This window comes from Barbus barbus (assembly GCF_936440315.1).
Source record: "Barbus barbus genome assembly, chromosome: 6".
In the NCBI taxonomy this organism is placed as follows: Eukaryota; Metazoa; Chordata; class Actinopteri; order Cypriniformes; family Cyprinidae; genus Barbus; species Barbus barbus.
The window spans coordinates 25,633,018-25,921,375 of record NC_136734.1 but is presented as its reverse complement, the minus strand read 5'-3'; the positions used below and the strand labels follow the sequence as shown (position 1 = coordinate 25,921,375).

Genomic DNA, 288,358 nt, shown 5'->3' with positions numbered 1-288,358 from the left:
TCACACATGCAAAGTTGGTTGATTGCATAACTGCAATAAATGTTCATTTAATGAACAATTAAAGTTATTATAAAATGCTAAACTGTAAAAACATAGATCTTAATGTAAAATCTCACATATATCTTGCTTGTTTGACGAAAGCAAAGCTAAGGACGATGTCAGATTGGCCACTTCAGTCACTGTGAAGAACACAAATTTTGGGTTAAAACGATTAAAACTTAAAAAAAATCAAAACACTAATCACATAACTTACTGTATGCAAGGCTTTTGCTAGACATGTTTATTATGGAACATGTATTTCTTATTTACATTTAGCAAATAGATTTTAATGACTCATTTTCACATGATGAAAATCACAAACAATGGAGTCTCTAGAAAGAAAATCATGCTCTGGCTGCTGTATTTAATGTAGATGATAAAGCGCACAATCAAAGCATCTGTGAAACTTACGTCTTACAGAGACTGTGATTAGCAGAGCCAAGAAGAGTATGACAGTGCCACACATCAGAGGAAAGCAACATTTTTTACTCCACAAGCGACCTGCAGAAGATAATATGGAGAGGTTCTGATTAGGGCTGTCAGTTTAATGCATTAACTTAATTAATTAGTTATGAAAAAAATAACGCGATTAAAATATTGTAACGCAGTTAACGTACTGGCCCCGCCCCCAGACCTGTACATCATCTTACATCTTACAGTTGACTGTTGGCAAATATGACGCAGGACAACAACTCCATAAATGCAGTTATGCCCTAAACATTCAAGATATTGGGGCAAAAAATGTATGAGTTTTTGTCTTATAAATGATAAGCTAGTCTATATCACACCAGCAGCAAGAGCAATATCACATATTTTTGTCACTAAGAGCACGAGTGCGAATGTGATTAATTTAGGGTTGGGAAATGATTATTCGGGATTAATCGCATCCAAAATAAAAGTTTTTGTAAACATAATATATGTGTGTGTACTGTGTATATTTATTATGTATGTATAAAGAGACACATACAGTATATATTTATAAAATATTTACATGTATACACCAGTTACATATATTCATATTCATATAATTTATTTTATATAGGCTATAAATATTTAATATATAAACATAACATATTTTTCTTAAATATATACATGCGTGTGTGTATTCACATATATATATAATACACACAGTACACACACATATATTTTTATTTGGGATGCGATTAATCGCGATTAATCGTTGCCCAGCACATTTTATACCACAGTTCAGTAAATAAGAAGTTAATATTGTGCAGAATTTAAACACAATATTGTGCATCTCCAAGTAAGACAGCAGTGTTTAGTTTCTAAATGAATCCGCATTTTGAACGAATTGTGTGAACCAATGATTCAGTAGCCCATTAATAAAGAGAGCCATTTACTGAATTCCTAAATGAATCAGCCGTTTGAATGAAACGACTAATAAAGGCATGTACCGCCATTTAGAGTGGCCCATCATTTCATTAAAAAAGAAAAAACATTGAAGGGTTAGTTCACCAAAAATAAATAAATAAATTCTGTCATCATTTACTCGCCCCCATGTTGTTTCACCTGAATGACTTACTTTCTTTAGCACAACATAAAAGAAGGTATTTTGAAGACTGTTGGTAACTAAGGTTTTATTCACTATAGCACTTTCATTGCATGAATAAAATATACTGAGATGTTTCTCGAATTATCTTCCTTTATGTTAGCCTATTGTAGCCTAAACATTTAACACAATAATAGGTTTAAATGCTCTTTTGGGGGTTTTCACAGCCAAATTTCGTTTGTGATTAATTAGATTAATTCATTGCAGCACCCAGCACCAGGTGTGTGTGTGTGTGTGTGTGTGTGTGTGTGCATTTGTTCACTACTCACTGCTGTGTGTGTGCACTTGGATGGGTTAAACGCAGAGCACCAATTTCGAGTATGGGTCACCATACTTGACAATACGTCACGACTGTCACAGGTCGAGTGGGCCAAGCTAGACTGCACCCACCCCTGAACCAGGACCACCTCGAGGAGCGTGTCAGAGGGAAGAGTCAGAGACAGAAAATAAATTTAACAAGTTTTATTTTAAAGTAAAAGCAAATTGGAAATCCTAATCTAAAATCTTCTTCCTTGTTGCCCTCAAAGATCGAGGGTGAACGGTGCTGCGACTGGAGACTCCCCCGCCCTCTTCCTCAGTGCAGACCCTGCAGCAGATGGCCGGCGAACAAGTGGATGGTCAAGTAGGTCTTTCACAGGTGGGGATGCAGTTGGCAAGTGAGCGGTCCGATAAGTCTGCCCTGGTAAGGAGGTAATTCCAACCTTCCTTCCTTCTTTCACAAGTGCGAAATTTGGGGCAGATGGATATCAGTCAGGTGCGTATACGGCAGGTACACGGTCTTATGGTGGGGTGGCTAGGGGAGTCTTTCTTGGGTAAGTAGATAATTCCAACCTTCCTTCCTTCTTTCACAGATACGGAATTTGGGGCAGGTGGATATCAGTCAGGTACGTATACGGCAGGTACACAATCTTATGGTGGGATGACTAGGGGAGTCTTCCTCGGGTAAGGTGTGATCGGGCTCTTCTACTTTCTTTGCAGCACCAGAGCAGGGCCTTCAGCAGGTACACGGCAAGCCGGTGAGTAACTAGGAAGGGGGCACACTGAATGGCGGCTCCAACACGGCACACTGTTCCCACGCTTGCTCGCAGCGGGAGCGGGCACTTCTCCAGTGCAAGGGGGTTACAAGTGGTAACGGACTCCACGTCAACTGCTGAACGGGGATTCTTCTGACACCGACAGGGTGGATATTCCAGACAGAGTGTGCCAGCCTCACGTTCGTGACAGAGGGACAGCCCCTTCTCCCAACACAGGTGACTATAAGGATGCAGCAGACTCGAAGTCGACAGGCTGCACGGGGCTCCTACTGAGACAGACAGAATGGATGCTACAGACAAGTATACAGTTCACATGCGCTGACAGGAACGAACACTTCTCACAATGCAGGTGAGTTGCAGGAATACAGCAGACTCGAAGTCGACGGGCCGAACAGGGCTTCTTCTGACACAGACAGAGTGGATATTTCAGACAGAGCGTGCCAGCCTTACGTTCGTGACAAGGGGACAGTCACTTCTCCCAGCACAGGTGGGCCACAAAGATACAGCAGACTCGAAGTCGACAAGCTGCACAAGGCTTCTACTGAGCCAGACAGAATGGATGCTTCAGACAAAGTATACAGTTCCACATGCGTTGAAAGGAGCGAACACTTCCCACAGTATAGTTAAGTTGCAGAAATACAACAGACTCAAAGTCGACAGGCCGAACAGGGCTTCTTCTAACACAGGCAAAATGAATATTTCAGACAGAGCGTGCCAACCTCACATTCGGGGCAGAGGGACAGTCGCTTCTCCCAGCACAGGTGGACTACAAAGATGCAGCAGACTCGAAGCTGACAGGCTGCACGAGGCTTTTACTGAGACAGACAGTGAACATTGCAACAGGGCATCTCCTCTCCTATTAGGGCAACAGAGGGGTTAATTCAAATCCCAGATGATAATTCTTCAACATCCAAACAGTTAAAAACAGATCAATGTCACAGAACTCTCACTATTGACGGTAGACCAGCATAACACAGGGAGAGTGCACGGCAAAAGGGAATGTATCTTCCACACACACGGCAATTCCACTTCAAGCATATAATGTGGGGGAAACGTCAATCATCGGCACTGCAAACTCACTTCACAAGTGCAATTTAAAGCCAGCACTCACCCTTGGGTCTCTGTGCGAGGGGCCGTGATCATCAATACTGCTGAGGATGGTTTAGGATGTCTTTCTTCACATACACAGGCAGAGTTCACCTCACCATTTTTAATGGAGGGAGAGATAAGAGATCGGTAATGAATCAATACAATCCACTCAGTGATATTTATAAACGTGATCCAAACACTCCCAGCCACATCCTATTCAGTGTCAAACACATGTAATTACGAGACTCCGTTCTCAGTTACTTAGCTCTTCTCCAATGCAAACGGGGTATTTCACTCTCCCTCTGTTGTCCTCAGGTCTCTCATCAAGCCAACACTCTCCTCTTCCTTCACCCGTACTCAAATAACTGCAACCACCCAATAAAACAACTTCTCACGGGGGAGAAAAGACCAACACCAACCGCCTCTCTCTCCTGCCTTTTATCCTCTCAAATACTGACGGGGCTTCTTCCAAACTCTGAGTAAATTCCCCACACCTGTCGCCAATCTGTTGGGGTTGTCATGACAACAGACACACACTCAGGCCGGGGGACGGAGTTTCACTCACAAGTGTCCCACCGGAAACACTGCTTCAGCGGGAATAAGTTCCATATGCTTTTTGTCACATCGTGACATACCCCCCCGCCAAACCGTTCTAGTCCCAAGAACGGTCTCCAGACACCCAGTCTCCATACCTGGCTGGAGGCTGACCTCGATTCTCTCGCTGGGACCGTCGAGGTGGGGAAATGGGTGCTTCAGGTCGTGGCCCTAGGCCTAGGCCTCTCGGAATCACTGCCCATCCTACCAGCGGGGGCATCCCGGACGTCTCGACCGGTGGGTTCTCTACAACACATTTTGGATAGTTTGGGCAAGGGCGGATCAAATTGCGGTGTAACACCCGTTCGGGGCCCGCCTTTCCTTCTGGCCGCAATACATATACAGGTTGGTCTGGGTGTGGCTGTCGCTGGACGACAAACGGCTGAGCCTCCCATCGGTCACTCAATTTCCCCTTCCCTTGTCGGCGATTGTCCCGCACCAGCACCCTCTCCCCTGGCAATAGCGGTGCCTCTCGAGCCGTCCGGTCATACAACCTCTTGTTCTTTAGCGCTGCTTGATTAATCTGGCCAGAGACTCGTTCGTACGCCGACTGGAGGCGTTGGTGGTGTCCCGTCACCCAATCTGTCAAGCTACTTCCCTCTTCCCCTGCAGTGGTCCCCAGAAGCATATCCATCGGAAGTCTCACATGTCTGCCGAACATCAGGTAAGTGGGAGCGTAACCAGTGGTACTGTGCACACTGTTGTTATAGGCCTGTACCATCGCCGGAAGCCTGTCGACCCAATGGCCTTGCTGTTTCTCCTCTAAGGTTCCCAATAAACTCAACAAAGTCTGATTAAACCTCTCACACCCCCCATTCCCTTGGGGGTGATAGGGAGTCGTGTGGGTCTTCTTGCATCCGTATATTTGGCACAGCTCATGGATCACCCTGGACTCAAAGTTGGTTCCTTGGTCTGAGTGGAAGATTTCAGGACATCCGAATGGTTGGATCACATACCTCCAGAGGGCGTTGGCGGTAGTGATGGCGGTTTGGTCCACAGTTGGGATGGCCCAAGCGTACTTGGTAAACAGATCGGTCACCACGAGGATGTTCTGGATCCGATCCACTGGCCGTCCCAAAGTCAGATAATCCATGGCCACCATATGCAACGGTGCCTTGGCCTGAATCGGGACCAGCGGTGCCCGTGCCTCCTTCCTGGTCTTAAACAACGTGCAGCGTGGGCACCTCTGAAGGTAAGTCCTCGTGGTACCCTCCATCCCGGGCCAGTAGAAGTGTCGCCTCACCAGTGCCAATGTCCTCTCTTGCCCCTGGTGTCCCATCCTAGTGTGATATGCCTCCAATAAAGCCTGACAACACCCTTCAGGGACCACAATTTGACAGACCTCATCGCCCCACCTTGGGTCCTGGAGGGCCCTACAGAGCACACCTTCCTTCAAATAGAGTCTCTCCCTCTGTCCCAGCAGGCCCCGCACAATCCGAGTCTGAGCCCGGCGTCCCGCACCCTCGGGCCAGGCCTTCTGTTCTAGCCATGTTCGAACCAATGTTACATCTCCATCTTCGCCCTGCCACAGCCTCCATCGCTGTGGGTCCCACCCCCAACAAGGGGGGGGTTCCTCCAGCGTTTGCCCCGGTGCCTCTACAACTCCCACCATCAATCCCTCGTCGGACCCCGCTTCTGGTGCCGGTACCTGACCTGCCGATCCTTCGCCGGGTAGCCTAGATAGTACATCGGCATTAGTGTGTTCTCTTCCTGGCCGGTACTGGAGCTGATAGTCGAAATTGGCCAGTTGTGCCGCCCAGCGTTGCTCCACCGCCCCCAGTTTAGCAGTCTGCAAATGTACCAACGGGTTATTGTCCGTCACGACCCGTACCTTGGCTCCCCACAAATAATCCTTGAACTTTTCACACAACGCCCACTTTACTGCCAGCAACTCAAGCTTAAAAGAACTGTAGTTGGAGTCGTTCTTCTCCGTTGGATGTAGACTTCGGCTTGCATAGGCAATTACCTTTTCCTCTCCCTGCTGCTTCTGTGCCAAGACGGCCCCCAAGCCGAGATGGCTAGCGTCGGTGTACAGGATGAAGGGTTGTGTGAAGTCGGCATAGGCTAGGATCGGGGCCTGTAGTAGTTCCTGCTTGAGCTTCTGGAAGGCGGCTTCACAGGCCGGATCCCATTGGATCGAAGGGGACCCTCAGCCCCGGACTCGTCCCGTACCTCCCAGCAACCGGTTGATCGGTTTAGCGATTTTAGAAAAATCCTTAATAAATCGCCTATAGTAACCCACGAAGCCCAGGAACGAACGAACTTGGCGCACCGTCTTGGGCGCAGCCCACTCCTGCACTGCCACCACCTTCTCCGGATCAACTGAGATCCCCACCGCGCTCACCACATGCCCCAGGAATTTAACTTCTTTGCGGAAGAGCTGGCACTTGTCGGGCTGGAGCTTCAACCCATATCGCTCTAAGGAGCGAAAGACTTGCTCTAGGTGCTCAAGATGGGACTTGAAATCTGGAGAATAGACGATGACGTCGTCTAAGTAGACGAGGGTGGTATCCATCAGTTGGTTGCCTAAACAGCGCTGCATCAGCCGTTGGAACGTGGCTGGGGCGTTGCAGAGGCCGAACGGCATCCGGTCCCATTCATATAGGCCGAAGGGGGTAGTGAATGCCGTCTTCTCCCGGTCATGCTCATCCATCTGCACCTGCCAGTAACCGCTGGCCAAGTCAAGGGTGGAATACCAGGTGGCTTGTGTGAGGCTCGTGAGAGAGTCTTCAACTCGAGGCAACGGGAAAGCATCTCTTTTGGTTACTTGATTCAGCCTTCGGTAATCCACACAAAATCTCCAGGAACCCGTTTTCTTTCGAACCAGTACTATTGGGGCGGCCCAAGGGCTACTGCTCTCTCGAATAATTCCCTTGTCGAGCATCCCTCGCAAAAGGGTGCGGACCTCTGAGTACAAGGTCGGAGGCACGGGTCGATAGCGCTCTCGGCTGGGTGCAGCGTCCCCAGTTGGAATTTGATGTCGTACCACATCCGTGCGGCCGTAGTCCTCATCGTGAGTGGAAAACAAATGCTGCCATCCCATCAAGAACTCTTGGAGTTGCCCCAATTGCTCTCCCCCTAGTCCTTCACCCCGTAAAGACTCCCCCATCAGGTGGGCAGGCAATCCTCTTCCTGTCTCTCCCGCCCTCGGACCTGCTCGTGCCAGGGCCACCTCGACCACTGTCGGGCTCACTCGATTGAAGTTAACTTCACCCTGTTCACGAACCTGCTGGGGCCTCACTGAGGTCACTCGGGCCAAACGCTGGTGACGATACAAATGAACAGGGAAGAGGTTCGTGTTCCTGACCCGCACTGAGACCCGGCCCCCCTGAGCAGTCGCCAATCCTCGAGCGACTTCCACCTTGGGACCATCTTCATGGGGTTCCACCATGACCCATTCTTCCGGACTATAAAGTCGAGGGGGTAACCTGGCCCAGACCACAGCCTCGCTCTGAGCTGGGATGGACAAGGCGTAACGGCAGGCCACTCTTCCCGTGCTCTCCCGGTCCCCCTGTCGTTCAGCCAGACATACCCGGCGGCAATCAGCCCTGATGCGGTCCCACTCCTGGCCGGCCGATGTTGTAGCTGCTCGAGCCGGTCTACTTCGGAACAGCTCCTCCCAACAGTCCGAAATGACGTTCATCCCAATCAGGGCACGATGGGACCCCAGGCATGTGTCTCGTACGACCACCACTCCTTTCTGAGGCACTACAACTCCATGAATCTTTAGATCGGTCACAAGGTATCCCACATACGGAATGTTGAGACCATTCGCCCCACGTAGCGTCAACCAGGGGGCTTCCGCAGGCGGTCGACCTTCGGTGCCAAACAACTCATGGGCCAAGCTTTCGGTGAATAGGGTCACTTGGGAGCCTGTATCCAAGAGGCACTGTACTTCCTGGTCATTGACCTGAACCACCACCACCGGGCAACAGCCCACCAGGCGGCTCCTAGAAGATGTAGGCAGGGAGGGGTCTGATAAGGGGGTCCCGACCACTTGACCCACAGTGGCCGGAAACTCTAAAAACCCCCTTGCGATGCACGTCGTGCGGGACACTGACGAAAGTAATGCCCCGACTCTCCACAGCCGTTACAGATGGGCCGCCCATGCTCATCCCACTGAAATCGAGAGCCCGAAGGTCGAGAGGGACGGCGGTCGGGGGGACGATTCCCATCGGAGTAAGCCCGCTCCCGCGGTAAAGAGGACAACTGGAGGCGTTCTCGACGAAGCTCCTCCATAAAAGATTTAGACAGGTCAGACATTTGTTCCCGCACATCTCTCTTCAGCTCTTCCCGAAGGGCCTGCTTCCAGTCGGGTGCCGTAGTAGTCGAAGGGGTGCCAACAACATTCGTGGCTAGACAGCTAGGAGGATCTACATTCTCCGTATGATCATGCTCAAGGGCCAGTGCTTCTCGTCGAAGCTCTTCAAAGGTCAGGTTCGGAGTTCGTCGAACTTGCACCCGCAGACTCTGACGCACAGGGCCCTCCCGCAGCCCCAATAAAAACTGCTCTCGTAGTAGAACCTCTCCGCCTCCCAGGCCATGATCCCGTCTCCCCGTAAGTCTAGAAAACTGCTCTCGTAGTTGTAGGGTAAATGCCCGAACAGATTGGCGAGGGCCTTGCCGAGAATTGAAGAACTGCATCCTCAGAACAGCTACCGGGGTGGTGTCTCCATATTGTCCCATGAGAAAGTCAAAAATGGCCTGGACAGTCGCTCGAGTTGCTTCCGGTGCTGCCTGAACTTCTCTTCTCGCTTCCCCTTCCAAGGAATTTAAAACAAACTGAACCTTCTGCAGGGCACTCAGACCTTGGAGCCCTGCCAAGTACTCCACCTGAACCTTCCACATCGACAAGCTCATTTCGGATCCCGGGCCTCCATACTTCGGAGCCCACGGGGCCCCCATAAAGATCGGCATGACGGGTTGCCGTGCCCCGGGCTCTTCCTCTTCTGCCATCTCAACCTCCGGTCGCTCAACTCGAGGTGGACCCTGCCGACTACGCCAGAAATCTGTCACAGGTCGAGTGGGCCAAGCTAGACTGCACCCACCCCTGAACCAGGACCACCTCGAGGAGCGTGTCAGAGGGAAGAGTCAGAGACAGAAAATAAATTTAACAAGTTTTATTTTAAAGTAAAAGCAAATTGGAAATCCTAATCTAAAATCTTCTTCCTTGTTGCCCTCAAAGATCGAGGGTGAACGGTGCTGCGACTGGAGACTCCCCCGCCCTCTTCCTCAGTGCAGACCCTGCAGCAGATGGCCGGCGAACAAGTGGATGGTCAAGTAGGTCTTTCACAGGTGGGGATGCAGTTGGCAAGTGAGCGGTCCGATAAGTCTGCCCTGGTAAGGAGGTAATTCCAACCTTCCTTCCTTCTTTCACAAGTGCGAAATTTGGGGCAGATGGATATCAGTCAGGTGCGTATACGGCAGGTACACGGTCTTATGGTGGGGTGGCTAGGGGAGTCTTTCTTGGGTAAGTAGATAATTCCAACCTTCCTTCCTTCTTTCACAGATACGGAATTTGGGGCAGGTGGATATCAGTCAGGTACGTATACGGCAGGTACACAATCTTATGGTGGGATGACTAGGGGAGTCTTCCTCGGGTAAGGTGTGATCGGGCTCTTCTACTTTCTTTGCAGCACCAGAGCAGGGCCTTCAGCAGGTACACGGCAAGCCGGTGAGTAACTAGGAAGGGGGCACACTGAATGGCGGCTCCAACACGGCACACTGTTCCCACGCTTGCTCGCAGCGGGAGCGGGCACTTCTCCAGTGCAAGGGGGTTACAAGTGGTAACGGACTCCACGTCAACTGCTGAACGGGGATTCTTCTGACACCGACAGGGTGGATATTCCAGACAGAGTGTGCCAGCCTCACGTTCGTGACAGAGGGACAGCCCCTTCTCCCAACACAGGTGACTATAAGGATGCAGCAGACTCGAAGTCGACAGGCTGCACGGGGCTCCTACTGAGACAGACAGAATGGATGCTACAGACAAGTATACAGTTCACATGCGCTGACAGGAACGAACACTTCTCACAATGCAGGTGAGTTGCAGGAATACAGCAGACTCGAAGTCGACGGGCCGAACAGGGCTTCTTCTGACACAGACAGAGTGGATATTTCAGACAGAGCGTGCCAGCCTTACGTTCGTGACAAGGGGACAGTCACTTCTCCCAGCACAGGTGGGCCACAAAGATACAGCAGACTCGAAGTCGACAAGCTGCACAAGGCTTCTACTGAGCCAGACAGAATGGATGCTTCAGACAAAGTATACAGTTCCACATGCGTTGAAAGGAGCGAACACTTCCCACAGTATAGTTAAGTTGCAGAAATACAACAGACTCAAAGTCGACAGGCCGAACAGGGCTTCTTCTAACACAGGCAAAATGAATATTTCAGACAGAGCGTGCCAACCTCACATTCGGGGCAGAGGGACAGTCGCTTCTCCCAGCACAGGTGGACTACAAAGATGCAGCAGACTCGAAGCTGACAGGCTGCACGAGGCTTTTACTGAGACAGACAGTGAACATTGCAACAGGGCATCTCCTCTCCTATTAGGGCAACAGAGGGGTTAATTCAAATCCCAGATGATAATTCTTCAACATCCAAACAGATCAATGTCACAGAACTCTCACTATTGACGGTAGACCAGCATAACACAGGGAGAGTGCACGGCAAAAGGGAATGTATCTTCCACACACACAGCAATTCCACTTCAAGCATATAATGTGGGGGAAACGTCAATCATCGGCACTGCAAACTCACTTCACAAGTGCAATTTAAAGCCAGCACTCACCCTTGGGTCTCTGTGCGAGGGGCCGTGATCATCAATACTGCTGAGGATGGTTTAGGATGTCTTTCTTCACATACACAGGCAGAGTTCACCTCACCATTTTTAATGGAGGGAGAGATAAGAGATCGGTAATGAATCAATACAATCCACTCAGTGATATTTATAAACGTGATCCAAACACTCCCAGCCACATCCAATTCAGTGTCAAACACATGTAATTACGAGACTCCGTTCTCAGTTACTTAGCTCTTCTCCAATGCAAACGGGGTATTTCACTCTCCCTCTGTTGTCCTCAGGTCTCTCATCAAGCCAACACTCTCCTCTTCCTTCACCCGTACTCAAATAACTGCAACCACCCAATAAAACAACTTCTCACGGGGGAGAAAAGACCAACACCAACCGCCTCTCTCTCCTGCCTTTTATCCTCTCAAATACTGACGGGGCTTCTTCCAAACTCTGAGTAAATTCCCCACACCTGTCGCCAATCTGTTGGGGTTGTCATGACAACAGACACACACTCAGGCCGGGGGACGGAGTTTCACTCACAAGTGTCCCACCGGAAACACTGCTTCAGCGGGAATAAGTTCCATATGCTTTTTGTCACATCGTGACACGACTTTACTTTACTTTTAAGTTTTCATTAAATGTAATGCAGGTTCGGTATGAGCCATACATACCTTTCCATGTATGTGATGGTCTTGTGTTCATATCCTCGTTTAGTACACAGTGAAGATTGCTCTGTGAGCCGCCGCTGGAGTCCTGAATGTACTTAAACTCTGCCATTGTCAGCCTGTGAATGTGAGAGGAACTGAGGAGAGTTTATATAGTGAGAGAGTGATGCGGACAGACACGCAGAGGAAAGAATATCTCTTTCTTCATCCCAAACCGAAATAGGAAGTCTGTACATTATGAAAGAAGGACTGTGACTAACGGCAAAATATAATGGATGTATCTGAAAGCAGAAAAATGCTGCTTCCACAGAATGTGGAGGTAGGAAGGCAACAAAGCACATCTGAACCCAATGATCATGTCGTACCCTGTGTACAGAGATACCTTCATCTGATTGATTTTTGAAGGCAGTATAGGCCTATCCTTGCCTACGATATATCGCTATCCCGTGCACGTGATTCTGTTACAATTTGAAAGGTTTTTTTTCAACTTTTGACTTGATTTCTAGTGAGACATTAATATTTGTGGTAATTAAATGTTTGCTTGGTTATCGTCAAAGCTGTCCCTGTTTTGCTGTAGATCATTAAACCATTATGCTGACTCAGAAGCCTGAAATCAGTTTTGTGAGGTACCTTTGAATGCCAATTGCTGTGAAGTCATTGGCTTATAGGGCAGTGAGGCAAAAAGTCAGCTTTCAGGCACAACTAATGTGTATACTGGATGCATTGCCTTATTATTAAATGTACACGAGTAAAGTGCTAGACAAAGCACATTATCTTTGTCTAAGGACATTATAATTTCTGTAAAAAAAAAAAAAAAATGGAAATGGAAAAAAGAGAGGGAAAAATGTATTTTTTTCCCCCAGTTTCCAAATAAAACCTTGCATGCAGCAAAATGCATTACTTCCCTATTAAAGAGAATATTCTGTATTCTTCCTTATTCTGTCACTTGTGCAGCATTGGACGGATCACTACCTCATCCGGCATTGACTGCAAACTATCTCTTCGGATAGTCTGAGACAAAGACTGTTCTCTTGTCACTTTAACAGACTGATAAGCTCTTCTTGCACTACACATATATCTGCACAGTTTTGTTTTATTTAACTGGTTTGCACTCTATCTGCCATGTGCCTTATGCCACTTTATTTATCTCTTTCTTTATTTTTCTACAAATGTCCTCATTTGTAAATCTGTATAGTTGTATGTACATATGTTTAAACTGTATTTATCCGTATTTGAACGTCTACTGTCAGTGTCTTAAATGTTAACTGTATGCACCAAGGGTCTGAGAGTAACGCAATTTCAATTCTCTCTATGTACATGTGGAAGAATTGACAATAAAGCAGACTTGACTTGAGAATCAAAACAGCTTATACAGCAATTCTTCATTTTTCTTTAAACAGAAACTACAGGTAAAAACATTTTTTTCTGAAACATGTAAACAACATTGCACAGTCCTGTGCAGTTGAACCTGAGCTCGTAGATGAACCTTTTAAGTTAATAATATAACATTTGCTTTATGTTGGAATGTTTATGTTATATTTACGTGGAAGCTTTTACATAACCTTACAACTGCAAACAAGTTATGCAACATATTGATTTTACATGACCATACAACTGCTAGGCAGGTGTGCAAAGTATTCATCTGGAGACAAGTTGATTACAGCAGAGCATTTCCAAGAAAACTAAACTGAAACCAAATCATCTTGCACATAGAAATAAAATGTCTGCCTCTACATAAACCTAAACTGTAGGTGCAGTCTTTTCCCCCTCAAATTTACATAAGTTAATATTTATATCAAATTTATGTTTATAATTTAATATATGTATAAAGACTACACCTAAATTACATACCACATACATACATAAACTCGTTCTAGACCCCGTACAATAAAAACAAGAACAAAGTATATTGGATTCTAGGGCTGGGTAAAAAATATCGATTCTCCGATTTTAATCGATCTTCAGTTTAACGCAACGATATCGATTCGGGAAATCCCCGAATCGATTCTTAATGCGCGTGCTTCACGTAAGAGGATATGAATTTTCACCTCTCGTCCTGAAGGTGTCACCATCTATAGATATACTTACCTGGCAGGGGAGACACCATGATCAAGAAGGCGGTTCACCCAGGGCGAGGCTTGGCCACGGTGTGTGTGTTCACTGCTGTGTGTGTGTGTGTGTGTGTGTGTGTGTGTGTGTTCACTGCTGTGTGTGCACACGTTGGATGGGTTAAATGCAGAGCACGAATTCCGAGTATGGGTCACCATACTTGGCTGAATGTCACTTCACTTATCTTTCGAATTGCTCCACTAAAAAAAACAACTGTGTGCATCCTATTATTAATGTAGATGTGTATTTCAGTAATAAACTTAAGTAGGAGAGTTTCAGTTACCAGCATTTATATCAAAATATGGATCCCATGTCTGCAAAACTAACATTTTAAATGAAATGTTGATAGCTAATCGATATCGAATCGAATCGAATCGAAACCATAAAAATAAGAATCGAATCGAATCGCAGAATTGGTCACAATACCCAGCCCTATTGGATTCCCATATTGAATTCCCACTGGATTACCATATTTTGTTCTTTTTATTTCAATTTAAAAATGGTAGTCTATTTCAGAAAGACAAGCATCCTTCAAGGTGTAACCAACCAGTCAACTTATAATTTAATAGGCTATGAGTTTTTATGGTTGTTTGCTTATTGTAAAATGTTCTGAACAGCAGTGACCTCAAAAGGGAAGCAGAACTATTATTCAGCATTTCTTAAAACCAAAGAATAAATCTGTATTTTTTCATGAATTTACTGGTTTGGTTCAGGAAAGAGGAACCAAATGAAACAATACACGTTTTAATGTTATAAAAGTAAAATAAACAGCAGATGTTCATATTAACAACTTCTTTAACTTGAGAAAACGCTGCTAATACACATATACACTTGTTAATAAAATGAAAAATGCATGTTTTAAAGCTAGTGAATAAAAGGAAACGATCCACCCGCATGCCTCTGCTCATGACTGGATCAGCTGTGATCTGCGTCTCGGGCCGATGACGTCACTTCCAGGGAGGCATGCCCAGGCCTGTTGTACACGCCCCGTCCCTTGACTCCACATATATATATGTGTGTGTGTATATATATATATATACACACACACACATATATATATATATATATATATATACACACACACATATATATATATATATATATATATATATATATAAAATCAACAAATAAATTAAAATAAAATAAAATAATGAAAGGCCTTGCTAAATCACAACAACTTAAATGTGCCAAATAAATACACAGTTTTACAGCTTTTTTTGTTTGTACTCTTCTTAAATGGTGCTTATATAAATATCTAATTCCTTAAGTACCACAGAAAAAGGTTTCTGGTTGCTGAATTTACAACGACGAATATGAAACTTAAGTAATCAAGAGATTAAATGTAAGCCTCATTTTCCAACTTGTCATAGTTCAAAAAGCCAAATATTACATGTTCATATAGTAAAAGAAAGTTGCACAACATTTAATATCTACAAACCTCCCACCATAACCTCTTTTGTACCATTTCTGGGTGTAATGAACAGAATGAACGTTTTACATCTATATCTTCAACAAATCTGGTTAAAAGCTGCTTAGCAGGGTAACACGTGTGCAGTATCTTTTCTTTAATTTTATTTGTAATGAGATATTTATTAGGTAATACCCAAACTTTCCTCCCAATTCATATTTCCGAAAACTTAGACCAATGGAAAACAACGTTTACTAACAATTTAAAAAATAATAATAAACGTATAGCCTTATCATTATTGTTATTGCTGAAAAACAAATTCTGCCACAGAAAGTGTCAGCAGGGTGAAGTAAAGAAGCATGTTTAGAGTATGAAATACCTCTAAGACAATACTAGAAGAAATAGCTCCAATTACAGAGGCATATTCTTTTGGGGTTACAGGGAAATTAAAATATGAAAGAAAATCATCATAAGTCATTAAATACCCCTGAGAATTCAACAACTGTTCTACCAAAAGAAACCAGCTTATCATAAATACTCTTGTGTTTCAGAATATTACAATTATTCCAGATACTGGTCTGGTGTGGAGAAAAATTGTGCTTGTAAATTACCTTCCACCCCAAAAGTGCTTGTCTGTGAAAAGCTGACCATTTAAGAGGCAGTTAGTTTTTCAATTTTGTAATCACACATTAACAAAAATTAGAGACCACCAAGTTGGTCAAAAACAGGACTAGATAGGCCTACTATATTCCACACAGAAGAATAAATAAATAAATAAAAAATAAATAAATACTTCAACCATCTAATTTTGAAAGTGTTATTAAAGATAATACTAATCAAGACCATTTTTATATGAATTAACTATCACAGATTTTCTATATAATGCACACGTTTTTTTTTTTACACTGAAAATTTAACATTGTTTGGTTAGAATATCTTATTTATTTTACTATCTGAATGAACTGAGGAAGCAACATAGGTAAGCCTAGAAATAGCTACCTTCTGCTTTAGCCAGCAGAGCACGACCTTTAAGAGATAAATTCCTCTGTAACCAAATATTAAGTCTGCTCTTTACTTTTTTGATCACGTGATTAAAATTTAGTGAGATTCTGTCCTGTTGATTTTTGGAAATAGCCATACCTAACTAGTTTGGAACGTCCTTTATGGATTTGTCATGGCAACTCTTCAAGGCAAAGAATTCGCATTTTTTGTAAATTCAGGCAAAGTGTGAAAGTATAGACTGTTATTAATGTATCAAATCAATGTACAAACCGTTGCGGTGTAACTCGTTATTGCATCTGATCCCTTTCACAAAAAAACAGACACGCTGAAAGCGACAGGACTTTTATTCTGACTTTTATTAATTATATTCTAAGTCACTGCGAACAGCAGGAGAGGTAAGTCGAGCCGACGCAGTCTGCTGCCTAGAGACGAATGCGTTATAATAGTGTATTTGTGTGTGTGTGAGGGAGTGTGTTGCACGTTTCTCGTTGTGTTTTGAGAAGTTTAAAACAGTGCTAGGTTTAATGACCACAGTGTTAACACAGATGTCAAAGCTTTCAGCTTGCAGTAATTTAAATGACAAGTCTAAATGACTAAAACCATGTGATAACATGCAGTTTCGAGAATAGTATTTCTTTATCAAATTAATATGTTACAGGTGCAATAATGTTCGGTGTTTTGTAATGTTTTATAACGCCAGTGAAAGTGAAAGCCACAATGTTTATAACTGTTATATCGAGTCTCACATACAGAGGGCAGTAAAGAGCAGCACGAGACAACAGTCTCAGTGACTAAGATAAAATCATGATCATGGATACACTAATGATAGAAGCAGATCAAAATATTGGTGTCATCGAGTTCTGACTTATCACATTAATCAACTAATCAATTAATAATCAAGAGTGAATTCAAATTTGTTTCAGGACAAGATTAAACAACAATCAAGTAACCAGTACAAAAACAACAGTTTATTTAAAAAGAAGAAAAATGGTCCACTACCAAAATGAAATTATTGAAGGTAAGACTCTGGATTATTGAATTGATAAAGTAAGTATTATGAGGAAACCATTATTCATTACAAGACTTTATAGGACACTTATGGCTTAAATTGCAGCTTAAGGTTCTTTTCTGTCTTATAGGCTAATTACTTATTCACATAACCTTGTCTTGAGTCCATGTTCCGAAAATGCATTAAAATTACAACACGCAATGTTCTTCATCTTATAGGAAAATACTACTTCATAATTGAGATGGGCAAATCACAAATTTTGCGGAAGGAAATTTTAGGTCACCTCCAAAAACATCGGCCTGGATGGACGGAGACACGCAGCGTGGAGGATTGTAATGTGATTCTGGTTTTCTGCCCCATTGTTTCACGAGCAGGAACTGACACAGAGACCGCTTTGAATGAACTTAATACATGTCCAGGTAACTTCAAGATTCAACACCAGAAAGTTAGATTTGATGGACTTAGATATTGATGTATATATGAGTTGAAATACTATTGACACATTTTCAATCTTATTGTTCTTTATTTGAAACAGCAACCAAACCTGCTATTTTCATGGTGTTCCATCACACATTTGACTCCGAAAAGATTGTACCAGACACTAGCATATTTATAAACAGGAGAAATACACTCACAGTGGACTGTCTGTTCCATGAAGACAAGGGATTGTTGAAATGCAAAATGAATGACGAGGCACTGACCAAAGTTGTTCGCCGTTTCAAGCCTCAGGTTTACCTCTTTAAGTTTATCTTAAATTAATTTGAGATGTGTGAGAAAAGTAATCACTTAATAATAATAATGAACTTTTATACAAAGTAGGAAAAGTGGGGGCACAACAGTCACTCTGCATTAAACTTCAGAGTTTGGAGAACAAGTTTTTGGTTCAGACCTGCTTAATGTATATACACTGTGTACAGTACCCTCCAAAAATCTGGAAGTGGAGTTTTAGTTTTTGTTTAACCTTGCATTTATAAGGGAAAAGCTATAAAAATATATATATTTTTAAGATACATATTTAATTGTTTTAGTTAATTATTTGATTAAAAATGAATTATGAACATAAATATAGATGTTTTTTGGTCTGCAATATTGTTAATTGATAATTCATCTATTTTTCATATTCTGTTATTATTGTATGTTCTAAATTATTGAAGCAATTTATATAGTATTAATATATGCTTTTCTCCCTTTTAGGAACAAAAGAAATTTCATGGATTTTTCATCCCAATTATTTTCATTGGTTTTCTTTTCTATGCAATTTACAAATATTACAGGTGAGAATCTCTCTATGAGTATGAGTAGATGATGACTGAATTTTCATTTGGGATGCACTGCTTTTCTTACAGTTTAGACTTGTTTGGTTCATAATGTCTGATTTTAGACATTGGATTTTAGATTACTTGGGTAAACGGGCGGTCTTTTCATTTTGCAACAATTAATCTAATTCAAATTCTGCATTTTTCCCCGCAGTTGAGATGGCATGGACCACAAACAAGTGCAGAGTATGATCTGATAAAATAAATCATTAACTGTGGATTTCTGAAAGGACAGAGGATAAATTGTTGCTCATGTTGCAATCATACTGAATGTAATTAACAATTTTAAGAAGCTCTAAAATGTGTTATGTTTTAATTAGATGTATGCAGATTGATAATTGTTGTGTAGCCTGCATGAACATTCATATTAAGACATTAGATCGAAAAGTTCAGTGTTATGATTGAACTACAGTTGTATTACTTCTATTGCACTTGTAAAGGGCATCAAACTATGGCATAACTATATAATAGCCAAGGGTTTTGTTACTGATCCCTGATATCACACTTTGACATAGATATAATAATTATGAAATAAAGTGAATCTTGATTGCAAATTTGTCTCAGAATCTATGCAGAATGCTACAAAATTCAAATATGATACTTAAGACGTTTTCAGGATGCAAATTCCTAATAGTCAAAGAATAATAGGGATTCTATAATAAGTTTAAATATTTGACATGATCAAAACCTGCAGACTAAAAAGGAATTGACTTAAGAAACTGCATCAGCAGTTTCTTGTGGTGTTTTGAGAAGCATAAACAGTGCTATGTTTAATAACTGAAAAACAATTTTAACAACATTTAACTCCTTTTTTTGCGTATTTTTAGTAAGAACGAAAGTGAAAGCAATAAAGGTGTTAAAAACAGAGGGCAGTAAAGAGCAACTGAAGGCAACAATGATTTTTCTGATCCTTTACCCTGTGAGACTGTGAAAGTGTGTTTATTAATTAATGGCCAGTTTGTTGAGGAATTATTTTATTATTTATTTAATTTATAGCCTATATAGCGGTTGGACAACGAAACTGAAACTGGTTTAGACCACAATAATTTATTAGTAGCCTACGGTATACGGCCTCCTTTTGCGGCCAATACAGTATCAATTCGTCTTGGGAATGACAGACACAAGTCCTGCACAGTGGCCAGAGGGATTTTGAGCTATCTCTCTTGCAGAACAGTGGCCAGGTCACTATGCTGGTGAAGGAAAACGTTTCCTGACTCGCTCCTCCAAAATACCCCAAAGTGGCTCAAGTTGATGCAATGCTGAAACATTTTTTAAACCTGAGAAGATTTTTCTAAATCCAGTGGTCAAATGCTGTGTAACCACATGACTAGTAATAAAGTCCCTTTCAAGGAAAGTCCGTTCACTCGGCCGCCGTATTTGCAACGCCTCCGGGCAGCTCAGACAAGACCAAGTCCCATCTAAATGAATGGGGTAATCCTGAAATCTCAAAAACGACTCACTGAACTCGCGATTAAATTACGTTTCAAATCAGCAATACAATCTGAAATGAACTGCCCCATGAATTTAGTTTCTTATGCTCAAATAGCGTTTAAAAAGCTTATTTTTCAGGCTAGACCAGCCAGTGCGCATGCGTAGCTCCAACGCGCTTATCTGCGCAAGCGGGTTTCTATGGGTCCAGCCCCAGGTTTCTATGGGAACCGGTGTCATGAGAAATCAGTCCCCCCCTCGAACCCCCCCCCCCCCCCCCCACTCAGGACCCCGAGTGATCCCATTGCCTAAATAAATACATAAAGAAATTAATGTAAAAACGTATGGCTTACTATATAGTGCATAATGAAACAAATTAAACGTAATTTCTTACACTTGATTAACTGCTAATTAATAAATAAAGTAATAATATCCTATTAAGTGAAAATGAAAATCATTAATTAGTTTTATTTATAAAATAAAACATTTGACATTTAACACGTAATTTATAACATAATTAAAAATAATAATTGTGAACGTAGGATAAGTGCAAATTCCTGTATAAAATAAGCTATGCAGCTAATCATGTAGTTGAGTGGACTATATCAGAAGGAGTGAACGAAATGAAGAGAACGGATTCGGACGGTGACGTTTACACTGCGTGAGACAGTGAGTCATTCTGTATTTAGGGGTACATTTCAGGTCAGAAAGAAGTTAGAAAATTAGTATTCTTTTTTGATAAATAAACTAGGTGGTTGAATAATATATCCCCTTAATGTGCTAAATTAATTATTTGACAAGCTTAAGCTCTAATGACTTTTTAAATATGTTAATGAAAATTATCGTTTGATTCATTATTTTGTCAACTGTGTTACGGACAAATTCTGTGTCAAATGAAACATGAATGAAGTACCACATTTTTTGATAACGCATTTGTTTGAAGGTTTTTGAGTCTATTCACCAGAGTTTAACTGTCTAACTGATTTGAAAATATGAATTTGGGGCATCATAATGGGCGTTCTGTGACATGCTATCATGAAGGATGAAGCATAAGTCCACAGTATGCTGAATTTAGCATTATTCGCCATCCTTACCAAAGACATCCATCTCCAGAGATATCCCCATCTTTTTGTCTGATGATTTAGATCACATTTAAAAGATTTATAACATGAAAACCACACATAACACAGTTGACAGGTATGAACTTAGTATCCATAAAGCAATTTAAACACACACACATTATAATAACATACATTATAAAGTTAATGACTATATTACATTATTATAAAGTTAAATTAAGTTTTATAATGCATCATGACACTTCAAATTGTAAGGACTTGTTCAATAACATCATAACACTTTATCAGTCATGCCATTCTTCCCGGACATGTCCTGGCCAGGATTTCTATATTGCTATGATTCAAAGTACCTCGAGAGCGTTTCGAAAACATAAGGAACCAAAGTCATACACCACACGCAAACAAAGCCAAAACCTAGATATTTTAGGCAATGTAGAAATCCTGGCCAGTACATGTCCGGGAAAAATGGCACGTATGTTTACCATACAGAAACAGATATATGCCAAATCTATAATATTATATAGGTTTAAGTCAATTATAAGGAATGTGAATATAATGTGTATATAATATTATGGATAGGCCTACTGAGTTCATAGAAAGTGTGGGCGTGATTAGATCAGTTAAGTTTATCCATTGTAATGCAAATCATGGTATTTAGGCAACTCCTATGTAATTTACGTGTAATGACAATAGTTTGTGAATATTTTATTTTTATCAACAGCACTCAATGGGAGCCTAACTTGACCCACAAAAGTTGTTTGCACTTGCGCTCTTTCATCGCTTGATCTTTCGTTTAGGCGCATTGATCCATTAAATCACTTATTAGACAAAACCATGATCCGCACTCACACGAAATAGTCTTTTCTTTTTGTTTTATTCTACATTTTATCACCAATAGGACAAGGACACATATGTTTCGGCTCAAAGGCCTTCATCAGTGTGTATAAACTGCCTAAATTGACCCTGAATTGCCAACAATGTCAACCGTGTTAATCCTTGTCAACTGTGTTACAGCTGATGGGTAACACAGCTGATGGGTAACACAGTTGAAAGATAACACAGTTGACATTTCAGCCATTTTAGGGCCTTGTGCAAACTGCTGACCTTGGACTAGTTAGTACATGACCTTGATTAACTTATGTTTTTATATTCTTTCACTACATATTTATAAATATAACATGTGACGCAAGTTCCCCAGAACATGTTCATAACACAGTTGACGGTCAATTAATCAATTAATCTACTCTATGTGCAGACAATAATATAGATAAAATATTGAAGAGGAGAAGTTAGAAGTATTAGATGCATGAGCAAAATATTTTTTCTCATAATTTAATGATTATTTTGCACAAATAATTATAAGAAACATATACAGAAAAATGTATTTTAGAGCTAATCTGAAGAGCAAAACCTCACATTTACCAAATCGGACAGCACAAAAACGTCAATTTCCAGTATAGAATAAGCCATTTTTGCAAGATAAAAGATGGATATCTGTTGGATTTTTGTATTAAATTAATTAGAAATGTCCCCTGATATAAAAGTGATCATTGCTTGAAGTGAAAAGTTAATGAAAAATTTGTAAAATTGATAAGAGTCAATTTACACGTCACCGTGTAAACGTTGCAAAAACATCTTTGTCACATATGTACTTTTTTATATTTTAGAAAATAATATTAATGGCAATTAATAACACTTAAAATGACTTTATACTGTAATCAGCTTTGTGGTTTCATTGATGGTATAGGTCTATTATTAATTTGCTTATGTTCATAATCATTAAATACTATTAAAATACTGTCAACAACAATAAACTCACTCAATATTTCTTATAGAGCTGGTAAGGATCATGGTAATGCCGATGCCCTCAGTCGTCTTCCTGTTGCACAACCTTTTGAGGAAGAACCAGAGGAAGAGCATGTCTTAATGTTGGAGAGTGTAGCAGGTTTTCTGACGAATGCAGAACAAATTAAGCACTGGACTTCTAAAGATCCTGTGTTGGTTGTCAAGAGTACGTGAGTATGCACTTAAAGGCTGGCCTGATTACCGTGATTGTCAGGATTCTGCCCTGACAGTCTTGTCTGTCTTGTCCCTGTTCAATGTTTCTTTGTTTGTTTTGTGTCTGAGCACATGGCTCTGTCTCTGTTTGTGTTTGCCACATGCTCCTCTGGTCCAACCTCCCTGTTTCCCATGGTCACGCCCCCTTGTTTAGTCCTTGTCTAGTCCTCGTTTACGTGATTGTGTCCACCTGATCCTCATGTGCTCTGCTCCTTTATATTGTACTCCTTTCCCTCATGTCTCTGCTGGTTCGTTGCGTGAGTTCCTTGTGTGAAAGAGAATTTATTGTCAGTCTACTAGTCGTATTGAGTAGTGTTGTTTTTTTGCTCTCCTTATCTGTCTAGCTTTGCATTGGTTCTCTTGAGGTTTATCAAGATTCCTTTGCTTTTGTTATTTTGCTCTAGTCTAGTTCCTGTTTTTAATTTTGTTCTAGTTTTTCTTTAGCCTCTAGTTTGGCTTCTTTTCTATTTTGATTTTCGTCTTAGCCAGTTTATATTCCAGTTAGATTCCTGGAATTTGCCTTTTGGTTCTTTCTTTTAATTTATTTGCTCTCAGCAGTTTGATTTTGGTTTTTCCTTTTTAGTCATAGCATGTAGTCATAGATGTTTTATTTTGTTGCTTGTTATTTTGTCTTGTGGTCTTGTCTTGTTTAGTGTTTGTTCCTGTTCTGTGTCCTGATTCCCCCCGGGCTGCCGTTCTCAAGACCTGGCTATCTGACTGGCCTGGTTTCACTACAGCTCAAAGTATCAAGCCCTGGCTGCTGTTCTCAAGAACTGGTTAGCTGATTGGACTGGGTTCACTACAGCTCTAAGTGTCAATCACTGGTTACCCAAGCTGCTGCCTGATCTCCATTGATATCATTGACTGGTGTTGCTCTATCTCCTTTGCTCTCTAGCCTAGCTTGGTCCAGGTCTGACTTTGGTCATCCTCCTGTTTTCCAGCGGACTGCCCTTTTCTATTGTTTGGACTCACTTCAGCCCTGTTTATTTCAATCTTGTCAATAAATGTCACTCCCTTGATAATTCTGCATCTGGGTCTCTCTCTAGTATCTGCTGTGCCAAGAACCCTGACAGAACGAACCAGCCATCACCAGACCCAGCAGAATGAGTCTTAAAATTGTTCCACCTGCCACTGCAGAAGGGAGACTGGCGCTCCAACGGGCAGTGTCATTGCTTCGTCAGGAGGGCATGGATCCACGGGGCTTTGCTCAGTTCTTTTGGACCATGGCTAGGGGCCTAGAATATGATGATGCAGTCCTGAAGGAGGTCTTCAACCTCGCTCTGGATGACCCTCTGCCACGATGGGAGATGGAGCAATTGCATGTTTTGAGTTTTTGGGACTTCTCCCTTTATGTGCATCACCGTAAAGACTGGCAGATCCTTAACCCTCCTGAGGATGTCTGCAGTGACCACCCTGCCCTCCTTCCTCCTTTGAGTCAAGTCCACGATCATCATCTGACTCCTACTGAGAAACGAAGGAACAGAAGAAAGCGGGCGGCTCGAGTTGCTGCATCTACCAGAGAGTCTTCAGAGTCTGCTCCTGCCAGTCCAGAGCCGGTCGAGTCTGCTCCTGCCAGTCCAGAGCCGGTCGAGTCTGCTCCTGCCAGTCCAGAGCCGGTCGAGTCTGCTCCTGCCAGTCCAGAGCCTGTCGAGTTTACACCAGTCATCCCTGAGTCCGTTGAGTCCACCCAAGTTATCCTAGAGTCTAAGTCTGTTCAAATCCTCCCAGTTCGGGTCAAGGTATCTTCAGTCGTCCCTGAGTTGTTTGAGAGGGTTGCAGGCATGCCAAAAGTGGCCAATCATGCTCCTTTGAGCCCTCCAAGACCTAAAAGGAGGGCACACATTGTGCAGTCAAATGCTCTTCCAGAGGTCCCAAGCACATTGGTCCAGGACGACCAGAGTCAGGAGAGTCTGATTCAAGAGGTCCCTAATCCTGTGGTCCAGGAGGATTCGACTCAATTGGTCCTGTTTTCTGTGGTTCCAGAGGTATACAGCCCGGAACCAACCCCTAAGCCGCCTACTTCACCAGCTAAGTCTGTGTTAAAGGAACCTGAGACTGCACCGTCTGAATTTATGGGACCTATTTCGTCCAAGGTGGGCACTGCTGCTTCAACTGAGACTGTTCTTGACCTGGCCATGGAGGCCATTCCAGAGCATCTCACCCTGCCTGTTATGGCCATGGAGGCTACCTCAGAACAGCGAGCCAATCCTGTTGTGTCCACAGAAACCAATCTTGTTTGTCATCTGATGCTTTCAGAAACCCTTCCTGCAATGGCCATGGAGGCCATCCCTGAGCAGCTCGCTGTCATTACCACACAGGCCAATCCTGAGCAGCCAGTACTCTCAGCCACAGTTCCGGTCCAGGCCTCACAACCTCCAGGGTGTACTCCAGCCCAGGAGTATCCAGAGTTCTTCGGAGTAGCCCAGGAAAGCTATCCCCAGTCAGTCCCTGACCCTGTCAGTGCAGCCCAGGGAAGTACACCTGAGTCAAGTCCAGTGTCTGTCCCTGAAGTTCTGGGGAGTGCGTCCAAGTCAGTACCTGAGACCGTTTTTGTGCCTTCTGAGCCTCTTCCCCAAGGGTTCACCCTCCCTATCAGAGCAGTCATGGCCCCTGAGTTTGTCCCAAGGTCTTTCACCAGTCAAGAGTTGGCCCCGGAGACCGAGACCACTAAGGCCATTTTCAAGACTCCACCAGCGAAACAAGTCCATGTCTCCAGAAGGACCACCAACAAGGTCCCCATCCCACCCTCCCTGTCACCAAGGCCTTACGAGTTTGTTAAGCCGGCAACTCCATGGAGGGCCACAAACTCTTTCCCTGGAGTATTTTCCTCCCCAGTCCCACCTCCTATGTTTTCTGGTTGTCCGGGAACTCAAGGTTTCCTTCCCAGCCGGCCCTCCCAGTTTGTGCCCCCTTTGCCGGGTGTGGACGCCTGGAGGCGTCCGTTGGGGGGAGGGTACTGTCAGGATTCTGCCCTGACAGTCTTGTCTGTCTTGTCCCTGTTCAATGTTTCTTTGTTTGTTTTGTGTCTGAGCACATGGCTCTGTCTCTGTTTGTGTTTGCCACATGCTCCTCTGGTCCAACCTCCCTGTTTCCCATGGTCACGCCCCCTTGTTTAGTCCTTGTCTAGTCCTCGTTTACGTGATTGTGTCCACCTGATCCTCATGTGCTCTGCTCCTTTATATTGTACTCCTTTCCCTCATGTCTCTGCTGGTTCGTTGCGTGAGTTCCTTGTGTGAAAGAGAATTTATTGTCAGTCTACTAGTCGTATTGAGTAGTGTTGTTTTTTTGCTCTCCTTATCTGTCTAGCTTTGCATTGGTTCTCTTGAGGTTTATCAAGATTCCTTTGCTTTTGTTATTTTGCTCTAGTCTAGTTCCTGTTTTTAATTTTGTTCTAGTTTTTCTTTAGCCTCTAGTTTGGCTTCTTTTCTATTTTGATTTTCGTCTTAGCCAGTTTATATTCCAGTTAGATTCCTGGAATTTGCCTTTTGGTTCTTTCTTTTAATTTATTTGCTCTCAGCAGTTTGATTTTGGTTTTTCCTTTTTAGTCATAGCATGTAGTCATAGATGTTTTATTTTGTTGCTTGTTATTTTGTCTTGTGGTCTTGTCTTGTTTAGTGTTTGTTCCTGTTCTGTGTCCTGATTCCCCCCGGGCTGCCGTTCTCAAGACCTGGCTATCTGACTGGCCTGGTTTCACTACAGCTCAAAGTATCAAGCCCTGGCTGCTGTTCTCAAGAACTGGTTAGCTGATTGGACTGGGTTCACTACAGCTCTAAGTGTCAATCACTGGTTACCCAAGCTGCTGCCTGATCTCCATTGATATCATTGACTGGTGTTGCTCTATCTCCTTTGCTCTCTAGCCTAGCTTGGTCCAGGTCTGACTTTGGTCATCCTCCTGTTTTCCAGCGGACTGCCCTTTTCTATTGTTTGGACTCACTTCAGCCCTGTTTATTTCAATCTTGTCAATAAATGTCACTCCCTTGATAATTCTGCATCTGGGTCTCTCTCTAGTATCTGCTGTGCCAAGAACCCTGACACGTGATACCCAGGAATTTGTACCTTATGAACAGAGACAGCAAGAACTCAGTGTGCAGGATGGATGTGTGCTGTGGGGAACCCGTGTAGTTGTTCCCGAACTGGGACGTGCAGGTTTGTTGGAACAGTTACATCAGTCCCACCCAGGCATGTCCAAGATGAAAGGATTGGCAAGAAGCTTCCTATGAATCTGGATGCTGATATTGAAACTCGAGTAAGAGATTGTACTATCTGTCAGGAACAGCGAAAATCCCCTGTGAGAGCTCCGCTTCACTTCACCCCTGGGAGTGGCCTAGACGACCGTGGAGGAGAATTCACATGGATTATGCAGGTCCTTTCTTAGGTAAATTGTTTTTAATTATCATTGATGCTCATTCTAAGTGGATTGATGCCTATCCTGTAAGTTCAGCAACAACAGCAGCTACTTTGGAGTGTTTGCAGAAAAGTTTTAGTGTACATGCACTGTAAAAAATGATCGTGATTTAACAGTAAAAAACTGTGAAAATGCTACGGTAAAAACCTGTTACATGGTTAACGGAAACTTCCTGTAAAATTTACAGGGAAAAACCGTAAACTGATGTTCCCAGAATTCCCTGCGTTCCATTTCAAATTCTGTTTGAATTTGACGTTTTTTCTTTGAAATAACTATGTTTCTTCTTAGTTTTTTCTTATCAGTTATGTTTATTAGGGTTGTATGTTACATCTAATGTTGTTAAATTAATGTTTATAGCATATTTCATTTTAAGGAGTCTCACCATGATGGTGTTTAGTGCTTGTATGAATGACACTGCATCTGCACCTTCTGTAAATGCTATTGTTTAAAAGTTGTTTGTGATGGGATTTCATCATCACCTGCATTTGGTGGTTATCAGTGTATTTCAAAAGAACAAAACAGATTTCAGTACTTTAATAGGTTGGTATATTAAGATTATATCAGTTAAAGAAATTACAGTATTTAGCTGTAAATTTAAGTTAAAACCGTAAAACCTAAAATGTTGCTACTGTATTTTATACGGTAGAATTCTGGCAACCACAGCTGCCAGTATTTTACCGTGAATTTGACAGATTTTTTTTTACAGTGTGGGATTCCTGAAATGATTGTGTCTGATAACACCCAATGTTTTGTAAGCAAAGCAAGTAAAGATTTTATGACTAAGAACGGAATAACCCATGTTACTTCTGCACCGTATCACCCTTCATCTAATGGTTTGGCAGAGTGAGCAGTTCAAACTTTCAAAGACCTAATGAAAAAAAGTTCGGGAAACACGTTGGAGACCAAAGTACATAGAGCTCTGTTTAATTATTGTATCGCACCTCAGTCTACAATTGGACTGTCTCCTGCTGAATTGCTGATGGGAAGAAAATTGCGTTGCACTTTAGACAAGATACATCCTGATTTCACTGGTAAAGTGGAAATGAAACAACAAAATCAGAAAGAGTATCATGATCAACATGTAAAATCTCGTTATTTCCAGATTGGAGACCCTGTGTATACCCAAAATTTTGGGTATGGACCAAAATGGGTACATGGAGTAATTCAGGACATTACAGTACCTGTATCCTATACAATAGCTTTGGGGAATGCTCAAATAGTGCAACGTCATGTAGATCAATTGTTTAGTCACCAACAAAAAGAGAGGATTACAGATTACAACAGAGCATGGATGTTCAAGTATGTGACACTGATGTTGTGTCTCAGGATACTGATGTTCAAATGCCCAAATCACCCAGTACTCCCATAATACCAACTTTGGGTGTTACTCCTGAGAAAAACGAGCTTGGAAATTTGCAAACTGAATGTTCCGGTATGGAGCCTGAGCTATCTAGTACTCCTACTATTCCTGAAGTGATATCAATTGCAGAAGTAAAACACCCTGAAATTGTACCTACTGGGGGTCTACGACGTTCAGTAAGAGAAAGGAAATTACCCGCACACTTAAAGGACTTTGTAATGTAAAAAAAAAAAAAAAAAAAAACTACTAGCACACTTAAAGGACTTTGATGAGAAAAAAAAAACACACACACACAGTTACAAGATTTTGAAATTGTACTTTATTTGAAAATTGTATTGTATGTGAGCAATGGTTTTCCCCTCAAGTTTGTTAATTGGAGAAAAGAATGTTTTGGATTTAAGCGGGGAGGAGTGTTGTATGTGTATATTGAGATTTGTCCAGCAGGGGGCGGTAACGCATTGTGTATGGGTTGGGGCAATATAAAAAGGCTGTGAAGAAGCGCATTGGGTGTGCTCTATCGGCCGTTGCTCAATATGCGTACTTGTCTGTACTTGTGTTCTTGTGGACTTGTGAAACGTCATCAGTCGCTGCCGAAGTACTGGTCCAATTCAAAGTTCACATCTAGCCAAGTCCAGTTCAAATCCCCGGATGTGTTCTTGATCCGCCCCTTTTACCGAGGATGCATCGAGAGGTGACTTGTGCGGACTTGATACGGGCCATAACCCAGAATTCAGTTCGTCCTCCCGTCCTCGAGAGTTCGTTCTTCTGAGTCGAACTTGGCAAGTCCAAACTCGAAAGGACGGAAGTCCAGACTCTGCGAACTTGGTATTGAGAAACATTGGCCGCTCAACCGCACGTCAACGGCGCCGCCATGTTGGTCCGGGCAACTCTCCATAAATCTCATATGGGGACACAAGAAAATATACCTGACCCGGCGGCAGTTTGGGGATCTGCAGACCGTCGCACATTAATAAAAACAGATGTCGGGGTAGCATCTGTCTTTAATTTCACTACTCATTTACAAAGAGTAAGTTTATCATCACTTGATTATAAGGATTGCATAGTTTATCATAAAACTGTGGACTGATTATATATATATATATATATATTTCTTTTTTAGCCAACTGCAAACAGGACAACGCAAGCCTCGAGGAAATCTGAAGAAAGCCTGTACTCTGCATTTCCAAGAGACTAAACCTCCACAGCCTAATGTTGTATTTGTACTAGTTAAAGCCCAGAACAGCCCTGAATGAATGGCCAGAATGACCCTGTCCCTGATCATATTCAAACCACACTCTCTCCCCGGAACAGACTTCCAGGAGCATTTATAACCTTTGTAAGGGTAATTTTTATAACAATATAATTAGCTTATTAAATGTTTCTGTCGTTTTTGTCAAATATTTAAAAATAACCAGTTTCTTCAGTCAATCACAGTACTATAGTCTGCATTTCAAATTATTTACACAGGCTGTTTAATGCTGATAATTTACTGTATGTGCATTTACACAAAAACTGCATAATGCAAATAGCCTAGTAATGAGAAACACAGGAACTCCTTAATGAGGGAAGCTGAAATATCATGACAAAATCATTGTTTATTATTCCTCTTGATGTTGTAATAATGATTAATAATTTTGATTAATAGAAAGGGTTTTTTTGTGTGTGTGTGGGGGGGGGGGGGGGGGTCATATTCTGGTCTGTGTTAAACATAACTATACTTTGACATTTTGTTGTACAATGTAAAATGCACACACTCACACCCTAAGCATTCCTGTGTAGTAACATATATTAAAACATTTTTTTTTACCACTGTAACTGTAAGTTTTACTGGATCCATAAAGGGTTATCAGTTACATTTGTTATTGTTTGTTGTGGAGTTTATATCTGTATAGAGTGCTATAGACTACCAGTGTGTCACTTTTTGATTTGTATTCGCAGTATTAATAAAAAAATAAAAGCTCAAATGTTAGGGTTGAAGACAGAGAAAGCAATGAAACAACTTAATTTAATTTAATGTAAATTAAAATTACATTGCATGTACATATCACAGTTATACTACATTAATATTAGAATTATTAATTCAACACAAGTGTGATCGTTCACAATTTCTTAAGAAAATTAATAATTTTCCGAGCCTAAGTAAATAACTGGAGGATATAGTTATTTTTAACTCCATGTAGATCAAACCACTGAAATCGGTTGATAAATGTTAACGTTATTGTGATTTTATCCCGAAAAAGCCGCAGCTCCCCCGTTTACCTCCATTTGTTTTTAAGGCAGTCTTGCCCGGATAAATATGGCGGACGGTTGATGTATCGCAGCAACGGCTCAAAGCGGCCAATGAGGCGTCTAGGTATTTTATATGTCTATGTGCTCTATGGCCATGCTGGTGTGTAGGCTATGCCTGAACACTGCTATGGGTCCTCAATAAAGTGACCATCGAGAACCTTTGGCTCATCTGAGTTTTCTTTTGATAGTATCTCAAGATACTACAACTATGGTGAATGACGTCAAGTATACTGCTACCATTTAGCGGCCCATAGAAACAGTCGCTAATGAGGCATCTATTATCTATAGCTGTGTCCGAAACCTCTCCCTATCCACTATATAGTGCAATATATCGAAAGAGGGATGCCATTTAATTTACAAAAATTATTATAATTTGGTTGATATTTTAAAATGTTCATTGGAAGCATATTCATTCTGATGTCAAATGAACGGTCCTCTGAGGGGGCTCTTATCTAAGCAATAACGCTGCTCGGGAGAGTTTCAAGATACTACAATAAATACATAAAATTATATTGTAATGCTAACAGCTCAATTAAACTGAAGCATGGGTTTTGATATTAAAAGGGGTATACGTCAAGGTTGTCCTATTTCTCCTTATTTATTTATATTGGCAGCGCAGCTATTAGCAGACCATGTTAAGCAAAGTAATCTTACAGGTATCTCTATTGCAGGGAGGGAAGTGATCATCAGTCAATTGGCAGATGACACTATCTCTTCTTAAAAAATAGTGATCAAGTTGCAGTAGCTTTAGGAGTACTAGATGCTTTCTCCAAAGCATCTGGTTTATACCTGAATATTTCTAAATGTGAACCATTGTCTATTATGGATTGTACCGTTTCCTCAATTTGTAATATTCTGGTTAAAGAAAAAGTAGTTTATTTAGGAATTGTTATAACCAAGAACGAGTCTACACACTGTAATGATCATTTTATCCCAATAGTAGAAAAAACCTGTAAAAAACTTAACCAGTGGCTTCAAAGGAATATTTCTTTAAAAGGAAGGGTATTACTTACTAAAGCTGAAGGTTTATCTAGATTGACATATGCAGCTTTGGCTTTATATTTGGAAAATAAAATGTGTAAAATGATAGATAATCTCTTATTTAACTTTGTTCGGAGAAATCATACCCATTATATACCGTTGTGATGAACACGTATGAAAGTGGAGGACTACATTTTCTAGATTTCAATTCTCTAAATTACATTTTTAAACTTAATTGGATGAAACGCTTCTTAAAATGTCCCTTGTCGATTTGGAATTATATCCCTAATAATGTTTTTTCACAGCTGGGTGGCCTAAATTTTCTTTCTCTATTGATGTGAATTTGACTGATTTGTTTCCTTTTTCTAATTTCTCTTACTTTCTTTGCACTACATCTCCCACAATTCCTAGTAAACTACATTTAGGGTGAACTCCATATATGGTGCACTACATTACCCTGTAGCATTTGGACCAATCAGACACACAATTTTGCATTTGATTTAACAAATCAATTAGTTATTAGATTAACAAATAGTCACAAACCCCTTACCCAATACACATACTGGGTGCCCGTATGTCTGTGAATGACTCCAGGCCCCCGCTTCCATGGCAACGGATCTGATAACACTAGTTTTATTGCTCAAAGGAATGCGGGCAGAGCAACACTCACTTCATATCCCCTTAAGAAAGAGAAATAAAAATGGACTCTTCTCTAATTAATTAATAGACAAACCTTTCTTTGAATGAACACACATATCTTTAGGCCATTGTGTATATTATTATTACTGTTCTTGTATATGTTATTGTGTATTGTATCCTATTTTATGCATGCTTATGATAGAACACTAGTTAATATTAACTCACTTATACTATGTTTGGTCTCTATCAATTCGTCTTCGGATGATCTAATTGAGAGTGTATATTATATGTGTCATGGTTTAGTTTCTGCCTAGTTTCCTTTTTGTCCTTATTTGGCATTTCCCGTCCTAGTTTAGTTAATTATCATTCAGTTCACCTGTCTTGTATTAATTATCTTGTTTGCTCCTTTGTTCCCTGTTCTTTATAAGCCTTGAGTTCCTTAGTCTGGTTTGTTGTGTCTTAAAGTTATGTTTCCATAATATGGATGTAGTTTTCTTGTATTCTGAATCCCTTGACTGATTAAAAGTCTTTTTCCGTTCACCCACTGTCTCCAGTATCTCTTGGAGGAGCGTTCATAACTATGTCGATACCCACTGTAAAAAAAAAAAGATCTGTAGTTTTTACAAAATAATTTTGGCAGCTGTGGTTGCCAGAATAATTAAGTAAAAAATCCAGAAAACTGTAAACACATTTACAGAACAAAACTGTCAAATTTGCAGTATAAAACTGTAATTTACAAACAAGGAAATTTGAATGTAAACCACTAAATTCAACACACACTGCTATTAAACTCTTTTGTACCTTAAACATACTGACAACCACCATAATAATGCAGGTGGTAAAAGAGAAAGCCACATGAAGACTCAAAACTCATCACAAGTAGCTTCGCCACAAGCAGAATACTAATACTAATATATAGACGGTGCACAGAGTCATTCATGCAAACACAAAACACCATCATGGTAACACACGATACTTAAATAATGCAATAAACTTTAATTAAACAACAGAAGATGTAACATAAAGCCCAAATGCACGTGAACTGATAACAAAAACTATTAAAAACATGATTATTTAAACAAAATACTTTCAAATGTGAAGTGTCATGCAGGGAATTCTGGGAATATCATTTGACAGTTTTTCACTGTAAATTATACATCGATTTGTTATTTCTTCTAAAAACTGTACAATTAACAGCATTTTTGTCAGCGTCTTTCCTCCTGTAGTTTGTCTCCGTGCCTCTAGAGGTCCCCTGTGTTCTCCTTTGCCTTAGTTCTTCTTCGTGTGGCCTTGTTAGCGTTATCCAGCTCACCTGTGTCTTGTTTTCCCCCAGTGTATTTAAGTTGTGTAGCTTTCCCTTGGTTCCCCACTCGGTTTTTGAGTCTTCGCCCTGTGTTTCCTGCCTGGTCTCGCTAAGCCTCTCTTGTTACCCCAAGTAAGGTATCCTGAGTTCCTGACTTTGATTGTATTTGTTATCTGACTTTGTTTTCTCCCCTCGTGGAGTTTTTAGTTTCTCTTTTGGTTTTCCATCGTTTTTGATGTTGTAATTCCTCAATCCGAGAAGAACTTTTGAGTTATTCTTGCAAAGATTTTTTTTTATTAAATCTAATATATTAATACTTAGGAAAGTATTTTCTGTGGCCAAGAAAATATCCTAGAGTTGATATGAACTTACACTGAATGTTTGCTGGATGAACATTAGATGTTGGCAATTTATTTCTGCTACAGTTATTCCTGTCAGCCGATATAAATAATTGTAATTAATCAATTAATTATATACAATTCCCTTTTGAGCTAAATTTGCTACAACCCATATTCCCCTAGTTAAGGCCTATACCTCACTTCCTTCCTTTGGCTCTTTTTGCATTGGTGAGGTGTGGGTGTTTGAATGGGCACCCAACCATGTCCTTTCCTTAGGATGCGTTAAGTAAGTTTGTCAATTGTATAGTTTGAACTTGTTTATTTGAATTGTTTAGATGTTTAAACCTTATTTGGATTGAGTACAATATTGATGTTTATTAATGAGTTGTCTGTATGAGTTTTTTTTTTATTTTTATTTTTTTTTTTTTATAAATTGTTTGTAGTAACCTAAAACCATACTGTTTATCCTATACGTCCATCGTGGTAGTCTTGCTCCATATGAATTTGTGAACTGCATGTCATGTCAACTGTTAAGATTTGTGATTCTTCACTTCATTGTAATAAAAGAGAGCAAAAGACTGGTGTTTCTTCCAGTGTTTTAATCAGACATGCCACAAAGTTTCTACAATTTTAACGAACTTTGGATATTTTAACATCTCATATTCAACACTATGTAATTATAATATTGAAAAATTACCTCTTAAACTCTCGGCATTCCACAAGCAAATGCTTCTTGCTTGGTCTATTTTTTTTTTTTTTTTTTTTTTTTTTTTAAATGGAACAATCGTAATATACTCTATAAAAGCAAGTCTTTATTTTTTCAGAAATGGTATAACGATAAAATAATTTTAGTATGTGATCTTTTTAATGAAGGTGGCTGCCTTCTGTCATATTATGAGTTTTTACAGAAGTTTAACCCTTTCCTGTTTCCTGTTTCATGCTGTAACTTCAGGACTCATTACACTGTTTAAAAGTCTTGATAGAACTCTATATCCCACCTCTTTGTGACCCATTCCAAACAACAGTGGGTAAAGCTTGTCTCGTACCACACTCAAGTAACACAACTTCCTTCTGAAAAAGAGCACGAATCAGTTTGTTATTGCTTATTGGAGTAATTTTACTAATTGCAAACTGGAACAAAAATTTGGCTTTTGCCACATAAATGCCTTACTGTGAACAATGTCAGAGAAGTATCTTTCAAATTAATAAGATTCTACCCAGTGAATATAGTTACTTAAAAAAATTCAAACCACAATGTGCAACTTTTGTAATGTACAAGATGAAACAACTGTACATTTATTTTGGTACTGTAATTATACTAAAGTGTTTTGGAACAGTTTTTGCAAGTTTGTAATTGATTTTGTGTACTCTCAATTTTCTTTGTTTTGGAAAGATGTTTTGTTGTGGATACAGATAAAAAATATTGAGAGAGATTTATCTGATAAATCTATTACTTTGCCGAATACCATATCCACAAATGTAAATTCTCCAATAATAAGCCGCATTTTAAGGTGTTTAAGAGAGTTACAACAATATTTTGAAACGCTTTCAATATCAGAAAATACTAAGGCAAGGAAAACACTAACTTGTGTCTTTTTCAGAATTCCCCTGTAAAATTATTACTTTATATTGTATTTAATTAATTTAATTCATTTGCTTACTTTATTGTATATTATCTGTTTTTATTTGTTATTTTCTTATTTTTTTGGTTTCACTTTATTCAAGTTATAATTGGATTTTCTTTCCCTTTCCTGTTCCCTACGTTCTTTGTCATTTTTCTTATGTTGTATTGTATTTACATTTGGTATCTCATTATTTAATATAAAAAAAGGAGTGGACTGTCTTTGTATTTCTATAGTCTTTGTTTGTAATGACTGACCTCTTTGTGAATGGCCACAAAACTGGAAGACTTTCTGAGTGTATAAGCAGTAGGCTATTTTAGAAAGGAAAATGTGAAAGATGAAAAAGAATTAGGGAGATTCAATAAATTATGAATGATATATTGCTAATGTGTAAATGTAATCCATAAAAAAGAAACTGCAGTCTGATTACAATGAAGGATTCGAGAAGGTGTAGCCAAACTGTTGTTTCGTGTTTGTGGGAGAGAGAGAGAGAAAAAGATGTAAGTTTGCAACTTTTGTCTGTGCCTTCAAATTTACTAATACAAATGTGTGGCTATTCTCTACAACAAATTCCACTGTCACACAAAGGACCAAAATACCTTTCACACTGTGTATATGCTATTTTTATTGTATTAGACTATTATATATTGCATTTTTCTGTTTATCCTGTCTGTGAAAAGGTGAAAGAAACAGGAACGTGATGGCACGCCTGAAAGTCTAAACGAAAGTGAAAGATTGTTATTGTGTTAGAAGACAGAGAGGAGAGCAGTTCGGGTGAGTAGAAGATCCTCTCATTTTATTCGGAGCAACCTAAACCATACATTTATCATGAACTATGTCGCATTAGACTGATTCGACGTCCGATAAACTGTTGTGTAGGCTATTTGTTGATTAATAAGCCATCGTGCATAAAGATTCATATTTTTATAAGGCTGTGAGTGCCTAGTTATAGGTCTAAACACGTCGACATCAGAGAACACATTTTCTAAACATTATCTGAATGCCGTATAGCATACAATGTAATTCTGCACTACATAAGCGCTTGTATTTTGTGTCTTTGCTGATATTTGGACCGTTAAAAATGCAATATTTCATTAAAGTGTAGCGACATCTAGTGGACATTTTCCCAATGACCAGAAAGCTTAGTCATCTTCAATAACGTCACATAATTGAATCACGTGAATAATTTTTGAGTAGCTTATATTTTAATGTTTTAATCTTGTCCGAGAACCAGACCGTGAAAATATAAAATATTGCAATATATAACAAACACTAACTATTACATGTCATGATGTATGTCAATTTCAGAACTAAAGTTAAAATGGCTCATGCAACAGACACTGATGTGAACTCCATTGAAGGACCAACAGACCAACGTCCTCTGATTACTGGTAATAACTGTCGAGCTTCAGTGCTTTTTCATGTCTTTTTTCTAAAGACTCTGTTTCTAATGAGATTGAGGGAAAATTGATAAAAATGGTGGACTTTTGAGATGACTATGACTTATATGAATTAGGTTATATTACATTTACCATATTTTTTTTCTTCTTGAAGGAAATAAATATTTCATCCTTTCACCTGGGAATACATTCAAGCTGAAAGAGGACGTCTTAAAAGAAGCCTTACAACAAATACCAGGTCGAACGGTGCAGGCCGTGGAGGTGTGTGACAGCATTTTGGTTTTCTGCTTTATTGCTTCAAGGCTAGGAACTGACATTGATGCTGCACTTAATGAACTTAATGCTCTCTCAGGTAATGTGCTGTTATGTAATATCATTTAATTATCTCAAGTTATTGTACCCATTTTAGCAGTGATTAAATGTAACAACTATTTGATTACTCTATTTTAACAGAGTACAAACCAGCTGTTTTCATAGTGCTTCATCACACATTTGACCCAGAGAAGATTGTGCAAGACAGCAGCAGAATTGTGAGCAGGGTGAATACACTCACTGTGGACTGTCTGTTCCAAGAGGATGAAGGACTTTTGAAATGTAGGAAGAATAGAGAAGCTCTGACCAGAATTAATCAATGGCTGCAGCCACAGGTATCCAGTTCTTCAGCAAAAAAGATACTTATTAAACAGTTAATGTAATGTATGTTTCTTTCAGGTTCACAATTTTTATCTAAATAAATAGAGAATATAGTAGCTTAGGTAGTTGCTGTAAGCAGTGCCTGTAATAGTTAACAGATTTATGAAAAACCACTGTGAACAAACTAAACTAACCTGGGTCATACTGCATATTTAATTCATTAATGTGCACTAATTAAGAGTGTCTGTATTCAGTCAAGCGAAACATCCCAGATTTTATAGAATAGAAGATTCTGGTGAAGTAATTCTGAGCATTTATGTGCCATGGAATAAATATCTTACGTATCCCTCTTTTCTGACAAAACAGGACAAAGTAGAGATATCTACTTCCAGTGAGTATGATTTTTGTATTCTTGTATTTTATATATAATGTATGCAATTATTATGTGTAGTTTGTCATTTATAAAAAAAATGTTAATAGCCTTGCTTTGATATCATAATTACTCCTAATCATTCATATTTTTTTCTAGACGAAAGGAATCTTTTCCTGCTGGGCATGTCTGTGCCTGAGAAGACTGCAGTAGAAGACGTGATATTTGGCAGGCAGGGGAGTTGTTATGATGCCCCCCTGAAGAAGATCACAATGGATACTGGAGTGGTGGACGGGGAGCAGGTGACTGTGATCAACACTGCTGGCTGGTTCAGCTATGAGCTCTCCCCAGAGGAAATGAAACAAAAAATACAATTCTGTATCCGTCTGTCTTCTTATGAACCTTACACTTTCCTCCTAGTCATACCAGGAATGCAATTTATTGCAGAGAAGAATATTGTAGAGAGGACAGTGAAGGAATTTAAGAGTATTTTTGAGGAGATCTGGGAGAAGGTCATAATCCTTTTCACTGTTAAGGATGAACAACAAAAGCAGGACATCCTAGACCATAACCGCCAGACAAAACTTAGATATCAGTTTCATGTTCTCAATATTAGTGAGATTGGGGATAGATCTCAGGTTTCAGAATTGCTGAAGAGGGTAAAGAAGGTAAAGAATGTAAAGAAGCCAGTGGCAGGAACTGGATCATGCACACTGTCCTAAGCTCCGATTGAGATAGCTATTGCAAAATCTAAACGGGCGCACAGAGGAGAATAAGCTTTAGCTTTAAAGAAAATTATGATGTCAGTGTTTATGATATATTAATATCATGCCTTATAGTCACATTTAGCAGATTAAAGCTGTGTGTTATAGTTTACGTTTTACAAGGAATTAAGCATTTGCCATTTGTGAGGCTTTTTGCAATTTATAACAATTTGGTGCAGTGACAAGGCTTATCATTATTTGGTGACGTGTGTTACAGCTAAGCAGTTTAACTGAGGAGTTTACTGCAAGTTATGGCATAATACTTATACATTACACATACATACTACCTTAATAACTTTAGTCTTGTAGCATGAGGGCAACTGTGGCAAGGATTGAAACACTTCATGTTTGGATAACATAGAAAAGTATTTTCTCCTCTATTATGTCACTACAATGATATATATAAACTATGAATGAACTATGCATGCAGTGGAATGAAATTAATAAGTATGAAATTTTAAATGTTATAACTTTAAGATTTTCACTGTACTGTAAAGTGCTTAGTGTTGCTTATTGTGTGAAATTGGCAGTTATCTTGGAACAACCTAAAATGTCTTGTTTCTTTTGTGATCTGAATTTAAAATTTGTGTGTGTGTAATTGGCCTTTCAAACCATATATTTCCAACATATATTTCCTGTTAAGCAGCTGAATGCAGCACAAAGTTTCAAAGTATTCAGAATATTAAAGGCTTGGTTCCCACAAAATTCTATCATCATTTACTCACATATTCACGTTGATCCTGTTGATCATGTTGACTCAAAAGGAGAAGTTAAGCACTGCAAATCTGCGTATAATTAAAGTAAAAGGGGATCCTGTCAAGCTTCAAAACATAAAAATCTTGTAAGTAGTCCATATGACTGGTGAGGAACAGACACAATTTGAATAGTTCTTCACCAAAAATGTTCTCCCCCATTGAAGCTCTTAAATATCCTTCCCACATTATTCATGGTGTTTATGGCCCTGAGTTTGAAACGACACAATGAAAAAATGAAGAGGTATATTTCAATTTGGGTAAATGAGCTCTGTATGAAGTTTCCTGACCTGAGAACAGTTTTTTTGTTGTTGTTGTTGTTGCTGTTCTCTTTAAACTATCTTTGTAAAAAATATCATATTATGAGCATTATGTGAATAAAATGTGAAGCAAACCAGAATTAATCAGTGGATTATATGAATTATTAGGGACCATTCCTGCGGAAAAAATAATGTCTCAAAAAAGGTTACTGAAAAGGTCTGTTCTGAAATTATAAACAGAAAGTTTTTTTCTATGCATTTAAAAACAACAATTGCCTTGTGACAGAGCTTCTCTTTACATATAAATGCTTCAATTTCTTGGTACAGATGAAGGAAGCTCTAATGAAACAAAAAGAAAAAAAAAATCACCTCAGTGGCCAGACCTTGGCAGTATAATAATAGAGTTGCTGAAATCCCATTGTTCATAATATAATCCGTCCAGACAGATTATAGATCAGAAACAAAATGAAAATGGCTACAGCTTTTATTGTTCATGTTTATCTCCTTGTGGTGGAGGTGAAAGGTGAGCTCACTCTCATATTAATAATGTTTTATGTTTGTTGTGTGATATTTTCAAATATGAAATTAACACTGGGTTGTTTCAGCCTATACATACCTATTAAGGGCAGATGCATTTGTGCTAAATTTGTGATAAAGGAGTGAATAAAATATCTCGAAAGGCAATCGAGAAGGTTGAAATCATCCCTCCGAGCAGAGTCCTGCACGGGTCCTGTTTGATAAACCCGCACCCGCAGTATTTAACCGAATACCCGACCCGTTATCCGACAGCAACACCAATTTAATTCCGAACCCGACCCGACCCGTTTGACATAAAAACCGCGACCCGAACCGCACCCGCATTAAATCTACATAAGACAGACAAAACACCTTTATTTTATTTTTAATGTAACAAGCAGTTAACAAGTTTGACGCATTAATTCTGAGTTAATGCGTTAATGTGTTTAAAAATTAATAATAACATTTAACACACGCAGCCCAACAAGTTAACAGAGCAAACATATATAAAACTATTGCGTACATGTGAACAATCTATTGTAAGCAGGTCAAAGGGCTTAGATTAATAAACCAAATATGAGCTTTTCCTTCATAACCTACAAAAACAATTAACTTTATAGGCTGCATAAAAATATGTAGGAATGGCAGCAGTGTCCAGAGAGAGAGAGAGAGAGAGCGAGAGAGACTGAGAGAGAGAGCGTTCACACCATTCAACGTGTAAAAACAATATAAAACTATTGCGTACATGTGACCAATCTATTTTAAACAGGTCTAAAAGGAACTTCAGACAGAGCGCGCGAACACAAACACGGGACAATTTGAAAGGAGCTGCCTATCAGCGTGTACTGGATTAAGTCGAAATAGTCTCGGTTATAATTGTACCCGCAACCCAACCGTGCCCGTCACCAGTCCGACCCGCTCCCGCACCGCACCCGACACGTTAATATTATTCCACCCATTATGTCAATTTTTGCGGTTCACCCGTCGGTTACCCGCGGGTACCCGCCCGCGTGCAGGACTCTGCCTCCGAGTCCGAATTGTGTAAGCACTATATATTTTTTATACATAAATGCTTTGTCTTAGATATTAAATAGCAGCTTATTTTCTTATGTTTTTTTTTTTTTTTTTGTGTGAAGTGTCTCTCTGATGAGAAGATCAGGCAGAAATGCCTGAATCCTGGGTCAAAATTTACCAAATATATACTGAAAGCCATTCAAAAAAATGAATGCAGGATGCAGATATATATATATATGTGTGTGTGTGTTTCCTTAATATTTTATTGAGTTTAAAACTATATAGCCTACCTCAGGCCTGTGCAGGAAAAATGTGCTATTAATTCTGTCAACTCTTAGCAGAAACAAACAAAAGCCCGCACTAGGAATCAAGCATAGAGCCGATGTCCTGGATCTGCCTGTGAAATCAGTAACAGAATCTTTAAAAAATCTGCTTTTAAACATAGTGCCTGAAGACAAAATTTTAAATCTACTTTTATTTAACTGACCTCTAAATGCTCTGATGTATTCAGTGTAATCAATGCACTAGATGGCTGTTCATGATTTGTCTTCTTGGTTTGAAATGTTCAAAACCTCTTTTAGTTTAAACATTTTTCCTCAAGTTCTTACTTTTCCCTATTCTCCCAATTATGAGTATGCTGTGAAAAAGGAATTATTGAGTTCGCATCAAGTGCATGTCATACTTTCCCATCTGAGGATCAAATATGAAATACTTGAGTTTCACTTGACTGTATGCATTCAAAAATGAATTAAATGTATTAAAGCATTAAATTATTAAAATACTTTAATGGGAGGCACTTCTGTCTGGAACACTATATAATAACTGTAATTATATAATTTAAAAAAATTATCTCTCTCTCTCTCTCTCTCTCTCTCTCTCTCTCTAAAGCAGAGCATTTCTCAGAAGTGTTTAGCTCTAGAGGAAGTCTCACATGGCTGCATGTGGTCAAAATGCTGCAGCAAACATAGCTGCTAAATTTCCAGTCCTACTGATTACCGCTCAGAATATATCAATGTGGGTGCAGTTATAACTCTGATGCAGTGCCTGTTTATTGATCTTGTGTAAGTCAATTGTATGATGAATAAAGGTGATCTCAGTGTGCTTTGCATTTGTGACATTGAGTATTTCCCTTTTTATGAACAATATTCAGAGCAGACAACAGATTCAGGGTAGTTTGCTATAGTTTGTTATTTTTCGGAAGAACCTAAGGTTACATTATAAAAAAATGAGGAGAGAAAGTTAATCCTAAAAGTCTGGATTTTAATTAGTGCTTTGCAATGACTTGCAAGAGTAAATGTTGCAGTGCAAAAGGCAGAGACAGAAACCCCCTTAATTTTCCATTATCAACTGTTGAAGTACAGACTACATTCATGAGTGAAAAAAGTTAAAATAAGGGAAACCCATAACCACATGTAGACACGGACATACATTTCAAGCTGTAATGTAAATAGGCAAGTGCAGGATGGAGACTTTGCTGAGTAATACTGAAACTTCCTTATCATGTCACCGCTTTATTAAAGATTTTTAACATGTGAAATCAAAAGTAAAATCTTCTTCAGTTAAATAAGTACCTGGATTTCTGTTCTAAATATTTTTAAAACTACAGCATTAGGTGATCCTATATTTGCTAATAGGCTATTCGCTGATGGTGTAGTGCTGTATACACTGTTGCCAAGTTCTTTCAATGGAAAGTATAAAGCCTGCTTGAATGGTTGCTAAATGTCATCAGATGATTGAAGTCACACAAAAATACCCTGAAAAAGATAGAAGCAAGAAAATATTTAGTTTTTCTCTGAAAGCACAGGCTCAACTGAATCTACTGTTCCTCTCATCAGAAAGAGATGTGTCTGAATGTTTTGCTGGGTAATGATAAGGATAATGATAATATTGCTGAATGCACCGCAAATGCAACAAATAATGCATTTTTGTCACATAGAAGCATTGTGTAACGGGGCGAACGAGACGTGAGACGTGTGGATCCATGTGCAAGCTTTTATTAATAAACAGCCAAATAACAGGCAAAATTATTAATTATTAACAACAGGGCACGGGCAAGACACAAGAATATTCCTAGAACAAGCGTGGGTCTTTGATCGGCGAACAATATCCAACAGGGTGAGGCAGAGACATAATCCAGGTAAACGAGCAGTGGTCCAAGAGAGGTGCAAACAGAGTCCGAACGGCAAGGCAAAGGGTTAATCCAGGAAACACGGGCAAGAATAGAAACACTAGAAAACACACAAGGCAAGACTAAGACAACAAAGCAGGTTCCGTATCGCAGCTAAAACTAGGAGAGTTATAAACGCAGAACAATACTTGACAGAGAGGAAGAGGAAGTCCATGGTTTAAGTAGGGTGTGTGATAGTTCTCAGGTGTGAGCGTTATTAGTGTAATCAGCTGTATATTACCCCCTTTCCACTGGCAGGAACCAGGTGCTAGTTTAGAGCCAGTGCTATAGCCGGTTCTTAGTTTGGGTGTCGAAAAACAAAGAACCGGTTTGAAACTAGACTCTGGCTCCGAACCAGCACTGGAACTGCCTTGGTGGAAAAGGGTTATATGTGTCGTCAGTGCAATGGATGATGGGAATTGTAGTTCGTGGGTGAAGTGCAACAGTAGTGTGGTGCAAGAGTCAATGTGATGGAGAAGTGACCTGTTGGTGAGTAAAAAGAAGTCCACAGACCAGATTTGTGACACATTGATTGTGAGCTAGAATGCAGAAAATCTTCAGCTATTAAATTCTGTCGTCATTTTCTTACCTTCATGTTGTTCTAAGCCTGTATGACATGCTTACGTTCTTTAGATATTTTGGAGAACACCAAAACATTTTGGTTACCATTGAAATCTACTGTATGGACAAACATCTTTTGAATTTCTCAAATGATTGTCTTTTATGTTCCACAGAAGAGACAAATTCATACAGGTTTGGAATGATGATGATTTAATGACAATTTTCTTTTTTGGGTGAACTGTCCCTTTAAGAACTTTAACATTTGTGAATAGTTAACACCTAACTTATGTAAGACAATGATATTTATCTTTAATCAGGCTTTTATTGAATTAACATTTAACTTCAATTAAAATTAATCATAACTATACATTAAAAGAGAAAGAAGCTATTAAAGCTATTCTGTTCAATTATCCTGACCTTTGTCCTAATGACATTTACAAAAATACCCTGAAAAAGATAGAAGCAAGAAAATATTCTTGCCTAGAATCCACAATTTAACAGACTTTAACCTATTAGTTAGGCTAAAGGCCTCATTACCATGGTTATATGTTTATTTATTTATTTTTAAATGAGTACATTTCTTCCATTGCTTTTTGCAGTTTTGCATGCACTGTAATTTAAAACCAGCACCTATTATGGGGGAGGTCTCCCTCGCTTCTGTGATCTGCCCACTGCTCGTCTGGCCCACGATCATGGCCAGTATGCCTGGCCGTATAGCTAAAGTCACTCGGTTGGCAACACTGTATATCAGACCACTTATCAGGCTAACTGAAAAGGGTGCTACTTCTTGTTGTTGGCTGACTGTTTTAGACTATTTTTAGCAAACAGTTTATGGTAGTATACAGAAAAAATTACACAATAACAAGATGAAAAAATTTTAAGATAAAGTGCCCTTTTAAAAAGAAAAAGAAGATGAAGAAATAATGTTTTGTACATGCTTAATTGTATTGAAACATCCATGTCAAATATTATTTAAACACCCACCCACACACACACACACACACACACAGTTTTAGTTCTTCAATAGCTTTGGTATGACTGCCAACATTATGCCATAAGGATGATGTCATTTTTGATAATGGGAATCAAAGGGAGTTCCCTAAATAGTATATGCTATAAAAGCTATAAGCTTTTAGATTCAGATTCACTTAGTCTGTTGTCACATTTGTCAAACATGAGCCGGTCCATCTTTCTTCTGTCCTTGGTCTTTCTGATCTGCCTGACTTTCACTGAGGGTAAGATATTACCTTAAGATTAAGATTATACACCTTATCTTGTTTTTGTTTGGTTTTTAAAATATTTTTTCTTCATAAGAGTGAGCAGACAAACAAGACCAGCAGGTCACACAACTTATCTTGCTTTTCAGCTTGCTTTTAACCACATTAGGCTTACACTTCATTTACATTTATTTAGCAAACACATTTATCCAAAGCGAATTACAAATTAGACCACAAGCGTTTTAACATTAGGAGGCAATAGCAAAAGTGCAAGCAATTCAAAGTTTCAATTATTTTCCATTGTCCAGATGCACTTAATTAATCAGTCCAATACGATAACCAGTATGGAGGACCAAACCTGCATAAACCATAACTATATCACACACATTCAGAAAGGGGGCCGCGCACCGGATGAGAAGCTCAGCGCATTATCAGGACATCCATTCATAATGAGGCGTCTCAAAGCGCGGCTCACATCCAGTGGCGGCTCCAGGATTTTTTTGTTGGGGGTGCCAAGGGGGGGCTTAACAGTTCAGAGGGGGGTGCTAAAAAAACTAATTAAATTGAAAGTAATGAACGCCTAACTTCAGCTATCAGTTTTTTATATATATATACAGCAGCTTCGAAAAAGGCATAGGCTATTTAACTTTTTTCCTGTGGTATTAAACTTCTCATATGCCATTGTCATTAGTCATATAACTTCTAATGCCATCTGCCAAATATGACACTTACAAAGTAATATAATATATGAATGAATATAGAAAAGAAAGAAAGTTGGTTTATTTTATTTATTTGTTATCTTTATTTTATTTTTTTTACACATATCTACAAATTTTTTTCTTAACCATCAAGTGTCAGTCACTCAATGCCAACTGTTAGGAAAACATGGTCAATTCTAGCCATTTACAATAGATAGTGCCGACAATTCATAAAACTATTTCCACATGGCACACATTATGAGTGATAACCTCCCCATGCTGATTTGCATCATATCATGTGTAGATGATAGCCAGAGATATCGTCAAAAGCATCAAAAATTGGCAATATTAAGAGGATTTAGCATTTCCAATTAACGTAGGCCTGTTACATTCTTCTTATTATTAGGCCTATTATTATTAGATTCCTTTATTATTAAATTACATGCAATTATTGCCCCGCAATAATGCGCTGTGAGGATAATTTGGATAATCTCCTCATTGAAAATGTTTTTTAAAAGTTTTTTAAAAACAAACAACCAAAAAAGCAAGTCTATTATTTTATACAATGAATTATAGGCCTACAATAATTATTATTATTAACACTGCAGTCATCAATGAAATTTCAAAGCAGCATTATCAGGCACTGATTTTCAAAAACAACCTGTTTAACGCTGTTTAATGTTTCTTCTCATGTTTTTCACTATACGAGCCTATAGAGAAATATTAGAGGAATAATTTAAGACAGTTATATACCGTTATCAGCATATGTTAGAGTAGATTCATCTCTCGTTACTTTCACTTTCTCTATAGTGAATTGACTGACGTTCAACGTCTTGCTTTCTTGAGTTGCTTGACCCCTCCCTCATATTATCAATTGTTATTAGACACTTTTTTTTTTTTAGTTTTTTAGTTTATTTTTCAAGGTTAATGAGAGTGACACCGAGAGGTAAAAAACAGGAAAATGATTTGGAAATCCTTGGAGGGCTGTGCCGGGGCTAACCAAATTTCTGATGTGTCTAGCCCCGCCCTAGCGCCGCCACTGCTCACATCGTTTCCCATTCAATTACAGTATATTTGTGTGCCAAATGTTTGTTAATGTACATTATGACTTCGGTATATGCTGAAAGATTGTGTATTGTGCATCTTTGTCTTTTTGTGGCTTGAAGTCTGCTTCTGCTTCATAGTAGCCTAATTTTTCTTTCCGTTTGCTCTATTTTTTCAAAACACATGTTGACACATCGGCGCCACTTTGCTCATTCTTGAAGTTAACTTTTGTCTGTTTGGTGCTTAATAACTGTTTGCCTTGAAATGAACGCGGAGTGTCCGGTGTGCGATACCTGTCCTAGCCTCTACTCAACGCGTTACTCACTTTATAATTAAAAAAGCATCAAACACACTCTCACACACACACACACACACACACAGACACACACAGATGCATACAGACAGTCGACATTTCTGCCCAATTTTAGCTTTTTTTTTCTTCACAAAGACTCCTTAATTATGTTTAAACTAGTAAACTACTAAGTACATGTTTTGAGAGCAAGTTTGCATGTCTATCATCTGAAGTTATGCCACTACATGCCTCTTGAGGCATTAAGAAAGAAAGAAGACCACTGAGAAATTTGGTTTATGGCCATTAGATCATAATGTAAACATTGTATTTGTTTACATTATTAATACCACAGGGCAGACTTAGCTTCATATGGGAAGTCTGGGGAAGCTGGGAAGTTGTGGCCTAATGGTTAGAGAGTCGGACTTATATTCCAAAGGTTGTGGGTTCGAGTCTCGGGCCGGCAGGGATTGTAGGTGGGGGGTGTGAATCTCCAGCGCTCTCTCCACCCTCAGAGCAAGGCACCGAACCCCCAACTGCTCCCCGGGCGCCGCAGGTGTGTGTTTGCTGTGTGTGTGCATGTTGGATGGGTTAAATGCAGAGCACGAATTCCGAGTATGGGTCACCATACTTGGCAGTATTTCACTTCACATATTTTTTAAAATAATTCTGTGTAATGAACAAATTATTTGTGAGTAGTTTAAAAAAACAAAATAATTTTTCGTCATAAGAGTGAGCAGACAAATATGACCGGCAGATCCAGCAGGTCACTCCCCTAAAGAATAAGTGCAGCATCTATAGTTTATTCACTATTTTTCAGCTTTTTCTTCTTTATCTCTGCTTGTAGGTCAGCGGATGTTCATAAGCAAGCGATGCCTGTGCTCCAGAACATATAACAGTCTGCGGCCTGGAAACATCAAGGAGTGGAAAGTGCACAAACCAAGTGCATTCTGTAACACCACTGAGATTATGTAATGCAATATTTGATTCGGAATGTTTTTGTGATTTTTGTGTGTGATCAACAGATATTTCGATAAGTGTAAACTAATTGCTTTATATTTTGCACACAGTGTGATTTTGAAGAAACCTCATATAAAACTCTGCCTGAATCCTAATTCTAAACTGGGACACCAACTGCAAGAAAATTATGACAGCTGAACGCCAAATACACACCAGATCATCCATCAGACGACTGTAAAATAGTTGTTTAAGAAATGTCCAGGGTTCCTTTTGTGATTGCGGCTTTGCAGAGAAGGGGAAATGGTGTCTCTCTATAAAAGTTATATAATTAAAAAGATTAGAGTAAGACGTTAGCCAATGCCAGCAGAATAATTTAATGATAACCAAGACCCTATACTTTTACTATAATCACACACACTCAAACAGATGCACACCTCAAGATTGATCACACTTTCCGAAAAAAAGCCTGGGCTATGACACACACAAAAGACTCTGTAATTAGGTTTAAATGAAAAGTTTTATTAAATTAAGCATTATAAAAAAGGAGAGACATGAAAGGAAGGAATTAGACTGCTGGCATTCTGCTATTTCATACAGTACCTTTTTTTTGTGTGTGTGTTCTGAAGATTTTAGGCAGCCACCTACTTGTATGTTTTTCTTACACCAAATTAAAAATTCAGTAGGATTGGAAATATGAGTCCAAAATTGTATGATGTTCTTTGGAATTGGAGTGAATGTTCATATTGTTTATTATTATTATTATTTTTTTTTTTTCATGAAATATCCATTCATGTCGAATTAAGGAGGTTTTAAATCTTTTAGGGTATCTGGTCAAGCTACTGCCTTGAAAAAAAATCTAATGTTTGTCCAAAAAATATGTTGGTGTAATATTTAGTCTGTTTAATATGGAGTGTTATTTATATTAAACAACAAAAATTACATTCTTAATATATTTAATAAAACACATGTGCACATACAAACACATAATTTGAGATGATCCAAAGAGCAACTTGAGCTTCAATAGAAGAATATTTGATCATCTTTACAGTCACATAATAAATACATAAATAAATTATCTTAATTGCATTTATTGAATAAAGTTGCTTAGCAAACTAAAAAATGTGAATAATTTGAAATATTTTAAATACATTTTACACCATTTTTGTTGTAACTATTCAGGTGATATTTTTCTTGTTGGATTATGCCTCCTATTGGACATAACTGATTTGTAAAGGCAAAGCTTTTCAATAGCTGCACCAGCTGCATCATAAAGTATTTGAATAACTCATATTGTCTTCAAAGAAGATTCAATGATAGATCCAAGGTTTTAAAAAGTCTGTGATGGCCTATATTTGGAAAAAAGAGCAAGTGACCATAAATTATATATATTAGCCTTTGCATGTTTTTGTAGTTGTGATTCAGTACAGAAGACTGACAGAGGATCTTTCTTGAATTTTTAATTTCAGGTAGGCTGTAAAAAACACACTAGGCCATAGGTCTCAAACTCAATTCCTGGAGGAACCCTAATCAAACACACCTGATCCAGCTAATCAAGGTCTTCAGGATCACTAGAAACTTCCAAGCAGGTGTGAGTTGGAGCTGGATGGAGCTAAACTCAGCAGAGCTGTGGCCCTCCAGGAATTGAGTTTGAGACCACTGCACTAGGCTATAGAATTTGTGCAACATGGCCAGTTCCACAATGAGGCTGTTTTTAGGGGTGTGCGATATAGGCCTATCATCTTTGGTAATATCGTAATTGTTGTTTTAACGATATGACGTCATCGCTTTGGGAACACCCTCGGTGTGACGAATGTCTGAAGCCCTTATACCATCACGCCAATTTATTGGTCAAATATCACTTGGCAACGCCCATACGCATACGTACCGTATGCTATATCAGCGTTCCGCACGTTATTTCATCAGATTTCAATTCCTTCAGGAAGCGAATCATCTGTTGCCCGTTGGGAAGCATACTTCTTTGTGTTCTCGGCTATTTCCTCAGAAACAAGAGCAGTTTACTCCTCTTAGCGGACACGATGAGTCATAGGAAGTGCATCGAGTCGTGTGAAAGGTTCATCACAGCAGGAGACACACATAACAGGTGCGTGCTTTGCTTAGGCCATGATCACGCCCAAGCGGCGCTTAGCGGCCTATCCAATTGTCATCACTGTGATAGCCTACAGCTTAAAGTATTACGCTCGAGGCTCGCAGCCTTTTCGAAAGGCCCTGCATCTATCCCCTGCCATTCCGTTTCTGCGGTTGCCGAGGTGAGACGACTACAGCCAGACACAGAGCGTCTAAAACCTCTAGCAGACTTTTGGGCCGCGTGGAAACGCTTGCCCGACGTCTCGCAATGGGTTCTACGCACCATTCGACATGGTTACACCATACAATTTCGGAAAGGGCCACCCCCTTTCAGCGGGATTCTTCCCACGACTGTACGTCCTTGGCAGGCCACGGTGTTACGTCAGGAAATCATGTTACTCCTGGAGAAAGGGGCTATAGAAGAATTACACCCCACTCAGATAGACTCGGGTTTTTACAGCTGGTATTTTGCTGTTCCCAAAAAAGATGGTGGTTTGCGGCCGATTCTGGACTTGCGTCGTTTGAATCTTGCGCTCAGAGTGAGCAAGTTCAAGATGCTAACAGTAAAGTCCATTTTGTCTCAGATCCAACCCCGAGATTGGTTTGTGACCATCAATCTAAAGGATGCCTACTTTCACATCCAGATCGTCAAGAGACACAGGAAGTTCCTCAGGTTTGCTTTCGAGGGCAAAGCTTACCAGTACTGTGTTCTTCCGTTTGGACTGGCTCTGGCCCCCCAAACATTTCCAAAATGTATGGACGCAGCCCTGGCCCCGTTACGGCTCTGGGGCATCCGAATTTTGAACTACTTAGACGATTGGCTTATATTAGCTCAATCCCAGGATCAGGCACTGAAACATCAAGACTTAGTGCTCGACCATCTACGGAGTCTGGGGCTACGAACGAACCCACGAAAGAGTGTTCTGCTGCCTCGCCAGCAAACAACGTTTTTGGGGGTAGACATGGATTCTCGCACGATGCGGGCACGTCTGTCTCCCGCACATGTGCAGTCATTACAGACCTGTCTCAGTCATTTCAAGACAGGACGTCTAGTCAATGTAGGCTTATGTCTCAGGTTGTTGGGTCTGATGGCGGCAGCGTCCCCTGTAGTTCAGCTGGGCCTGCTCCATATGCGACCGTTTCAGTGGTGGACCAAGAGCCAGAACATTTCACCTCATTTTCATCCGTTACGCAGAATTACGGTGACACACAGAGGTTTTCGTGCTCTAAAACAGTGGAAAAGACCCCAGTTCCTTCAGAAAGGAGTCCAGATGGGAGCGTGTCTTCATCGGAAGACTATCACGACAGACGCGTCACTGACAGGCTGGGGGGCGGTCCATCAAGGGTTCCCAGTTCGGGGACTCTGGTCAGAGGAGGAGCGGAGTTGGCGCATAAATCATTTGGAACTGCTAGCAGTCTTCCTGGCTCTCAGGCGGTTCTTACCGCAGTTGACGGGCTTTCATGTGTTGGTCAGGGCGGACAACATGACCGTAGTTTCATACCTGAATCGTCAAGGGGGATTACATTCTTGCCCCCTGTACAGGCTGGCGAGGTGTGTTCTTCTTTGGGCTCGGACCAAATTCCTGTCAGTCAGAGCAGTCCATATTCCAGGTCACCTGAACTCAGGAGCAGACCTGCTCTCGAGGCAGAGACTGAAAGACGGGGAATGGAGACTTCACCCTCCAGTGGTGAATCTCATATGGCAGAAGTTCGGACGAGCGGAAGTGGATCTATTTGCTTCGAGCATGACTACGCACTGCCCGCTCTGGTTTTCCCTGTCTCCCCCATCGCCTCTGGGTCTGGATGCTTTGGCCCACGAATGGTCCAGAACCAGTCTGTACGCTTTTCCCCCTAACCGGCTGCTCCCAGTAGTTCTACTCAGGATACGATTAGACAGAGTGGAGCGCCTGTTGTTGGTGGCTCCGTGGTGGCCTACCCAATCGTGGTTTTCGGATCTGGTCAGTCTGTCGGTCGGCCCTCCTTGGGAGGTTCCCCTCAGACACGATCTGTTGACTCAAGCTCGGGGCACGATTTGGCACCCTCGGCCGGATTTATGGAAGCTATGGGTGTGGCCCCTGAGCGGAATGCGTTAGTGTGTTCTGGTCTCTCAGCTGAGACCACTGACACTATTATTAATTCTAGAGCTCCCTCCACGAGACGCTTATATGCTTTCAAGTGGAGACTCTTTACTTCGTGGTGTAGACAACGTGCCCTGGATCCAGTTCATTGCCCCATTGGTTCAGTGCTGGAGTTTCTTCAGAGTCGTTTTTCTGAGGGAGTGACCCCCGCTACTCTCAAAGTGTATGTAGCGGCCATATCTGCGGGACATGCACTTGTAGGAGATGTTTCAGTTGGTTGTCATCTTTTGGTATCACGTTTTATGCAGGGTGCGAGACGGCTTAGGCCTTTCCGCCCAATGCGAGTACCTTCTTGGGATCTTTCAGTAGTTTTGGAAGGCCTGTCGGGCCATCCCTTTGAGCCGTTGGAGTATGTGTCAGTAAAGTTGTTGACTCTCAAGACAGTTCTTTTGCTGGCTTTATCCTCCCTCAAAAGAGTAGGGGACTTAGAAGCTCTATCTATCAGCCCTTCGTGTATGGACTTCGCCCCAGGGCTGGTGAAGGTCTTATTGCGACCCAGGCCGGACTATATTCCTAAGATTGCTTCGAATCCATTTCGTTTCCAACAAGTGGTTTTGGAGGCTTTCTCCCATGCTGACGCGGGATCAGGTAACATGGATCTTTGTCCGGTGAGGGCATTAAGAATCTATGTAGACCGCACAGCTCATTGGCGTGGATCTGACCAGCTGTTCGTGTGTTTTGGTGGTAAGAGCAAAGGCTCCGCTGTCACCAAACAACGAATGTCACATTGGATAGTTGAGGCTATCTCATTAGCCTACGAGGCGTATGGCTTGACTTCGCCTCTGGGATTACGTGCTCACTCCACATGAGCAGTGGTTTCTTCTCAGGTCTTTCTGAGAGGATCGTCAATGGTGGATGTTTGTGCTGCGGCAGGATGGTCCTCTCCTAGCACTTTCATCAAGTTCTACAGTTTAGATGTGAGGATGGCTCCTGGCTCCCGGGTCTTATCCGCTTGAGCAGACACTTCCTTGGTCTCCAGCTATCTAAGGTACGTCAGGCATTATGGTATAGCGTTCCCAAAGCGATGACGTCATCGCAGCATTGAGTAAACCTAGGAAGGGGAACATCTCGGTTACGTATGTAACCATGGTTCCCCGAGTAGGGAACGAGATGCTGCGATGAGGGCTGTTCCGTACCTTGATAGCGCTTCCTTCGTCATTTGGAAATCTGATGAAATAGCGCGCGGAACGCTGATATAGCATACGGTACGTATGCGTATGGGCGTTGCCAAGCGCTATTTGGCCAATAAATTGGCGTGATGGTATAAGGGCTTCAGACATTCGTCACACCGAGGGTGTTCCCAAAGCGATGACGTCATCGCAGCATCTCGTTCCCTACTCGGGGAACCATGGTTACATATGTAACCGAGATGACATACATATATCTATGACAGAAAATGCGAACGTCGCAAGACCGGAAGTAAGTATGCACACACTCGCGTCGCCGAAGCTAACCGGCGCCATCTTCTGCACCTAGCCCGAGTGCACGCATACATTAGCTAGCCCACGTGATAAAGTCTGGTAGGCTAGTATTGCGCGTGCGCATTTATTAGAGCGCGTTCTTTCACTGCATGATCTGTTAAAATACATTCAGAATGTTGACATAATATAAGATATGGGGTCAGAAAATGTGTATATTTATATCATTTCATGTAGTTTTTCAGCATATGACCTACAAATGTGATATTGATTTTATGCAACAGTTCAATAAACAAGAAGTTAATTAACAGACTTATTACCTGCTTTTGCTCTATTTCGACAAAAAAAAAAAAAAAAAAAAAAAATCCAAACACGACCACAAGCACTGTTTTGCATCTCTGAAGGTGCTTTGTTCTTGAATGAATCGACCGTTTAAATGATTCAGTTCAATCGCAATGACTCACTTATTGCTGCCACCTAGCGGTTTTAATTTCACATGAAAAGTATATTTTCATTTTTAAAAATAATTTCAAATATCAGTATTCAGCGTTTTATGCTAATATTATGTTTATATACTTAAAACATTTCATGTCCCTCTGAGCTGCATTAAACAGTGTGTAAATCCATTTGAATGGCACTTCAGATGCAGCTTCTGTTTTCATCTGCATTGCATTTGCTTGGTAACAGCCCAAATATCTTATTATTCTAATCGACTGATTAAATGTAAGGTTTTGCCTCAAAAGATGGCAAAAAATCTTTAGACATGGTTTTAATTTTATTTTAAAAAAATTGATTTATAAAGGTAAAAGGTAAAAGGTAAAAATCAAATCAATTTAAACTTGTTGGAAAATATTCATTTCTATCACTGCTGTGAACTGACCACCACACAGAATATAAAGAATATCAAAAACTTTAGCTGTCCACTGTAGTCCGATATTAGCACGCAGCAAATATCGTCTAATTATCGTTATCGACCAAATCCCAGAAAGTATCGAAATATCTTTTTTTTTTTTTGTCAATATCACATACTTCTACTGTTAAGGTAACAATATGACTAATAACAAAGCCAAAAGGTGTTGAACACCACGCAAAATGTTTTACTGTGGAAATGATTAGTTGGATTTCTTATAAAAAATAGGCTAATATAGAAAACAATACATATTAGAATATGGTAATTAGATAAATCATTTCGTAGTTAAGGACACCTAGATATTGTCAAAATAAAACCTAATGCAACTTCTGTCATACTTTTCTCCTGTGACCAGTCATTACATGAAAATCTAGGATGAGGGGTGTATTCAATGGAGAAATGCTGTTTGTTACATGTACCACTAGATGGCATTATTTCGTAAGCTTTATTATTGCAAAAAATAATACATACATAACCAGGGAAAATATGAATGTATCTCTAACAACAACATTTACATCAACAAGACACACATGGGTTTATGTACACAGACATAGCAAAGCACAATAACACAGCATGTATCTTTAAACGTGTCCTCATAAAACACCTACATATTTGTGCTTTTTTTGTTGTTTATAAGTCTAAGGATGAAATTAGAGAGTTAAGTTCAGCTAGGAAAAATGGAAGACACAAAGAGGACTTACACCATTTTTGCTTATGGATAAAGTTAACAACATATTCGAGAGAAACATGTTTTGGGTTTTAGCAATAACAGATACTATCTTTGAGGACGAAATTGTGAGCCAGATTTATAGCACCAAAAATATAAAAACTTGACATTATCCCAAAATCTATTAGTAATGCTACAATCAAACAATAAACGGGCAGCTGTTTCTTCCGTAAGGCCTCAAAATGAACAGTTCTCATCAAAGTCAGAAAATGTATAAATGGAGGAATTAACAGGATAGATTTTATGAAGGATTTTATAATGGACTTCCTTAACCTTGTTGTTATATACAAAACTTACTTGGTAAAAGCAAGGCTTTTTTTCCAAACTATATCAGTTATAAATAAATTCCAGTAGAATTTACCTCTGGGAGTAATCTTTCTTTTTATTTGAAAAGGTTTGTGGATATGTCTGTTGTTACACTTCCTATCTAAAATGTTAACACCACCCAAGAGCAAAGCAGCATATATAACATTACTTTTAGAATGCAATTAAGATTATTATTAAACCATTTAGGGGAAAGAAGGAACCTATTTCTGACAGTTATATCAGCATTGTTCCAGAGAAAAACTTTGTGTGGAGAAAAACTATGGACAAAACAAAATTTCCAAGAGAGAAGACATTGTTGAGGAAAATTAGTCTATAGTTAAGGCAGTGGGTAGCTTGTTAGGTGAAAAATTACATTTCAATAGGAAACATATTTGTTAAAGCTATTATTTGGAATGAAATACCATAATGGATTTGCAAGGCATCTCTTCAGCCAGTTTATTTTAAAGGTGTTTATGTTGTCTGCAAGAAAAAAAATTAAATCAAGGCCACTGACAGTTCTAGAATTGGAAATAACTTCTTTTTCTTTATTTGAGGGGCCTATTTTTCCAAATGAAATCTAAACAAATTGTGTTAACTTCCTTTATAGCTTTGTCATTAATAAATGGGGAAAGGGCAGGGTATACAAAGTTAAAAGGACTCTGAAATGGCAGGGCAGTATTTTTTAAGGTGTCAAAGGCACTGAAGAACCAGTGACATGGCATGTTTATCTTAAAATGAGGAGAGACAGTTCACAATTTGTAAAAAGCTTCTTCTTTTTTTTTGAAGTTGAACAAAGTAACAAGCGTGCAAATCACTATCACGACTAAAAACAAATGGGGGAGTAAGAAAATAGGATATGGGATGCGTAATCTCATAAAAGACTTTCTGTTTATTAGGTTCCCTGATGAGTAATCTGTGAAGCATGAGTCATATGTGTACTGGAGAAATGAGTGGAGCCTCGTGTGGTCACCTTTGCGCCCCCACATGTTAAATATCAGCACGAGCCCTTGAAGCCTGCAGCATCTATTTCGTGATCGGAAAGTAGAAGAAAAGCCTCAATAGGCCTACTACCCACGCATATAATCTATTAGTGAACTTATTAAACCACTAGCTTGGTGCTGTGGATATTGCGGATAATGTTTTGAGAAAGTGACTGAATGTCAAACTGCTGTTTACTATTCTAATTAGCTGGAAAACCCCGTTTGTGATTATTTGTAATGGCAGTCGAATAATTCCAGTTCAAAGCCGTGTTTCCATTTCCCTGTCGTACTCTATAGCCTATTAGGAAAAAAAAGGATAATAATAACATAATACATACGTAATACAAACGTAATAGTTAAAGTCTAGTTTAAGTTTGTGGAGAAAAAAAGAGCACATCAAAATCTCTTAAGTCTTTGAGGATATGTAGACAAAAATTGTACAACAACCCTGAACTGCAATGTCTTTTAAAACAGTGCATCTTAATCTTTTTTATTCCTAGGCCCAACATTATCCAGTAAGATATTCAACATAATTTTTTGAAGTTTAGAACTTTTATGAAAACACTGAAACTATTTCTATTAGCCTTCTATGATGTCAACTTGCAGCCCCTTGAAAGTGTGCTGAGGCACCACTGGCCCCAGTCCCACAATTTAGAATCCCTGTTTTAGTACCATGTTTAACCCAATAGCCAAGGAAAAGATGGTTCTCGTTCTTTATCTTGTAAACCTTATATAATGGTGAATGGGTATCTGCCTAATATGATTAAACAACTGAAGAGGAACAGAAAAGTCAATTTAACTGTAAACAATATTTAGAATGAGTGAAGAAGTAACCCAAATGAGCAAACTGTCACAAGAATAAAGGTTTAACTCTAGAGAGAGACAGAGAGAAAAAAACGTTCAATTCTGCAATGTTGTGCAATCAGCAGGATGTTTCCAGGATGTTGATGCTTACAAAAACTAAATATACAAAGGTCACATTAAAACTGTCTTGGCTATCTTTCAGATGTTTTTAATGTATAGATTTAAAAAAAAAAATGTTTTTTCCCTTATGAAAACTAAAAATCCATCATAAAATATGAATATTTATAATATATTTTTTTTTAAATTATATTTTAATTGTATTTGTCCCAGAGTTTTTCATGTTACTATATACTTTTACAGTTTTCTACGTAGACAAAAGTGACAATTACAAGCATGTTATGAGACATTTAATACATATAATGACAAATCAAGGTAAATCTATTGCTATTGTGTATACATCAAATGGTAGCTATAAAATGAACTTTGGCAAGTCAAGGGAGTTGACTTAAAGGAAAAAGTTAAAAAATGAGTTAAAATGTCATTTCCACCACATGGTTTTCAGAAAAATGTCAAGAATGACAGAATTCACCTGTTATTCATGTACAATAACATACACAATAACAGTGCCCATACATTTTTAAGCCACCATTTTGCCATATCTTTAAATAAAAATGTATTATTGTTCATAAAATATGTATTATAATACATAATTGACAAGATTTATAAGAATAAGTTGCACCTGAAAAAACAAATGTTCCTTTTGAATGAAACAAAACCAGATGAAAGCTTGAGTTTCTGTCACTTGTATAAATTATTCTCATTCTAAAATACATGAGAGGATGTTTCTTTTCCTAGTTCATGTAGGCTTATACACATGTAGTCAAAAAGGTTACTGTAAAGGTCAGAGGTGAGTCAAAAGATCTCTTGGGATCTAGAGACAAAGGTTTTGATAATTTACAAAGTTTAGATTATTTAAAACAAAATCAGGGTCATGGCCAAATGACAACTATGATGAGTATTTTTTTTTTTTTTTTTTTACACTGAATGGAAACATCTTTTCATATTTATATACTTATTTCTTTGGTTTACACATTAAAATCGTAAAATGTCCTGGGCAGTATTTGTCTGCACTGTAGATTTAAATTAATAACAGTGCATTTGGACTGTATATCTGTAATGATGTACATGTTTCAGGAGGTAGGGGTTTGCATGGGGTTTCAGAGGGGGGCGGGGGGATTTGAGTTCAGGGCTCTCACAGCCTGGGGGAAAAAGCTGTTAAGCAGTCTGGTGGAGCGGGCTCTGATGCTCCGGTACCGTCTTCCTGATGGTATGAGCTGGAAGAGACTGTGGGAGGGATGGGTGGAGTCCTTCACGATGCTGTTGGTTTTGCTGGAGCATCGTTTAAGTAAAATGTCCAGGATGGAGGGGAGAGGGGCACCGATGATCTTTGCAGCTGTGTTTACTGTCCGCTGGAGGGTCTTGCGGTCAGCAGCACTGCAGTTCTCGTACCAGACAGTGATGCAGCTGGTCAGCACACTCTCAATGGTGCCTCTGTAGAATGTGGTGAGGATGGGTGGAGGGAGACTTGCTCTTTTCAGCCGGCGGAGAAAGTGTAGCCTTTTTGGAGAGTGACATGGTGTTGGTGGTCCAGGTGAGATCCTCTGTGATGTGCACCCCCAGGAATTTAGTGCTGCTGACTCTCTCCACAGTCAAGCTGTCGATGGTCAGTGGAGAGTGGTCAACGGAGTTTCTCCTGAAGTCCATCACAACCTCCTTTGTCGTCCACCACATGATTTTCAGAAAAATGTCAAGAATTACAGAATTCACCTGTTATTCATGTACAATAACATACACAATAACAGTGCCCATACATTTTTAAGCCATCATACACTGAACATGAATGATGCTGAGTTCATGATGCCACTTCATTTATGGTAAAAAGTAAAATGTATCCGAATCCATTACGGTAAAGAAATTCCCGAGTTAGCACTTGTTCAGGGCTGTCTGAAAATAGACTAAATATTCAGCTTGACAAAGGCAGCATTTTCTGTTCCTTATTTTGTCCTTTCTGTCTGTCCAACAAGGCACTTGTGTTTACCATCAAACTATTTTGGAATTATTCATTCAGTAAAGTAAAATCCCCATCTTAAAACAGGAATCTGAGTCCAAGCTTTAATTATACTTGAATGTAAATACTATTTATATTACTTGCATCAGATCAAAATGTTTTACTACAGATCTTTACTGGAAGGATTCCATGAGGTGTGTTCCTTTTTTTTCTTTTTCCTTTTTTTTGTATTGCCTTTTTAGTTTATATATATATATATATATATATATATAAATATTATACTTACTAACATTATAATAACAATTAATTATGCCTAATTACATGCAAGTAACCCCAAGCCAATCCTAATCCTAACCCTTACCATATTATAAGTACATGAATTTAATTAATATTACTCAGTATTTAAATGTATAATTACACTGTTAATAGTGTAACCAAGTCTTGTATATAACGTATATATTCTTTCTTACATATAAGAATGTTTTCTGTGACAGGAAGGCTTAGGGTTGCAGGTTTGGATGATAGTATATTTAGTAATTTTTTGTCTTATATAAAACTTTATGTCTTTATGGAGTCCGATTTAAGGTCTTTTGGTCCTCACAAAGTAGAAAAACAAGTTTCCTCTCTCTCTCTCTCTCTCTCTCTCTCACACACACACACACACACACAAATCAGGCATAACATTGCCACTTACTGGGGAAGTGAATAACACTGATTATCTCTTCATCACATCAGTGGGAACATGAGCATCAGAACTGGACCATGGAGCAATGGAAGAAGGTGGCCTGGTCTGATGAATCACGTTTTCTTACATAATGTGGATAGCCGGGTTCATGTGTGTCACTTACCTGGGGAACACATGGCACCAGGATGCACTATGGGGAGAAGAAAAGCAGTTGGCGGTAGTGTGATGCTTTGGGCAATGTTCTGCTGGGAAACCTGGGTCCTGCCATCCATGTGGATGTTACTTTGACACGTACCACCTACCTAAGCATTGTTGCAGACCATGTACACCTTCTCATGGAAACAGTATTCCCTGGTGGCTGTGACCTCTTTCAGCAGGATAATGCCCTGACACAAAGCAAAAATGGTTCAGGAATGGCTTGATGAACACAACAAGTCTGAGGTGTTGAATGGCCTCCAAATTCCCCAGATCTCAATCCAATAGAGCATCTGTGGGATGTGCTGAACAAACAAGTCCGATCCATGGAGGCGCTACCTCGCAACTTACAGGACTTAAAGGATCTGCTGCTAACTTATTGGTGCCAGATACCACAGCACACCTTCAGGGGTCTAGTAGAGTCCATGCCTTGACGGGTCAGGGCTGTTTTGGCAGCAAATTGATGTGACGTGGCCAAGTATGGTAACCCACACTTGGAATTAGTGATCTGCATTTATCCAATCCAAACTGCACACACACACTGTGAACACACACCCAGAGCAGTGTTCAAAAGGATGACCAACACAATATTAGGAAGGTGGTCATAATGTTATGCCTGATCAGTGTAAATAGACATATACATATACATATACAGTTCCTTGCGAAAGTATTCATACCCCATTGTTATTTCATGTTTTGTTTTGTTGCTGCCTTGTGTTAAACTGCTTTAAATTAATTTTTTTCTACATCAACCTACACTCCATACACCATAATGACAAAGCAAAAACAGAACTGTCACAACTATGTCAATTTATATATAAAAAAAATTGAAATAAGTACATTGCATAAGTATTCATACCCTTAACTCAGTACTAGCTGAAGCACCTTAACAGCCTCCAGTCTTTTTGGGTATGACGCGACAAGATTTGAACATCAGCATTTGGCAATTATCTGCCATTCTTCTCCTCACCTCTTCACCTCTCAAGCTCTGTCAGGTTGGATGGGGGCAAACACACATTTTCAGGTTTCTCCAGAAATAATTGATTGGGTTCAATCCCAGGCTGTGGCTGGGCCACTCAAGGACATTCACAGAGTTGTCTATAAGTCACTCTTGCTGTCTGCTTAGGGTCATTGTCCTGTTGATATGAACCCATTGTCCTGAACCCAATATGAGGTTCTGAATCCTCTGGACTAGATTTTCTTTAAGGCTATCTTAATATATTGGTGCATTGAGCTTGTCTTCTACTCTGATGAGTTCCTCAGTCCCTGCCACTGAAAAACAGCATACTTTACTTTTGGGATGGTACTCTGCAGGTGATGAGCAGTGCCTGGTTTCCTTTAAACGTTATGTTTGGATCTTGTTTCTCACAGTCTGAGGGTCCTTTAGGTGCTTTTTTTTTTGCAAATTCCAAGTGGGTTTTCATGTGTTTTCACTGAGGAGAAGATTGAGTCTGGCCACACCGACATAAAGCCCAGATCGGTGGAGTGTTGCAGTGATGTTTGTCCTTTTGTAGGTTTCTCCCATCTGCATATATGATTATGGAGCTCAACTAGAGTGACCATCAGCTTCTTGGTCACCCGTCTAAACAAGGCCCTTCTCCATCAGTTTCTCAGTTTGGCCAGGAGGCCAGCGCTAGGAAGAGTTCTAGCTGTTTCAGACATCTTCCATTATGGATAATGAAGGCTACATGATTCTGTGAAGCTTCAATGAAGCAGAATTTTTTCTGAACTCTTCCTCAGATGCGTGGCTTGATGCAAACCTGTTACTGAGCTCTACAGGCAGTTCTTTTGACCTCAGGGTTTGGTTTTTGCTCTGATATGCTTTTCAGCTGTTAGACCTTTTAAGACGTATGCCTTTCTAAATCATACCCATTCAATTGAATTTGCCACAGGTTAACTTCACTTGAAGTGTAGTACTACAAGCAATATGAATGCTCCTGAGCTAAATTTCAGCTGTCCTAGATAAGAGTTTGAATACTTATGCAATTGAATTATTTAAGTTTGTTTTTATTTTTAATAAATTTTTTAAAGATATTAAAAACCAGTTTTTTTTGCTTTGCCATTATGGTGTATGGAGTGTAGAATGATGTGGGGAAAAAGGAATTTAAAGCAATTTAACATAAGGCAGCAACATAAATCATGAAAAAATTAAGAGGTAATACTTATGCAAGGCATATACGCGTATACATACATTCTGATTATGCTGCTTGAACTTTGACATATTGCATCACAGTATTATTATGCATCAGCTTTAAATGAAAGCTTTGTTTTGTCTGTAACAGTCAAATCAGACCTCACAACACAAATGTCAGATGACAGTATTATTTTTAGTAGGGATGCACCGATACTGAGCTCCTGTATTCGTACTCGTACTCGTTAAAATGCCCCAATACCAAACGCCGATACCACAAAGCATGTGCCATATTCAGACAAAGAAATACAGACAACAGAACAACAGACCGCAGAATGGAGTTATTAGAGATTAAGGATGTCTACGAAGAATATGTATGCAATGAAATTAATGTTAAACATTCCGTATTGACGCCTGTATAGCTGATGTGCGCGAGCTGATGGGCTAAGCAAAGCACGCTGATTGGATTGAGCACGCGGCGGCGCAGATGCGCGAGCTAGTCGAGTGAATATCCCTTTCTCACAGACATTACTGGATAGTTTGAAGTTCGGTCGGATATGTTAAAAACAAGTAAGTAAAACAATACACGAGTTACTTAATGGTAGGGAGGGAGGGAGAGAGAGAGCGTGCGCGCACTTCTGTTGTGTGATCTTTATTGATGTTCGCTCACTTGGCACACGCATCATTTGGCTTAAAACTAAATCTTAAATATAAGACAATTTATAGGGGTATTCACTATAAACCATCATTTATTTTCAACCTTAAGCACACACGACATTCTGGCGAAAGTGAAAGCCTGCTATGTTCTGTACTTGTCCCTCTCATTCTGCACCAGTACAAATATGTGCGCACGTTGCGCGTTTTGCTTGCTTCATGATTGATTATGCATTATATAAGTGGCTTTGGAATATAAATTGCAGCACGTTTCAGATGAAAAAAGCTACTTTTATTTCTGAAAATATCACAGTTAGGAGATTTAGAACGAGTGGTTCCCTGCATTATTACAGCAAAACGCGTAATTACAGTACTGAGCCGCTGCAAGCTCTAATGCTATTAAATTAAAGATAATGTACCATAGAGCAAAAAAAAAAATTAACAGTGAAAGTAACAAAAACTTGTAAAATACATTTTAATGGGCATAATTAAGTGTGAAAATAACCGAAGATATTATACTGTACAGTCAAATCAAAATAAAGTAAACTGTGGCATATAACCAAAAATTCTTCATACAGTGGACTACCAGTAAAATTGATACAAATTTGGGACAAAAAATTATTCAGACCGAGTCTGGGAAAAAACTGAAGTTTGTTACAGAAGAGGTACGGAGACAGAGATAGGGTTTAACAGGTTGTTTATTTGAACCAGCAGTGAGGTGGAAGCAGACGAATTGAGGTGAGAAACCTCGATCTACGCACCTGCGGCTAATGGGAGTACCGGTTACTGACTGGATCTGGTAGCTCCTTTGTGTGGTTGTGGTTGGGAGCTCAAGCTGACGGCAGAGGGTGCCCGAGATTAAATTCCCAGCGGAGCTGGAGTCAAGGAGAGCGAGGGCTGGAATTGAGAATTTGGGGCCAGTAAGAAGTACTTCAGTGGTCAGTGGTTTTAGATTAGGCACGTCGGAATGGATGGAACTCACCATTAGGCGTGGGGGCCTTACGGGACATGAGGTGCGTTGGTGTCCTCTCCCACCACAGTATAGACACAGGCCGAGGGAATATCGTCTGGATCTTTCTTGGTTTGACAAACGGGAGTGATCGAGCTGCATCAGTTCTTGTGCTGGTTCAGGAGGGTATAGGTCGGTCGGACGGTGGAGGGCAGAGCTGCGATGGGTATCAGCGGATAATTCAGATAGACAGGAGTGCATACGGGTGGAACAGCTAATGGAGTGCTGAATGAGACTTTCCAGACCCAGTGAGTCGTCAAATGCTGCCAATTGCAGACGAAAGCATGGTTCCAAACCCTGGAGGTAGGCAGTTAGGAGGGCCCGCTCATTCCAACCGCTGGCTGCGGCAAGGGTGCGGAACTGCAAGGCGTAATCCTTAATGGGCAGCGAATTTTGACGTAAATGATATAACTGATCACAAATGGAAGTGTCTAAGGCAGGTTTCCCAAAAACCTCTCGGAAATGGTGCATGAAATCTTGGGATGACTGAGTTACTGAACCACCCTGTGCTCAAATGGTTTCAGCCCACTGCAAGGCTTTCCCCTGGAGAAGGGAAATGATGTACGCTATCTTGGCGCTCTCGCTGGGGAACTGTGGTGCTTGCATCTCGAATGTGTCGGTGAGGTCCGGTCTTCTGTTACAGGGTCCAGTCTTAAGTTAAAAATGTAAAAATGTAAATGTAAAGAAGAGCCGGATCAAGGATGTCGTCCCGAGGTACCCATGACCTCTCCTCTGGACCATACCCCTCCCAGTCGATGAGGTATTCTAGTCTACCGCCTCGGCGTCGGGAGTCCAAAACATCCTTCACCTGGTAGATGGTACCGTCTTCTAGGATCAACGGGAGAGGGGGATCTTCCGTGGGGCCAGGCTCTGTGGGGGAAGACACAGGAGAGTGGTATGGTTTAAGTAAAGAGACGTGAAAAGTCGGGTGAATTCGGTATTGTGAGGGAAGTTGGAGCTGGTAAGTGACTGGGTTGATCTGTCTTACAATGGGGAAGGGGCCAACAAATCTGGGACTCAATTTCCTGCAGGGTAGAAGCATCCGGATGTCCCTGGTTGACAGCCAGACCTTCTGACCGGGTTGGTATTGGGGAGCTTCGGATCTACGAAGGTCGGCTGTTATCTTACGTCTATGCACTGCTCGCTGTAAGTGGTGGTGAACGGCGTCCCAGACCCTCTCGCTCTCCCAGAACCAGTGATCAACCGATGGTAAGTCCGACGGTTCGCCCGACCAGGGGAACATGGGTGGCTGGTAACCGAGTATGCACTGGAACGGAGTCATTCCGGTGGCTGGTTGGCGCAGTGAATTCTGGGCATACTCGGCCCAGCCAATAAACTGATTCCAGGAGTCTTGGTGCCTATGGCAGAAAGTTCGGTGAAAACGAGGGCTACCTCTTGAATCTTCCTTTCAGTCTGCCCATTCGTCTGGGGATGGTAGCCAGAAGATAAACTGATGGCCACATCTAGGAGTTTGAAGAAGGCCTTCCACACTCTCGAAATGAACTGGGGTCCTTTGTCAGATACGATGTCTTCAGGAATTCCAAAGTACCGGAAGACGTGATTGAACATCAATTCCGCCGCCTCCATAGCAGTGGGCAAACCTCTGAGAGGAAGAAGGCGGCAAGCTTTGGAGAAGCAGTCGACTATCACAAAGATGCAGGCATTTCCGTCTCCTAGATATGACCAGGGGCGGTTTGGAACGGGCAGAGGAAGAAGCTTGCCTGCAGGTAATCGCCGAGGGTTCTTGGTCATGGCGCAGTCTGCGCATCCACGGACAAACCTCCGAACATCCTCTGCCATATTAGGCCACCAGAAGCGATCTCTCAGCAGTGAGAGGGTATTGTTGGCCCCTGGGTGGCCAGTGCCCAGAGAGGTATGCATGGAGAGGATGAGTTGTACGCGTTGGGACCTGGGGATATATTGTAGACCTGGAGGACAGCCCGGCGGGGTGTTTGTGGAGGCATTGGAGGAGGTGGCCGGATCGGGTTCCCACTGGATGGGACTGACAAACAGCTTCTCAGGGATAACCGGTTCTGGTTCTTCGGTGCATTCATCCTGGGAGTCAAAGAGATGGGAGAGGGCATCAGCCTTGATATTCCTGGAACCTGGACGATAGGAGATGGTGAAATCGAAACGTGTGAAGAAAAGCACCCATCGGGCCTGACGGGGGTTTAATCTTCTGGCTTCCCGGAGATACTGCTGGTTTTTATGGTCGGTAAGGACAACGAAAGGATGTTGTGCACCCTCCAACCAATGCCTCCACTCCTCAAGGGCTAGCTTGATGGCCAGAAGCTCCCTGTTGCTGATGTCGTAATTCCTCTCCGCCGGGCTGAGCTTGCGAGAGAAGAAGGCGCATGTATGGAGCTTGGCTGGGGTCCCCTGCCGTTGGGAGAGAACGGCTCCAACTCCTGACGTGGAGGCGTCGACTTTGACTATGAACGGTTTCCTGGGGTCGGGGTGAACTAGGACAGGAGCTTGGGTAAATGCTTCCTTCAGTTGCTGAAAGGCTTGGGTGGCTGCAGGTGACCAATGTAGGAGCTTGGGTTTGTCTCGGAGCAGATTAGTCAATGGACTTGTGATTGCACTGTAGTTCTGGATGAAGCGGCGGTAGAAATTGGCGAACCCCAGGAAACGTTGGAGTCCCTTGATGGAGTCAGGAGTGGGCCATTCTCTGATCGCCTTGACCTTCCCCTCGTCCATCTGGATACCACCGCTGCTGATGCTATAACCCAGGAACTGCACTGAGGGGAGATGGAAGGAGCATTTCTCAGCCTTGAGATACAGTTGATTCTCCCTCAGGCGTTGCAGGACCTCCGCAACGTGGCGGCGATGCTCTGCCATACTCCGGGAGTAAATGAGGATATCGTCGATATACACTAACACAAACTTGTACAGAAACTCATGCATAAAATCCTGGAATACGGAGGGGGCATTGACAAGTCCATAGGGCATGACTAGATGCTCGTAGTGGCCTGTAGGGGTCACAAATGCGTTCTTCCATTCGTCCCCCTCACGTATCCGGATGAGGTTGTAGGTGCTGCGGAGGTCCAATTTGGTAAATACGGTGGCTCCGCGTAGATGTTCTAACGCCGACGGGACAAGGGGGAGAGGATAAAGGAATTTCACCATTATATTGTTTAGTGCCCGATAGGCGATGCAGGGCCTCAATCCGCCATCTTTCTTGGCCACAAAGAAGAAACTGGACGAGGCAGGGGACGTTGAGGGACGAATGTAGCCTTGCTTGAGAGGCTCCTCAATATACTCCTCCATGGTCTTCTGCTTGGGTATGGAGAGTGGATCAATCTTGCCTCGGGGCACTGGCTCACCTGAAATAAGGTCGATTGCGCAGTCCCATGGCCGATGAGGAGGCAGCTGGGAGGCCTTCTGGGGACAGAAAACATCTTGGAACAGACTGTAACAGGAAGGGATGTCAATGGACAGGAGCTGGTTCGGGAGGGTATAGGTCGGTCGGACGGTGGAGGGCAGAGCTGCGATGGGTCTCAGCGGATAATTCAGATAGACAGGAGTGCATACGGGTGGAACAGCTAATGGAGTGCTGAATGAGACTTTCCAGACCCAGTGAGTCGTCAAATGCTGCCAATTGCAGACGAAAGCATGGTTCCAAACCCTGGCGGTAGGCGGTTAGGAGGGCCCGCTCATTTCAACCGCTGGCTGCGGCAAGGGTGCGGAACTGCAAGGCGTAATCCTTAATGGGCAGCGAATTGTTACGTAAATTATATAACTGATCACAAATGGAAGTGTCTAAGGCAGGTTTCCCAAAAACCTCTCGGAAATGGTGCATGAAATCTTGGGATGACTGAGTTACTGAACCACCCTGTACCCAAATGGTTTCAGCCCACTGCAAGGCTTTCCCCTGGAGAAGAGAAATGATGTACGCTATCTTGGCGCTCTCGCTGGGGAACTGTGGTGCTTGCATCTCGAATGTGAGATCGCATTGCAGCAAAAACCCGTTGCACTCCTCCGCCGAGCCTGAGTAGGGCGCTGGTCGGGCCATGGGACTGGAAATCGATGGTGAAGAAGTGTTGCCAGAAGGAGCGGTGGAGACTGATGATTGTGCCGGGGAGAGAGCTCGTTTCATGATCTCGACGAGTTCCTGGAAGGGATCGGTGGTACTCATACTGCTGTCGTCGGTGATTACAGAAGAGGTACGGAGACAGAGATAGGGTTTAACAGGTTGTTTATTTGAACCAGCAGTGAGGTGGAAGCAGACAAATTGAGGTGAGTACTTCACTTGGGATATTGAAAGGATAAGCTGGAGGGTAATCTTCGATCTTGCTTTTACAGGAATCCCAGAGCAATGGGCAGAGTGGCGGAGACACACACCGCAATCACGGAGCTGAATCAGAGAAGTCACTGGAGCAGGTAGACGAGGAATCCTAGGAGTATACACACAACAGGTAAGTACGTCAACAGGTTAGTATCACAGACTGGTAGCAGAACTAGGCTTGGGGTAGCACTAGCAGTCCTCTTCGCATTAACGAGACCGGACGTCGAGTGTTTGGCGGTGTGTGTCTTTATAGGAGGCAGTGATGAGGGACATGATGAAGTGCAGGTGTTCGTGATCAAAACTCAGGTGAGGGTGTGCGCAGTGATTGGTTGGTGGCAGAGCCTGGCTGGTCTGTGACAAAATTCAGGTTTGCATGAACCTGGTTTACAGCATGCCCAGGAGACTACAGGCTGTCAGTAAGGCTAAGGGTGGCCCGACAGAGTATTGATAGTTGTGTAAATATTGTCTTACTAACAGCTGTCTGAATAATTTTTGGTTGATTTTAATCCATTATGTACCTTTCTATCAAAGTTATCTGACATTATCAAGCTGAATTTGTTCAGACACAGTATTACTCTGAGTACTTGTCATATTTTATTACCATTTTCTAAACTATAGCGAATAAACCGTGATAATGTGAGACATTTTAAAGGTGTTTGAATAAATTTTGGTTTGACTGTATTTATTTGATAAATGAGGTTAACCAATTAACATTATACATACTCTTTTGGTTTCTGTACCCAATATTTTAAAAATGTATAAATACAATGAAAATATCAGTATCGGTACTCGGTATTGGCAAGTACCAAAAATAAAAGTATCGATATCGGGCGAGTACTGGAAAAAGTGGTATCGGTGCATCCCTAATTTTTAGCATATCTGGGAGATAATCATGGCCACAAAATGTACTTCAAACCACTTTGGTGCTGTGAAGATGAGGGAACATCACATTTTAGTCTACTTCAAGGCATAAAACATGAAACTGAAAGTTACATTTCTCATCATTTCAAGAGAATGAAAACCAGGTTCCTAAGTGAAACAGTAAAGACCCTTGTTTACAGATAAAAGAGTAATTGTGATGTGCAAAGAAAAGAAACATGCAACCTCAAAGTAACTCATTTTGAAAATATTTGTATGCCTCAGTACATGTATTTCCCTCTTTTGTAGCTCATTGATTGAATAACGTATGGGTATCTTGCCTAATGATTTCTACACTATTCTTAGGTTGATTTTATCTTATTACATGCAGTAGGCTATATGTGAGATTTTATAACTAATCCAATAAAAATACAAGAAAGAAAGAAAGAAAATAATACTAAAATTAAAAGCTCCTTGACATTTGTTAATTATCACCATCGAGTTAACAGTTGAGATTCAGAAGTAAATTACTTTAAAATATTAAATTTTATGTGAATTCATGTGATTTATTTTCCAACCTCCTTTAAGAGTAAAGCTATATAATTATTTTCCCCTGACAGTAAAATTCCAACTCATCAGCATATTTTTTTTCACCCACTTGCTGGTTATAGGTTATCACTTCCTCTTCTGAGCATCAATATAAACTGGGCAGAAGACTCCTCTCGTCCTAGACTTGCTTCAACACAACTGATCTCAGCCTCAACATGTCACTGCTCTCTTACGTACTGCTAGCAGCTACTGCAGTGTGCTGCTTCACAACCCTCTGCGGTAAGAGTATTTTAATTAATTTTATTTTACTTTATTTCATAAATTTGTGCAGTCTGTGTGGTAAATATTATGTGGTGTTTTTATAAACAGATGTCTGTATAAACCAGGTGCTTTCATAGTTTATAAGGTGGATCTGTTAAAGGGTAAAATGTGCTATAATTTACCGCAGGTTAATTATGTGCTCAACTGTTGTCGTACTTATTTTTAACAAATTAGCCATTAATTCTGCATTCTTTATTTCTGATAAAATGGTTAGATTATTCTTTAGAGAAATATAATTCTAAATCTATGCCTATATGGCTTCTTTTAGCATTGCCAATGGAAGGATTTGGTTCCAACAAGTGTCGGTGTGTGAGGACCACCTCAACCATAATCCCATCTCGGTTGTTCCAGAGGATTGAGATTCTGCCTCCGGGAGCACACTGTCGCAAAACTGAGATCTTGTGAGTCATGATGTTTTGTCTCTACACGTTGGTGGCACACGCACTTCAATCACAGACATGAGGGAAATGTGTAAAGGGGTGCATGTTTCCTCTGTTCTGACAAACCTCAGTGCTCTCAAAAATGTTACATTATTCTTTCATTAGCCCACGCAGCCCTCAGACAAATGTCACTTATTGCCTACATACATAATAGGCAGATTTGTGTAAGACAGGCAAATATTGTCGCATGTGTTTATTAAATCTTTTTAAATTCTTAGGATTACCAAAAAGGACAACCAAACAGTTTGCATAGACCCTGAAGCACGCTGGATCAACAATGTCATCTCAAAAGTAATGAGGAGGTAGGGTTTAAGTCTTAACTCCCAAAATCAAGACTGTCTAATCTAGATTTGACCTTTTTTTCTTTCTTTGCATTGTCTAAAGGTCTTTTTTTGTTTGTTTCTTTTTCCTACAGCAGAAGAACTGTAAAGTAAAATGGTGCTGTGCACACTGTGGCATAAATCAACGCGAACAAGAACAACTTTCCATTTCCTACTTTTCATTCAAACAGCCAACTCAAGTTTGCTGAATGTTATTAGGCCATATTTACGAGTCACAAATTCAAAACAGTCTGTCTACACAATCTGTAATTATTATTTTGAAATAAAAATCTTACAACCTTCTTTCTTTAAAATGACATCTTTATTGCCTCTAAGGTGGGAGACTAGGACAAGACTGAGAATTTCTTGTTTTACAAATGGGCCACATGTAGCACCATTTACATTTGCAGACAGAAAGTTTTTTCCCCCACATCATCACCATATTTGTTGATAGACTAAATAAGAGTTACAAAATGTGTATTCCTCAGCTGACGAGAAACTGCATGAAAAAAAGTTGAGAAAATAGTGATAAAGCCTTATCATCAAATGCTCGTTTTTGGATATTCTAATCATTGTGTCTCAAGGTTCTTGGCAAAACAATGCTTTACATCATCTTACAATCATGCAAGTCCTTCATTAATTTGAATTTGTCATCAAGACCGACTTCAAACCCTGTTGCCATAATACACATTCAAAGAAAGTCTACTGCTATTTTCCACATGCTTATTACTAGTTTAAAATACTGCTTGTTCATCAATCTAAATTAAAATTACTGTCCAATTAGACCATTTTCCAAGAGGAAATATGTCAGCTTGCTCAGTGGACATTTCTGTGAGGAGAACGTATACAAGTATCCATCAGAAAACAAAACTACTGCTACCACTAACCAGGGAAACAATGGTAATTTTCTCAACCTCATAATAAAGATTTAAGATCCTGCCATTTCTGCTGACTATGAAATGTTTCAATAACAACAACATTATAACTGGATCACGGCCACTAGTAGTCATCGTGTCTCTCTGGTGAAGAGAAGAGATGGACAGATGAATGGATGAGTGGATGGAAGGGTGCTGGGATGGATGCTGGTGCTGGCTCACTCTGTGAGTGTCTTGCTTTCACAGGCAGTACTGCTGTAGAAAAGATGGTTCAGACTAGGCACAGTTTGATAAAAGAGGAATGCTCTACTCATCAATCAGTTTGCAAGTGACAAAAACAGGGAAAGCACTCATGCTCATAATGCATTCCACTTTTAGAGATGATGCAATGTTAAATATTGCACAGGATTTCCTGATTAAATAAAAACCTAATCAAAAATGTCATTGAATTTAACAGGGATGGGAGTTAATCAGTGTGGTTATTGTTTATTTTCTAAAGTCTGATGGCCGTGATCAGATTTACAGTCTTGACAAGTTGACACTAGCTATCTAAAGTCAGAGCAAATGCAGATTTGAGTTGACAGATTTCACAGTGTATGATGGGCACATTTTTACATGCCAATTTTACAACATATTGTTTTAATTTGGTCATGCTTCTTTAGTCTCGCATAGCCAGACCTTCAGACTGATGGCAGAAGGTCTGGGAAGTGGCCAAGGACCGCCAAAGAGGCCATATGACTGACAGGTAAAACAACCAATCAGGTTTCTTTCTGTGTCGCGCCATGTTTTAGGAGCGTGGAAATGTCCCCACAATTATAGACCAGTGTGTAAAACTCTTGGACCTATTTTATAGAGGCTTTCCACAAACTTTATATATTTCACATACTTTTGAAAATCTAGCATTTAGTTGATCCTGATTAGCGGCCATTGTCTAAGTTGTAAATATGACGGCTTTGTTCTTCCATGAGGGGGTTTGGCACAATGGCAAATTTGTTTACAGGCGGAACGTAAAAGATTGCTATACACGCGTCTCCCGGAAATTCAGTAAATTTAACCAATCAGATGACGACTTTGAAACTCCTGAAGTGTTTCTAATTTTGTATGCCATATGTATCAGACATTCAGCCAACAGCCCGTGGGCGTGACGCCTGAAGCTGAGACTATGCATCTTCTAACATTAGCTATGTTTTCTTTCAAAGTTACGAATTAAACTTTTGCGCAAATTTGGAATACCACATAAAACATAAACCACCGAATAAAGCACCGTTTCTAACCAGACAGTTGAAGAGAACAAAACAGCCACTTCCTGATTAAGTTGCGCTAAATATCACGAAGAAAAATTACATTTGCTGCAGTAGGAGAAGGCACTGTATATGATCATTTTTGTATGCAATAAATTGTATACAATTTAGAGCATGTTCCTTATTTTGCAATTTCTGTCTGTCCAACAAGGCACTTGTGTTTACCATCAAACTATTTTGGCAAACAAGTTTCAGCAAAATGTTCATACACTAATTATTCATTCAGTAAAGTAAAATCCCCATCTTAAAACAGGAATCTGAGTCCAAGCTTTAATTATACTTGAATGTAAATACTATTTATATTACTTGCATCAGATCAAAATATTTTACAACAGATCTTTACTGGAAGGATTCCATGAGGTGTGTTCCTTTTTTTTCTTTTTCCTTTTTTTTGTATTGCCTTTTTAGTTATATATATATATATATATATATATATATATATATATATATATATATATATATATATATATATATATATATATATATATATATATATATATATATATATATATATATTATACTTACTAACATTATAATAACAATTAATTATGCCTAATTACATGCAAGTAACCCTAAGCCAATCCTAACCCTCACCATATTATAAGTACATGAATTTAATTAATAGTACTCAGTATTTAAATGTATAATTACACTGTTAATAGTGTAACCAAGTCTTGTATGTAACTTATATATTCTTTCTTAAATATAAGAATGTTTTCTGTGACAGGAAGGCTTAGGGTTGCAGGTTTGGATGATAGTATATTTAGTAATTTTTTGTCTTATATAAAACTTTATGTCTTTGTCATATTTAAGTCCGATTTAAGGTCTTTTGGTCCTCACAAAGTAGAAAAACAAGTTTACTCTCTCTCTCTCTGTCTCTCACACACACACACACACAAATCAGGCATAACATTACCACTTACTGGGGAAGTGAATAACACTGATTATCTCTTCATCACATCAGTGGGAACATGAGCATCAGAACTGGACCATGGAGCAATGGAAGAAGGTGGCCTGGTCTGATGAATTACGTTTTCTTACATAATGTGGATGGCCGGGTTCATGTGTGTCACTTACCTGGGGAACACATGGCACCAGGATGCACTATGGGGAGAAGAAAAGCAGTTGGCGGTAGTGTGATGCTTTGGGCAATGTTCTGCTGGGAAACCTGGGTCCTGCCATCAATGTGGATGTTACTTTGACACATACCACCTACCTAAGCATTGTTGCAGACCATGTACACCTTCTCATGGAAACAGTATTCCCTGGTGGCTGTGGCCTCTTTCAGCAGTATAATGCCCTGCCACAAAGCAAAAATGGTTCAGGAATGGCTTGATGAACACAACAAGTCTGAGGTGTTGAATGACCTCCAAATTCCCCAGATCTCAATCCAATAGAGCATCTGTGGGATGTGCTGAACAAACAAGTCCAATCCATGGAGGCGCTACCTCGCAACTTACAGGACTTAAAGGATCTGCTGCTAACTTCTTGGTGCCAGATACCACAGCACACCTTCAGGGGTCTATAGAGTCCATGCCTTGACGGGTCAGGGCTGTTTTGGCAGCAAATTGATGTGACATGTGGCCAAGTATGGTAACCCATATTCGGAATTAGTGCTCTGCATTTATCCCATCCAAACTGCACAAACACACACACACACACACACACACTGTGAACACACACCCGGAGCAGTGTTCAAAAGGATGACCAACACAATATTAGGAAGGTGGTCATAATGTTATGCCTGATCAGTGTAAATAGACATATACATATACAGTTCCTTGTGAAAGTATTCATACCCCATTGTTATTTTCATGTTTTGTTTTGTTGCTACCTTGTGTTAAACTGCTTTAAATTACTTTTTTTCCACACCAACCTACACTCCATACACCATAATGACAAAGCAAAAACAGAACTGTCACAACTATGTCAATTTATATATATATATATATAAAACAAACTGAAATAAGTACATTGCATAAGTAGTCATACCCTTAACTCAGTACTAGCTGAAGCACCTTAACAGCCTCCAGTCTTTTTGGGTATGACACGACAAGATTTGAACATCAACATTTGGCAATTATCTGCCATTCTTCTCCTCACCTCTTCACCTCTCAAGCTCTGTCAGGTTGGATGGGGGCAAACACACATTTTCAGGTTTCTCCAGAAATAATTGATTGGGTTCAATCCCAGGCTGTGGCTGGGCCACTCAAGGACATTCACAGAGTTGTCTATAAGTCACTCTTGCTGTGTGCTTAGGGTCATTGTCCTGTGGATATGAACCCATTGTCCTGAACCCAATATGAGGTTCTGAATGCTCTGGACTAGATTTTCTTTAAGGCTATCTCAATATATTGGTGCATTGAGCTTGTCTTCTACTCTGATGAGTCCCTCAGTCCCTGCCACTGAAAAACAGCCCCACAGCATAAGGCTGCTACCACTATACTTTATTTTTGGGATGGTACTCTGCAGTTGATGAGCAGTGCCTGGTTTCCTTTAAACGTTATGTTCCCTGTCGATACTTAACTCGTACTGCGTCGCTAGACGCTATGGGGAAAAACTCCTTTTTCTCCGAGGACTGAAGACTTTTTCAATCACGCAGTGTGACTGCACGGCCATTGGTTCGTGCAGTAATAAAAAACGAACCAATGGCTCGTCAGCGGCGCTGCACGAGCCTATGGCGGCAAAGCCCGCCAGAGCCCGCCAGAGCCCGCCAGAAGGGGCGGGGTCATCTGGCTATATAAGCGGGCACTTCGCCATAGGAAAACAGATCAATTCTGCTTCAGCAACGACGATCATCCCTTCGCTGACACTCGAGACTGGAAGACACTTGCCGTGGAAACGCATCGCTGCGGATAGAAGCTGCCTCTTCCTCTGCACCCTCTGCTCTTCGAGTAGGTGCTCCAGCGACCTGTGCAGATGCCAGCCTCGTCCCCTGCGGCCATCCGGTGAATCTAAAATCAAATTTCTCTGAAAGAGCAAAATTTCAAGCGACGTTGTTGCAAATGTCGCACTGCGAGTGTGGCTCACGCAGGGAATTCTGCACGATGCAGAAGGGCAGTGAGCGCTTCTCCTCTGTGGGCAACGCCCACACAGACTGCGCATTCACTGAGACAGAATGCTCACTCGAGTATGAGTCTCGCTCTTCTCCACTCGCTGGCGTTCTAGCAAGGCAGCTCCGCTCTTCCGTTTCTCCTCTCTCAGCAAGCTCGGAGAATGAAACTATAGAGCCACGGGGCTAAGTAACCGGTTTTGAGTGATCCCACGCCGGCTCAAGAGCCCGCGTGTTCACTCTTACCGTGACGCTCTGATCCGCCGGTGTTTTTACACGTGAGAATCACCACCCCTCGTTACATGAGCGGCTATATCCTCTTGGGCGGACCGGAGTAGAAAGCTATCTTTGACAGCTTTGCGTGTGCATGTGAGACGCTAAAGCTGCTCCCTCACAAAAAGACTGCTTTCGTCGAAAGCCGCCCCTGATTCGCTCGCTATAAGGCGCGACCGCCTTTCCCGCTTTCATGTTCCTCTCCTCCCAGACACCTCGGAGGAAGGAACACTTAACTCGCAGAGCGGAGCGATCAGGCTTGAGTGATTGCACGCCGGTTTATCTTGTGTGCTCACTTTAATCTGCTAGAATGTGTTAAACACGCGAGGATCTGCGCTCCTCATCGCACTGAGTGGCACAATCCTTTTATACAGATCTTACAATACTGCGCTGGTTGGCCCTGCCTTCCCCGCTCTTACTCTCTGGAAACTGAGAGATCTGAGCGGGCATGCTCGAGTGATTTTTTTTTTTTTTTGGCATTAACTGCTCTCCTGGTGGAAGCATTGAGTCTAGCCCTGCGAAACTCTGTCACGCTTCCGAACACCCCGTTTAGCTTGGCATGTCGACGGCAATGTGTTTGTGTACATACTGTTGTGAACTGGGCCCATTCATATAGCGCCCACACAGCTGATCACTGCTATAGTGAGGAAAAATAAAACCCAAACATTTTCAAAAGAGTAATTTTCTCTTAACAGGTGTGTCGAGTCCCCACACGGCGACTCACCACCCAAATGAATTCCAACACCCTTGCCACACGGGCCGAGGCCTGACGGGCCATCCCCGGAGTGTCTCATTGGGTTCTGGGGATTATAGAATGAGGTTATTCACTTAGATTCGCTCAGAGACCCCTGCGGTTCAGCGGTGTGGTCTCCACCTCAGCGCTAGGCAGCAGCTCGCGGCTTCCTTCAAGATTGGAGCCTCCTACCCACTCAAATCGTTTCAAAGGATGCTGGGCCTCATGGCCTCTGCATCGCCAGTTCTTCGGTTGGGCCTTCTCAAGATGAGACCCCTTCAGTACTGGCTGAAACCTCTAATTCCGCCTCATGCTTGGTGTCATGGACGCATTCTTGTCAGGGTGAACCGGGCCTGCGTGTCAGCCCTGGCTCCCTGGAAGAACCTGCGATGGTTCGAACAAGGTGTGGCAATGGGTTTGATTTACAGAAGGAAGGTTGTTACAACAGACGCCTCCAACACAGGTTGGGGGGCTCTGTGCAATGGCAAACCGACCTTCGGCTCCTGGACGAACGCAGAAGGACAGATGCACATCAACTGCCTCGAAAGGACGGCAGTATGTCAAGCTCTTCAGTTCTTCCTGCCAGTCCTGAAGGGACACCACGTACTAGTCCGCTCGGACAACATGACGGTGGTGTCATACATAAATCGCCAGGGCGGGCTCACCTCGAAACACCTTTTCGAGATGGCAGAGCGCCTCTTAGTATGGGCACATCTCAACCTGCGTTCACTGAGAGCAGCTCATGTGCCCGGCGTTCTAAACCAAGGAGCAGACATGCTCTCTCGGAGCAACGTCCCCTCAGAGGAGTGGATGCTCCAACCACAGACGGTTCAGGAAGTCTGGTAGATATTTGGCAGGGCAGAGGTCGACCTCTTCACCTCCAAAGACAACTCTCACTGCCAGATTTATTTTTCGAAGAGCAAGGACGCGTTGGCCCACGAATGGCCCAACCTCCTTCTATACGCTTTTCCCCCGATTGCTCTGATTCCTCAAGTAATCAGGCGAATCAGGGAATGCAAGCACAAAGTGCTTCTAGTGGCCCCACTCTGGAAGAACCAGCTTTGGATCCCGGATTTATCTCAGCTGCTAATAGTGGCTCCGTGGCCTATTCCCCTGAGGCGAGATCTCCTCTCTCATGCGAACAGAATGATATGGCACCCCCAGCCCGAGCTGTGGGACCTGCATCTATGGGCACTCGATGGGACTCAATAGATCTCCCCGAGAATGTCCTGAATACAATTGAACAGGCTAGAGCCCCATCCACGAGACTCATCTACGCCTCTAAATGGTCGGTTTTCTCTGCCTGGTGTCAAGCCCGCTGTGAGGACCCGACAACATGTGACATATCAGTGATATTGTCATATCTATAAGAGCTGTTGGATAAGGGCCGCGCCCCTTCCATGCTCAGTCTACGTGGCAGCTATAGCAGCCTCTCACGCTCCTATAGCCGGATAGTCGGTGGGCCGGAACAACCTGGTTGTCCGTTCCTGAGGGGATCTGGGAGGCTCCATCCGCCCCGACCCCTCACAGTCCCTGCATGGGACCTGCCCACGGTCCTGAGAGCCCTTAAGGGCCCTCCTTTTGAGCCACTACAATCTGCAACTTAAAAACACTGTCGCTCAAGACCACTCTGCTACTAGCGCTAGCATCGGTGAAGCGAGTAGGTGACTTGCAGGCTCTCTCCGTAAACCCTGCCTGTCTTGAGTTTGGGCCTAACGACTCTAAGGTCGTCCTAAAACCAAAACACAGCTATGTCCCTAAGGCGCTCTACACTCCGTTTAGAGCCCAGGTTATTACGCTCTCTGCGCTCCCCTCTTCTGAGGAGGACCAAGAGTTCAACCTTCTCTGCCCGGTCAGGGCATTGAGAATGTACATCGAGCGTTCCGCGCCCTTTAGGCAGACGGAACAACTCTTTGTCTGCTCTGGAGGCCGCACCAAGGGGTCTCCGGTCACAAAGCACAGAATATCTCGATGGTTAGTTGACGCTATCGCACTAGCATACTCCTCCCTGGGCCTCCAGAGCCCCATTGGAGTGAGAGCCCATTCCACTAGAGGCGTGGCCTCTTCTTGGGTGTGGTCTAGTGGTGTGTCTATGGCAGACATTTGTGGGGCGGCCGGCTGGGCCTCGCCGTCCACATTTGCCAGGTTCTATAACTTGGATGTCCCAGCCTTACAGGCTCTGGTTCTCTCTGCTTAAATGGCACACGCCTGTCTTTAGCGGTCCCCTCAGGCATTGCCTGATTCGCCAAGAACGCTCTTGGCCCCATTCCAATACACGCAGTACCCGTTCCCGTATCTAAGGGAACCGAGGTTACGTTAGTAACCGAGTACGTTTGGAATTGAGGTTCATCAGAGAATCTTGTTTCTCACAGTCTGAGGGTCCTTTAGGTGCGCCTTTTTTTTTTTTTTTTTTGCAAATTCCAAGTGGGTTTTCATGTGTTTTCACTGAGGATAAGATTGAGTCTGGCCACACCGACATAAAGCCCAGATCGGTGGAGTGTTGCAGTAATGTTTGTCCTTTTGTAGGTTTCTCCCATCTGCATATATGATTATGGAGCTCAACTAGAGTGACCATCAGCTTCTTGGTCACCAGTCTAAACAAGGCCCTTCTCCATCAGTTTCTCAGTTTGGCCAGGAGGCCAGCGCTAGGAAGAGTTCTAGCTGTTTCAGACATCTTCCATTATGGATAATGAAGGCTACATGATTCTGTGAAGCTTCAATGAAGCAGAATTTTTTCTGAACTCTTCCTCAGATGCGTGGCTTGATGCAAACCGGTTACTGAGCTCTACATGCAGTTCTTTTGACCTCAGGGTTTGGTTTTTACTCTGATATGCTTTTCAGCTGTTAGACCTTTTAAGACGTATGCCTTTCTAAATCATACCCATTCAATTGAATTTGCCACAGGTTAACTTCACTTGAAGTGTAGTAACATCTACAAGCAATATGAATGCTTCTGAGCTAAATTGCAGCTGTCCTAGATAAGAGTTTGAATACTTATGCAATTTAATTATTTAATGTTTATTAAATGTTATGTTTTTATTTTTAATACATTTTTTAAAGATGTTAAAAACCTGTTTTTTTGCTTTGCCATTATGGTGTATGGAGTGTAGAATGATGTGGGGAAAAGGAATTTAAAGCAATTTAACATAAGGCAGCAACATAAATCGTGAAAAAATTAAGGGGTATGAATGCTTACGCAAGGCACTGTATATATACGTATACATTCTGATTATGCTGCTTGAACTTTGACATATTGCATCACAGTATTATTATACATCAGCTTTAAAAGAAAGCTTTGTTTTGTCTGTAACAGTCAAATCAGACCTCACAACACAAATGTCAGATGACAGTATTATTTTTAGCTTATCTGGGAGATAATCATGGCCACAAAATGTACTTCAAACCACTTTGGTGCTGTGAAGATGAGGGAACATCACATTTTAGTCTACTTCAAGGCATAAAACATGAAACTGAAAGTTACATTTCTCATCATTTCAAGAGAATGAAAACCAGGTTCCTAAGTGAAACAGTGAAGACCCTTGTTTACAGATAAAAGAGTAATTGTGATGTGCAAAGAAAAGAAACATGCAACCTCAAAGTAACTCATTTTGAAAATATTTGTATGCCTCAGTACATGTATTTCCCTCTTTTGTAGCTCATTGATTGAATAACGTATGGGTATCTTGCCTAATGATTTCTACACTATTCTTAGGTTGATTTTATCTTATTACATGCAGTAGGCTATATGTGAGATTTTATAACTAATCCAATAAAAATACAAGAAAGAAAGAAAGAAAATAATACTAAAATTAAAAGCTCCTTGACATTTGTTAATTATCACCATCGAGTTAACAGTTGAGATTCAGAAGTAAATTACTTTAAAATATTAAATTTTATGTGAATTCATGTGATTTATTTTCCAACCTCCTTTAAGAGTAAAGCTATATAATTATTTTCCCCTGACAGTAAAATTCCAACTCATCAGCATATTTTTTTTCACCCACTTGCTGGTTATAGGTTATCACTTCCTCTTCTGAGCATCAATATAAACTGGGCAGAAGACTCCTCTCGTCCTAGACTTGCTTCAACACAACTGATCTCAGCCTCAACATGTCACTGCTCTCTTACGTACTGCTGGCAGCTACTGCAGTGTGCTGCTTCACAACCCTCTGCGGTAAGAGTATTTTAATTTATTTTATTTTACTTTATTTCATAAATTTGTGCAGTCTGTGTGGTAAATATTATGTGGTGTTTTTATAAACAGATGTCTGTATAAACCAGGTGCTTTCATAGTTTATAAGGTGGATCTGTTAAAGGGTAAAATGTGCTATAATTTACCGCAGGTTAATTAAGTGCTCAACTGTTGTCGTACTTATTTTTAACAAATTAGCCATTAATTCTGCATTCTTTATTTCTGATAAAATGGTTACATTATTCTTTTGAGAAATATAATTCTAAATCTATGCCTATATGGCTTCTTTTAGCATTGCCAATGGAAGGATTTGGTTCCAACAAGTGTCGGTGTGTGAGCACCACCTCAACCATAATCCCATCTCGGTTGTTCCAGAGGATTGAGATTCTGCCTCCGGGAGCACACTGTCGCAAAACTGAGATCTTGTGAGTCATGATGTTTTGTCTCTACACGTTGGTGGCACACGCACTTCAATCACAGACATGAGGGAAATGTGTAAAGGGGTGCATGTTTCCTCTGTTCTGACAAAAATGTTACATTATTCTCTCATTAGCCCACGCAGCCCTCAGACAAATGTCACTTATTGCCTACATACATAATAGGCAGATTTGTGTAAGACAGGCAAATATTGTCGCATGTGTTTATTAAATCTTTTTAAATTCTTAGGATTACCAAAAAGGACAACCAAACAGTTTGCATAGACCCTGAAGCACGCTGGATCAACAATGTCATCTCAAAAGTAATGAGGAGGTAGGGTTTAAGTCTTAACTCCCAAAATCAAGACTGTCTAATCTAGATTTGACCTTTTTTTCTTTCTTTGCATTGTCTAAAGGTCTTTTTCTTTTGTTTCTTTTTCCTACAGCAGAAGAACTGTAAAGTAAAATGGTGCTGTGCACACTGTGGCATAAATCAACGCGAACAAGAACAACTTTCCATTTCCTACTTTTCATTCAAACAGCCAACTCAAGTTTGCTGAATGTTATTAGGCCATATTTACGAGTCACAAATGAAAAACAGTCTGTCTACACAATCTGTAATTATTATTTTTAAATAAAAATCTTACAACCTTCTTTCTTTAAAATGACATCTTTATTGCCTCTAAGGTGGGAGACTAGGACAAGACTGAGAATTTCTTGTTTTACAAATGGGCCACATGTAGCACCATTTACATTTGCAGACAGAAAGTTTTTTCCCCCACATCATCACCATATTTGTTTATAGACTAAATAAGAGTTACAAAATGTGTATTCCTCAGCTGACGAGAAACTGCATGAAAAAAGTTGAGAAAATAGTGATAAAGCCTTATCATCAAATGCTCGTTTTTGGATATTCTAATCATTGTGTCTCAAGGTTCTTGGCAAAACAATGCTTTACATCATCTTACAATCATGCAAGTCCTTCATTAATTTGAATTTGTCATCAAGACCGACTTCAAACCCTGTTGCCATAATACACATTCAAAGAAAGTCTACTGCTATTTTCCACATGCTTATTACTAGTTTAAAATACTGCTTGTTCATCAATCTAAATTAAAATTACTGTCCAATTAGACCATTTTCCTAGAGGAAATATGTCAGCTTGCTCAGTGGGCCTTTCTGTGAGGAGAACGTATACAAGTATCCATCAGAAAACAAAACTACTGCTACCACTAACCAGGGAAACAATGGTAATTTTCTCAACCTCATAATAAAGATTAAAGATCCTGCCATTTCTGCTGACCATGAAATGTTTCAATAACAACAACATTATAACTGGATCACAGCCACTTTAGTAGTCATCGTGTCTCTCTGGTGAAGAGAAGAGATGGACAGATGAATGGATGAGTGGATGGAAGGGTGCTGGGATGGATGCTGGTGCTGGCTCACTCTGTGAGTGTCTTGCTTTCACAGGCAGTACTGCTGTAGAAAAGATGGTTCAGACTAGGCACAGTTTGATAAAAGAGGAATGCTCTACTCATCAATCTGTTTGCAAGTGACAAAAACAGGGAAAGCACTCATGCTCATAATGCATTCCACTTTTAGAAATGATGCAATGTTAAATATTGCACAGGATTTCCCGATTAAATAAAAACCTAATCAAAAATGTCATTGAATTTAACAGGGATGGTAATTAATCAGTGTGGTTGTTTATTTTCTAAAGTCTGATGGCAGTGATCAGTAACATGCAGCACACTTAGTCAAACACTTAACAGTCCATTTCAGCACCTCTGACCTTTCATTCTGAAACGTTTTACTCATACCAGCTCAACACAGAACAAGGCACAGTCTGCCAAAGCATGTTAGGAAAGCTATAGCTTTGTCCAAATAGACATTGTATGTGAGCCTGGATGTGTTGAACAGACAAGTACTACCAACAACCTATTCTCCTCACAGGTTAAACATCAAAAAGGCTGCAGGATTTTAACTCAAGAAGCTTTAAGCATTTTGATGACTGCTAGCTTGAACCACAGACTTTTGGTTTATAAAGTCAGAATTCATGCAGGGAAATGTTTCCACAGTAGTCATGTGAAAGACAACAACACTAATGCCACTGACATCAAATAAATGCGTTTGAAAATGTATACGTTTTTGCCCAAATTCAGATTAAGGCTGCAATGCAGTACACAACTTTTGCACAGATTTACAGTCTTGACAAGTTGACACTAGCTATCTAAAGTCAGAGCAAATGCAGATTTGACTTGACAGATTTCACAGAAAAACCACGGTGTTTGATGGGCACATTTTTACATGCCAATTTTACAACATATTGTTTTAATTTGGTCATGCTTCTTTAGTCTCGCATAGCCAGACCTTCAGACTGATGGCAGAAGGTCTGGGAAGTGGCCAAGGACCGCCAAAGAGGCCATATGACTGACAGGTAAAGCAACCAATCAGGTTTCTTTCTGTGTCGCGCCATGTTTAGGAGCGTGGAAATGTCCCCACAATTATAGACCAGTGTGTAAAACTCTTGGACCTATTTTATAGAGGCTTTCCACAAACTTTATATATTTCACATACTTTTGAAAATCTAGCATTTAGTTGATCCTGATTAGCGGCCATTGTCTAAGTTGTAAACATGACGGCTTTGTTCTTCCATGAGGGGGTTTGGCACCATGGCATATTTGTTTGCAGGCGGAACGTAAAAGATTGCTACACACGCATCTCCCGGAAATTCAGTAAATTTAACCAATCAGATGACGACTTTGAAACTCCTGAAGTGTTTCTAATTTTGTATGCCATATGTATCAGACATTCAGCGTGGGCGTGACGCCTGAAGCTGAGACTATGCATCTTCTAACATTAGCTATGTTTTCTTTCAAAGTTACGAATTAAACTTTTGCGCAAATTTGGAATACCACATAAAACATAAACCACCGAATAAAGCACCGTTTCCAACCAGGGAGTTGAAGAGAACAAAACAGCCACTTCCTGATTAAGTTGCGCTAAATATCATGAAGAAAAATTACATTTGCTGCAGTAGGAGAAGGCACTGTATATGATCAGTTTTGTATGCAATAAATTGTATACAATTTAGAGCATGTAGACAAAATGCGGTCATGTTATCTTATTTTTGGAGGCTGCTGTTTGGGAGCGCTGGGAGTTAATTATAACAAAGCACTTTGACAAGACTTTGCTCAAGCATTTTAAAATGACAAAACTAGCATTTCAGATACTGTGCAATGAGATCGGTCCATTGGTTGGTCCAGTTGCCGTCCTATTGCAAAGTCACATGTCTTTTTTGATGCGCATTTATTTGGTAAAATTGTTTTGTAGTTTATACGCATGTTTTCTTACTGTATAAGAAATTTACGTGACATACTTGAGCGTGTAAGTTTTTATGCGCATTTTTATAATTCATGCGCATCTTGGCATTTCAATTTTTTTTATGCGATATCCCAAAATGCGCACAAAAATAGGTGGATGGAAACATAGCTAATGACACGTTTCTGCGTGAGTTTGTTGTGTTCAGAACAACATGTTTGTTCGTTTAAAATCTGTTCCAAATTTAAAAGTTGTGAAGTGTATTACAGCTTTTAGAGAAATTTAGTAAATGATTATGTCTTAACTTGCCAACCTTGAAAACCCTAAAAATGTAGATATAACAGTGAGAAAGGTCTCTAATTATGGAAATGCTCTTAGTTGTGCCTAACAAATAAAATGACTTTTCTAGTAATTTCTCTTCTCCAACAAATCACAAAATGACATTTCTAAACATAAATTAACGTTCATCCTGTAGCTATGCAGCTAACAAGCCATTACCATTGAAACAAATGTGAAACAACACGACTAAGCTGAATTAGCCTGAGTTAAAGGCATAGTTCACCCAAAAATGAAAACTGTTCCACAGAAGAAATAAAGGCATAGAGGTTTGGGTCATTTTTGGGTGAACTATGCCTTAAACTCCTAGGTAGTCTTCTGTAGCAATTATAAATTGTCCCAATAATGTCAACCACCTGCCAATCAGAGATTCTTTGGAGACGCTCGCTGACATGATGACATCACTGAGGCAGGGAGGACTGCACTTGTATTGTGTAACTATACATCAGTACGGTGATGTGATTTAGATGCAGATGCAAGCAGCAAGAGAAAACAGCACAGCTGGGTTATAATCAGTAGGGCTGGGATCCTCTTTAATAGTGTACATTTTGGACTTAAAGAGAAGTTTGCATAATACTTTACATTGCACTATTAGGCATATTCAATTAAAAATACATTGCTGAAAATTCCAACCTCACTGCAGTTTTTCAATTTATAACCTTAATGCAAATCCAACCAAAAAGGGGAACTTGAACTTGTAATGCATAGGATGCAATAACTATTAGATTATTTGATGTTGCACAGTGAAGAGAAATTGTGTTTTTTTTTGTACTGGGAAACTTCCGAATTTGAATGCCATCATAAATATTTAAAGATGCTGAAGGGGAATTTAAAAGAAGATGCTGATTGAATCAACGTTTTTGTAATACTCGTACTGACATTGTTATGTTACATAATCGGTCTTCCCTTAAGTTAAACATTTCAACCATCCAAATACTGACACATGGCTTATACAATCTCACATTTAAATTCAGACAAACAGGTCGATTTCCCTGAAAGCAGCGTTTGTTTGGTACCAAACAGAGAATCCCAACCCTAATTTGGTATTAAGCTTTTGTTTTCAAGTTGGAAAGCATAAAAATAAGATCGTATAATCCTGTGCAAAGGTTAAAAATGGAACAAAGTAGGTGAGTACTTCACTCCTTAATGTGTGTGACTATATTTGTAGGGGCTCATCATAGGGGTTCGTCCATGGTTTGGGGATTTAGAGGAGTAGGGAAAGGGGCGCTGCACTACCTGTGGACAGGCAGATGCAGCCCGTTGAGGGGGGGTAAGGGCGGGTGGTACTCCAGCTGAGCCAGGAGGGAAAAGTGATCGGAAGGGATGTGTGGGTGAGGGCAGCCCGTTATATTGTTGTCCTTCAGCCACTGAGTCTCCAGTGGCCCCAGAACGCCCATAACACGCATGTGTGTCTTAGAGAAGAAAATGTAGTCAATCACACCCTACAAAAAAGGAGAGAGCATGTTTTAAAAAGGGGTAAATAAAAATCGGTGACAATAATCTAAATTCGGGAGCCAGCATCTGCCTTATAGTGCACTGGTTTCAGTGCAATTCAATAACGAAGCAAGTCACAGTTCACTAAAATTGTGAAACCTAAATATCTCCTGACCTTGAAGTCATAAGTGTAGTTGGTGTAGGGCATGAGATTCCCCTCATAGGCACTCTTCAGCTGGAAACTGTGTGTGATACTGCCATCGGGCTTGCCATTGCAACTGAAGTTGGTTAGACAATCGCTGTAACGCAGTTCCTTAAAGTCTTTGTGATTTTCTGCAACTCCACCATTACTCAGATACTCCACCACACCTGTGAAGAAAGGCCAGGAAACCTAGTAATGCTGAGACAAGAGCTTCATGCCGAATCCAAGGCAAAAGTTTGTCAATATTTCTCTTTTACACATTTACTCACCTTGATGTCATTCCAAACCTGTATGACTTTTTTTCTTCTGTGGAACATAAAAGAAGATATTTTGAGAAATATCTCAGTGGGGTTTTGTCCACACAATGGAAGTCAAAAGTTACCTGCATTCTTTAAAATATCTTCTTTTGAGTTTCGCAGAAAGTCATACAGATTTGAAACAACATGAGAGTTAGTAAATTATGACAGAATTTTTTGGATTAACCATTACTTTAATATTGCAGCAGATGGACATAGTAACATCCTATATAAGGAACGGAAAGGCCAACCGGGTGCCATTCACTCCATGGGAGTGGCTTGCTTTCACGCTTGGATCTCTTGAACTCATCTTAGTTGGAACTTACACAATAAAGATTGCCCAAGTGAGTTCCCCATTCCCTGTAACTATTTATCCTTAATAAGCAGTTCCAAACATTGCTCACCAGAGTCTGGGAGCGAGTTGAGGTCAGCGCACAGGACAATAGGGATGGAGCTGGTATCTGACGTGGGTGATGCAGAGTTGATGGATCCCGATGCCCTCTCAGCGATGCTCTTTAGCTCAGACAGGAACATCATTGTCTGGATGAGCTTCACATCTGAGTACTCTGGATCCCAGTGCATGTGGGCGTTAGCTACTAGCAGGAGCTGCTTCTCTGAAGGCTGCTTTAAACCTGCATTATAACACCAGTAAAATGAATGGTAGCTGTAACATCTAAATAAGATCTTTTATAAATCAAGGTCATTGCTCCAAATTCAGAGGAAGTCGAAAGCTGAATATGAACAGTAAACTCTCTTTGCAAAGTTTAATCAATATTGCAATCTTTTGAAATGCAACAATATTGTAGATTGTTTCAAGGGGGAAAAAAATGAAGAATTTGCTGAGAATGAAGAAATAACACAGAACTCATCAAAAAGTGTGTATGCTTATAAATTGTATTCAGCTGTATTGAGGCATCATGAAATAAATAAAAAGTATGTTATCACTTATCCAACCTAGCACTGAATTCAACCACAGAATTTAATTTTATATATCAGAGCACCACATCACTTATGACAAACTTGGCTTACAAAATGTTGTCCGACATAAATATTTTACTTAATTTATTTACAGCTGCATCTTCTAAAACATTCAGAGAATGCTACTGATGTTATGTTCAAAATGGTCAATAACTACCAATTTCCTAACTTGCCACACACAGCAAAAGGTAATAAATACTATTTAATAAATGTAAATACTATAAATATATACTGACCCATAAATAAATACGAATATACTCAATGTTGAATAATTTTTGGGGCCAAAAGTAATCCTTCTGACATATAATCCATTGTGTTGTTTGTGAAGTTTAATTCATTTCCAGAGACAGTAATTATTACTGTCCACGTGTAAACATTTTTAACGTAGTGATTTACTGCCATCTACAGGACAAAGCTAAAAAGATGGTGTGTCCGTGAAGAACAGGAAACCTAAATTGAGCTAATGTTAACATTCATCACTTAAGGTCCTTACCACTAGCAAACAAGTCTTTCTTCACCTCCAACAGGACAGCTACTCCGATGTTATCTTTGGTCATGACTCTGTTTAGCATGACCTCCGAGCCCTCTGAGTTTGCCATGGCAACCTGATTGAACTCCACTGTGTGTTTCTGCACCAGAGCAAATCTAGAAAGTAAAAAAGTGCACTAGATGAGCTTAATACCATTTCACTTTAAATGGGTCATAAACTGCCTTTTTTATTATTTTACTCTTGTCTCTTTGGTCCACTTATAATGTTATCAAGATTTTTAAATCAAAAAACAATTTAGAGATAATAGGCTTTTTTCTGTCCTGTTTTGATGAACAAAGGACCAAGTTCTTATTGACGTGGTATGAAACGTCATTAAAAATAAAATTCATAGAATAAAGTTTATCATTTGGTTTTTGCATAGACCTGCGTTTACCACTCTTGTCATTTACCAACTGTGTGTGAATCGGTGGACGGGGCTAAACAGTAAGTGATGTCGAAGCAGGTGTTGATCTTCTTCTGCGGAGGCGGTGTTTAGCCACACTATTACGTAACAGAGTGGTACATTCTACAGCCTGTCATTTTGGCAGACTGGCTTTGATAAGCTGTTTTTAGACTAACGAGAAAGTTTTGAGTTCTGAAACTTACCTAATGTTTTATAGCACAATGACCTCATATATCAAAAGATCAAGGGAATTTTGATTTCTCAGTTCATGACTCCTTTAAACCTTGTAAGAAGATAGAAAGAAATTCTCACTTCTCTGTCTTGAAGAACACAGCACAGCCATCCACATGTTTCCGCTCCTGTTCTGACATGAGTTTGGCACGAGATTTTGGACAGAAAAAGCCATCATATCCACGCTCTTTCAGTGTTTCCAAAAAGAAAGTGTAGTACTGCTCTGTTTCCACTTCCTGCACATGCAGAGCAAAGTATAAAACACTGCTGATATTAAAACCCCCCACACAAGTCATGTGAAATGTATTGTTTACACATAATAATAATTTAGCTCTATTGATTATGTAAAGATATGACTATATATTCATTCATCGTATTAGAAGTTATAGGCATGAGAGGTAACATTTTTATTGTAATAATAATAAAAATTTGCAATATTATGTTTACTGTATTTTGATCAAATAAAAGCAGCCTTGCTGAGAATAAGAGACTATTTTAAAAAAACACTATCAATCCCAAACTTTTAAATGATAGTGCACATATTTCCAATAGTAACTGAGATTTTCTTTTTAATTTTGAAATGGGAGCTCCATACTTGCAGGCTGATGATGTCAGCATCACAGTTAGTGATCTCCTCCATGATGCCCTTCTTCCTGTACTCCCAGTTAAGGGCCCATGAGGGACAGTAGCCATACAACTGTCTTGTTGCGTACTTGTCGCACAGTACGTTGTAGCACATTACTGTGAACACAGCTTGAGGACAAAAACATTTTATATTAGCTTTGATCCTTTGCAAAATCATGATTTTTAAAAGCCAGTGATGCTAGCAGTAGGTACCTGTGGGCATCATTTGATCTCGCTCCCTCAAAGTGATCCAAGGTCTTTGGGGGAGTTGTTCTGGGTGGACTAATATTGGGAGGGAAAAAATAAATGAATAACTTATCAGTATAGTATTAATAAGCAGCTATGTACCTGTGTCCATTATTACCGGCAAGATTGTCAAGCATGTAATTCAATAATTTCCTTGTTCCATCGGGCTCCTGATACAGGTTGAGTATATCTTGGGACAATGGATTACCTGGGAAAGAAATATTGTTCTCAGGCCTAAAAAAAAAATATTGCATGCTTGTTCTGCATGTACTGCATTATATAAAACAACATTTGTTTGATAAAAAAAAAAAAAAAAGCTTTACCTTTGAGACCAAGGGTTTGCAACTGGAACAGCCGACCAAGTTCATAAGGCAAAACTCGTAAACAATTGTTGTTCAAAAGCAATTCCCTAAAAAATACACAAAGAAAGAAACAAAAGGTTTCTGTTTAGTGTAACTGGATAAAATAGCTCAAAGCAAACAAAAAGCCCAAAACTATTGATAAGTCCAGTTGAGTCACATCCTAATTAATTTTATGTATATATTTTGTCTATTTTAGATTTTTGGTCTATTAATGTTTTGTTGTAAAAGGGAAAAAAATGGCACTTGTCCTTAAGAATCTGTAATAATGTTGAAAGGCCAATAGAACTAATTTTACTTAACTTCATTCTGATGGGAATCGGACTGGTTTGTTACGTACCTGAGAGTCACCATGTTGCCGAGTTCTGCTGGTAGGCTGCGCAGTTTGTTGGAGGACAGGTTTAGGTAGACAAGATGGGGTAGCTTTGCGATTTCAGGAGGAATCCGGCTCAGGTTGTTGTTGTTGATGTGGAGAGCAGTCAGATGGGTCAGCGTCCATAGTGAGCTGCTTAGACTTCTGACCCGCCCTGTATCAATAAATCACAAAACAATTCTACAAAATTCCCAGAGAAGACACATGCTGATATGTACATTACTTTTGGTTAAAAGCATCTACCACTTTTTAAGTAGTTTAGTATAAGTAGGCTTTCATGTTCACTGATTTATTCATTAATTTGTCTCATATCAATGTACTGTACCCTCAGTAGCATATTCATAAAAATAAGTTGATTTTATGAATTGAGGTATAATGCCAAAGAATGGAGGAATAATAACTAACCAGAAATCTCCAACTCGGTCCAGTGTGACTTCTTCCCACTGGCCGCTTCCTCGGCTGACATGATGGTATATAATCTGCGTGGGTCTGGAGGATCATATTTTTCCTTTGGCATGCCTGTTCATCTGAAAATACATAAAGAAAATGAACAATTAGTGACCATTTCTCTTTGTTACAATATGTCAATGCTTTCTCAAAATGTTTGTAAGAAATCATCATAAACTGAGAGAAAGTTGAAAGCCTGATCTATATGAGCCAGCTGGCATTGTAATTGTAGTGGTCAGTTTAGGAATGCCCTGAGAGTGACTCCCTCTAAGATCTCAGATCAAGCCAGCTCACCCATAGACAAACTGACATTATGTAACACGATCTACAGTAAATCAGACAACAAATCAACAGCCGCACTTCAACTTGTGCAAAGTAAAAACTTTTTTCTGACATCAGTAAGGATTGCTCAAGTTTAATTTAAAATAAAGCTAAAGAAAATTAATGCATAGGTACCAAGCGAAGCTGTAAAATATCAAGATATCTATACCGGGTTTGGGATTAGTAAGTCTATTATGCTCACCAAGGATACATTTATTCAATTAAATAATAATAATAATAAAAAAAAACCGGGTATGGTTGTAACAATTTTTGTTTCAGTATCCGTAACTCACTGGATTTTTGAGCTAGAGTGCTCATATTTTTATACAAAACAGCCACATTTATTCACTAAAAAAGGCACCGATTCAAACCTCTGCAAGAATATCACAGCCCTTACAAGTTGATGTCAAATACATGGAGTACCTCTGTTACGTGGAAGTCGTGGCCTAATGGTTAGAGAGTCGGACTCGTAATCAAAAGGTTGCAGGTTCGAGTCTCGGACCAGCAGGGATTGTAGGTGGGGGGAGTGAATGTCCAGCGCCCTCTCCACCCTCAATACCACGACTGAGGTGTCCTTGAGCAAGGCACCGAACCCCCAACTGCTCCCCGGGCGCCGCAGCATAAATGGCTGCCCGCTGCTCCGGGTGTGTGTTCACGGTGTGTGTGCGTTCACTGCTGTGTGTGTGCACATTGGATGGATTAAATGCAGAGCACGAATTCAGAGTATGGGTCACCAATCTTGGCAGTATGTCACTTCACTTTCTTCTTCTTTCTTCTTACAATCTACCCCACTGCCGGGGAAGGTTGTAAGACATACTGGGGTAAGTTTGTAACAGTTAGCCAAAAGAAGCAAAAACAGCAGCCACCTCATAAAGTTTGCTACAAAAACAGGTTTATTGAAACAATCTAAAAGAACAATACAAAACAATGTCGCACTTTCTACAAATGACCACATCTACAATCCACTTTCTGTTCGATGCAGGAGTGTGTGCATGTGTGTGTAAATTAGAACAAACCTCCTTAACGGTATTTATACTTACTGAACACTTAACTCCAGTGTACTGAGGTAAAGAACATGTAGATCTAACAAAAAACTGCATAGGGCACATTTTACCCACACTTCCTTTGGCTTTGAGCTGCCAAACAATTTCCATATAGACAACATGAAAGTTCTCAGTTCTATGTAAGAAAATGCCAAATTGTGTTGCATACATCTATTTACAGCCTTGACAACCATTCATATAAGATTCATATAAGGGGGGGCTCCTAGCATTTCCCTGATAGGTACGGTTACAACTCTCCCCATGTTACAACCATGTTACCCGGTCTCCCTCTAAGTATTATTACAATTTTTAAATTATTGTATGTTTTCTATTTAACTATATTTTAAAATGCAATTCATCCATGTGAAAAGAAAGCTACATTTTCAGCAGCCATTAGTACCTTAAATTTTGGAAATCAGTATAATATGCTAATTTGGTGCTCAAGAAACAATTCTTACTATTATCAGTGTTAAAAACATTTGTGCTTCTTATTATTTTTTTTTAAAACTGTGATGCATTTTCTTCAACATTCTTTGATAAATAGAAAGTTTAAAAGAATAGCGTTTATTTAAATATAGGTTTTATAATAATTATAAATTATAAAATCACTTTTGATCATTTAATGCATCCTTGCTAAATAAAAGTATTAATTTCTTCCAAAAAATAAAAAATAAATACATAAAATAACGATAGTGTATGTTCAAGAAAATAGGCCAACATATGAGATCCTGAGTGCTTACTGAGAGACAGACAGACAGCTGATGTTTACACTGATACATTGAACTGTCTGAGTTGTTGATATCTTTGATGCTGAGCCAAAACATTTTGGGCACTGACAGAGTTTAACTTAGTTGAACTTTGTAGATGTCACAGTAGTTTTGTGTGTGTTTTAAATCAATCCCTTTTAGCTGTAAAAGATAAAAGCAAAACGGCACTTTCACATAACACCCTATTAATAGGTAAAACCACCAGTGAGAGCTTTTAAACAGACCACTGCCCTTATTTGCCTTGTATAGAAAGAACATGCGGTGCGCTGTAATCATTCAGTCGCAGCTGTTACATACACAAGAGCACACTGCCAAAGAGCTGTTCGGGTACAACATATCCTGCTTCTCAGTTACAGCTTGTAAATGTTTTCTTACATGCAGAACTTCAGGCACTTTAATAATTAAACTGGTCTTTCGACTAGATGTCATATTTATATTAGTGTATCTATCATACCATCCTTCAGCACAGCAACTGTATGTCTCAATTTTAATCAACATTGTACATTTGTGACCCTGGACCACAAAACCAGTCATAAGTAGCAAGAGTGCAGTTGTAGCAATGGCCAACAATACATTATATGGGTCAAAATTATCGATTTTTCTTTTATGCCAGATTTTCAAATAGTTGTACCTCAGCCAAATATAGTCCTATCCTAACAAGCCATACATCAATGGAAAGCTTATTAGCTTTCAGAAGATGTATAAATCTTAATTTAAAAAATGACCCTTATGACTGGTTTTGTGGTCCAGGGTTACATTTCTGCTGTCAATAGTTTTTATCTGTTTATTTATGGATAGGTATTGCATTCTTCATGTTGTATATATAATTCTATATATTGTTTATTAAGTATACATTATGTGTATGTGAATTCTCTAGCCTTTGTCTGTCACTAAACCGCTGTGTATATGGTCATGTGACAAAAACACTTATTTGACTGAACACCACGGCGTATAATATGCAAATGAACGCTGAACCACGATAATGACAGCCGTGGTGTTACGCAACCCGCTCTTTGAAGTTACTAAGTAACTTCTATGAATAAAACAAACACACACGTTCCGAGCTGAACCCAACTTGGACTTGTTGTTAAAAACGCCTTCAAAAACATCGCGGTGTTTTGCGTTACGGTTAAAAGCTTGTCAACGACATAAAACAGTTGTCAACCACTCCAATAACGAGGTTTGTGTTATGTAAGGCTATTATTATTAGCTAGTCTTGCTTAGTCAGTGAATGCACAAAGTTGCGATTTACATAGATTAAGTTTGGTTGGTGAGCAGACAAGCACAACATGAAAAGCAGGAGCAGATCTGGCCGTGCCACCAGGTCAGACGTTCCTCGTCATCACCAAATACGGTCATCTATTAATCAGGAGAAACTATGTGTTGTGTAATGGGTTGAAACATTGTTCTCTCGTGTTTATTAAGTTACAGCGCACACCGTCTCCTTAGCCTTTCTTCTGGAGGTAGAGCTGGAGACGGCGGGCGTATTTGACCCCCAGAGATATAAAGAACGCAAAAGGACCACGCCGGAATGCAGTACGTAGGTTCTTACCTGCATTCGGGAGGTGGGAGAGGAGCTGCTGGTGTGATATGATCAGAGACATACAGGTAAACTGCGTCCGATCCTCATCCTGAGAGTCGGGCAGAAGGAAGGACAACACTCCGAGCTTCCGTTCCAGCCTTACAACCAACGATAAGAAGTCCGACTCGTTTACGCGAATCGGTTCTTTTGAACAGGCAGTTATGAAGAAGCGATTAAAACAGATTTGGCTATTATTTTACGCCGTTACGTAATTGCGTCACATGGCCCCTGACGTCACACAACATGTTAGAAAGTCTTATTAAAAACATTCCATAAAGTCACAACGTGGGCAGTTAGCACGTATTGCTGCTTATTTATGTTCTATTAATAAGGGTGTTTGTAATTTCATGTATTTCAGTTAGCTGCAGCGATTCAGTTTACAAAAAAAAAAACATAAAAACCTTTGCCTTCAAACGTATAGGTAATATACATATTCTTATAGGGAATTATTTATATAAACCTGCAAAGTTTAACTTAGAACGTATTACTGCATTTTTACCTTTAGCTTGCAACTTTTGTATATTTCAGGCAGGAGTTTTGGATTATTTGATACTAATGGGGCGAATAACAAGAATTAATCGTTGCTGGTTCTCTTCCCTTTAGCAGATCTAAAATCTGCTAAAACAATGGTGGAAAAGGAGGCAAATTATATAGCGAGCATATTAATTGTTTACTGTAGTATATAAAACATTGTGTGTGTGTGTGTGTGTACAAATTCAGTTTTAAGTATGCACAATATTTCAGTGCAAAAGCTAGATGCGCACGACACAATCATAGGGATATTATGAGTGGGAACGCGTAACGCTGGTTGATGATTTAGAGGGACATTTAAGTGTAACACAGGAGTCTGTCAACATGGCTGCCCCCTCGAGGAGTGTTTTAAGAGGTCAGTTTTGAAACGTTGCATATTATTTCACTTATATTCTGTACATTCCGATATATTTTCAGAGATTATTAACATGAAAATTGTCATGTGCAGAATACTTGAGTGTTAAATATCGCGTTGTGCAAATACACAGGCTAACAGTTTTGATCACGATCTGTTTTAGTTATGTTTGACGTTACATGAATTTATGCAATATGTCTGAAGGATAAAGTATACTTAAACAATTTAGATTTTTTTTAAAAACTAATAATTGGTTAATTGATGCAATCATTAAGATATGTCATTTGACTGAGTGCTTTTAATTCTGCTTTACTCCTGTGTGCTGTTTCACGCAGTTTTGCCCAGATGTCAGAGTCTGTTGTTCACCTGCAGAGCTCCTTCTGTCTCCTGCAGCTCTCTGACTGCACACAGACAGCAGCCTGCCAGATCCTACGCTGCTGCCGCCGCCAAGTGAGTTCTCTCTACTGTATTTAGCTTTTACCATGGTAAAAAGGTTGTCTAATAAAACTTGTAGATTTTGTGTTCGACATGCTAACAAATTTAGCAATCATGCCATAAAAAAAAAACGAATATGTAAAGAAGAATCATGATTTTCATCAAAATACTTTTTGTAGGCAGAAAGAGAAGAAAGATGAGACTGTTCAAGAGAAGGCGGTGAAAGAGAAAAAGAAGGTTGATGACAAAAACAGACATAAACCCTATGGACTCACAGCCTGGGCTCCAGTAGATGATGTGTACATGGTGAGGCACTATCCCAAACCTGTTTACGAGACGTCCGTGGCCGTTGAAATGCTGAAGAACTTTCAGAAGCTGGATTTCAGTCCTGAAAACCAGCCTGTGTATATTAACCTACGTCTAGACATGAAGCTGGAGAAAAAGGTACATTTTGGGTGGTTATTTTGTAAGCCTAATTTTAGTAACTTTTGCTTGAAATACTAAATTTGCTTTTGCTTCTAAATTCACAAAAACATACACTACTGTTAAAAGGTTTGGGGTCGTTAAGAAGTCTTTTATTTTCACCTTACTGTCTGTGAAATATTATTTCAATTTAAATATTATGAATGTTTTTAAGTTTTATCTTTTGATATATTTCAATTCTATCTTTTATTATTAATAATGTAATTTGTTTCTGTGATGCAAAGCTGAATTTTCAGCAGCCATTGCTCCAGACTTCAGTGTCATGTTTCTTCAGAAATCATTCTAATATTCTGATTTACTGCTCCAGAAACATTTCTTATTGTTATCAGTGTTGAAAACTGTGCTACTTATGTGGAAACTGTTATACATCTTTAAAAAAGTAGTAATGTTAAAGTCTTGACTGTCACTTTTGGAAAAGAAAAAATCTTACTGTCCCCAAACATTTGAGCATTCAAATGTATTGATTTAAACTAGAGTTTGTATTCTAAATCTGCTAATTGTTTTGCTAGTTTTCTGCAAATATGTCCCAGGAATCCACAAAAGCTTTCCTGTGCTTTCATTACTGTTGTCAAATTGGAGCTGTTTGTGTTTCAAAAAACTTAAATACATCATGTTCACAAGTTCTACACCATATCTTGAAGATTCTTGAACATTTAAAAAAAAAAAAAGCTCAAATATTTATCAGTACATCTGAGCAGTTGCTGAAAAAATGCTTAATGAATTGTGGTGTTGAAAAACATTTAATATGCAATTAATGCAAAAGTCTGTCTATTTTTGTGACGGAGCACTTTGACTTGATTATATTGTTAAATAAACTACAAAGAGGGTTATTTTGAGTTAACTGGATGAAAAATACTCTTGTCGGTTGTGTAAATGTTCTCCCTAGTGTTGTTGCAGTGCTAAAAAAAAGAACTTTTAAACTTTAATGACTTTCCATTGTTTTTGTTTCAGAAAAAAGTGGATCCATTTGTTAGCACAATGCATTTACCACATTCCTTCAAGTCGGACATCAACAAAATAGTGGTTTTCACTGAGGTGGGAGAATCACTCTGTGGTCCATTATGTTAAAAATTATGATATAATTTACAGCTCCCTTTAAGAAAGCTGTAAGTTTAGATGCATTAACTGTAAAATTACGGCTTTACAGAATCCAGATCAAGCCAGGATAGCGATGGAGAATGGAGCAGCAGTTGCAGGTGGAGCAGAACTGGTTGAGAAGGTAAAGCTCATGAGAACCTTGCTGGTAGACATGTAATTCCTATATATGCTGTTTAAAGGTTTGCCTGTGTAAAAAATGAATGTTTATTATTATTGCACTCAAAAAGTACCCACTTACACTGAATTCAATCTGTGTTTTGGCTTGGTATTGCAAATGCCTATTTACTTTGTGTGCCTTTTAATCATCGTTGATTACAGATTTTAGCTGATGAGATCACAGCAGATTTTTACTTGGCTGAGCCAGACATTGTACAAAAGCTGCTCCCTTTGAAGAACAAGCTGAGGAAGAAGTTTCCCAAGAGCAAAAGAGGTCAGTGAGTTTCACATGTATCAATGTTTTATCAGTGTACAACTAAACCGAGGTTAAATTGCTCTTTGTGTTTCTTGCATCAGGATCAGTTGGAATGAATATTCCCAAAATGCTTGCACTATTCAAGAGTGGTCATGAATACATGGTTGAGGACATCTATGTTAACACACAAGTTGCAACAGTAAGTCACATTGAACTGCTTTGTGACAGACAATTCTGTTTGTAATAAAGTAAGAGAGGACAGGGTGGTGTCTGCTTATTTTCACATCTAAGCTCCCCCCAACCCACTTTGTTAATATAATTAGTTTTTTTAAACAGCTGGACATGCCGAAGGAGCATATTCTGGAAAACATTCATGCCATTGTAAAAGATGTGGCAAGCCATAAACCAGCAGAATTTGGTAAGTAATTTATGTATTAAGTAATTTTATATATTATCCTAACCACCTCACAAATTCTGATTATAGTCACATTCTTTCATTCTCTGTTCTCTGTGCAAATGCTTAGACTGAATTCCTTTGGCTGCAAGGTGAAAGTATTCTATTCTTTGAAATGAAAAAAATGTATTGTCTTTGATTTTTTTCTTCCAGGTCCTTTTATTGAGCGAGGAATTGTATGCAGTAGGTCAAGTGAGGGTTTGCACATTACAATCGAAGAATTATTACCACAGGAAGAGAAAAAGGCATGACATTTTTGCTTTGTGTATATATTTGCATTGTACAAAACATATAGACTGTAATAAAATGGTAAATGTTATATTGTCTAAGTGTGTGTTTTTTTTTTTTTTTTCTGAAGCCAATTTTTTACAGTAGTGGGTTTTAGGTTTGGATGCAACACGGTTAATGGACAATTGTAGTCAATAAGTCCCCTGTTGCAAAGGATTTCGACCCATGTTGAGCATCATAGGGATCAATTTGTGATGGTATGGAATGTCAAAAACTATTTGCAGACTTCTGTATCTACACTATGTACATGTACAATTATGCAGATGCTTTTGTCCAAACCAACTTTGAAGAACAAAAGCAGTTCATCAATGAACCAGCAATATTCTTAATACTGCACTGGGAAGATGTGCTTCCTGTAGTCTGGGGTAAAAGGTCACTTTTTCTTCACATGTTTTTAGACTGTTTAATCATTTGTACAATTTGGGCCTAGAAAGTATTTTTTCCAGAATTTTTTTCTTGCCCTGTCATCCCCTATCTATAACAGCAGGTGGCAGTAAAAACCGGCTTACTCGCTTTTTCTATTTAATCAAGCGCAGATTTAATGGCAATGCGGTACTTTCTGCCTTCATTTTTGTCGTTTTCAAATTCCTTTTCAGAAGATGAACAAAGGCAGGTTTTGTTAGCTATGTATGTAAACATTTATCCATAAGTATGTAATTACAAGAAGCATTGGTCTGTTATGAGGAGCAATCGTGATTTTATAGAGATTTTAACATACATTTCAATACATGTAATGATTAAAAAGTTCTGAATGTATTTAAGTTACAAATGTTGAAGATTTTTCTGTTTTTGTCCTTGAATGAGCACCAAGCAAGGATCAGATTGCGCTGCTGCACGTGACCTAGGAATCTTTGGTAAAGCTCACTACTATTTTAAGCAGTATGTAAATATTTTTAAAATGTCAATTCTAATGCACGCATAACGTTGTAGAAATATAATTTACGTGATTTCACCAAGTTTGGAATCTATTTTAAACACAACCTAAAAAAATTGCAAACACGTAAGTTTGGTCCATAGCATAGTAGACTACCACAGAAACAAATACCCGTCAAAACTTTGATGGCCGCAGGTTTTGTTTCCACAGTGGTAGAGGGGGAGGAGGGGGCTTCTCAACTCGTGAATGCAGCTGGTCGTGTCTCCAATAAACTCACTTTAAAGAGCGGCTCGTAAGCTCAGTGGTTGTTAGTGTGTGTGTTCCTCTGTAATTACTCGCGTTCAGGTTGTCTTTATAATGGCTCCGTACTTTTAAGAGGAAGGATTTTCGTGTGGGAACCGCTCTCTGAGGAAGTTTCGCTGGAGAGCGCACTGGACTGTCTCTGCTCGGACTGGATGCATCCCAGTAACGACACCGACCGTCTGCAAGACTTCAAGCTCAGGCGCTGGTGATTGATTCGAGTCCACGAGAGAGCAACGATGATACGCACTAATTCACATTCAAGTTAAAGCCATTGTATTTTTGAGCATTTTGGATTAACGCAGTTTCTAAAGTGAATATGGGTTTTTGGATCCTCCTAGCCGTTTTAATTGGATACAGCACCAGCTTTCCAGGGGCAAAAGGTTGGTGCTTCTGTTATCGTTATTTTTCTGAATTCATTGGTAAATAATGTTGCCTAATATCGATTAACTCGCAGATCAGCGCGCATGCTTTTTTTGAACTGTTAGTTGCAAAAAAATAGATTTGCAATTCTAGATTAAATCTGTTTGTCCCATAGGTACGCGTGGAAATATGCGATAAGAAAACAATGCGCAATACAGAGTCCTATAATATTAAATAAACGTATGACTATGTCTCAAGTGATGCTGTTTATGAAAAGGCGCCCGCATCCTGTTATCTTGATCTTCCCACATCAACTTGATACATTTGCATACATTCACTGGAACTCATTCGCCAATGATTATCATTTAGAAGTTCTTTGACAGTCAACATTGTTCATTGATTCTCAGGATAAACGTGTATTTCCTTAGGGAAGCATGCTTTCTTTGGGAAGTAAAACTTTGATATTTTTTTCGACATTATAACACCGTTAACTACTACTTCTCAAGAGTTTCTCTACCATGTTTTCACGATTACCTGCTTGTAATCTAATGCAGTTTTTATATTCTTAAGTGCATTTGTTTTCGGCTTAGTTGCTTGATTTTTAAATGATCTAAATACATACTGTTTAGCTGCATAAAAACTGTTTAAATATTTTTAAGGGTGATTATTCCCATCTTTATTTGTGTTGACATTGTAAATGAATGTCAAACCTATAAAACTGAGCAAGATTATAACATGCTGACATCCTTATCTTTACAGCCTTTGAGGGTAAACCGTTAAATTTCATTAATGAACCGTGTGGCAATCTTTTGTGTTCTTTCACATTGGGTGACAACAAGGGCATTTATGAACGTCCTAGACATTGTTGGACACATGATTGCCATGATTGTGACATTTGTCCACAACTAATCATGAACTTGTCAATTGGCCTGCAAGTGAACGCTGATGTATCGATCCTTTTCCACTCTTGTTCACCTCATTTTCTTCATCCACAGGAGCATGTGTCCATCAAGGCTTATTGTTTGCGGTACGTATCCATTCTTCTTATTTCGCTTTTTAATCTGATTAATGTACTTGTGTACATCTGATTAATGCAATACATTGTGTTGTTAATTATTTAGAGGCAATGCCATTATCACAGCACTGGCATTGAAAGGATTCGCCTGATAAAGTATCAGTCAGAATAGGTCTCACAGTCACTACAGATGTATTTGAGGAGAAGTGCCTCATAAATAATGAACTTGTGTTGACTTTGTGAATGGTAATGAGGAGGAGATGGTCTAGATTATGTATCTTGAGAAATGGAAAGAAACCTTATATTCAGGTGTCTCTTCTACAGCTCAGTGCAAATTACACGGCACAGGTTCCCATGTGTTTTGTGGTTTTGAATGATGAGATTGCCCTTTTGTTGTTTCTTTTGCAGAACTAATGGTTTGGATGTTAACGAGTGTGTAATATTTGCAGGAATATTGAGATTGTCAGTTCACAGAAGCAATTTCTTGTGTCGGAAACGGAAATGCTTAACACAACTTTCATACGTGGAACTATGGTGCACAACAGGTTTTCTTCTTGGTTTAATGGAGAGTAATGACACATCTCTGTCTCTGCTATTGTGTAATGACAGTAATTAAAAGAAGAGTAAACACAGCAACGGGATTCCTTCCTTCACTCCCCGAGAACTGGGAATGGAAGTGAATGGTATGTGTGCATTATTCCCCATAACGTGACTCCTCATGGGATTCAAGAGGCTTTGTGGGGAAAGGGGGAAGAAATTTGGGATGACGGTCATGGACAGGTGGAGACATGCTGGAGGGAGTCAGGAAGAGGCTGTTTGGAGTTCAAAAGAAAAGTCAGCCAAAACACCTGGACAAGGAGCCAAAGAGTCATGATATGAAAAAGAGAAGATTTAAGTAGCAATTATGACTCCAAACTCTTTTCAGAAGTTGTTAGCAAAATCACAGCACTAGTTAAGATAACAAGAGAATGGTTAAGCCCAGTCAAAACTGGGTATCCAGTTCAAGTCTTTTTCAGTTTATTTGGTTACTTGGTGAATTAGAAATATAAGAGATTTAATTCTGTAGTACTTGTACAGCTTTCTTCCGATAGCTAATTGTGTGTTTTCTTGTTAACTTTTGAACCCTTTGTTTGGTGATAGTGTAGGTACACTATCGTTCAAAAGTATGGGGTATGGAAGAAATACCTTTATTGAGAAAGGTTGCATTAAATTGATCAAAGTTACTGTAAAGACATTTATAATGTTACAAAACATTTCTGTTACAAATCAGTTCTATTCCTTTGAACTTTCTATTCATCAAAGAATCCTGGAAAAAATCTGCACGGTTTCCACAAGAAGTGTTAGTTCTCCCCAAAAGGAAAATTCTGTCATTAATTACTCACCCTCATATCATTCCAAACCCGTGAGACCTTCGTTCATCGTTCACAAATTTCATTTTGATGAAATCAGAGTGCTCTCTGACTCTCCCATAGACAGCAACGCAACTGTAATGTTCTCAGGTCTAGAAACGTATAAGGACATCGGTGGCTCAACTTCAATTTCACAAAGAATTTTACTTGTTGTGCGCGAAGAAAACAAAATTAACAATTTATTCAACTAATTCTTCTCCCCCGAGTTACTTCTTCCTCCGGTTACTTTTGGAGATTACCCAAGAACATAATCAGCATAATCAGCGTTTTTTACGCTTAGGGGAAAGTGTGCGTATGCATTGTGATATTCTCCAAAATGGCGGAACACAGTAACTCAGGGGAGAAGAATTAAGTCGTTGGAATAAAGTCTTTTTTTTTTTTTCTTTGCGCACAAATAGTATTCTCGTAGCTTAGCAAAACTGAAGTTGAGCCACTGATGTCACATGGACTGTTTTACCGATGTCCTTATTCCGTTTCTGGAAATGGGAACATTATAGTTGCGTTGCTGTCTATGGGAGAGACAGAGAGCTCTCTGATTTCATCAAAAATATCTGAAGATAAACAAAGCTCTTACTGGTTTTGGAACGACATTAGGGTAAGTAATTAATGACAGAATTTTCATTTTGGGGTGAACTAACACTTTAAGTAGTATTCTTGAGAACCAAGTCAGTGTATTAGAATGATTTCTGGACAATCATGTGACACTAAACACTGGAGTAATGACTAATGAAAATTCTGCTTTACTACCACAGAAATAAATTACATCTTAAAATAGAGTTATTCATGTTGTAATCATGTTTCACAAAATTTTTGATCAAATAAATGCAGCCTTGATGAACATAAGATATTTTTTTAAATAACAAAATTTACTGGCCCCAAACTTATAGTATTCATTTTTCTAAATTTTCATGCTTGCAGAAACTAACTATATGTTGTTGTGTGTAACAGTGACATGAAGTTGAACATGCATATGTAATTATTATTTATGACTCTTACTTCAGCCTTCAGTGTTTTGAAAACCGTGTTAAATGCAACTGAACTAAAACACTAGATGACATATGCGGGGACATCTCAGGAGTGTTAATTTCATTTTAGCAGGCACTGGAAGAAAACGGCAGTTTTGTGCGTTTCTGCTGTGAAGTGTCCTTGCAATGAATACAATATAAAGATTAATGAGACCCAGTGCAATAGCGCTCACCCTTTCCATTCAGCAGCACACTCTGAAATAAGGTACAACACCACATCTATGCATATCACTCATGCCCTGGGGCACAAATTCCTTGGATTGCAAGTAGTCCGCCTCTAAGCAATCGAAATGTAGGGCAACTCAAGAATAGAACTGACTAAACAGAGAAATGGCACAGACTTTGCTTGTTTGACTGGCTTTAAAAGAAAATATTTAGCTTATTGCAATGTATCTACAATTTATCTGGAGAGGAATTAGTAGGAGTAAAAGCAATTTTCACACTGAACAATTTGGTAATTGACTACTTACATTTTATAAGTTTTGAAGTAACTAAGGATACATGGTTCAAAAAGATTCAACATCTGTAGTTACATTGGTTGGGGATTTTATTTTGTAATTTTAACCTCCCTATAAATTCAGTCATGGAAGATATGCAATTTTACTACAATTAAGATGTATTAGTAGTGTGAGCGGTGCCAGTAATTGAAGGGGAAAGGGAAGTGGTGTGTGGCCAAGTATGGTGACCCATACTCGGAATTTGTTCTCTGCATTTAACCCATCCAAGTGTACATACAGTAGTGAACATACACCCATACAGCGCCCGGGGAGCAGTTAGGGGTTCGGTGCCTTGCTCAAGGGACTCACCTCAGTCGTGGTATTGAGGGAGGAGTGAGTGTTGATTATTCACTCCCCCCTGCCAGACCTGAGACTCGAATCCACGACCTTCGGGTTATAAATCCAACTCTCTATCCATTAGGCCACGACCGCCCTAATTGATGTTCATTCTGGTGCTTTCATGCCACCCATGATGTCTTTCAGGCATGATCTTTAGAGGATAAAGCCGAGGGGTTCACGACCTCAAGATACATGGAGGTTCTCATCATTTTAAGACTGGTCATTTAATACTTGGCCTGTCTGATAATTTCTCAATGCAGCTGGATCTGAAGTTGAACCCTAATCCTGCAGATTTAAATGCATTAAAACACTTTTTAGAACTGACATTCCCTGTTGCTAGTAATCATAACCCTTTTTATTTACTGTTAGAATTTATTTCTACAGTTATCATTTGTGGTAAGCAAGAGCCTGTTTGTTCATGCTCTGTTAATGAATGGGGTATTCCACATGCTTCCTAGTGTGGATTACCTCACATGGCTTTAGGCCCCTTTCTGGCCCCTTGACCACATACGATTTTGTCCCACTGATTGAGCTAAAAAGCAATATGTCAAACCAGTTGGGTAAAGAGCATGCATGGATGTTTAAAAAGTGGCTTAGCAGTCTTTAAATACCTTGATCCGGGATTTCTTGGATACTCAAACAGAACACAGATTTTGAATGGTTCTTCAAGCGTGCACATAGATGCTTTAGTAAAAGCGAACACCCTGGTTGACTAATAGACAAGCACTCCAAGCAGGCTGAACTGTCTAAAAGCTCCTCAAACATCTAGTTCTGGCTTGAAGGTGCCATTTCTGAGTTGTTTGTCTGGAGGTCATTGCCTTTTGTTCCTCAGTTCAATCTGAGTGATTATCTTACAGCTCTTAGTTGAAGCGTGTTTGCATCTCATCTAACGCTGTGAACAAATTGCTAGTTTTAAATTTTGCACATTCTTAAGGTCTTTGCACACGAAGTCCGAAATTCTCGTCCAAAATTTTCCACATGTTAAAAAATAAATAAAACCTCACGTCGTGTCAATCACATTTACACACTGCCTCCAAAACTTTCGTCCTCATAAAAAAATAAATAATCGGATCCGGTTCGATTTTCCGCTTTCACATCCGTAGCAAGCATTTTGATAGGAAAGGATGACGAATCTGAAAAATGCATAGGAAAATTCCGGACTCAGTGTGAGATAACCTTAAACGTAACCTCACAGGAACAACTAACTTTTGTCTAATGTTTATGTTATTAATGTAGTGATCAACTGTTTCTCTGAGCAACTTTTCTCTCTCTCTCTCTGTCTACTGAAAAGTTAAAAAAAGAGGCATATTTTTAGTTAAAGGGAAAGCGCATCCATTCTGACTTTATTTACTCACCCTCATGCTGTCCAAAGCTGAACACAAAAGATATTTTTAAAAACGTTGGGAACCCAGCAGTTTTGATGCTTGTTGACTTCCATTGTATGGCAAAACACTGAGAAATTATTCAAGATATCTTCTTTTATGTTCCACAGAAGAAAGAAAGTCATACAAGTTTGGAATGACTTAAGGTTGAGCAAATTATGACAGAACATCCATTTTTGGGTGAACCGTATTTGCCAGGTACGAGAGATGATGGCTGAGCGCCATTCAGAATTGAACTGAGAATGCATTTTCCTGAATTTCAATTGAGATAGCAAACAGGATATAATATTACAATTCAGATATGGGTGTAAAGAGGAAGCATTGAAGTGAATTGTTGAATTGAAATGAATATAGCTCATTTTTCAGTAGAAAAGCAGAGTTTATTAAGACAAACTTTGAATGTTGGCTGCACAGGGGGTTGGTTGAAAGTTTTGAAAAAAAAAAACACTTTGGGTATGGATGGGTGTATAAACAGAGGTTTTGCTGGGTCAAATAAGGAAATGTTTTGCTTTTCATCAGATTAAAATTTTACTCTATCTGGGGGTTGAATATTATATGAGATGTCGTGAGAAATTAACTCCAGAAGATAACACCGGAGTTCGGCTACCTGACGCTCTGCCTTAAGTGCAGCTGCTGGCAGAAATCAAATCACTGGCAGTCAGAATAATTCATGTTCAGACACGATTCATTCTGACATTTAGGATTCAACACTACAATTTCATCCCCTGCTGATCCACCACAAGCTGGAGCTTTCGGGAATGGAGGACTACTGTTGTGCAGGATGAACTGACAGGCCTCGTTTCAAAGGTCAACAAAAGCTGAATTGCTGGGAAAGTCTTTAATTTTAAGAGGAGAATCTTTGCGGAAAGTGTAACGTCAGATATTCAGCGTCTCCTTGTGTTTATCTGCACATCTGTGACTTCGCCCCTGCTATCGTTTCTGTTGTGTTTTTGAACATGGCTCCCTCTGTGAATTCCATGGAGACAAGCGGAGGTGAAGCAACAGAGGTGCGGAAAGATGGTAGCCTGAGGAAAGACAGCCAGACGGGGCCTGTCTCTGGCTCCAGTCTTCTCCCCCCTCAAGTGCCTAATTTTGGTTCTTGCTCATGTTCTCCTGTTCAGTGGCAAAACAAAGGCTTCACGGTGTGGCCTGCCGCACAAGACGACAGGACTGAGTTTGCACTTGTTTTGCTGGTAAAAAGAGATCTTCACACATCAAATCTACAGGTCTTGGCGAAAGTCCCAACTGATAACAAGGGATCTCACATCAAGCCTCAGCCAAGGAAACTGTTTTCCAACTCCACGTTCTTTAGCGGCGTTTGATAATGAACTTAACTAGAGGCAAGCCCCTGGCAGGTTCATGCAGCAAAATTAATAGCTTTTATAATCAGCATCAATTCAGTCCAGGCTGGCATTTATGAGAGTAATTTAGGCTTGATTTGTGATAAAATTAAGGTGCGTGATCCTTATCTTGATTGCGTCTTGGAATTTCATTACAAAGCTCCTTTTCAGAGTGTTGAATGGAAACTCTTGAGTTTTGCCAGTTTAAAAGGGAAACGCTGGTGTCTGTTGTGGAAATATTAATCCACCTCATGAATGGCCCCTTATCCCCGGTGCCATTTTAAATGGTGGAGAATTAGAAAGCAAACACCTGGCAGACTTTTGCAATGCTTTATAGTCAAACTTGAGCTCCTTTAATAGCAGGACTGTTCTGTAAATTAAGGACATCCCAAATCACTGCTAACATATGCACTGCAATCAAAAGATAAAACCTCTCAGAGCCAATCATTTATATAGTTTAGTGTCATTCAGATAGACTTTTTAGCAGGTTGTGGTAAAAACATTGAGCGGATGCATAAGTGCGTACATGTATTATGTGTTGTGTTGTGTAAATACTGTGTAATAACGTATTTCTTTACTAGTCTGATAAGGTTGTTTAGTAGCATTTCAGAAGTATAGTTGATACTTGAAACTGAGAAATGTGGCAAATTCTTCGGAGCTGTTAGATTGGTTGCACTAACATGTGACACTGTCTTGAGCATCTCATGCATTTCAAAAGGTTCATTGTCAATGTTTATTTGTTTGTCTTTAAGCTGTGTGTGGGCTATATGTTCCTTTTTGTAAGAAACTATTCATAATGCAAATTTCTGAAATTGGATGCAAGAAACTAAGCTTGTCTTGTGTTTCTCAATGAATAATGTACACTGCCATTCAAAAGTTATGTTCACTTATGTTTACCCAGGCATTTATTTGAATAGCAAAAACAGAAACAGAAGTATTTTGAAATATTACAATTTAAATATTTTTTTTTTTTTTGTGGAATCTGTGAAACTTTTTTTCAGGATTCTTTGATAAATAAAATGTTCAAAAGAGCAGCATTTAGGCCTATTTAAAAATAGAGGTCTTTTGTAACATTATCAATGTTTTTCTTTCTATTTTTATCAATTTAATACATCTTTGCTGAATAAAAGGATACAACCTTTGAACAGTAGTCTATAGAACAAGTGTGTATCACACATTATTATTTTTTACAATTAAATTTTCCACATTTTATTTGTTAAACCACCTCCCCCAATGAAAAGCCCCCCCAGCATGTTTCTTTATGAGTTGGATGAGAATTAAAAAGACGTGGGGGGTTCAGATCAACACAATGGAGTAGGCGGGTTAAGTGAGGGCTCTAAAGGTTAGTGACCTTTACGTAATGGACCTTCTCGTAAGCAACTCTAGTGTGGGGGTCAAACTTTGTCAGGAAGCGTGTAAATGGTGTCTGTCTGTATTGTAGCAGAGAACAAGTTTGAACTCATTAGTGAAGTAATCAGTCTCATTCTCTTTGTTGCGGTTTTGTAAACTGCCTTTGGCTTACTTACCAGTTAATTGAATGGAATAAAGATTCCTCCAGTTTTCTTTTGTCATTAAACTTTTCAAAGATTAGGAAATTATATGCTCAGCTACAAAAAAATGAAAGGACATCTAAGATTGTCCTCAGCTGAACTAGTTGTGCCTATAGCTTGGGTTGAAGTTAGAGGGTCTTATTAGCAGCCAGCTGAAGCCCCTGCTTCTCAGCGGTGTCTAGATGCTACAAACAAACCTGTGGTTGTATTAATAGAATGCAATTACATCTACTTGGGGTCGTGCTGTACCATGCCTTCCCGCTGGACACAGGCATTCTTTATCTTGCCTGTTGGAAATAGCAGATGGCCTCTACCTTCTTTCTTATGCGGAACAGAGTCAGCAAACTAAGTGTGCTTACATTTGTGGCAGGCCTTCAAGGTAAACAAGCCCCTCCGATTGTTCACCTCCCTCCACACACAGAGTTCCAGAGACATCATTAATCTCATCAGTTCAAAGCTGCCATCACCTGCAAGCTCAGTTCAACAGCCAAACACACTGGGGCTGTGTTTTCCTCTCATTTGTCCCCACATTTTTCACACTTCCAGTAGAATAGATGAAATTAGACAGGTTGGAATTGTTTACACCTGGTATTAATGTCTCAGGTGATCTGATCGCAAGTGGGCAGCCAAGACAGATTGCGCTAATGCCAGGCATAAACTGTTCGGTAAATGTTAAATGAAAACAGTGTTTTCATTGTCTGTTGAATGTGACATTATTTCTATTTGTTTCTAATTATTGTAAAACACTATTACAATTCTCTGTGTAAAGAATGTAATCTGTGGCACAAGCATATATTTCTTTATTCTCATATTTGTGAGTAATATATTCCATTCAACTTGTTTTTTTGTTAAGTTGGCCAAAGGGATGTTATTATTTTTTCAAAATTGATTGTGGGGTAGTAAAGAAAAAAAAAATTCTACTACATATGATGTTTAGTATGAATTGAAGCATGTAAAGATATCTAATAACAGCCAATAAATTGCTTATTAAATATTAATAATTATTGGTTCCGGTATTGGCCAAACTTTTCATATCAGTGCATACCTACACTGTAAAAAAACTAAAATTTTGTCAGATTCTATTTTAAAAGTTTGACTGAACTATCAAATGTAGAAAACGTTAAGATTACATGAACAAAATTCATTTTAGGCCATTTAGTATGAGCAACTTAAAATATGAAACAACATGAACTTACTGTCAAGTTTGCTTGTGAGGATGCTGAGCATTCTCCATTTGATCACTGTTGATTAAAATGTGTATTTTTGGACAAAGCGCAATTTATGAAGATGTGATAATAGACATTCATTGGGAATTAATAGATGTTTTAGTTCTATTTCGTGTTTATGATTATATTTTAAAGGTTCAGTATTAGAGTGATGAGCGTTTTCTTCTTTTTTTCATACATTTCAATGATTAAATACAATTAGATATGATGTAGAGAAGTAACCCTATAACCTTCAGTTTGCTTAAAAATGCAATACCCATTTTAAAAGGCAATATCTACACTAATCCAGATACATTTAAAAAATGCATTTTTCCCCTCTGTGTTTTGGCCTTGTCCACACTGAGACAGTGTTTTTGTTCTACAAAAACTGAGCTTTTTGAAGATGTGAAGTGGATAAATTTGACAACGCTGTTTTTGCATTGTAATGTAAACAGTGAAAACCAAGTCATTCAAGAACGATGACGCATGTTTAGTCATGTCATGCTTATTGTACCGTTTGAGATACCTCTTTGTATTGTTATTGTGTCGGTTATGTGCTATTCACTTTCACACTGTTGTTAAAGAAATGTTTCTTTGTACACTCTTCTTATCATAGTCTTGCAAAAATGACAAAATAACTTGAAATTGCTGTCCTGCGGCAAAACATGAGGGCATTTGTGTTTTAGATCGAACATGTTATGGTGATTGAGTGCGACTTGGATGCGTCAGTGAATAGTGAAAACGATGTTAATGGAAGAATAGCTTGAGAACTTTGTGATGTTTGGTATAATCTCAGTGAGCTTTTATGTGGTTTTATGAATATAGTGTAAGGTGAATTTTGAATTTTCCAAAGTTTCAGGTTGGATGCTTAAAAGCAATAGTGTGGACAGAGAGCTTTTTGATTTTTAAATGTGTCCAGATTCCAGATTAGTGTAGACGTAGCCTAAGAAAGTTCTACATCACATGATCATACTCGGCTGAACTGAAACAGCAAGTTTATTGAACGTGGATTATTTTTAAGTTGATACAACAGTTTTTCCCAAAAGTTATGTACTCAAAAAAGTTCTCAAACTGGTGCCTCAAGTTTTCTCAACTGTTGATTTTTTTTTTCTACAGTGTAGTATTAACGCGTCTCAAACATTTGAGACAAATTTGTGACTTTTGTCACTGGTGTAAACAATAGTCCCACAAGAATCATTCTCTATCCTTTCATATTCTGTTTCTCTCTGGTTTTGTGCTCTCCTAATGTCTCTGTGTTGAAAGGAATGCTCTTGTTCATTGTATCTTCTGTCTTTACTCGCCGGTCAAGGATTGGCTAATGGCTAGTCTCTGTGCTACGGGATGATTTGCAGGTAGACAGTGCTGGGAGACTGCTAGTGCTCAATTTCTTCACGTTCCCTGTGGTTATCCCATGGCTGTCTTTGTCTCACCACCTGTCTTTTCCTCTTCTCCTCTCCTGTCATCCGTTTTAACATCAAACAAACGCTACACTTAGCCTCTCTCTGTTCAGGTGTCATGACAGTTATTGTTAGCAGTGCAAAACACCTGGATAGAGTCTGCTGTGCCTCTTAATGGGGAAAACTGTAATTTGCAGCGGAAAGATTATGAAAAAAGAGAGGTACGGAAGGGGAGGGCAATCCTTCAAGGTATTATCAGAGGCAAGTGCTGATCTGTCATTAGCTTTGACTGTTTTGTCATTTCACAGGCGTATGGGTGAAAATTACCATTTACGCGATCGACGCGGTAAAGAGATCTGAGAATGTTTATGGGAAAATGTAATTCATCTATAGAAGATTTGCTTTTCAGTTCTTTCGCTTGCTTTAGGGCTTCAAATCGTTATAGATGGAGACTCAGATTTTCACTTTGATATATTTGGTTTCTCTGTGCTGAAGAGGTGTTTGAAGTAAAATGTTGCTGAAATTATCCATGCAGTGAAAGCATGCAAGCTTTCTCGCATTCTCTCTCTGCGATGAGTGCTGAAGAACAAGTCTTCAGTGTGAGGGGCCTCTGACAGAGCTGTGAATAAATACTCTGAACTCTTTTCTTGTGGGGAAGAGTTTGACAACACATTTACTTTGATAAGCTGGATCCAGGTGTGATGCAGGTGTGTCATTCCTTTCAAATATTTTCATAGCGCAGCTCAGTGAGTCACGTCATGCATATATAAGTTAGGGTTCAGGAAAAGGGTTAAAGGAAATTAATACTTATATTCAACAAGGAAACATTAAATTGATCAACAGTGACAATAAAAGCAAGACAAGGCAAGGTTTATTTATATACCACATTTCTTACACAATGTGTAATTCAAAATGCTTTACATAAAAGGATTTAAAATAAAATCACAATAATAAAAACAAGGAATGTAAAAATCTTAAAATGGTTTAAAATTTGTTTTAAAATGAGTTAAAACGGTTAAGAATAAATAAAAATGATTATACAGTGAAATAAAGACTTTTATGATGTTATAGAAGATTTCAATTTCTAAATAAATCATTCATCAGGGAATCCTAAAAAATATTACAGTCAAAAGTATCACAATTTTCTGCAAAAATATTTAGCAGCCCAACTGTTTGTAACATAGATGATAATAAGAAATGTTTCTTGAGCACCAGATCAGAATATTAGAATGATTTCTGAAGGATCATGTGACACTGAAGACTGGAGTAATGGCTTCAGCTTTGCCTTTATTATAAATTATAAAATGACATTTAAAATATATTTATTCAAATTATATTTATAAAAATATTAAAATTGAAAGAAAGTTGTAATAATAAGAATAGCAATAGATAATAGTTATAATAATAAAATTTATATTAATTCTTCACTTTTTTTTTTTTACTGAATTTATGCAGGGTGAGCAAATAAGACTTCTTTCAAAAACATTTACTTTTTAATGATCTAACTTGCTTCCTTTTACTATGAATGTTTTAATGTCATTCATTCACAACTTAGGTAATTATGATGTTTTATATGGCTGTGGCGCTGTAGATTTAGCAGCTATGGTGCAGGAAATACTGATACGCTTAATTTCAGTTTGAATTTGTTAACTGTTAACTGTTGAATGTCTTATTTAGTGTCCCTTTTTTTGGTGCCTATATAAGAAATACTCATCCTTCATGGTCAAGCAGTAGTTCAGAACCTAAATTTGGTTTAAGAACCTGACAGACGTTCCACTCTTTGCCCTCAAGTCATACCATAACAAAGCCTCTCAAGACACTCAAGATAAGCCACCTCTTTCTGTCCCCCCCAGAGGTAAGATTGAACTTTTTGGTTCCCAGTGTTTCTTTACTACTGTTCAATGGAAAGGGAGTGATAATGAGTGAGCAGAGCTTTCATCCACCATTTGTGTATGAGGATTACATAGGCCCTTTTTATACCTGGTATTAAGATGTGGTTTTGTTGATCCGATGACACTTGGACAATGCTACATACAGGTTTGGCGCTTGTTCATTTTTGACCACTTCCAGAGGTAGAATTGCTTTCGTAATGTATACATTCATATGGTCCAATGCATATGAACAGCCACTAAAAGACTACCTCCTCTTCTTAAACAGTGCTGGAAACAATGCTGCTAGCCAGGCAGGGTTTAAACTTTCTAAACCATCTAAAATCGTATGTTTGGTTTGGTTACCCATAGACCCTCCCCTCAAAGAAATCAAGAAAGTGGTTGAAAGTAGACAAAAGAGATGATTATTCAATGAAAAATGAATAATGAGACAGTACTTTTTTATTTTTGGGTAAAGAAAGACTTTTAAGGTACAACTGCTGTACGTTAAGAGCTTGCACAGAGAATAGAAGATTGACCTTTGAGAGGGAGGTGTTGATGTTATTCCACACAGTCAGGATTAGATCAGGAGGTTAACAGGTTGAGGCACGAGGTAAGCAGTCGATTTATTGAACAGACTCCCTCTGGAATACAAGTGTTTTACTGCATTGATTGGCTCTTGTTTAGAGAGAGAGAGTAATGCTTTACCAGACAGATATCATATCCACTGCAATGCTAAATATGTAGACTCAACCTAAATTCACTGAGAGGAAAGAGTGCGTACTGCAAGTACTGCCTAATACTGAATCATGCAGCTTTCACCTGCTTTATGAGTTGATGTAATTTGACATAATTCTAGTAATTTAGATTGATAAATTATAGAATCCTGTAGTCACACTGAAAAGTAGTCCTGTACACTATTTAAATGAAATAGTACAGTAGTTAAGGATCTAGGGTATCTTAAATCATCTCCTAACATCACTATTCTGTCTTTTAACAATGCATAAAGAAAGACTGACACTGGAAAAAGCTTACTTTAATTGGCTACAAAGACAACTTAGAAAGTTTGCGCATTTAGTACATTGATATTTCCTGAGATATTGTATATTGTGTCAGTTTTTATGTGTTATTTCTTTCTGAATAACCATTTTGACATCAGAAATACCACTATGGTATGATGGGAGTCATAGTCAATCAGTGGCTTAGTCAAGGTTTAACAATCAGACAGGCGTTCCACTCCCTGCCCTAGAGTCATGCAATGACAAAGCCATATTAATGAGCACCAGAGGCATTCAAGCTGAGCCATATACAAAAGCCTCCTCTTTTTTGATCCCCCTGAAGAAAGACAAGACTTAATGCTTGGTAACCAGTGTTGTTTTCCAACTGAACAATGGGAAAGGTAGACACATCCGAACTTCCACCATCTCTCTACTTCAGCCTGTGTGATTATGTAAAAGGATCACTGAAAACACCAGTGTCCCAGGTGGAGAAAGTGTAAAGTGTAGCATATCACTATCAATTACTTTACCAGTCCTTTCTTTCTGTTAAGATGTTTTGTGATGAACATTGTAAGGCACTTTAGATGTGAGCAATACAAGACTGTTGCCTCCAGGCAGAGGAGGTAAAAGAGGCTCTAAGACCGAAATACAAGTTTCTTTTCACATCTTTTCGGGCGTCATGTCCAGGTCAGCTCACTGTTTTGTACCAGTTTTGATATTCTGATGAGGTGTGTTGTAACTTGAACAAGCATTTCACTGAAAATTTATATTGTTCGCCTAAAAAAAGGAAAATGTGAACTCCCACAGATCAGAGAACAAAACAGTGAATCACAGCATGAAAAAGTGCAAATATTCAGTTCTATCCCATATAGCTATATGTACATGAATGTGTATGTATTTTAGTGTGTGCATGTGTGTGTGTATATATATATATATATATATATATATATATATATATATATATACAACAAGAGTGCATCCTCCAAATTAGCCAAATGTGGTGGGCCAGGGCACTTTTTGTTGCCTGGATTTAAATAATTTAAAATAGGGAAGTGGGTGCCAGAAATGAGGGGTCCCAGGGGGCAGAAAGGGGGAAGGCTTTTGTAACTGTAAACTTACTATGTGCCCCATAAAGGGATGGCAAGGCTGAGTTATGTGCAAAATCCTGCTACTGTGAGTTGACTGGCCACTGTGAATGCGTCCTTTGTTAGAAACCCCTCACTGTGTTCTAAAGGAACTGACCTTGTTCCAAAACCTGCGCCTCCATCCTCACGATCCACCCTGCTTGTCTTCTAAGTATTTGTGCTTTCTTCCCTTTTGCCAAGGTTCAAAGAGTTAGGGCATTCTCAGATGTGTTAGCAAGGCATGTATGCCAGAGACCCATTAATTGTGTCCTCAAAGTCTGCCCATAAAACCCAAGTCAACGTCTTGATCTCCAAGACTTACTGTGAGGAAAATCTTAAAGGTTTTTGTCTACCATCAGCTCTGTCCCTATTTTTGACTTGGCTGTGATTTCATTTGTTGCACTGGGAAGGCACCATGCGTTCTCTGAATGGCTCCCTGATGAATAGTGTTTCCAAACGCTATTTCACTCAATTGCATGATGCTTGTCCTATATAGATTCAAGTAGTTTTTCTTTCTATGAAGATTGATTTTTAGCAATTGCACATACTGCTTCTGCTCATTCTTTACACCAGTATACATAAATACTGTTAGTTTTCATGCAAAGGAGATGGATATTCACAATCAAGAGCTTTGTTTTCAGTTCTGCTTTCTTCCTGTTATTTCCTTATTTCCTTCCTTCAGTGTGACACAGGATTTTATACACCCGTATACATTTTATGTCTAACAACACCAACTGTGTAGACCAGGAGTGTCATGCATCTTTTGATTATTATTTTTTTTTTAATCACATATATTTTTGAAGGGACTCTGATCATAGTCCAGGTTGTCCTGGGTTCAAATGGGATTCAACCTAAAAAAACAACAACAAAAAAACTTATTTTTTTTTACTTCGTGATCAGCATGCAATTTCATTGCAATGAAAAGCACTTTTGCCTGTTTGTTCCTTATATATATATATAACAGTTTTTTAAAGTTGCTTTTAAAATCTACTTGGCTCAAGGGGCACAAGTTTTTGGGCCCCTTCCATTTCTCAAGTAGGATACAGTTATAGTCCACTGTATTTGGTCACAGTCCTAAAATTCCCCAAATCATATACAGAACCGTAGCAGGGTTTTTTCTAACTATACTTCTGTGCTTTGATGTGTTGCCAGTGGATTGCTGTGCTCTTTTGTGTGCCTGGGCCGGGTAAGATGCCTGGAGTTCTCTGGAGGGCAGCCACTTATCCTGCTATGTGTGTCCAGGGACTTGCCCAATGGGCGACACATGCTAGGTAGCAGCAGTACTAGTGCTGACAATTGGTGCCACGCTTCACTGCCTTTCTCTGGTATTTTTTCACTTGAACTTGACAAAAAGGTCACAGGATGTCTCTGGAAATTCACAATAACAGAACAACTTGAGATTGTCTCATAACAGGGCGCCTTCAAAGTGTGGGACTTGTCAGTGTCGATACAGATTGTAATTTCCATCCTCATATTTTGATTTAAATTTGGAATATCGCGAAATGCTGGATGGAAACACCAAGATGTAAATTAAATTTTCAAAATGCACATAAAAAACATGCCCTGCTTGCTTGAGGTGGATACATTTTTTTATTTGTTAAGAAAACATTTGAAAAAAGAGACAAAGTTGCTTCCCCAATGGTTAAACCTCTGTTTACTTTTCTGTTATGGGCCAGTTTCCCTGGAAATGGTGATGAAAACACGATTTTATTTGCAAATTGTTTGATGATTTTGTGATTTTTACAACCCAATCACATTATACAAACTTGCCTGTGGCCAAGTTTATGTTGCTTCTTGCATGTTTCACGACACTTTAAAAGTGAAGTATCTAGTGAGTGGCATTAAAAGTATCATGTTTGAAAGTAATGGACCACCTACACTAAACCCTACCCTAAACCTAATAGGTAATTTTAACAAAAGCAGACACATTTTCAAAAGCAACCAAGCTGTATTAGCTTGCTTCTACAAGTGTTTTATCTCCTGTGTTACCTTATGGGATTCCTCATGGTAAGTGAAGGTACCAGGTGAGCAACCCAGCAAGTTTACTACATCAGAAAAGCCATTCATACGGAGCTGAATATGTGATGCAAACTTCAAAACGTATTAGTTTCCAAATCATTCACTAGTATTTTCAGATCAAAACATAGTACTGTTCAAGGAACCCCACAAAAAGAAGTCTTTATTAATCGATAAGCTGCCCCTGTAAATATAATTTGTGAGAAAAGGAACCAAAATTTAAATTTTGCTGTTACTAGTGTTCATTTCAGCTAAGCAGTGAATTTTGCAAACATTTGGGTATAGGCATGTTTTTCCTATGGATTTTTAACTACTTGAATGGAAACAGCTTGTGAGAGACTGCAGAAGCATTATGAATAGACCTTGATTTCTGCTAATTGCTTCTGCTTCTAATCTACTGTACATACCATAGCATGAGATGGTCACTTCCATTAACCTTTCCCTCTTTTTTGAAAGATGAGGTCCGTTGCTGCTTTATCTTTGTTCTTAATCACTGCTATAGTGCAACTGCAACTAGCTATTTGTAGAACATCAGGTCAGGGAGATATGTACTAGCATGTGTTACATTCAATGTTGTCTCTCTCACAGGAAGCTAATAGACCTGCTTTGTGTGAATGTTTGCTTGTCAGACTGAGTAAGCACAGAAGCGAAGTCATTGCCTGGAGCCTGTCCATTTTTCTGTTCTCTTCCTGTGGTTCTCTACCACTGGGCTTTTCTATTTCTATTTGTTTGGACCTCCTAGTTGTAAAAAGCATGCTTCCAGCTCTGGGGACTCAGTCGGAAAGAAGTGCATGCACTGTAAAAAGTGATAAGTTGACTTAACTTAAAAAAATGTATTAAGTAAATAATAATGTTTTTTTTTTTATTAAGTGAACTTGACACTTCAATGGGTTTCCTAAGGTCAGATGGTCTTGAACTTGCAGCATGAATTACTGCAAACACAAAGTAATTAAGGTGCGCTTTGATGAATCATTCTCAAGGAGGTCAGCTCAGAAGGGCTGTGTTTTGAAATGAAACTTCCTGGGAACAAGGGCCTTTGAAAATGGCCTCGACTCCTTGATAGAGCTGTTAGGAACAAGAGCGCCCATCTTGTGTTTTAATCTCAAACAATACTTCAAAGCCTCCCCTTGAGGACAGACTAGATTGAAAAATTTGGCATATTAAACCAAAGCCTCATTGTCTGCTTCTGTCCTTGACCGATGTTTGCTTACCCAGATTCAAACCTTGACTTGACCTGGCTGAACTGTAGATTATTTCCATAAAAAGAGATAATAAGTGTTTGTTGTTATGTTGATTGCAATTTAGGGTCTTAAATGTGTAGATTTTCACCCTCAGCACTTCAATGAATGAATAAATCAGTTCCTAATTTATTCATGCATAATTAAAATTATTAGAATACCTAATTTATTGCTAATCTTTAGAAATATATTTTTTTTCATATTAATGAGGTTTTCACATTGTTGTTATGATTGTCTCAGTCTCAGAGTGTTTGATGCATATTGCATAGAAAATAATCAAAATATGCAAGCTAACATGTAGTACAGTCTATATCTGTCGTTCCAAATACATAATGTTAACATTATACCAAGGAGCACTTTTGATGATGAAATAATCACTGGATTTGTCAAAGATTGGAAGGCTTTTTAAGACTTGTTTTTTAAATTCTTATTCTTATTATTACTTTTACATCAGATAACTCCCCCTGTAAAGAAACAAAACACTGCACAACTCTATCAGATGGCTTTTCCTGTCAAAATGGGACAAAAATATGTTTTTTAATTATTCAAATAAATAAATGTATATCATAAAATAAGTTTATAATAATTACATTTAACGTATACAGTATAAACAAATAAATAAAAAGAACATACATTCTTCAGAATAAATTCTTTTGTATTCCACAGAATTAAGAATTAAGTCATACAGGTTTGAAAGAACATGCGTGTGAGGGGGATCTTTTCTTTTAAGTTTACAGTGAGATAAAATGTCGTGTCCCAGAGGGTTAGTGAAGACAGAGGTTGGCGTCATTTGTATGGTCTTAAATATGAGAACTAATTCAAAGAAGACAACCCAAGTTTGTGTGGGCTGTTGTTCCTTCAAGCGATGCACATTTACTTATAGATAAGCTGTAATGTCTTTTGTATGGATTTTCACCTTCACCCACTGAGCTACACTGTGTGAGGGCATCTGGTGACATTTGCAAGAGAAAATTAGTATAATATTGCTTAAATAGTTTGTTTGAAATTGATGCTAGGAGTATGATAGTGAGTGTTGCTCAGACTAGATGTTAGCGCACTGTAGCCTTTGGCTCAGCTCCACCAACACATTCCCATTATTTACATCTTTAGCATTGCTAATGCTTCTAGCTCCTATTCCCTCAAGTACCTGACTATCTCTGAGGTCTTTGCTCAGGGCAAAAAAGACAAGAACTTGTCTTTCATTGTTACACCAGGACGACTTATCCTCCAGCTCTGTTTTTACTCCTCGTTTTCTCCCACAGTCAGCTGTTTTCCTCTCTAAAAAAAAAGTGCTGTTAGCATTTTTAAGATAAGTTTCTTTTTTTTAGTCTGTTGGTTTATTGACTAAAAATCAACATACCCTAGAAGGGTTTTATATTTGATAAGACCTAATGTTCGCTGATATTTTCGTACTTGCTCTTTTTATAGCTCTTCCATGTACGCGATCTCTTATTTAGAAATGCTGTTTGAAGCAAGCATGCAGTATTACTGTTGCACAGGGCGCTGAATACAGCACAAGGCATCTGAGGCATATAAGTGTTGGATGTTTTCTTTATGGAGTCACAAATAGCTGGCCGGCAGTATCATATTTGCATTTCAAATATAGGCCAATCCATGGCGACCTCACTACAGTCATTAGTCTGCTGGCTCCCAGCAATAAATGAGAGGAATGCTATACATGCACCGCTGATAGTCAGAGGGCATGAGTGTGTTAATGGAATGCAGTATATACAGTATGAACATATAACAATAAAACATAGTCTAGCTATATGAACTCTATTACTAATGTGTGTAGTTTAGGAATGGCGATGTTGGGAATGCTCCATATTCAATCATTATTTTCACCCAATATACAGTTTCGACAAAGTTAAAATAGAAACATATTTCCTGCCGTGGCGCCAGGGTCAGCTGCTTTTCTGATACATTCAAAGCCAGTACGCTAAAATAATCTCCGGATAGTAACAAGAGTATCTTAGGGTTTGCTAAATTCAGATGGGGCTAAATTAAATATAACAACACCTGCTTTATCAATCCAGAGGGTGTAGGTAAAGCATCATTCCTGCAAAAATGCATGAGCTCAGCATGTGCTTTAATGTACTAAAAGAACTCAATGTTACACCAGACCGAATGGAAAATGGTAATGCATTAATATTATGACAGCCTTTTTTTTTGTTGTTGTCTTAGATTAGGTGGTAGGTGGTATTGATTTTAGCCTGACCTTTTAAAGACTGGGAGGGAAGAGAACTGATTGAAATAGCTGTGTTCAGCTCAGACCATCGAGGCTCAAATCCATCTTTGAAAACATTGTCTTAAATCGCAAAACCTACCCCTCAGACTTGTAAACTTTGAGACCAGCTGGCCAGTAAGCTATAAACCATCCCAGAGTTACCCGAGTCAGTCCATTTTTTCATTTCCAGACCGACAAATTGATTGAAACTAAACCCTTCAGTGTCCATTAGGCTCTGTTCCTGCAGGATAATGCACTGTAATGGGAAGGAAATGACTGTGCCATTCAGTGCCAGTCAAGTCTTTTCTTGGGCCATGATTATCCTGTATGGCCATTTCTCTCATAGCGAAAATTTAGAGTGTGGGAAAACTTGCTTTGCTTACCTTATATTTTCTATTGTGAGGTTTAATTAAAGAATATATTATTCATAATAATAATTATACTAATAATAATACTACACTACACTGTCAAAAAGGAGTATACTGAGAAAGCAATATTGTTGTTGATTTGTATTTTTGATGCTTGAGCTTTATATTTAGGAATGTACTGATTCTTATTGTTCATTATATAGTATGCTCTATTCTATTTTTTATATAAAGGAGTTTTAATATCGGTACATTTAGAGTATATGTGGATGCAATAGTACAGAAAACGCAATGAGAAATGGATCTTTAGGGGTTAATAGCAACCCACTTATATTCACGTAATGCTTCATTCCTTAATCCATCTGCCTATGATGTTGGAACAGATTTACGAGGGCTCACTCAGGCCTTTGGAAATCTTTAATTGTAGTTGCATACCTGAATTCTCCAGGACCTAACATTATGTTTTCCCGAATATCAATATCAACACGATTGCAACGTGATACTGATTTTATACAATAGTATTTAAATAAACAAGAAATTAAAATTAAGTGACTTAGATAAAATATTGACTCTTTTTGCTCAATTTCGCTGACGAAAAATAGCTCCGATCAAAGCCACAGCAGAACTGTTTTGTGTCTCCTCCGAGCAACACACAGCGGTGTTTCGTTACTGAATGAATCCACGTTTTTGAACGAATCGAGTGAGTCAATGATTCAGTGGCCCATTCATAAGGACAGTCACTTGCCTCGTTTCTGAATGAATCAGCCGTTTGAATGAATCGGTTGAATGAATGAATAAATGACTCGCTCGTTAAAAGTTTAGTCATATTTAAAAGTACCATTGTATTTTTTCAACATTTATTTGTATGTTTAAAAAAAAAAAAACAGTCTTAGTCCAATTTTGCAGTGTAAATGCATTTATGGCTCCTCAGCTTCACCAAACTGTCTGTGAAAATGCATCTAATGCCACTTCAGATGCAGCTTCTGTTTCCTGAGCTGTGGAAAGATGGAGTTTGTTAATACTAATTTTTATTTGAATAGTAACAACTCTATAGTTCCTTATTATGCTAACTGAATTAATTGAAACAAAGTAAGAATTTGATGTGAAAGATGACACATTTAATAATGTTAGGGGGAAAAAATGACCATTTATAAACATAGTGTAAAATTACATCTGTTCTGTTACGTACAGCAACTCATTTTACGTTAGCCATTTCTTCCTCTTTCCAGTCACAGAGCACTTTATTTTGAGAGAAAATCTGTAACTTAGTCCAGATTGGGGGAATTGTAATGTTTAATAATTTCGTTATTGGAATTCGTATATTTCGTGTAAATTGGAATTTGCATAGATTTTTGTTTGTATATGCTGTCAATTATAGTTCTTAGAAAATCGGAATCGGCAGGTCACACTTCCAAAAAATCGGAAATCGGAATCGGCCAAGAAAATTGCAATCTCTACGTATCAGTCTCCCCCCCCCTCCCCCTCTTTAAAATCGCAATTATGAGTTTATATCACGCAATTCTGATTCCATAAGGACCTGAGGGCACAGCTGTTGTGTCATATGCACATATACTCCTATCACTACAAATGCATTTGCCCCATTCAAGCTGCCATGTTTGTACAGTCATGTTGGTCTGTGTTCAGCATCCACAAACACAGCAGTAAGTTAAATGAAAAGGTGCAATCATTTTAAACCTTCAGGGAGAAGTGTAGTGAGAGAGGGAAAAAAACCTGATTACTATGGAATACTGTAGCATAAAAATCACCAGCTCTCTGTGACTACCTACTCCGTTATTTATGAAATTTGTTATACGCTTGCTTTTCAGGGCAAATAGCAGTAATTCCAAGTGTACATGGAGCTTCCGAGGCCCAGGTTCTGCGGACTTTTGTATAAATGTTTTATATGTACAAAGCGGCCTTTGAAAAGTATGTATGCTATTTTGTTTGCACATATTTTGAAGTATAAATAACAAGTTTTTCTTGGAAATGTGCCTGTCTTTACAAACATTTGACCATGCAATTGCACACTTTTACTGTTGTGGGAATTTTAGCTCAGTGTGGACAGGAATGCAATTATCACATGCTTTTTAAATGTGCAAGTCATGATCAAAAAGCAATCTGAAGCAATTGCAATTAGAAATGTGGTCAGCATGATTCACTGGACTCAACAAAATCACTGAAGAATGAACAAAATATTTATTTTCGTCAGTTGATATTACTTTAATTTCATCTGCATGCAGTTTATATGCAATGTGCAAACAGCTCTGACCAACATGATTCTGATGCTTGCTGGGCTATGATCCCTACAATTTATCAGATGGTAGTGTTGGTAACTTGACTTCAAACTCAAGCTGTGCGTATCATCTTTTATTCATTGAACTCTCAGATTCCAGCGCCTCACATCGAGAGCAAGAGAGAAGAAATTGCTTTCCACATATGGTGATAAAACAGGCCAGTGGCATAATGAAACTCAATGACAATGTTAACACTTGGTACAGTACTGTCCTACAAAGGTTTGTACCATTGTAATGCCAGATTCAGTACTGCACAGCAGTTACTTTATTTTATTTTATTATAATTTTTTTTTTTATTTTAGTGGTTTTGTTTTTTGTCTGGCTTTGTTTTCTTCATAAATGTGTTGCAGAATCCATTTTCAAGATTCAAGTTATCTGCATTTTGCTACACAGATTCTGCTGTAGTATAACTTTTGTGCATGAGGCTTGCTGAGAGCACTGCTGATTAACAATCTATTCTTGTCAGTGTTCTCTTGAACAAGCTGTATTTCAGCAGTGAAAAAGTGAATTGTACCATTGACCTGGAGTACCCTTTTTAATACCAAACATATGCTTATAATCCTCTTAGTACAGGCCCTTTTTGTAAAATGTCTAGCTCCCCTACCAGTCCTTCCATGGAATCTGGAGGGAGCAGAGATAGGCTTGTTGCAGTAGTCCTCCAAGTTTGACATCCATCTGTCTCCAGCTCTCTAGCCCTCAGTGGGGTTTGGCTCAGACCGCAAGACCCCTTGAGTGTTGCTCAAAGAGTTTTGGGGATTGACTGCAGATTTTTGCTCACAGTCGGGCTGCTTATGGCCTGCTTGCTCTGATAGGCTCCTGCTGGCCTCTAAAGCTGTCAAAGCTCGTGGCAATTTGTAATCCATACATCCTCATTTCCACCCCATGGCCCAGTCCTGGCCCGGCACGCCCTTAGGTACAAACTTCCAGTAATAATGCATGCAGGAAGTTGGTTGAAATATTAACAGTATTATTTTTAACTCTTGTTTGGCAATTGTGAAAGTCTCAGTTGTTATTTATGTGTTGTGTATTAGTGTCATTTATAGACAAACATCAAATACAAACAACACTTGAGAATTTAATACTTGCTTGAAGCTTTAAAGCAGTGACAACAACCTGTTCTATAAAATATTGATTGCTGAGTGCAAATATGAGGATTTTTTGATTCACAAAAATGCCAGTATGCCAGAGTAAAGTTTGGTGAGCTATAAAATCAATATCTACACAAAGTGTTCCTCAACAGAGCACTGTTTACAGACCATAGTCTATGGGTGCATTTTAGTAAATATTCTGGGCGAGCAGACGTCCCAACAGAGTGTTTGTCAAGTGTTTTGTTTTCATTTTACAACTTAATTTTAATACATAAACACCCCTTGCATAAAGAGCTGGATACTGTCAAAACTGTCAAAACTTTTTAAATATAATTTTAAGAGCTTTGTCAGGGATACTATTTAAAAAAAAACTATACTTTTTCTTTAATTAAATCTGCCATTGATATTTCTGTTGCAGTTGTACATCCCCTCTGAATAACCTTCATTTGGCATCCATTTAGGATGTTTTTAAACAGCATCGATTAGAATTCAGAATGTATTTTTTATGTTGCCAGTTTTAGTATTTTCAGACATAACCATTGAAACGTTGGGGGTCAGTATGATTTTTTTTTATTTAATTAATTTTATCAAAAGGCATTTATAATACAAAATATTTCTATTTCAAATGAATTCTGTTCTTATTCATTAAATAATCCTTAAAATGTACTGTGTTTTCCCCCAAAATTATTAGCAGCGCAATTGACTTTTCACCATTGATGATAATAAATATCATCAATGATGACAATAAATATCATCAATATCACCACACTGAGCACAGATGCCCCACAAGGCTGTGTGCTCATCCCGCTGCTCTTCACGCTGCTGACCCACGACTGCACTGCCAAGTCCAGCTCCAACCACATCATCAAGTTTGCTGATGATGACACAACTGTGGTAGGCCTCAGCAACAACGATGAAACGCTCTACAGAGAGGAAGTGGCACAGCTTGCGAAATGGTGTGGTGCTAACAACCTGTCCCTCAATGTGAGTAAGACAAAAGCGGTTGTGATGGACTTCAGGAGAAACTCTGTTGACCACCCCCCCACTGACCATCGACGGCTCAACCATGGAGAGAGTCGGCAGCACTAAATTCCTGGGGGTGCACATCTCAGAGGATCTCACCTGGACCACCAACGTAACGTCACTCAACAAGAAGGGACAACAGGGCCTCCACTTTCTCCGCTGGCTGGAAAGGGCAAGTCTCCCGCCACCCATCCTCACCACTTTCTACAGGGGCACCATTGAGAGTGTGCTGACCACCTGCATCACTGTCTGGTATGGGAACTGCAGTGCTGCTGACCGCAAGACCCTACAACGGACAGTAAAACACTGCCGCAAAGATCATCGGTGCCCCTCTCCCCTCCATCCTGGACATTTTCCTTGCACGATGCTCCAAAGACCCCTCCCACAACCTCTTCCAGCTCCTACCATCAGGTAGAAGGTACCGGAGTATCAAAGCTCGCTCTGTCAGATTGCTCAACAGCTTTTTTCCCAGGCTTAACTCCAATCTCCCTGTCCCCCTCTGACCCCCCCACTCACCCAACTCATTAATACAATTGACAACTTTTCCTAAGTGCAATTCTGAGTGTGCTGCACACAGGTGAGTGGGCTTTACAAACCACCTGCAGTAACGTACTCATCCCACTATATGCACACAAGACACTTTCTATGAACACTCCTTGCTACAAAGACTCAATAAAAAAAATGTTTACTTGAGCATTGCACTATAAATCTTTTTGCACTATGCGCTGCTTCCCACAAAATCTCTCTTTAATCTGCACAACAATTTAATGTACAAAATATATATACAATTTGTATTTTTATTCCTATCTTTTTGCACAATTTCATGTACAGTATATATGTAAAGTTCTTGTACAGTCTCAGTTTGTGTATGTCTAGGCAACTAGGTATAGTAGTTATAGTATTTATAGTATATGTATAGTCAGATGCTCTGTTTTCTTGGGGGGTTTTTTCTCTCTTATACTTGCATTGTTGTATGTTTATCTTATGTTTAACTAGTATGTAGCACCGTGGTCCTGCGAGACACGACATTTCGTTCCACTATATGTCCACACATGTAGCAGAATGACAATAAAGCTCAACTTGAACTTGATAAGAAATGTTTTTAAAACACCAAATTAGCATATTAAAATTATTCTAAAGGAAAACTGAAGACTGAATTAATAATGACCCCTAACTTTTGAATGGTAGATGCAATTTTATATTTTAAGCAAAATAACTGACTAAGAGAGTGAACGGACTCTCCTGATGGAATAAATCTGTTTGATCAACCATCCAGCACATAAATGTTAACCATTAACAGACGTAATACTGCCTACATTCTTTAGTGTCGGAAACAGCCTACTTAAAGCCATTCTTTTTTAATGGCAAATCTCCCACATTGTTTGACAGAACCTGCCCTAAGAACAGGTTTTGCCACAAAGCCATTTTTTGTAAATAATTTACCATCACTCTTTGTTGTGTCCAGAGGAATTTCACTACCTTCCAGAGAACATGTTTGTTTACACAGGTAGAATGGACAAGTGAACAGATTTACCTGGTTAGAGTGCAGACAGTGGTGGTGTTGTCATCATTCAAGGTTTTTAGCATTAATAATTCAAGGGTTGTTTTGTAGGGCAAAAGTAACCATTAAAGGAATGTGAACTTTGATTTTAGAAAAATGTTATAGTTTGTACACTGGATGGCTGAAGTACCGCATACCTTTTGTTGCTTGTATTAAAGGTGTACAAATAATGGGACAATCATGAAGAAATAATCTCTTAACATAAATGAAGCATTGCTGACAGTCGTATTGAGCTTTATTACCAGCATTGCTAGTGTTAATGTTTTAATGTTTTCAACATAAGTTAAACTCTTTTTGTTAGAAATAACAAGTTGGCAGAAAGGGTAAATTATTGAAAAATCCATTTGACCACATCCAGAGGAGTTTATCTAAAGAAGCGTTTGATCATATTTATTTTCCTCCTTAATTTCATCTTCACTTTCATTACGTCCTTTTCTTTTTTATCTTCTAGCATTCAGTGTCTCCACTTATACACTTGTACACACCAACTATATCAGTTTCTCCAGTATTCTGCTTTCCTCACATCTAACTGAAAGCTGCTGTCTGCCGTAACATATTATTATTGAAATTAAATCAACTAAATGTCCGTCATACATCTGGCTGATCTGTTCATTTCAATACACTGAGTTGAGTAAAATTCCAAATGGCTTTTGAAACGTTTTCTTAGTTGCAAGATTCTTCCACTTCTATTTTTTTTCCTCTAGAAAGAATGACAGTAATAATACAATCTTTTTATTTAAGAAATACCCTCAGGCCATCCAAGATGTAGATGAGCTTATTTCTTCCTCATAACAATTTTGGAGAAATTTAGCATCAACAAAAACATCAAAATACTCCACAAGTAATCCACATGACTCCAGTCCATCAATTAATATTTTATGATGTGTAAAAAACAAATCCATCATTGGGGCGTTTAACTTTAAACAGTTGCTTCTGGCCATAATCCATAATAATGTTTTTTCTAGTGGAAAAGTTGATCTCTTGTTGTCCTTTTTCATCAATATCAACCAAATTATTTCTTTAGAACTGTTTTGGACTGTTTAAGATTTAAACAAGTACTTGATCTTTGCATATTTCTCTCCTGATTCAGACGAAACAACTTCATCACTGGAGAAAGCAATATTATGGATGATTTATATTTTAGCTGGAAGCAATGGTTTGATCTGCGTTAATGATGGATTTGTTTTTTATGAACACACAAGTTATCAGTGATAATTATTGTGTTTCCAAATCATTTTCAAAATGAAATGTCCAAATGCAGTTCTAGATGTGAGCACAACATAAAAGTGAAGTAAAGCTATAATTTATTGGTTTCTTTTTACATTGGAGCTAATCTATGTAGGCAACATGTCTTGACAGCCTTCATTTTATTGTCTTAATTTCAGTGTTTACAAGTGGGACTAGACGATTTTGAACTTCACATTGAAAATTGTCTTCATACTTAATATTTCCATTTTTCCATATTAGACACATCTCTGCTCTTTCAGAAGGCAGTAATTATCACATTTGCCTTGGGAGAACAACATATGTTGTATTTCGTGAAGGCTATTATAAATAACAAAGGGAATAAAATCCACCCTGGGGCATTTAAAATAGTTTTAATTCGAAAAGGAAGCATAATTAGAACATGCTATATAGCTGTATTTTTTTTTTTTTTTTTTTTTACATTTTTATGATGTTTCTTCCTGCTTTAATTTCTCTAAACAAGATGTGACCATTTAAGCATATCTATGCAGTGACAAATAGATTTAGATGTCCTTTTTGGCAACCTTTTAGTCTCACCGCTTGCCTTGCAAGAAATTTGCATATAATTGTGCTTGGCTGGCATAAGAAGGAAGTTGTGTAGAAGGCAATTGAAGTGCAGAAACTTGAATACATTTGAATGTATTGAAGCCCAGATTTATTTAAAGGAACAGCAAACGTAGTGCTGTGTCTTCAACACACGTCTTTTCCTGAAACATGATACAAGATATCCTTCATGCATTTTAACATGTTGTTAGTAAAGAGAGGGTCACCCAGGTTTTTTATTTTATTTATTTTTTTTACATAATTTTTTTTTGCCCACTTTGCCAAGGAATGTCAGAAATTATGTTGGATCATGATGTTTAATGTTTATTTATTGTCACATAAGGAATGCCACTTTTTATTTTTAGCAATAGATTTTTATATTTGCTAAAATATATATTTTTTGCAATGCAGCCTTGTTGAGCATAAGAAGCCTCATTCAAAAACATCTAAAAAATCTTACTGACCCAACCAAATTTTGAACGGTAGTGTGCATCTATAATCTAACTCCATAAATCTGTGAACACTTTTGCTTGAAAACAAAGGCAATCAATGCAAAATATTGCAGCACATTTTTACTCCTGCTTTCAAGTCACAAGTCTTTTTGTTTTCAACAAAACCTCATCTACAGTATGCTATCCAGTTAGATTATCTTGGTGACAGATCAGCAAAATGTGCAGCCACATTGTAGAATGCATCACAAAAAATCAACATTTAGGTTTGCAAGGCATAAAACATGAATTATAAGAAAGGGTCTTGGAACAATTATAACATTTTACAATTTTTTTACAAAAGATAATATCCTCTATATAGCTGTTTTAGGATGAACTTACTCAAGACTCATCTTAAGATCTTTCATAATGAAGGTTAAGTTGCTCTGCTTGTATCTGTGGCCATCAGCCACTGCTTTAGTGGACTCAATTGGCTGGGGATAGGATTTAGCACATTTTCTAATTGAATTAGTGTGCGCAATGGCTCGGTTCTGGCTGATTTCTCACTGCCTAAATCGAGGCCAGCTCAATTTGGACTCAATTACCTTCTGCTTGCTTGGCTACTAGTCTTTAACTTCTAGAACAGAAATAGGAACATTTACATGTGACCCAGAGGGTTTTCAGCTTTTAATGTGAAGTTTCCACCCAGATAGGTTTTTAACTTCATCTAAACAGCCACTGTTGTTTTTGCTTATCGAGTAGAAAGTCACATGATACTTTGAATGACACAGGAACAGAAGATAAATTGTTTCCCTTGCTATAGACAGTCTTGAATCATCCAGTGCACACAACAGACCGTTTGTCTGTGGCTAATGGCGTGTATCTGAACTGCACCTGAGTGGCCCACCAAGTATGTCACATTACTTCCTCAGCTGATTTATCAAATATGTTCTGTCACACAAACTCTCGTGTGCCCTGGAGATTATGCAGGTACACCTTACCCACAGTATGCTCCTGTTAACTTAAACATGTCAACTGGACCAAATCCAGACCTATCTTTAGCTTCACCAACTAGTGTCCTTATTTGTCGATTCTTCTCATATGTTGTTTGAAGCGGGTCCAGGGGCTCATTCATAATTACTTTGTGTTTCAAACAGCTCAATATATCAACCAAATAGCTTTTTGACACACATATCTGCTCTCTTTGCTTTTTGGGGAGGATGTGCCTGCAAAACCACCTAGGGGGGAAAAAACTCAACTTTATTGCTTAGTAATATATAGTTTTAAATTCAGTGTAAAACTTTGTGGAACATGTTCATCGTAACTGTGTGGAACTACACCTGTGGCTACAGTGTGAATCTTTATACATTCATTAACAATAACCTCGAGACTGGCCATTGCAAATATAGCTCAGAAAGATCAGCTTTAACTCGTTCTAATTTTCTGTGTTTTCATTAAGTTTTTCATTTAATCTTAGACTGATGTCAGTCATAGACTCATTTAATTGTCATTTAATTTTTTTTTAATGATTGTTGTGCTTAGAGCACAAACTTCAGGGGCCTATTTTGTTCAGCTAATAAAAATGTCATTATCTCAAATGTGTTGCTTGCTCAAAAATGCTCCAAAAATCTGCTGGAGAAATACAATATGCTTTCTGTTATTACTAAAACTAGCAAATACAAATGTAATACTTCAGGGACCTGCTTACTCACTATGTAATAGGAACGTAATCTCAAGCTAACTCAGGCTTATTAAAATTTGTTTTGTTTTGATAAGATTATCATTTATGAAATGTCAGGAAATACCTGGAGTTTTGTGAGTAATGTCCCATAGAGGGTTTTATCTATGATTAAGCTAAGAAAGCACAGCTCACTTTCCCTTTTAATTCTGTAGCTGTTCTCGTATATAGCTGAACGAAAACAGGTGTTGTCAACACAATTTCCATTACATTGACTTGATATTAAGGCTCTTGCTCCCAAAAATGCTAATTCTGTCTTTAATTTGAAACTTAATTATTTTACTCTTCATTTATTTTCCTTCCATGGAAAAGAGCGTCCAGAATATTCTTCAAAGACCAACCTTTCATGTTCCACAGAAGAATATGTGCTTTGAACAATACATATTTTAATTTGTGTTTTCACACATTTATTTTTAACAACGTTTTCTAGACTTCTTTCCTATTAGGTGCAATTTAGCTGAATGTGCTGCATGCCACAGATCACATGAGATGTGTTTTTAGAACACAAACAGATATTTTATCACCACTCTGGGTGTCTGGAAATCACGAACAGTTTGCTGAGATATTGACTCTGCTCAGATCTCTCTGAGCTGGCCATTCAAAGCCATTCAAAGCCACATTCCCCATTAAGACATCTGTGCCGAGTGTCACTTCAGAGGCTAGGTGCTGTGCTGAAATGTGCAACCCTATCAACACTTGGTCAAAGTGTCACTTTGACAAGATGGCTCCTCAGGAAGGCTGTCATTGTGTGTGATTTATAATACAGCTGTACAGAATGTAGGATCAGTAAGAGCAAATTAAATTTTTGTGTGCATATATCTGATTTGCCACTGGAAGTTTAAATAAACTTCTGACATAGCTTATTGCTTGATGCATTTAAACAATTTATGTGCATATCTAGTTGAAGGGCATGCAAAGCAATATTACTTCATTATATTCTTAACATCCAATTTAATTTAAATGATGGGTAACACTTTAGAATAGGGGACACATATTCACTATTAACTATGACTTTTCCCTCAACAAATTCCTAATTTACTGCTTATTAATAGTTAGTAAGATTAGGTGACGTTGAATAAGGTCATGTAGAATAAGGCATCAATATGTGCTTAATTACTACTAATAAATGGCTAGTATTCTAGTAATATGCATGCTAATAAGCAACTAGTTAAGAGACCCTAAAATAAAGTGTTACCGAATTGGGGTATTCTAATTTAATGATGTTACCCTAGTGATCTTGATTGTATGTGTCATATCACACCGTTTTACGAATATTTTGTAACATTTCAGTTTAGAGAGCAATTCTCACTATTAACTAGTTGCTTATTAGTATGCAATGCATATTGCTAGCATTTATGAGTACTTAAACACATATTAATGCAGTATTTGGTAACACTTTATTTTAGGGTCTCTTAACCAGTTGATTATTAGCATGCATATTACTAGAATATTAGCCATTTATTAGTACTAATTAAGCACATATTAATGCCTTATTCTACATCCCTAATCCTGCTCAATTCCTAAATTTAACAACTACCTTACTAACTATTAATTTAAATCAATAGTTAAATTAACAGTAAATTAAGAATTTATTGAGGGAAAAGTTGTGGTTAATAGTGAATAAGTGTTCCTTATTCTAAAGTGTTACCACGTATTCTGCATGACCATATTTTAGATCTCCAACGACTTCACTAACTATTAATAAGCAGAACATTTTTACTTTATTAAGGCAAAAGTCATAGTTAATAGAATCAGAATCAGAATTCTGATTAGTGAATTTCTCAATAGTGAGAATTGGTCTCCAAACTAAAGTGTGAATGAATATTTTTGCCTGTTCAGGGGGAAAATGTTAAGTGTTCTGATGATAATCATCCAAACAAAGTTACAGTTAATTCAGCAATAACATTGAGCATATATGCAAAACAATAACACATAATATTATTTCTGAAGTATTTGATTTTTTTTTAGAATACCGTTATGAATTAATAATTATTTTCCTATAACTCAAAATGAATGGTCCATAATAGTGTGTTTGTTAACAATCGTGTACTCTAACTAGATGACATCTGACCAAACCACTTTATATGCACGCAAACCTTTCGTAACTGTTACCAATGGTGTCTACATTTTATTTACAATTTATGTTTATTTTGTTGCATTTGTGACCATTGTAGTCACAGCCTGGCTTGGCTTGCATTGATACAGCTAGCGTCATCAAATGACTGTAAGACTACTTAAATCAAAACTTCAGTGGCAGCACATTGTTTCATGCACCCTCACCTTTCTTATGACCAGTCCAAATGGTCTGTTTAGGTCTGCTTGGATTAGCTCAGTGAAAAGGCTACATTGACATAAAGTAAGCTCCTCCTCTGTTTTACCTATCTGTTCATCCGATACCCTTTTAAAGCAGTAGGTCCCTCAGGCAAGACTGTTAATACATCTTAAAATACCAAAGCAACCTCTTTGACTCTTATCTGTTAATGCTCTAACATTTATTGTAGGGAATGGGGATGTCTCGGGTTAAATGCCAGATAGCTTTTCTATTTCTAATGGCCTTGTTTGAATGGTTTCAGTTAGGAATTTCAAACACATACAACAACAATTCTGAAGCTGTTTTGAAAAGTGATGATTGTGAATGTTTACTAGTTTGGATTCATTATTTGAGCGGCCTGCACACTGATCCCTCTGACTTTTTTTTATGTTGTCATCTCCAGATGTTACACTGTCAAGGTTTTGCTTTTTAGTGCCTTGTCATTCCCAACGCATGCTCCATAAACTGAGAGATGATGGCATTTGGTTTGCATGGAGTTAAGTCTTTGTACCTTTCTTCCTGTTATAGAACAATACATCATGGAAACCAGACACCTGTCAAGACTGCATCTGCTACAATGATATTGTCATCTGCAAACCCACTCGCTGCCAAAATCCCAAGTGTGACTTTCAGAGGGTAAGAATGAAGTATTTGCTCATGGGCCATTAAAATGGGGCAATAACAGGGCTTAGGTGCTTGATGAATGCATTGTTAGCTTATAGGAATGAAAGCGGCCAATTAAACATTCATGCTTTTGGTCCAATTAAAAGCAGCCAGTGGTAAGAACTGTGCTATAAATGGTTTGAACAATGAGGGTTCTGCGAAGAACCATTTAAAAGATGATTCTGTGATGTTGTTCTCAAAGAATTTCTAAGTGAGTTCATTAAAGATTAAATAACAGTTTATTCTGGTCCTCGACTTGAACCACCAGTGTTCCGAGAGTCTGTACAGCATATTCCGCTTTCAGCTTGTAACATTAGTACACCAGTACATCTTTATAGTCAGTCACTGAATCATTCACAAAGGATTTCTTCAAAAACATATTGTTCATTCAATAAAGCCACTGCTGGAGTTATCTTATTGCCATTAAACCTGGCAAGAAAACTAAAACTATAAAAAAAGTTTTTCATTTAAATAAAGCTGAATTTTTTTTAAAATTATTAATATTAGATAAAAAATTCAAACTTGAAAAACCTGAACAGAAATGAAAAGTGTTGCCTAGGAGAGAAATAAAAATAGGATGTAGTTGAAGTACTAAAACGATCAATATTTATAAAAATGGCAAAGCAAATAACAAAATAACTTGCTGTAAAACTCAAACCAAATTTAAAATAAAAACTGAACATTTAAAAAGCTCATTCAAAATATGAATAAATTAGTTTGTAGTACATAAATAATACTAAAATAACACTGGTTGCAAATGCCAATATTTTTGATCCTGTATTCTGTCTCTTTGCTGTTGAGTTCTGATCAAATGTTCTGTAAATGCATCTCTTTAAATGTTTCTCGGGATGTTTTCCTAGGGTGAACGCTTAAGAATCCCACCCAACAAGTGCTGTCCGGAATGTTTTGCACAGTTGCCCGGGATCTGTCAGCATGAAGGAATGGTTTATGGGGTAAGTGACACAGCTTATGACACAACTCCAATGAAAGATGCTAAAAGCCTCATCCTGTTCCTTGGCAAATCTTCCCACTTCTGGTCAAACATCCGACTCTGTGATTGCTTCGTTTTGTGCACAAAAGCGTTTTTGTTACCATTCCGCTCTTCCCTGACAGAGCAAGCTTCTTTTTTGTCCCAGTCATCCCTACTTGGTGCTCTGTTTAAGATTCTAGCAGTGTAGCTTTCAAGTCAAGTAGCATATACTTAAGAGAGTAGGTTGTGTTGGCATTGGGGCTCAGAACAATAAATGATATTTGTGGTACTCTGTTTGCACAGTTTTAAAGATAACAGTTTTCTAGTTTATTTTTAGGTCTTTTGTGTTTTGCAATCAACATCTCTCTTCATCCATGTCCTGATTTACCTCTCTCTCGCTCCCACTCATGCAGCATGACAGTCAGTGGAGTAATTCCAAGTGTTCGGTGTGCACATGCTCTCATGGGAAGGTGACCTGTGGGCCACGTGCTTGTCCTCCTCTTAGTTGTGGGAAAGACCAGAGTCCTTTCATCCCTGATGGAGACTGCTGCCCTATATGTGCTCATAATGGAGGTACAGTAAGCTGCAACTTTTTATTCATGCACAACTTGTTTGTGAAAGCGATTGCTTTTTTCTGCCACTGTTTCTTGTTTTCGTCAGGCATTGTATTTACTTTATGGAAAAAATTGTGATAACGTGTTTAGAACTTTATGGTCCTGTAGCAAACAAGACATCACATATCTTATTTATCGGTTCCTAAATAACTAGAGAGAAAAAAGTGTGCAACATAATGATATATATTTTTAAGCTATTATGGAACATAAAAGAGTAATGTTTTCTTTTGTTTCCTTTAATTATTTCATATTTTAGTTAATTTTATTATTTTTTAGTTTTCTAGGATATATACACTGGAAAGATTTGTTTATATCTATATTTATATATTTGCTGATTTATTTATATCTGCTCATTTGTAATTACAGTATAGTGAATCTGTTTGTTTATAATATATTAAAACAATATTAATGGCCACAGTGAAACAAATATAAGCTACCCGTGTCAAAACTTTATTTTGCCTTGATTTGTGTGTTAAAGTCTATTTTCAAAATGCACACTACTGAATGTATTGTGAACAATTCATCCATCCTTATGTTTCTTTCGTTCTTTTTTTTAAATCAAAATATAATGGCGACAGACTTCTCTCTGGTGATGTATTCTGGACTTCTCCAGTCATTTCATCCGCTTAAACCTCGCACCTTTCTTAAAGAGTTGACCGCAAGTTTACAGTCAGATCTGCTCCCATCCAATTAAAAACCCAAGGACAGAACCAAATATACAGAAGTAATTATCTGTTGCTTTACATGTCAAATTTAAAGATGTGTGTAATTTGTGGTGGCCTCAAATGGAATTGCCAGTTGTTTGAGCAGATATAACAATCATTGTCTCAACCGGTGGCGTAAATTTGGGGCATGAATTTGCTCAAACAAACTGGGTAGAAAGATTCTGACCATTTTTGAAAACAGCTATTGTTTTTGCAGTTCTTTTTGGTGTGACTAGTGGCAAAGATATTACAACACTTCACCTTTTTTGTTTTGATGTTAGTAGCAATCATCTGTTTGCCTCTCTTTTTTTAATGGTTTGCTGATTGCTTTTAAAAGGTATGCTTTTCTTAGCTATATGGGTCCCAAGAGGGTTTATTCTGCTTCCTACTGTCAGAGAGCAATGACGTGCTTTTTTCTTTTAGAGATACTTGTACAATTTTGCATTGAAATGCTCTGACTCACTCCATAGCCTCTTGCTCTTGGGAAGGCCGTCAGTACAGAGATGGGGTGCAATGGACATCCAGCCCCTGCACAAAGTGTCGATGCAAAAACGGTCACACTGAATGCCTGGTTGCAGAGTGTCAGCCTGTTACATGCAAAGCGGTCAGTAACAACCCAGAACTGTGCCTTGTTTTTTGATCTGTTGGTAAAATTGAAGGCAAAACACAATTCAGCCTGTCTAGTAAACTACCACATCGCTAAACCTAAACTGTTATTATAAATTGAAAGAGTTGTTCTAGCAATTAGAAACAGTATGTTGATGTACCCATGTAATATACAGAACGAGAACCTGGTGGTCCTTCCAGGGCAGTGCTGTCCTCAATGTGAGCTGAATCCCTGCACGGAGGCTGGGAACGAGTACAAGGTAAGTCGGAAAAGAGATTAGAGAAAGGTGAAATATACACAGAGATTCGAGGAGAGAGATAGATTGAGAGTGACAGATGGGATAATGCATGTCTGTATAACAGAAGACCTTTTGAGGGAGGGGATGGTAAGTGTGGGTTAAAGTGTGCTCATCATTCATATTGTGTCAGATGGGTTGAGCATAGAGCCGTGTCTGAGTTTGGTGTGTGTGATATGCTTGTCACTCCTGCTTCTGTCATTCCTCAACACTTCTTTCTTTGCCTCATATCATCTCTTGTTCCTCCCTCCATTGTTCACACACACACACACACATATTACATATCATTCCCTCAACTGACTCTTCATTTGTTTGCTCACTCTCTTTCAATTTGCAGTTTTGGTCTGCTTTATTAACATAAGGAAAACTGTACATTTGTATTGTCAAAGCATTTATAGCATAGCTGCATACAATGATAAAGTCTGCAATATAAAATATAAAGTGTGAATAAACGTCAAATATCAAATAATGCAATTAAATGAAAACGTAGCAAAAGAAATGGCACCGAGTAAACTAAGAAAATAGTAATTAGCACATTTGTATTAATACATAACTTGTACACGTATATGCTATTATATATAATATATGCAGTTCCTCGTTAATACACAGTTGTCAAAGCACCAGATTCAATATTCAGATGATGGTTGAATCATGTGGCTTTTTTAATGGTTAATTCTTAAATTATTCCATTTGATCACCTCAGTCTGGAATATGTGGTTACTTTGTAGTACTGACACCTCTCTTTAGACACACAAACGTCACGAGCGTCCCCGAAATCTCTCATCAGCATGTCATTTAGGGCTGTTTCTCTGTTCACCGTGCTCTTAGCGATCACGTCCCACTCAGTGGAATTCAGCTCTTTTGATCACAGTGGATTGTGTGAAAGCAAAGCAGGGATTTAGAGAGGATAACATTCACCATTCTTTTCATCTCCTTCTAGTACTTGTCTTGTTCACTACAGCATTGGCTGAAATTGTCATTTACTTTCATTTCATTATGTGCTGTAATTTGTTCTGCTGCTAAAGCTTTGAACAGCATTGAGATGCAATCTGAATTTTGAAATTGAATTGAAACATTGGTGGTGTAGCTCTGTATTTTTTGGGATTTTTACATACATTTAAAAATATATGACAGATTTTCCTTTATCTCAGAACTCTTTTATTGTGTGTGTGTGTGTTCTTAGCACGGCGAGCAGTGGCAGCGGGGCAGCTGTAGCACCTGTGTGTGCGATCATGGTCATTCTCGCTGTCAGACAGAGAAGTGCCCTCCTCTCCACTGTGATAAGGTCAGCAGTAATCCATTACACCCCAACACTTCATGTCAAAGACAGTTTCTTGACCAGCAAACTTGCTGAGAAGATCACGAAAGAGATGTTTTTGGCTGTTGTCATTTACAATTTAATACAATCTCACTTTGATTCTTGCAGTTTATGCTTCTTGGGCCTAAAAGTGACAGTTAGGATTTTTTGTCATCCAGGATTGTTTGCACCATATATTTTGTATTTTTTCAGTTGCTCCGGGGTGTTTTTCATCTCAGTTTTTTTGCTTTCATGCAAAATTCATGAACTTATGTAACTGTGCTTTAGAACAATACTCAGAAGGAACAGACATTTCTTTAATCTTACCTTAATAAGTGTGACTTCTTAAAGAGTGTGAAATTACCTCATTAAATGAAAATGAGAGTTTTATGGCTTATAGTATTTATTTTATTAACTGGAGTCCATCTATATGCTAAAAGTTGTCGAAATTCACTTTTAGCATTTATACATTTCTTTAGTTGTTTTTTTTCTAGGCTATGGTAAATTTTCCTAAAAAACAAAACAAAACAGGGACAAGCCCTTCAGTAGGTCCTGTTCAAACTCCTAATTCCTAAATTTCTTCCAAACTTCCAAATACATCAACACACAATTTTGTGAGGTTTATAAGGAAGTATTTTGGGTTATATACAAAGTAAGCTCTATTAAATGGAACTTCTTATTTACAACAGATTTTTCTTTTCGTTTTTACAAACTGAGACACAAGCAAAAATGATTGGTTTCACTTTATTTTAAGTTGTCCTTGTTACAGTGTAATTATACACTTAATTACTGAGTAATATTAATTAACTACATGTACTTACTATATGGTTAGGCTTAGGATTAGGGTTTGGCTTAGGGTTACTTGCATGTAATTATGCATAATTTATTGTTATTATAATAATAATGTGTAACAAGGACACCATAAAATAGTGTTAGCAAATGATTTGATGTGCATTATAACAAGTGTGACATTTTATAATGTCTGCTAATGTGTGTTCTCCTCAGGGTCAGACGAAGGTCAAGCGAGCCGGGCAGTGCTGTGAAGATTGTGTCTCGTCAAAAGGCAGCTGCCTCTATGAGGGCATTGTCCGTTACCATGGTGATATGTGGAACGGCACGGGTTGTGAGTTCTGCATGTGTGAACGGGGTCAGGTGCTGTGCCAACGAGTCGAGTGCGCTAGATCGGAGTGCCCACGGGTATGTGTCCAAATTTTATAGGGAACACATTTCTATGCAGAGCCATCAGCAGGGACACATACTTACTCTGCTCATTAAAAGACACAATTAACAAGCTCAGCTGGAGGGGATGCCCTATATGTAAAATGTTGATTATTATTAGGGCAAAATATACCAGATGAGTTTGAGACCTAGGGCACATTATCTCTGTGGTCGTTTGTCCTTGTTATGATTTATAACGTTATTCAATCAATATATTCTCTACTTCTCCATTAATCATAAGGAGCTTTGAAAGGTTGAGCAATGTGGAGATTTATCACTTATTAAATATACTTTTGGCCCAAATCCAGAATTGCCACTGTAAAGGTTATTTTTTAGAGAGGAAACTCTGACTTAAAAGTCCAGTGAATTTCACTACTGTCAAGGTAAAGTTTGTAACGAAAGTTTAAAAGAGTAGCACACATGTTTGAACAGAAACCTCTCAGGTTTGAATGTGACATACATTCTGGTGCAAACAAAAGTAGTATGTATGCTGTAAAAAGTGGTAACATACAATTATTTAGAGCTATTTCACTAGTTTTCTACTAGTCCCATTTTTGGGATAGTTCTGTCATCATTCACTCACCCTCATGTCAGTCCAAAACCATAAAACCTTTGTTTGCCTTTGAACTCAAATAAATATATTTTTTATTATGAATAGAAGCCTAAATGAAATATTCTTATCATATATAGTGACCATGTCTCTTCTAAAAATACTCTTTTATGATGTCTTTTTGCATATTTTGATGTGTGAAAGATTTGGTTGAACGGACAACCAATGGACAAAAAAGATAAGAGAATAATAAAAATATCTTCACTTAAGATGAGTGACATGAGTGTAGGTAAATGATCACTGAATTTACATTTTTGTGTGAACTATCCCTTTATATTTAGTTTTGTTGGCATTAACTAATGTATTCAGGTTGTATTCAGATGCATCTATATCTTTTTGAAAACACTGATCAAACCCTCTTTCCCATCTGTAGTTCTGTATTTCACTGACATCTGATTCGCCTGTAAGACCACCGTGGCTTTGGTGATCTACTTGTGTTACACAGAAACAACTAAAGATTTTTTCATGAATGTAAATGACTATTGATAGCTGCCCCCTATAAAGAACCTCAGAGCTGGAATTGGAAATGTGATGTAATTAGAGATTTGCGGCTCCGTGTCAGACAGATCATTATTCCCCTGGGGGTGGTTTCATGCTGAAATTAAATGAACTAATATTTCACACCTTGTACCAGGGAGAAAAACTGGTCCATTTGCCTGGGAAATGCTGTCCTGAGTGTAAGACAACAACCAGTTCCTGTACATATTCACAGCCAGACCAGAAGGTACAAAGCTTCTTTAAATATGGGTTTTAGTAAAACATACAGTGCTTTTATCATGTTTTATATCCATGTTTACATGTGAAATAAATACATATGCTAGCATACAAATATTTGGGGTCAGTAAGATATTTTGAAAGAATTGTCTTATTCTCACCAAGAGTGCATTTATGTGATCAAAAATACTGTAAAAACAGTAATATTGTGAAATATTGTTACAATTTGAAATAACTGTTTTCTATTTCAATATATTTTAAAATCTAATTTACTTATGTGATGTAAAAGCTGAATTTTTAACATCATTACTCCAGTCTTTATTGTAACATGATCGCTCAGGAATCATTCTAATATGCCTATTTTGGTGCTATTTTGGTAACATTTATTAATGTTGAAAACAGATGTGCTGTTTATTATTTTATGGTAACTATGATACATTTTTGCTGGACTCTTTAATAAAGAGAAAGTTCAAAAGAAACTTTTTTTTTGTAACATAATAAATGCATTACTGTCCTGTTTTATCAATTGAGTGTCATTGCTAAATTATTTATTTCTCTCTCTCTCTAAAAAAAAACTGACCCCAAATTATCGCTAATATACAAACAGCTTTTGATAGCAACGAAGAGAAAAAGACAAGCAAATCAATACCACCAACAATCAGACTGTATTTTTCCATTTAGGGGCAGAAAGCCAACATCAAGAGTTTTAGACGTCTCACTGTAAGTAAACATGAGAATGTGCTTTATGGTTTTGTCAAATTAATAAATACTATTACAAAAGATTTTTGTCTAAGCAAAAATGTTTGTGTCTCAGAATCTAGAGAGTGTCAGAGAGGGTCTGTGTCGTGAGTGCCAGTGTCAAGAGGGTCGTGTGACCTGTTACCAGCATTCCTGTCCCACCTGTCCACTGGGCACCCTAACTAACCCTCACCCTGAACAGTGCTGTCCCGATTGCAATCCAGGTGAGACCTGCATATATGTTGGTGTTCATTTCCCAAACAGCAATGGTGTATGAAGCTACAGTAGTTAATTAACATGCTCTCTTGTGAATATGCTCCAATATAATCAGTGAAATTGGGGTTATACTTTGATTTATTTACTTCAAACGAACATTATTCTATTCCCAGGTTAAAAGCATTTCTTTATGTGATTAAAAAACAATTCTGAATTGTTCTGAAAATCTTTCTTTATCAGCCCTCCAAGGAACAATTTCTCAACCATAAAGACAAAACATAGTTGATCTGGGTGGGAGAGAGATGAGAGCTATAGTATTAGATTGTATTCTGGTTAGGTAACGTGGTTATTTAGCTCTGCGGCACCCATGAGACTCGGATCTGATCTATATACAAAATTTCCCTGGTGCCTTCAAAAGATGCTACAGGAAGGAACGTACATCTTCCTGTCTCTCTTTCTCTTAGGAAAGACCATAGAGAGAAAAAAAAAACAGAATACGTTTGTGTTTACATTTTGCTTTTATATACATATATGCTGTATGTTTATCTGAAGAGACAGGGCAATTTTTTTGTAAGTTTGTATGTGCGTGGGTTGACCGTTTGGCATTTCTGTGTTTATGCTTATAAGATTATGCTAATGTATCCTCTAAACACAGCAGCCAGATAGTATTTTTTCTCTTAAACTTTGTACAGGAAATTGTACAAAGTTTACAAAAAACAAACAACATGCTTTTTCCTTCTATATTTATCAGAAGCACTGTTAAGCACATATGGAAAGTAGAAGCTTGCGTGGTGATAGTGCTTGTTAGCTGGTTAATGTCCAGATTTGATCGAAATGGCAAAGGCAGTGTATATGCATTCACAGCCTCATAACCATTTGTTAACTTGACTGCCTGTTGTGAGGAACAGATGGAGCCCAGCATCAGTGTTTTATCAGATCGATTGTCTGAGACATAATGACATGCAGTGTTTCTGTGAGAAATGCTACGATTCGGAAGGATTTACTAGCTGGTGACCGAATTACAATACATTTGCACTCAAAACAAGTAGATTTTTCAAATCGATGGAAAGTCTCAAAGGTCATTCCGGTAAAAAATGCTTACTTCAACTGGAAAATGGAGAGTAGGATAGTTTTTCACCAGGAGTTATTGATTCACACACCAAGGTATTTAATTAAAAGTGATTTATGAGGGAATGTCAGAAAATAATAAAGACTTAGAGCTTTCATTTTCTGCCTCTGGATATGGGTCAGGCCTTGTGATTGCTGTCCGGTCCAAAAATTGAGAATGACCATCAGATAATTACCAACGCACCTTTAATGTTCTGCATTGCCCTATTTCCATGTCTCTTGCTCTGGCCTCATGGACGGAGCCAGAAACCTGCAACCCGAAGTCCTTAGCAAGGCATTTACCAGCTCATTAGAGACTGTGTAATTAATTATTGTGCCAAGTAATGGTGCAAAAGAGAATTATAGTTTAGAGGCTCAGGTTTCTTTTGGACCATGTGGAGAAGTTATGAATGGCTTATTAGTACACTGAAGACTGGGTGGGAGAGTTGGTGTTTCAATTGCATTACTATAGAGGAAATTACCATGACGTCATACAACTGGCAACTGCAATTTAAGCATTATATGATGTAATACTATTTGTTAATATTAAAAGAAAATAAATGGTTTAGAGTGAAGAAAAGCAGGTACCCTACCGTTCAAATAATTTCCGTCCGAGTCTTTAAGACATTTATAATGTTACAAAAGATTTAAAATTCAAATACATGCTGTTCCTTTTCATCAAATACTCCTAAAAATTGATCACTTTCCAAAAATATTAGGAAGCACAAGAAATGCTTTTAATGTTAATATCAGAAAATAAATGTTTCTTGATCAGCAAATCAGCAATATTGTAATGATTTCTGAAGGATCCTGTGACCTGCTGAAAATTCAGCATGGAAATCACATGAATAAAGTACATTTTAAAATTATATATAAAAAATATATGTATTAAAGGTATTTTTAAATTTGCACAATATCACTATTTCTACTGTGTTTTTGATCAAATGAATGCAGCCTTGGCAAATATAAAAGTCCTTTTTCAAAAAATGTAGAAATCTTACAGACCCAAAACGTTTTGGTTTAGTGAAGAACTATATGTAGATTCATATCCTATTTTAAATGTAAGTATTTTAATTTGTTGGAAGTGTGACAGGTTTTGAGTACTCATCATTTCTTAAATAATGCTTTTACAATGTAAATATTAATGATGTTATATTGGCTATGATTAAGAACAGCTTTTCTTAATTTAAAAAATTACCTAAAGTATTCACAATAAATGGTACTTTACTGGGTGTTCTTTAATAGGTTAATTAAGCCATTTGTGGTGAGATTTGGGTTTGTGTAATGCCTTAGGAAAATGCAAATGTACTGTCACAGCTGCAGGCCAACTGGTTCTTTCTTATGAGAGCAGAGATGATAATGATGATCGAAGTCTGTGAACCATCATAATTTAAGTGAGTGTTTGTAAACAGTAGTTGAACTGTTGTCTGAGGAGTTTGACTGTGTTTTTTGTGTGTGTCTGTAGCAGTGCAGTGCCACAGGGACTGTTTAACATGCTCTGGCACACCAGATCACTGTGACAGCTGTGAGGACCCTTCCTCCCTGTTGATGAATGGACGTTGTCTGCAGTCATGTCCTGAAGGATTTTTCGCTCAGGGCAAAGTTTGTGCAGGTATAAACATACTTTTTTTGTTTTATTTTTACAGCCCACGCTGGTTTTGTTGCACAAATTGCTGTTCACCTCTTCATCTCACTTCCTTTTTTACTGTATCCTCCTCCTCCTTCTATTTTCCCACCAACATTTACACACGTCTGGCCTAAACACATTTTTACCCTATGCTATATTAAATCCTCAAAATGCCCTGTGCTTTGGGTGACTTCCATAAATAGCTAATCCTTTAGCTTTGTTGGTTTGTGTGTGTGTTTTGTGTGTGCTATATGTGGATGTGAATGTACATGTACATGAGTCATGTTTGTCACAGTCATTTCAACAAGTCAAAACACAGACCGGATCCTGCATTGGAATTTCCCCCCACTTTGGAGGGATATAGCATCATTTGACAAAATTCTTACAGTCACTCTTTAAGAGCTGCTGTGCTAATTCTCTCACACAGAATCTCTATTAATATATCAGTGCTTTGTACCCAGCTTTTGCATAGTGTTTTGCTATTGCAGCCACGAAGTGTATCGCCCAACCCGCTTCACCTTTCTCTTTCTCTTTCTGCCAGCCTGCCAGCCGTCATGTGCCACCTGTGAGAATGACTTTGAATGCACAGCATGTGGTGGGTCCTTCCTCCTCAGTGGCAGGCAATGTGTGACCACCTGTGAGAGAGGTCTGTTCCAGGACCACACACGCTGTCTTAGTAAGTCAACTGCAGTTTACCTTTCATTAACTTTTATTGTCTTGACGACTGTTTACTTCTGCTGTACTTTTATGATGCTTTCTTACCAACTTTAAAAGAAAGTGCAAATATTGCATCTCAGCAGGTAGCTCATAAGGGAAGTTGGCAGTAATACTGTAACAACACAGTATTCATGTGTCTGTGGAGCTATCATAGAAATGCTGCCCAAAAATAATCAATATATACATATATTTTAATTTAAATAGATATTAAATATAATGATGTATTTATGCACCTATATTAAATATATGCAATACTATTGTTTATCAATTTTTTTTAATATTTTTATATAATATGTAAATATATATATTAGCTACCTTTTGAAAGTTTGGAATTACTATGATTTGATACATTTTTGCATTCAGTTGATCGAAATCAAAGTAAAGACATTAGAATGTTATTCTAGTTCAAATAAGTGCTGTTGAACAATGATTCAAGTTCACATTATTCAACATTTATCAACTTCAATCATCTAAGAATTCTAAAAAGTCATGAATGCTGGAGTAATAACTGCTGAAATTTCAGCTTTGCCATCAAAGGAATAAACTACATTTTAAACCGATTGAAATAGAAAATATCTTATATTGTAATAATATTTTATAATATTACTGTTCTTTTGATTAATTAAATAGACAATCGTCTTAGTAAAACATACAATTTTCATTGACACCAAACGATTCATTGATGCAACATTTTTATTTATTTATTTATTGTATTTATTTATAGACAAGGTGCAAATATCACCTGCCATTTGTAATAAGATTTACTCCTCATTCTAAGAGAATTTCATTGTTATATGTGACCCTGGACCACAAAACCAGGCATAAGGTTCAAATTTTTGAAACTGAGATTTATAAATAATCTGAAAGCAGAATAAATAATCTTTCCATTATTGTGTGGTTTGTTATGATAGGACAATATTTGTCCAAGATACAACTATTTGAAAATCTGGAATCTGAGGGTGCAAAAAAAATCTTTTGTCCAAATGAAGTTCTTAGCAATGCATATTACTAATCAAAAATTAAGTTTTGATATATTTACAGTAGGAAATTTACAAAATATCTTCATGGAACATGATCTTTACTTAATATCTTAATGATTTTTGGCATAAAAGAAAAATCAATAATTTTGACCCACACAATGCTACAAGTTGGCTTTTGCTACAAATATACCTGTGGGACTTATGACTGGTTTTGTGGTCCAGGGTCACATATATTAATTTATTGTTCATTGCTATATAATGAAGCTATATTTACTTCCTCAATAAGCAAAAGAGCCCATTTTATATATTTAGGTGTGGAATTCCTATTGTACAACATTTTGCGTCGTGTTAGCTCTAAAAGGTCCATTTCTTCTTTGTTATTAAAGCCAGATGGAGCATTATTGCACCTGCAGTGCATTCACTCCTTGCATAAGAATCAACCTGAAGACGTGGGTACCTGGTCTTGTCAGACTACCTGACTATTGCAATCCAATCTGGAGGGAATCATGCATTAGTGACCTGCTAACTGGTCTGTGACTGGGACCACTGGACTGTACAGCTATTACCCCAGTCCCCACTCTCATTCAATTTCACACTTTAATAAGCCTCTCCCACAGATTGGACCACATTGTTGTACAAGCGACAAGATGGAGAAGAAATATAGGTTGAGCCCATTATAGTGGATTTAGGGAGAATGAGTCTTACTGAGCAATTGAATGTGGAAGATTTTTATTGTGGCCAAGCTATAATGATTCATTCTCTTGTTTCAGTCTCTGAGTGCAAATGCAAATGTTAAAGAAGTTAATAAGCTAAGCTAAAAAAATTAGGAAATCTTAGAGGAAGCCCTTCAACTTCTGTTCTCTTCTCTGTCTCTCTTTGTCTTTTTTCATCTCATGTAACATATGAGGTTTGCTATTTTGAAACAAACTGCTAACAGACCTTACCTAACAATTCTTACATGCCATAACTTGGATATCTTAAATTATCTGCAGCGCATCAAGAAGTCATGTAAAACCTTAAAGAGTTGTGCTGACAGACATGGCCAAGTGTTCTGCCATTAATTTTTCTAGCATGCCAAGCTTTTCCAAATCCACTAAACATGGTTACCTACATCTCTTGTTCACACTTTCTTGTTGGCTGTCAAAATATTTGGTCCCGTTCCAGCTTCTCAGGGTTCTGGGCCAGTTTGGTGCCAGTGTGTGCGAGTCTGTGGAGAGGTGCCATGTAGAACATGAACGTTTCACACTGGGCGCTGTGCCCAGATTTGTAGTTTAATCCTGAGCACTAGATTCCCACAAAGAATAAGAGAAGGTGTTTTGTGACCTTATTGCTGAAAAACATAATTAGAGACTGTTTTCACAGACTGTGGTAATTGTAACAATTTAAAATCATTCATGATAAGGTTTAAAAAACAGTATTTGTACATTAATCTGAGAAACATTATCACACAAGGCATAATTAATTACATGTAAAATAAAAATTTAGATATGAAATAAGTGGTTCTTACTAAGGAAAGTACCAGTATTTCTTTTCTAATTACTACATTTTAATTTGAATCTCATCCCTCACCATTTTTGTTGTGGACGTAAATGACACCAACTGTGTGACTTAATGAGAGGTATGATGTTACAACTTGAATTCTGGAAATGTTGGGATGTTTTTTTAAATTTGAATAAAATGAAAACTAAACGAATTTCAAATCACATGAGCCAATATTTTATTCACAATAGAACATAGATAACATAACATAAATGTTTAAACGGAGAAACGTTACAATTTTATGCACAAAATTAGCTCATTTCAAATTTGATGTCTGCTACAGGTCTCAAAAAAGTTGGGACGGGGGCAAGATTACTATGGTGTAGCATCTCCTCTTCTTTTCAAAACAGTTTGAAGTAGAGATGTACCGATGTATCGGCCAACAATCGGTATCGGCCGATAAAAGCTATTTATTTCAGTTTTTCAAAATCTGCCAATGATGAGGGCCGATTATATCCTGTCAATCAAAAGGCAGCGGAAAAACGTGTCAAACTGCAGCTCATACTGTGAGTGAAAAAAATCTCTGTTGAATTTAGGGCTGTCAAAATTAACGTGACAGTAAGGCATTAACAGTTAAAAAAGCGACATTAAATCAGGCTCAGATGAATCACCCATAGTTCAAGCCAGCATTGCCAGATCCGCAGTTTTTCTCTACACCAAACATTTGTAGCACGCCTCGCATCCAATAATCACAAACAGCTCTGTGCTTTCTTACTTCTGATAAGAAACAAACTCTCAGCTTTCAAATCCTGTATTCTATCACGAAATTCAAACAATGAATGTCGTTTTGATGTGACAGAGCGCTATTGCACCTCAGTTCACGTTCAAGTCTCTTCCAGTTTAATAAGTTGAAACTGGAAGAGACTTAATAACACATGAATGTACATCATAAAATGTTGAAAGATACAGTATGGCTTACCAAAATGTATCATGTCTGTCTAATGTAATCGCTCAATCAGTGTTTCAACCACGGAAAGATGCCAATAAAACAGATTGTGAACAGTGTGTCACTTAACGTGACATTTACCTCAGCAAAGTTATTCCGCTATTCACAGTTCATTAGTTAGCTATAAAACAACACTGAAGAGGAGCATTTTTTTCTTATAGTTAAATATGTATGTTTGAATAAATCTGGCATTAAGGTATTTATGAAGAAACAAGGAAAGTTTATGTTTAAGTTTATGGTAACAAAAGTGGTTAATATTCAACCTGTTCTTTTTCATCAGTATTATTTGTGATTTGAATTTTGTGAACAGGAGTTCCTCTTTTGCTGTGCTATAAGCCGAGGTTCGGACGCTTTCACTTTGAATTCAAATTCACGACGGTCACTTTTTACAAGAAAAGATAATTGTCTGTTTTGTTTACATCTATTCACTGTTTAAAATGAAAACAAATGGTTGAAATATGGATTAATTGTTATTCTTAATTGAAAAGCACAACAACAATAAAACATTAGGCTACAAACTAACTTATATAATGTAATTAACATAAACGAATAAGACGAGGCAAGGCATAGGCTACACCAGAACGTTTAGCAAACACTGAGGAATCAAATAAATAAATAAATAACACTTAAAGAAAGCCTCCATAGTATAACGTGAGATAAACAGCAAAGACAAAACCAGCATGTTCACCTTCTCTGGTATAAGAAGCAGTCTTTTATTTTACTTTCGCTTGAAAACCAAATCCTCTGTCCAGTCCGCCATCATTTCCTCAGTATTCGCGTCATATTTGCCACTCATGCCGACGCGGCAAGTTGCTCCCAAAAAGCTCGCATTGAAAGCGCCTCTCTCACTCTCTTCACGTGATCAGAAATCTTACTCCTGCTGCACTCTACACCGGCTCTGCATCTCGCGCTTTATGCATGGAGCAGAGCAGATGTTTTGGAGCAGCGCAGACCATGCACAAATGCGACCACGTCAAATTTTAACTCGCACATAACTATCGTTATCGGCATCGGTATCGGCCGATATCATTCTGAATAATGGTCTATCGGTATCGGCAGAGAAATTCAGTATCTGTGCATCTCTAGTTTGAAGACATCTCGGCATCAAGGTTATGAGTTTCTGGAGTTTTGGAGTTGGAATTTGGTTCCGTTCTTGCCTGATATAGGTTTCCAGCTGCTGAAGAGTTTGTGGTCATCTTTGATGTATTTTCCATTTAATGATGCTCCAAATGTTCTCTATAGGAGAAAGAACTCCTATAACGGCAAACAGATATGGCACGGGCAAGACACAAGAGTGATCCTAGGGCAAGCGTGGGTCGACAATCAGCGAACAATATCCAACAGGGCAAGGCAGAGAGATAATCCAGGCACACGAGCAATAATCCAAAACACAAGAAAACAGGCAAGGCAAGATTTAGAACAACTGAGTGGGCTCCGTAGTGTAGCTATCGCTAGGATATGAGCTATACAATACTCGGCAGAGAGGAAGAGGAAGTCCATGGTTTAAGTAGGGTGTGTGATTGTGTGATAGTTCTCAGGTGTGAGCGTGATCAGTGCAATCAGCTGTATATGTGTCGTCAGTCCAATGGATGATGAGAATTGTAGTTCGTGGGTGAAGTGCAACAGTAGTGTGGTGCAAGAGTCAATGTGATGGAGGAGTGACCTCTGGTGGTGAGTAAACAGAGGGCCACAGACCAGATTCGTGACACATGTTGCTCTAAAACCTTTATATACCTTTCAGCATTCATAGTGCCTTCCAAAACATGCAAGCTGCCCATACCTTATGCACCCCCATACCATCAGAGATGCTGGCTTTTTAACTGAAATCTGGTAACACACTGGAAGGTCTCCTTCCTCTTTAGCCCGGAGGACACGGCATCTGTGATTTCCAACAAGAATGTCAAATTTGTACTCGACTGACCATAGAACACTTTTCTACTTTGAAACAGTCCATTTTAAATGAGCCTTGACCCACAGGACACGACGGCGCTTCTGGACCATGTTCATATATGAAGTGAAGTGAAGTGACATACTGCCAAGTATGGTGACCCATACTCGGAATTTGTGCTCTGCATTGAACCCATCCAACGTGCACACACACAGCAGTGAACACACACACACTGTGAACGCACACCCGGAGCAGTGGGCAGCCATTTACGCTGCGGCGCCCGGGGAGCAGTTGGGGGTTCGGTGCCTTGCTCAAGGGCACCATATGGCTTCCTTTTTGCATGATAGAGCTTTAGTTGGCATCTGCAGATGGCACGGCGGATTGTGTTTGACCGACAGTGGTTTCTGGAAGTATTCCTGGGCCCATTTAGTAAGGTCAATGTCTGTAGGCCCAAAGACCACGGGCATCCAACAAAGGTCTTCGGCCTTGTCCCTTACGCACAGAGATTTCTCCGGTTTCTGTGAATCTTTTGATGATGTTATGCACTGTAGATGGTGAGATTTGCAAAGCCTTTGCAATTTGACATTAAGGAACGTTGTTTTTAAAGTATTCCACAATCTTTTTACGCACTCTTTCACAGATTGGAGAGCCTCTGCCCATCTTTGCTTCTGAGAGACTCTGCCTCTCTAAGAGATCCCTTTTATAGCTAATCATGTTACAGACCTGATGTCAATTAAATAAATTAGTTGCTAGATGTTCTCCCAGCTGAACCTTTTCAAAATTTCTTGCATTTTGTTACCCCCGTGTCAACTTTTTTGAGACCTGTAGCAGCCATCAAATTTGAAATAAGCTCATTTAGTGGATACAATTGTAGAATGTCTCTGTTTAAACATTTGTTATGTTCTCTATGTTCTATTGTGAAAAAATATAGGCTCATGTGATTTGAAAGTCTTTTAGTTTTCATTTTATTCAAATTTCAAAAACATATCCGTAATTCGGGTTGTACTTTTCATAGTAAAAGCTGAATTTTTAACATACTCCAGTCTTCAGTGTCACGTGATCCTTCTGAATTCATTCTAATGTGGGGATTTGGTGCTAAAAAAAACATATTTTAAATGTTGAAAACAGTTATACCGATTAACATTTTTGTAGAAACTGGAAAATTTTCAGCATTTCGGCATTTCAGCTTTTAACAACATTTATTTAAAATGTGTAAATTGTTGGAGGTACATCTAGAGACTAGATTATCAGAGTGACTTGGTGGACTATGCAACTGCATAGCACCTTAAGAACCATTCAGAACACCTTATTTACAACATTGTCTTTAGTACAACACCTTAGTACATTGGCACCAAGGTTTGCATTGCAAGCATTCAATTCAATTCAATTCAGTTCAAGTTTATTTATAAGCATCACTCACATTTTGTTCAGAAATGTTCAAAATCTGGAATAACAGACATCTATTATTTGTTATAATCAGCCTCATGAACAGAAAGGACCAGAAGGTGATTTTGAAGGAGTGCTCAACTGTTAATTTGTTCCACATCTCTTTTTTTTGCTTTTTTTTCTCTCTCTCTCTCTCTCTCTCTCTCTGTCTGAAGAAGAGATGGAAGATTGATGCAATTTTAAGGCTTCTGTGATATATTTATGTGGAACAGTTAGTAAATTTGCTAAAGTGAGATTGAGTTAGATATCAGTACGCCTTTGGATATATTATTACCATCTTACCAAGGGTTGATTATAAAAGAAGGTTAGATAGAAGGTTAGAAGGTAAGAATTCTTAGTGGAGATGCATTTGTGTTATTTGTCTTATGTGTTTTAATGCACATATTCAACATCTTATGTATGCGATTCTGTACGTGTCCTTCAAATCGTGAGACTTTCTTTATATATGCAAATGTGTTCTTCTGCCTTTTTTGTACCTTTTACAAGCTCCCTTCAGAAAGGTCATCTTTTGTTCGTATCTGACTGGCTTGTTTTCTCTCGCAGTCAAAGTAAATTCACTTTAATTCATCACAGAAAAGCCACAATACAACACTAGAACATAAAGTAACCTTGTAATTCTGCTTTATGCTGTTTGTTTAGTTTGATTTAGAACATGTTATTGATTTCTTCCTCTTTAGGTTGTCATGACTCCTGTTCATCTTGCCAGGGGGCAGGGCCTCAGGATTGTTTGACATGCTCAGACCCCTCCCACTTACTGAAGGATGGATTCTGTGTTTTGGATTGTGGTCCAGGCTTTTATGCTAATCAAGGCAGCTGTTATGGTATGATTGGCAGAATTCACATCTGATTATTACTCTGTATGGTTTGTTTTAATTAAAGCATTTTAATTAATCAGTTTTGCTTAAAACAATGTTTGAGTAAGTGTTTGTTTGAAATTAAACAATTTTAACACTTTTTTTTTTTTGTCACAACTTGAAGTTTAAATACACTATGCTTTCCCAGTTTTGCATCTCTAGTTGTCAAACATCAGAGCCAGTCTGCAGATTTTTAGCAGCTGGAGTTGATACATTTTACACTGCCTAGTGTATGATGGGCACATATTTTGTGTTTTAGCTTCATACTATGACTCCAGTCGGAGGGTATCAATCATTGAACACATCCTGTTTTATTTGTCACACGTCACCTATAAATGCATGTGTTTGTTGTGTTCAAGACATTGTGAATGTCTTGTAGTGTATGACCCACAGTCGTTTAGTGTTTTCTGGGGTGGCAAATTAGCAAGATTATGATCCCTATTTTTTTTTTATTTGTTCAAATTGTATAAGCTGTGCAGTGTATTCTAGCCTTACAGTGCACCCAATAATTTTAATTAGTTTTTTATTATTATTTTAATATAAATAGGAAATATGTTGATTTTGATTTGAATGGATAATGCATGCACTAGTCAGATTGTCATGGCATTTTAATGACCTTATTCGTTGTCCTATCATTGATGATAATATCTTGCCAAGTAGAGAAAAAAGCCTGCTTCAGAAATTTCACCTCGAATACATTTAAGCTGAACCTTGACAACCCAACAGCAAATGCAGAATGACACTCTAAATGTGTATTTTAGAGTGAAAGAACTTAAGTTCCACAGATCCAGCTTGACTGTTTAACATCTGAGAGAACTGTGTTGATGGGGGAGTTTTTTGGGTTTCTGGCTATGGGTAAAAATAGCTAGTGGTTTGAGCACTTTAAATCTTGCATGCTGACTTTGAAAGTCCTGAGGCTTTTCTGCATTCATTTATTCTTTTTTGAATGCAATCATTTTGATTGTGATATTTTAGTCATGAGATTGTACTAGTTCTTTAATCCAAATGTTAGTTGTCTTCAATATATATGAAGAGTTTATTTGCAAAAACAGATAACTCCGTTTTTCAGAATTTTGAAAAAAAAAAACTTTTTTTAATGTTATCATGTTTTTATTGTGTTAGTTAGCTGTTTTTTAGTTATTTTTTAACCTAGTCTAAACAACCCAATTGCAGTTTGATTGAGATTAATTGGAATGCACAATGAAAAAACACGATTTCTGAGAATTGTTAAAAAGAGTTTTTGCAAATGAATATTTATGCAATATTTTATAACATATTTTTTGTTCTGTTGTAGCTTGTGACACTTCCTGTACAACCTGTCATCCCGACAACCCCAGTTGCATGAGCTGCCCCCCTGAACATGCACTGCATCAGGGGAAATGTGTACCACAATGTCCACCACAGTATTACAAGAATGACCACAGCCATTGCCAAGGTGAAAAGTTTTCTTTTACACTTTTAACATTTTGTTCAACATGTCCATGTAGGTTTACTGGCAAACACAAACTCATAAATCTCTTTTCTAGCGAAAAACCATTCATTCTGAAACCCGTTTTCTTTGCCAGAGATGATTCTTTGGAAAGTTTCCCTTTCATTTGGAATCAGTCCTTTGAAATGTCTTATCTACGTTTTCTCAGCAAAACCACATGGGGTAGACAATTGTCATGTCTGGATGTTAGTTTGATGTATGATTTTGAGTTTAAAATGATTTATTAATGCAGTCAAGCCCAATCCTGTGGTGTACAGTCCATTTGCATTTCATTTTTTGGCAAGCTCTTTTCTACCTAACCAGCTCATAAGAAAGTCCATACATTATGTTAGCTATTGCTGATTGCAGTTGTGAGGACATTCAGAAGTAGCAAAATGACCATAATACCAGAATTTGAGATTTGCCAAAGTACTTCAACAAGACAAGTTACATTTTTGCTAACCGACTTTGATGAAATTGGCATTGAAAGGTTATAAGTTACAAGAGGTCCTGGTAGGTTATTTTTGCTCTCATCTCATGGGATTTCTACTAAATCCACCTGCTGAACTATGCCTGTGTTGTTCTTCCAGCCTGCCACAGTTTGTGCGCGTCCTGCTCAGGGCCAGCTGTGTCTCACTGCACCTCCTGCTCAAAGTCTCTCATCCTGAACCAAGGCCAGTGTGTGGAGTCCTGTGGAGAAGGACTATTCTCCAGAGGGGGACACTGTCACAGTACGACTGCATTTCTAAAACTCTGATATTCCTCTCACTGTTACATAATTATGTGGTGAAAACTGGGTCATGATAAAACAGGATAGATCAAATATGAGCTGTCCTAAAGAGTTCTTGTGTAATACTTAGCAAAGATTTGATTCGACCACTCACTAAATGATGCAATGCATCATGAAAATTGGATTTTAAATTTGGTTAGAATACAAAACTAAATGGATGGACAAGATGCTTGCAGTTGAAGATAGATATATAGATTGATAGACAGATAAATGTTGCATTGTAAGGTAGTGTGGAAAGTGAGGATTTTTGTTCAGGATGGGTTATCTGTTACCTGTAGCCATTTAAGTGTAGTTGTCCCCTGCCCCGGTATGTCAATCAGTACTGCATTGCGGGTGAGTGTGTGTGTGTGTGTGTGTGTGTGTGTGTGTGTGTCCTGAATACAGATAACCTACTCTGACTCTGTGTAGAGATTCAGACTATTTGTTCACAGAAGTGTGTGTTATAGACTGGATTTATATAGATATATATCTACACTGTAGTGAGGCTGTAGGAAGTATGAAAAATATATACTATACACTATACACTACTAGAGATTTATGCTTTTATTCATAAAGAATGCATTACATTGAGGAAAAAAATGTAGTCATGTATAAGGTGCCAAAAAAAATAAATTTCAAACAAAGGCTGTGCTTTTTCAAAGAATAAAAAAAAGACACTGTATCATGGACTCCACAATTCATTACCATTTTCGACTGTGATGATAAGAAATCAACATATTAGAATGATTTTTGAAGCATCATGTGACACTAGAGTAAAGTTTTTCATCACAATAATGTTGTTTTATAATAACATTTCACAATATTACTCTTTTTAATGTTTTTTTTATATCAAACATATAAACCTTTTCTCAAAAACAAATAGCAACAACAACAAAAAATCTTACTGATGCCAAATTTTTGAATGGTAGTCTACTAAAATGTCTTAAAGAAAATTAGGTTTGTGTGAGGCTTAGGTTTATGGCTTGGGGGCACTGAAATCATTAGCTCTGTTAAAAACAATAGTCAATGTAAAATTTCCCACCATGATAGAAAATCAAAGGTGTGGATGCATGAAATCGGAATGCCATAAACTGTGTAGATGTACCCCTTGCAAAAGCAGCTTTAAAGTCTAAACTATCTAACTATATTTATGAGGCATAAAATGAAATGGCTAAAGTTTAGGTTTAGTCTAAAACAATTTTAAGGTGCATAAATTAAGGTCAGTTAAACTCAAAGAGACGGTCCCTTTTTGATACAGTGCTGTGCTTTTATGTGTGTATGAACTTTATTTTTCTACTCTTTTCAGCATGTTTCCTTCTCTTTTCAGGGTGCCATTCATCGTGTAGGGTCTGTGTGGGTCCGGACTCCTCAGACTGCACGCAGTGTGTCAAACAAGAAGAGGTCCTGCTGCCTCAAAATGGACATGTCTCTCATGGGTCCTGTATGTCTGCCTGCAGGCCACAGCATTTTCTTGACGCAGATCGGACCTGCAGAGGTGAGCAAACAAGAAGACACATTCTATTTTTCTCTGAAGATGTAGACATACTCTACCATTTTAATTCTCAGTAGCTCCATGATTATGAAGTGATGGCAAGATAAACGCTGGAAAAATGAATGTGCTTGTCACTGTGTTGAGTGACGAACTGCAGGTTGTTTGCACTATTTATTCCCAATGTCTTAATCCTCAATGACTGATGATCTGCAGTTCACTTCAGATACACCAGGGCTGTTGTACAGGATGTTAAACACCCTGTGGAGAACGCTGTTCATTTAAAATTTAAATCCTGCCAAAAAGGATTTGGAATTACATTTTTTCAAAGTTAAAAGAATATCTTTCGAAAAAAGTGCGGGTGTGAGCCGTCATACACAAACCCAGAAATGAATTACATTAAAACAGTATGACAACAGCTGCTTGTAGTATATTCATCAAGGACTGCAGGCTTTCTGTAGTACCACCTACACCTCAGCCCGCAGCACTGAGTAAAATTTACTGTTCCTTTTACAGTCACGTTGAATGGTTTCTGAATTTTATACAGTGAATCATTTCTTTATTTATGATGTTGCCACAAGCTGAGAGCTTCACAGGGATGGAATTCTGGCTCCAGTATGTGTCAGATATTGTGTATAAAACTTTTATTTGTCAGAATATGATCATTTTCATTTTGCATTTGTTTCTAATATAGCTCACAATGACATATTTTATTAAATAAAATTAATTGGTAACAGTTTGCATACAATGAGGTTCAGTTGGTTAATGTTATCCTGATGCATATAATTAAAAAAATCTAGGTTCATATTTCTTAGTATACATATACTACTGTTTATATATTTTTTAAAATATATTAATATATGTACAAATTAAGAATAACTTAGATTTATAAATGCTTTACAATTATTGTTCATTGATATTACATCATACAGAATGCATTAACCAATTAAATCCTATTGTAACGTGTTACCAAATCCATAATAATAATAATAAAATAATAATAATATTGTTTTAGTTGACTTAGAAGCACATCACTGAAGGTGGTGAGAAAGTGGCCAGTGGGCTGTTCATTCAATGGGTCCACTGTCATGAAGCTCACTGCTATGAAAATGACGAGTGCCTCTTTCTTCAAAGAAGACCTTTGTGTTGAGCCAGCATGCTCAGACCAAATGTTGAGCTTCCTCAGGGCTACTTGTCTGGAGTGTGTGTGAATGAGTGTGTGTGGATGTGCTGGTGGATCAGATATCATGCAGAGGAAATTCCAATCTGTAAATCCCTCTAAAGTCAGTCTCTCTGCTGGCCTCTATATGTTTTTGTGTTAGTCTTACTCAATAGGGTGACAAGAACTACAAATAATTAGACTGGAATGTTTCTGTTGTGTGATCTGAAAGCAAGAGCCAATTTAAATCATTTTCAATTAACATTATTATTTATGTTTTGTGGGCAACCATTAAAACCTTTACTAATAACAATCATTCTTGCATTATAAAATGCTTAACCAAGTACCTAGTTGGTTAAAGGTTAGAGCTGGAGACTTGCAAATATAACTAGGACAATTGAAGTAAATATGTAATGGTAATATTTACAAGTGTGGTTAACTAATGGCATTTAAGTGTGGTTCCGAGTGTCCAAAATAATCCAAATACCTTTTAGGCCTGTTTTAACAAACAGTACAGTAGCCTTTTAGTTCAGTTTAAAAATCGATTAAAAGTACATTAAAGAATTCATCCTATCACTATGAACCTTCAAAACTTATGTACCATTCCCAATATCCTGGCTTCATTTCAAAACAAACCCCATGGCTTGAAATGTCATTTAAAAGAAAAATGATCAATATGTGAGGCCTTTAGGCATATTTATTGTGTCTCTGAATTGTATTAAAAGAAAGCTTTGCCCTGTCTCCCATTCACTCGTTAGTATTTAGCACACCCACTATTCTTCTTTGGGGAATGTATTGAATTACAGGGGTAGATAAGCCCTTTTGTTCTGATTGACAATGAAACCTGGCTGAACAGACAAATAATTTAAAGACAAGCTGATGATTTGGGTCGCAGTGGAGGCTATGGCTGTTGACACCTGTGTCCTAAGGGCTTTACTCCAAATCGAGGAGACTGTGAAGAGCTTCTTCATCTTTGTATTTTCCAGTGATTTATGTATGTTTGTGTGTGTGTGTGTGTGTGTGTTGTCTGCATGTGTCTGCCAAATGTCTCTCACATTCAGTCTGGTAGAGTAGTGGAGACGAGTCCAGACTTCACACCCGTGACAGGCTTTCTTTTTGGAGCCCACTGCTTTCATTCAGCTGTGTGCACATAGATCAGCTCTCTGACTGACAGCCTTTTTAGAGCAAATGCACTTTGTCTACATAAATGACTTAAAGGCAGATTGGGCATCATTTCTACAAAACTGTTGCCCTGAGATGAGGTCCGTTCTCTGATTTTCCTAGTACATGTGGAGTGCTCAACATTGAAAGTTTTGTTTTTACATTTATTTAAATCTTTATACAAACCTGGTAACACTTTATTTTAGGGTCTCTTAACTAGTTGCTTATTAGCATGCATATTACTAGAATATTAGCCATTTATTAGTAGTAATTAAGCACATGTTAATGCCTTATTCTACATGACCTTATTCAACGTCACCTAATCCTACCCAATACCTAATCTTAACAACTACCTTACTAACTATTAATAAGCAGCAAATTAGGAATGTATTGAGGGAAAAGTCGTAGTTAATAGTGAATAAGTGTTCCCTATTCTAAAGTATTATCTAAAATGTTTTAAATTTTAAAACTTTAGATTTTTGAAAGCTATCTCTTCAACGAGGCTGTATTTATTTGATTACAAAACAGTAAAGCATTATGAAGCATTACAATTTAAAAGATCCAGCTCCAATAAATTTAATATAATTTTAAAATGTAATTTATTCCTGCAATGACACAGCTGAATTTTCAGCAGCCATTACTCCAGTCTTTGATTTTTTTCAGGATCCTTTGAGTCTGAAAGTTCAAAAGAAAATCCTTTTATTCAAAAAATAAAAATTGGGATATCTGGTACACAGTTTGAGTTTGTTTACAAGACTGTGACTAATATCACTTTCTCTCTCTTTTCCTCTCTCAGAATGTCACATCTCATGTTCAGGCTGCACTGGTGGAAGTTTCCAGAATTGTACTTCCTGTATACGGCCCAGTGTCCTTCATCAAGGGCAGTGTCTCGATAAATGTCCCCATGGTTTCCACGTTCAGGACCGTACTTGCCAAGGTGTTTTTGGATGTTATTCTGTTCTGTTCCGAAGGTTGTATCCCTGTGGATTAGTACAATTCAGTAGATTCTTTTATGAATGTAATGTAGTTCTTTTGTCTCCCTTCAGCCTGTCATCCATCATGTAAGGTGTGTACGGGCCTGTCTCAGGCTGACTGTTCTGCTTGTCCAGCCCACGCCAGTCTCCATAACGGGTACTGCCGAACCAGCTGCCCTGAGGGCCAGTACCTGAATGCTGTGGGCTACTGCATTGGTGAGTGAAAATCAATCTTCCATCACCAAAACATTCTTAAAATGCTTCCAGGCGACACCTTTGATCTCAAGTCATTGCACCAGCTTGGGTTTAAGGTGTCAAATTGGCATTTTGCCTTCAGGGGAGGATTTGGTGTTAAAAAGGAATGTCAGCTATTCTTGGAAAGTCAATGCTAAGAGTACGTAAATGGGCAAATATGTTAATTTTTTGTCGAATGTGCTCTGAGCTGTTTTATTTCTGAAACTAGCCAATTCTTTTATCCTGTTATTTGGGTCTTAATAAAATGTGGCTGAAGTACCAGTCTGTGTCTCATAAAGATTGGAAGTTTTGTGCAGTAAACATGAGGAAACAAATAGGAAACAGTAAGTGGAGAAAATCTACACTTATCCACACTAGAAGATAAATGTGACTGTCAGTCAAAGCAGGCGTAAACAGTTTTAAAATAAAAAGAACAAATTGTGATATAGAGTGTTTAATAATACATTTAAAATTATCTCATATGATCCTCAAAAATCATTCTAATATGCTGCCTTAGTGATCAGTGTGCAAGAAACAGTTGCTTAATATTTTTGTGGAAATAATTCTTTGATTTGATCTGAAGAGAAATAAACAGCATTTATTTGGAATAAAAATCTTTTGTAACATTATAAAAATATCTGCTGCCTTGTTTAATTTAATGCATAGTTGCTTAATAAAAGTAATACATTCTTTAAAATAGAAAACATTTTTACACAAGGTCTAGTTCTCGCTTTTAACAAACCATCATCAACTATGACTTTTGCTTCAATAAACTCCTAATATGCTGCTTATTAATAGTTAGTAAAGTAGTTTTTAAGTTTAGGTATTGGGTAGGATTAGCGTTGTAGAATATAATGCAGAATATGGGCTTTATAAGTAGTAATTAATAGCCAATATGTTAATAATAGTCATGCTAATAATCAACTAGTTAATATTGAGAATTGGTCCCTATACTAAAGTGTTATCCATTTTTCCTATTTATGCATATGTTACCACTCTTTTTAGAAAATATGGGCCATTTAAAATCATTCTGCATACTATCTAATGTGAAACTTTTCTAAAACGGGTGTAAACCTGTATTGTAATGTTTTGTTATAAGGTGACCTGTATGATTTATGTAACAGTAAAAGGCTCCTAAATGGAAGCTTGAGGACTGATATTGAAATGGTTCAGGTTGGATGAGTTTATGTTCTGTAAATATGGCCTTGCTGTTGTAAAGTGCTAGTGGAATCGTTCAGAAAGACTTTGACATTGAAATCTCAAAATATACGCAGTTTATCTGAAAAACATGAAATATCCACATACAATAATTACTAGGATTTGTTATTGTCAACATGTTGAAATATACAGTATGTTTACTATATAAGAACATTTCAAATAACCTTATTCTCTTTTTCACAATTTGTCAGAGCTCCTGTTTTTATTATGTGCTGAAGGTTATAGCAGCACTTTTTATTGTTTGATTTCACAGACCTCCTTTTTTGTTTAGATCTTGTTATGAGTAAATAAAGCATGAACTGTATGTATTATTCAAAGAATCTGTACCGATCCCTCATGCCTATCACTCAGCCTGAGAAATGAGCCAATGAGGATTTTCATTGGTTGATATGCATCTCTTTATTATCAGCGCCCTCAGCGTGTCCATGGCAATGAAGCTAGTCTGCTCTCACAGCTGATAAGGAGTGAGAGAGGATATACAGATAACACTGTGTTTACTTTTACACCTTTAGAACATTTTGACGATAAGAATCTGATAAGACCTTTTTTCCTCCGTTTCCTCTCTTCAGTTCGGGAATTTATGGTTATGCATAATAATAAACGCACACCGTCTGTTTGTTTTTCTATCAGAGTGTGAGGAGGGATGCCAGCGGTGTGTGGCAGACCTGCAGTCTGGCTTTGGCACTGTGTGTTTGTGGTGTAAGGTTCCCAGGATGCTGCTGCTGGGAGATCACTGTGTACCACAGTGCCCACCCAAATACTACCGGTGGCATGGAGCTTGCAAAAGTAAGTTCAGGGCAAAAAATTAAACACAGTCCCACAACCAGTCTACACATGATCCACTGCATTGTTATGCAGAACAATCCTAGATCAAGCAATAACACACATCAAATTTGCAACTATGAAATACTACTTATTCTAGAGTCACTTATATATAGGAAATAATTTTGTGTCCTAATTATATTGTGTAATAAATGTGATTTGCAATGATTTTGTGAGACGTCTATATGTGAATCTGCAAACTGCAAGATTAATGCATGAAATCAGATTTAATTATTTTCAAGTAACAATTAAGAATTCACACGTTCACAAATGACATCTAAAACATCTTTATGAATAAATAATGGGAGCAATGGAGCTCCTCTTTCCTGTTTTTACACAACTCCCCTTGCTCGCTTTATTTCCCAGATTGCCTATTTATATTTAATCATAAACTAATCTGAAAAGTAGGCCTTCTGAGCTAACAGTAAATTGTACGGTTGCAATCTGATTTGGATTAACTGATTATAGAAGGAAAGGTTTTTATGGACAAAATTATGATTGCGAGATCTCAACCTTGGCAGTAAGCTTTTCAGACTACGCTCAAGTGCAACCCTAATCTGCATGGCATGATGATAATTCATCACATCTTTCAACATCATCTAACGGTCTTCCTCTGAGAAAAACGTGTGCTGCTTTATTTCCATCTTTGAGTTTCATTATGTAGATTGAGCGTCATTAGTCACACACACAGCGTCTAATCTCAGTGCCAGCATCCTCTTTATACACTAGTTTGTCATTCTACATGATCTCTCAATGTAATATAGCCAGAGCCTCTGTTTTCATAACCCTGATGCAATTACCTGTGATGCTTTGAGAGTGGCTCCTTTGCTGACAGTGTAGATGAGACGGTGCATTTGTTTTTATTAGGGAGTGTGATGTAGTGCTCAGCTTTAATGCAGAATCTTTTAATATGCTGATGTGATCTATAAACTATTATTACCTTCTTTAATTGCCTGGTTATGTCAAGGGTGTGTGTGTGTGCAAAAATGTATATACACGAATGTGCATATATAATGCTCTATGTGCCTTAAAGGCAAAAGACCATTAATGGAATTTACTTGAACTTAGCATTGTCAAATGTCTTTGGCCTGTTTGAAGGGGATATGTCAAGTTGACAGCCGACTAAAAGTCATATGTGAATGGAAATTTCTGAGTACAAGTGTTGGATGTCAACAGTATTCCTTTTAAGTCTTCTGTCTTTATAATACTGTCATGAAATGTAGATGTCCTTGGCAACAGCACTGATTAACATGTCAAAATGAATAGAAGTGTTGCTCTATTTTTCAAGCTTCTATGGTTTTAATAACCTTCATCTGCTAAAACTGAGTCCTGTCTAAATCAACTGTGTGCATCTTTTATACTATTGTATTAAATACAACTGCAGTTCACAGTGTATACAGTGGTGTGAAAAAGTGTTGGCCCCCTTCCTGAATTTTTTTTTTTTTTGCATGTTTGTCACACTTTAATGTTTCAGATCATCAAACAAATTTAAATATTAATCAAAGATAACACAAGTAAACACAACATGCAGTTTTTAAATGAAGGGTTTTTTTTATGAAGGGAAAACAAAATCCAAACCCACATGGCCCTGTGTGAAAAAGTGAGAGCGCAGTGACGACTCATCCAAGAGGTCACAAAAGACCCCACAACAACATCTAAAGAACTGCAGGCCTCACTTGCCTCAGTTAAGGTCAGTGTTCATGACTCCACCATAAGAAAGAGACTGGGCAAAAATGGCCTGCATGGGCATCCAAGATGGGTTCCAAGACGAAAACCGCTGCTGAGCAAAAAGAACACAAAGGCTCGTCTCAGTTTTGCCAGAAAACATCTTTATGATCCCTAAGACTTTTGGGAAAATACGCTGTGGACTGACGAGACAAAAGTTGAACTTTTTGGAAGGTGTGTGTCCCATTACATCTGCCGTAAAAGTAACACAGCATTTCAGAAAAAGAACATCATACCAACAGTAAAATATGGTGGTGGTAGTGTGATGGTCTGGGGCTGTTTTGCTGCTTCAGGACCTGGAAGACTTGTTGTGATAAATGGATCCATGAATTCAGCTGTCTACCAAAACATCCTGAAGGACAATGTCCGGCCATGTGTTCGTGACCTCAAGCTGAAGCGAACTTGGGTTCTGCAGCAGGACAATGATCTTCATAATAAAAAACTTAATTCAAAAACTGCATGTTGTGTTTACTTGTGTTATCTTTGATTAATATTTAAATTTGTTTGATGATCTGAAACATTAAAGTGTGACAAACATGCAAAAAAAAAAAAACAAATCTGGATTTTTTCACAACACTTTTTCACACCACTGTATATAGTACACTTTAAAGGATTATTCCACCCCAAATTGAAAATTTTGTCATTAATCACTTACCCCCATGTCGTTCCAAACTCGTAAAAGCTTCGTTCGTCTTCGGAACACAATTTAAGATATTTTGCATGAAGACTAGGAGGCTTGTGGCTGTCCTATTGACTGCCAAGTAAACAACACTGTCAAGACCCAGAAAAGTATGAAAGACATTGTCAATATGGTCCATCTGCTATCAGTGGTTCAATCTGAATTTAATGAAGTGACGAGAACACATTTTCTGTGCAAAGAAAATAAAAATAACTTTATTTGACAATTCGTCTCCTCCTGCGACTCCGTAGCGTCACCGCAGCGCCATTTTGGAGAATATCCACTGGAAGCAAACTGCGTATGCTGTACTGTGTTACCCACACCACAAGGATATGCTGTTTTCGTTCAAATTAAAGCATAAATAAACATAGAAACTGTATCCTTGTGGTGCGACTGACACAGAACAGCGTACGCAGTTTGCATCCAGTGGATACTCTCCAAAATGGCACTACGACTTCGGAGACGAATTGTTGAATAAATTGTTGAATTGTTGAATCATTATTTTTGTTTTCTTTGCAAAGAAAAAGTGTTCTCATTGCTTCATTAAATTCAGATTGAACCACTGATGGCAGATGGACTATTTTGACAATGTCTTTCATACTTTTCTGGGCCTTGACAGTGTTATTTTCTTGGCAGTCAATGGGACAGTCACAAGCCTCCCGGTTTTATTCCAAAGTATCTTAAATTGTGTTCCGAAGATGAACAAAGCTTTTACAGGTTTGGGGGTAAGTGATTAATGATAAAATTTTCATTTTGCGTTGGACTAACCCTTTAACAATAATATAGTATTATATTAAGGTGTATCATATTTCCAAAATTGAGAAACATTTGACATAATTATCTTATTGTCATTATCATAATTCTTACCGTCTTAATTATCTGGTCATCATTCTTACTGTTCTATGCCTATGTTCTCCAGAATGTCACACTTCTTGTGAGGATTGCAGTGGGGATGGTCCTCACTCCTGTACTTCCTGTTTGGCCCCTGAGGTTCTGGCCCCATCAGGTCTCTGCAGCCCTCACTGTCCAACTGGATATTACGCTGATGAAAACAGGGTGTGCCAAAGTAAGTACACCTTTACTTAAAGGGGTCATGAACTGAGAATTCAAAATCCCCTTTTTCTTTTGACATATAAGAGGTCACTGTACTGTAAAAACATCCTGTAAGTTTCAAAATAGTGTTGTTAAACACCACCTCTGCAGAAGAAGATCAACGCCTGCTTCTACATCGTTGCCTTTTTAGCCCCGCCCACCAATTCACACATGTAGTGTAAATAACAAGAGGCAAACGCAGGCCTACGCAGAAATCAAATGTGCCAAGTTGTGGAAAAACACAGTCTTTGCATCACCTTCCTTCTGATCCCAACGTTAGGAAAGAGTGGATTAATTGTTTTTAATGAAGTGCCAGACTTCTTCAGTAAGAACACGGTCTTTTGTTCACGTTATTTTACCGTGGATTTGTTTACAAACAAGGCACAATTTGAAAGATTGAAACTAAAAGACAATGCTGTGCTGACTATATTGGATCCAACAGTAATGTCGCAAAACACAACTGTGAGTAACTGTTTTTATTACGTGGTCACTACTGCTCTGACTGTTATTACAGATCATTTGATATGTACTGAGTATTTATGCATTTTTAACCTAAATCACAGCAGTGTCCATCTGTGAAGGATGTAGGCTGTCAAACATTCACAACTGTTAGCCAATCATAGCAGTGGACATTTACTTCTGAGTCTACAATCTACCACGCCTATTCAAACAAAGTGTGTCACGTCCTGCTGGTGTGCCCTTATTGGCCACCAGATGTCACTGTGTGTTTGTTTGAGCACATGGCTTGTTGTTTGTGGTTTGTGCCATGTGCTCTCCTGTCTATTGTCTGACCCCGCCCTCCTTGTTATCTCATTATTGTTTCAGTGACTTCACCTGTGTCCTCCTCATTTGTCTCCCTATTTATTCTCCTGATGTCTGCAGTCCTGTGCTGTTTCGTTATTTCATGTTTGAGGGTTAGAGTTGTATGTGTGGGTATGTTTGCAGGTACAGCAGTTCTCTGTCTGCCTGTTTTTCCCCTTCGGGGTGGTTTTTGTTCATTTTTTGTTCTCTTATATTAAAAGACCCACTTTTCGCCAGCATTTGAGTCTTCGTCTCCCTCCACCCGTGACAGAACGAAACAGCCAATTAAAGACTCAGTGGCGATGGGAATCTTTTTATTCCCAGCTCCCGGACGACAGAGGAACCAGACCCCAGCCAGTGGGCCGCATCCCTGCCCGCAAGACAATCGTCCCTTTGGACGGTATGCTGAAGACCTCTTTTATGCAGGCCAGGGGCTAGGGATTGGAGAGAGCACCCTCATCCGCCTGTTTTTAGCGGGCCTGGACGAGCCTGTCAACTGGGAGGAGCTGGGGGAGCTAGATACGTGGTCCTATTGGGAGGTGGTCGACCACGTCATCTATTTGAAGGAGGTGGGACTGCGGGAGGGTGCCCCCCTCCCAGTCTGGGCTGTCCTTCCAGAACCTCCTCGGATCATGCAGGCCGCTTCCAGATTCTCGGATTCATTCTTTGGGCGTCCCGGGCTGAGACGCAGCGTGGAGGATCCTCTGCTGATGTCGGTGAGGGAGGCGGTGGCCGCTCACCGTCCACCCAAGGTGGCGGTGGCCGCTCACGATCTTCCCGAGGCGGCGGTGCCTGCTCGCTGTGTTCCCAAAGCGGCGGTGCCCATTCACAACGCTTCCGAGGCGGCGGTGCACGCTCACAAGGCTTCCGAGGCGGCGGTGCACGCTCACGATCCTCCCGAAGGGGCGGTGCACGCTCACGATCCTCCCGAAGGGGCGGTGCACGCTCACAAGGCTTCCGAGGCGGCTGTGCCCGCTCACGATCCTCCTGAAGGGGCGGTGTATGCTCACAAGGCTTCCGAGGCGGCGGTGCCCGCTCACGATCCTCCTGAAGGGGCGGTGCCCGCTCACAAGGCTTCCGAGGCGGCGGTGCCCGCTCACAAGGCTTCCGAGGCGGCGGTGCCCGCTCATGATCCTCCTGAAGGGGCGGTGCACGCTCATGATCCTCCTGCAGGGGAGGTGCACGCTCACAAGGCTTCCGAGGCGGCAGTGCACGCTCACAAGGCTTCCGAGGCGGCGGTGCCCGCTCACGATCCTCCTGAAGGGGTGGTGCACGCTCACAAGGCTTCCGAGGCGGCGGTGCACGCTCACAAGGCTTCCGAGGCGGCGGTGCCCGCTCACAATCCTCCTGAAGGAGCGGTGCCCGCTCACAAGGCTTCCGAGGCGGCGGTGCCCGCTCACGATCCTCCTGAAGGGGCGGTGCCCGCTCACAAGGCTTCCGAGGCGGCGGTGCCCGCTCACAAGGCTTCCGAGGCGGCGGTGCCCGCTCATGATCCTCCTGAAGGGGCGGTGCACGCTCACGATCCTCCTGAAGGGGTGGTGCACGCTCACAAGGCTTCCGAGGCGGCGGTGCACGCTCACAAGGCTTCCGAGGCGGCGGTGCCCGCTCACAATCCTCCTGAAGGGGCGGTGCCCGCTCACAAGGCTTCCGAGGCGGTGGTGCCCGCTCACGATCCTCCTGAAGGGGCGGTGTACGATCACAAGGCTTCCGAGGCGGCGGTGCCCGCTCATAATCCTCCTGAAGGGGCGGTGCCCGCTCACAAGGCTTCCGAGGCAGCGGTGTCCGCTCACAAGGCTTCCGAGGCGGCGGTGCCCGCTCACAAGGCTTCCGAGGCGGTGGTGCCCGCTCATGATCCTCCTGAAGGGGAGGTGCACGTTCACAAGGCTTCCGAGGTGGCGGTTCACGCTCACAAGGCTTCCGAGGCGGCGGTGCACGCTCACAAGGCTTCCGAGGCGGCGGTGCACGCTCACAAGGCTTCCGAGGCGGCGGTGCCCGCTCACAAGGCTTCCGAGGCGGCGGTGCCCGCTCATAATCCTCCTGAAGGGGAGGTGCACGCTCACAAGGCTTCCGAGGCGGCGGTTCACGCTCACAAGGCTTCCGAGGCGGCGGTGCACGCTCACAACGCTTCCGAGGCAGCGGCAGTGTCTGCTCACGATCCTCCTGCTCTGCCTGCCCCGCCTTGGCCTCCTGCTCTGCCGGGAACACCCTGGCACAGAGGTGTCTCCAGGCCCTCTGCCGCTACACGGGCCTGGCCCACCATCCTTCCCCCTGATCCACCTCTGGCCCACCTCCCTCCCAGACTTTTTTGATTTCAGATTTACTGTGGAGCATCTGGAATCTGCTCCTTAGAGAGGGGGTTGTGTCACGTCCTGCTGGTGTGCCCTTATTGGCCACCAGATGTCACTGTGTGTTTGTTTGAGCACATGGCTTGTTGTTTGTGGTTTGTGCCATGTGCTCTCCTGTCTATTGTCTGACCCCGCCCTCCTTGTTATCTCATTATTGTTTCAGTGACTTCACCTGTGTCCTCCTCGTTTGTCTCCCTATTTATTCTCCTGATGTCTGCATCAGGAGGATCAAAACAGGACAGAAAATAGCAAATTATTTCTAAATTATAATGTTTTGTGATGTAAATTTTTTTTATAACATTAAAAGTGGAACTTAGAGACCAGTACAAAGTTCATGACCCCTTTAACGTGCATCTGACTGTCTGATAAGTATTGATTGAATGATTATTGTGTGTGTTTCAGTGTGTGACACTCAGTGTCTGAGCTGTGAGATGGCGGGTGTGTGTACATCATGTAGAGATCCAGCTAAAGTGCTTCTGTTTGGGGAGTGTCAGTATGAGAGCTGTGCTCATCAGTATTACCTGAACACCACCACACGCACATGCAGAGGTGAGTCTCAGCCCGGTTACACTGTTAAACAGTGAATAATCTTCATTTAGACTACAAACTACCCCTCATTTCCTTCCTGTATTGTTAAACTACACTGTTTCTGTTTCAGTGATTATATGTTGTGTTTGTTGTATTTATTGCTTTTGTACTGCTCAGAAGCCAAGTTGTTTTTTTTTTTTGCTTCATAGACATTAAACATTCATCATATAAAGGCTGGAATTCAGTACACAGATCTCTCAGAAGTCATAGTGTATGATGGACCCAGTCTTTTTCTGGAATTCATCCAGACAGAGGATCAAACATGTTTGATATTTTGAGGCGATTTTAGAGCACATATTGTTTTCATTTGTCATGTGTCTTCTAGCAACAACGAGCATGTTTCATCTTGAGTTTGTTGTGTCCAGAATGACTTGAAAGTCTGGTAGTGATGCCCAGTTTTTCTCTGTAATCACATACAAAGTTGGCAAGTGTATGATACATGGTGTCCAGTCCATTATATCTAACTACATACTCACACAGAACAGCAAGGAAAAATAGGATGTATCCGTTTTTTTGTGATTAAGGTCAAATATATTTCATAGAAGATTACTGTAGAGACGCTAGCAAGAGTAATTGCAGAGGAGATTGTTTTTTGTTAATAATTGTGAGTGTGTTCAGATCTTAAAATGTGGTTTGGGATTTGGATGTTGAACTTATACCACATACCGTGAGACCTTTCTTTCATTTTGATGGGATTTGCAGAGGAGATCAAAAGGAGTTACTGTAGAGATTAGTTTTTGTCCCTTGAGTATTTGGATGTTTGTGTGTGATCTCGAGTGATGCGGAAAGAAAGAAAGTAATAGTGGCCATATGAATGCTTTATAGGTATGTAAAGCCGTTTACCCCTGCAGTACAGTGAATGAAGGTTACCTTGACAATATTTGGAGGGAACACTTTAATAATGCAACACATCATTTGTCTCTTTATGGATGGGTAATGTGAAAGAAGGACACAGTTTAAATGTCATACGGACAAATGAGCTGCTTTTATGGACATCACCGAGCTCTGAATTGGATGTAGTGTTAAATGAAGTTAGAACTGTTCTTTTCAGTTAAATGTTTCAAATATATTGGGAGGATGGTTTTGGTGAATGGGGGAGAGATGATGAGGTTATACAGATAGAGCACAGAAAGAGCGTGATGGGGCTTTTTAATGAGCTAAGCTGATTTAGAGAGCGGAGGTCTGCTGGTGAGTTATCAAATGGTCAGCTAGCGCTCTCTTTAAAAGATGATTTGAGAACTGAAACATTGTCTCTCTTTCTCATTTTAAGTCAAGCGGCGTATTGAAATCCCTCATATTTCTTTTTTGTACAGACACTATTCAAGCTTGGTTTTTCAGGTAATTTCAGCCTTAGGTGCAGTCTATTTTTGGTTTTCATAAATGTCATAGTTTAACATGTTTAACATTAGGCTAAATTTAAATAAAATGTCCCTTGTAAATTGTATTGTTGTGTTAATGGTTTTCCAACCATGCTAAAATCAACAGTAAAGTAACAGCTATAAAATTCTGATTAATTATAAATAATTTTATAAAAAGAAAGGTCCATTAAAAAGAATGGTGCATTCTGATTAAATGAGCTGTGGTGTAGTGATTTTTAAATGGCACTTTCTATGTTAATTAAATATTAAGTTACTGCCTTGCCAACTGTAAACATCTTTTAGTTAGACTAATGAACTATGTTACTTGGTGGACAAACTGCTTATTCATTATACATAATAAATGTAACTATTTAATGTTCATTGATATCTTTTGTATAATGATAATGGAAATTCATCCTGTCTATTTTCTCAATGCATCTTATTGATCATAATAATGTATATGTGTTATTTTTAAAGCAAAATTTGACCTTATAACTTTTAATCAAAATATTATTCCAGTGAAATGAAATGCATCTCTCTGTTGACAAATGCCGGATTCTCCAATCCACTTAAACCCGCCTGTTCCTTATAATTGACTGCTAGCTCATATTTAGATCTGCCTTCATCCAGTCAGTAACTTACAGATTTTTTTTTACACTTTTTTTCTTATTTTAATAATCTCGTTCACTCAGATGTACATACGTCACAATGCGGAAGAAAAGAACTGTCACTACTTGCGCTACAATAACAAAGGTGTAGGGTAATTAAGCACTTCACTTTGTATTGAACACTCTTTACTTACAGAATAATCACTATAATGCACAGCCTCTAGTGGGGTATTGCTTTATTAATTGATATTTCTAAAAAGTCCTCCATTCCTGCATTAATGCCAACAATAATGTTGTTGGAATTTACATAATGAATGATTATTACAAGTGATTTGTCTTTATCATGCATTGTCTTGAAAGCGCTGGTATTTTCTTCAACACATGCAAATCTAGTTTCTTTCATGCTCTCTTATCACTATCTTGTGGCCTTTTTTCTTTTTTCATTTGCTCTTATTTTACTCTCTTCCTCAGTCACACCCCAATTTATCATAGTTTCGTTCTATATCCCTCCCACTCACTCTCTCTTTCGCTCTGTTTCTCTCAGAGTGCGACTGGAGCTGTAACGCGTGCCGCGGACCACTGCGTAGTGACTGTCTGCAGTGCATGGAGGGATACGTCCTGCAGGATGGCATTTGTGTGCCAGGATGCTCACTGGGATTCTACCAGGATGCTGAGATATGTCTGAGTCAGTCATCAACAAAAATAACAACCTTCATTATGAGTCCAACCGATCAATTTTCCAGCTCAATAAACTTTGACATTTCAATCTCTCAGTCAGTTGTCACAGTCGGGGAGGGAGGCAGGCCCTCTAATGTCTGCTGTATAGTGCCAACATCAGTCGCTGTGCTATAGCCAAGGTTTAATGGCACTTTAATGGATTGATTTTAAATGAGACTGAAAGATAAGTCTATCAGCAATGTTGTAGTTATGGACTGCATTGAAGAAGCTCCTGACTCTTACTTAAAATTCACTTTCTTCAGTCTTAGATATCAATAGGTCAAAAACAAGAGGGCCCTGCGCCTTCGTGGCTTGGGCCCTAATAAGTGAATTTTAATTATTATCCAGTTATTGTAGCATGTAGTATTTAACTCGGAGATACTAAAGCAGTTTAGCAGAATGCAAGAGGAAACTAAATTTATTTAAAATGCATTATATTTTAATCAGTTTTAAATCATATAAATGCATTATATTAGTGATATTAGTAATAATGTAATACATTTTGCATTATAAATGTAAAAGTCTGGGGTCAGCAAGATTTATTTAATAAATATACTTTTATTCAGCAAGGACTTACTAAATTGATTAAAAGTGACAGTAAAGACATTCATAACGTTACAAAAGATTTCTACTCCAAATAAATGCTGTTCTTATGAACTTTCTATTCAAGGAATTGGGAAAAAATGTACAGTATTAGTTTCCAACAAATATTAAGCAGCACAGCTGTTTATAACATGGTTATTAATAAGAAATGTTTATTTAGCAGCAAATCATTAGAATCATTTCTGAAGCATCATGTGACACTGAAGTCACTAAATCTTCCCAACCCCAAACTTTTTAAACAGTGAATTATAAAAAAAAAATCAGTATGTAAAGATAGACGACAAACTTGGATGTCATTGAATATGAATCAAATTTCATGTTTTCAGCCTTTCTCTCTATTATTCTTTCAATGAACAGGCTGTGATGAACACTGTGAGCTGTGCCAGGTCCATGGCCGATGCCAACGCTGCCAGCTGCCATATGCCGTATTGAAGGGGCAGTGTGTGCTGGAATGCGGCAAGCACTACTTTCTAGATGCCTCGACCCGTCAGTGCATCGGTGAGTGCTGTAAATCTGGTCCGGGAGAATGATCGTGACTGCCTAGATTGCCCATTTTGGTTTGTTTACAAGCCTGCTAATTTTAGAGGCTCTCAGTATGGTGTGACGCAGTTCCCTCTCGTGTCCTACCTGAATCTGATGACAGATTGTCTGCTATTATTTCCCAGCATGCTCAGCTGGTTGCTTGGAGTGTGTAAGGGCAGGTGAGTGCCACGTCTGTGCTGAGAACTCCTTCCTGAAGGGTGGCCAGTGCATCCTGGACTGTGGTCACGGATACTATGCTGACGCAAAAACAAGAGCCTGCCTTGGTAACCTGACTTCACATATTTGATAGAAATGAATGCTTTTATGGCCAGAATTGTGGAAAATTCTGTCATTTCTTATACTGTTAAGACTGTAGGAGTGTTTGAACATCGTATCCGTTTTGTTTCTACAGCAAACAGCCGCGCTCCATCTCTTTACATCAATGGCTCGCTGTTGGTTCCTATTGGTGGAGTTAAGCCTCTGGATCCGGCACTCCTGTCAATCAAGGATGCTGATAGCCAATCAGAGAGCATGTTGCTCCAGCTCCTTCAGCCACCCAGTAACGGGCATCTTGTGGTCCTGGAGAATGATGTAGAGAGAGCACTGAGCAGGGACGACACATTCACCTTTACTCAGCTCAAACATAGGGCTGTGCGCTTCATTCACGACAAAGAGCAGTCCAAGTGAGTTATGTGTGTAACCTGGAGTGATGGAATAAATCCAGGGTTATTTCCTCAGGAAATGTATTTTACGCTCAGAAGTCATTAAAAGCATAATGATTCAAAAGTAGACTAAGCGATATGTCCTCGATCACCGATAGCATTACAATGTATTACTCTCATTAACACCATTACAGTGCATTCATGCTGTCTGAGAGTGAGTGAAGTATAGTCTTCAGTATATATGAACTAGATGATATATGGAAGTGTACACTCATTCATTACATACTGTTTGCTCACTATTTATAGTTCATGTTAAACATTTCATTCCTCATCTCCTGAAATGTCACTTTAGGTGGCGTCTCTGTTCCTCATTTCCTTTGAGATATGGCCCATTTCTGCTTAGACAGACAGATTTTGGATATTCAGATGCCGTACAGGAGTTGTCACAATCACTGAGGCGGAAGCAAAGATGCAGGTGAGTAATATTTAATTCAGGGTCAGACCACACAAGAACAATACAAACAACAGTCTCTCGGATGGGATGATGGCGCAGGGACCAGATGAACAGCGTGCTGATGAAGAGTGTCGAGGGAGAATCCAGTGCAGGTGATGATCCAGGTGAGACAAATACTCCAGACACACTCGGACACGAACAGGACGACGAAGGTACAAGAAGAGATACTGACTGGGAACACATCCAACACATCCAGGTACATCCAACGATCTGACAAGGGAGAGAAGTATTCAGTGAGGTTTTATAGCTGAGTGAATTGGCAGCAGCTGGTGCGGGAAATTGAGATCAGCTGGCACGCTGATCACGGAGCAAGGGACACGCCCACTCACACACAATACACAGACACAGACAAAGATACATGAGACATGAAGGAGGCAGTAGATTAATATACCGTGACAGTACCCTCCCCCCTAGGAACGCCTCCTGGCGTCCCCAGACTCCCTTACCTGTCGATTGTAATCATCGATAAGGGAGTGATCCAGAATGTCTCTAGCAGGCACCCAACTTCTCTCCTCCGGACCGTAACCTTCCCAGTCCACCAAGTACTGGAATCCGCGTCCCCTCCGCCTAGAGTCCAGAATACGATCGACCGAATAAGCAGGTTCCCCTTCTACGAGTCGCGGCGGTGGGGGAACCGGGGCTGGCGGATTAATGCGGGAATAAAACACGGGTTTAATTTTGGACACATGGAAGACGGGATGAATTCTCCTGTACACTGGAGGGAGATTGAGGCGAACTGCCACCGGACTAATGATTTTAGTGACAGCAAACGGGCCAATGAATTTGGGAGCAAGTTTATTAGAAACGGAGCGGAGAGGAATGTTCTTGGTAGAAAGCCACACTTTGGAACCGACGACGTATACGGGAGGTCTAGACCGGTGGCGATCGGCCTTGGCCTTGGTGCGCGCTCCCACTTGGAGTAGAGTCTCGCGGGCTCTAGTCCAAGTGCGATGACACCTCTGGACAAAGGCGTGAGCGGAGGGGACCGCGACCTCGGATTCCAGACTAGGAAAAATTGGTGGCTGGTAACCTATACTACCTTCAAACGGAGATAGGCCCGTAGATGACACTGGCAACGAATTGTGGGCGTACTCCACCATAGACAGTTGCTGGCTCCATGAGGAAGGATTTTTGGAGACCAGACATCGCAACGTTCTCTCCAAATCCTGGTTGGCTCTCTCAGTTTGACCATTGCTCTGGGGGTGAAACCCTGAGGACAGACTAACAGTAGCACCCAGCAATTTACAAAACTCTCGCCAAAATTTGGACACAAATTGGGGACCTCTGTCGGAAACCACGTCCGTCGGGAGGCCATGTAACCGAAAGACGTGGTCAACGACTGTTACCGCTGTCTCCTTGGCTGAGGGTAATTTGGGCAAGGGAATGAAGTGGGCCGCCTTCGAGAATCGGTCCACCACGGTCAAAACTACCGTGTTACCCTGAGAGGGTGGGAGGGCGGTGACAAAATCTAGAGCGATATGGGACCAGGGTCTCGAAGGGACCGGCAGCGGTTGAAGGAGCCCATCTGGGGGTCTATTGGAAGTCTTACCAGTGGCACAAACTGAGCAAGCCAAAACAAAACTGTGAACATCGCGAGCCATAAGTGGCCACCAAAATCGTTGCTTGACTAAAGATGTAGTGCGACTGACTCCTGGATGACAAGCCACACTGGAACAATGACCCCACTGAATAACGTCGGACCGTAATCCCTCTGGCACAAATAACCGGTTCGGTGGGCAACCGACCGGAGGCGTTACCCCTTGCAAGGCCGTCTTGACCTTCGATTCGACCTCCCATGTGAGTGCGGAGATGATAAGGGTCTCCGGAAAAATACACTCGGGAGTAGACGGGCGATCGGAACGATCAAAAATGCGTGATAAAGAATCGGGCTTGATGTTCTTGGAGCCCGGGCGGTACGAGAGAGTGAAGTCAAAACGTCCGAAAAAAAGTGCCCACCGAGCCTGCCTAGAGTTCAATCTTTTGGCAGTTTTAATGTATTCTAAATTCTTGTGATCGGTCCATACGATGAAAGGTACCCCCGACCCTTCCAACCAGTGGCGCCATTCTTCCAATGCTAGCTTGACTGCCAACAACTCTCTGTTACCAATGTCATAATTACTCTCGGCAGGGGACAAACGGTGGGACAAAAACGCGCATGGATGCATTCTGTCGTCTGCCGGAGCGCGCTGGGATAGCACTGCACCTACCCCCACCTCTGACGCATCGACCTCCACCACGAACTGACGTGATGGATCAGGGGTAATTAAGATGGGGGCTGAAACAAAGCGGTCCTTCAGTTTGGCAAATGCAGCCTCAGCTGCGTTTGACCACCTGAACGTAGTTCTGGGGGAGGTCAAGGCGGTCAGAGGAGAGGCTAGTTGGCTGAAATTGCGAATAAACCGCCGGTAAAAATTGGCGAACCCCAGAAACCTCTGCAGGGCCTTGCGGGAGTCTGGGCTTGGCCAATCCACCACAGCCTTAACCTTGTCAGGATCCATGCGCACTCCCTCAGACGACACAATGTACCCTAGGAAAGGAACAGACTGTGCATGAAAAGCGCATTTCTCCGCCTTGACAAAAAGCCCATTCTCTAACAGCCTCTGAAGCACTCGTCGAACGTGCTGCACGTGCTCCTGGAGAGAAGATGAAAAAATCAATATGTCATCCAGGTAAACATATATGAATTGATCGACCATATCTCGCAGCACGTCGTTGACGAGTGCCTGGAAGACTGCCGGGGAGTTGGACAGCCCGAAGGGCATGACCAAGTATTCAAAGTGCCCCCTGGGGGTGTTAAAAGCAGTCTTCCATTCGTCCCCCCTCCTGATGCGGACCAAATGATAAGCGTTCCGTAAGTCCAATTTAGTGAAGATCGACGCTCCCTGCAACCTCTCGAAAGCTGAAGACATCAGCGGCAAAGGATAGGTATTCTTTACCGTGATGCTGTTCAACCCTCGGTAGTCAATGCAAGGTCGCAGTGATCCGTCCTTCTTCCCCACAAAAAAGAACCCCGCCCCCGCGGGAGAAGAGGAGGGCCGGATGAACCCCGCTGCTAGAGAATCAGAAATATATTTCTCCATAACCTCTCTCTCTGGAACAGAAAGTGAATATAATTTGCCCTTAGGCGGAGACGTACCTGGCAATAACTCTATGGCACAGTCATAGGGACGATGTGGAGGGAGAGAAGCAGCACGAGACTTACTGAACACCTCCTTCAGGTCTAGATACTCCGTGGGCACGTTAGACAAATCCCCTGCCTCCTCCTGCAAGGTGGAAACAGAAACAGACGGACAAGCAGACACAAGACAAGACTCATGACATTTAGTGCTCCATTCCGATACAGATTGCTGCTGCCAATCTATCCTGGGGTTGTGCTTGGTAAGCCAGGGGTGTCCTAAAACAATGGGTGCCAGGGGGGAGTCCAGAATGTAGAATGAAATGATTTCAGTGTGATTGCCAGATACAATGAGTGTGATGGGTCCAGTGGTGAAGGAAATGGTAGGCAAGGTTTGGCCATTGAGGGCGTGGACTGAGATGGTATGAGTGAGGGGTAGGAGGGGAACCTGAATCCGGAGTGCAAATTTGTAGTCCATAAAATTACCCTCTGCCCCAGAGTCCAATAGTGCTTGACCGTCGTGAGTGTGTGCTGTCCATCTTAGCCTTACCGGGAGGAGTGTAGATGTAAATGAGGTCTTTTCAGCGGAAATCCCACCCGACAGTAGCCTCAGATTCACTGCCGGGCTTGGCCTTTTACTGGGCAGTTGTATGCGAAATGTCCCGCCGTACCACAGTAAAGGCAAAGGCCCTGGGACCTCCGCCTCTCCTTCTCCTCCCGAGACAGCCGAGCTCGCCCGACCTGCATGGGCTCGGGATCGTAGACGGAGCTGACCGCGTCCCTGTCACTGGCTCTGGGTGTCGGCGTTTCCTCCGGAAATCGAGTAGGTAACCTCCGCCGTTCAACTCGTGAGAGTCGGGAGTCCACCCGAAGAGCCAGTTCGATCAGTCCATTCAGGGTGGTGGGTAAATCCAGAATGTAAATCTCCCTCTGGACGCGGTCAGCCAGCCCATGCAGGAACATATCCCACTGCGCCTCCTCGTTCCACTGACACTCTGCCGCCAAGGTCCGGAACTCGATGGAGTAATCCGCTACCGATCTCTCTCCTTGTCTAAGATCCGCGAGGATCCGGGCCGCCTCCTTTCCCGCGGCCGCGCGGTCAAAAACGTTCTTCATCTCGGCGGAGAGTGTCTGAAACGAGGTACAGCAAGGATCCTGGTTCTCCCACACCGCCGTTCCCCATAGGGCTGCTCTCCCAGTCAGAAGGGTGAGCACGAACGCCACCCTGCTCTGTGCGTTGGCGAAGGTCCTTGGCTGCAGAGCGAAATGCATGGAACAACGCGTAAGAAATGCTCTGCAATAGTTTGGCTCACCACTATACAATTCCGGAGCTGGTAGGCGGGGCTCTGGCTGGGAGACGCTCTCCGGTGGTATGAGGGGAGCTGGCGGTGTGGGCGGCGCAGCGGAAATTTGTAGATGTTGCATTTGCTGGGTGAGCTCGGACACCTGCGCCATAAGAGCATGAATTGCCAGCCCTGACTCCTTCATGCTCTTCTCCTGGGCATCCATCCGAGAGACGCTGGATCTGAGGAAGTCCTCCAACGATGAGGATGATCCGCCTGCTGCTTCCATTTCCTGGTCAGATCGTTCTGTCACAATCACTGAGGCGGAAGCAAAGATGCAGGTGAGTAATATTTAATTCAGGGTCAGACCACACAAGAACAATACAAACAACAGTCTCTCGGATGGGATGATGGCGCAGGGACCAGATGAACAGCGTGCTGATGAAGAGTGTCGAGGGAGAATCCAGTGCAGGTGATGATCCAGGTGAGACAAATACTCCAGACACACTCGGACACGAACAGGACGACGAAGGTACAAGAAGAGATACTGACTGGGAACACATCCAACACATCCAGGTACATCCAACGATCTGACAAGGGAGAGAAGTATTCAGTGAGGTTTTATAGCTGAGTGAATTGGCAGCAGCTGGTGCGGGAAATTGAGATCAGCTGGCACGCTGATCACGGAGCAAGGGACACGCCCACTCACACACAATACACAGACACAGACAAAGATACATGAGACATGAAGGAGGCAGTAGATTAATATACCGTGACAGGAGTAAAATGACCTTATATTAAGGCGAGAGGGTGTCAAGAGTGTGTGTTTTGGGGGATGGACTGAGTTTGAGCAGTGTGCACTAGTCATTAGCTTTAATTACCTCGGTGAAGTTGGTGAGGCATTTGACAGGATACACACACATACACACACACTCCACAGTGCTCATAAGCCACAGCATTTGTGATGACTGCTGACTGCTGACTTTCAGTTTTCTCTCAACTTTCTCACAGTTTATCTTCTTAATAGCTCCTCTCTCTTCCTTCTGCTCTGTGGTTTAATTAACAAGTGATCTGTGTGCCCTCACATTCTCGCTCCTATTTTATTCCTCATCTCTCTTTTTCCCAAATGTATCACTTTTTCAGTCTTAATCATTTCTCTTTAAAAGCCACTCAGTCTTTTTCTAATTTTGGTCTCTGCCTTTTGCTTCTCCGAGTCTTTTATTCATCGTGTCTTCGTCCACTTTACACACAGACACGCGTTTGTTTTTGTCACAATGTGAAATGAAAACTATTACTTCCCATCGACTTGTATAGTTTAGAGACTGAGCTAATAATTTTCATTAAGACATTATTTTCTGTGGTTATTTCAACAGTGTGCCATTATTTAATTTGTTTACCAAGCTGTTTTCTTTCAGCATAGCCCCACAATATATATGATTTCAGGTTTTTCAAAATGGAGGTAAACCCTGACTCGTTATTTATATCCTTGAATCTATTTACAGCAGTGTAATGTTGGCTTGTTTTGCAGAAGTGGGCAGTTCATGTTAAGGGCAGCAGATCCTCAGCTGTTCTCTCAGCCTCAGAGTGTTCCTGTGCAGGCGCTTTCCCAGCAGGTAGACACACACACACACACACAAACACATCTTGTTTAAGAACGCTGAGTAATAGAGCTTCATTCTGCAATTCCTTCATCAAAAATGTATGGTTTTCGAAAAGTTATTTTGCCTATGTAAAATTGGAACTTTCTGCCATATACTCATCTTTGTTTACACCCATAGTCCACATACTTAACATAGATTGACTGGCCATTATCCTCACTCTGAGGAGAGCATTGTAGCTCATACTGAGCCAGCATCTCTTCCCATTCTCTGCAGCATTTAGTTACACTTCATAGATACAGTCTCCAGAGAACTGCCTTTGTCTTGCTGTCTGACCTCCGCCAGCCCAATGAACATACACACACACACACACAGAAAGAGAGAGAGAAACCTGAGCTCCCGAACAGAAATCTAATGGATGTCATTGCAACAAATAACACCCAAAATACATTCCTGCCCCTCATGGGCTGATAACAGCAGCTCAAGACGTCGGAGCACTTCCTGCTGTTAAATGAGCAGGTATAGCTGAAATATAGAACCTGTATCTTAAAGCGAAGAGATAGAGAGGACATGAAATCTATTCCTACAAGAGAAAGAGAGTGAAAAAAAATGCAATAATCCCTCCCTGAGGGAAAAGATTGTCTTTTGAAAATAAACCGTTTACTCTTGTCTTCCCTGTGCAATGGTAAACAAAACTGGCCTGATTTTCTCCACAGCTCCGTGCAGCAGCAACCTAATGAATGTTCATTAGTGTGAATTGCTTTAAGCAAAAAGCATATTGTGCATGAAATGCTTTGGTGCTCATGTAGACAACACAAGTTTGAATCTGCCTGCAGCATTTGCCATCTCCATTCTTTGACTATTAGGCCAAAAAGAGAAGAATGAAGTCATGATTGATAAATTAAGGTTGGATTCTCAAAGAAATTTTATCCATTTGTGTCCATGTGAATTCCATTTGGACCTCAAATGAGTCAAAATTAGCTTTCCATTTCCCTCATTTTCACACATCTTGTTTTTCATTTGAGCTACAGTAGTCAAGCACTGATGGGATTCTCACCTCTGCATGTCTTAATTTACTAAATAAAAATGGAAAATACTGTATGTAGATGCAAAGGAATACAGAATAAGGACATTGGGGCTCAAATGTTAAATCATTAAATATTAAATATTTTTCTTAGAATATTTTCTCTTTCCTCAAACCGGTTTCATTGAAACTTGTTTATTGGTGAATCTTAATGTTTGTTTGTTTTCTACCCCTTTCACAGCCACCCACTGTGATCACCAACCAAATTCTGTACATTAACTCTGGTGAGACAGCCGTCATCAGCAGAACTATTCTTCACATCAGTGACCTTGATAATCCACAAGACGTTTTCATCACGGTTATGGATCCGCCTCAACATGGCCACCTGACACACGTGCATGGTGATGTGCAGGTAACCCATTTCAAACTGGAAGTCCTGGATCGTGAGCAGCTGCAGTATGTACATGACGGTTCAGAAGGAGACCGGGACAGACTTCTGCTGCAGGTCAATGATGGGCACAGCTACCAGAACATCCTGTTTCACATCAGCATTGAGCAAAAGGTACAGACATGACAGGTTTCACTCTGGAAAAAGTTTTGCTAAGTGACAGTTCATATTTAATCATCCTAAATGTGCTGTTTTTGAACTTACAACTATATACTAGTTACCTTATCATTATTTATAGGCCTATCAATGTGTCATGTACTTTCATGTTAGAGTAAAAAATATTAAGTGGCAAAAAAGCAGGTCATCAGCTCTTCTGAATTTTGGACTTAGATCAAGGATTTTTGGCTAATTATGGATTCCTGCACTCCACGTGATACTGAAACACCTTGATGATTGAGCCGTAGGCTACTGCTAAATTATTTATTGTTTTATGTGTTATTTATGCTCACTATCGTGATGAAATCACTCAAAAAGAGTACAGTGAAAAATATGTAACCACTTATTAGACCTAGATATATTTTGAATAATTAGCTAACAGGGATAATATAAAAGCCAGTTATTTGATTTTGGAAACAAAATGTTGCAAGATTAATACTAATACTAATATTAATATTAATAAGTATAAATCGGTCTTTACATGCTTTCAGCCTGAGATGCAGAGATAGGCCCCAGCATCAGGCACCCACATGGTTATTTATACATAAAATTATATAGCTTCAGTTATAATTTTAGAAGGGAATATTTTGGGGTTGAAACCCCCTCATTAAAGGGTTTTAAGCTAGAAACAGCTCAAATTCGGTTACAGATTACCACTTTTACAGTGCGCTGTTGGGGTTTGTTTCCTTCACAGGATCATATTTATACCTTAAGGTACTAATATGTACCCGGTAGATATGGTACAAATATGATAAGTACCCCTACAAAACAAATTTGCACGTTTTCTTTTTCACAGTGCAGGTACATTGAGACACAATGGATAGATTCTGTGATATAGACTGCAGTGCATGAAGTGTTTTTCATGACAGGGTGAACACCACTATCTCATACCTCTCTCCATTCATTCACACTTATACAATAATCACCACCCCATTTACACTTGAAATCACTGCTTTCTGACTATTTGACATGCCCTTAGCCTGCTGATGTCTAGCCAGATTGCAGCACTTTGTTTGCTTTTCAAGCTCTGTCCCCCCTTCCATACACCCTTATCCTTATCCACATATCTCTCTGTAGTGTCATCCGATTACACCTGCCTTGTTCTCTGCTGCAGCCTGTTATCTACCATCCTAAGCGGCTTTTGACTAATGGAAGCCCTGTTTCGCAGTAAACGCTCTGTTTTCAGATCAATAGCACATTGTTTTTATTGTTTTATTGGGATCGCAGTACGTTGTATTGGGCAGAAATGCATAAAGGCCACATCAAGGTCTATTGCGCTCACATAACTACCAGTGAGTGGAAAGGTCACGTTACATCTGCAACACAAGGCGATGAGAGCAGAAAGAGGTGAAGCTGAGTAGCCAACATGACGACTGTGGGTTAATGACTTGTTGGCTTTGGCTTTGGGAGCAAGGTCCCTGATCTCAAACAATCTTAAAAAATGGTTTCATATAGTAACATCGAATTCCGATTGAAGTTGGAAATGTTGCGTAAAATGAATGGATCAACCTGAGTACAGTAGGTTACACCAGAAAAAAAAACTTTTTCACTATATTAAATGCAGCAAAACTCTGAATTAAGTTGTGGGGCTCTTTAGAAAACAGACTATAGTTTTGACCTAAGAGTGAACTCTTCCGTGAACACCTCGCTTTATAAATCCATCCCGCTCTCAGAGAGGTGATCAGGATCAGCAGGAAGGTGGTGGAAGGGTGCCAAGGTGTTTCCTCTGTGAATTGGAGCTTTCATCTCCCCACGTCCTTGAAGGTCTTTGATTATCTGTGAAGCAGATGATCTTATTCACTACAATGAGCTCCTCAGCCAGCGTAGGGATGTTCAGAGCCCTGTTAGGATCTAAAGATTCCTGGCATAGCAATAGCTGAGTATGTATGATTAACATGTGTCTTTGTGATCTTCTTGTGGCATTGATGTTTCTCAATGTAAAATGCAAGAAAGGCATCTTCTTGTGGTTTTATAATGATTAAACCACTGCAAATACTTCATCCTAATGGTAAAGTTTGAAAGTTAGTACATTCTTTTTAGAAATTAATACTTTTACTTAGAAATCGGTAGGCTAACACTTTAATTTAAGGACCAATTCTCTCTATTAAGTAGTTGCTTATTAGCATGCATATTACTAGCATTTTGGCTGTATATTACTTATAAAACCCATATGTGACCCTGGACCACAAAACCAGTCTTAAGTCGCTGGGGTATATTTGTAGCAACAGCCAAAAATACATTGTATGGGTCAAAATTATCTATTTTTCTTTTATGCCAAAAAATCATTAGGATATTAAGTAAAGATCATGTTCCATGAAGATATTTTGTAAATTTACTACCGTAAATATATAAAAATGAAATTTTTGATTAGTAATATGCATTGCTAAGAACGTCATTTGGACAACTTTAAAGGCAATTTTCTCAGTATTTAGATTTTTTGGCACCCTCAGATTCCAGATTTTCAAATAGTTGTATCTCGGCCAAATATTGTCCGATCCTAACAAACCATACTGTACATCAATGGAAAGCTTATTCAGCTTTCAGATGTTGTATAAATCTCTGGTTTTGTGGTCCAGGGTCACATATTAATGCCTTATTCTGCATGACATTAGTCCTACTCCATACTTAAACTTGACAACTACCTTACGATTAATAAGCAGCAAATTAGCAGTTTATTGAAGGAAAAGTCTTTGTTAATAGTGAATGTGTTACCTAGAAATCTTTTGTACCAATTTAATTTCAAACTGTATATCACAGTTTCCACAAAACTATTAATAAGCTGCTTTTAATATTATATTAAGAATTATTTCTTTATAGCAGCAAATCATCATATTCAAATGATTTCTAAAGACCGTGACAAAGACTTTTACATTTTAAAAAATATTAAAATAGAAAACAGTTGTTTGGATTAATAATAATTTTTTCATCAAGCAAATGCATCCTTGGTGAGAGGAAGGGACAACTAAAAAATCTTACCAACCCCAAACCTTTGAATTGTAGAGTATAACCTTAACTTTATTATAAGGTACAAGCAGTTATAGTTTGAAATAAACATGCCATTAATCCTAAAGGTGCATTATGGTTTCCCTGTAGGTTGGCTTGACTCCTCACCTGCGTTCAGTGCCCAAGACCTGGGTGAGGGAGGGAGGAATGGTACAGCTGTCTAAGAAGTGCCTCAATGCTCAATTCCAGGGAACCAGTGACTCTGAAATCCTGTACACCATTCATTCTGAGAGTGGACAGCCCAAATACGGTATCCTCATCATCTGTCTCCAGCATTCTTTACTCAATGTCTGTATTTCTTTCTAAACTCAATTCAGTGCCATAAACGTAAAAAGGTCAAATGCTTCTTTCTAAAGGTATCTTGTATATTTTTGTGTCTAGGAGAGATTGTGCTGGTGTCTATGTCCGCTGATGGTCCTATGGAGGCATGGCAGTCCTTCTCAGATAGTCAGGATACCACACCAACCAGCTCATTTACACAGCAAGATGTTAATGAAGGAACTGTCTGGTACAGACACTATGGATCCGGGACACAGAGGGAAACTTTTCAGTTTCAGGTGAGACACACACACACTGTGAGGCAAATACTGTCATGTTGACTGGATGGTTAGAAATAATTCTCCATTTCATTAGGGTGTTTTTTGTTGATTGGCCCACTTAAAACAAATCAACATTACCTTTCATCAAACACACATCCAGCAGTCACTGTTAAACTCTTTTCTATTCTCAAAGCACCAGACAAAAGTTTGAGGTTAATACAATTTGTCAAAATAATTATTGCAATAAATTGAAATAATATTTCATAGTTTTGCTGTATTTTTGATCAAATGAATGCACAAAATTTCTTTAAAAAACAGGATAAAAAATCCTCCCAACCCCAGACTTTTGAACAGAACTTTTCTTTCTCTCTCTCACACACACACACACAACATCAGATTTTTAGATCAGCGTATCTACTGTTACAAGTGATGCACGAAGCAAACACAGACCTCTTAGAGAGATAAACACATTGTTCCTCTCTCGCGCTATTGGACTATTTGCTCCATTTTACTTCAACTCTGTTTCACACTCTTAGGCCAATTTGTCCACCTGTCCTACTTCTCCTTCACCAACCTCACTGCATTACTTGGGTATAAATGATCTAATTTGTCTTCAAATCTAGTTTCAAATTAGTGTAAGCAGCAATAAAGGACATTTAATTCACCAGTTTAAACCCCTAATGACTCTTGACACAAGTTTTTGTCGTCCTCAAGAAAATTGCTTTCTCTTCTTGTTTGTTCTTTTCTCTTCTCGTCTTGCCTGAGGCTGCACCCTGCGCCACCGACTTTATTAAATAAGATTTGAGTTTTAATGGTTCAACACAGTTTAGTTTATATCCTCAGGGGTGTTTTTGTGACCGTGAAGTGCTTCAGCCTATTTGTTAGGTGTCTGCTCAAGAAATAAAGTTGATGACAGATTTAAATAAATACCTCAAAAATAATATATATATTGAGAGTGATTTTAGTTATGTAGTACATTAATGATTGCCAATTATTGTCTCAGAAATGTTTAAATCCGTTTTTGAGACGGATTATATTTTCTAGTGGGAACATGTGCGTGTACACGGAGGTTTTATAAACGTCTATTCATGCACGGGTGTGTGTGCTTTTTTGGCAGGTTTCAAGTGAGGTCTATCCAGAGACTCTGGGTGATACGCAGACCTTCACTATAGGAGTGATGCCTCAGACCCCCGGCCTGCCTCAGCTCTCGCCTGGAGCCGACCTGCAGATCACTGTAAGATTCAAACAGCAGGGCACGAAAAGACTGAATAATTGTGTCTTGTTAGATTTTAGTTAACAGTCAGGGTACTGAAGCTATTTTTTAATTGAAACTTCTTCTTATTCAAGTGTGTTTTGCTTTTCCTGTTAAAATACTTTCTCATTCCCCAGTTTAATGGTGAGAAATATAGGGTATGCATGACTATTTAAAGGGGTCATATGATGCGATTTCAAGTTTTCCTTTCTCTTTGGAGTGTTACAAGCTGATTGTGCATAGATAAGATCCCTGAAGTTGTAAAGACTAAAGTCTCAAAGCCAAAGAGATATACTTTATCAAAGTTAAGACTCTGCCACGCCCCCCTAAAACGGCTCATTCAAACACGCCCCCACATCTTGACGTCAAGATGTGGAAATATTTGCATAATGCAACCCAAATTCTTTTCACGTAAAGAAAGAAGGTGTGGTTTCAGTAACCGTGGTAGTGTTGATCAAGCCATGTCAGGGAGATGCTGTGTGTTTCTAGGTGAAAGCAAAAGCACTTTGTTTGGCCTTCCGAAAGTAGATGCATTTAGGAATCATTAAGATTACTTACAAAAGAACAGCAACGCATTTTATGGACGACATGAACCTAGGAGAGGAGGTAGGCTAATTCTGACTTTGCTATGAAAATCTGGCGCTTCTGAATCAGGAGGACTGTGTGTTTTGTTATTAGTTTAAGTATTTGCTATTGACTGTTTAAATGCGGAATTTTGCGCGTTGTGTGTGTGTGTGAGAGTCACAGCGCAGCGTCGTTTGAGTGTGTGTGTGCTTGCGTGTGAGAGAGGGAGAAACGGTCACACAATCGCAGCTTGTGTGCAAACACATACGAGCTTCATCACTGTGTTTGTCACGCGACTCTGTTCCCCTCTCGGGCTTGAACTGATAGTAAAACTAAGGACATTATTTACTGTCTTTCTTTACTATAGTTTTGAAAGCTGAAGCTCGCGATTATGGAAAGGGGCGTTACATTTCCGTCGCGACTTGTGGTGTTCGGCCAATCACAATGCACTGTGCCAGTTGGCCGATCCGAGCAGACTGCACTTGTCGGAAGGAGGGACTTTGTAGAAAACAAAGTGTTTGAGAGAGGCGGGGCATATATGTTGAATGTCAAAAAACATCAACATATTCTTTTAATACTTTTATTTTGCAAGGACACATACAATTTTTTACATTGTTACAAAATAATTATATTTTAAATAAATGCTATTCTAAAAAAAATTGCATGGTTTCCACAAAAAAAGACCGTAATAATGGTTGCTGAAATATTGGAAGGAAAAAATTACATAAATTACATTCTAAAAAATACAAAACACTTATTTTAAATTGTCATAATATTTTACAATATAGTTTTTTTTTAAATAAATGCAGCCTTGGTGAGCATAAGAGACTTCTTTATAAACATAAAAAAAAACACTTGACAGTCTGAGATCCATATGATCTCCAAACTTATTTGTCTTCATCAGTGTAAATGTTTTTGGCTGTGTGTGTGTGTGTGTGTGCGCAGGCACTGGAAGATCGCGTGACTGTGATATCTCCGTCTGCTCTCTCCTTCACTGACTCTGAGACGCCCAGCGACAAGCTTGTCTACAACATCACCAAAGTGCTTACCTCAGGCCACGGTAACTATACCTCCATTTTTGTCATAGGGGTGAGGAGTAGGACACTTAAGGGCATAATGGAAGCCTGATAGTTTTGTTTTGTTCTCCTTTTTGTACCATTAAATAGAGAGTAGAGGATTTCAAAGGTGAAACTTGCCGAGACTTTAATGGAAGGGTAGACATTTCACGTCTAAGATCATTATGAGAAACTTCATATGTGGTTGCTCAATGTCACAGATGTTTCATATCCTTTTGTGGATTAGACGTTTAATTTGGATTAAATAACAGTCATAGAATAGACTATAAAACCTTCTCGAACTATAGAAAAAAACAGATGTGGGTAGAGTACCCAAAAACTGTTCTTAAGTAAATGTAAAAGTACTTATAGAAATATTTACTCAAGTAAAAGTAATAGTTTTTTTTATCCAATACTTTTTTATTCTTACTAAGTAGTTGGATCATATACTATATCTATCTAGGCTATTTTTATTATATAGATAAAATTTATGTAATATGTGTGTGTGTGTGTGTGTGTGTACGCGTGTGTTCAGTACAGCCGTTCAAAAGATTTTTAATGTTTTTTAATGTAATTTATTTCAGTGATGCAAATCAGAATTTCATCAGCTTTTACGCCAGTCTTCAGTTTCTCATAATCCTTCAGAAATCATTCCAATATGTTGATTTATTATCAGTGCTGTTCTTTTTAGCTTTCTATTCATCAAAGAATATTGAACAAAATGTCACAGGTTCCAAAAAAATATTAAGCAGCAAAACTGTTTCCAGCACTGGTAATAAAAAAATATTTTAGAATGATTTCTGAAGGATCATATGACTCTGAAAACTGGATTAACAGCTGATGAAAATTCTGATTTGCATCACTGAATTAAATTATATTCTAAAGTATATTTATTATATATTATATATGTATAGGCCTATATATGACACGGAGAAGAGTGAAAACTTCTCACATGACCGCTACCGAACATCTGAACATAACAAAAACAAATGCACATTGACGGATCTTCTTCTGTCTGTTCTGCAAAATGTAAACAAATGTATATTTCTGCAAGCGTAAATATTGTGAAAATATCAATATTAATTGTGTCTAGGCAAAGACATTCCTCCTGGACCAGGCTGCGCAGAGCTAACGCGGGTTTGGCGGGTGTTCATTTCATACTCTGTGACAGCTTATTTAATGTATAAATTATACATTGTATTTAATGTGTAAGGTACATGTACAACGAACAGGTAATGTCATAATGGTATCGTGTACTGTAATCGAATTTAGCCTCGTAGACAGCACACGCGGTGTTCACCTAATAAAGATCTTCATAGCTTGCAAACAATAGCTTTTGCAGATTTGCTTTCAGTTGACTGTAGATCCAAAGCCACGTCTTCAATACTCTTGATGTTCTTAAACTTTCTGTTACAACTGCTTCAGATGACAGGGAACTGAACAAATCATTCAAACTGATTCGTGAACCAATTCACTGGTTTGCCAACTGGTTAGATCAAGCCTTTGAATTGACTCAAAAGAATGAATCATTCATGAATGGGCATGGCTCATTGCCCAGATAAAAGTAAACGGCGCATTTGGAATAAATTGAAGCATTTTTAACTTAAGCATTTTTAACATTAAGATAAAGTAACGAGAGGAGCGTCGCCCACAGTAACGAAGTAAAAGTAACGTTTTTTCACAAAAAATTTACTTGAGTAAGAGTAAAAGTACCCATCTTTATATACTCTAAAAGTATTAGTTACCCAAAAAAATTTACTCAAGTAAATGTAACGAAGTAAATGTAACTCATTACTACTCACCTCTGGAAAAAAAACATGAAAAAAATGCTGGTTGTGATGCATTTCATGAATATTGGGGGCAGTACTGGCCTATGGATAGTGAGTCGGACTTGTAACCCTAAGGTTGCGGGTTCGAGTCTCAGATCCGGCAGGAATTGTAGGTGGGGGGAGTGAATAACCAATGCTCTCTCCACCTTCAATACCACAACTGCTCCACATGAGTCAATACTTGGCTGCCCACTGCTCCGGGTGTGTGTGTGTTCACGGTGTGTGTGTGTTCACTACTGTGTGTGTGCACTTGGATGGGATAAATGTAGAGCACAAATTCCGAGTATAGGTCACCATACTTGGCCACACTTCACTTCACTTTATTCATTTATGCACAAGAAATCTTCATCTGTTTTAATAAAAACATCACCACTGAGATATGTATGTGTAAATTAAGCATAAAGAAGCAGAATAAACTTATCCCACAATTTAATTTCTAAGCTTCTAATACGGAACTGATTGTTATATTAATATTAATACAATGATGTCATATAATGTCTCCTTTTTCAGGTACGCTGGAGCACAGAGACAGACCTTACCATCATGTGCGTCTCTTCACCCAGGCTGATGTAGACAGTGGCAAAATTATCTACAGACCCCCACAAGCCCCTTCCCACCTTCAGGAGCTTTATCAGTACTCATTTACAGGTTAGTCTTTGTGTTATTACATGAAACAAATGTTTCTTGAGCACAAAATCAGCATATTAGAATGATTTCGGAAGAATTATGTGATACTCAAGACTAGAGTAACTTTAGCTTTGCCATCATAGCAATAAATTGTTAAAATATTAAAATTAAATTTAATTACTTTAAATTGCATTCACAATGTAACTGTTACACAATCCACAATATTTCTGTTTTACTGTATCTTTGATTAAATTATATACATCTTTCTAACTCAAAACCTGAGTGCATCCACATTCATTAATTTACAGATCTTTTGAGTCAACTAGAAAATGTGGTCCCTAAATATATATTTTTTTTAAATTGCAGTTTTTTACAGTACTCTGCAATGGATGTAACAATAGTAGCATGCAATAGTATAATGACACGTTCATTAATTTGAAATGTGTACGGTTTGTGTGGGAAGTTAATTAGAGAATATGCCAGCACACTGTTGATTTAGTACTAATCTGATGCTAATTGGTGCTTCTGAGCTGTCAAACCCAACATCTGAGGTACTGTTAGTGATGCATAAGTCTGTAAAACTCACCTCTCCAGCTTAACTGTTTAAATATGAAATAACTTTTCACCCACCACTCTAATTATTGTGATTTGTTAGCAGTTGATTGTGAAAGTAACCACTAATGCTGTTTCATTCCTGCAGGTCTACCAGAATCAGTGAGCCTTCATTTCACAGGTATACAGTATAATCACTTTTGGCCTCTGTAACCCCCCTGCGACTCTTCTTTATTCTCCCTTACCTTACATGCTTCCAGCAAACCCCGAATTCATTTCTTCCTCTGAAACACCATAGACTGATTCCTCTGTGCGTCTGATCCCACATTCCCTGGTGTGTTGCTGTTATTTATTTATGGGACCTTCTATTCCAAAGAGGGAATATAATTCCCTCTCTCTTTCTGATGTCCATCCATATGCTTTATTCCACCTGACAGCAGGATACGACTGTGCATCCATCTTCTTCTCACGGTGCCCATGAATCAGAGATGTGACTGCTCATATGCCCTTCTGTGTCTGGATGGAAACAGGGCACTGTAGGACAGACAAACTCCTTTTAGTGCTTTTAGTAATGGATGGAGAGTAACAATAGACTTTAGAAGAACAGCAGCATCAGAAGTCGATGCTAAAGGAGCATTTTATTCCTAACTTATACATACGAAAACAACTTCTTCGTGTCTACCCTTACAAAAAATAGTTAGTGCTAGTTTTTCTTGCTACTTGTAAAATCATCATAAATGAATAGGAATTATCCTTTTTTAATACCAAATCACCACTGTTCTGTTTTATTCATTTCTAGATGTTCAAACTCATTTCTTATATTTTTACTTTAAACTAGAACATTTATAAAAATACAAAAACAGCTAAATGTGCAGTCACATTTACCATATTTCTGCTAATTTTGTGGGCGAAATTACAGTAGTCAAGAATTTCACGTGAGAGTGAAAGATTTTAAACGTCCAGATTTTGCAATGGGTTTAAGTTGGCCATGCGTATTCAAAAGTGGAGGCAGGTGAATGTGAGCTTGCAGGGGCAGGTTTAAGCAGACTAAACGTTTGAAGAAGTCTTGCATACAGTATTCTCACCAAAGAGAAGCTATCCTGTTAAGCAATGTTAAGACTAAATATTAGATTCTTACCAGAATATTAGGACTATCAGTGCAGTGCTACCTCACAGACAGTAAGTGTTAAGTTGGAGAACACTAGGAAACCATGGTTCCAAATTTTCACAAGCACAAATATATACACGTCACACAGCTACTTGAGCTCTAAAGGTTACAGCAGCTAAAAGACCGATTTTGACATTTATCAAAAGGATCTTTCTTTGCTGACATTTATGAAGAAATAATATTATTGCAAATGTTGAATAGTTGTATATGCCAAGTTATCCCTGTATTTCACATCAAATGTTTAGTCTCTGGAGGATGAGATGATGTAAGATGTCTTTATAGGTCTTTCTGTTTTCTTTCACCCTCTCTGTCTGATTCATTCTTCCTGTGTCTAAGTTGCATTCATTCATCTGTGCTGTATTGAGCTGAAGTACAGAAGACAGAACTGGCCTAAAGGTCAACAGTGTTCTTGTGCATGTGTGACTTATTCCTATTCCCTCTCTTATGTCAGTTTCTGATGGAGAGCACACCACTCCAGAGATGGACTTTGCTATTCTGCTGCTGGCCAATCATCAGCAGCCGCCGGTCTTTCAGATTCTGGATCCGGTGCTGGAGGTCAGTCTCGGCGGCAGGGCACCAGTGGGTAAGGACACGTGTATTGGCTTAAGTGCTACAAAGTAATTAGTGTGAATGAATAAGTATTTTATAGGCCCAGTCAGTGTCATTAAAAAGATTTGTACCTCATTAAAAAAGTTTTACACATAAAGAAGTGATTAGTTCTTTTGAAAAATGTTTTAAATCATGTTTAAAAGTGATTAGGATGGCATGACTAATGCTCACTTTTTAATGCATATTTTTGGCATTGAAAAAACAGATGTTTTAGTGCAAATAGCGCATTTTTCGAAAACCTTTTCTACATCCACACCACTAGGTGTCAGCGCAACAAACATACGATTTGCACCTTTTAATCTTATGTTGATTTGTTTCTGTGTCATATAGGTGGACGACAGTTAGCAGTGACGGATGCTGATACGGCCCCTGAAGAACTAGAGTTTGAGCTGGTGGAGGGGCCCCTACATGGGGCCCTCCTGAGAGTGGACCTTGGCTCCCAGGTCCAGATGGTCAACGGTAGGTACAACATTTTTGGTTCTCCCTAGTGTGTTCTTTTTTATCTGATTTTCTGGCTTCAGTTGCTTTAGTTTATTTATGCTTCACCTCAGGGGACACCTTCACTTCCAGTGACGTCACCAGGAACGTTCTGCAGTATGAGCATGCGGGTCTCACCACAGAGGAGGACTCCATGACTTTCTCTGTGACAGATGGGATCTCCATGACCTCCATCACGCTGCAGGTCTTGGTGTCGGAGGTCAAAGGTGACGCACCCAAACGTGACCCTAAGGCCCTGCTGTCAGTGGAGGTGGCGGAAAAGAGCAGTACCATCATTAGACGTTCACAGTTAGCTTATATGGTAAGGAATGACATGTTCTGACTGTAACTGAAAATAAAAGCTATAATTGGTTGATTACAATATAACTGTCAATGTCTTGTAGGATGATAAATCTCCCGATGAGACCATTTTTGTGCAGTTAGTTTCTGTACCGATGTATGGGATCCTCACCAAAACCAAGGCTGAAACAGACCATGAGGAACTTAGTGAATATTCCTCCTTTACAATGGAGGATATCAACAACCACAAAATCAGGTAAACATCCTGCATTTTAGTATCATTTAATCATTTTTAGTTTTAGTAAAGTTTATTTTTTATGTTTATTTCAAGTTTAGTTTATTTAAGCTTTTTTGTATGGTTTTATTTCTATAAAAATCCTGCCTGCATCTGATGTATTTTATATTTTTAGCAGCTCTCTTTCATTTATTTTATGATAATTGAATTTCAAATAATATTGCTTTCATTTTAACCACAATTCTGCTGCATGTTCATATTATTTTATGTGGTCTGGACCTTCTCAGTGTCTTTTTTAGTTCATTATTAATGTGTCCTTCCTAGTTCAGCTTATGTTAATATAAATGAGGCATGTAAAATGTTTAGTGAGTTAAAATGCTTGGGGAGACTCAACAACACAACTGCATTACAAGACAAGCTTCTTTAATTGCTTTAAATTGTTGAGCCCTGCTGAGAAATGATGAAATATGAAACAGTTCTCTCAGGCGATTATATCTTTGCCCATGTTTGACTGTTATCCTCTTGTGGTTTGCTTTTTAAGCAGATGGAACATGTACCTTATGTTTTCTGCAATTTTTTACAATGTGCGACGGCTCTTTTTTATTCAGCATTTGAAGAATTTTGAAAATACTGTGAAAAATCTTGTTGTTGTTTTTTTTTAAGGTATGTTACATCCTTTGAAACGGGTAACCAGCCTGTCACTGATATTTTCCACTTTGTCGTCTATGATGGTGAGAACAATCGTTTGGAGAACCAGATGTTCACTATCACCATCACCTCTACCCAGAGACAGCCACCTGTTGTCACCGTCCGCAGCGGTATTAAGGTGAGAACAGTTCCCACTTCACCAGTCAAATAGTTTTAGATCTGGTTCGTTCAGCCTTTCCAAACTCTTTATGGTGTTTCCTGTGGATAGGTTCAAGAAGGAGGGAGAGTCCAGCTCTCAGCCAATCACATTATTGCATCTGATCCAGACACACCCAGAAAGGACCTCCTGGTGTGGCTGATCAGCCCACCAAAGTATGGTTTCATTGAGAACACAAAACAAGGTAAATCTCTTAGCTGTCTTTATGTGTAATGCATCTTAGATTGTTAGCTTCCTTTTCCCAGTCACTTAAGGCAGATGGTTTTGTTTTCAGCAGTTGCTGATGGCGTAATTTTTATTCATGAGGAGAACGCTCATTTGCTGTAATAGAGATTTGTAGATCTGTGAAATTCAGATTGAAGCAGTGATCTTTATTCAGGCTTCCTGTTTGAGTGGGGAAGATGAAAGGAGATGCAGATCATGGTGGAACATAAACACCAAACGACAGTTGTACAAAATGTAGTTTTTCATCCAAAACAGGCGCAAACTCTGATGTCTGCTTTGGTGTATTTTGGGTTGGTTTTTGGTCCTCAGACATTCATTCATAAATATTAGCGATTTCTTGTCTTGCAACTGACACTCTCTCTTGTGTTTTGTCTAGAATGTCGCTTGTTTGTTGTTTTTGAGATCAGCTGTTTGGATATTAGGCTCAGAAATGTTATTCCCAGTTAAATGCAGTCTCTAGAACAAAGTGTTGTTTGTTCAACACATTGAGATGTGTTCTTTGTGTCCAGCAGCAATTGGTGAATCTCGCGTGATCAGCCCCGAGGTCCCTTTCACTATGGAAGACCTCACCTCAGACCATATCTTCTACGTTCAAAACATCCGCCAAGCCAACATCCGCCAGGATGTCTTCAGCTTTTACATCAGTGATGGATCAAGTCAAACTGAGGCTTTTGATATCACCATAGACATCCAGGTATAATTGAAACACTAAAGCCAAAAAGTATACTTTAATTTTGTTGCGAAACTTTATTGCGTACAGCCGAACTTATAGTCCATTTGATAGTGTTAACACAGACATTGTCCAATGTCTTTAAAACTGTTGTTAGAGTTTTTGGGTTTCTTTTAACCCCCTCATATAAACGCTCATCAAAGTGGGTGTCTATTGTTGTTGCTGTTTTCAGTGTTCTTTGTCTAAGCTAGTTTTGCCACCTTGTGGACAAACAAAATTAGCGAAAACAAATTCAAGGCGAATATGTGAGCTGAATGTAGAAAGTACAAACAATTTGAAAAAGTTTTCCAAATGAAGTTCTTAGCAATGCATATTACTAATCAAAAATTTAGTTTTAATATATTTACGGTAGGAAATTTACAAAATATCTTCATGGAACATGATCTTTGCTTAATATCCTAATGAACTTTGGTATTAAAAAAAAATTGATCATTTTGACCCATACAATGTATTTTTGGCTATTGCTACAAATATACCCCAGCGACTTAAGACTGGTTTTGTGGTCTAGAGTCACATTAAAAAAAATATTCTTTGGGCTTAAAACTGCATGGTGTTTCTTTTAATGAATGGGTTCCAGAATACATTTTCAGAATCCCTTTTGCTGTTACTTTAGATGATGTACAGGTACTTTGATTTTTTTCATTTAGCAGTATCTCAAAAGTAGTTGGAGCCGCTGGCTCACCTGGATGCAGATTCAAAGCTAGTCTGCATCATCTCTTTCCTGTCTCTCTTTCCCGACTTGTCAGGTTTATATATGAGATGTTATTTGATGTTGTTTACAGCACACCAAGGAGGACAGAGTCCCAATTATCTCAGTGAACAGCATCCAAGTGGAGGAGAACTCTGGTGTGGTCATTACTAACTCCTCCCTGAATGTGCTGGACCAGGACACACCTGAAAATGATCTTCTCCTTACCCTCATCAAGAAGCCTTCATACGGTCAGTGGCTGTCTTTCTCTCTCTCCATTTCTCTTCATATGCCCACTTCATTCCCCAGTCTGTCTCTCATTCATGGCCATCCTTCAGAAAACAGCCATTATTTGCCACATTACCGCTCCGGCTGGCTCCTGTGTGGCTGATTGATGTTCTTGTCATTGCGCCTCTGCCTTTGACTCTCGAGTCGGTGGAAAGGCCATGACCCACAGAGCTCCATTGGTTAAACTTTTATGGATGCGTGTCAAGGTGTTCACAGCAGCTTTATTAGGAGTCACAAGTGAGGGATGGAGCTGACAGAACTGAAATACAATCACTGCGTCAGAGTGTTATGACAGTTGTGCAGTTATACAAAAAATGACATCAAGCGACCATTAGAGGTCAAGTGCACATTTATTTCAAATGGGATTTTCATTTTATATGTGTTTATGCTGTGTTTGATGGAAAAATGTGAAGGAGCGTAGCATCAATGTTCATTTCTGTGCAATGTTTCTGTATGTGTTTCAAAAGGAAAGCTACGCAGAAGGCAGTTCTACTCTCAGCCTTTTGAGAATGGCAGGATTCTTCAGCAAGGATCCACCTTCACTTACCAGGATGTTCTAGATGAGCTGCTGGTCTACACACCAGACGGACGTGGCTCTGGGACTGACGAGATCCAGTTTTCAGTAACAGATGGCATATACACAGAGACCGGGCGTCTAGAGTTCAGCATGGATATTAGGAAGAGAGAAGGCCCTAGAGTCACAATCAACAGAGGACTACAGATTGCAGCAGGTCAAGATACAACTATGTTACATTGTCCTTGCACACATTCCAAGAATCCCTGATTGGTTAGATTGCTTATTTTTAGTAGTCGTCATGATATCAGACACAGTTGCGCACAAAATAAATATTTAGTTTCTTAACTGCTTCTAAAATGAGTTGCCAGTGTTCCCATTTTAAACACCATGAGCAGCGTTATATATACAAATGTCTGTACTTAATAGTAAATAATAAAGAAAATAGCATCTAAATAATTTAAATTTATTTATTGCTTACTTGTGTCCAAAGAATTAAAAAAATAAGAAATAAGGAAAAACACAAGCAATTTAACACAAAAGTAACATAAAATGTTAAAAGTTTAATTCATTTATTTTATTATTTTAACTTTTTATTGAATGACAAAAACAATGAAAAATGCGATTGTTCTTTCAGTTTTCACTGCTTTGTTAAATAATAAAACGTTACACTGTTCATTGTACGAAATATTTTTTGTCAGTAGGTCCACATTGTTCTGTGATTTTCGTTATGATTTTGTTACAAAACATTAGAATTATTGATAATGACTCTTAAAATAGCCTAAAATAAATTAATATATAATAAAGCTCGATAATGTATTCCTGAAGCCATTTTAGAGGAATAGCTCACCCAAAAATGAAAATTCATCATTCACTCAGCTTCATATAATTTCAAACCAGTTTTTTTTTCTCTCATCTGTGGAACACAAAAGGAGAGGAATGAGAAGCACATAAAAGTCACATAAAAGAAGCACATAAAAGTCTTCTGAAGCCATTTAACAGCTTTGTATGAGAACCAGACTGAAATGATGGCATTATGCACTTATAATCTCTCTCTGCCAGACTTCTTTGTGAACTCTGAGAACCACTGCAGTAATCCAGTCCAAACAGATCTTACTTACAGTGCACCAGTTGAAACACTTGACATGAATAATTGAATTTCATATCTTGTTAGACTGAGTTGATGTTAATAAATAACTGAAATGCCTGTATCATTTCTGTTACCGTTGCTTATTCCTTCTGGCAGGTTCCTCATCTAAGATCACAGAGCAGCATCTAAAAGGGACGGACATAGATTCAGATAACCTTAAACTGCGGTTCACCCTCACTAAAGACGTGAGCGTGGGCTCCCTGCTGAAGAATATGGGCAGAAACAAAGCCCAGATATCTGTCAAAGGACCTGTCACCAGCTTCACCCAGGATGACATCAACAAAGGTTTTTTCTCCCATTGCTGTCTCTTCCACTCTCTCTCTCATACATAATCATCCATAGGGAGATGCATTGTCTCATGTGGTTTTGCGCCTCGTCTGTCAGGACATGTGGAATACATTCATGAAAAGGGAGAAAGTGGAGGCAGCTTCTCTTTTAAATTCAACTTGGAAGATCCTGAGGGAAACAGAGTCTTTGACCAGTCTTTCTTCATTAGCGTTCTAGGTGAGCCAAGAAGTTATTTCGGGATATTGAAAGATTCAGAAAGTTATTTTAGTACATCCTCATCTTTTTTCTCTCTTTCTCAGAGGACAGACTTCCTCCCACAGTGGTGGTTAATAAGGGTTTGGTTATGGATGAGAACACATTGAAGAAGATCACAACACTGCAGCTCTCATCTACAGATCAGGACAGTGAACCAGATGAACTCATTTACCGAATCACCAAACAACCTCAGTTTGGCCATCTAGAACATTCCAGCAAACCAGGTACAGGCAAACATCCTCCGTATTTGTTGGGAGTGACTAATCAATTATCATTATCACTAGTTCTGATTCTAAACAGCTGACATGATTGCTGACACACATAACAAAATTGCTGAAAAATGATCAAGGAAAATAGTTTTCGGGTCAGTATAAAATAATCTCCACCGTCATGTTTTACTGGGGCACAGTGGTATTTCACTGGGGCTTGTGTCCCAGTAAAAAGGGCTGAGCATCTGCCCTGGTTCTTCATATAAAAGGATGTTGCCCCCTTAAGTAACTTCAATGTGTTAGGTACTTTTTTATTGTAGCTTGTAGTGTCAAAAGAGTAGTTTAACTAAATTATGGATAGCTTGTAGCTTGGCAAGCTACAATTCAAAAGTAGCTTCTAAAATGTTACATCTTAGCCTAATGTGCCGTTTAATGCAGTTAATCCATGGAGTTTTGCTAATGGTGGCGGAGGAGTGTACTTTATTATTTTAAAGTAAGTGCAGTGTATGAAGTGAGGGACTGAGACACTGGGTAAGTGTCACTCCATATTAACCTGTATTCACGCACTTACGGTCACGTGCAGTGCTAGAATGCATACACATATATGTATCTCAGCTCATCCACAAATACACATACTACAGCATCACTGTTATTGGTGTGTCTATGGAAGATTTAATATGAAGAGCCCGCGAGATCATAATATATATTTATAGTCTGCAGTCCTGGTTCTGTATGGGCTGTTCAACAGAGCAGTACATTTATAAAAGCTGGCCGCAACTGCCAGGCAATGTTCAGGCCTTGTGTGAAAGATAAATAGTAGGTTTTATATCTAAACACAATCATGGTCAAATGAAGACTGAGAACTCATTAGATGGGATCTAGCCTATAGATCTCTACCAGGGCATCATGTAAGGAGGTTTCGTGGGTGAAGATCAGTTTTTATTTTCCTTTCCGTCCCTCTTGGTGATGGCCGGATTGCATTCAATGGGAGTTCTGCAGTAGTGTATGTTTTATTCATCCATTTCACTTGACCTGTGGGATATTATTAATGGTAGCAAGTGAGTTTACATTATTATTTAATAGCAAAGGCAGTATAGGAAGTGCTGGGCTGCTGGTCACTGGAGAGTTTTTCTCTATTTGATGTCCTTGCAGGAACACGGATCAGCACGTTTACCCAGGCTGACCTGGCCTCCCGCAACATTCAGTATGTTCATACCAGTGAAGAGGAGATACACTCTGATGACTTTACCTTCACTGTATCTGATGGAGGCAATGAGGTGCATACACACACACACACGCACACAAACACACATTCAGTGGGTCCAACTGTCTGTAACGACATGTATGCATATACCTCGTCATTGTCATGAAAATTACAAACTGCAACAAGATTTCTCAATTGTCATAAAAATAGAAATGCATACATTTTATTTTGACACTTACACACACATTCAGTGGGGTACAAATATCTGTAACTATATAGATATATTTGTGGAGTACCTCCAGCTCAGGTACTGCTCAGTGTTACAAAAATATATTTTTAAATTATTGCACTGAAATAATGAAATTTAATTAAATTAAAATTAATATATCATAGAATATTAAAATATTCAAAGAAAAGATTCATCTTAATTTGAATTAAATAGTAATTAAACATAAAACTTAAACACTGACCATTTAAAATTTTATCTTGTTACTAAAGATTACTAAAAGTTACTAAAAATATAACATGAAAGCTAATTCAAAGTACAATAAATAATTTAATAGTATATAAGTAATGTTAAAATAATATTGGCTGCTGTAAAAGAGGCACAAAATAAATACTAAAGCATTTTGAAATTCATTTGATTTGTCAGCTGAACAAATTGTTCTGCTAGTGATATAATTTGTTATAAAAAGTGATCAGACACACTCATCCTTCACGGTAACTAACATTGATAGAAACATGTACATGCCCACCCTTTGCTTTTTATTTCTCGTTCCACACATACTGAGCACACACACTTCCTCCCACAGTAATCTCAACCCTCCCTCTCGCCTTTTCATTCTCTCTTCCTTTTCATTCTCTCTTCTCTTCTCTTTTCTTTCCATTATAAACACATACACGCCCACACACACACTAATTAGGGCCGAAAGAGCTTGAATAAACACAGGCTGCCTAGTGAGTGTCTGAAAGAGATGAACACATAGTTATCCTACAATGGGCTTTTCTCTCAGCGGGAAACACTCTTCTGCCATTTTGAATGGGAAATGATGTGCAAATACATTTTGGGTTTGCATTGTTACCGCTCAATAAAAGGTGCATTTTGATTAATGCTGCATTAGTTCATATGGCAGTTGCTTTAGACTTATACTGACACTTAGTGGCATGGATGCAGAAGCAATACTTTCTGATACCAATGCCACTGACTGTAGAAATGCTTTAGACACACTTAGCCATGATTGATTTATTCCATAAGCAAATGTGTCCAGTAATTAACCACATGTGTGGTTACACAAATAATGTGATTATTATTCATTGGCCCCACTCCTTCGTCAAATAAAACAGCTTTTCTTAGGCTGTTTTATGGCTGGAATCATCTCATGTGATTTAATCATGCTTTAAGATTCAAACTTTTTTTAATTGCTAAGTACACCTTTAATGTGCAGATTTTCTATGTACTCTTCGTACTTTAACTGAGGATGTTTTTCTTTTCTAATTCACTTCAGCTGTCAATGGTTTAAAACCACTTTTCTTTATAGTCTATCTGTTTCTCTACATTTAATGCTGATAGGATAATTGCATTAACCTATTTAGAGAGAAATTAGATTGTGTGCAGCAGAACAATTGAGCTCATATCTGGATTCAATTACTGAGCACTGTGCATTTAATTATTTCATTACTGTTATTCTGTTGTCCTTCAGATTTCACAGACATTCTACATCACCATCCGGCCGGTGGACGACTCTCTGCCCGTCCTGCAGGTGCCAGGGATGAGGGTGCAGGAGGGGGTGAGGAAGACCATCACTGAGTTTGAGCTGAAGGCTACTGATGCTGACACAGAGGTATCGCTTATATGTTTACTCCAACTGTGCTTTCAGTTATGCCGTGGTTGTGTTTCATGTATCATTTATAAAACATTCAAAAAATGAACAAACGTATGGATTTACATCAAAGCTTGTTGCATAGGATTTAAATGTCGTACGTTAGTTTTTTAAAATGGACTCTATTTAACGTTACTGTAATGGGGTTCTGTGTGAATTTACTATAATGAAATGGCATGGTTTTGCCAGGAGCTTTTTTTTCTCTTCTTTTTTTTTTTTTTTTGGAAGTGAGAGCTTTAGTTTAATGTTCTCTTACGCCATCAAAAGCATTACACATGTTAACTATTATTACATGTCAGCAAGAAATGACCTTTGTATTTAACAGGTTATTAGAGGTCAGAATGATGGAATTTGTTAACTATTATTGTAAAAACAACCATCACAAACATAAAATGAGTGTGAACGCGAGGGATGACCAAAGATTTGTTAAGGAATTTAAAAAGAAGAGTTGAGAAAAACTAATTCCTGACACAAAAAAATCGCTGGACATAAAAAGGAACTACCATTCAAACTTTTGGGGTCAGTAAGAGTTTTTTTTTTTGTTTTTTACAGTATGCTCTCCAAGGCTGCAATTATTGGTCAAAAGTACAGTAAAAAGTAGTATCATTATGAAATATCATTACAATAAAAAATTTTTATTTGAATATATTTTAAAGTGTGATTTATCCATGTAAAGGCTTTGTCACATGATCCTTCAGAAATCATTCTGTGCTGATTTGAAAGAAACTGTTTATTATTGTTTATTATTGAATGTTGAAACAGTTGTGCTGTTTATTTTTTGTGGAAACTGCGATACATTTTTTAGAATTCTTGGATGAATAATAAGTTAATAAAAGGACATAATTTATTTTGAAATAGAAATCTTTTGTAACATTAATGTTTTTACTGTCACTTGATCAGTTTAATGCATCCTTGCTGTGACCCCAAACACTAGTGTAAGTAGACTAGATGTGAGTGAGGAGATGGAAATGGAAAACCCAGAGTGATTAAAGAACACTTTGAGCAAGAGGGAAATTACTGTCACCTGGATTTTACATATTCACTTATATATTGCACACAGCTGACATCCATTGCATTAAACATCAGTGCTCATGTACTTCTTACTGGCAATTTCACTTAATTTCACACCTGTTTGACAATCTCTCTTCCTTAAATTCTCTGTTAGGAGGACTCCGTTATGTTCACTATCGTTCAGGCTCCTCGACACGGGACCATTGAGCGCACAAGTAATGGTCAGCATTACCGCCAGACCAACACCTTCACTATGGACGACATCTATCAGAACCGCATCAGTTACAACCATGACGGCAGTAACTCCCTCAAAGACCGATTCACCTTCACTGTCGGTGATGGTACCAACATGTTCTTCATCATCGAAGAAGGAGGAAAAGAAGTCAGTAAACTTCCTGTGTTATTTGAGTTTCTCCATGTGTCCAATTGTCATCAGTGTTGTAGTAATAGCTGTATGTAGAGAGCCATATTTCTCAAAATATCCTCCAAATATAGTAAAATACTCTTAGAGATGATTTAGAGAGAAAATGGCCCTCTGTTGGCTAGGGTTATACCTCTACTCTTTTCAAAAGCACCCTGGGAATTTTTAATGACCACAGAGAGTCATGTCCTCAGATTAGCATGTTATCTGAAGGGCAGTGCCTTTGTAAAAGCATAGTAGCCCAGTCATTATACTGTGACATTATGACCCACACAGCACCCCCTGCTGGCCTTACTAACAGCTTTTTCAAAAACAACCTCTGCTTTCAGAATCAGAATCAGAATCAGAATGAGCTTTATTGGCCAAGTATGTTTACACATACAAGGAATTTGTTGTAGTGACAGAAGCTCCACAGTGCAACAGAAAGACAGTAACAGGACAGGACACAGGTAATGAAACAAAATAACAGGAAATAGCCAATAACCAATGTACAAAGCAGCAAAAAAAATAAAAAATACACAATATATAATATATAATATAGGCGACTATGTATGTACAGGTGAAGTATGTGCAAATTAGAAATGAGAAAATAAAATAAGTGAGTGTGGTGAATGGATAATGTATTAGTTGTGTGTTCTACGTTTATTTATTGAGTGTTCATGAGATGTATTGACTGAGGGAAGAAACTGTTCCTGTGTCTGGTCGTTCTGGTGCTCAGAGCTCTGTAGCGTCGACCAGATGGTAACAGTTCAAAGAGGTTGTGTGCTGGATGTGAGGGGTCCAGAGTGATTTTACCAGCCCTTTTGCTCACTCTGGATAAGTACAGTTCTTGGAGAGTGGGGAGGGTTGTACCAATGATTCGCTCAGCAGTCCGGACTACCCTCCGTAGTCTTCTGAGGTCAGATTTGGTAGCTGAGCTGAACCAGACAGTTATTGAGGTGCAGAGGATGGATTCAATGATGGCAGAGTAGAACTGTTTCAGTAAGTCCTGTGGCAGGTTGAACTTCCTCAGCTGGCGAAGAAAGTACAGCCTCTGCTGGGCCTTCCTGACAATGGAGTCAATGTGAATATCCCACTTTAGGTCCTGAGAGATGGTGGTGCCCAGGAATCTGAATGACTCCACTGCAGTCACGGTGCTGTTCATGATGGTAAGTGGGGGGAGAGCAGGGGGGTTTCTCCTGAAGTCCACGATCATCTCCACAGTTTTGAGCGTGTTAAGCTCCAGGTTGTTGAGACTGCACCAGACAGCCAGCTCCTTAACCTCCTGTCTGTAAGCAGACTCGTCACCGTCCTGGATGAGGCCGATCAGTGTGGTGTCGTCTGCAAACTTCAGGAGCTTGACAGAGGGGTCTTTAGATGTGCAGTCGTTGGTGTAGAGGGAGAAGAGCAGTGGGGAGAGTACGCAGCCCTGAGGAGCTCCAGTGCTGATGGTTCGAGTGCTGGATGAGAATTTGCCAAGCTTTACTAACTGCTGTCTGTCTGTCAGGAAGCTGTTGATCCACTGGCAGACGGAGGTGGGGACGGAGAGCTGGGTTAGTTTATTTTGAAGGGTTTCCGGGATAATGGTGTTAAAAGCAGAGCTGAAGTCCACAAACAGGATCCTCACATAAGTCCCTGGTCTGTCCAGATGCTGCAGGATGAAGTGCAGTCCCATGTTGACTGCATCATCCACAGACCTGTTTGCTCTGTAGGCAAACTGCAGGGGGTCCAGTAAGGGTCCAGTGATGTCCTTCAGATGAGCCAGAACCAGTCTTTCGAATGATTTCATGGCTACAGACGTTAGTGCCACAGGTCTGTAGTCATTAAGTCCAGTAATTTTGTGTTTCTTTGGGACGGGGATGATGGTGGAGCGTTTGAAGCATGAGGGGACTTCACACAGCTCCAGTGATCTATTGAAGATCTGTGTGAAGATGGGGGCCAGCTGCTCAGCACAGATTTTTAGGCAGGCTGGTGACACACCATCTGGACCAGGTGCTTTCCTTCTTTTGTTTTTCCTGAAGACCTGGCACACATCGTCTTCGCTGATTTGAATTGTAGGTGTGGGGGAGAGAGGGGTTGCTGGAGGTGTGAATGGTTGTGTGGAGGGGTGTTCTGGGCGGGTGTGGGGTGGTCGTTCAAAACGACAAAAGAACTCGTTTAAGTCGTCTGCCAGGTGTTGATTCTCCAGAGTGCTGGGGGGTGGTGTTTTGTAGCTGGTGATGTCCTTTAATCCAAGCCACACTGAAGCCGGATCGCTGGAAGAGAATTTGTTCCTGAGCTTGTCAGAATAATTCCTCTTTGCCACTCTGATCTCCTTTTCCAGTGTGTATTTGGCCTGTTTGTACAAGACTTTATCCCCCTTTCTGTGAGCATCTTCTTTGGCCTGACGGAGCTGTCTGAGTTTGGCAGTGAACCATGGTTTGTCATTGTTGTAGAATAGATGAGTCCTGGTAGGAATGCACATGTCCTCACAGAAACTGATATATGATGTTACAGTCTCTGTGAGCTCGTCCAGGTCATTTGCTGCAGCTTCAAAAACAGACCAATCAGTCAGGTCGAAACAGGCTTGTAGATCCCGCTCTGTTTCGTTAGTCCATCTTTTAACAGATCTTAATACAGGCTTCGCAGACTTAAGTTTCTGCCTGTAGGATGGAATAAGATGAACCAAACAGTGATCAGAGAGTCCTAAAGCTGCTCGTGGAACCGAGTGATATGCGTCCTTTATTGTTGTGTAACAGTGATCCAATATATTACTGTCTCTGGTGGGACATGTAACATGCTGTCTGTATTTTGGCAGTTCACGGGAGAGATTTGCTTTATTAAAGTCCCCGAGAATGATTAAAACAGAGTCCGGGTGTTGTTGTTCACTCTCTGTGATCAGATCAGCGAGTTTCTGTAGAGCTGTGCTCACGTGCGCTTGCGGTGGAATGTAAACACTCACGAGAATGAACGAGCAGAACTCCCGCGGCGAATAGAACGGCTTGCAGTTAATGAAGAGCGTTTCTAGATCTGAGCAGCACATCTTCTTTAAAACAGTTACATCTGTACACCACCTCTCATTGATGTAAAAGCATGTCCCGCCGCCGCGCGATTTCCCCGTTGATTCTGTGTCCCGATCTGCTCTTATCAGCTGGTAATTAGGCAGATGGATCGCGCTGTCCGGTATGTCGCCATTCAACCAGGTTTCCGTGAAACATAGAGCAGCAGAGTTAGAGAAGTCCTTGTTTGTCCGGGAGAGCAGAAGGAGTTCGTCCGTTTTGTTGGGTAGAGAGCGGAGATTCGCCAGATGGATGCTAGGCAACGCCGTTCTAAATCCGCGCTGACGAAGTTTCACGAGCGCGCCGGCTCTCTTTCCCCGTCTGCGCCTCCTGAAGCGTTTGACCAGAGCTACAGCTCCGCCAACTACAATGTCCAGCAAAACGTCCGAAAAATCAAAAACCGGTAGAAGATTTTGTGGTGTGTTCTGCCGAATGTTCAGTAGATCATCCCTGGTAAAGCTGATCTTATTTGAAAAACAAAAAACAGGAAAAACAAACAAAAACAATACAAACACCGAGGAGCAACGCACAATAGCTGCCATCAGCGGCGCCATCCCTGCTTATGAGAGCTGCTGGGTGATGTTACAATGGAACAGTTATTTTAAATTATAATATTTCACAATATTACAGTTTTTCTGTCATTTGAATCAAGTAAATATAGCCTTGGTGAGCATAATAAACTTATAAAAACATTAGTAAATTGTACTCCTTCTGAGTGTATGCACACAAACGTTTTTGCATTTCAATATTGTTCATTTCTTTATATCTATAAAGACATGAATATATATTACCATATGAATCACCTAAAGCTATCCTGTCCATTTGTTTAATGTAGTCATTTGGGCAACATGTCAACTCTTACTCTCTCTCCTTCCATCATAATAACTCCATCCATCAGCAGTCGCTTTTTCCTGTTCTAGCTACGTCAGCTGCTCTGGGAGGTAAATGGTTTCTCAGTGGACACTAAAAAAGGGATACCTCATCTTGTCATAAGATGACAAAATAGCAGCCCTATGACTGTTTAATCAGGAAGTCTAATAACACCATTACTCAGCACTTTAGAAAGCTTGGCTTCGAATTAGAATTTAAATATGTTTGATCTGGGATTGAATGGATATTAAAGTGAGCATTGTTGGCAATTACTACTATGGAAATACATGAAACAGGATTTGTATCTGCCAGGAAGGTTTACATTGTGTGTACATGTCAAATAATATCCTTTGTTTCAGGTTGTCACCGCTGCTCCACAAAAGTTCAAAATTGATATTTTACCAGTTGACGACGGGACTCCTCGTATTGTCACCAACCTCGGCCTGCAGTGGCTGGAGTACATGGAAAATAAGGTCACTGGTTTGTATTTATAATCACATAAGAGCTCAATAATAAGAGCTCATTTCTGCCTCCTACTGTCATTGTATTGCATTGGTGCAAAAGTGATTGAATTTATTCACTTCCATACCAAAGTACTGAATGGCATTTTGATGTGAAATGGAATTCTAGGCCACGAATCTGATCACCAAGAAAGAGCTTCTCACTATTGATCCTGACACAGATGATGGACAGCTGACTTATGAAATCACTACAGAAGCTAAACACGGCTTCCTGGAGAGTAAACTCAATCCTGGCAAACCTATTACCTCTTTCACGCAAGGTATTACTGACACCTCCCAAAGCCAAGAGCACACTACGAGGCTGAAGCTATTCTGTGACAAAACCTCCCAAAGAATAGTCAACCGATAGACACAGGCTTGTTTTAATCCACAACAAATTAGATACACTCTGACTAAGGTCCACTTATAGCCAAAAAAACATCAAACTACTGTCACCCACTGTCTTTTTGTTTGGTTTTCCTGTCCCGTGCAAAAACAACCACAAGCCTTCCTCCATATTGTTCATGACCCGTTTTTAAGAATCATCTCTGGCATCAAATTAGTATGAGAATAAATTTTGGGATAATAACCACAGCAGGGGAGGAGAATGATCTTGACACACATAGTCTGTGATTCGTTTTGTACAAAAAACAAAAACCATGGCTCTAAATGTGTGCAGGACATCAAGCTTCAGTTTTTTAATGTGCACATGGTGTTACCTACTAAATACGCCTGCATCAAATTCTTCTAGTACGTACAGAGTATATCATCTTAATTTTCTCTATCTTGCAGCTGACATAAACCTGGGCCTTATCCGATATGTTCTGAGTGAGGACAATGTTCAGGAGACCATGGACAACTTCAGGTTCCTTGTGAAGGACAGCAAACCCAACATCGTCACTGACAACGTGTTCCACATCCAGTGGTCTCTTATCAGCTTTGAGCACAAGAGGTGCATGCTGCCTCAGTTCTAGATGAAGTTTTCATCCAATCACCCTGTTTATATTACAAATGAATGAAACTCATTTCCAATGTGTGTCTTCTGGCTGCAGCTACAGTGTGAGTGAAAAAGATGGAACCGTGGCGGTTACAGTGAAGAGGACTGGTAATCTGAACCAGTATGCTATTGTGCTGTGTCGTACTGAGCAAGGCACAGCCACCTCCACCTCCAGCATGGGCTCTCGGGCCGGACAACAGGACTATGTTGAGTATGCTGGACAAGTATGTTTTAATGTATTCTATATCATTTCTAAGTGTTTTTTTCTATCATACTCAAGTTCCCTTTGATTTGATAGATTAAGTCAGCAACATTCAAATGCTCTTTAATGTGGTTCCTTAGGTTCAGTTTGATGAGAGAGAAGACACCAAGGTGTGCACCATAGTGATCAACGATGACCAGGTCTTTGAGAGCATTGAGAGTTTTAATGTGGAACTGAGTATGCCAGTGTACGCTCTGCTGGGGTCAGTGACCCGCGCTAAAGTCAATATCAATGATACGGAGGATGAACCCACCCTGCAGTTCGATAAGAAGACTTACCACGTCAATGAGAGTACAGGCTTTATTTTTGCTCCTGTTGAGAGAAAGGGTCAGTGGAACCAATTTCTACAAAAAAATAAATAAATACAAATAATACAAATTTAATAGATCTGCATAGGCATATGTTGTAAATCCTATTTTTAATGATATCAGCAATTTGTCGGGTCAACTGGCATAACATGAAAATAGTTTTCATTTTATTGACCAGAATTTTAAAATTGCTTTTTTAAATATTTAAGCTGGAACATTCCTTTAAAGAGAGAGTTCACCCAAAAATGGAAAAAAAATCTGTCATTAATTATTAACTCTCATGTCGTTCCAAACCTATAAAACCTTCGTTAATTTTCGTAACAAATTAAGATATTTTTGATGAAATCCGAGAGCTTTCTGACCCTCCATAGACAGCAACGCAACTACCATGTTCAAGGCCAGAAAGATAGTATGGACATCATTACGGTTCAACCGTTAGAAAACAAAAATAATGACTTTATTTAACAATTTCTTCTCTTACGTGTCAGTCTTCGATACGCGTTCACAAGAGTACCACAACGCATATTTGTGGTACTCTCCTGAACGTTTGGGAGAGTACCACTTCCACAGGTTTGAAACGAATTGAGAGTTGCGGTACTCTTGTGTCAAAGACTGACACAGAAGAGAAGAAATTGTTGAATAATGATTGAACCACTGATGTCACATGGACTATTTTAACAATGTACTTTCCTTTCTGGGCTTTGAACATGTCAGTTGCATTGCTGTCTATGTAGGGTCAGAAAGCTCTCAGATTTCACCAAAAATATCTTGACTTATGTTCTGAAGCTAAGGTCTTACGGTGGAATGACATGAGGGTGAGTAATTAATGACATAATTTTCATTTTTGGGTGAACTATCCCTTTAACATGTATAAATGTACAAATGGCTCAACTAAATTGCCCTTTATATGGTTAATCCATAAAAACTTGCTTTATTCTGAGATCCTAGGAAGATCAGTCAGTGAAAGTTAATATGTACACGCTACTGTAAAAAAAAAAAAATAGTGTATTGATGGTAGGACTACAATTTAGCTTTATTTTTATATTAATCATCTTCATCATCATGGGTTATCTCTTGTGTTTTAATTAGGTGACACCAGCAGCACAGTCTCAGCCCTCTGCTATACTGTGTCTAAGTCAGCCCGGGGCAGCAGTCTGCATGCTCTCGAGTCCGGCTCTGACTACAAGACCCGTGGCATGAGCAGTGACAACAGAGTCATCTTTGGCCCAGGTGTGAGCATGTCTACCTGTGACGTAAAGCTGATTGATGACAGCGAGTATGAACTCTCTGAGGAGTTTGAGCTGGTGCTGTCAGACGCCTCGGACAATGCACGGATGGGTGATGTCACTGTGGCTAAAGTCATCATAGACGGGCCAAATGATGCCTCCACTGTCTTCCTGGGTAACGCGTCCTTCACCTTCAGTGAAGATGCAGGTTGGTGCAGTTCGGTTTTTAAAGATAGTTTAATCTGTGTCAGTTTTGTTTTAAAACATGGTGGTTCATTTATTAGTTTGGAGATTGAAATATAAACAAAGGTAATTTTGAAATTCCAAAAATCATTTAAACAATTTCATTAACAAATTGAATGGTGGAGATTTTCAAACATGAGTTTTTATTATTATAAGGATGGAGTGCAATAAGAACAATTCAAAAACAAAAATACAATTCAAACAGTTGGGCTGTTAATATTATTCATATTTCCACAATAATATATTTTTGTGAGAAACAGTGATGCATTTTTTTCAGGATTGTTTGATGCATAAAAAGTTCAAAACAGCATTTATTTGGTATAGAAATCTTACATTAGAAATGTCTTTACTGTCAAATTTGATCAAGTTAATGCATCCTTGCTCAATAAAAATATTAATTTCTCTCAAAAAATTATATTACTAACCCCAGATTTTTGTACGTATGTGTTTTTATGTTGTTTTTTTTTTTTAAGTATTTGTCCAATACTTACACAATATTGATAGTCTGAGATATTTTCCCGCAGGCACCATTGAAATCCCTGTTTTGCGGCAGGGCAGTGATCTTTCCTCAGTAACCTCTGTGTGGTGTGCCACACGTCCTGCTGAACAAGATTCTGCTACGCCCGGCGTTGACTACATCCCAAGTTCCAAAAAGGTGGAGTTTAGATCAGGCAAGACTGAAGAGGTAATAAAACTAGACTGTTCTTGTATATGTTCTGACATCTGTAAGACGATTGGTGTTTACAGACCTCATGTTTACGCTCTTCTAGACATGTAGTTTGACCATTATGGATGACATTCAGAACCCTACAATCGAAGGGAAGGAGTCCTTCATCGTGTTTCTTAGTTCTCCCAATGGAGCGGTCCTGATTGAACCATATGAAGCCTCTGTCTACATTACTGACACCACCCAAGACAGTGCGTTCACTTGACCATTACAGTCTTAATCACTGAATTAACATCCATGTAACATCACATAAACATATTTATGGAGTCAGTGCTTTATTTTTACAGTACCTAGCATGGAGTTTGACAAGCTGACATATAAGGTGAAGGAAAAAGATGGTGTTCTGCACATCCCCATTTTTAGGACAGGAGATCTGTCCTATAAATCTTCCGTCCGTTGTTTTACACGCACAATGTCTGCTATGGTGATGGATGACTTTGAGGAGAGGAGAAATGCAGATGATTCCAGGATCACTTTCCAAAAAGGGGAAAAGGTATGGTTTATTTTTGTCCATGATTAATTTTTAATCACCTCACCAAACTTCTGTGAATTTAGTATGTCAGCAGAGTGGAACGGAGTCATTTTATGATATGGTATTGTTTTCATATGGCCTCTGTATGGACGTTTTCGCACAATATCAGACAAATAATTTTAAAGGCTCTTGTTTCTGATTGGCAGGTGAAGAATTGTACCATATTGATCCAAGATGACTCTGTGTTTGAGCCAGAAGAGGAGTTCCAGGTCCACCTTGGAAGCCCACAGGGTGACCACTGGATTGGAGCCATGATTGGAGTCAACGACATTTTGACTGTGACCATCACAAATGATGAAGATGGTGAGTACTCTGAATGCTCTGCATTTAACCCATCCAACGTGCACACACACACAGCAGTGAACACACACACACCGTGAACACACACCCGGAGCAGTGGGCAGCCATTTATGTTGCGGCGTCCGGGGAGCAGTTGGGGGTTCGGTGCCTTGCTCAAGGGCACCTCAGTCGTGGTATTGAGGGTGGAGAGACAGGACTGACATTCTGACAGAGACAGACTGGACATTCACTCCCCCCACCTACAATCCCTGCCGGCCCGAGACTCGAACGCACTGAACACACAATCTTAAACACAAAAGGTTTAAACAAATTCACATTTTCAAAGAAAGTAAAATGTATGGCCTGAATGCACTGTAAGTTGCTCTGCATAAAGTTATCTGCCAAATGCATAAATGTAAAAATGTGCACATCATGCGTTTTAGCTCCTACGATTGAATTTGAACAAGCTTCATACCAAGTTCGTGAGCCCCCTGGTCCGGATGGAATTGAGGTTTTGAATATCAAGGTAATCCGTAAAGGAGACCTTGACCGTACCTCCAAGATCAGATGCAGCACAAGGGATGGATCAGCTCAATCAGGTGTAGACTATAACCCCAAGAGTCGAGTCCTTAAATTCAGCCCTGGTAAGTATATTTATTTTTTATTTTTTTAATTTGTAAGGCTATACTTTAATTCTAATCTGATAATTCTGTTGTAATGACTTTTCAGGTGTGGACCACTTCCTATTTAAGGTAGAGATCCTGTCTAATGAGGACAGAGAGTGGCATGAATCTTTCTCGTTGGTTCTTGGTCCAGACGACCCTGTTGAAGCCGTGCTTGGAGAGATCACCATGGCCACAGTCACCATCTTAGATCAGGAAGCTGCAGGAAGTCTCATCCTTCCAGCACCACCCATTGTAAGAGAAAGACAGTAGATGCTTGTAGGGCTGACATTTAGTAAATCAAAATCTACTTGTCAGTTAAAACAAAAAATGCATCATATTAATAAAATCACATACACTACCGTTTATAAGGCTGAGAAGTCTCGTAAGAATTATTGTTATATGTTATTAAAAGTACAAAAAAAGTATGTGTATATATAATATTTTAATTTATTATAAAGTAATTTATTCCTGTGATGGCAAAGCTGAATTTTCAGTGTCTAAAAATTTTACTGACCCCAAACGTTTGAATGGTAATGTTTTATTTTTTTCTCCCATTTCATTTTCCTGAGAAAAGTCCTGGTAATTTAAAGGAACACTCCACTTTTTTGAAAATAGGCTCATTTTCCAACTCCCCAAGAGTTAAACAGTTTTTAAAGTTTTACCATTTTTGAATCCATTCAGCCGATCTCCGGGACTGGCGGTAGCACTTTTAGCGTAGCTTAGCATAGATCATTGAATCTGATTAGACTGTTAGCATCTCGCTCAAAAATGACCAAAGAGTTTTGATATTTTTCCTATTTAAAACTTGACTCTTCTGTAGTTACATCATGTACTAAGACTGACGGACAATGAAAAATTGCGATTTTCTAGGCCGATATGGCTATCAACTATACTCTCATCCCGGCGTAATAATCAAACTTTGCTGCCATACCATGGGTGCAGCAGGCGCAATGATATGACGCAGCGCCTGAAAGTAGTGCCCAGCTATATCATAACTAGTTACCTAGATAGTCCCTGTAGAAATCAGTATATTATTCCACTATCATTGAACATTTTTTTATAATCAGTTATACTAAATGTAAAAAATATTATTTCTGTTTAATATTAGATTCAGCGAGATTTGTAAGATCTCACAACTCTCTTTTGATTGAATCATGCTCTTTGGCTTCATGTGGACTTGATTCTCTCCTCACAGGTGGTGTCTCTGTCAGACTATGACTACGTCCATGAGGTCACTAAAGAAGGCAGTAAGAAATCTCCATCTCCTGGATATCCTCTGGTCTGTGTGACTCCCTGCGACCCCCATTACCCCAAATACTCAGTCATGAGAGAGCACTGTGAGGAGGCAGGCATCAACCAGACCTCCGTCCACTTCAGCTGGGAGGTTGCAACTCCCACAGACACCAACGGAGCACGATCACCCTTTGAAACAGTGACGGATAACACACCTTACACCACAGTCAATCACATGGTCAGTTTGATATTAAGTCTGGTACTAAATTGAATATTTCCGACAGTGTTTTTAATCTAGCTGTTAACTAAAACTGCCAATAGTGCAATCAGCTATGTGGTTTGGCATATTTAAAATGTTTCTATGTAATATAATCTAGAAGCATTTTCACTTTTTATCTTGGGTTCCTGTGGTTAAATAAATGTTTTTCTCTTCACAGGTCCTGGACAGTATCTATTTCAGCAGACGTTTCCATGTGCGTTGCGTAGCTCAGGCCAGAGATAAAGCCGGGCACCTGGGAACTCCACTGAGGAGCAACATAGTCACTATTGGCACTGAGGGATCAATATGCCACACCCCCGTCACCACAGGAACCGCTCGAGGCTTTCAGGCCCAGTCCTTTATTGCCACTCTAAAATACCTGGATGTCAAACACAAAGAGCATCCAAACAGGTCAGGAGAGAGTTTTTTGTAAGAAAATGATTGAATACAGACATAGAAGTCTTAACTCAGACAGATCCCAGTGTTGTTCTGAGAAACAGTTTTTGAAAACATTTTCAACTGAAACTGCAGCTGTAAGTTTTGTAGAGCACTAGATGAATTTTGCCTCTGGGCAAAGCAGGATCAAAATGAATTTATATGTTTGAAGGAAAAGCAAAAAATAAAGCTGTTAGACAACTGCAGATTCAAAATAACACATATTGCAGCCTAGGTTCAGTACTTCAAAGAAGAAAACAGCATTTTATCAAGTGAGTAATACTTTTTTTTCTCTGAACAGGATCCATATCTCGGTGCAGATCCCTCATCAGGATGGAATGCTTCCACTGGTGTCCACCATGCCTCTGCATAACCTACACTTCCTGCTCTCCGAGTCTATTTACCGTCAGCAGCATGTCTGCTCAAACCTGGTCACACTTAAAGACCTGCATGGCATCTCTGGTGAGAGAAGCCCCATACTAGATCAGATCAGATCAGATCAAAGCAGGGACAGCAGATACAAACCTGTTTTATCCACCGTTTTTATCGACAGCTCGAATGTGCAAGTATTCTGGTGTCAGCTGCTTCCAGTTATTTTAGCAGGACAAAAACAAAAGTTTTGTTGTCATATTATTTTAATGTAGTATCGCAACCATAAATGCACTGGTTTGTAATTCAGTTAGTTTTACTATTTACTGCACTTTGTTATTTTTCTTGTTATTTATCTGTAGTGGCTATACTGGCTAATGAATTGGAAGTCTTGTGCATTCACAGGAAAGTTTACTTCTGCATTGAAACATAAGGTGGATATTCTATGTGACTTAGTTGGCAAAATTGCCTACTCTTTTTATGTAGAATTATTGGAATAATCTTTACAGAAAAATGCTTTAATCATTTTTTTTATTCAATTAAATATGAATAATATTGCAGATTTTTAGAACAATTAGTAATCATATGTTTCAACTCTCAAAATATGTTGTAAATTCTCCCCCAGAAACCGGCTTCTTGGATGATGTGTTGTATGACAGCATATCCCTGGGTCCCGGATATGACCGTCCATACCAGTTCAACCCCAGTGTTCGAGAACCTAGAACCATCCAGCTATACAAGCATCTCAATCTGAAAAGCTGCATATGGACATTTGATGCATATTATGACATGACGGAGCTTATTGATGTATGTGGAGGATCAGTAACTGCTGACTTTCAGGTTTGTGTGAACACATGATTTGCATCCCAGCTCAAATGATGTATAAATATTCTTGTCTAGACAAAATCTGTTGTGGTAAATTTAGTCCATACGTCAATTCGGGTGACTTTTTGCAGGTCAGAGACTCGGCTCAGTCGTTCCTGACGGTGCAGGTGCCGCTCTACGTGTCCTACATCTATGTGACAGCTCCTCGTGGATGGGCCTCCCTGGAGCACAACACAGAGATGGAGTTTTCTTTCTTCTATGACACAGTCTTGTGGCGAACAGGTACTTTTAGCCCCAAAGAAACTGGACATACTCAAGCAAAAATTTGTTGTATAACCTGCTGTCATCACCTAACTGTGTCGCAGCTGATGTTAACTGATTGCTTATGAACATTTCTTTACTCTAGGCATCCAGACAGACAGCGTTCTGTCAGCTAGATTACAGATCATTCGGATCTTCATTAGGGATGATGGACGACTGGTGATTGAGTTCAAAACCCATGCCAAGTTTAGAGGTCTGTAACTTCTATTTTTAGCAATTTGTTCTCATTTCCTTTTTGTTTATGAACATAACCTGATGGTTTTACCTGGAGACATTTAAAATTGTATTTGGACACTGTTTACCGTTAAAAATGCATGAATGTCATTGCATTAGAACAGGGTTTCCCAAACCAGGGTTCATTAAGGAACTGCAGGGGGTTTGTGAGTTGATGAAAAGGTAATAATTAATTAAATCAAATGATACATTGAAATAAAAAAAAAATGCATCTGCACAGTTAATTAAAATAAAATAAAAATTGCATAATTGCTTTGTGTGAATCAAAAAGGTAAATAGAAGCAAACCAAAGCCTGAGATTTAATTAAAAAGTATATAATCTGTCGCATTATGTGTTTCAAAGTGAAGAGTGGCATAGTGTTTGTTTACACGAGCAATTCGTGAGCCGGTGTTTTCAGATTCTAAGTTTACTTTATTTGCACAATCGCATAATTTCCAGTGCTCTTGTGGACAGAATTTTACAACATTTAACCAGTATTCCAAAACAAAGTTAGATAATTTAAATGTTAAAAGTTTGAGACATTTGAAATTGAAGAATTTAAGACATCATTTATAAAATAAAATGATGATTATTATTGTTATACAGCTCACAACAGTAATATATTTCGGTCTTTATTTTTTATAATTACAGTTTAAACTATTAATAATAATAACAATCATAAAACATTGTGAACATGCAAATATGTCATTAAATTATTGAAATACTAACTTAAAGTCTCAGCGTTTCTGCATTAGAATATCCAACCATGAGGCATTTTGAAGTGTGGCATAAGTGTCCGAATACGTTTTTGACATCTTGAATTATGAGTGACTGAAGAAACTTTCCTCTCACTCTAGGCCAGTTTGTCCCTGAACATCACACCCTCCCTGGCCAGAAATCTCATCTGATGGCTCCAGATCACCTGGGAGGCATCGAATTTGACCTGCAGCTAATGTGGAGCGCACAGTCCTTTGATTCACCCTACCAGCTCTGGAGAGCCACAAGCTCCTACAGCAGGTAAGCAGCGTGAAGTCTAATCTTGTCACATAAAGGAAGCGTATCCATTTTAATGCCACTGACTGTGTGCTTTCTGTTGTGCTCTAGGAAAGACTACTCTGGGGAGTATACAGTCTTCCTCATCCCCTGCACAGTACAGCCAACCCAGGCATGGGTCGACTCTGGGGACAAGCCTCTTTCCTGCACGTCCCATGCTCCAGAGAAGTATGTTACCATGGTGCTTTTCCATTGATAACACCTGGAGGACACTTAAATTACTTTTTGCATTGGAAAGGTTTTTGCTGAGCAGTCAGCAGTCTTGAATGATACTGCAGTTGTCATCCACTTTTAGTAGACTCGTTTTACAGGTTTCATCAGGTGCAGACTGTTTGTGTGAGTCAACAAGAATATTCAACAACATGCAAGGGCTTGTAACACTCTATTTCAATCCATAGATTCCTGCTGCCCATCGCCTTCCAGCAGACGAACCGCCCTGTTCCTGTAGTCTACTCTCTGAATACTGAGTTCCAGCTTTGCAATAATGAGAAAGTCTTTCTAATGGATCCTGCTCTCGCAGACATGTCTGTTGCTGAGATGGACTATAAAGGAGCCTTTTCAATGGGTAAAATTAGCAAAGTAATGAAAAAAAATAATTACCGCCTCTATTATGCTTTCACTCATTCATTGTTTGATAATATGCAGGTCAAACACTGTATGGCAGAGTGCTGTGGAATCCTGACCAGAACTTGAATTCGGCCTATAAGCTGCAGCTGGAGAAAGTGTATTTGTGTACAGGACGGGACGGCTATGTGCCCTTCTTCGACCCCACAGGCACTCTGTACAACGAAGGCCCTCAGTATGGCTGCATTCAACCGAACAAGCACCTCAAACACAGGTTCCTGCTTCTGGTAGGTTTCTATCGTAACAGGTCCAGACCAGTTTAACCTGTTTAACAAGATTCATTAAGTGTGGTTACATTTTAACTGATATACTTTTGTGGATGGAAATTTTCATGGAGTTTTTTGAAGATCAAACTGTGTATCTTGGAACTAATATTGAGACTGACAGCTATAATGATTTAACAGCAGAGAATTTTAAAGATGCAATGAAAATGAATCATGAAAACGCAAAAACAGTTAATAATTAAGTATGAGATAATGTACACTTTCACAAAAGAATTTCAAATATAAAATATCGTTCAAAGGTTTGGAGTTTGTTTTTTTTTTTTTTATGTTTTTAAAGATGTCAAGATGTCAAGTTTTTAAAGATGTCAAGAAGGCTACATATGTTTGATCAAAAAATACAGACAAAACCGTAATATTATGAAATATTAGTACAACTTAAATTAAACATGTTCCAGTTCAATATATTTTAAACTAATATTTCAGTGAATAATTCATCAGCCATTACTTTAGTCTTCAGTGTCACATGATCCTTCAGAAATCATTCTAAAGGCTGGAATACACTACACGACTTTTAAAATCTGAACAGATTTTTAAAACACTAGGTATCATACACTTACCGACTGAAGATCATACACTACCAGACTTTAAAGTTGTTCCGATTGCAACAAACTCATGCAGAAACGTGCGCCCTGTTGCTTGGAGATGCATGACAAATGAAAACATATGTTCTAAAATCGGCTGAAAATATCAAACATGTTGATTTCTCCGACTGGATAGAATCAAAGTCTGAAGCTAAAAAATCAGAATCTGTGACCATCATACACTACGCGATTTTCTGTGGAATCTGTCAACTCTAATCTGCAGACTGGCTCTGACTTTCCTCAACTAGCGTCAACTTGTTCAGACTGGAAAATCGGGGCAAAAATCACGTAGTGTATTCCAGGCTTAATACGCTGACTTTGGCACTCATGAAACATTTCTGATTAATATCAACATCGAAAACAGTTGTGCTGCTTAATATTTTTGTGAAAACTATGATACATTTTTTCAGGATTATTTATTAAAAGAGTAGCATTTCATTGAAATAGGAATGTTTTGTTACAACGAAAAAGTCTTTTCTGTCACTTTTGGTTAATTTCATGCATACTCGTTGATAATAATTTTTTTTTTTTTTTTAATTATTGACCCCAATCTTTTGAACGGTGAAGTATATTAGCTTAAAGCTTCCTCTAAGAAAGACAGATGACCAAGACAAACACGCCATCTTTATTATAATAATATTAACACTGGAGTTCTCTGAAGTAATTTTTAGCTCATATTCAGTACAAATAATCGATCACAGGATTAAGTATTCCAGAGAGCTGTGTAATAATTGTAAATAATGTATCACATAGGACCGGAAGCAGCCTGATGTCTGCGAGCGCTACTTCCATGATGTTCCATTTGAAGCCAAGTTTGCATCTGACATTCCTGATCTCCAGTCCTTGTCTGCGATGCCAGGTGTAGACGGTTTCACAATGAAGGTGGATGCCCTTTATAAGGTCAGTGGCTGCAAGCTTCTCCGAAAAGTCAAGTTGTTAAACAGACCTTCTCTTTGACACATATTAGAAATCCTGGCAAATGTCAAAGCCAAAGCTATTCAGTTGTACCCTTCGGGGAAGTGCCTTGTGTAACGTAAACATAATATGTAATTTAAAGGGAAACAGTTTAATTAAGCTCAAAGGGAATAATTTATGATTTTATAGGGAATTTGAACAGAATCACTGTTTTACGGCTGATCACTGAGGCGGCAGCGATTCACTGAAGGAGCCGTATAACACCAACTCTGCACTGGATATTAAAATCCAAAATATAGTGAAAACACTTTAATAGCACAGTAACAAGATCAGCAGATTAAGACATTAACTTGTGAGCACAAAACACAAGATACTTCTCTTTTCAATATAAATAAGGCTTTATTTGATAAATCTAAGACATGTAAACTAATCTAACACATGAACACAAGCATTCACACATTCACACGTTGCAGAAGGAGAGAAAGTAAGGAAAGGAGTTTAGAGAATGAAAATGTGATATATCCCAATTTTACAGCAATATGTGCAATTTCATAGACCTGAACAACCATCAATCACTTATTTAACCCTCGCTTTGAGTTTCTCAATGAGGCTAAAATTTATATTAAATGCACCAATTCAGTTAGAATCTGGAGGTTACTCGCTTGCGTTGCTAAGGGATTCCCTTTTGTCGTAGTCTTTGCAGAAAGGGGGTCTCCCGAGGTTGCTGATTGGCTGAGAGTTCAGTAGTCGTTGAAGTGATGTCTTGGGAAGCCAATGGTTGGGCGTTGTCTGAGAATGCGGAGTTGTGGCTGGTAGAAGTTTTGAGGCGGTCACAGACTCGAGCTGAACTCGGAGACGAGGGGTGGTGGCAAAACTTAAACTGAGTACACAAAACTCGCAACGGAAAAGAAAATAAATTAAAGTAAAAGAATAAAGGGATGTAAAGAGACTAGGTGGGTTTTCTTCTCATTGTGGTAGCAGCTGGCATGTAGGCCAGAGCACGCTCAAAGAGCAGCGTCAAAAATGCGGTGGCAAAATTTGAAGCAAAAAAAAGAAGAGGAAGAGGAAGATGATTTGAGAAAGAGAAAAATAAGAGAGAGTTTGATGGTGTCCTAAGTTTTTAAACTCAGCTTCTGGACACATCCCATCTGGTGTCTTGACCAATTAGATAGGCTTAGCTAGGGGTGTTCCTTCCATCATAAATCAGCATGTTATCAGTCACATGGTCCGAATTTTACACACTCTTGCAAAGTATACTTTTGGATGTGATTTCTTTAACCAGAATATGATACATTTCACAAAGAATCAATTGGAAGAAACGTTTCAAGCTAGAATTGTCAAACTCATACATACCAAACACGCATATGAATCCTTCAGCTATTCAATAATGATTAAAAAGACATACTTAATATTTGATTAAAACATGATAGTCTAATGTGTGGGCTACAAACATAATATGGGGTTCTGCATAGAAATAATTCATAAGTCCTTTTAAGATGATTTTGGTGCATATGAAAAAGAGAGTCTCTGTGCCATTCTGTGGAGAACAAAAAGGGTTTGGAAGGAATTTCAGTCTGGTTCTTTGTCTTGGGTGGGGGAAGACCAAATCTCTTGATCAAATCTTAAATTTGTCTGATTCGGTCTGTGATATCCTACACTTGATCTGTTTGTTTAGTAAAAGATGCCAGGCTGACAGTGTGCCATATAGGAAACTGGGCTAAAGGACAAGATTATAAAGGGATTATAATGTACATAAGTTTTTTTGGGGGGGTATAATCTTATTTGCATTTGCTCTTTAGGTTGAGGCAGGGCACCAGTGGTACCTCCAGGTCATCTACGTTATTGGACCCGAGTCCATATCTGCTCCCAGAATCCAGCGCTCAGTGACCTACGAGCTCAAACGAAGTCGCCGAGATCTGCTGGACCGTTCAGGTCATCTAATGCTGGATGAATCCCTGATCTACGACAATGAAGGTGACCAGGTAAAGAATGGCACCAACATGAAGACCTTGAAGCTCGAGGTGGAACCATCGGGCACCTTCAATCCCCAGATGGGAGGATCCATTGGGGGTGGCATGGCAGCCATCGTCCTGCTTTTCCTGGTTCTACTAGCCTTCTGCCTCATGGTCAGAAAGTGCCGCAGGGTTGTAAAAAATAGGCCTGTGAAGTCAGTGGAGGATTATCCTCTGAACACAAAGGTGGAGGTCTGTATAGAACGCCTGGAGAAAAACCTCAACAGCAAGCACTACTCTGTAAGAAACATCAACGTCCTCAACAAGAACCCAGAGACCTACAAGGTCAAACAGGTCAATCTGGAGGTCAAACTGCACAACAATCTGAATGACGGCACTGAAGTCTGACCTTCTAGAGTATTTAATGAGAAAAAGAAACATTTTCTATGAATATTTGTAATGACATGATGTTAATGTATTTTTGTATGACCATGAGGATAAAAGGGAAAGTATGTTTGCCAGCTATGCAGTGTAAATCATTTCACAACTGAGCTACCTCAAACATTAATGAACAACACATAATGCTGTCATCAGATCTCAGTTTTAAATCATCATTCTATATAAGAATCATACAACGGTCAGTGGTAGCTCAGCCACTTTGTTTAAATGAATGGAGAGTTTGTATCGCTGCACCTGCTATTTTGTCCTGTCTGTAAAAACAAAGTATTAATAGAAGGATAAGTGCCAACACTTTGGACCGGGTGAGTGATGTAAATACGTTTATTAAGTGCAATTACCGGATGACATGGTCGTCCCTGTATTTTGATTTGGCTTTTGATGCTCTGCCTCATTGTGTAATTTTACTTTTGGCCTGATCACCAGTGTGCCATGCTGATATTTGTCAAGTGCGATTTATTTAATTCCAAATCCGAATAGACTGCCCAAAGTGATGTGTTTGTTAGTTCATGTGAACCTTTGGTACATGTCAACAAGAAACCAAGTGTTTTGATGAACTGTATGAAAATAGATCATAGATTTGATAACCACTATTGATTTGTTGTCAGTCTGCTGACTCCATTGAAATGCTGTAGCCTTTATAATTTTACAACACTGGACAACAAAATTTATTTTGTTTTATATGACTGCTGTCTGTACTGATATAACCAAACACTACCAAAAATCTTCACTTTTTTTTTTAAAGATTATCCACCTCATGTTATCCTGCATTATTTAGTATTAATGTCACATCATGTATTAAGTAAGGCACATCTATAGTTTGTATCGTTTGTATAGTTTATTAACTCAAATGTAGTGTATTGTTGTATTAAGTCATCACTTGTCACATGGCGCTGATTTTGATCAAGAATATCCAGAATCTTTAAAGCACTGGGTGCAGTGTGGAAAATGCTAGAATTATTACTTCATGAATCTCTCTCTCTCTCTCTCTCTCTCTCTCTCTCTCTCATATTTCTCTGTATTTGGAGTTTTATTCCATTTTGTCCATTACTGTGTTTCTAAGTGAGTGCCTATTTTTGGAGATATCAGTTTTTGGTGCTATCATTTATGGTAAAAAAAACATGATGCCTGTACTTGTGCCTTTCTAGCAATAAAATGAATAAACCTAATCCTAATGCGTGGAACACTTTGCTCAAATTTAATCTATGTTTATTTAATCTATCACCAAATTCAATTTTAGGAGACTTTGAGTTTCATTATATACAGTTTGTGTGCAAAAATTTTTATCCTAAGACAACTTCACCTCACATGATTGTTATGTGTTACAGCAATAGTACCCTAGTTGTAATGGTAATAGAATTTATTTGGAAGAACGAAATAAAAGTACATTAATTCTGAATTATGTAGAAAGCCAGCAGCTCGTTAGTAAAGAAGGGAGAGGCTCAGTAAGAATGCATTCCTTTTGAAATCGTGGCTTCATGTCTCTCACGCCCTGAAAAAGCAAACAGGTAAGAGTTTAACTTACCTCTATTACTTTGTAACGCGAAGGTAAGAGCGAAGACTTAAATGTATACAAAACCGTAGGTAGTACTAATTATAAATGTTCGTTTAATTAACATAACGTATACAATTGATGGCCAGCATATTTTAAAGGCATAGAGAATGCTTTAAACTGATTGCTGCAGTCAGTCAGGAATCAGTGATAATACGACAGACCTGGTCAAAACTTAAATAGTCGAGTATTTAAGTTTTGGTTTTATAAAGTGAAAGCAAGAAAAGTAAATGTGAATGAAATAGATTCTCCTGCATGAGTGTAACCACAAAGATCAGGATTAGTAATCGATTAAATGAATCGAATCTGAACTGTAAATGTGTTTGTTTAAAGAATCCTCCCAATTAAACATGTCAGACTTGTGGGTAAGTAAAATTTTGCAAACGTATGCTCTCCCAAAATGATATTGCAGAACATTGCTGAAATGAAATTGACTGAGATTTAACGCCTTGTATTGCAGGATGACTTGGAAAATTTTGATCGTGCCCCCCCCCCCTTCTTTCACAGCAGCGGTAAATAATTTGTTTTAGTCCATTTTGGTTGTATGTGTAATTTAATATTTAATAAATTTGCGTTTGGCCTTGAATATTTTATATTTTAAAGGGAATTTATTTACAAACCAAGAAGACTTGGATAAATGTTGTCCTAATATAACTTACCTATTAGTCTTTTGGCTTTTTAAACAACTGTAAAAAAAAAATAAAAAAAGTAAACATTAAGTTTCATCAGTAACATTTAAATTTGCTAGAGTAGCCTAAATAAAAATGTACTTTGAAGACTTTTGATTTAAAGCCATAGTTATTGAGACACAGTCCTTAGACAAATTCCTAAAGTGACAATTTATTTTTATTTTTATTTTTTTTACTGCTCGTTCTTCTTCAGCCAGGGGAGAGAGGTACCATTAAAGCCAAGGCTAACTTCAACGTCAGTGAAGATGTTACTAAATTCTGCACTGATGGTATAAACACCTTAGAACAGGTTCAGGCCATCTGCCATTGTTCTTTAAAATACCGAGTCCAGTAATCTTCACGTTTTGTTGAATTATGCCCTTGAGATATCATAAAATCACAAATGATTTCACTCTTTGTTCTTGTAGCTGATGTTGTGGCACAGTCTGTACTGATTGTCTCTGTGATCATGACTTTGGGTGTTTGCTGTTTATTTATTTCAGTCAGATGTATCTGGCGGCTACAGTGACTTCTTGAAGATGATCTGTGGATGAGAAGACTAGCCTGTTAACAAAAGAACCTCCTTGGGATATTTTATAAAATGGTTTCATTAATAGCATTTTTTCCAGCTGTCTTAGGAAATATATCACATATATTTACAGTTTACTGCAGATAAAGGTATAGAGTGAGATTCATACTGATTTATATTTAAAACACTTTTTGTTTTTGTCTTTTTGAGACTTATTGGTAGTAAATAAGGGGAAGGGGAATAGGGGAAGTCATGGCCTAATGGTTAGAGAGTCGGACTCGTAATCCAAAGGTTGCGGGTTCAAGTCTCGGGCCGGCAGGGATTGTAGGTGGGGGGAGTGAATGTCCAGCGCTCTCTCCACCCTCAATATCACGACTGAGGTGCCCTTGAGCAAGGCACCGAACCCCCAACTGCTCCCCGGGCGCCGCAGAATAAATGGCTGCCCACTGCTCCGGGTGTGTGTGTGTTCACTGCTGTGTGTGTGCACGTTGGATGGGTTAAATGCAGAGCACGAATTCCGAGTATGGGTCACCATACTTGGCAGTATGTCACTTCACTAAATGGTGCCGCGTAGCAGCAGACATGACTTCAAAACATGAAACATTAAAATTTATGAATTAATGAATCATGGATGTTAAAATTAGAAACTAAAATATGCGTATTTTGTGGAATTCCATCTTTTGGTTCTGCATAAAGTATTCATTGTTTGTGTTTTTGTCCTTCATAAATTATGTGCATCAGCAGAGTGTTTTAATCACTACAGATTTGCTGTCAGTCTGGTGACTCTCTATTTATTTCTCTCCATTAGGGTTTCAGCTTTTTTTTCATTAGGCTACTAAGTTTTCTAAGTTTTTAAAATGCCAGGTGCTATCATTTATGATATAATAATCAACAGGATGTTTGTATTTGTACCTTTTAACAAATAAATAAATTAATAAACATATTCCACAATGTGCTCATACTTAATGCATGATTATTTAATCTATTATAATCTTAAATTTTACTAATTTTTGTATAAAATATCTCATTCATTGCCAGAAAACCTAAAACCACGTGTAACTACCATCAGTCGTTTTAGTGTGTTTTAGATGTAGGCTACAATCATATTAAAATCTGATATGGCCTTCATAGGGATTACATGATCACTACAGAATATTAAGAAAATAAAGTGCAATTTTGCTATTGAATCAAATGGTAAATTACAGCAGCGCGTTGGATGTTCATGAAGGGAGAGGCTCAGTAAGAATGCATGTCGTGTCGCACACGCCCTGAGGAAGCAGGTGAGGAGAAGTTAAACCGGACAGGGGGACACGTTCAGTGTGGATTTATATCGCAAAGGTGAGTACAAACTGAATAATAAAAAAAGATATATACAAAATCGTAGGTTTCAGAGACAAGTTTTCTTAGTTTGATTAACATAACTTCGCATCTGCTTTTGATATAGAATCGGAGCAGATGGTGTTATTAGAGATTGAGAAGGCGGTAATGTGATTGCTGTAGTCACTCGGGAGTCACTAAAAAGTTTTTGTCAAAGCTTATTTTTCTGTAGTCTTTCAAATCAGTTTACCTTTGCGTATATAAAGAAAGTGAAAATGAAAAACAATGTAGTCTACCTTATGGATTCTGAACTGAAATATATGAATATTTGATCACACTAGAATTCACAAAAAATGGCAGACCTGTGGGTAAGTAAAATATTAAAGCTACATTCAGTCATATCTGTTACTTAAGTAAAGAGTGAATTTGAAGAGCGTTTATTTTATATTTAATTAATTTCTTGTGTTGCAGGAAGACTTGCAAAGTGTTGCGAATGCTGCTCCTGCTTCATTCACAGCAGCGGTAAACAAACGAACAACTTTGATTTTGTGTGTGTGTGTGTGTGTGTGTGTGTCGAAAGACTGGACTGTAACTAGTTGTCTCAAATTTTTAACAATTTGTTTGTTTTTTTTTGTAATATTGATTGGTTGGTTGATTGACTGCTCGTTTTTCTTCAGCCAGGGGAGAGAGGTACCATTAAAGCCAAATCTAACTTCAACGTCAGTGAAGATGTTGCAGCCCTCCGTAAAGCAATTGAAGGCATAGGTAGGCTACTGTAGTATAGTGTGTTACGCATGTATTATGTAATATGTGTGTTCTTTGTATATACATGAGTTTATACTGTACGTGTATACTGTGCCAGGTACTACTGAGAAGACTCTGATAGACATACTGACTCACAGGAGCAGCAGTCAGAAACAAGCTATTTCAAAGGCATATGAAGAAACCACAAAGAGGGTAAATCTGTGTCCTCTCACTGATACTCATTTGATGAAAATGATATTATCATATGATGAACATCTGCCTAAGTTGTCTGTCCTGACCATAGATTCTTGTAAATGACTTGAAAGGCGACACCGGGGGCAATTTGGAAAAGCTGCTTGTTGCCCTCGCCAGACCGCCTGCACTCAATGATTCCAAATGGCTAATCAAATCAATGAAAGTATGTTACATTTCCTAATTTTTCATTTTAAATCGTGAACAAATTTTAGCTATATTGAACCTGAATATGGACATATTTTGCTTGTTATTTTTTTTTTTTTTTTTTTTTTAGCGTTTTCTTAATACATTCATGGGTTGTTTTTCAGGGGGCTGGAACGGACACCAACATCCTGATAGAAATACTTGCCTCACGGACAAATAAACAAATCAAAGAGATGTCTGCAGCATATGCTGAGAGTGAGATGAGGAATCTATTGTAATTAAATGTGAAAATTACAAAAATGTATAATTGCCTTCCGTTTGCCCAATAGAAACAAAGAAAACGCTGATACAGAACTTAAAAACAGAAGTTTCCGGAGATTTTGGTAAAGCAATCCTTCTGCTTGCTGAGGTGATTAAATACTCATGTATAGCAGTATTGTAATAAAGGCAGCTCGGGAAGTTAATGATATTTTATTTGTCTCTCATTGTAAGGGTGCAAGGGATGAAAGCACCAATGTGAATGCAGACCAGGCTAGAGAGGATGCAAAGGTATAGAACATAATCACTTTTAATTCAATTTGTGATTCTAGCAGGATTAAGTAAAAATATATTCTGTGATATGGAAATACAGTATACATTGTGCTTCTCCTTATCTCAGTATTTCACAGTTTTTATTTCTAAAATTAAGCCCTTCATCTTAGACAGCAAGCCAAAACCAGTTCACCTGTATCAAAGGTGATGTTATGTATGATTAGATGTGAGAACCTACATGTTCTCTGTTTCCTCCACAGGCCCTCTATCATGCAGGCGAGAAGAAACTGGGAACTGATGAGTCCAAGTTCATCGAGATCCTCTGTAAAAGGAGCATCCCTCACCTGCGACAAAGTACCAACATAATCATTTACATTGAAATATAAGTGTTTCGCACAGGAACTGAAATGCCAACTGTGTTTTAAATATAACTTGACATGTCATGTTACAGCAATATTGGAATATAAAAACATCAGTGGCAAGACTTTGCAGAAGAGCATTGAGAAGGAAATGTCCGGAAAATTGGAGGATCTGCTGGTTGCCATTGGTAAATTTTTAATTCTGAATTCAAATACACAATAAGCATTTGGTATTTGATACTTTTTTTTTTTACCTCTACGTATTTTTTATCAAATACACTTTTTTTCTTCTAGTAAAGTGTGTGATGAGTACTCCTGCATACTTTGCTGAAAAACTCTACAAAAGCATGAAGGTACAAATAGAAATTATATTTTTGTCTGTCATTGAGTTTATACAACACTGATGTTTATTTGTGAACCTGCAGGGAGCTGGTACAGATGAAACAACTCTGACCAGAGTAATGGTCAGCCGTGGAGAGGTTGACATGCTGGACATCAGAGCTGAATTCAAGAAGCTCTATCAGTGTTCACTCTACAAGGAAATAAATGTAAGTTTTCTCCACTGATGGTATAAACACTTTAGAACAGGTTCAGGCCATCTGCCATTGTTCTTTCAAATATGCTAGAAACCTATTAGTAGGTTTATTAGTTTAATCATGCCCTCAAGATATCATAATCCATTCTTCATATCTGATGATGACCATATCTGTCACTATATTCCATGCAAATGAAACTAATTTTAGATTATGAGTTTTGTACTTGATGTTATGATGAGTGACATTGCTAATTTTTATTTCAGTCTGATGTGTCTGGCGACTACAGTGATTGCTTGAAGATGATTTGTGGAGGAGAAGACTAACCCAGAAATGCTACTAATGATGTCCTGTTTGGTTATTTTGCAATGTCTGTTTAATGAATACATGTAAATGTAACATCATTTTTAAAGCTTTTTCAGAAAATATGTAGTTTATGTAGCTGGTATACTGCAGATAAAGGCACAGAGTAAAATTAATATTGATTCATGATTGTGGTTTAAAACATTCCAGTTTCTTTGTCTAAATTACTCATAAGGCTAAATTACTCAATAGCAAGTAAAAACACTGCAGTGTTGGAATTCTGATAAATCAGGAGTATTAAAACAATAAAGAAATTACTATGAAAATTCCTGCATTTTAGTTTTTGTTGTAACAAAAAAAATATTTTAGCATATACATTTTTTGTCCTTCGATATTATATGGATCGGCGGAGTGCTTTTACATGTTGTCTGGGAAAAATAATGTAGTAAAATGATTTATACCACCTATTGGTTTCTTAATCATTGTCCCAAATGTCACTCTGTTCTTTCCATGTCTGTTTCTGCTTCTATAATGTTATTGAATTTACCTGCTGCACTTTAATTATCTCAGTATTGATGGCAGTTTGCCAGACGTAAATGTCATTAAGAAAAAAAAGGACCCTCTAATAAGGCCTTATTCTTTCCATATGGTTCCTGGTTGAACTGTTTATTCTGACTTTTACCTTTTTCATAGCACATTTTAGATTAAATTGTAGGCAGATTTTCCTGCAGATCATATAGACCCATAAAAAATATAACAAGAAAGAACAAAGTTATTTTATAAATATGATCATAATTATGCAAAATCACAGCTCCCAAAAGTGTTATGCAACAGCCAAAATCATAACTTCACACATTATGATAAAGATAACAAAGATATCTGAGTGTTCTTGTGATGTGCACAGCGTTGAGTCATCTGCTCAGGGAGCTGCTGCTGATGAAACTTTGCACAGTCAGGGGAGTTGATCTGTATTGAGGTGGAGAAGAGCCTGAGGGAACAGAAGTTCCTCATTAATCCCATGTAATAATCCCAGACTGCAGTTCGTCCTCTGTCTCTTCATCGGCCTACATCTAGCTATTATCAGATAGCTGTCACATTTGTACAAGCATTATATACATTTGGTTTAACAGCCCTTGATTTTTCTTTTCTGGATATAAAAATTTAAACAGGTTATGATTTGCTTGATTCTGTTCTGCAATTAAGTGAGTGCAAATTTGTCATTTTTTATATGTTGAATTTCATATATTAATACACAAGTTACATAGCTAATACCTATACTTATTTTCTGGGATGAGAAGGCACCTGCTCATTTTGCAATGTTTGACCATTAGAGGGCAGGACATTTTCATGAACTGAATAATAGACGTACCTGAGGAGCCTCAGAGGGTCTTGTGTTGTCCACACAGACTGGTTAACATCATGTGACTGTCTCAATCTGATGTCATCTCAGCCAACATTATTTATAAGTGCTGAATCCTGATTGCACATAAGTTTAATTTAATTATGAGAGTTATGTTTGAAATGTATTGGGAGATACATGTAGGGTATTGAAAAAAAGGAAAAACTTAAAACAGTTTTTTTCCCCAAACTTATTTTTAAAAATAAGATGAATTTGATATCAAGTAAATTGGAAATATTTTATGTAATTTATGGTTTTATACTTCAGAGAGAATATAATATCAACCGTAGGCAGTTTACTATGCAGAAAATCTTGAATTGGGTTTAAAATAAGGCCTGAAACTTTGACATTAGTTAAATGAGGTCCCTGGTCTGTGTGAATTTGTTATTTTTATGTCATTATTTTTAATTATTAATTAAATAACCATCCAAATCAAATAGACATGTAATAATTCAATATGAATGGTAGAGACTAGCAAATGATAGCTTGTAGTTAGAACCTCGTTTCGAATATTCTGAAAAATGTTTGTTGTGTGGTTAAAATCGATATAGTCAACACCACATAATGAACCCTTTGAACAGTGCATACATACACATACATAAATAGAATGTTACATTACTGTGTAATAGATATTGCTAATTAAAATTAGTTTATTAGTCTATTTAATTCCCATATTACTTTTCAATTTAAGTTAATTTTATGTTCAATATTTTGTCCAAAAACTCTCTCTCTCACACACACAAAACAAACAAAAAAGCATTAGATTTGTGCCTCTGGTGCTTAAAAATAACATGGGACACAAACGTGTACTTAAGCACCTCACACTCTCAAACAATCCATTCACATCTTTCAACGGACTAACACATTGGTTAAGATCTTTATCGAGCAAACTGCTAAACAAAACGCAGAGAGACAGTCATTCGTTTCATCCCATCAGAGAAGAGTATCTATAGGACGCATCTCGCTCACACCAATCGTGACAATGGGAAGGAATCGGACAAAAACAAAGTTAGGTTGTCAGACAGGCGGATATTCTACGGCGAGTCACGAGAGTTCGAACTTTATCAGTGTGACTGGGGGCTTCCAGACCACGAGGAAGCGCTCTGCCGTTTAAAAAATAAAAAATAACCGACGCTGCTCGCGCAACATCTGAAACCTACAGCCGCTCGGAGGATTTCTGGCCGGGTTATTTTTGTACTGATACATTTGACTATGATACACGGTGACCTGTTCAAGCAGATAGAGGAAGCCAGTCAGCTAGCGAGCTGGCTAACTAAACTATCCGAAGGGGAAGTGGCAGAGTTTCGCTAGCGTAGCTTCCGCCTAACACACCCACTTTCTGCCTGTTTGTTGTTCACATTGGTTTCAAATCGCCTGGACCTCAACCAACTTCGGCTTTCCGCCGAAAACAAAAGCATGATTTTGCTGAACTGTGCGTTTCGCCGTTGTTGTTAGCCAGCTAGCGAGGCGAATGGTCTCCAGCTCCCGTAATACAGGCTCGCTAGCTCGCCGCAACTGGATTCGGCCTGAAAACATCACTCGTGCTGTTGTCACTCATTAACGTCAGAACCCCGTCGGTTTACTTCTATGCAGTTGCTTCATTGGGCTTTGGAGGAAATAAGGAAGCGCTCATCTACGCCTTCCTGCGTCCATCGAGCACTGAAGTGCCTGGCGCATCTCGGGAGAGCAGCTCTCTCAGCATGCTGGACAAAAGAGCGGAGATGAGCAGATTGGATTTTTAAGCGTCTTTAGCGTGTTTGGAACTGTCCGTTTGGGGAAGGCGGGAACACAAGAGGCAAGAATGAAGAAGTTTTCGCGTATGCCGAAGTCCGAGAGCGGAAGTCTCGGCGGTGGGTCTGGATCTGGTACTGGAAGCGGCAACTACATCGGGAAGGTGTTTGCTGTCGGTCGATACCAAGTGACGGTGGAAGAGCTGATCGCTGAAGGTAATGGGTCCATATGTTTAGGCCACACGTATAACGAGGTGGCAAAACTTACTGGTGATACTGGTGAAGTTTATAAGAATCCCCCAAAATCCCCCAGACATGTGTTTCATAGAGTCATAAGCAATTCAGGAAGGATATATCAAGGTAAACATGCGGTTATTACAGGTCGCCCCTCGTCATATCCATGCTTTGAGTTCTAACAGTAATGTTGTTCCTTGCCATAAAAAGAGGAACTATCTTGGTGTTTGCCCTTCCCATAAATTCATAGAGAGATGATGCTTCCATATAATCTGATGTAATTGAATGCCTTTGTCACTGTTAACGATCAAAAGGTTTTGGATCAAGAGGTGTGGACTGATCCAGATCTTGACTTCATGTTTTTCACTGCAAACCAAACTATGAGAGATCGGTGCCTTACACCTTGCCCTTGTGGACTTTAAGCACACGAGTTTTAGTGAAAGCTCAGGCCCTTTTCAAACATCCAATTGTTTTATTTCCCTACAATTACCTTTGCACAAAAAACTATTGAGATAACGAAACAAAGTTTATCACATCTTCCCTCTACAGGCCACAGTATTTTATTTTTTATTATTATTTTAGTTACACTGAGAGATTTGAGTAGCTTGATGTTTTGATAATCTCTCCTGAACAATTATAAACATTATATGGTGAAAATCTTAACTTTCTCAGTTGTTGCACATTTTATTTATTAACCTTTTCAACTGATCTTTTTTTTCAGTATATTGGTGTTAATGTTTTAGTGTATTGTTTTGCTCAGCGTCATCTAAAATGCTTGATCATACTCAGTTCTTTCATGTAATGCGAGTATAATAATAAGGGTGTTTGTTTCCCATGCAAATGTCAGTTCTGTGAGTTTGACTCAACAGAAACTTGGCAGCTCTGAACTTGCTGACTGGGTACAGTTATATAATTTGCCATAGGTGCAAAAGTTCACCCTCCCAAACTAGTGTTGAATTTGAAAAGTGTTTTTATTTTTAATTTTTTACTGGGTTATTTTATTTTAATTTTAACATTGTCTCATCATTCACTTACCCTCATGTGATTACAATGAACTTGACTTCTCTTTCTTCTGTGGAACACAACAGAAGGTTTGTTGGTATTGAAGAGTGTTGGTAACAAGTAGTTTTGGTGACATTGCTTTCCAAATACTTTTAATTTCTCAAAATATCTTATTTTATGTTTCACAGAAGAAAGACATACATGTTTAAAAACTACATAAAGGTGACTAAATGATTACATATTTTTCTTTTTTGGTTGAACTGTTCTCCAGATATTTTTTTATGTATATTTTGTGTCATGCATGGGCATGTTTTCAGTACAATAAACACCTATTTATAGCTATAGTCAACAAACCTGACAAAAGACAAACAGTTATTAAAATGTTCTGTTTTGAATGTATACTGTTAATTTGACGGTCTTAAATGGATTTTCACCCATAAATAAAAGTTGTATCATTATTTACTCATACCCATATTGTTTTAAATCTATATGAGATCCCTGTATGGAGGAACACGTCAGGAGATGTTGGGCAGAGCAAATGTTATTGTATGGAAAAAGACTGTGATATGCATAATTCCACAAAAGGAAGTAAATTATGACAGATTTGTAAATTTAGTTAAAATCATATCCACATTATCTGCCTGCTGGAGTAGTGGATGGGTGGTTTGTGGCCCTTTTGCTGTTGTGTTTGACCAACTGTTAAAAGGTTGTTGAAACAATGCAGCACACCATTCTGTGATGGAAGGTGCTTTTGTGTTTGCTCATTGAGCCTAACTGTTTGTCCCTCCTGCATGACCACAATGTTCTCTTATTGTTCCAATAAATTATTTCAAGCTGGTGAGTTGTCAGAGGATGCGTTGGTATTTGGGTGATGGGCTACGATTCTGGATAGGAGGGTTTCATTTGCCCCTATTACAGTAGCTCTCCAAGAGCCTTTCTATGTGATTGTTATATAATGAGATGATATATGAGGCCCTTGAATGAAGCCACTTTTAGTTTCATATTGTGCAGAAGTGAAATGCAGTGAAACAGCTGATTTCATCTGTTGGGACAGAGTAAAGATCTTTTGTGTCTGGAAATTGCCAGAGTAATTTAGTGAGCATTCATTGTTTTCATGCATGTTAAATGGAGAAAGCATCAACTTCGCTTTGTGTGGTCACTTAACAGCCAGCCACCTGCTCACCTTTCTGTCAACAAACCCTGGAAGGACTGCTTTCTTTTGTCAACAAACCTGGTCGTGACTTGATTGTTTTGCCTGGGTTCACGTCTTAATGTGACTGGCAGAATCTGCTTTGGTCTTTGATCTCTTCTAAAACAATATCTGTTAGAGTCATTTACTAAACCGGTTCAGAGCGGTTCCTGATGTAAGGACATTCTACTGCACTTTCGATTGGAGCATTACTGGACTGACCTTGAATGAGTCATGTGTGGAGGTGTTACCCCACTCACTGAGCATGTGCTGGGTGAATGACGGCGTTAAGAAGAGCCACTCTGATTTCTTTATCTCCCTTACTTTTCTGCTATAGGGCCTGTATGTCCTACTGACAGTTGAGGGCGTTGGTGAAGGAGAGTTCAGTCATCTGTCAACCCAGACATTTCATCTTTGGTCTCTTGACATATGTTGAAAAAGGCCTCTGTTGTGTTTAGTTGCTGGAAACGGTCTTTTTAGTTTCTCAACATTGAGTGCATGTGTGTTTTGTCACATGGGTTGGCATCTTTCAGTGTCAATACAGGCCTAAACGGTTTTATTTTTCTGGCCTAGTTTCACTTGTCGCATGCACTTGATACATGAAATGCTTTTTAAAAATTATTTGTAATGTCACAATTTATTATTTTTTTACACTTCCTTGATATCTTAGGACAATGATGCATGTTAAGGGGTGTGCTGAGGGGCAATCTTGATGTCTTGATTCTCCTAAATTTAAATACTGGCATTTCTGAGAGGTAGAAAATAATTTTTCATTATTTAAACTGGGGATTTAGTTTTTAGCTTTGAAACTTGAAAGTATCTTGAACAGAAGACATCAAAGATAAAACGAATGCCTTTAAACATCAATTAATCTTACAGCTTGAGTGGCTGTACAACGATTCACGATTTTATCACGATTCTTTGTCATGTTAGTTTTACTATTTTGGTTTTACAAGTTGTCTGAGCATTACAGCCAAACTAGAAAGACAAAGATGCATGGCAGATATTTAGGCCAAAGTGGGCAAAGATAAAAAATCTTTGTCATCATTTTATCTTTCTTATTAAAAAATAAGAACAAAGATACACATAATATACAAATAAAACAAACAGTGCTTTATTTTCAGGTACAATAGGTGTATTTAGCAGGAGCATTCAATGAAATTGAATGAACAAGTATAAAAATAAAACACTAAATAGACTGATTCCTAAAGCAACTGTATTAAAGTTTATTAGAGTGTATTAGAGTGATTTTTCTCTTTGCGTTTTGTTGTTTTGTTAACGTTAAATGAATAGTTCCCTCAAAAATAAATATTCTGTCATCTCTGTCTGTCAATTCTGTCATAATGTTTTATTTTTATACCATCATTTACTCAAAAGTTGTTTTAAACCTGAATGAGTTTCTATAAATGCTATTTTGAAGAAGGTGGAAAACCAAACAGTTGCTGGTCCACAGTGACTTCCATAGGATTTTTCTTTCCTACTATCAAAGTCAATGTGGACCGGCCACTGTTTGGTTACCCTCATTCTTCAAAATATCTTTTTTTGTGTTCAGCACAAGAAATTAATAGAAGTTTGGGACAACATGTGAGTGAGTAAATAATGACAGAAATTAAATTTTAGGGTGAACTATCCCTTTAATGACAGTCGACAGCATGTTTAGTGTCTTGTCCCTTTAAGACCTGCACGCATCTAATATACAGGCACGCATCTGTTTCTCTCTTAACTATTTACTTTCATTTTAGAGATAACCAACTCAGTCTGTATGTAAACCTTGTGTGTTTTGACAGTATTAGCGCAAAAGATAAGTTAGTTGAGTAATCAAGCGCTGTTAGACAGGCTTTTTAGTGCGCGTGCTTCAGGTGTATGCGTTCAGAAAAAGCGCACGTCAGACCAGCGCGCGAATGAAACATTTATTAGCCAGCAAGGCTTGTGTGCAAATAATGCACTTTTGCGATCGCGAATAAGTGCAGTGTCCTGTCAGAGTAACTCTACTGCTGTATGTCGTGTTGTACAGTATATAGAGACGGAGGCGCCAGAACTGTATTTGACAATGTGCGCTGTAGCGCGATACTACGATATTTCTTCAAAAGCAGATCGTGGAGACATTTTTATCGTCCACGATCAAAAATCGTCATATCGCACACCCCTAATGTGAGTTTACGGTTGATTATTAAAAACGTAAAAAAGGCAATGTTTAGGCAGACTAAATTATAGGGAAAAGTCCAACATACATCACCAGAGTTTGATTTAAATTTTGGTGATAAATAAATAATTAAAATAAATTAAAAAAAGGAAATGCATACGTTCACAACATAATCAATAATGAATTTTTAGAAAATAGATTTTTCATTTCATGCCAACAGAGTTGGTTCTTCGGGTTTTGACGGTCTACATCCTAAGATTAGATTAGATTAGATTAGATTCAACTTTATTGTCACTGTGCAGAGTACAAGTACAGAGCCAATGAAATGCAGTTAGCATCTAACCAGAAGTGCACATAACAAGGTTTATAAATAGATATAAAAATGTGTATATACATTGTTTTATGACATATAGTGCAAGCTATGAGGTAGATGGGGAGAGACTAGCTCAGTGCAAATGACTGTACATACGATTTAGGTTGCAAGGAAATATAAACAGAAGGTGCATTAATAAACAGAAGGTGCATTATAAAGAGAGGTATGTAAGTAGCATATGTATGGCCAATGACCTTCACGGCATCCGGAGGTAGAAATGTGCAAGGGAATGTGCAATATCAGAAATGTGCAAAATAGCAGGAAATAAAAGAACATTGTGGGTGAGGAGTGCAGACAGGTTGTTGAACAGTGCAGTTTTTTTTTTTTTTTAAACCATTAGGTGGTCCATCTTGGGTGTAGTGTTCAGCGCCTGAGATTGGAGTTCAGTAGGCTGACAGCTGAGGGAAAGAAACTGTTCCTGAGTCTGTTGGTGCGGCAGCGAAGACTCCTATAACGTCTCCCAGATGGGAGAGGAGTGAACAGTTTGTGACTGGGGTGAGAGGAGTCTTTGATGATACTTTTCACTCTCCTTAGGCAGCGTTTGTGGTAAATGTCTTTGATGGAGGGTAGCACGACACCAGTGGTGTATTGGGCAGTTTTCACCACCCGCTGGAGGGCTTTCTGGTCCGAAAAAGTGCAGTTGCCGTACCACACTGTGATGCAGTTTGTGAGTATGCTTTCAACAGTGCAACGGTAAAAGTTCAGCAGGATGTGGGGGGACAGGTGAGCTTCCCTTAATTAATTAATTAATTAAAGAAGTAAAGGCGCTGTCGTGCCTTTTTGATCAGGGTGGAGGTATTGAGGGTCCAGGAGAGATCCTCAGAGAGATGGACACCAAGAAACTTGAAGCTCGCCACGCGCTTCAAGCAGATATGCCTAGTCAAAAAATGCCCTGAATTAAAATTCATTTAGCGCTTGTAAAATGAAGTTTTTCCAGGCCTCGTCTCTGGTCTGTATGTCTTTCCTGGTTGCTTGCTGTGTCTCTTTCAGCAGATGAATGTTATATTATGTTTTGTCACCTCCTCTTTGTTAAATCTGTGTCATCTTCAGATGACACAACAATTAGCACAGTCCTCTAGTGACAGTGTGCCAATGAATGAAAGCATTCATTCAAAGGAACCTGCCAAGATGAACGACTCTATAGACAGGCAAGGCACACAGTGCCCCCTTTCCCTATTAAATCACCTTTTGCTAAATTCTTCAAATCTAATAGAAATGATCCAAACTTGCACAAAACTTCTTTGGGTCCTGGCCTCATAGGCACAGCCGCAAGCTGACATTTCTGCCAGTGGCACTTTTGAGAGATGACAAAGACATGCTTGTCAGGTTTTCCACACTGTTCTGTGAGGACCCATTTCTGCCTTTAACATTTCAGCTGTACCACACACACATGCAGTTCTTACACTGCTTTGAGAAAATAGGTCACTCAAGCTTTGTGAGTCAGAGTAGGGTTGGCATCTCACACCGTGTTGGCTCAAAAGAGTTCCTTAAGCAATTCTCTGTCAAAACACTAGTACTCTAAGATGATCTAACTATGGTTTAGCTCTAATCCCTTTGTCTAAATCAGTATGTTGCTGGTTGCATGTGGTGAATGGTCTTTGGCAACTGTTTTGTGTTTTGTCTGGCATCTGACCAGATCCTCTTGTCATCCTGAACAATGCAGACTGTTTAGATGGCAGAGTGAGACTGCAAACTTATTATATAGATGTCTTTTAGATTTGATTTACATTGATGGTTGATGAGAGGATGAGGAGTTGTAGCAGACAAGTGTCCTACCAGGAAGTAAATAAACTGTTAATAGCATGCACAGTTATTCTGTCTCTCTGGTATGTTCTATGGCTAAAATTTCCACAAGATGGACAAGTGGTTTTAAAAATAGAGGTTGCATGCTTGTTATGCATTGCATGGGGTGTGTACTTGTTGATGTCATGATTTTGAAGCTCTTCTCTGGAATGCGGGAGCAAATGATCACACATTCCTAAAGGAAGAAAGAGCAACAGAGAGTGCATGAGAGACTCCCTTGTATCTAAACAGTTAGGCGATATTGAGAGAAACACTTGTTCCTGTGGACTTACTGAACTGATATTCACGAGTCTCTAATTTGTTTGAAAATATGCTTCCAGTCCACTTTTATTTTAATAAAGATTAAATATGATTGTGGCATATAGCTGAGTAGTTGTTTATCAGTCAGTATGTTTACATGGACATCAATACTCTGATTTTAATACGATTAAGACAATACTCTACCATGTAAACAGAGATTTTTGATTACCTTAATCTGGCTAAAGTCATAATGGAAATAAACACAAATCGAATTAAGACATATGAAGTATTCCTATTTTAGTCGCATTATTGAAGTGCGGTACAGACATGTAAACACCTTAATCAAACTATTACCGTCATGTAGGACTTTTCGCCGCATTTTGCGACAGGATACACACACGGCAGTGGTGAACCGTTTGACGGCAAATAAAAGACCTTCAACACCGCCGTCTTCTGTATGCACATACAAATAATTAACTGCACTTGAAGCTTTCATAAAATTAAAAATGAAACACCCAAAACGGTATATGGCATCATCACGAAGACGAACTATATATTTATACGTGAAATTCTGGAGGGTACGTCAGATGGCATAGCGTGGTGACGTAATGACGCATGCCATTAATCGATCTATGTACTATAACATGTAAAACGGGAACATGAAAGGATTATTCTAAAAGCAACTCATGTAAACACCTTAATCATAATATTGTCTTATTCAGAATAAGGTAAATAATTAGATTACTGATGTCCATGTAAACGTAGTCAGTGTTGTGATTATGAAGTTTTCAAGTACTGATCTGTTGACCACTTTTGGCCTCGTTTACACTGTTAGTTAAATGTGACCCAATTCCGATTTTTTTGCTCATATGTGACACAGTTCAGATTTGTTCTATGACCGTGTAAACAGGAAAAAAAATGCATACATTCGAAAATTTCGAGATCAGTACTAGGTCTCATTCATATGTGGAAATAAATCAGATATAAATCATATGCGTCAACGCTACTGTCATGTAAACAGGCAGATGGGATTTTCTGAGGCAATGTGTTCTGTACGTCATTAAAACTGTGACAATTTGGTAATTTAATGTCATATTCTCAGGAGGAAGCACGTGTGGAGGTGCAGTGTTGCCAAGTCCGCAGGGCTACTTTAACACTGTTGCCGTGGGTTGTTTTTCATGTCTGTGGTTTGAAGTGACCCCAGTAACATGATATTTAGCCCCTGGAAGGCGAATTGTATTGGGGAACCTTGCCAAAAATGTGTATTTTACCCTCCGGAATGCGATTTTTACTGGGCGACTCCCCACAAAACATGATTGGACTATTTTGGGCTAGTATTGAGTAGAAATTGGGTGGGTCTTGTTTAAAAAACCTGGCAAACCTGGGAGGTGGTAAATGACCGCAACAAAGGAAACATGGAAGAGATATGGAGTTATACACGTGTATAAACACATGAACCGCATATGGGTTACAACTGAAAGAACGTGTAAACGGATGGTCAAAAAAAATCAGATCTAGGCAACAAATCAGAATTGGGCATCAAGACATGCAGTGTAAACGAGACCTTTGTTGATTAGGTCAGGCTGAATAGTTTTTCTTCAGCTACGTGTTGCCTTGGTTTCTAAGCGTTTTTTTCCAATGTAAACTAGATGGAACAATCTGTTCCATATGACCGTTGCAAAACATCTTGCTGTCTTTTCACCATCGTAGTTCAAAAGTACTGCGTTTTAAGACACTGTGACATTTTTATTTATTTAGTTATTTATTTTTACTTGACTTGTGACCTGAGGCTGCATTCTGGACCATTTTTCTGTGGAGTATGTGCTGTTTTAGAGTGCAGATACATTTTAAAAGCTCCTTAATTCTTGGCCTAAGGATGTGGCTTTGCATGATTTCCTGAAAATGCTTCTCTTTATAAAATCTATATTTTTTTATTAAATTAAAAGCTTTAAAAGATTATTATTTAATATAAGGTCAAGTATTTTTACTTATGGATAACAAAGTGAATTATTTATTTCCTACCTGCTAATGTTAAAAGGAAATAGTTGTGCTATCACAGAGCTCAGGTTAGAGGCCAAGGATAAAATCAGGTCTAGGCCTACATATTTGAGTGAACTATTTGGTGACTTGTAAAAAGTTTTTTTTTTTTTTTTTTTTTTTAACTGTTCAAATAATATTTGCCAACATAATTTTCCAAAGAAAAAGAATCTATTATACTTTCAACCAAATTTTTGTTCATGTTAATTAATGTAGTTTGTCAAAGGAGTTCTGTATTAATAACTGTATGTTCTTGCTTTTACTGACAGTGTAGACGTTTTCTTTTGTAAATTGCTTTTCTGATTTAGTTTTGTTTCTCTACATTGAACTCAAAAATATTTAGTATAGTAGAAGGTGAGCTGTTAAATTAAGAGTCTCATAAAATGGCTCAGAGAAATATTGGTTTACTGGTAATAGATAAATTTAGCTGAATGACATTTCTCAAGGGGGTATGTTTTTGCTAAAAATATGCAGCACTTCTAAGTGAACATTTTGTTGTAATCATCAAGTCTGTGAGAAAGAAAATGAAGACCATCTGTAAAGTTCCAAAAAAGAATAAGTCAACCTCATGTTGCCATCAAGGAGGTTGTTGCAAAGTGCAGAATCTAGCTTTTCACCAAAAGCAGACATGTCTCTATTTATAGAAGGTTAGTAGCTGTACCCGAGATAAATTTGTGTGCATCATTGTGGTGTAACTTGGAGCACTCAAGGGAAACTGATTAGGCAGTGTTCTTTAACAGATATTTGTGAGCTGCATGTGGGTCGTTGGTGTTTATGAAAGATTTCTCTGTTAAAATAAGATATGACTTCCAGACCTGGGGCATATCAAGCAGATGGGAAAAGAGAAAAAAAGACAACAGGAGTACTTCTGTATTCCAGTGGCATAAATTAATGTTATAAATTAGGGATGCACCGAAATGAAAATTCTTGGCCGAAGCCGAACAACACATATTTTCCCCCTCATCTATTTTGCTTTTTATTTTTTATTTTACAATTGCATAAATTAAATAGCCAAAATGTGTTTTGTACTGTGTTTTCCTGCTTTTCAAATAAAAAAATCAATTACAAAACAACAATTTAAAAATATTTACTTAACGCTGAACATTTTGTAAAATTCTATCAGACATTATACCAACAAAGCACAATTTAACTTAAAATTAGTAAAATAATATTTTTTGGCCATTTTTGAGACCCCCTTCTTGAATCAGGCATGCATTTTTTTTTACTGCATAAATAAATGCAGCCTTGCTGAGCAGAAAATAATTATTTTAAAACATTAGAATATATTACAGGTCCCTATTTGACCACTAAGTGTAAAAATAAATGTATTAATAGAGCTGTTGTAGGGTAATTATTATTTTCATTATTGTCTTTTTTTATCTGACAGTTTTAAATACTTTCACACTGCAGACACGTTAGCTGCATTAGTGCATAAATACCAGAGCGGTGCATAAATATCAGATGTATATAAAATGGTCAACAACTGGAAATATTAATGTTTTAAAGCTATATTGCCCAGCTCTAATGTGGAGTCATCAGTATTTTCAGAGCTGTTGTATGGAATGACCCAGAACAAGCAGGCAAATGTCCTCTGTTTGCCCTCTTATGCACAGCAGAATCAACATTTGTGATTGTCAGCACATCAGGCTGCCGGTGGGGGGAGGGGGGATTCCATTTCTGCCTCTATTACTGGAAAGGAGAAGCTCTAAACTTGGGCTAGATCTGCAGGAACATCCCTGTGGACAATTCATTTGCTAGGGTACTTATTGTACTTATTATTTTTGTATCCTCTAAATTCTTCTGATAGGATAGCATGTAGAAAAGTAATAAAAGTAAACGCAAGTGTTTTTTTTTTAAACACCATGCCATTAATTCTGTGAAGTAGGCCATTTCTTTGTTATATAGTTTGTCTTGTTCTTGCTTTAAAACGATGATGTTCTATTTATTTTCAATAAAATGACTATGACAAATATAATATTGTCAACACTTCAAAAGATAGTCTTAAAGTTGACACACACACACACACATTTATGCTCTCAAACCCTCACTGAGCCATGGGAAGTTTAGCTTTTTATTTGCATCCTGTTGGGTTTCATCCTGTTCAACATCCTGTTCATTTCTTCATTTCCATTCTGTTAAGTTTCATCCGTTCATTTTCTTTCCATATAATTAAAGTGCCTGAGCTCCTCCAGAGCATATTTCTCAAAGTCTGGTTTACCTTTGTTTGGAAATGCTTAAATATGTGTTGGAATTTTTTAAAAGTTACTGAGTTAAAGGAACTGAATACAAATACCCCCAAGGGATTTCACCCGGTATTGCCACCAGACATTGTTACTTAAAGGGATATCTGAGCCAAAAATAAAAATTCCATCATTATTTCCTCACCCTTATGATGCTCCAAACCAGCTTGAATTTTTAGATTTTTTTTTTTTTTGTGGAAAAAAACTTAAAGGATTAGTTTACCCAAAAATGAAAATTCTGTCATTCCTCACTCTCATGTCATTCCAAACCTATAAGACCTTTGTTCATCTTCGGAACACAAATTAAGATATTTTTGATTAAATCTGAAAGCTCTCTGACCCTCTGTAGGCAGTAATGCAACCGCAATGTTTCCAGGTCCAGAAACATTGCAAGGACATTGGTAAAATAGTCTTTTCATTTTTTTTTTATGAAGTTAATTTAGAAAAAACGTTTGGAGCATTTTTTTGTTTGTTAAATATAAGTTTTAGTTTTTTAAAGTAACGACCAAGTAGCCAGCGGCAGACAGTGAGCTGATCATAGCCTGTTTGATCAATTTAGCCTTCTCAAATCATCACGACTTGCCTAAAATAAAATCTATAGATATAAAACCGTTCAAGCATATAACAATGTTTAAACATTAAACGTAAATAAATGTGCGCTTTATCCAAAAGTTTGTGTGAAGGAAGCTAAAGCACGCTTTACAGGACATGGAGGTGCCAGTGCGATCACTTGCATTTTTTTTCAGTGGAAACAACTTAAAATAGGCTACGCCGTCATTTTTGCTCATAAAGGTGAGAGTTATACATAATTTGGAACTGTAAAGGGTCTACTTTTATTTGTGTGCATTCACAATATCAACAAAATGTTGTACTTTTATAAAATAAAGAAAACAAACATGATGCGTTTTCTGCCGTCTCGGTCTTGAGCAGGAGCACTTCACAAAAATGAACCGAAACTCAGTGAATACATGCCTCACAGACATGACAAATATATCTATAGAAAGCTTTAAATGACTATTTAATGAAATAAAATAAATCGACAACAAAAACTCTTTCATTATAATCATAATCTGTAAAGATGCATTTCTCTCTAAAGGCGCATCTAATGAGGAGATGGCGAGTCGGGATCAGCAACTTCATCCTTGTGACACGGACTCAGCAAACACTAGTTTATTAGTAAATTATTCAAATATCTCCTTACTATTTCCCCCTGACCCGTTCATGGCAATTACTTTTGCTGGAGCTTTGCAGCAAGCTTTAGCCTATTGTGTGCATTTGAACTCTTGAACAGAACTCTTCCGCTGTGCTGAAGGCACTTGCACTTGCTGCTGCTGGCGGGACACTAAACACCGTCGAGCAGCACGGTCTCGTGTTGTTTCCATCAGCGCGGCAATTTTTTTTTTCCATCACTAATTAATGGATGCCTAAATATAAAAATAAGAAGTATAAAACAGGCCTGAGGCCCGGCCTACGTCTGAACTATGATGTGAAAATTGGCCCAAAGCCCGGCCCTAAGGGTGTAAAAAAGTCCCGGGCTGAAATGCAGGGCTCTAGTATACATGCAGCATCAGCAGTTTAGATTGTGTAATTAGATTGATTGTATAATTTCGAAATTAAGCAAAAACAGAATGGTCTGACCTTAGCTTTGTGAAACCATACTACATAAAACATCTGCACAAAAAAACACAGCAAATGGGCTGAATGAGAATGCAGATTCAGGTGGCGCTTATGGAATTTACACACTGAGGAAGGCTTGGTAGCCGAAATGTTTGTGTCTTTTCCCCATTGGTGATGTTTGTTAAATAAAACGGAAAAAAGAAAACTGTTCTCCTGAGTGTGGATCATAATTTCTTATACAAAGTAACTTAACTTAGATTGACGCACCAAAATAAAAAAGATCACGTAATGGAGGAGCGCGGTGCAAACAACGTTGTTGAGCTTATGGAACAACAGCCATACAGTTTTTCCTTGGTTACCACTGTAAACAAAGCAGCACTGTGATTTCAAACACTGCTTTAATATGCATCGTGCAGAAGCGAGATAAAAGAAAATACCATCTAAACTTTTCTGAAGACAGTCAGTTCCCCTCAGATATACATCCATGTAAACCCGTATCGTGATTCGTTTAATCTCAGATGACTTGAATCATCACACATTTGGATCGATTGTATCGTTGCATCCCTACGTCCCACTAAAAGCGAAAGTTCAAACAGTGGCCTGATTTAAACCACTGGCCTGCACCATATGTGCACAATCAGCAGGCATCAACGCCACTCACACTGCACTGCCGCCTGCCTCTCCATGAGCATTCGGTGAGGAAACAGAGGCTGCATTTGCACAGGAGTCGGCTGTTTTGTATGTTTTTCTGATATCCCTCAGATTAATGAACTGTGTAATCAGCCTCTTGCTACTGTTCTAGATCACAGGAAGAAATAACTGACAATTATGTCAGAATAGCACCTGACCTATATCAGTAATAATCCAATGTAATTTAGGCCAGTCATCAGTGTTACGAGTATGGTTTTATGGCATGACTACACTTCCTGCTTCTCATTAAAAACAGCCTTCTTAGTGCTCGCACAACATGTCTTGTCATGTTATTGAAGACACTTTCTGTAGTGTCAGTGTATTTTATTATCCTGCTTACACATAAGATTGCTGTGTGTCCGTCTGTAGTTCACCCAATGATGACAAATCTGCGATCATTTACTCACTCTCATGTCATGAAACCTGAATGACTTTCTTCTGAAGAACACTAAAGAAGATATTTTGGATAATGCAATGAAAATCAATAAAGTCTAAAACAACACTGTCCAGACCCCAGTGACCAAAAACATTTTTCAAAACATCTTTTGTGTTTCACAGAAAAAAGTCTATGGGTTTTGAATGACACGAGGTGAGCAAATAAACACATAATTGTAATTTCTGGGTGAAGACAATGTTTGTGCGCATTTCTGCACATCTGGAGCCACTTGGGTTTAGTGATGTGAAGCATGTTAGCGTGAGACTGAACTGTTCGTTATCTGTATTAATCATCAGCAGCATGCATCTACTTCCCTTGCGCAATGACAGGGTGAACCCTGACACCCTTTCTGAGCTGTGTTTGAGCTCTCTATGCTGTGCACTTTGTTCGTTCTTTGTGCTTGAATATGGTTAGTGGTACTGTTTTGGGGTGTTACACTTTATAGGCAGCTCATTATTAGTAGGCAGTCACTAGTTTGAGCACTTCCTTCATATTTATGTAGCCTGAAATGATCTCATATCTTTTTTAAATGGAAGAATGAGAGCTCTGTAGAAGTACAAGCACGCAATATTACTGGTTTTACTGTATATTTGATCAAATCAATGCAAATGAGCATAAAAGACTTCTTACATTTTATTGATCCCAAACTTTTGAATGGTAGTTTATATCCTTGTGAAACAGATTATCAAAAAATAGGGATGCACGATAATGAATTTTTGCCGATATCCGATATGCCGATATTTTTCAAATCATTTGGCCCGATACCGATATATTTCCTTTTTGTTTGGAAACAACACCAAGTCTCTCCTGTGGAGAAATTATAAGCAAAATATTTTTAATTTTGGTTAGTTTTTAACTCGTCGTTCTGTACGTGCTTTCACAGATTAAATGCAGCGATCCAAAAGAGTGAATCTAATCATCATTCAGACAAAACTTTGCTTCAAGAATGAGCCACACTGCTGACGTGATCTAATCACTAGCGCACCCTAAGCACATGTGAGTTAATGTATTCCTCTTATCGGCAAGACATATCGGCATAATTTTTCATATCAGGCCGATGCCGATATTTACATTTAAAGCAATTATCAGCCAATTCCAATATCAGTCCGATAATATCGTGCATCCCTATCGAAAAAGATAAGCATGTACGATGGGGACTTGGTTTTATCCATTATTGTTGATTGGATGGAGGTCAGCATACATCAAGTGAGACGTCTGCATATATCAGACGTCCAGCATACATCAAGTGAGACGTCTGCTATTTCAAAATATTACGTTAATGTCTTGATTTAAAAATTAGGCCAAAAAAAAAAATATTTACAAAATAGATAAGACTAATTTCCATTTTATGCTTGCTTTTAATATAAAATCTTTAAGTATATTCCAGGTTTTTGTGTTGGGATTTTTCTGCAACACCGTTTTTCTCCACCTCTTCAAGGTCCCGATTAGTGGGTCTCCATACGAATACATTTTCAATTCAGGGGAGCTAAACAAGCATGAGTTTGTCAGGCAACAAGTGCAGCATTGTGGGTCCTCCTTTGTGTCAGGCTCCCTCTTTCTTTGGACCACTCCGTGACTAAGCATGCTGTTAATGAGAAAAGGCTTGCCAGTCATACGTTGCCAGGATTCATTCACCCTGGAACTGATGGAAGAAGTGTTGTGGAGGCATGGCAGCCTTCTTCGCTGCATGTTGGTTCAGAGCTCCTCGCCACTGTGTCGGCAGTCAATACACACATTCATTGAGTTTTGCTGAAGCACAGAGATTTAAGCCAGGTGGCTAGATATTAAAATGTTTTTTTTAACTTATTGCTCTTATTACTTTTAATGAGGAGCATTTTTTTACATTTTAAATTCACTCTGACTGCTGTTGTTGGCCCATCTGGAATCAGTTTATTAACCCTCATTGTTTTTCACAGTTTACTGCATCTTCCATGTTCCTTTATTGCCTTTTTAGTATCTCTGTGACCTTTAATTGAACTTAACAGTTTTTTCTCAAACAGAGATGGCTTCAAGGCTTCAGAGGAGTTAAAATTTAGCACACAAGTTATGTGAAATTGTAAACTACTTTTATGGAAGTTTTAAGTTGCTTTTTTCTTCATTTTTGGAGCTTGACAGCCCTATTATGGGGGAAAAAAACACTGTCCTTTTTTTATGTTCCACAGAAGAAAGGCAGTCATAGGAGTCTGGAACAATATTGAGTAAATATGTCAGAATTTCATCTTCAGGTGAACCAACCTTATAAGGTTGCCAGCTGCCAACAGTGAGCCAATCCCTAACTTGGCTTAAGACGGCCTCTTTTCTATCATATTTTCCTCCTGAAAATGTGTTTCATGTATTGAGCAACTGAGCAGTATGAGAGAACCTTCCTGGAAGGACATTTTGAGCTCTCTCTTATACCTGCATTAAACATGAACGAGAGTCACGGAAGGTCATACAGATTAGGGCTGGGCGATAAAACGTTAACGATATGTATCGCGATAGACACGTGAACGATATCAATAAAAAATGTGTTCGATAAAACGTTCGATATTTTTTATTCTTTGTCAGAAGAAAACAAAGGTTGCGAAGCAAGTTTGGTTGCATTAACAAAGGCACTCGCTCTCTGGTAACCTAGCAACGTAGGGAGTGACACGCTAACAGCCAATCATGTAACAGTATCATGTTTGGTTGCGCTATATCGTTGTCTCGTGTCTAAGTGCGCACGCGCGGCTGAGAGTGCACGTCTGCAGCCAGACCTGGCTGGTCTGCTGGATTCCTCTTCATAAGCAGAAAATGAGTGCCGCAGCGAGCGAGGAAATTGTAAATAAAAGAGAAAGTCAGCTCGCCAGTATGGCAGTTTTTTGGATATTATAAGTCTGACCGTAGTCAGACCAAATGTCGTCTGCAAATTATGCAAGACCGTCGGCCCCGCTAAGACTGGTAATACCACGAACTTGATGTACCACCTTAAAAGCAATATCAATAATTATCGATATCGACCGATATGAAACACTGATATCGTGATACAGTTTTCAGCCATATCGCCCAGCCCTAATACAGATGATCCCTTAACTCATCTCGGGTTGATACAAAGTTCAACCTCTTCTGTCCATTAAACCTCCAATTTTAGATGAGAGAAAAAGAAAACTAAAACAGAATGAAAGAACTCCATTACAAAAGGTGTCTTCCATGTTCTTCCAAAATGAGACGTGGGCAGTAGTAATGGGTTTTAAATCGTTATTTTCCGACTCTCATTCATAGTGCACAGTGCTACCCACAACTCTCTCTGTTCAAATGGCAATGCTGTTGCTGCGCGCGATATCAACCATCGATATAAAATGTATAAAAATGTAAGTAATGAGAGTAATGAAGCAATATTGCAAGCTTGATAATAAATAATTATCATTATATCGGCATTAACTCCCCTGAACTTCCACTTTGAATTACTTTGTTGGAAAACTCAAATGTGTGTATTTATTTGTGTGTACAACTGTCTCTTGCAAAGTGGATGTAAAGAGTTCTGTTTCAATTGCTTAATGATCTCTGACCTAATAAACATCTGAACTAACTTTCTGTATATGTGTGTTTGTGTATCCAGGAGGTTTCTCCATGGTGTTTCTGGCCCGCACACACAGTGGAGTAAGATGTGCCCTGAAAAGGATGTATGTGAACAATGTCCACGATCTGAACATATTCAAGCGGGAGATCACAATCATGGTGAGGATGTTTTTTTTTTTTTTTTTTTTTTTCTTTTTGGTTGAGTACATCACATCACATTTGCAAAATCTTTTTTTTAATTTTTTTATATGTCCCCCTAGAAAGAGTTGTCGGGCCACAAGAACATTGTGCGGTATCTGGACTCAACCACCAATGCAGTTGGAGATAGTGTATGGGAGGTTCTGATTCTGATGGAGTATTGCAAGGGTAATAGAGCTTTAAACCAATTCTCATTCAATTCGCATTCTCATTCAGCCCAATGCAAGCTCATACTTGCATCACAGTATGTTCCTCTGACTGCTAAAAACATTTGTTTAACTTGATAATCTTAAAGTGAAATACTTTGACAAAGGGAAGAACTTGAATAGTGCCGCTGTAAATATGAACAAATAAATATTTATACTTGTTTACACTGATTTTCACATGCTTTTTTTAGAGGCAGCTGTTTTAAAGAGCTGTTAACAGAACTTAACATCCTGAATTTGCAGTATTTCTGACTAAGAGCCAGTACTTGGTTTGCAGTTTAACTAGTACATTGCATTGAGGCCTTGAATTTATCAGATTTCTGCAGCCAACTGAACTGCAGCCAATTGATCCAACTGTTGCTATTGTTAAAAAAACCCCTGAAACTATTACATTTACATTTAATCATTTAGAATATGCTTTTATCCAAAGCAAATTCTAAATGAGGACAATAAGCAATCAAGCGTACAAAAGAGCAATAATATGTAAGTGCTGTGAAAAGTCCTGGTTAGTCAAATGCTTTACATGTAGCAAGGTTTTTGTTTGTTTTATAATAAACAACAAGACAAGTAGGTAGAATAGAAAAATTATAGAGAATGCTAGTGTTAGAGGGTGAAGTTTTTTCATTTTGTTTGTTTTATAATAAACAACAAGAAAACAAGTAGATAAAAAATGTATTTTATTTAATTTCTATTCTATTTATTTTTGCTCATTCACAAGATAAATACATTTTTTTTAACCTCATTCAAAATATTAATAAATACTATACAAGTATTTAAATAATACTGAAATAACACTGAATGAACAAATCTGGATTTAATGGATTATCTCAAGCCTTTGGTTTTCCTTTCCCCTCCAATCTCATAATATCCCTATTCTGGTCCTTTACTGAATTAATGTGTTTTTGCCATCTAGCTGGCCAGGTGGTGAAGCAGATGAACCAACGGCTGCATGTAGGATTCACAGAAGCGGAGGTGCTCAACATATTCTGTGATGCCTGTGAAGCTGTTGCCAGACTCCACCAGTGTAAAACACCAATTATTCACAGGGACCTAAAGGTACAGTGCAGAAAATGCTTTAGTAAGACAACAACAGGATATTTCTAAGCAATGATAATATAAATGATTCATGATAATAATAAATGGTTCATTAAAGGTGTGAAGCTGTAGACACAAGTACAGACATGTCTGGTGTTTTTTTTTGTCTGTGAGATTTCATAGATTTTGTGAATCACGCTTTTCTCTGACTGTATTTGCCTAGCTGAAAAGGTAAATTGAGGACACTCCTTGACAATTTAGGAAACCACGTGCTGACCGTTCCAGTTTAACACCATAATACTAGACATGATCTCCCAAACCAATTACTCTGCTCACAAACATTATTAACGGCAAGCATTAGCAAAACACAAGCAAAGACGGGCATACTCTGCAGAGTTTGAAAGAAGCAAGGCCGCCCTTTTGGCAGAAAAGTGTGGGAACAGGCCAGTGATGCCATTCAAATTAACACTTTTTCCCACCAGTCAAAACCAATCACAGTCTAAAATAATTGGGAAATTATTGAACACTGATGTGGAAGAAATTTATGTTTACTAATTTGTCATAGGGGGATTCTTCATGCAGGGCTGTTGTTTTTCATATAACATAAGGAGATAAGGACACCTGGTTGTCAAGAGCCAAAAAAGAGGTTAATGTACTGTAATAGTCAATTCAAGTCTACTAAAGACATGCTATTTGTGTGGAAAATGTTGATTGATGTTTTTGTTAAAATATTGTTTTGTAGTATACCATGTTGACATACAAATAAAATGTGCAGGATCTCATTATTGTCCCCTTCTCTCCATGAAGCATGTATGTTTTCTAAACACTAAACCTAGATGTTCCAAATTGACTAGTTGTAACCAGTTTACTTCCCCTTATGCATTTAAAGCATTAACCCATTTAATGCCATGGGTTACATTTGTGACATTTTAGCTTGAAGGTTCTAAAAGGAGTTGCTGTATTTACACACTGTCAATTATAAAAGTGCTGACTGTTTGTAATTTAGGTATTTGGTTGGTGTAAGTATCAAGTTTGTGACTTTTAAAAATGTCTGTGTATAATGTAATAAAAAGTGTATAATATGTATATATAAAGTACTTCATTAAATTTCCTTCTTCCTCTTTTGCCTCTGTCACTTGAATGTTTGAATTTTAATGGTTGGACGTATAAACAAAGATCACCAACAGGTGTGTGTGTTTTGACAGGTAGAAAACATCCTCCTAAATGACCAGGGAAACTACGTCTTGTGTGACTTTGGAAGTGCCACACACAAAGTTCTTCTTCCACATAAAGATGGAATAACTGCGGTGGAGGATGAGATCAAGAAGTAAGAATTTCTTCTGAACAGTGTGGAACTGAAACACAGCAGGAATTTACAAATAGTACTTTTGTGTGTGCGTGTTGTATGTTTTGCTTTTCACTGTTTGTGTAGTTTGGGAAAACATCAAGCACTATTACTGCTTAATGGCTCTCTGGACTACTTGATGCATTTAATATATATTTAAATGTTATTCCTGTAATGGCAAAGTTAAATTTTCAGCAGCCAGTTTAATTTTACTTCAGTCTTCAGTGTCACATGATTCTTAAGAAATAATTACTAATATGCTGATTTGGTGCTCAAGAAACATTTCTTATCAAAGTTGAAATAGTACTGCTTAATATTTTGTGAAAACATGATACATTTTTTCAGGATTCTTTACTAAATAGAACAGCAGAGCAGCATTTATTTGAAATAAAGAATCTTTGGTAACATTGTAAATGTCTATTTGACTTAGTAGTGTGTATTAGAGAATGCTATGCATTGTAGTTTTAGAGAGTGTCACACTTGCGCATATTGTAGTGGACAAAATAACAGAATAGTGTTGCCTCAGAGTACATTTTTTTTTTTTGTCCGTGTAATCTTGAGGAATTTACAAAATGTTTTAAGCTTTCTACATGATGTAATTTCTTGTTACTAGTTCTGGCGACAGAAAGTTGAGGCTTTAAAACCTTCCATTATTTTCATTCTTCTCTGCTTAGGTACACGACTCTGTCATACCGTGCCCCAGAGATGATTAACTTGTACCAAGGGAAAGCCATCACCACAAAGGCTGATATCTGGGTAGGCACTGAACACAAACATACAAACACACACACGTACACACACATTCTCCCCAGTCTCTCTGTCTCCCTCATCTCCACCCACTCATTCTCTTTTATTTCTCTCTTTTTTCACTCTCTTTCATGTCATTCTCCAGCACATTGCACAAGCTGGAGAGCTGGTTTGGTCAGACTGACACAGCAGACACCGATGCCAAACCGGTTTCCTCCATAAATGAGGCCTCTCAGGGGTGTGCTTTACAGCCATCCTTGAAATCCTGGCTTTGTTTCAAAATTGATCCTTTTGTTGATGTTTTGCTTTGTCATGAAAAATCAAGGCATATATCAGGGTGCAGTGGTTTAGAAATAAACAGATTTTGTTTTTTAAGTACTGTACCAAGACATGTTTACCAGAGCTGAGGAGCAGTGTTATGTGCATGTGTGCCTGATGGAACGCAGTAAAGAAAAGAGCTTCCTGATTTCTGGCAGTGTTGTAAAACAGAAATGATGGCCTCATGAAGGCATAATTCCTCTTTATCATGCTGTGAAAGGTAGCTTGGCCTCATTTCACTGCTCTTCCTTCCAAACAAATGCTGGACAGAACAGAAAAGAAACTGTCTACCCATAGTTCCATGATAGTCCTTCAAAGGAAAGGTCTCATTGTGCTAAATTTCACCAGATCAAATGGTCATCGTGTCAGTACATGCTCGGCTAGGAAGAGGAAATGTATGACAATACTTCCTGCCCATTTGCTGCATCTGAAAATAGAAAGAATTCTCAGAATTCATCTCACACAACATAGAGCAGCTGTCAGCCGTTATAAGTGTTGTCACGGTGCAGTGTTTTCTTATTAGAACAATGAAACCTGATGTATTGAATGTTCTTGTGTGGAATTACAGTTTCTTGTTTTCTCTCTCTTTCCCAGGCACTTGGATGCTTGTTGTACAAGCTGTGTTTCTTCACACTTCCATTTGGGGAGAGTCAAGTTGCCATATGTGACGGAACCTTTGCTGTTCCGAACGGTTCAAAATTCTCCTCGAAGTTGCACTGTTTAATCAGTAAGCAGCTTTCAGATGCTCCCAAGAGATTTCAAATTATTTTGTGGAATATTGTGTAATTTGAGTGTGTACACAAGGGCTGTGGTGGAGTTTTGATATTAAGTTAAACAATAGCTCCACCCTCTGGTTGCAAAGAGATACTGGACAATTGTATCCCAGCTCCTCTCATCCCATTAATGTTTCAGGAATTATAAGGGAGCTTCTCCTAAAACCGTACTTTTGTACATTAGCACTCTTAACTAGCCTTATAACGGTCTCCCCCCCCCACCCCAGGATACATGTTGGAGCCTGAAGAAGAAAAGAGACCTGACATCTATCAAGTTTCTTACTTTGCCTTTCGGTTAGCTGGAAAGGAGTGTCCGGTGCCAAATCTTTTTGTAAGTTACCTCACACAATTTAATTGTTGAATTTAAAGTTTTGATTCAGAATTATAAATAATTACTGATTGTTTGTATGTTTTTTTTTGCCACACAGAACTCTCCCCTTCCCACCTCATTGCCAGAGCCCTTTACTGCTAGTGATATTGCTGCTAAAAAGAGCCTGACAAAAGCCAGGTAACATTTTAGAGCTTTGTATGTGACTTTCAGATTGTTTGAATCCAACTAACCCTTTGAGTATCCTATTTTCACCTCATTTCTTTTTTTTTTTTTTCATTAGAATAACAGATTCAGTTGGACCAACAGAAACATCAATTGCACCCAGACAAAGACCCAAAGCTGCAAATAGTAATGTTTTGCCTTTGTCCAGCTCTGTAACTCCTGTGGAAATGACTGTATCCTCAGGTACGGTTAGCAACGGCCAGAAAGGTAAGCAATATTATACACATTTTCTTAAATATGGTCTGTGTTCTTTTTTTCACTTTGGAGACTTTAGCTTTGACTGTATATGTGTGCTTGTCTCAGCTTCTGGAAACGGGCAGCAGTCGGCTGCGCAGATGCCGAACAGCAGTCAGCAGAACAGAGTGTTACAGCAGCTGCAGCCTGGAGACCTTCGACTGCAACAGCTACATCATCATCAACAGCAACAACAACAGCAGCAGCAGCAGCAGCACAATATACACCATCAACAGCAAGTCACTGCACAGCAGCTACAGTACATGCAACAGGTAATAAGTGGCTCAGGGGGTCAAGACCAATGTAAAGCAGCTTTTGGCCCTTAAGTTTAAACTAATATCTTGCAGGTCTTTGAAAATGATCATATTTAGGCACAATGTGTACTGTGAATTTTTATATGGCTCAGTTAAATAATTGTGGAAAATCAATAATAGTTTGTGTGTGTTAGAGCGTGATTTGTTGTGACTGTCAGTTGGTTCTTCTTTGGATTGTTCATTGTCATCTGTTTATGAGCACATGACTACATTATTTAAACCATAAACAACCTTGATTATGGTGGAACAGTTTACATTCAGTATTTTTAAGTGCCTATACAAGTAACGGGTGATAAATATGGTTATTTTCGTATTAAACATATTATATATTAATCATTATTTTATATTTTTAATGTTTCACTTTTAAGGAATGACTTGAGAATTTAATAAGTATTACATTTAGAAATTAAGATCTGTGACCAATAATGTAATGCTTTTAATTTGACTATTAATGCACAGCTGCTGGTTCTCTGGTTAATCATACAGATCTCTTCTTCTGTGATGTACAATTGAGTGAAACAGATTATCTAAGAACAAAAAAAGTGGAGTGGGGAATTGTTTGCTATCCATTGGTTGTTGATCAGATATGGCAGATCTGAATGTGAGCTTGCAGTTGACTGTAAGAAAGCAACAGAGTTTAAAATGATTCCATTATTGAAGAAGTCTAGCATATGTCACCACAAACAAGTCTGTCATTTCACAGGAATGTCAAGTTATGACATTTGATTTTTAAATTACGAGTGATGGAGCGTAGATGAATTGTTCACATTAAGATCAATAACATAACATGCATTTAGAAAATGTAGAATTTTCAAAAGAAACTCAAATTACCATCAATATTAAAGGATTGCCACAGAAAGCCTAATTTTATTAACAGTCCATCTTTCCAGTGGTGAATTTCTCCTATTATTAAATGAAACAGTACATACTCACTGCAAAATGCTTTGATGAAAACATTTACTCGTTTGCTGCTCCATAAAAAAATAAACAAACAACAGTAAACTGCATCATTCTATTGTCAGGCCATTGCTCTTCCTACTAGCAAAAAAAAATTGGCGGTTCTGTCATGAACTGCAGTGTTATCACAACATGTTTAATGTCTTGATGTCTAGAGTTCAAGCCCACTGCCCTGAATTTTAAATGCACATTCGATGGTAAATGATAAACCTTATGACAATGCTGTTATTAAACATATTGAGAAGCATAAATTAAACTCCCACGCTCATCACGACTGTCCACTGACATCTCTCTCTCTCTCACAGTATCATCAGGCCATGCAACAGAGCCTTCAGATGCAGCAGCAGCATATGCTTCAGCAGCAGATGATTGTGCAGCAGCCCATATATCAATCCCAGCAGCAACAGCAGGCTCACTACACTGCCCTGGTGAGACGCCTCATACACCTGGAGCGTTAGTGGCAGGGCCATTTGTTTACATTTTAAATAGAATTGCCACATTTTAAATAGAATTGCCAAATTGTAAATGGATGCAGTTCTAATATAGGAGAGATTTATAAGTGAATGTTGTGAAGGAATGTAAAATGCGTTCGGGTGGATGGTGCTGCTTTAAATGTAAATTTAGCCACTATGTGTATGTCAGTAGGTTATGTTGTATATTGTATTTAATTAATCGTTTTTCCTGGTAGTCTGAAATTAGACTGTCTTTGCCTTAAATACTCATTTGGCCCAACTAATTGAAGCAGTCTTCTGTGCCAAACTGTTTCTCTATCCAAGTGAATGTCGCCCAATCATAACCGTCAGTAATTCCTTTGAATTGTATTTACGCTAAAACGGGAAATGTTGTTAAGTGACTTTCACTAAATACTTAAAGTTAAGGCGGAGCAATTTTTAGCTCATTTTCCACCGAGGGGTTACCATCTGTTTAATTTCAGATGCAATCTGCTCCATGCAAAACCATCAGGGGATTGAATGGGGTGGTGAAATCGACCGATTCTCTGTGTTAAATTGTAACATATGAGGCAATTACACTGTAGGGAAATTCGAAGGCCTCTGTGGCGCTCTTTCTGTCTGTGTGTCTCTTTCTATCTCCCTGTGTCATCAGTGCCATTTTGTATAGGAAAAGCACACTTTTCTCTGTGTTAAGCAAAAGTTAAGGAAGGGATTATGCAGTCTTCTATTTAATTATCACAAAATACCCAGGATGACCAGGTCTTGTGTTACCCTGAAGGGTTTTACAATGTGCAATACTGCATATTATATCTTTCTTATTACACATCTACTCGCAAATTAATTAATAATAATGGAAGTGAGATTTTGTTTTGAGTTTCTTGCCGTTTTGAGTTTTTTGTAAATCCATTGCATCATATAGCATCAAACATTTAGCCTAGCAACACAATAGATGCTGCTGTGTGGTACATGAGACACGAAAGTAGCACCATTATGTTGTCAGACTGAAAATCTAAAGATTGATGAGCATTAGCACACCCCAGCAGCCATGGTTAAAACCTGTAGCAGTTTACTAAATTGAGTTTATTTGCCTTAGATGCATCAATACCAGCAGGCCTTTGTACAGCAGCAGCAGCAATGTGCTCCAGTCCAACAGGTACCCTATATCTCCCCTCTGGAGTTCCACACCTCACTGGGCTCCTATAACCCTGCAGGACCTTCTCCAGTAGAGACACCCTTCACTAACATCAGGCAAGCACTTTGGACATTATTACCGATGTACTTCTCCATAGTCAGTCAGTCACACTGAGTGAAAATTATTTTGTCATATTGCTGTTGTCATAGAATTTCACAGTAGAATGTACACTACCATTCAGAAATATGGGGTTGGTAAGATTTTTTTAATGGGTTATGCTTACCCAGGATACATTTATTTGATCAAAATAAATAAATACATTTTGACAGAAAAACTGTAGTATTCTGAAATAATATTATTAACTATAATATTATAATATATACACTTAATAAAAAGAACTGTTTAGTATTTTAATATACTTTAAAATGTAATTTAATCCTGTGACGGTAAAGCTGAATTTCCAGCAGACATTACTCCAGCCTTCAGTGTCACATGATCCATCACAAATAATTTTAATATGCTGATTTGCATTATCAATGTTGAAAATGGTTGTTTAATGTTTTTGTGGAAACTATGATGCATTTTTTCACGATTCTGAAAATGAAAAGGATTTATTTGAATAAATCTTTTGTAACATTTATAAATGTCTATTACTGTCACTTTTGATCAATTTACTATATTATAACTAAATAAAAGCATTGATTTCTATATCTTACTGACCCTCTTTTGAACAGTAGTGTATACCCATCTAATTTTTCACATTAGAATGGTTGCGGCCTTTTGTAAATTGAATGTGTCCGGTGTCGTTCGATTCCAGTTATTTTTAGCTGTTATGCTGCTTGGAAACTGCAAACTGGTATTTTTAACCATACTATTTTAATGTATTATCTTAATTATAAACACACACTGATTTGTAGAGCATACAATTTTACTGTTTACGGTTTTTCGATATTTACCTATAGTGGCTAATGAATCGGAAGTCTTGCACGTTCACAGTAAACAGCTTACTTAAGTAAAATAAGGAGAATACGGAGTAGTTTGAATAGCACTGTTACACACAAAGAACCTTTGTTATTCAGTGCAAGTCATCAAAAATGAACAGTGCTGTATGTATGTATGTATGTATGTGTATATATAGACTCATTAACGTATATCTCTTTAAATGTCTGATTTTTTTTTTTCTGTTGTAGTAGAAACCCAGTGTCCACTGTGGATGTCATGAGCCCTCCTCCCCAGACTGTCAATAGCCCTCCTGATATGTCTAGTTGGAACCCATTTGGAGAAGACAATTTCTCCAAACTCACAGAAGAGGAGCTTCTTGATCGAGAGTTCGACCTTCTAAGAGCAAGCAAGTGTCTCTGTTCCTTTGAGGCCGTTTTAGAATTGCATCCAGACGTCCATCCTATTGTAGTATTCTATTCTACACCCTCTCCAGCAGAGGGCATACACATCCTGCTTTATTCTTACACTAACAATTTCTACATGTCTGCCACACTTCTTGCCAACAGAAAAGCCGGTAGAGCGATCTGTCAGTATGGAGGCCAGCAGCATAGACAGACAGCAGCCGGTACTGCAGCCCTCCCTCCCTGAGGATCCATTTGGCTCTGTGCCCTTCCTGGCCAACGCAGGCAAGTTCTAGCAGCCGGCTCTCAAAGGATCCTCACCAAAGTTCCCTGTTTACCGTCCTCCTCCTCTCTCCTCATATCTGTGCTCCCCTATTCCTGCTCTTCCCGACCCCTTTCTGTCTCTGCTCGCTGGATGTGGCCGCTCTACACCACATATCACTGTCACATCTGGAGTCGGGAGACAAACAAAATCAATGTTACCGTTTATAACTTAAACCACTTTAAATGCATACATTTAGACAGTTACAATCTTGTCCTTATTTAAACAAACCCTGTATGTCTTAGAAAACCTTTCTTGTTTTTATTTCTCACTGTTCATAAGGAGTAGATGAGAGAAAAATTACATGCATAGGTTTAGATATTAGGTACATGCATAGGTTTAGATATTTTATATATATATATATATAGATAGATAGCCCCTCCCCAACAGGCAGTAAATAGTAAAATGCAAGCATAGAAATAGAGAGAATTTGCAGATTTAAAAAAAAAATGTATATGTATCATTTGGAACTATAAGCGATAATAAGAAATATAGACTTAAGTTTTTTTTAATTCTTGGGATTTATACTTCACAAAACCACAGCTTTATAGCACCTCCATGCTTGTTGCTGGTGCCTTGAGTTTTTTTTCCCCCTGCTGTTATTATTTGTTGTTTTTCAAGCTTTAACTTTTGTTTGTCTTTGCACTTGCACTATTATAGTAGTAAATTTGTGCTATGCTCTTTTCACATCTGCATTTTTAAACAACATTTTAATAAGTTTAGTTTTAATCAATTAGTTTGAGCTAACTCCATAAGTGAACTGTACTCTAGACTTTTTGTCAGTTTAGGGTTTTTTTTGCTCAGTAGTCAGGACTAAAATTTTTATTTTATGTTTATATTATGCAGAGCAGAAAAGTGTTTTTCCATTATTTAGAAAAGAAAATGCAAAAAAATTGATTTTTTTTTTTTGTCAAAGGCATCAGGTTGGCATGATAGATTACATTTTCATATTCTTGAGCAACCAAATTGTTTCTTTTTTCTTTACTTCAGAGCTACATTTGTGCTTGATAGCAAGTTGTTGATAGAAACAGTGAGTCCCAGAAGTTCTCAGGTACAATTTCTATGGACCTCAAACCATAGAAAATTTGCAGCGATCCTCATATTCACTGTTTACTTGTAAACATGCCAATTTTTCATGGAGATGAACACAAGTCTCTCTCCTCCAGTGTTAGAGTTGGCTTTAAATTCCTCATTGAGACTTGTTTTTCCTTTCTGTAATTTACTGTGAAGATACTTTGTTGCCAATTTAGGGAACGTTGGCAGGTTAACTTGGAGTGAGGTTAGCCGAATAATCAGAAACTGTTGCATCTACAGAAGCAACTAAGAGTTGGCAGCCCTTTTTTTCCCTTTCTTTTGCATAATTTGTTTTATTATTATGTAGCCTATGCTAGAACTCTTTTCTGGTCACAGATGATGTTTTCCATAGAAAACACTGTCTAAGAATGTATGAGCCTTTTTGCGTATTAACACTGGTTGTCACACCACAGACACATCACATCATTTGTTGCTGACTCATTCATAATGGCAGCATTGAGCCTTAATTAATGGATTCATTGTCAGCACATGCATTTAGAGGTATTTGCTCAGTGCATTTAGTAATAGTTTACATGAAGGGCTTACCATAATGCTTAACAAACTTTTATTTTCACAACGGTAAGTTGACCATAATGTTTAGTGAATCAGTGTTCCGGATTCCTAATTTTATGTACTCAATCATCTCATCACCCACTCAAGTTGCTTTGCTTTATCAGATCATGTCTGGTAACATTTTGTGTTTTCGTTTTAAAGTTTAATGTGCTTGTAACCATTCTGTATTAGATAAAGACAGCCATTTTCAGAGACATCTTGACTGAGTGGGATATTGGTGGACAGTTAAAACTGACAGACTTGTGAACACAACTTGTATTAAAAGTCTTTAGAGCCATATTGTGAACTATTGTGCAAGTGTAAGCAGAACAGTTGGTGAGGATGACTGACTAAACCCACTTGCATATAAATTGGAGTTATAGGTTACTTTTGTTTTTAGTCTTAATTTTTTAATTTTGTTGACGCTAATACTAAAAGTGCACAGGTGACAGCTTTCATTTCAAGCCTTATGTTGCCTGAGAGATCATGGTACAAGAGTCTTAGCTGTGTAACACACTGTTTATGTTGCATATGTTCCTATAGATGACAGAGGTTCATAGCTCCTCCATTCCTCAGTGACTTCTCATCTGTACATACATGCATTCATACAGCATCAGTTGCATAAGCTGTTAATGTTCAGTCTCCAATTGACAAACCGATGTAAATACTCATGTATCATAATGTATAACTGAATGTTTCTTTATACAATGCTAATTATAAATAAAGCTTATTTAAAAGCAGTGTTATATTTGTTGATTTTTGTTAAAGAAGCTCATATCAGGAGCTTTTGACTAATGCTTCGAGTATAAGAGGTTCTGATGTCTTCCACCTTTATGCCACAAGAGCAAGATGATCTTCCTTTGATATAATTAGCATGGCTGTCTTTGTCTAACTGTTTATTCTAAACATTTATAATATTAATATGTAGTTCATATTTTATTTTGGAAAAGCATAGTTAACACCATATTCATACCAAAAAAATGTATATAAAGACAAAGATGTTGCAACACTTAAATGAAGTGGCTTAAACATGCCACCTTTGACACCAATTACTTTTTTTTTTTTTTTTACAATAGTGTTAACATTATACTGTCAGCCTGATGTTTTACTTCAACGTTAATGCTGACATTAAATTTAGAATTAATATAAAGTATATATAATTTAACATAAAATCTGTTAAGAAAATGCTAAATACTCTCTTGGAGCATAGCATAAGGTTTTTACTTTTAATCTTTCGCGTGCACTTTTTAGATCTGACAATGGTTGAATGGGGTACTATTGGAGTACCTCTTGATTTAAAATGTGGCTGTGAAAACATTCTTAAATCTAGTATATGCTAAGTATATGATTATGTTATGAGGACCAATTATGTTTTGTAGCATTCCTGTTGGTTTGTATGCTTAATCTGCATAAAAAAAGCATAATAAAATGGCTCAAACTATAGAATGAGCATAAGCTCTCTTTATGAACGCCATTCAAATATTCTGTTTGCCTGGTAAAGTTGCATGTAGAACAGAGGCACTCGGACGTAATGAGGTAAGAGACATTTGAATTATTGAAGCATATCACGACTGTGTCCGTAAATCATTTGCATATATTGTGAAGACAAAAACACAATCATCTTTGCATCTGCTGAGCTGGGGAAGGGAGGTCTGGGTAATCCACTGGAAGGATATGTAGCTTTCAGAGCAATGTGACATTTCCATTATGTTCCCTATTCAAGCAAAGCAGGAAGAGGTCTGGACATCCACGTGCTATGGCTGTTTTTACTAGAGCAGTGATCAGCATGTAATCTGATGGGCCTGGAAAAGAACACTCAATAAATGTCGTCTTCTGGTTGCGATCTTCTTATATGATTAAGGATGTTCCATTATGCTGCGCTGTGGATTGTTGTATTCCAGGAGGTAGGCGTGATTAGATGTGTTGTAATCCGGACTCTCTAAACAGTCTGCTCATGTATTTTTTCCACTAAGCTTAATATTTCTTTGAAAAAGCACCACAGTTTCTTTTTCCTTCCATGCTGTTCTTGCTCTACTGTCACCCCCCTTCCCCCAAGCACTGTTCTTGCCTGTCCTGTTAAGACTATAATTATTGTTGTAGAAGTAGATGTTATTTAACTGTTTTATTTATATATTTTTGAACTTCATATTCATAGTACCAGGTTTGGCTAATCTAGTGTCTCGCTCTGCCAGTTTGGATGGATCTGTTGATAACCGATCCGCAGCTCTGCCTGCTCAGCAGGGGGAGGATGGCAATGCCTAGCCATGTTGAGAATTTGAGTCTTTTGAAATTAGATACATCTCAATAATTATTCATGTTGACAAATATTGTGATACGCTGTAGCAAGATACACTAGTTTAATTACAGGAGAAACAATAAATAGTGTATTTCACAAGTCAGTTCTTTTATAAGGTTTGAAAATGTCTTGTGCAATTTCCAAAATCATGTTTGAGGTTAAAAAATTCTTTCAAGCAAGCAAAACATTTTTCTTTTTTATTATATTATAATATAATATTTTGCATATAATAGTTGTTTCATCTCTGTGTAATACATAATACACATAATACGGTAGTACAAATGTACTTTCTTTAAAATTTGTAATTGTAAAATTACTTAAATTAAAAAGGTTAAGAATCATCATTAGACAAACAAAACCAAAATAAAATTATAGTATAGCTTTATAACTATTTAACTTTAATGGTATTAAATGATGCTTTTCAGCTTTTAAGATGAGGTTATTGTAATTTAGAAATTTTTTTTCTCGTCATCATTCCTTCTATCATGGTCAGTTTAGGTTGAAGACTTCTTTTTCCAAAGTCTTCTAGTTTCACTTTATTTACATTTTAGTTTTTGTATTTTAGTGCTGTCAAATTTAAATGCGCCAACTGGTTTAGTATTATTGCGATTTCTAGTATTATCATGTTTTTAATATAATGTAAAGATTGTAATGGATGTAACGATTTCAAATATTCTGATATACTGTTCTAAAAAATTAATTTGTTTATATTTTGATTAGCTCTTTTTTGGACTCACCGTTTCATTCACTCTTATCCTTAAGCGTTCTGTAGTAGGTTTGTATGTCTATTTTTAGCTTTCTTTTTAATGTTCTCAGTTGTGGCTGTTGTTGCTTCAAGGGTGGAATAATAGTAAGTATATTCAGTTTTGTATGGGAAAGGTGTTAGTTCCACTGAAAGCAAATTAAAGTCACTTGCTGTGTTTATCAGACATTTATCGTTAACTTGTGTGTTCATTTAGCAGGAGCTGGTGTGCTGACAGCAGAGCATCCTGTTGAGAAGCCCAGTGTTGCTGTGACTGCTCCAGCTACGCAAGACACAACCCTGGCATCAGTCACAGAACACAAACCTGCAAAGAAAATGAGCTCCACTAGTTCACTGCCTCAGAAAGCAGGCGAGGAATCAGACAGTGATTTTGAGTCCGACCCACCCTCTCCCAAAAGCAGTGAAGACGAAGAGGAGGAAGGTCTAAACAGTGAACACGAAGACACCGAACCTGAGAACCTGGGTCAGAGGCCGTTACTCATGGACTCTGAGGAAGAGATAGAGGAAGAGGAAGACAAGCACAGCTCAGACTCAGATTGTGACTCTAGGAAAGCAAAACTTGGGCTGTCGAATGACAAAGCTGCGGTTTTTCCTCCAAGAACTGTGAAAGCTGAATCTGGAGCCAATGTGATCACTCCCAGTTCGCCAAGCATCACCATGCCTGTCACAAGCATTGTGGATGTGTTTGGTGCTGTTCCTTTTGTTGGCGGTGGTCAGCCCAGAGTGTCACCAGAGAGCTCAGATATTTTTGCCAAAGCCCCTTTCAGGCAGGCTAGCCCGGAGAACGCTGCAGAAGATACTGATGTATTCACCAAAGCTCCTTTCAATAGAAACCTCTCCAGGTCCAGCAGGAGTGGCGATGGACCCAGCGGCCAGACGCCACCCGTTTCTCCTGACAGCGTGGATGTATTTGGATTCTCGCCTTTCGAACCTGGCGATGTAATACCCACTTCAATGGATCAAGAGGATGTTTTTGACCAAGCACCTTTCGACGAAGAAGCCAGTCCCCAGCAACAGAGGCAGAAGCAGCGCAGTCTTCAGAAACTCTCCTCGCGACAAAGGCGCACCAAGCAGGAGGCCAGTGGAGGCAATGGGAAACGACACCATAGCACGCCCACCGGCGGCAGGAAGAGCAACAAACCCAGTTTTCGTACCCCAGAAGGGGTGCGAAGGCACAAGAAAGTGGGCAGACGGGACTCGCAAAGCAGCAACGAGTTCCTCAGCACGTCCGACTCCAAAGAGAACATCAGTATTTCCCTGGGCGAGGTGATGGAAAAAGGAGCTGCTTTCCCCCCAGAGGAGGTCTTATTGGATCCGTTTGGAGCCAAGCCTTTTCATCCACAAGATGGCAGTCGACATGGTCAGCACCAGAGCTTGGGAGACAACAAAAGTGAGATCAAGTCTACAAACGGCAAGCCGAGAACCAGCTCCCTACATGGCGTGTTCGACGAAAATAAGATCGATGACTTTGGAGCAGTACCTTTCACAGAACTGGTGGTCCAAAGCGGAGATCCGCAAACCCCACAAATGGATCTCGACCCTTTCGGAGCCGCACCTTTCCCCTCAAAGGAGTGAATGTCTTGTCTTCCAGCACACACACACATACACTGCTACATTATGCAAAGTCCAAGCAGCCTTTTGAAATGTCTTTAACGGACGGCAGCTTTGTTCTGTGATCTCTGTGTATGTGCAGCCCATTGGGACATAGGCCTTTAAACTAGATAAGATTCAACTTTTGTAGTTTTTCGAGTATTTTAATACCTAACTGGACAGCTAAAACACCTCCTTTTGGTGACTTAAACCTGTGGTTGATGGATGCTTTCAAATAGGCTTTTGAAGCATATTCTTTAGCCTTTACACGCTAGAAAGCCTTCTATGCTGCATTTCAATAAGCGCTCTGCTCAGTAAAAAAAAACAACAACAAAAAAAACAGTGGAGATGTGTGTATAATCCTGTTTTAATAGGATTAAGAGGAAAATACCAATGTAGAACAGCATTTTGATTAAGTTTGTACTCCATTGTTGACCACTGAGTTGGTATAACTCCTGTCTACCAACATAAACACCATAAAGCCTTATCTGGGTATTCCCCACCCTGCTTAACAGTACCTCGAATACACAATGGCTGTAGTAGCCCGTTTGTCAATGGAATCATCTGTGTGTAGGCCTTCTCCATTTTAATGTCATTCACAGACAATTTTATGCATATTTTTACATTTTGTAAGAACGTCACAATGTCTATATACACGAAAAGGGACTTGATTTAATGTTCCCTTTAGAAAACTGACCACACAAGAGAAGTTAAACTTGCAGTTTATTAGACAATGTTGTAACTTGCATAGTTCTCCAACCTGAACTTAACATATTTGATGTTATCAAATGATTAGGTGTCCAGTACATCTGAAACTTACAATCATCTCTTGTGGAAAGGGAAAAGAATGCAAAAATTAGCTCATTGCAAGTTTGTCGATTTTATATACAAGTCACTTGTTTGAAGCAAATTCAATTTTAGTCATGAAGAGTATTCTAATTTTATTGATATAAAAGGGCCATTTAGAAGATACATTTACACTCGACGAGTATCTGCAGTTGGAACATTCAAGACCAAAAAAAGCTTTTTTTTCAAACATTGCAAGTTTTTTTTTTTTATTATGTAGTACTACACTCTAACAATGCAATAAAATATTTTTTTTTTTGAGATCATGAGTCCCTGTTTTTGATTTATGGTCAGTCAGATCTTTCATTAAAAGAAGTGTCATTAAAACTGCAGTTGAAAAGGACAAAGTGAATGTTTATTCAGGTGTACCGAAGAATGCATATCCCAATGTATTACCCAAATAAGTTAAAATAGTGTTACATGAAGCATCATGATTCAATAACAGCTCTCAAAAATAACAGCACATCACCCTACCATTAAATACTAAAACTACACATTGCGCTGTTTAAAAAAAAAATGCAATTGTACAGCTCACTATTCTAAGGCAGAAAATGAACTGAAAACATGTAGCTCTATTGCACATTACAGTCCTAACTTTGTTACTTGATTTCTCAACAGATTACAAATGGATGAAATGCAATATACATAGTATTAAATGCATTAATTTTTAGGAAGGATTTTTACATTTCCGCTGTTAGTAACAAATTAAACAAAAGCAAATGGTAAACAGTCATCTATCTACATCATTACAAATAATACTGATGTATTACAAAATGGAGCAACTCGCAAAATATATATTTTTTTACTTGTGTAGGACATTTACTTATTTCACCAATCGCTGAACAATTTACTGAACAAGCCCTATCTAATCTCTTTGGTTTATTCAGTGTTGTAAATAAGACTATATGACTTAAGTATCATTTCAACTATTCTATCATGTACGTTTATTTAAAAAGTCATGTTTACACAAACCTAAAATAAATCATAAATGTGGTACTAGTAAGCTTGTGAATCATTGAATTTTAGGTGCAAATACAAAAAGTAAACATCAAAATAGTATCAAACAGACAATACAATACTGAATGTTTAACTATTAGCATGTAACAGACATTTTGCCCACATAACCTGCATGTTACCCAAGTAGTACATTTGTATAGATGTAGAAACCCACGCATGCAGATGCTGTGAAATGGTGCTTCACCTTGATTTTTAAAAGTGCTTTTAACACTGCTTAACTCAAGTGCCTTTAAATTGTAGTTATACTGAAACATCTAGGCACTTTTACAAAATGTAAAAAAGTGTCAAAATAGACAGTTAAAAAAAAAAATACATACACTTTTCAATCACATCTTATAAACACTGAATGTGATCAAGCTTTAAGATCATTTAAAAGCTATACAACATTCCTCAGTGGTGTCCCTCGATCACGTAACTCTAGGAATGAAGAGGGTAGTCTGAGCAAGGGTGAGCGTGTCGATAGCTGGTTATGAAAAGTGCAGACTGATGCCACCAGTAGAACATGAGCACCACCAATATGTGCCAGACCTGATGGCTGGCGCCCAAGTAGTTCAGCTGACCTAGAGATTACAAAAGAGCATTAAAGCGTCAATTAACTTGTCTGAGGTTGGTCCTCTCATACAGCAGTGTGAGTCCATTTAATTAAGGCAGGTGTGGCCCTTGGTTGAAATAAAAATGAAAGAGTAAGAAATATTAACATTTCAAGTACCTGGAAAATAACGCTCTGGAACTTTGGACATGTAGAAGATGATAGCAGCTACAGCAAGTACATACATTATCAGCACTCTGGGAACAAATTCCTACCAAAATAAACAAATAAATAAAATTATATATATAGAATATATATTGAGTACTACTACTACTATTATATTATTAATATTATTGTGGATGAAAAATGCATAAAAGTCTGGTAAATATTTTTTCATGGAAATAGGCTGGCAATATTCATTACTATAGTTGATGTTATTTATGAATATCTATTAAAAAATTGTGAGGATGCCCATTACCTGGACTATGTCTGAACTGAAACCCCCACTGAGCCAGATCCAATGAAAGGTGGGGATGAGGCCATATCCCGCCACAGCACAGAATATAACAGAGCGAAGCTTCTGCCACTTCTTGGTCAAATAATGAGGGTGTATCTGGGCGAAGAACACTGCCAGCATCATGGCCAGAACGGTTACCAGGTACACCTGCCGCCAGTACTGCAGACAGTTACACAAACCAGACAAAAACTACATGATCCACAAACACATGAAAGTCCTCTTAATGTGCAAACACAGACACAAAAAATCACTTGTTCTGCAGGAAAAAAAAAAAACTGGTGCACGAAAAAGCATTGGAGAAAGCGGTCTCTCTTTCTCTTGGGGCACTTGGCTGATTGAGTAGTCATCCAAAAAGCAAAGCTAAACACTTGGCAGGGGGAGAGTGGAGATGGCTCACCCACGTGTGAATGTCATATGGTGGGGAACAGGAGTGACGGAGTGGGTCCACGAACACGGCCATCTGCTTTGGGCTGGAGCAGATTTCTGCCGCATTCTGGGGCACAATAAGCCAGCACTTCCAATATGTGGGGAGAACCATGTGGAGCAGCGTGGCCAAAAGCGCTGGTGCTCGGCAAACAGCAAGTGGGAGTAGAGGGGACGAGAGCAAGCAGCTTGCTCAGGATATCCAAAATCCAAGCTTTCAGAAAACTGTACAAGAATCTTGAAACAAAGAAGATTCCACGCCAAGCGGCACCTCGTCGTTTTTATACAGGCAGTACAAAGCTGCTCCACAGGGGGTCCATTGTGCAAACTAACAGGAAAGGAGGAATAAACTATCGTACAACATAATCAAACATACTCTAGCAGTGTTACAGTAATCTCACGGGAAATGTCAAGATGCGACAGCTCTCAGTGTGTGCACGTCTAACTTTCCTATGAAACGTTCATACTATTCCTCGCTTTTTAAGCGACAGTTCACCCAAAAATGAAATTTTTTTTATTATTTACTCACCCATGTCATTTTAAACTTTCTTCTGTGAAACACAAAAGTAGGTATTTTGAAAATCTCATTAGTGTTCTTTTCGGGTGAACGAATAAATGTACTACAACAGAAATTGAAAATACAGTAAAATGATTTCTCTTTACTAAACCCATATAATCAGTCCTCCTTGTAGTATTCATAGCACACACACACACACACACACACACCAGACTGTTTTCCCCAGGAAAAGGTGAACTCTTGCTCTGTATCTGTTGCACAGGTAACATATGCCCACAACAAAAGCAGGCCAACCATCTGCTGCTAGAGACCACTCTGGGATGATACACCTCAAGCCACCTAATTAATCTACCCCTGTCCACATTGGCCATAACCGCCTATCGCACACAGTGTAGAGGCTTTCCGTGTCATTCTTAGGGAACCCTGTGTGTCCTACTTGGATTGAACTCTTCACATAAACATTTGTTACTTCACTGATGAAGTCCTGGGAAGTTTACCTCCAGTACTGCCCACATCCGCCTCCCCTGAGCCAGAATGGTTTAGTTAATTTCGGTACACTTTGATATTTCAGAACATTTCCCAAATGGAAATTTGTCTTAACTTATGGTGCAAACATACACCCTGACCAGTCAGTTTCCATTCCACAATAAATACATCCCATCAGTACACAGACGTTAGTAATCAGCTCAAACATCACACAAAAGTATGGATGCTTATGTTCAGATATAAAATGTAATTCTGAGAAAGAATGTGTGAATTGTAAAAAACTCAAATGTGAGAAAAAAAAGAATGATTCACCCCCAAAAAACATTGTCATCACTTATTCACCCTCATGTCGTTCGAACCAAAGAGTTGTTGGTCCCCATTGACTTCTGTTGTAGAAAAAAAAATATTATGGAAGTCAGTGGGGACAATTACCAGCATTCTTCAAAATACCTTCTTTTATGTTTAAGATAAGAAAGAAACTCATACAGGTTTGGAACAACATGAAGGTGAGTAAATGAGGACAATTCTATTTTTGGGTGAACTATCCCTTTAATAGTAACAATTACCTTTTTTATACTTTCATTTCTTGGTGGAAATAACATATAATAACATATGCTTCCACGCATAAAAAAAAAAGTAAAAAAAAGTAAAAAAAAAAAAAAAAAAAAAAAAAAAAAGTCAAAAGAAATTTTAATGGAGCAGCACCCTATATATAGCAGATGCACATACGTTATTGCAGTAGAACGCATAGAACACTCCTGGAACATAACAGCCTATGATTCCTATGGAGATCCCAGCACAATCCAGTGCCATCCAGCGGCGGCTGTTTTTTTCAGAACGGTGGCAGCTAAACAGGTGATAGCCCACAGAACACAGCATGCACACCTGAGAAGACAACGTAAAGTTCTGAGATACAGACGCGTGTGTAGGCCACATATGCAGATTCACATATGCAAAGTTTTCACAATACAATAAAAAAAGTTCAAAGTCATGTGATGAACCTATGCAGCCAAACAAAGATGCTATAATTATATCTTTATGAGAGAATATGCACGGGTGGTGGTAGAGGCACTTTGCCTAATCCTGATACTTGAGAGAATGGCTGCCAAGGAGAGAAGCTGCCATTTCTGTCTATACCCGATGGCACAAGAGCAACTGATAACATATCTAGAATTAGACGGGCCTGAGTTTAGGTGATAAAATCATAAGTTTCAACTCTAAACCCTGGCAACAGTGAATGTGGAAAGCCTGATATCAAAGGCCTTCAACAGTCCAAGGATCATACAAATACTTTTAGCTGATCAAAGATCAGTTTTTATTAAAAAGGATGGAGCTGATCCAAACAAGCAACCATGGTTAAAAGATTATTTGTTTGTCATGCCAAAAAAAACAAACTCTTTATATTCACTGCTAACTACTGTGTTAACTATTCAAGTTTAAATGGGGGCTATTAAATGCACTTCTGACCTGCTTAAATTTCTCATCACGTGATGCAAGCAGCACAGACATACCTGGAAGCAGAAGAGGCCTATGGAGTAGATGACATAGTCCTCTCTGGACGCTCCTAACATAGGCAGCACTGCCAACAAGTCATAAACTCCCAGCGTGAAGAACAGGAAGAACCCCAACAGATGACTCCAGATGTTTACCGTCTCATTGGACAGAATGAAAAGGCTACAAAACAAGTGAGATTGTGTTATATTAAAATGATATTATATTAATTATAGGCTACTACACTATCTGTAAACTATGCATTGAATGTGGTTACAAGTAAGACCTGCACTTACCTTTTAATGCACAGTCTAGAGGTCAGATAGGCTCTGTAGCCATCAGTGATATAAGGATTTTCCCGTAGGAATCCTGGCACCTGCTCATAAGTGTACAGGCGGATTCCTCTGGGCACCAGAACTGGCCAATACTGGTAACTGCCCAATTCAATGTATTGAGCATTCTTCAGCAGCTTCGCTGATGGCATGATGATATTATCACCCAGTCTCACGCTCAGAGTCCTACAGACACACAAAGTTTAATGGATAAATGCTTTTATAAGCATCTAATGTCTAACAAAAATTGACATGGATGTGAAATTTGATACATTATCAGTTTTAGCTGACCTCCCTCTGATGGGGCATAAAAGTAATGTTTTATTTGTGAAGTATTGAGCTATTTAATCTGAGGGCAGTTTTTTTATTTTATTTAATTTTTTATAAAGTCATTATATCAGTTTTGTAAATTTTTGAAAAAAATAAAATAAAATTTAAATAATTTACATTTCATTAATTTTAAATAACTAAAATATAATATTAAATATATATATATATATATATATATATACACATATACATACACACACACACACACACACACACACACACACAAGTATAAGAGGAAAATTAGTGCAAAATTTGAAAAAACGACAAACCAGAAACTTAGTCAAACAATTTATAATTACTATTATATTAATAATTATACTAACATATAAGTAACACTGAATAATATAAAAAAAATATATATATAGATAATGTAAAAAGTAAATGGAATGCTTATAATATCCAACACTACTGGGAAGTAATTGTGGGATATGTATTGTCCCGTCTCAAGAAGGGTACTGTTTTTGTTCATTGCTTAACTTTTAAATCGAGATATATATATTTACAAGGGCTGTAAATAACACAAATGCAAATTTCACACCTTATTTAGAACGAAATATGTTAATAATATGAAACAAAGCTTTAGGGTGGGCTAAAGAAACAGACGCCCCATTCACTGTCAAAGGTTATGATAATAATACATACAGATACACACAACGTACAAACCATCTGATTATATAAAATTATTTATTTAAATAACTGCAATACACTAACAGGACAAATATTTACCTTTAGTGCTAAATTCGCCATCACTGTGTTGTATCTAAAATGGATAAGCAGCTAAATGCTAATCACGTCTATCTAGAGGTCTTATTTCAAAAACGGATTAAAGTGTTCGCTTAATCATGAATTTAAACTTACCATCGATCAGATAAATGTCTGCATCGAAGAATCTGCGTTTGTGTCTGGGCGGCTCATAAGCAATATCAGTATCCCATGTTCAGACTCATATTAGCCCGGTGAGGGCAGCAGGAAGTTGTGCTGTGTTACTAGCTGCTAACAGGCTAATAGAGAGATTATTTCATTTCACATGAAACCTGAGGCATTAATCTCTCTGTCTTCTATCCGGTGATTACTTTATCAGTCCTCTTAAATTCTATATTAATATTAATAACACACATTTTAAAAGAATTAAAAATGTTAGTACAACGTTTTAATTATTCATGTTTGACCTTAAAATACAACATAAAGGGGTTTGTCACTCGTTCACACTCGTTCTTATTTTTTCCCCTCCGAAATGATTTTTCTTTCTGAATGTTTAATCACAGTAAGTGTTTATCCACTGTAAAAGTGTTATCAGCCACAATAGCACCCAGTTTTCATAGCATTCATTTGAAATCATTTCATAGACTGAGTTGAGACCTGTAGGTGGCAGACTGCTGTCATCACGTTTTGAAGAAGTCTTTCTCTTTTCATAAACATCTCAGGTGTAATCTTGTGTGATACTCCTCTGGGGCTAGAATCACACTTAATCTTCCCTCAGCTATTACACCCAAGATAATTGCCTTCTCAAGTGGGAGTGTGTTCTTCATTAGCACTCCTAATTCACCTTTCAGCACTTCACTCTTCAACAGGCTGTCAACAGCATTGCCAAGGCAATTTGCCTGACTGCAGCAAATCCACCAAGACAGCGAAAGAGTGCCATCACATTCTTGTTCAGGTGTTTTTACACAAAATATTTGTACTAAATTATAACTAGTTTTTTTGTTTGTTCCTCAATTCATTTGATATATATATTGAACAATCTTTTAATACACACGTTGACTTAGGCCTACTACCTGTCATTGACACCAAAAATCCACACACAGCTGACTTTCTCCGACCTCTTTACACTCATTCGTTTTTCCATTTCAATTCGCTCTCTCAACCTCATGTTTCTTGTAGCTAGCCAACCGACACACACGGTTCTCCACTGGTGCCCATGATATGGCCCCCAACCAAGAGCAGGCATCAAGTCCAATAACAAGGACACAGTCATTGTTAGAAGAGGTTGGCTAAGTGTCTTGCTGAGAAACTATCCAGCGAATAAAAGACATTGCCACCCTGACAGCGGCCTCGCTAAGGCCTGTCAGTGCTCCCCTGCTCTGGTCGCTTTTATTTATAATCTCCGCCACGAGACATCTGCTGCCACCGTGCCTCTGTCCTTGCTGTCCACACAGAGGGTGCACATCAATGTTTCCACCGCAACCTGCACCGAAGTCCAGCTCGCAGGCAGGAGACACCACACTTTGCTCCAATAGGATGTGTGTCGTGTCCGATCCCACTCCCTGGAGACTGATTAGCACGATATGGTGGATGGAGAGAGGCTTCACGAGCACTCAGACTGATACTTACACGATCAGAGTGCCTTTGTTTGTTTGGTGTCTGTAGTCTGGTCACAAGACTATTTTGGGGAGCTGACACTTTGAGAGAGCTCTGGAGCCATCTGACGAGGCCTAGTTTGCCGCCAGTTCCTGAACAGTGGGAAATCAAGCAGGCCACTGCACTGGCCTTGACGCAAAATGGCACAGGCAGTTTTGTGTTTTTTAAGCAAAAAGAAGACTACATGCAGCTTCAGATGCCACTGCTTTTCCTCAAAAGAATAGGTAGACTAAATACTATAGATTTTTACTTCAGAACATGAAGTAAAACAAGGTCCTTATGTCAGATTATGTCAAAAGAAAAAAAAACTTAAGTAATACAATATGTATAAATGACTGGGATTACATTCCTACATATAAGGATATGTTAGCTGAGATATTTCCCTTTTTAAATTGACTTCACTTTAAAAAATTTAATTTAATCGGCGTAACCCAGTGTACTCAGTTATATTAAACATTTTTTATTTTATTCTTTACTATGTACTATTGTGTTCACCATTTTTTTCTTCTTAAAAGAAGTTCAAATGAGGCAATGATTGGAGATTGCAGCTTAGTGAAAGTTCCATCTGCATAACAATATTGGGAGGAATTGAGCTTTGATATAAAGGCATCCTCTTTTTTCACTTACAATTATCTCTTCAATAAGATGTACATCTGGCCCCAAGACTCTAATTCCCCAGAGGCCAAAAGAAAGGGAAAACAATTTCCACAATAAGCAAGAGATTAGATCAGACAATGCAATTGTTCTTCTGCATTTAGCATTTGCTGGAACGAGATTAATATCTTGTGATATTAATGACTGTTTGCTGTGTGTCACTTTTGCTGTCAGCATGAAATACTCTAAATCCTCATTTATGGGGAAAATCATAAGTCTGGCTAAAGGACTCAAGCAGACATGCTAAGCTTTTTGGCACGGGGCCCTTATTATTATTAGTTAACCCCTCTACAGTAACAAATATGCACTTTGCTACAAAACTGATTATTATTACATATTGCCCTTACAAATCCCTACTGATTTTTTTTTTCATGTAAAATTAATAGAATATTTGAGGACTCAAAGGGCTGTTGAGGGGGAATTTGTTCTCTGTAAAGTTCTGTTGTGTTTTAGAATTGTAATTTGATAGTCACATGGACCACAGGAGGGTGAAAGAAAAAAAAAACAAAAAAAAAAAAAAACATTACATTCAACGATATGATCACCAATAATTTGTTTCACTAAAAAGGCTTGACAAATGCTGAATTTATTTTTTATAATGTGTAATGTACGTTTTTGTTATTAAAAATTGGTATTGTAGTGAAAATCGTCTAGAATTCAAAGACAAAAAGTGAAAATATTTTTCCTCCTGTAGATGTCACTCTGTATCTATTTTCTGTCACAAAATACTTTTAAACAGTAATTCGGCAACTAATTTGCTTCAATGTTCTATACATTTTGTATTTATAAAATAAATTAATAGAGAACTTATGCAGTTAACGCGAGATTCATTAAATGCTAATACAGCGAAATGGATTTTTGATATTCATCATTTAACACCTTTAAATTTAATTATTTTGTGTAGTTCACTTTAATTTCACACCACAGTTCTGAGAATAAAAGAAACGTAAAACAGCAATTTTTTTTTTAAAAGTGTCCCGATAGAAATGATCCGTCTCTTGTACTGTGTCCTGATTGTAGAGATGATTTTGGCAGTAGATCTAAAAATATCCACTAGATGGTACTGTGGTCACTCATTTAGTTTCTACCGTCACCGCTCATCTCGACTATTTAAAATGGCCTAAAATACTTCCTTTACTTTTTAATAGAATGTTTCATACAGTCAAAATCCTGTGGAAACATTATCAAACAGCATGGGGAATCCGAAACTAAATGTATTAATTAGTTTGTAAATGAGATAAAACAAATGTGAATTAAAAGCAGCTCAGACGAGCTCAATGCAATGAATGAGTCAATTGTCAAACACATTTGCTGGCATTTAATACTTCTGAATAGAAATACACTTTTCTTATTTGAGAGCTTTGACCCTTATCACAGTAATGTATTTTGTCATTCTGGCCTCCAACACCACGACTGAATTATTGTTTCTTATTTAAGGGGTCAGTTCATCGTACAGATTAGCATTAGCTGGAATCCCACAGTAATGGATTTCTCACATCATGGGGCATAAATGATGATTATTTTTTAAAATTGTGGACGATAACTCCATCTAGCACAGATGCCAATGAAAATGACAGCCTGCTCCTGAGCAAACGAATTGCGCTGATGTTTTTGATGCATCCTTGCACGTCGACGGCCGTTGGTGCCATGATTGTGGTGGTAGATTGTCTAGGACCTGCTGCTTTTCCCTGATATGAAGGGGAGAGCAAGAGACAGTACGGTGGAGGGGAGGGAGGGCCGTCTGCCCTCCACGGCCCTGAATCTCCTCCCGCCACAGGACTACCCCACACCCAGGCTTGTTTGGAGGATTGGCACTAATTCAGCAGTGCCAGCGTCTGACCTCAGCGGCAGCGGCGCTCTGAGCTCCGAGAAGACCCAAGGCGATGCAAGGGATTCACCTCAGCTGGGAAGGGGAGGGATAGCTGGGTAGGTGGGGGTGTCTCAAGGTCAGTTAGGGGGGTCTGGGAATTGGGGTGGAAGGAGAGACTAATGAGATTTTCATTCTCTCTTTCTCTCCGGCGCTGGTGGCATCACCTTGCACCCTCCTGTCAATCTACCACCTTTCATCAGCTGAGAAGGACAGAGGGGTGTAGGCGGGAAAAAACGGAGAAGAAAAATACTGTTTATTTCTTTAACAGGACTGTTAATCTATTTGGACTGGGGTAATAGAACATTTGCCTGGCACCTGCAGAGAGCCGTCTGCAGGAACGTGGGGTTGTGACATTCCCCCTAAATATGCTGAGCTTTCTCTCACCTCTCATCAAACAGTGTGATCTTTATGGACTGTATCATATTGTGCCGTAATGTGCTTTATTGTCCACAGAATAAGCTTTTCTTAAAGGTAATTGGAAACCTGGAAATGGCTGCTATCGGCTGATTTTTAAATACATTATTTCTGAAATGTGGCCTGGGTAATGACCCTGTCGGTGTAAAACGTAAGATTTATCTTGGCAGACAAAATTGATCCATTTCACCTTTGTCTAATGGAAATTTTTATCAGGGATTATCTGTTTATGTAAATGAGCGTTGCCCTGGACAGAGAAATAAAAGGAGCTTGAGAGGGCAGTTAATCTAACACTTGACACGTCAATGTGGACATAACGCATACAGAGCACTCTCCCTCTCTCTCTTTCTCTGTTAGGGTTGAAATGATGGGAGGGTGTCTGTTCCAGACCTCGACAGACATTTAAATTGGGACCTTCATTTCCATATTAAGAAAAAACACAATGGCTACACACAAGCATTGAGATTAGATCGGTAATAAAAATAAAATGTCAGTGAAATCTAATTTTATCATAATATTAGACCTCAAAATTATATATAGTTGTTGTACATAGATGTTACATATATAGTTGTTAAATATAGATGCTACATAAAATCTATATGTAAATATGTCTACATTTAGATCAATAAATCAAACTGTCTAAATAAATGTTAAATATATAACATGCATATGCTTTCATCTAACACACAGGCTTTATATAAGATTGTTTAGTGCTTAATTAACAGATTGACAGATCAGTTACAAACAAACAAGTCAACATGATATCAAATCTGACATTTTTTATGGAATATTCCAGTGTTCATTATAACTGATTTATCCATGCACATCATTTAAAAAAAAAAAGTGCCCTCATAGTCTTTAATCAAAATGATTAAATTCCCCTTCTCCTTACTATACAATAAATACTTCTCTTGAGAAAAAAGACAATAAATTGTTTTATTTCATGCCAACTTTAAACCAATGGATAACCAAATATGTCCTCGTTCTGCATAGTTTTACTTATGTGGGCTCAGACACATCATATCGTTAGAGATGTTTTAAATGTTTAATGATAGCTTTTGGCCACAAGGACAACTTCAAATCACCTATGATGTAAGATTGCATTTACCACTCTATTACCCACTGTGCAGCTTGCATCATGGTCCATGTTGTGTTTTCAACAGGGCAACCTATCATTTCTCCCTGAAATGTGTTTATGTGGTGGCTGTCCAGTGTTTGACAGAGTAATCACTTAAAAGAAGGCCGTTCGGATTGACAAGGCCTTCTCGGCCGCATCTGTGCCGCTCCTTCGGATATGATGTTTTATGAGGGGCTCGTGTTGTTGGTAGCATCTCAGCGTGACAGCGATGCTATGTTTTGAAATACAGCCCAGGATCTCCACTGAGAGAGACAAATGGAAATTTAGCATGTGCACGGCTAGTCCCAGGGCGGCCACATTGTCAGCTTTACTGAGGCAAGCATAGCCCTGATGGAGTGTCAGACATGCCACTGTACTGTATGCTATGGGGAACTCCATCACTGTTCCAAACACTGACTGGTGTCAAGGGGCCCCGAGACAGACCTTTATCCCTAAGCCTCTCTAAGCCCATCCACGAAGGGCCAGCAATTATTGAACAGGCAGCAGATACATAACAGTACTTGAGGAGCCACCATGAGCAGAAAATGATCTGAAGTGCATCTTCTGCTGTGACTTTTGTCCATGTTGGTTGTCATAGGAGTGATGAAAACTGATAGGTTTATCAAGAGTGAGACTTTAGCAATAGATATTTCACCATTGATTGTTTTTCATAATGGCAGTATCCAAAGTAATTGCAGAGAACAGTGTTAAAAAATGGGAAAGGGTGATACATGCAACTTTTTAAAGAGGTCTTCGTGTTTTTTGAGTGATAAAAAAAACATTAAATATGATCTCACCAAAAAAAAAAAAACTTACTTTAACAAGAATTACATATGGCATAAATTTTTAAAGGGGTGGTTGACAGTTTTTTTTTCTAGGCTTGATTGTGTTTATGGGGTGCAGTCTAACATGTGTTAATGCTTCGTTTTTAAAAAAAAACATTATTTACCTTTATTCCACACTGTTCTGTCCCTTCACCTATAAATGCACAGATCATTTCCTGCTTTTATTAAGCCTGTCCCTCAGAAATAGGCAATGGGCTCAGATTGGTTAGCTGCTCCAGTGTGTTGTGATTGGCTAAACTGCCTCTAGTGTCTAAATGTCTCATGTCTAAAGTCTAATGTCTAAACATCCCGCCCCTCACCTCAGCGACATGTGCTCCAGTTGTATTGTAAACATTGACATTGTCAATATTGCTTATCAGTTTGAGCCCGATTGAGGCCCAGAGAATATTAGTGAAGAGGATCGCGCAGAACCTGTGCAAGCACACAGATCTTAATGGTATGTTTTTGTTTGTTTTAGTCTTATACTTTTAGATACGCTGTTAGCTTTTAATAAACGGTTTTATCCTGATTAAAGCTTTAATACAGTACAGAAACTGTACTTTGCCATTGTTAATAGTATGTTCTACTGTTTGAACTGATCTCAAAGCTCTTAGAAAAAGGTTGTTTAAAATTTGTGGTGAGAAAGACAATACAATTATTAGTCTACATTTGTCTTTATTTATAATAACAGAGAACAGTCAAGGGATTTTGGATAGGATAAAGCAGTTGGTTGGTGGGTATGCAAGAACACTGCAACAGTGAAGCATCTTCATGGGCTTCAAATAGGACAGAAAATCACAATCAAGGTAGTTCCATCACTTCAGCTCAAATTCTAAATGTAAGATGAAAAGCCAACTGCACTTCTCCTCTCTAGGTGCAATGGGAGCTGAGTGCAATTAAAAGAGTTTCAGATCACCAGAGGAATTAAAAATGAATCCCATCCACTAAAGGGACTATCCACACTCATCAGAGATCATACGGCTCCTAAAGGAAAACTGTGACAGCTGTTAAGAAAAGACCTCCCTAATACACGCGAGCATACATACACACATAAGCATATGAATGCAGAAGCTTTTTTTTTTTTTTTTTTTTGTATTTCAACAAAGATCTGAACGTAGTGGATGGATAATGATTTATTGAAATTGTCCCCTGACTCTCCTCATGAATCTTCAAACAGTGTGAGACAGAACACTGCTGATTTTTTATCTTTTTTTGACAATCTCCATTTCATACTAATTCAGTAATCTGTAATACATACCAAAAAAAACAACATTATCGTGACGCATTCAGCACCTACCGTTGCAGCCCAGACGCGGCCTATTACTTCATACTGTTTAGCTCTCGTCTGCTCCGTTCCCCCCTAGATGTCAGAGCACCGTCCTGATGCTAATTTGTTGCTAATCAGCTGTCAGCTCACAAGTGATGATGAGGCGATCATTTTTCAGTGGCGGTAGGTAATGGCCTTAAAAGTCACAGAGTCAATGTCAATGGGATCTCTCAGATTCAATCAGGAAGCAGCCATGACGGATGGCCCCTGCTGACATAACCACTCATTTTGAGCCCAAGCATCTGGGCCCTAGTAAATAACCATCAGAGGGTGGGTTCAAGGGACAGGTCATTAGCCCTGAGAAAAATAAATATCTCTTCTCTATGAAGGCTGCAAGTCATTTAGCACAGACTAGGAAATTTTACTCAAGATTAAGTATGATGAGCTAATATGAGTCAGAGGAGGCTGTACTGCACAGCGCCGTGATGAGACAGAGAGGAAATTTATACGCAGGACCTGGCTGGTGAATAGGATTTTAAAGAGCTGGTGTGTTGGCTTAGGGGTCGGACAAAATCTTCTTTTTCCCTGCCCCTTATGCACTGCACGTACCTTTAAAGTATAAGCTTTTATAAGGGGACGCATGCTCCTGCCCTCCAGAATGTTCCTTGATCAGCATCTACATGTGGGATTACTGGCAATTAATAAGGTCGGCGGACATCTGTGTAACACCAACCACTCTATCTCTTTTTCTCATTTTGTTTAATGAAGAAGAGCTTTAATTAGCTAATTAAGCTTTTCTGGGACAGAAACTCCCACCCAGCAGGTTAACCGTTCAGTTACTCCGAACTATCGCTGCAAGAACTGAGCATGCCATTTATCAAATACGTGTAGAGAGGATCTAAATTTAGCATTGTATACAGAAGGAATGTACCACTGTCTCAAAATAAACCAGACTTTTTCTATTTTTTTTTACAGATGTCTTTGGAATACTCGATTCTGACTGGTCAGTGCTGGTGCTACTTTCATTTATCTAATATCACACTGCCAACTCGAATCAGTTGTAATGGAAATTACCTCTAAGATTTAAAGTTTGTGAGAAACAGAAGTTGTAACCAACTTAACTTCAGTTTGATTTTAGCGCACCTCCTTGACATCTCTAGCACCTTTTCAGAGTGCAAGCAAATTTTCAGATTTCAGATCTAAAGTGTAACCCATACATTTATGTATGTATTTATTTTGGAGAGTAGCATGTTATACAATACTTGCATATAGAGCAGTAGGCTACATTGTAACATCATTGTAAATGACCCTCATGTCTCTGTTCTGTCATTAATTCAATTAATAGTAATGACTTGTATCCATCACGCCACACTCAATATAAACATTATCATATTAACCTCCAAAAATCTATTCTCATTCTATCAACATAATTAATTTAGCCTGCAAGTGGGGGTTATCTGAATAATTGACACCAACTCTAAGATATGAAATATTCATATTCTCCCCGCGTGCCTGTAATATGATTTTGAATAGCAGGTGTCTCCTTCCAAATGACTTTTGGACCGGGCAGGAGGGTGGCATGTATGCAATACTGCGGGACCTCCGGGGTTGAGCACTGACCTTCATGCGGTGGTCCATCTTCACAGTTGAGTTCATCGTCTCAGCAACAAAGACACGCTGGTCATATATCTCTGTTTCATGCCAGGTCTCGCACTCAGCAACTCTGAGGGAAGCACCATTAGGTATAATGCTCTCTCTCTCTCTCGCTCCATTTTGGCAGCCAATATCCAATGGATATTTAGAGAGGAGCACGATGGTGGGATGGTGGTTGTGGCAGGGGGAGAATAAATTGGTTTCCTTTTGTAGGAGTATAACAAAGGTTAGCGGACATCTGAGCAATATCTAAGAGAAAAGGTGATTAAATATGTACTGCAAATTACAAATCTGGGTTTTGTTAGTTGTTATGGGGTGTGGAGTGTAGACTGATAAGTGTAAGGTTGCAACATAAATCAAACCAGATAAAAAATTCCACATGCAGGGTTTCAATGACATCACTTCCTTAAACAATGTCCTCAATGTCCTCAAACAACAGCCAAAACAAAACTCTATTTTTTTTTTTTTTTGTTGGATATTGTTAGTGCATAATTAATTAGCATTTTGTGCTGATGTTCCCTGGTACTTTGCCAAAGTCCAAAGCATCTCACGTCCAAAAGCCAGACACACTGGTGGAAATAATGGTGGATATTTATCTGTGTTTCAGCAGTAGCCAAATCCCTGTTACAACCTGTCAATGACTTACAAACGCCTCAGGCGGTGAAATATTTCTCTCTGCCATGCTGACTATATGAGCTAATTACATGAATAAAACTTCAAATGAACTCAAATAGTAGTATAATAAATAATAATTACAATGAAATACTTTTTGAGTTGATTCATTTGATTAAAATGGATTTGTGATATTTCAAATGCAATACAACACATTTCAGGGACTCCCACTCTTCTTTCCACAGTCCATCAGTATGATGCAGTGTTGTTGTAGCTCCATCTGCTAGCGTTAATGCTGTCCATATAACAAGCGCTTGTCAATTTAAGCTGTTTTATTGACTCATCTGTTGAGTTCGGCTTCAAACACAATAATCGTTCTCTCTTTTTTCCCCATCTTCTGCTCTTTTTTTTTTTAATAAATGCATTTTCATGAATATATCTCACCCATGTGGTGGGGTGTTGTTTCTCACAGTTAATCACTGGGCAGATAAATCATGCACATATTTGGTGTCCATCTGCTGGGAAGGTACTGCAGCCTTTCCTCCTTTCCATTCGGCCTGATGGACAATAACACCAATGGAAGGCAATGAGATTCAGTGCCAGTAGGCTACACCTCTGCATTGGAACATGTTTTCACTGGGCCAGGATGTAGTGATGCGGGTGCTGTGGGGGCTGATTGGTGTGATAGACCAAAAATGTTCTTTTATTTGCCTATTGTTGCCCCATCCGTTCAGTTTTTCATCCTTTCATTTGTTATTTTTTTTCAGTCAATAATAATAGCCTATATTGGTAAAAAGCAACTCTTTTTCTTTAACAATTCTTAATTGCATCCAGATCTTGTTTTTGAATCAGCTTTGCAATATTGGTAAATGTACTTCTTGCTAGCATCTAACCTGACACCAAAAAGTCTCTCAGTCTATTTAAATCAATCATCAACTATTTGAGCTCTAGATATTCATAATTATCGTTATTATTCTCCTCTTGTGGCATGAGGCAACTCGTTGAAACAAGCCCATTATCATGTGCAGGCGCTTACAACATCATTCCTTTTTTAGTCTAAATTTGAGGGAATGCATCAGTGGCTGATTACTGAGGGATCTCTGTTATTCTGTCACGGCCTTTATGACTCACTAAAGAGTGAATCACGCGTCACATTAGAACTGCTCCTTCAATGGATGCTTAACGGCTCCTCGCCTTAAAACTCCCAAGCACCCCATCAATTATTTCCTAAGCAGCCATACTGAAGACATCACTTAGAACAGTGTGAGGGGCCGGAACTGTCACCATCATGACAGATGCACTGGAAGCAGAAGGGTCCCTGTAGAATGCATTTTGGACCATTTGAGACATGCCACTTATGTGGGATGGGAGAAGAGGAAAGAATGAGGGTGTAACCCATCCTGGAGTGATGCCCCTTTAAGCTCGATAATGCTAAATTCTGCACAGATGCAGGATGTCTACAATGGACATTTTGGATTTCAGCACTGAGATAGAAAGAGGTCAGAGTAGTCATTTTGCACGTCTGTATTTTTGATTCTTGCAGCTGTGTATAGGCACATAGATGGGGAATTAGTGCACCAGGTTTGTTTCATTCCAGTGTCTATGGGGATACATGGGGACAAGTGCCAAGTTCAAGGGTGCAGTGGCAGTGGACAAAACTGGATTAGCTTTATCACACACATCTGTCCCCAAGGATCAAACCTAACACCTGATGACTGATGACCCACTTCCTTAACTGTGAAGTTACATGCTAGACAAATCATTTCATTTAGTGATTACTGAATAAAGAAATATTGTGAACTAACTGTGCTTTTTAGACATGACCAAAATGTACCTAAAAATTGTTTAATTGGTGTCAATAATTCATTTTTTTCTTTAAGAACCATGATTTAGATGAATCACTTTTTGCTTCTTTTTCCTTGTGTGTAAAATATAATTGAATTTTTAATGCTATTTTATGTCCAACATTTCGAACTACTGAAAAAATCCTTGTGTCACTAATTATACAACCGGTACTTTGATGTCCAGAAGTCATTAAAGACTAATTTGGGTCTGGAGAAAATTAATAGTGCATTAATCAATATGAACTAATTAGCTGATAACAAGTTAATTAAATCTCTTATTTAAAGTTCTGAGGCATGAAATGCTTATTCTAGCATGCAAACCTCAGTCTTCAGGCAGCGTAAAGGCATTCTTGCTGTTGTCTAAGTACAGTACAAGAGAGAATGAGATAGAAAGGAGGAGATTCTTTGAAGTTTTTTTTTTCTCTCATTTACTCCCATAATGTTAAACACGGCGTTCCTTCCTCTGAAGTGTGTCGCCTCATCTCCTCGGCTCTGATCAATCATGGTGTGTTAGAAAAACAAAGTGGTAATAAATGAAGATTTGATCAGTACTGCAGATGGGCATTTAAACCACCATATGCTTCCTGCTACTTTTTGACACAGAGATCTAAACACATAGTGTTGAGCCGGATCAGGAATGGCAGAAAGCCAATACAAACTC

General features: G+C 38.8%; 10 protein-coding genes across 18 annotated transcripts; 8 read left to right on the top strand and 2 right to left on the bottom strand.

Annotated features, from left to right (window-relative positions):
- The first annotated feature begins 16,389 nt into the window (after positions 1-16,389).
- On the top strand, positions 16,390-19,182 carry LOC306871094 (uncharacterized protein). Its single transcript, XM_079418785.1, has 6 exons — positions 16,390-16,701; positions 17,230-17,324; positions 17,534-17,734; positions 17,851-18,044; positions 18,510-18,589; positions 18,786-19,182. Exons 2-6 carry the CDS (start codon positions 17,294-17,296, stop codon positions 18,787-18,789), a joined length of 510 nt encoding a protein of 169 aa, XP_079274911.1. The 5' UTR covers positions 16,390-16,701; positions 17,230-17,293; the 3' UTR covers positions 18,790-19,182.
- Positions 19,183-36,614: 17,432 nt separating this feature from the next.
- Positions 36,615-40,450, top strand: LOC306870643 (uncharacterized protein). Its single transcript, XM_079418035.1, has 7 exons — positions 36,615-36,633; positions 36,814-36,907; positions 37,442-37,524; positions 37,688-37,885; positions 37,987-38,180; positions 38,533-38,557; positions 38,696-40,450. Exons 3-7 carry the CDS (start codon positions 37,455-37,457, stop codon positions 39,256-39,258), a joined length of 1,050 nt encoding a protein of 349 aa, XP_079274161.1. The 5' UTR covers positions 36,615-36,633; positions 36,814-36,907; positions 37,442-37,454; the 3' UTR covers positions 39,259-40,450.
- A 30,255-nt stretch (positions 40,451-70,705) lies between these two features.
- LOC306870831 (C-X-C motif chemokine 13-like) lies at positions 70,706-71,966 on the top strand. Its single transcript, XM_079418259.1, has 4 exons — positions 70,706-70,862; positions 71,173-71,305; positions 71,563-71,646; positions 71,760-71,966. The coding sequence occupies exons 1-4, from the start codon at positions 70,799-70,801 to the stop codon at positions 71,776-71,778; spliced, it is 300 nt and encodes a 99-aa protein (XP_079274385.1). The 5' UTR covers positions 70,706-70,798; the 3' UTR covers positions 71,779-71,966.
- Positions 71,967-81,979: 10,013 nt separating this feature from the next.
- Positions 81,980-83,162, top strand: LOC306871444 (alveolar macrophage chemotactic factor-like). Its single transcript, XM_079419385.1, has 4 exons — positions 81,980-82,072; positions 82,383-82,515; positions 82,757-82,840; positions 82,953-83,162. Exons 1-4 carry the CDS (start codon positions 82,009-82,011, stop codon positions 82,969-82,971), a joined length of 300 nt encoding a protein of 99 aa, XP_079275511.1. The 5' UTR covers positions 81,980-82,008; the 3' UTR covers positions 82,972-83,162.
- Positions 83,163-83,167: 5 nt separating this feature from the next.
- LOC306871442 (CCR4-NOT transcription complex subunit 6-like) lies at positions 83,168-96,105 on the bottom strand. 2 transcript variants are annotated; one of them, XM_079419382.1, is made up of 13 exons: positions 95,972-96,105; positions 92,247-92,368; positions 91,809-91,995; positions 91,433-91,518; positions 91,228-91,317; positions 91,077-91,145; positions 90,835-90,992; positions 90,321-90,475; positions 89,570-89,721; positions 88,503-88,730; positions 87,776-87,969; positions 87,403-87,608; positions 83,168-83,988 (listed from the first exon to the last, which is right to left on the bottom strand). In XM_079419382.1, the coding sequence occupies exons 2-13, from the start codon at positions 92,356-92,358 to the stop codon at positions 83,952-83,954; spliced, it is 1,674 nt and encodes a 557-aa protein (XP_079275508.1). In that variant the 5' UTR covers positions 92,359-92,368; positions 95,972-96,105; the 3' UTR covers positions 83,168-83,951. The 2 variants fall into 2 exon arrangements, 1 of the variants encoding a protein (XP_079275508.1); XR_013784332.1 differs by lacking the exon at positions 83,168-83,988 and adding an exon at positions 88,072-88,108 and having other exon boundaries at positions 86,675-87,608.
- Positions 95,953-100,095, top strand: LOC306871443 (large ribosomal subunit protein uL1m-like). Of its 2 annotated transcripts, none has more exons than XM_079419383.1 (9): positions 95,953-96,887; positions 97,223-97,337; positions 97,502-97,766; positions 98,757-98,840; positions 98,953-99,024; positions 99,222-99,333; positions 99,417-99,514; positions 99,652-99,733; positions 99,923-100,095. In XM_079419383.1, the coding sequence occupies exons 1-9, from the start codon at positions 96,857-96,859 to the stop codon at positions 100,018-100,020; spliced, it is 957 nt and encodes a 318-aa protein (XP_079275509.1). In that variant the 5' UTR covers positions 95,953-96,856; the 3' UTR covers positions 100,021-100,095. The 2 variants fall into 2 exon arrangements, with proteins under 2 accessions (XP_079275509.1, XP_079275510.1); XM_079419384.1 differs by having other exon boundaries at positions 96,734-96,887; positions 97,502-97,628; positions 99,923-100,087.
- A 1,455-nt stretch (positions 100,096-101,550) lies between these two features.
- On the top strand, positions 101,551-225,954 carry LOC306870749 (extracellular matrix organizing protein FRAS1-like; the record flags this gene model as incomplete). The annotated part of the gene is made up of 74 exons (XM_079418171.1): positions 101,551-101,614; positions 102,590-102,621; positions 135,349-135,456; positions 136,344-136,436; positions 136,867-137,026; positions 138,242-138,375; positions 138,554-138,637; positions 139,857-139,958; positions 140,976-141,167; positions 142,433-142,522; positions 143,194-143,232; positions 143,327-143,474; positions 146,039-146,185; positions 146,742-146,876; positions 154,394-154,537; positions 155,865-156,005; positions 156,629-156,769; positions 158,135-158,302; positions 161,413-161,553; positions 161,663-161,806; positions 163,673-163,828; positions 167,188-167,334; positions 170,909-171,055; positions 173,605-173,745; positions 174,738-174,878; positions 175,046-175,186; positions 175,315-175,585; positions 182,005-182,089; positions 183,340-183,660; positions 186,796-186,955; positions 187,087-187,262; positions 188,362-188,478; positions 190,006-190,120; positions 192,455-192,592; positions 193,272-193,304; positions 194,743-194,874; positions 195,231-195,359; positions 195,452-195,699; positions 195,782-195,933; positions 196,576-196,738; positions 196,829-196,961; positions 197,512-197,696; positions 198,515-198,671; positions 199,176-199,439; positions 200,469-200,657; positions 200,757-200,876; positions 200,960-201,139; positions 202,277-202,401; positions 204,029-204,169; positions 205,374-205,601; positions 209,887-210,000; positions 210,158-210,308; positions 210,820-210,979; positions 211,080-211,248; positions 211,367-211,613; positions 212,684-213,028; positions 213,588-213,748; positions 213,834-213,981; positions 214,078-214,283; positions 214,469-214,625; positions 215,045-215,245; positions 215,331-215,518; positions 216,462-216,737; positions 216,937-217,169; positions 217,495-217,655; positions 218,188-218,402; positions 218,519-218,669; positions 218,794-218,901; positions 219,780-219,939; positions 220,027-220,143; positions 220,374-220,540; positions 220,621-220,826; positions 222,218-222,364; positions 224,179-225,954. 74 exons carry the CDS (start codon positions 101,551-101,553, stop codon positions 224,737-224,739), a joined length of 11,991 nt encoding a protein of 3,996 aa, XP_079274297.1. The 3' UTR covers positions 224,740-225,954.
- Positions 225,955-226,229: 275 nt separating this feature from the next.
- Positions 226,230-232,199, top strand: LOC306871239 (annexin A3-like). Of its 2 annotated transcripts, XM_079419029.1 has the most exons (16): positions 226,230-226,295; positions 226,673-226,704; positions 226,800-226,851; positions 227,511-229,221; positions 229,325-229,375; positions 229,531-229,618; positions 229,716-229,810; positions 229,902-230,015; positions 230,161-230,251; positions 230,326-230,405; positions 230,489-230,545; positions 230,788-230,881; positions 230,979-231,074; positions 231,181-231,239; positions 231,312-231,434; positions 231,686-232,199. In XM_079419029.1, the coding sequence occupies exons 4-16, from the start codon at positions 229,207-229,209 to the stop codon at positions 231,743-231,745; spliced, it is 1,023 nt and encodes a 340-aa protein (XP_079275155.1). In that variant the 5' UTR covers positions 226,230-226,295; positions 226,673-226,704; positions 226,800-226,851; positions 227,511-229,206; the 3' UTR covers positions 231,746-232,199. The 2 variants fall into 2 exon arrangements, with proteins under 2 accessions (XP_079275155.1, XP_079275154.1); XM_079419028.1 differs by lacking the exons at positions 226,230-226,295; positions 226,673-226,704; positions 226,800-226,851 and having other exon boundaries at positions 228,796-228,874; positions 229,195-229,221; positions 231,686-232,197.
- A 1,758-nt stretch (positions 232,200-233,957) lies between these two features.
- Positions 233,958-269,886, top strand: LOC306871969 (BMP-2-inducible protein kinase-like). 5 transcript variants are annotated; one of them, XM_079420263.1, is made up of 16 exons: positions 233,958-235,067; positions 252,433-252,551; positions 252,653-252,758; positions 253,710-253,852; positions 255,037-255,158; positions 255,851-255,932; positions 256,836-256,968; positions 257,242-257,345; positions 257,443-257,522; positions 257,626-257,774; positions 257,871-258,073; positions 259,378-259,500; positions 260,618-260,772; positions 261,847-262,004; positions 262,165-262,284; positions 267,203-269,886. In XM_079420263.1, exons 1-16 carry the CDS (start codon positions 234,923-234,925, stop codon positions 268,579-268,581), a joined length of 3,321 nt encoding a protein of 1,106 aa, XP_079276389.1. In that variant the 5' UTR covers positions 233,958-234,922; the 3' UTR covers positions 268,582-269,886. The 5 variants fall into 5 exon arrangements, with proteins under 5 accessions (XP_079276389.1, XP_079276390.1, XP_079276388.1 ...); XM_079420264.1 differs by having other exon boundaries at positions 233,984-235,067; positions 267,206-269,886; XM_079420262.1 differs by having other exon boundaries at positions 233,999-235,067; positions 261,850-262,004; positions 267,206-269,886.
- LOC306871970 (progestin and adipoQ receptor family member 3-like) lies at positions 269,310-276,434 on the bottom strand. Of its 2 annotated transcripts, XM_079420266.1 has the most exons (7): positions 275,943-276,434; positions 274,719-274,940; positions 274,443-274,605; positions 273,661-273,816; positions 271,467-271,664; positions 271,169-271,259; positions 269,516-271,019 (listed from the first exon to the last, which is right to left on the bottom strand). In XM_079420266.1, the coding sequence occupies exons 2-7, from the start codon at positions 274,904-274,906 to the stop codon at positions 270,877-270,879; spliced, it is 939 nt and encodes a 312-aa protein (XP_079276392.1). In that variant the 5' UTR covers positions 274,907-274,940; positions 275,943-276,434; the 3' UTR covers positions 269,516-270,876. The 2 variants fall into 2 exon arrangements, with proteins under 2 accessions (XP_079276393.1, XP_079276392.1); XM_079420267.1 differs by lacking the exon at positions 274,719-274,940 and having other exon boundaries at positions 269,310-271,019; positions 275,943-276,072.
- Between the last annotated feature and the right edge of the window lie 11,924 nt (positions 276,435-288,358).

What these genes read in the sequence shown, in the direction of transcription:
- LOC306871969 (XM_079420263.1), top strand. Translation starts at nt 234,923, where the DNA reads ATGAAGAAGTTTTCGCGTATGCCGAAGTCCGAGAGCGGAAGTCTCGGC. An exon ending in AGCGGGAGATCACAATCATG is followed by an intron (nt 252,552 to 252,652) that starts GTGAGGATGTTT and finishes ATGTCCCCCTAG; the next exon opens with AAAGAGTTGTCGGGCCACAA. An exon ending in TCTGATGGAGTATTGCAAGG is followed by an intron (nt 252,759 to 253,709) that starts GTAATAGAGCTT and finishes TTTGCCATCTAG; the next exon opens with CTGGCCAGGTGGTGAAGCAG.
- LOC306871444 (XM_079419385.1), top strand. Translation starts at nt 82,009, where the DNA reads ATGTCACTGCTCTCTTACGTACTGCTGGCAGCTACTGCAGTGTGCTGC. An exon ending in CTGCTTCACAACCCTCTGCG is followed by an intron (nt 82,073 to 82,382) that starts GTAAGAGTATTT and finishes GGCTTCTTTTAG; the next exon opens with CATTGCCAATGGAAGGATTT. An exon ending in TGTCGCAAAACTGAGATCTT is followed by an intron (nt 82,516 to 82,756) that starts GTGAGTCATGAT and finishes TTAAATTCTTAG; the next exon opens with GATTACCAAAAAGGACAACC.
- LOC306871970 (XM_079420266.1), bottom strand. Translation starts at nt 274,906, where the DNA reads ATGCCATCAGCGAAGCTGCTGAAGAATGCTCAATACATTGAATTGGGC. An exon ending in TCTAGACTGTGCATTAAAAG is followed by an intron (nt 274,606 to 274,718) that starts GTAAGTGCAGGT and finishes CTTGTTTTGTAG; the next exon opens with CCTTTTCATTCTGTCCAATG. An exon ending in TCCAGAGCGTTATTTTCCAG is followed by an intron (nt 271,020 to 271,168) that starts GTACTTGAAATG and finishes TGTAATCTCTAG; the next exon opens with GTCAGCTGAACTACTTGGGC.
- LOC306871442 (XM_079419382.1), bottom strand. Translation starts at nt 92,358, where the DNA reads ATGCCAAAGGAAAAATATGATCCTCCAGACCCACGCAGATTATATACC. An exon ending in CTGACATCATCAGCCTGCAA is followed by an intron (nt 90,476 to 90,834) that starts GTATGGAGCTCC and finishes CTGCATGTGCAG; the next exon opens with GAAGTGGAAACAGAGCAGTA. An exon ending in GAAAGACTTGTTTGCTAGTG is followed by an intron (nt 88,731 to 89,569) that starts GTAAGGACCTTA and finishes GTTATAATGCAG; the next exon opens with GTTTAAAGCAGCCTTCAGAG.
- LOC306871443 (XM_079419383.1), top strand. Translation starts at nt 96,857, where the DNA reads ATGGCTGCCCCCTCGAGGAGTGTTTTAAGAG. An exon ending in TACGCTGCTGCCGCCGCCAA is followed by an intron (nt 97,338 to 97,501) that starts GTGAGTTCTCTC and finishes TACTTTTTGTAG; the next exon opens with GCAGAAAGAGAAGAAAGATG. An exon ending in GTTTCCCAAGAGCAAAAGAG is followed by an intron (nt 99,334 to 99,416) that starts GTCAGTGAGTTT and finishes TTCTTGCATCAG; the next exon opens with GATCAGTTGGAATGAATATT.
- LOC306870643 (XM_079418035.1), top strand. Translation starts at nt 37,455, where the DNA reads ATGGCTCATGCAACAGACACTGATGTGAACTCCATTGAAGGACCAACA. An exon ending in CCAACGTCCTCTGATTACTG is followed by an intron (nt 37,525 to 37,687) that starts GTAATAACTGTC and finishes TTCTTCTTGAAG; the next exon opens with GAAATAAATATTTCATCCTT. An exon ending in AGTAGAGATATCTACTTCCA is followed by an intron (nt 38,558 to 38,695) that starts GTGAGTATGATT and finishes ATTTTTTTCTAG; the next exon opens with ACGAAAGGAATCTTTTCCTG.
- LOC306871094 (XM_079418785.1), top strand. Translation starts at nt 17,294, where the DNA reads ATGGTCCACTACCAAAATGAAATTATTGAAG. An exon ending in CCAAAATGAAATTATTGAAG is followed by an intron (nt 17,325 to 17,533) that starts GTAAGACTCTGG and finishes TTCATCTTATAG; the next exon opens with GAAAATACTACTTCATAATT. An exon ending in TTCGCCGTTTCAAGCCTCAG is followed by an intron (nt 18,045 to 18,509) that starts GTTTACCTCTTT and finishes TCTCCCTTTTAG; the next exon opens with GAACAAAAGAAATTTCATGG.
- LOC306870831 (XM_079418259.1), top strand. Translation starts at nt 70,799, where the DNA reads ATGTCACTGCTCTCTTACGTACTGCTAGCAGCTACTGCAGTGTGCTGC. An exon ending in CTGCTTCACAACCCTCTGCG is followed by an intron (nt 70,863 to 71,172) that starts GTAAGAGTATTT and finishes GGCTTCTTTTAG; the next exon opens with CATTGCCAATGGAAGGATTT. An exon ending in TGTCGCAAAACTGAGATCTT is followed by an intron (nt 71,306 to 71,562) that starts GTGAGTCATGAT and finishes TTAAATTCTTAG; the next exon opens with GATTACCAAAAAGGACAACC.
- LOC306871239 (XM_079419029.1), top strand. An exon ending in ATGAAGAAACCACAAAGAGG is followed by an intron (nt 229,811 to 229,901) that starts GTAAATCTGTGT and finishes TCCTGACCATAG; the next exon opens with ATTCTTGTAAATGACTTGAA. An exon ending in CACTCTACAAGGAAATAAAT is followed by an intron (nt 231,435 to 231,685) that starts GTAAGTTTTCTC and finishes TTTTTATTTCAG; the next exon opens with TCTGATGTGTCTGGCGACTA.